The 218,513-nt window shown below is 42.5% G+C and overlaps 5 protein-coding genes across 9 annotated transcripts; 1 reads left to right on the top strand and 4 right to left on the bottom strand.

Annotated features, from left to right (window-relative positions):
- Positions 1-806: 806 nt before the first annotated feature.
- Positions 807-67,069, top strand: UNK (unk zinc finger). 4 transcript variants are annotated; one of them, XM_087709916.1, is made up of 18 exons: positions 807-1,153; positions 17,361-17,398; positions 40,752-41,019; positions 41,389-41,565; positions 42,467-42,597; positions 42,718-42,853; positions 43,709-43,826; positions 46,126-46,210; positions 47,942-48,084; positions 48,886-48,933; positions 50,240-50,440; positions 51,984-52,052; positions 52,828-53,002; positions 55,103-55,204; positions 57,365-57,553; positions 62,162-62,343; positions 64,320-64,577; positions 66,855-67,069. In XM_087709916.1, the coding sequence occupies exons 3-18, from the start codon at positions 40,883-40,885 to the stop codon at positions 67,008-67,010; spliced, it is 2,307 nt and encodes a 768-aa protein (XP_087566042.1). In that variant the 5' UTR covers positions 807-1,153; positions 17,361-17,398; positions 40,752-40,882; the 3' UTR covers positions 67,011-67,069. The 4 variants fall into 4 exon arrangements, with proteins under 4 accessions (XP_087566042.1, XP_087566040.1, XP_087566039.1 ...); XM_087709914.1 differs by lacking the exon at positions 17,361-17,398 and having other exon boundaries at positions 40,752-40,961; positions 62,246-62,343; XM_087709913.1 differs by lacking the exon at positions 17,361-17,398 and having other exon boundaries at positions 808-1,153; positions 40,752-40,961; positions 66,855-67,068.
- Positions 67,070-78,454: 11,385 nt separating this feature from the next.
- UNC13D (unc-13 homolog D) lies at positions 78,455-154,847 on the bottom strand. Of its 2 annotated transcripts, XM_087709912.1 has the most exons (34): positions 153,863-154,847; positions 148,114-148,253; positions 144,914-144,972; positions 130,531-130,563; positions 128,486-128,593; positions 128,006-128,065; positions 127,711-127,777; positions 125,978-126,167; positions 124,145-124,189; positions 122,857-122,925; positions 122,623-122,692; positions 121,533-121,637; positions 120,652-120,744; positions 120,077-120,180; positions 119,445-119,562; positions 118,734-118,858; positions 116,915-117,005; positions 116,337-116,393; positions 113,466-113,563; positions 112,046-112,097; positions 111,265-111,395; positions 110,472-110,592; positions 108,784-108,927; positions 107,002-107,100; positions 106,710-106,916; positions 104,410-104,472; positions 103,700-103,779; positions 102,801-102,906; positions 102,629-102,700; positions 93,556-93,639; positions 86,124-86,244; positions 83,100-83,223; positions 82,619-82,824; positions 78,455-79,711 (listed from the first exon to the last, which is right to left on the bottom strand). In XM_087709912.1, the coding sequence occupies exons 4-34, from the start codon at positions 130,561-130,563 to the stop codon at positions 79,605-79,607; spliced, it is 3,150 nt and encodes a 1,049-aa protein (XP_087566038.1). In that variant the 5' UTR covers positions 144,914-144,972; positions 148,114-148,253; positions 153,863-154,847; the 3' UTR covers positions 78,455-79,604. The 2 variants fall into 2 exon arrangements, with proteins under 2 accessions (XP_087566038.1, XP_013907061.1); XM_014051586.2 differs by lacking the exons at positions 144,914-144,972; positions 148,114-148,253; positions 153,863-154,847 and adding an exon at positions 136,193-136,309.
- A 1,961-nt stretch (positions 154,848-156,808) lies between these two features.
- Positions 156,809-188,097, bottom strand: WBP2 (WW domain binding protein 2). The gene is made up of 8 exons (XM_087709911.1): positions 187,940-188,097; positions 185,691-185,799; positions 183,376-183,511; positions 171,176-171,268; positions 163,418-163,558; positions 162,812-162,931; positions 160,160-160,236; positions 156,809-158,972 (listed from the first exon to the last, which is right to left on the bottom strand). Exons 1-8 carry the CDS (start codon positions 187,996-187,998, stop codon positions 158,919-158,921), a joined length of 789 nt encoding a protein of 262 aa, XP_087566037.1. The 5' UTR covers positions 187,999-188,097; the 3' UTR covers positions 156,809-158,918.
- Positions 172,567-179,308, bottom strand: LOC148048158 (uncharacterized). The gene is made up of 3 exons (XM_087711355.1): positions 179,002-179,308; positions 177,567-178,456; positions 172,567-172,571 (listed from the first exon to the last, which is right to left on the bottom strand). Exons 1-3 carry the CDS (start codon positions 179,139-179,141, stop codon positions 172,567-172,569), a joined length of 1,035 nt encoding a protein of 344 aa, XP_087567481.1. The 5' UTR covers positions 179,142-179,308.
- A 2,656-nt stretch (positions 188,098-190,753) lies between the features above and the next one.
- Positions 190,754-217,032, bottom strand: TRIM47 (tripartite motif containing 47). The gene is made up of 6 exons (XM_014051582.2): positions 216,240-217,032; positions 202,301-202,396; positions 200,273-200,503; positions 198,359-198,554; positions 195,181-195,255; positions 190,754-194,537 (listed from the first exon to the last, which is right to left on the bottom strand). Exons 1-6 carry the CDS (start codon positions 216,903-216,905, stop codon positions 193,912-193,914), a joined length of 1,890 nt encoding a protein of 629 aa, XP_013907057.2. The 5' UTR covers positions 216,906-217,032; the 3' UTR covers positions 190,754-193,911.
- Between the last annotated feature and the right edge of the window lie 1,481 nt (positions 217,033-218,513).

Genomic DNA, 218,513 nt, shown 5'->3' with positions numbered 1-218,513 from the left:
CTTATTGGAAAAAGGTGAATGTTTTGACTCATGCCACCTTAACTATAGGAACAAAGTAAGAATTGCAACGTTTTTTTTATATGTGTAACCATATGATTAAGTGCCATCAAATCATTGTTTGCTCTTTAGAACCACATGTGATTAACCATATGAGTAATCAAATACTGTCATGACATGCTATAACAAAGATGAAGTATTGTAATTTGTCAAGGTACGGCTAACTTACATTATTATAGGGAAGTGTTTTGGAACTCATAACTTTTCTTATGGCAAAATACTTGATATATCAGAATCCAGTAGTAAATATATCAATTTTAATAAACTGAAGTTTATGGAATTAAACTTTTGCTTTAGAATCAACAATCCCACTGTTTTTATTGTAACAACATATATAATTTGTAGATTTGTGAGATAAAATTTTAAGGGTGTTGTCTCTCTGTTTTGGAATATCAATGTGTTATTGAAGAAAATATACCTAGCCTGTTATTTTTCTTTTTAATAAACTGTACTTCTTAATAATCCCTAACAAATTTGCAAGTATTTTAGTATGACAGCCATCCATCATTGTATAGCATAACCACCTACATTGCACTCTTAATTCACACTCACTAGCAAATCTTACAGCATCTTCCGACATTTACTTCCAAATTAATAATAACATCGAGAAATAAAAATAATTGGAGAGGTAGCGTAATTAACCGATACACAGTTGGCGAAACAGCAACCCTGCTTACATTTTCTCGAAGCCAATCCACGGACGGATTACTTCTAACTACAACTCCTACAAATCCCTGCGTTCTTACAATATCCGGGACAGCAAGCGCAGGGGCCCTCTGTACTTGTAGTTTCAAGGGCCGGAAACCCAGTAGAAGAAAAGGGGGATTTTCCGCCATCACCGGGACTACAAGCCCCAGCATGCTTTGGGTAACCCGGGGCGGTAATGGCGGCGGCAGCGCCTGCGCATTGCGGTCTCCGTGCGGACCGCGCAGAGTGAATAATAAAGCTCTCCTCCTCGGTGGTAGCGGGCGGCGGAGGAGGGAGCGGAGGGCAGGAGCATGTCGAAGGGCCCGGTAGGGACCGGCCCTCCTGCGACCGGGCCGGTGGCGGCCGCCAGCACGCTCCAAGCGCAGCCCGAGAAGCCGCAGCACTACACGTACGTAGCGATAACACCCGCAGCCGCTTCTTAGTGCTGCTGCTCCCGCCGCCGCCGCCGCACCCCTCCGCCCGGCGCCCGCCCGCGCGCCACACACGCCTGACGTCAGCGGGCAGCGTGCGGCACGCGCGCACGGAAACAAACGGCCCGCCCGGAACCGGCTGAAACCGGTTGTGGTCGGCCTGGGCCGGAGGAATTTCGGCTATGGGAGGGGGCGGGGAAGGAGCGGACACCCCCCCTCCCAGCGCTTTTGGTGCGGGCGGGCGCGCGCGCACCTAACCGCCCCATAAACACAAACACACCCCACAGGCAAGAGGCGCGCAGTGCCCATGATGCGTTGCGTCGTCTTCGCCCTCGCCCTACGGGTCCTCTGCTCCTCCGTTGGTCTTTGGGTTGGGGGTGGGGGGCTGTCCGTCTCGCTACTGCCCCCTTTGAGAGACCCCTTCTTTTCGCCGTCCCCTTCTTTTTTGTCTAATTGGCTAAACCCAATTAGGGTTTAGGGGAACCTTTTTCTGGCCGAGGGGTTGAACAAGTCGTTCTGTAAAATGAAATTCTCCTCGGATACTCGGAAAGTTCGTGATCCGAAGGTCCTGGTGGGGAAAAATTGGGGTGTCTTTTTGTCCCCCAACCTTCATAAACTGGCTTTTCTGTGACTCATGGTCTGTCTCGTGGAATCTAGAGCATCCTAAGTGAAACACTGTATACAAAAGTACTGTGACTTTCCTCGCCATTTTCTCTTGCTGATGGCTGTCATTAGGGGAGGGGGGGGGTGTTTCTAGCCAAGCCTGCAAAATAAAACTTAAAAGCATAAAGGGAACTCTTTCTTTCTTTTCTTGTCTTTGAATCCTCTGGAACAGTAGTTCCTTAACAAGGAATTGTGAGTCCGTAAGCATATAGTGAGGAATAATTCAGCTTGTTAAAATAAATGGTCTTCCCAAAATAACAAAGCATAAACAAATACTGTTACGTTCTATTGATTTCATAGAAAATGTTTTAATAGCATCAACATAAAGAGTTAAGTATTAGAATAAGTTGTCTCTTATATTTATAGGTTGCCCTCTTCTGTTCAGAATTCCTAATAATTGTGTATATCTGAGAGCAGTTGCTGTAGCAGGTACAGGTATTTTAGATCTGTTGGTAAATACTGTGCTACTTTGGGACCTTGTAAATACATTTTGGTGACAATTAATTTGTGATATTGTTATTTTGTATCGTTACTGTACTAGCAACACATACATCTATTTTATTATATCTGGCAAAACTTGTTTTGTAGGGAATTGGTCATACATAACCTGTTCCACATTAGTATGAGGAATTCATTACTATAAAATGTGATGGGCACAGATTTGGATGGCTTGGAAAGGAATAAATAAATTCATGGTGGAACATTAGAGCGTTACCTCCATGAGGGAACCATGCCACCAAATAACAGTTACAATGAAAAAGTGATGGAAAGGGAATATGAAGGACTCCATGTCATGATTGTGAGCATCCTGAAGGCATCTGGTTGGAGGCTGTGAGAAGCAGCATGGTAGACTAAAATGGGTCTTAGCTTAATTCTTCAGGGTCATTCAGATGATTGGTCAGTTGTGCTGCTAATGTTTCAAACCTATTAAAAGCATAATAGAAAACTTTTAAATATGTGCAATACTGGGTATGTAATAGGATGATACAATAATTGCTTAGTTTCAACCTGTATGAATGAGTGAAGAGATTGTCCTTAATTGCAAAACAGGAAGTCTATAGATTAGCCTCATACCTGCTGTACATCATCACAATTTTGAATTGTTGATAGAGATTCATGCATGTGATTATCAGACAATATGCAACTTGCATTTATAATAAAAGTCAGTATAATATTAGCTGAGTTTTTCCTGATTTCCATTACCTCCCACACCTTCCTTTGTATTCTCAAAATGCATTGGGATATTGGGGGAAATCACACAGAGGTGACACGTGGTGTATATGAGGAGCTATAGAAGCTCACCATCTCCCTGTTTTCACTGATTAAAATATCAATGAAAAAAATCTGATTGGATTTCACTCAGTTTATTTCACAAAATGTGAAATAAATATACTTAACAAAAATAATAGCCATGTGAGCTGGTAATAATCTAGGAGTGATGAATATTCTATTTATTTTATTGTTTTTAATTTGTTTATGCTGAATTCTATTTAATTTACTTTGCAAATGAACAATTTAAAAATGAAGTTCTTGTTAAAATTAGCTTTAACAAATAGTGTGATATTGTAAGGAGATTATAGCACTAAATCTAATTTTGTACATCTTCTAGTGCAGGGGTGTCAAACTTGCGTTGTCACGGCAGCCTCACGTGGCGTATCGTGACCTCCCCGCCCCCTTTGCTAAACTGGACATGGGTGTGGCCAGCACATGATGCATCCGGTTCGTGAGTTTGTCAGCCCTATTCTAGTGGAATAACATCTGTACCATAATGGGTTCTCATTCATCCAAGTGTCTTCAAGAATAGTTCTAGAGATTTGGGAGAAAATCTATAGCAGATGTTGGAAGTATATAAGGAACTTCAGGATTAAGAGGGGGAGAGTGGGAGACTAATGCATAATCAAATGATCGCATATATGGAAAGTGTATAGCTGATAGTTGGTTTTAGGTAGCTTTTTCAGATATTTATATACAGTACATGTTTGGAACACATTTTCAAATGCAACAGATTCTAGTTTTGATGTATTTGCTTTCACTAATGTGTAACAGTTTATATTTTGCTTATGCTTTTGCAAACAGAGGATGTCTCCTGTACCTTCCAAACCATATCAGTGTAGTGTTGCTGCAACTTGTCCCTTCTGCTTCTTCTGTCCAAATGTTGCTGAAGCATATTATTATAGGCATAAAATATGCCCATGTGTGTGGGAGAATTTTTTTGACAGTCTGTTTCTTGTTGAGATATTTATGAATTATTACACACAGCATTACAGAGTGTATGATGCCAATCTTAAATAAGAAATTCACTTCATGTACCAAACTTGTGTGTGTACTTGTGTACTGATTCCAGGTGACTACCTGACCTAGTCCCTTCAGGGTTTTTTTGGAAAGGTTTTTTTTTTTGGAAATAATTTTGCATTGCCTGCTTCCTAGGGATGAGAGAATGGCTGGTCCAACGTAACCCAGTTGTTTTTGTGGTCTAGGATTCACAATCTTCAGGTTTATAGCCTGGTGCCTTAATCACATCACCAAACTGGCTATCATGTGCCACTACTCAAGACTATTATTGATTTGCAAATTTTGTTAAGTATAAACTTTCAGTTGTGAATATAGAAGACACATAATATTGAGAGAAAAATATCTTTATAAAGAAAAACTTTAAAGCTTGTCTTCCTCAAACCAAATGCAAGATACCAGCTAGCCTGATATCTACATACCTAATGCAGTATTTTGATTAAGATAATGTTTAAAGTTGAGTGCAGATACACTGATCTACTTCTACAGATTCAGTATCAATTGTATTTAAATGTCAGTCAGATGCATATTTTGTTAAGGCTTTCAGAAGTGAAAATTGAAAGGATTTTAGATTTCAAAAGAAAATATGTGGAACTGTTTTGTTTGTATTATATATATATTTATGCTGATAAATAAATGACTTTAAATATATATATATATATATATATATATATATATATATATATATATATATATATATATATATATATATATATATATATATATATATTTAAAGTCATTTATTTATCAGCATAAATATAACATATATATATGGTAGTATGATAGAAATGGTGACATTTTCCTAATGTATTTGAACTCTATAGTTAGAAAACAGTTATAGTGGAATGAACGGTGAACCAAAATGTTGTGAAAGAGTGTTCAGAGTTTATGCTCTTCAGAACATTCCATCAGGCAAAATGATACATTTGACAAAAATCTTTCTGTCCATCTCCTAGGCAAGTTGTATATTTAGTTATTTATTACTCTGCACAATGTACAGTTCCCCAACTCTTGTTCTAAAAACAAACAAAATCCAGACAAAATAATTGTCTTTACTGTAGTAGAGTACAATTAACTGCACTGAATTCTGGAGAATTTGAAAGTGGACATGCTTATTGTGGTAGTTTATGTTGATCATAAGGAAGCTATTTAACCAATTAACTAACATATAATTTTGTTTAATGTAGTAACAATATTTGTTTTTGTTTCTTTTTACAAAATTATTACTGTGCTAAAGATTTATAGTCAAATGAAAATTTTACTTTATGACTAAAGTGTCTTATCAGCACACAGATTTAACAACTAAAACATTTAAAGATATCACTACCACTTTAGCTACATTTATGCTAATGGCTTGAATCCTACTTGAAAAGAAGAACTCATTCCATCAGTGAAAGAAACTCTAATCAGAAAAGACTTTGGTGCATGGAGATAGGAGAAACGTAACAAAAAATGCCATCTCTCTTTACCACTAGGAATGACCCATGTCTGACTTGGTTCAGTACAGTACCAAGTCTTGGTACACTATAATATCTTGAGGAAAGTAACTTGAAATGAAGGCTGGAACTACTGCCTGGCAGAATAAAGCATATCAGAATTTTGGATAGCTCAGTATAGGAAACAGGTAATCCTCAATATGCCAGTTCTATTGTTTCACCAACTCTCTTAAGTTTAATTGTCATCTTAAACTGAAAGAAGCAGGTTTTTACCTTGATGTATGTTGCTTACTGCTGAGTTTGGACTTAAAGACACAGACACACATCCAACAACAATTTCTGAAATCTGAGGTTCCTATGTTGCTGGATAATCCCAGAAACTATAGGAATTTCCAAACACAGGGGATGGAAGGAGAGATGGGCTACATCCTTAGTCTGGGAAAGTTTGCATTCAAATTAAGATAAATTGAAACTTGTTATGAGTATTGGAACGTTGTTGGGCTCCTACTTCCAGTGACTCCAAAGCCCCATGAATAAAATGTCTACTGGCAAAACATTAGGGTTCAAAATTAATGATCTTTAGGAATGAATTATTAATTCAGCATGGCTTCCTTTCAGACCTTAATATATTGCCCTTTGTCTACGAAATAATGAGCATAGCTGGCCAAAGTAAATCTAATATTTACATTATAATCTGAAAGTGATGATGGTGACAATCATACATTTAGTCCCATTGTTGCACATGAGTTTAATTTTAATTTATACCCTGTAAAAACCGCTATTGCTTCAAATGCGTGATTTTGCTGTCACTGGAGTAAAATAACTATTAAAATTACTTATTTCAAGATTACTGTCCAATAAATGTTTTCCTTAATTAATTACATTTTAGGCTGTAGGTCTCAGACTTAGAATCTAATTACTGTAAACTATTGGAATTATTCTGTAATAGTTCATGTTTTATATTAAGTCAATACTGTTTACATATTATATCTTGAGACTAAGATAGTATTTGTTTAGTGCAATTTTGACTAACATATTTCTTGTGAATTGAAATAGATTGTTGTGCTAGACCTACCAGAACTTCTCATTTAAAGAACTGGCTTGTAAGAGAAAGAATTACAGTGGTGTAAATTCTGCTTTTTTGCTAGAAATGTTTGGGGAAGTAGGAGTGAATAAAAAAAGATTATTTGCAAAACTGTTGTGACTGTTTGAAGATACAACAGCATTGAAAAAAGTGACTTATGACATTTTTCACACCGATGACCATTGCGATATCATAAAAGATCATAAGTCCATAAGCTTAATTATGGTCATAAATCAAGAACTACCTGTAGTAAAGATAGTATTCATAGTCATGGTTTGGGTTTCGTATCTAGGCTACCTTGAAGGTTTAACATCAATCTTGCAGATCTTCTCTATTTTTAGAGACAGAAGATCCCTCCCTCCTTTTTTGGTTTTTAGTAAAGGCCTCCAATTGTAGGGTACTCCACTATTTGTCAATCACATTGTTTAGCTGAGTGTTGTTACAACATCAACAGCAAGTGGATATACAAATTTCCAATTTACAGAATGCCATGATGCAGCTAACATAACAGCTGGAACCAAATTTACTCAGTGTGAACTGTTTATGGTTGACAGACCAGCAGAATTTCCCACAGATTGGACCAAGATAACTTTTGGACTAAGTTTGCTAATGTAAGAAGCAGCTAAATGAGTCAGACTGATAATTGAAGGACAACAACCTACTGCTGAAAAACCAAGACGTCATCAAAAGTTTAAAAGATACATTGAAGATCCAGTATGAGGACTCAAAGTGAATTAAGAAAGAATGATAGAGAAGAATGAGTTGACACATTTTAGATTTTAAATTACTTGCCAGAGATATGGGATGCAATAACGTGGAATGGAAAGATCTCTCTCTGAGAGATGGGCTTGCTGAAGACCTGAGACATGAACAGATTACCTCAAATAATTTGGAAGACTTGGTTCAATAATGTGCAATAATAGATGGCAAGCTTGAACAGTTGAGACAGGGAAGAAACTGTAAGGATTAGTTTATTCTGAAAATCCCTCCTTGAAGAAGTTGCAAGTCCTACAAAGCCTTTGTAAAGCAAGCTTTTTGCAAAGTTGGTATGCATTTGACCTGTCTCAATTAGACTATTTGGGGTATAAGATCTCAACTGAAAGCACAAAAATGGATCTTGCCAAGGTACAACATATATTTACACACAGATTAGAAGTGCAGTGTTTTCTGGGCTTTGCTAACTCCTACCAGAAGTTCATTCTTAAGTTTGCTGACTATATAAAACCACTGTCTTAATATTTTAAAAGGGGATTAGAAATTCTTCAAGAACAGAAGGCATTTCGAGAATTAAAATGACTTTTTGCTTCACAGCTGCTCCTAAGGCACCCAGATCCTATCCATCCATTCATAATTCATACTCTCACTTCAAATATTGTAGTAAGAGCACATATATTTCAAAAAGAGAAAAAAGTGTGTGTGGGGGGGTCAGATCAACTGCCGGGCGCCTTTTCTCTGGGACACTACACTCAGCAGAAATGAACCACGGCTTTTTCAACTAGGAGTTGCTTCCAATGAAAACTGCTTTCCAGCAATGGAGGCACTTTCTGGAAGGAGCTGTCGACCCAATACATATTCATAGAGACTAGATTCATAAGAATTTAGAGGTTTTGCAAAATGGCCAATTCCATCACCTCTTGACAAATGAATTGGGCAAAGTCCCCCCCCCCCAAAAAAAAACCCATGCTGTAGCCAAGTAACTTCTGAGTCAATTGTAAGTCATACCTCCTTGAAAGTTTGGGAACAGAGACTTTTGATCTCTTATTACAGATTCAGGTATAGCAGCAACAGGATCTATATCAGGAGCGTTAAACTGGTAGCCTGCAGCCTGGATGCATCACACGCAGGCCATGCCCACCCCAGCTCCGCAAAGGCAAAAAACAGCGATATGTCATGATACGTCATGTGATGCAATCGAGTTTGACGCCTGTGATCTATATGGTAGAGCTTGGATGGACAACTTCCAGCAATTCCAACAAAACAATTTTTCACCTTTTACTATAGAGGAAGGGCAGCTGTTACACAATGGATATTTGTACACTCCCCTTCCTCTAAGAGAACAAGTACTACAACACTGCCACAACAACAAAACAGGACAATGGGAAGAGGGTGTTTAAACTCCATCAAGTCTTTAGGAGCTCCTTGCGTCTAAGGGTAATGGCAGATGTTAAGGGTTGTGTTTCTTCTTGTCATGCCTGCTGTAGAGCAACGGCAGTTCCTAAAAAGCCATCTGGCATGCTGCAACTTTTAAAGAGTCTGTCATGGTCCTGGGACAATGGATCACTACTAGATTTTATTACTAACTTATCCCAGTGTAAGTATTGAGCAATGATTTGGTAGTTATGAACTGACCTATTTCATTCCTTTCAATCTGCCCAGGAAATAGTTTAGCTTCTTTTGAACCATGGGTTCAAGTATAGATAATTGGTCAATCACATCATTTTGAACAGAAGAAGCCAGTTTACATCCACATTAATTAAATATTAACATTCATTTGTCATATATGCATCATCCAGTGTTATATGGAGAAACTGAGAAAGTTACCCAATTGTTGCAGCAATATAAAATGCTACACTTCCTATCAACAAAACGACTAAAATTCTATCCCTTGCAGAATTTGCTTACAACAATACATTTTTTCAGATGTATTTAAGACAACTTTCAGCTATCACCTCATTGCTACCCTCTACCACTCATAAATGCACAGTTCCCAAACATCTTGGATTTCTGCATAAGAGGCAAGTGGCCCAATGCCTCTTAAAGGAGCAACTAAAAATAGCATGACTGTCTACTAAAATGTAGCAGATGTACACAGATAAGAGGAAGCTAAAATTGCAAAGAGCATTTGGTATAACTTTCTACAGGTTTTTTTTTACTACATCTGCAGGATCTTCAAAAAGCTGATTCAAAGTTTATTGGTCCCTTCCCAGAGATTAAACAAATTAAACCCTGTAGCTTTCAATTTGCAACTGCCAGCACCAGTGGAAGTTCAGTAAAAGTTCATCTGGTATTGGTCTTTGCTGATGAGAGAGGCACTGCCCTCTCTGTACTATGTATGTACTTTGCATACATAGTAGCTCCCCTCTCATGACACAATTGGGATCAGAACTTCAATTGCTACTCAAGACAATTGTTAATTGAGTTGCATCCTATTTTATGACCTTTATTTTGCCATCGTTAAGTGAATCATTGCAGTTAGGAAGTGAATCATGCAGTCATTATGTGAATCCAGCTACCACCACTGACTTTGCTTATCAGAAACTGGCTGAGAAGTTTACAAATAGCAAAAACATGATTCTTGCCAAGTGCCTGAATTTGAATCATATGACCATGGGGATGCTGCAATGGTCGTAAGCATGAGGACCAATTGTAAGTAACTTAGAATGTTCATTAAATAAATGGTTATGTTGAAGACTACCTGTAATGTCTTTCTCCTTGCAATCATGCCACATGGAGCATTATTATACAGGGTTCCCCTGATGATTGTCTCATAAATGCTGACATTTGTTAATACAAGGGAGGCTTTTGGTTCCTAGATGTTACACTGGGATTCTTGAAACTCCCAGGAGTATTACATGCCAGGCTGTTTGTGTGATTTTGGTTGGTCAACCATTCTGAAAAGAGTACCAATGGTGTTGAGTTATTTCCATTTGTACATGATCTAACTTAGGAATCAGCAACCCTAAACATCCAAAGAGCCACAAAGGTCCTAAATGGAATCCCCTCCGTTCAATTCTGGAGCCGACCAGAAGTCCAGTTCCCCCATCATAGAGACTCCTAGCATGGCACCCTTTTTCCTCTGCTGACCGGAAGTCTGGTTCCCCCACCATAGAGTCTCTTCCTAGCGCTGCATCCTTTTTCCTCTACTGTCCTAACTGAAAGCCCTATTAATAGCGCAGTGGTTAAATGCAGCACTGCAGGCTACTTCAGCTGTCTGCAGTTCGGCTGTTCAAACCTCACCGGCTCAGGGTTGACTCAGCCTTCCATCCTTCCAAGGTGGGTAAAATGAGGACTTGGATTGTTGGGGGCAATATGCTGACTCTGTAAACCGCTTAGAGAGGTCTGAAAGCCCTATAAAGCGGTATATAAGTCAAACTGCTATTGCTATTAATTGTGGCGCCAATTGGTGACAGGGAACCGCAGCAGAGGGATGAAAGAGCCACATGTGGCTCCAGAGCCGCAGGTTCCTGACCCCTGATCTAACTGATAGTAGAATTCAAATTCTTTGGAAATAGTTTTGTAATCTTTTCCAGCCTGGCACTGCTACCCTGCCAACCCCGTTGGCTCCAGCCTGCTGCCTTCTCCCTGACTGCCCAGTGAGGTCTCAATGGGCAATGAGCTCCACCACTCTGCCATGATCAGGGCTTGTATCCTGAGGCTGTGCCCTCACCCAATTCTTTATCTTGGGCCAGTGGCAGGAAGAAATGACAGTAAAGGTTAGCTGGGGAAGCAGTGGTAGGTAGTGGAGAGATGGGGGTAAGGAGCTGAAGTGCATACTGTGGTCATAAATGCAGGCTAACTGGCAGGTGCCTATATTTTGATCACATAACCAGGGTGTATGTGCTACAATGGCCATAACTTTGAGGGCTGATCAACTTCAAACAGTTGCTGAATGTATGGTAATTAAGTGAGAACTATCTGTAGCTTCCTTTTGACTGCCTTTAAAAAGAAGCTCCTGTTAAAATAGTAACTTGCTTGCTTGGTGGTCACTTCAGCAAGAAGAGTAAGGGAACTCACAGCTCCATGCATCAGCGAAAGCCTTTCTGGCTTTAAATAATATACAGTACTATTAAGGCTTGGCCCTTTTTTCTCTCTAAGATCATTTAAAGTCACATAAGCCAGAAAAAGAAGAAAGGATTTTACATAGTATTTTGAGCAAATCCCCACCAATCTAAGTAGAGATTTTGAAATAAGTGAAATTGCATCAAAATGTTTATTTACCTGAAACATAAATATAAAAGGATAGAGAGACTTTTTATCATGTATTAAGTTTGGCAGTGCTGGGAAGCAAGTCCTCTATTAGGTTGATAAAAGATTATGTTCTCCTAGGGTATTTTGCCAGTGGTGTACAGGTACCTTATAGTTAACTCAGTTAGAAAAGCAGTTCCCATAGTGTTTGCCAGCAAGGTTTTTTTTTTTCTTAGAAGAAATCTGCTGAGCATCAACTTGCCATGAAACGTCTCTCTTCATTAAACACTGTGAAACTGATAGGTTCATCTTTGTGAATGCAGAACTAAAAAAAATTATGTGCTGTCTGCAAAAATTACTTCTCTGTCAATAAGGCAAGTGCAATTTAATTTATCTTACATATAAAATAGTTCTGTGTTCATATATATGCCTGCCTTACATTGTAGAGGAAAGTAATGTTTCAATTTAGACTGAGGGCATATAATGAATTAAGTTGAGGCTTTTGTTTACTCGCTGCTTGTTCTTCATGATAGCACTTCACTAGAATTATCTGTCAGTAACTGCTGCTTTGAGTTCTTGTAAATGTGTGTAATGACATCAACGATTCAGCGATCATATATTCCGCTAGCCTTGTTTTTTATTGGTTTCAATTTTTCAAAATGTCAGATTCTTTTCCAGTAACTCTTGCTTCTGCATTTTGCGTCCAAAATGGTTAAGCTTTAGCTTCATTACTAGTCCTTCGAGCAGTCTGGTTTTACTTCATTTAATGATTTCTTTTTGTTGTCCAAAGCAGTCTCAAAAACTCTCTTCAGTACCACTGTTCTAAGGCATTGATTTTCCTCCATTCACTCTTTCTGATGGTTCAGGCCATTACAAACATGTTGCAACTGAGAAGACCTTGAATCTGACTTGGATGCTAGTGTTATCATTAAACAGCGGTGGATTTTGTGTTTCAGAACTACCCAAAGAGGTTGTGTCAATGAGAGTGAAAACAATGTATTTTTTAATTGCAATTCAAATGTGAGTTATTTACTTAACTATCTAGCTTTAGAATAACATTAAGATGCATAACTTAATGGAATTCTGTGAGAAGAACATGCAATTCATACAGATAAAATATATTTTTTGTTTTATTATTATTTATTTTTCTCATTTCTGAACAGCCCATCTCCCTTATTTTAGCACATGTTCTATTGTATATTTAATATGTTCATTTCTAGTTTTTGGATAGAGTTGCATTATTGCCTGCTCTTTTTTATTACAGCAGTTTTTCTAGTAATTAGCAGACCAGGGACTCAAAACATTTTTTCTGTTCCCAGTTGCAATATTACTATTGCTACTACTGTATTAGCAATAGCAATAGCAGTTAGACTTATATACCGCTTCATAGGGCTTTCAGCCCTCTATAAGCTGTTTACATAGTCAGCATATTGCCCCCAACAACAATCCGGGTCCTCATTAAGGAGGGGAAACGTATAAACTATCAGCCACTGATGTGGGGTTTTCCCAAAACAATTTGCACTAAAACATTTTAATTAAATACAATTAATGTGCTAAATTTCCAGGAGATTTTCTAGCATAAACTGAATGTTTTTTCTGTCATGAATTACCATATTTTCTTCAGGCTGCTTCTTTTATTGTTCTGTTTTTGTTGTTGTTCATACTTGGATCATTCTTTCAAAGTTATTTCTTTATCAGAAGCAATACATTGAAGTTCTGTTATTGGTGAAGGCACAATAGCAGTTTCTAATGTACTACCTTCACTGGAAAAAACTGGGATACATCCATGTATGTATCTGTCTTGAAAATAAATTTCTTTCATAAGTTTTATGTGTTAAAATGTTTTATAAAATTGATGAGTTCCAAATTTTGAATGCACTGTAGAAGTTAGCCTATTTGAGGTATCCTGGTTCAAAATTTGTTGGCCTATGAGGTACTGTTTCTCCCAGCTAAAGGTTACCAAAATGACAGTTTTAGTTTTTGTAGTATACTAGACCAAGGGGTTGGCAACCTTTCGGACTTCAGGGACCACTAAATTCATAATTTTAAATCCCGTGGACCACCAATATGATTTTTAAAAAAAGATAAACAGTACTTAATGTAATAAAAAAATGCAAATAATTTTCCTGCGGACCACCAAAATTTTCTCACAAATGACCAATGATCCATGGACCACTGGTTGGTGACCGCTCTGTAGAAAATCCATACCCTGTTGGGTCATTGTTACAGATATGTTCCTTTATCTGATTCCTCAGTGTCTTCAATAATAACATTGCATTGGCATCCTTCAATCTCAAACAAATATGGTATCATGCTCTGGAAAGAGGTCAAAGCTGGAGTGTCCTCTCCAGAGCACGAGGCCTGGGTAGATTTGGCTAGTGCTCCATCACTCAGGCTGGGGGGCCAAACTTTATACCCCTCAGACAGGGTTCGCAACTTGGGAGTCCTCCTGGACCCACAGCTGACCTTCGACCACCATCTGATGGCTGTGACCAGGGGGGCATTTGCCCAGGTTCGCCTGGTGCGCCAGTTGCGACCCTACCTGAACCGGGAGGCTCTCACAACAGTCACTCGGGCCCTTGTGACCTCTAGGCTGGAATACTGCAACGTGCTCTACATGGGGCTGCCCTTGAAGAGCACCCGGCGACTTCAGCTAGTCCAGAATGTGGCCGCCCGAGTGATCGTGGGTGCACCTCGGTTCGCCCACATAACACCTATCCTCCGCGAGCTGCGCTGGCTACCTGTTGATCTCCGGGTGCGCTTCAAGGTGCTACTTACCACCCATAAAGCCCTTCATGGTAGTGGATCTGGGTACTTGAGAGACCGCCTCCTGCCAATTACCTCCTTGCGACCTATTAGATCGCACAGATTAGGCCTCCTCCGAGTTCCATCCGCCAGTCAGTGTCGACTGGCAACTACACGGAGGAGAGCCTTTTCAGTAGTAGCTCCGACCCTTTGGAACGATCTCCCCGTGGAGATTCGTACCCTCACCACCATCCAGACCTTCCGCACAGCCCTCAAGACCTGGCTATCCCGTCAGGCCTGGGGATAAAGATCGTAATCCGTCCCCACCCGAATGATGAACGTTGTGTACTATTTTTACTATGTATTGTTTTATGTCTTACTGTCTTGTACTCCCCTCCCTATATATTGTAAGCCGCCCTGAGTCCCCTCAGGGAAAAGGGCGGCCTATAAATAATAAAACCATAAAACCATAAACCATAGATTAATATGGAGGACTGTTACCCAAGCAGCAGATCCCCCCTCTCCACGTCGCTGAAATAGTCCAATGGAATGGCAGAGCCAATATGATTAGTTCTAGCTGTGTCGCAGCAGTTAACAGAATGTGGTTGTACACAGTCACAAACTGCTTCCAGGACCTCGGCTCCGGATTTTGCCTCGATGTTGACTCCTGAAGCCTTTTCCAGTAGTGAATATAGCCACAAGGCAGTGGAGGTTTGTAATCAGAGTTTCCCTTCTCCTAGAAGATGGTTCTGCAGCTTTATCTGCTGTTGGGGCATAAAACCCTCTTCCGCCTTCAAAACCATTGACCATCTTCTCCTGTAACCCTGGAAAGGGGCCTTTACGAGGTGCTACCAGCTGGGCCAGCTGGACCAAGGTTTTTAAGGAGGTGTTACTCCTCTATCACTCACCCTTTGTTTTGGCTTGTGACAGACAGAGCCTGGCTTCCCAAATGTTGGGTCCAGGATGGCAGGTTTCAATAATGACAGAGCTTCTCAATTACTGGTTGGGATACATTCAGAGATGTATCTGCCTTGAAAAGTTGGGATACATTCAGATGTTTCTGCCTCTGTGGTGGGTTCCGGATCCCGTTGCAACCAGTATAGTGTAACGGGGCTGGGCACCCACCACATGAACATGTGCACATGCACGCAGTGTGTGCATGTGTACTTACCACCCGTGATGCTCTGTGATGTTCCACCTGCTCGGCAGAGCGCTGCGCAGGTACCGTGTGTTCTGTGCGCCTGCGCGGAAGTCCCAAAAACTTCAAATACCGGTAAGCAGCATGGGCAGGCAGGTGGGCCCTCCGGAGCACCATCCCGGAACGATACCTAGTTCTCCCGGCAGCCACCAGTATGCCTGTACCGGGGCGTACCGATCATAATCCACCACTGATCTGTCTTGAAAATAACTTATATTCAACAGTCTAACATCAGCTCAGGAAATATTTTATTTCATTTTGTATTACAGGTAGTCCTTGACATATGACTACAGTTGAGCCCAACATTTATGTTGCTAAGCGAGGCAGTTGTTAAATGAGTTGTGCCTCATTTTGCGACCTTTTTTGTCACAGTTGTTAATTGAATCACTGCAGATGTCAAATAAATCATGCAGTCAATTCAATTTCCCCATTGACTGCTTGTTGGACACTGGCTGGGAAGGTTATAAGTAATGATCACATGACCCCAGGACAGTGCAACTGTCATAAATATATGCCAGTTGCCAAGTGCCCGAATTTTGATCACATGGGGATGCTGCCATGGTCGTAAGAGTGAAAAATAGTCAAATCACTTTTTTCAGTGCTGGTGTAACTTTGAGCGGTCAGTAAATGAATAGTTCTAAGTCGAAGGCTAGCTTATCTATGTGATAAACTGGTCTGTGATCATATTTATGTTATAAAATGTTTTATAAAATTTGCCAAATTTCAATTGCACAAGAGTCAAGACTTCCGATTTTGAATGCATTGTCTGGGTTAACCCATTTGATATATCATAGTTCAAAATGTTTTGCTCCAGGATTCATCATTTCACCCATTTAGTAGTATATAAATTTATATGCCTCCCAATGACTTTGAACAGCTTTAGAATTTTATGTGTCCTCCTGCTGCTTTGACAGTGAAATTTCAGATTTTGAAACAGTTTTATTTTTATTACTCGTGCTATCCTCTGAGAGTAATTGCCACTTAAAAATTGCTGATCCTGAAGGCGGAACCTGAACATATTTTGCATGAATGGACAGAAACTTGCTCTACAAAGAACACTAACTTTAAATAAACTTTTATTTCAAGTCATAAACATATGGTTTCAGTATTGTATCTGTGAGTTGTTCCTCATTATTGTTTTGAAGCTCTGCATTATGACCTGTACTGAAAATAGGTTTTGAAAATACTTATTCTGAGATCTTTATTTCTATTTTTAAATTGGATTTTTTTGTGACTCTTCCTTGAAAGGTACATAGATACCTGAAAGATCAGATAAAAATTGTTCTGGAAATTAAATTAAATTAAAATACGTTTTTTCATTACCATATTTTTATATATTTTTCTTCTCTCCTAAATTGATAAAATTATTCCATATATCTTATACTTAGTTGTTTCTAAATACATAATTACTGGCCACATTCTAATGAGTAACTGAAGATTATCCATTTTTTAAAACTTTAAATGTTAAAATGATAATTTTAAATAATCAAATACAAGATTAAGTTATTAGATACATAAATGAAGACATGCCATCTGCCTTTTTTATTCACCCCAGGACAAGAAATACATCATTTCAATCATGTGTTTATAGGGCAAATATTCTGAGGTGCTTGAAAGAAAAATGTTACACTTCTGTTACTGAAGTAGCATTGAGCTTTGTATTATTGAGTTTTTATTAAATACCAACTCTTCCCTTCAGTTAGTTACTACTAGGTATTTCAGTTTCCTAAATTTTTTTTCTCTTGATATCTGAACCAACAAAGTAGGGAGGAGATAAAAAATTCTGAAACAATGGCCAAATGAGGGACACCACAGGAAGTCTATTTGTCAGGATCCTGATTTGTCTTTGCTTTTGTTTTTTGAAGAGCAACCACTGAAAGCTGTGAGTGAAGCGGTGGTAGAGGTAAGAGAAGGCTGCTTAAAACATCAATTTTCAAATGTCTTTTTGCTGTGGGAGATACAGGTATTCCATTGTAAAGCTGTTGCATGCCTCTGTCATATAATTTTTTAATACCAATCTTGTAGTGTTATATTATGATCAAAGCAAATTCTTCTATTTTTCTGGAGATAGCTAATGTCCAGAATACCATTTGATATTACTTGAAATAATCATAGGAGTATTTTTCTCTCTTTTGTTCCTATGCCAATAAAAAAGTAAATGCAGGTGAAATGTTAACAGAAATGTTTCAATATTAACTTGAAATTAGGACCGGATGATTGTAATGTCAGATTACTTAAAAAATGAATATCAGTTGATAATGTTATATTTTAAGAATTTATTTTAAAACAATAACAGCTTCCTGGCTAAGCAGATGAATAATGCCTACTTTTATTTATGTGTATATTTATTAATTAAATGGAATTCTGTCCCAGAATTGCAAAAGGGTCAGACATTCAGTAAGGGAGGGGCATGGTTTTTTTGATGGTGAGCTAGTTGAAATGTGCTTCTCAGAAGAGTCATTAATAGCACACCTGCTTAGTGATTGTTAAAGAATCAAGACCCCAGTTAAGCTGAATGTTTATTATAAATAGTTTACAGCTGTTTAAGTCACTGTTGTGAAATTCATTGAGTATTGGATAAAATCAAATCCCAGTAGTTTAAATCAATGATTTTCAACCTGTGGTCCGCAGACCCCTGGGGGGGGATGTCATCACAAGGAGTCTGCGAAGGGTTGAAGAAATGTTATGATTTAAATCTTGAGTTAAGTCTTGGGAGTCCATGGCCATAGTTCAGGCCACAAAAGGTATTTAAGGGGGGGTAGGTTGAAGAAAAGGTTGAGAACCACTGCTCTAAATACATAATAATGTGAATTTTGGGCAAACTGTAGTGATCATTTTCAGCTGTTTTCAGCTATAATCAATGAGATATTTGCAGACCAATTAGAAACTTATGGGTATGAGCACAAAAGCATTTTTCACATGTCCACGAACAGGGAGATATATACTGTACTATCTTCAAATCTGAAATTAATATATACCTATTATGAATCATAGCTGCTAAACCATTAATAGTCTTCCACAATTTTATCTTATGATCTTTAAAGCCATTCTGTCTTGTACAAAATTCAATAGCTGATGGAGAGTGACGCAGTGCTTCCTTTATTGGGATATAAAACGTCTATTCTATTTCAGTGTGTGCACCAGATTCTAGTATAAGAAAGAGAAAAAAATTGCATATATAATTATATTTAACTGCATAATCACTTTTCTTTTAAAGCATCCCTCAGTGTTGTAACCTTTTGTAATATAAGTGCCCTTTGATTATTTTGATATTCATTTTTGCATCTTTTTGATCTCTTCAATATCAAGTAGTAGTATACAAAACTGACTGCAGTAGTTCAAATGTGGTTTTACCAAACATTTTTCTAAGATGTTATATTAGTAGTTCTAATTTTCACATCAACTTCATAGTGTATCTGCATTTATTCAAGCTATCTACCAGTAGTAGATTGAAAAGATTCTTTTCAACTTCTAAAATTAGATGTATGTAAATATATCACCTTACTTGCCACCCTAAACTGAAATGTTACATACTAAATATTATAATAATTGTTCTTATGATGATATATCAAGGAAACATTGATGAAGTATATTTCTTAAATTGGTAAATAAAGATATGTATTGAAATGCTTTTGAAATAAAGCTTTAGATGTATATATTTTTAAAAAAGAACCTGAAAGTTTGTTTTCTGTTGTGCGCATGCCCCCTGGGAAGCTCCTCTCCCTGGTTGTGGCCCCAACGAGCGTGTGTGTGCGCAGAATGGTCCCTTTTTGGCACTTATCCACACACGCACGTATGCAGTCCTTTTTCAGCATTTTGCTCTTGATGTGATTTTGGTTGGTTGACCAATCCTGGGGAGGGTAATAATGGTGCTTGACATTGGATTTGCTTGACATTGGATTGATGTGGTTCAAAATCTTTGGAAATAGTTATGTAATCTTGACCAGCCTGACGAGCATCAACAATTGTCTTTCCTATAAATTTTATTAAAAGTTTTAAAGAGAACATAAAAACTAACCCAAATATAGCAAAAAGAGAACTAAGAAAGAGAAGAAAAGACAGTGGTGCAGAAAGAAATGATAAAAAGAAATAAAAGAAGCTTCTCATTTCCTTTGCAATAAATGGATGTATGATTACAAAGTTAGCTCTTATTCTATTATTACAAAAAAGCCTCACTTTTTTCTATTACACATTTTTTCTAAACATCAAAACTATAATTCATAAATGCATTTTTTTATATTTCATGGAAAAATGTATAAGGGGTTTCCACTCAGCGCTAAATGCAAACATTTCTCTAATTAAGAAGTTAATTTAGCCATCTCTGCAAGTTCCATAATTTTTACCAACCATTCCTCCCTTGTGGGTAGTGTTAAACTTTTCCATTTTGAGTGTATAATGTGGTGCAGTTGTCATATTTAAAAACAACATTTCATGACTTCTAGTTCTAGTCTGTGAGTTCCCAAAGAAAAACTGCAATTGTACTTTAGTTTTTCAAATTTTCTGAATTAATATAAGTGTAGTCCATTTTTAGGACAACTATCTTTCAGGGATCCTCCGAAACCTCCCATTGTACAAACTACCACAATCTTCCACATAGCTGTATTGTGAAGATCAGACTTTGGTCATAAATATCCAGACTTTTGTTTTTTAAATAAGGCAGGACCTTCCACATACCTGATTATAATCTCATCGATTGAAGCCCCTGACTCTAATTTCCCCTTCAAATGAACTGATAAGCTTTGAATTTACATACTTTTGCGCACACAGAGATACATAACTTTGGACCATTTTCTTGCAACCAATAAATGAACAAGTATAATGTTTTTGACTCATATTTAATTGGGTTCTCTTTATCTAGTTATCTAGAATGGAGTATTTATATTATTTCAACTTTTGTCTTACCTATTCATTCCTGGGTTCTGGTTGCCACAAAATTACAGTGTGAAGCTTTAAATGGTTGAGATAGCTGTTTAAAAAGTTTGCTGTAATTTGCCTTTTCTTGGGAATAAAATAATTGCATTGTATAATTACAATCAGTGCTAGGGTTGGGGTTAGCGTTGAACTTTTAATACAAAAGGGAGGTGGAAGAATTAGCATTCAGTTACTTAGTTGAGAATGGGAATCTTCCAGATGCTTCCATTGTCCATCAGTCCATGTTCATTGTAGACATTTTATTTGCTATCATGTGAATGGTGTGATATATTGGGGAAAGCATAAGTTAGTACATTACATTTTTATTTTTGGAGAGCCAGTTTGATATTCTGGTTAGTGTACAAACTGTGGAACGGTGAGTTTTGTCTTGGATTGGGCACAAAGTCAACTGGATGACCTTGAGCCAGTAATTCTTTTTCAGCCCTAAGTAGAAGGCAATGGCAAATCACTTCTGCAAATTTTGCAAGAAAACTGTAGATACTCATTCAGGCAATCATAAGAGTCTAGGCTCTCAAAGGCACTAATGTTTTTACATTTTACCTTTTATTCAAGATCTTAAAACAGCTTACAGGGGAATCTCCATTTATCTTCACAAAAGCGAGCTTCTGCAGTACTGGGCTGAGGCTGGCTGATCTAAAAACCACATAGTGAATTTCCCTTACTTAAAGGTGGATTTGAGTCTGGATCTCACTAGTTCTAATTCAGCTCTGTACCTATTATACTATAGTGACTTTCCACTATTACTGGTGGAATACTGGTGTTAAAGCTGAATGAAATGTATTGATGAATGGAATTTGGCCAATATGTTGATTCTGCTTATTAACAGTAGTAAGCCAGGCTTCAGAAGAATGGGCTAATATTGACATTTCCACTTAACTATGACAGGAATTTCAAACATAGAGTAAATTAGATTGTTGTGGTTATTTGCACATTAAAAACTTAGAATCATGTTTTTTAATGAAAGAGCTGTTAAGGGTAGATTTTTTCAGCCTTCTAATTTTAATTTTAATTTTATAAGACTAAGATTGGTTCAGAAGCAATTAACATTTGGAATTTTAGCTTCCTAGTCTTGGATTTTAGTCAGTATTTATGTTTTGTGGAGAATAGAGATGGCCTTTGGTTACTGTTATAAAAATGCATGTTAATGATCCTCTTGTTAAGGTTGTATTTCACTAGTGTCATATTTCCGAGTAATGTTCACCTTGTAAAGGAATACTTCTAATTACTATATATTATTTGAAGTTGGTCACATAAAAAGTGACTTTGCTTCTTTTTCTCATTATTACCATATTCTACGAAATACAAAATATTTTGGGCCTTGCTGAAAGCAAATATCTCAAGCTGTCCTTCAGCAACTATCTAGGCTTTTTCCTACCTTGTTTGTGTTTTCATCAGTCTTCATGTATCAGAAGACTTATTCTTTTCCCCCCTAACCTACATATTTCCTTATTACATAAAGCAAATTGCTAGAAAGATTTTGATAACAGTCAAGTACAAGTCCTCCTGTAGATTATTAGGACCTTTAGAAGGCTTGAGTTCAAGTTTTCTCTCTGAGACTGATTAAAAAAGCAGTTATTGACCTGAAATTGCTATGCAATTTTTAGTGTTTATGATTAATTTAGCAAGATGGGAAAATTAAAACAACAATAACATTTCTCCTTCTATTAGAGGCTACAGTTTATGTAACCATGATGCTTTTAAAAACTGCTTAAATTGATTCTGAGCAAATGTAGTATAAATATTTTATACCATGCTTACATGATCAAGTTACAGTTTAAGAAGAAAAAGTTGTGTAAAATGTCAGAAAAGCAGAATGCCAGAGTTTAAATTCACTGCAGTTTCAGAACGATTGCTGATTAGGTTCTAACAGGCATTTTTACCAACTTCATTTATTCTCAAAGTTGGGTTTGCTGTTTATTTTGCTTGATATGATAATAAACCAGACTGTATGTTTTTGAAAGAAAATAATGACTTTTTTAAGACCTCTCACTCACTAGTAAGGAGTGCCAATACATTATTTTTGGGGGGGACAAACAAACTATTTTTTGCTTCTTGAAGACTGTGACTGAGACCAAAATAACAGCAGAAATTCCAATGCATGAAACATCCAAAGGCCTTCTGAATTCCAAGGGTGTATTGTGTCAAGAAATTATTTGGATGTTAGTATTATTTTTTTCTAAGATTAATTTTTGCAGAAATGACAAAACAAACAAAAATGGTTTAGCTAGATGCCAAGGACAGTAGGGCTCTTTAAGTAGTGAAAAGGATTTTCTCAACCAAGTAGAGTAAGCTCCACTGTCAACATTTTCTCTTTACAACTGCATAAAATCCAAGAGCGTGGATTGGAGATTTCTGCTTATTTAGCTTGTAAATAATCAGAGTAAATTAAACTCAGAGGACATATGTTGTAGCTAACGAAGGAAAATAGATCATTTAACTTCTTAGAAGATGAAGTATTTTGCTTCTTGCTGACTCTTTCCACTTTGGCAGTTAAATAGAACAGAATTATGTGTGCTGCACAAAAAAGAAACTGATGAAATATTCTGGAGAGACTTAAAAAGATGCATATGTATGTAAAAAGCCTTAGATGTATATTGAGAAATGTAATGTAGATTCTCCCCATTTATAAATAAATTTCAGTTTTACATACACACAGACTTATAACAAATTATAATGATACTTCTGCAGTTACTTGAATTAAAAATAAATGAATATACTGTATTCAAAATGTTGAGACAAAACAAGCAGAAATTGCATTTCCAAATCAAAGGCAGGACCACAGTCTTGATTTGCATCTTCTGGTATATTGCATTAAGCCATAATGAAGTTTGGTTTGTTTGGTTAAGACTAATGGGTAAACCCAGCCACTGTTATGCTTACTGCTGTCCCAAAGTACATTCTGAAGCAGTTAGGAAATGCTGTTATTTTGTGGTCCTGAAAACTCTTTTCCTTCTTCAGTTGCAAAAAAAAATGATGGCTCCCTCTATTCTGAGGTAAAAAGTATACAAGAATTGTAGTAGAAGCTTTGCAATTACCTAAGGCAGTGGTCCCCAACCCCCGGTCCGCGGAGTACCTGGCACCGGGCCGCGCAGCGGCCGGGGGCCATGATCGCTGCAGCGGCCGGGGGCCGCCACCAAAGGACCTTCCCGGAGTTGCTTTTCTGAGCAACGGGGAGACAGAAGGGGCAAAGTACCGTCTGTTTTGCCCATGCCACGAGGGCAGCAGGAAGACTAGGACAGGGATCTCCTCTTGGCTCCAGCCAGGGAGAGAAGCAGCAGAGAAAGGTAAACCAGCATTTTATATTTTATTTGCTTTATTTGCTTTGCGCCCGAGTGGGGCGGGGAAAACACCTCGCCAGAGGCTGCTGGAGAACTCTTTCCAAAGAGAGGGTCTGGGAACTGGGCGGGCGAGATTGGAGCGGGGAGCCAGGGAGCGCACTTGCTCCCCTTTCCCATGGCCTGCCTTTCTCCACGGAGCCTGTGGATGCGGCTGCTGGCTGTGCAGGTGGCCTGGAGGGAACCCCCGAAGCTCCTGGCATGGCCCTGGCATTGGAGATCCGCGTTTCCAAAGCGTAGCATTATTTCACTCCTCTCCTGTTTTTTGTGGGGGGAGCTACGAGAAGCGGGTGGTGGCACTTGGGGAATATTTGTGTCCCCGGGAGATCTGCTCTTCCCCGCCCCTTACCTCCGAAGGGGAGGCCAGGCGTGGGAGAGAGTGCTAATGATAATGACCGATTCCCTCCTGTTTCTGTGGGTTTTGGGGGGGTGGGGAGAGAAGGTAGTTGCAGAGCCTGGACTGAAGTTAGGAGGCTGACTCGCTACAATAAGCAGTGACCATTATTTGGAGGAAGAAAAAGCATAGCAGTGCGACGGAGATTCACTCTTTCAGAACCTGCATCATCTTTTTTTCAAATTAAAAAAAAAAAAGCCTTTTAAACATTCTTATTCCTAAAGGCAAAAAACCCCATGAGGCTTGCTGGAGAACGGAGCGGAGGTGACGTACGAGGGGGAGGCTGGGCGCCATGGTGGGGGAAGCTGTTGCTGAAATAATTCGATCTGTCAGGAACTCGGAGGTGGGGGGGAGGTCAGTGGGAAGCCTTTGCCGGCCCAACGCCAGCCGTAGCTCTGAAGTTGCTTTCCTTTCTACTGAATCCCCTGCTCAGCAAAGCAAGTTGGGGGAAATCCTTTGCGCCGGCTAGAAAAGGTCTTCACTCCCTCCCTCTTGCAGCACGCCCCGATGTGAAAAACGCCGAGATCGGCACACTTGGGGCTGCTGCTGCTGTGATGTCCAGGGAGGCTCCGCTGGTCTAGAACCCATCCACGGGGGGAGGGATCGTCTTCCCGAATGGGCTGGTAAGGGGATAGAAAAGGTTTTTCTCCAGTTCCAGGTTTCAGCTTCTTGGCTCCATTATCTCATTATCTCTTTCCAGCTTCTTTTGTTGAGCCTCTAATTAAGGTTCATTTTTATGCCTTAATAAAGATCACCTGGTTAAAAAGAAGGAAGAGGCTCCACTGGTCCGGAGCCCATCTGCAGGTTGGGAAGGAGGGAGAGACAGACAGAAAAACAGACAGACAGAGACACAGAGAGAGATGCACACACAGAGTGAGTGAGTGAGTGAGTGAGAAACAGATAGACACACACACATACATATACACACAGAGTGACAGAGAGAGGAAGGGAGGGGAGAGGGATAGAGTGATAGAGAGGGAGGGAGAGACAGACACACACAGAGTGTGTGATTAAGTGAGTGAGAGATAGACACACACACACACATACACACAGAGTGACAGAGAGAGAGGAAGGGAGGGGAGAGAGATAGAGAGAGAGAGCTTTCAATTTGTAGGGATGTAACCTGGCTGTTTTTGCCTGCTCTCAAAAAGATGAGCAGGGTTGAACCTGGCTAATAATTGGAGGGGAACCCACCTGGGAATCTCAGTACTGTATATTTAATAGTAAAATATTAAAAATTGTCCAAAAGCAACAATGACAATTTTCATACTACTGCTAAGAAAATTACGACACATCAATAAAATTATAGGAGCTGAGTTTAACTCAAGAGAAACTTTTCTAAAGGTAGACAGTTATATAACAATTCCACAATTCTGAAAGAACAAGCTTGTTCTATATGAAATTTAATGCTACAGTAGAATGAAGTAACACTGAAGGTAAGTGCAGGTAGTCCTCAATGCACGACCACAATTGAGCCCAAAATGTATGTTGTTAAGTGAGAAATTGATTGAGTTTTGCCCCATTTTACAATTTTTCTTGCCACATTTGTTAAGTGAAACAATTTTTTTAAATCAAACATCCTCCCCCCCCCCCCCCGGTCAATGGTGTCCCTTACCTAAAAGTCCACTGGGTAATTTTGGTCATTTGCTCTCAGATGAACCAATCTCACTGTTGTTTCAGGAAAAAATGGCACAATATTTATTAGACCTATATAAGCTGCTTTGGGCTTCTGATGTTCGCTGCAGCGCAAAGGCTCCTGGGCCGTGCGCAAAAGCTCCTGGGCCGTGCGCAAAGGCTCCAGGGAAGAGAGGGAACAATGTCCCCCCACCCCTGCGCGCGCTCAGCGGGCCACGGTAAAATTATCAAAGGCTGACTGGTCCGCGGCGATAAAAAGGTTGGGGACCACTGACCTAAGGTGACCCGACGTCCCGATTTTGGCGGGACAGTCATGATTTATAACAATTTGTCCCATGTCCCGGGTGTTTTAAAAAAGTCCCGATTTTCTGGCTTCATGTTGAAAGCCCAGTGGATTTGCTTAAGAAATCCTAACCGGGGCAAGACAAAAGACACTCTGTCTAAACCCTCTCTCTGTCTCAGTATTTTCATTGAATATATTAAAACGTTAAAGCAAGAAAACGGACACCCCCCGTGCCCCTTTTACCTCATTTTATAAGAAAAGATGACCCAGTACCATAGAGCTGCAGGAAATACTTGGCTAGAGAAGTCGTGAGTGTTCCTTCCTGGATTTTCCGGGGGGGAGGGGCACGGAGGTTGGAGGTCGGCTCGTGTAGAAAAAATGGTGGCAAAGTTTCTTTGAAAAATATTTCCCTGACTAATTTCACCATTTTAATTTGCTCAGTTCTTTGTATTAACATCTACATCATTCTGGATTGACTTGGAGTGCTCACTTGTGCCTGCTGGTAAGTGAGCTGGTTTTTTTTTATTTTTTTAATGTATTTTAAAATAATATTTTATTTATGGTGCATAGGATTTTTTAAAATAGTTTTATTCTGTGTGGATTCTTTTTTTAAATTGTCTTAGACTATTTAAAAAAAGATTCTATCCAAAATAAATTGAAGTGAAACCATTTTTAAAAATTCTATGCACAATACTTTGAAATATATTGTGCATAGAATTTTTAAAAATAGTTTACTTCAATTTATTCTGTGTGGAATAGTTTGAAATGTTTTACTTCAATTTATTCTGTGTGGATTCTTTTTTTAAATTGTCTTAGACTATTTAAAAAAAGATTCTATCCAAAATACAAAATACCAGCTGCAATTATTCACTTAAGAACTGTGGCAAGAAAGGTGGTATAGTGACGAAAGTTACAATGGCATTGAAAAAAGTGACTGATGACCATTTTTCACACTTAGCGACCATTTTCACACTTAGCGACTGTTGCAGCATCCTCATGGTCACGTGATTAAAATTTTGATGTTTGGCAACAGTTACAATTTATATTTGTAAATTGTTATGTTGAAATAAAAAAAATATTACAATACTATTTTTGCATTGTATGAAAATTTTTGTTCCTGCGTATAAAATTTTTAATCAAGCCCCCCCGCTCCCCCCGGTCAAAGGTGTCCCTCTTTACCAATCTGAAAATCTGGTCACCTTACAATTACCCCATCCCAGTTCCAGGCAAAAAGTAATAATCCCGATTCTATGCTCATTCAAAAACACGGTCCTGCTTTCTTTATATAATTATCTTACTGCAGCTTTGCCTCAGAAAAGTTAATTAAGTGTGGTCCCCAGATAGCAAGACGTTATGCATTCCTTCTTTATTTTCTAAGTTTATTTGCAATTCAGGCAGCTACGGCTAGCTTAACAAACCATGGTCTAGTGCAATATGAAAACCCAGACATTAAGCAGCAGAGTTAATATAAGAGATATAAATGTAAGAATTAATAAAGCCATGTATCTTCAGAAATAACAAACTGAAATATTTACCTAATAAAATAATGGAATAAATAATGAACAAAGTTTATCTGTGACCAAATATGAGCACCAGCAAGGAAAACATTATGTTCTGAGAACTTTTTTTCCTTTACTTCTGCCGTGAGTCTCCTGAAACAAATCATTTTTAAGGGAACAGGAGAAATCTATGATAGAAGATTCTTAATTCCCAAACACGGCTGATCTCACATAGACAGAGACAAAGTAAAGAACCTGGGAGACAACTAAATATGCCATTTTTAGGGCTCATACATTTTCAGGCGCAAGTTATTGGAACATTTTGATCCTGCAGCCCTTTAGGCCTGCTAGGATATAGAAACATGGAACACTTTTGCAAATACTGTATACATTTTGTTTAGATTTCTGATATATAGTTTTGACATAATTTTCCTTTTTCCTGTTCCCTTTTGGTAGAGCTATGTCATTTGATCATATGAAATGCCATACTAGCTTTGTGATTTATAATTTGATTATGTTTAATCATATTAAGAGTCTAAAGGAAGTTGTCTTATTTGGTTGGGGATTGGGCCTTACCAATTTATTTACTGTAGGATGAATTGCTCATCCATGAACATATCTTGTACTGTTCACATTGCAATGTTCTAGTTATGTCCACATTTACACATACATTATTTCTTGCTTTAAATTTAGACCAGGATCATGATGATGATTTCCAAGCTTAATTTGCATTGTTGAATTTTATTGATTGACTGTTCCTATATAAAATTTGTTAATCCTTTGGGAATAGGTTGCTGATGTAAGAATTCTTTTGCATTTTCAGTAAAGGTAGTATAAATTATTACATGATGTAAATACTACAATATGCTTGCTTCTTTCGCTACTTTAGTTCAAACAATTTTTTAGATGCTTTTTAAAAAACATGTAATTAGTAGTGATAAAAACCATTGCAAATAAAGATGTTCTAATTCTGGTGGTTAATAGTGAATGTGGAATATTAGACTGCAGCCAAATGTTCCGAAACAAGTGTCCTCTTGTGTTGAGCAGACAAAACTGTTTACAGAATTCTGTACATTTGAAAAAACTCTTGACTTTTGACAATGTTTGATATTGATGTTTGTTGGTCTTGTATGCCGCCCACTCCCAAAGGACTCAGGGAAGGGGATAAATACACAAAACAACACTTTAAAATACACAACAGTCACAGTTTCCGTGGGGCTGGATATTTTGAGAGCCTCCCGGCCTGCTGGAGCAGCCAGGACTTAACGGCTTTGCGGAAGGCCGGGAGGGTAGTAAGGGGCCGGATCTCCACGGGGAGGTCGTTCCAAAGGGCTGGAGCTGCGACAGAGAAGGCTCTCCCCCGGGGAGTCGCCAGCCGACATTGGCTGGCAGATGGAATCCGGAGAAGACCTAACCTGTGAGATCTAATCAGTCTATGGGAGGTGATCGGCAGGAGGCGGTCTCTCAGGTACCCAGGTCCGATGCCATGTAGGGCTTTATAGGAAACGACCAGCACCTTTAAGCGGATTCGGAGACTAATGGGTAGCCAGTGCAGCTCGCGGAGGATAGGTGTGACGTGGGTGTACCTGGGTGCACCCACAATCGCTCGCGCGGCTGCGTTCTGGACCAGCTGAAGTCTTTGAACACTCTTCAAGGGCAGCCCCATGTAGAGCGCGTTACAGTAATCCAGTCTTGAGGTCACAAGAGTGTGAGTGACTGTCTGAAGGGCCTCCCAATCCAGGTAGGGTCGCAATTGGTGCACCAGGCGAACCTGGGCAAAGGTCCCCCTGGTCACAGCTGACAGATGGTGTTCTAAAGTCAGCTGGGGATCCAGGAAGACTCCCAAATTGCAAACCCTCTCTGAGGGGCATATAATTTCACCCCCCAGCCTGAGAGATGGAATACTGGATGAGGATTAACAAGCTTGTGCTCAACCCAGAAAAGACCGAGTGGCTGTTGTGTTTTCCTCCCAAAGATTTGGCCAATAATCCAACACTCAGGCTGGGGGGTCAAATTTTACACCCCTCAGAGAGGGTCCGCAACTTGGGAGTCCTCCTGGATCCACAGCTGTCATTCGACCATCATATAGCGGCTGTGACCAGGGGGGCGTTCGCCCAGGTACGCCTGGTGCGCCAGTTGCGACCCTACCTGAATCGGGAGGCCCTCACAACAGTCACTCGGGCCCTTGTGACCTCTAGGCTGGAATACTGCAACGTGCTCTACATGGGGCTGCCCTTGAGGAGCATCCGGCGACTTCAGCTAGTACAGAACGCAGCCGCGCGAGTGATTGCGGGTGCACCCCGATTCACCCGCATTACACCTATCCTCCGCGAGCTGCGCTGGCTACCTGTCGATCTCCGGATGCGCTTCAAGGTGCTATTGATCACCCATAAAGCCCTACATGGCAGTGGATCTGGATACTTGAGAGACCGCCTTCTGCCAATTACCTCCCTACGACCTATAAGATCCCATAGATTAGGCCTCCTCCGCATCCCATCGGCCAGCCAGTGTCGGCTGGCAACCACAAGGAGGAGGGCCTTCTCAGCAGTGGCCCCGACCCTTTGGAACGAGCTCCCCGTAGAGATTCGTACCCTCTCCACCGTCCAAGCCTTCCGCACAGCCTTGAAGAACTGGCTCGCCCGTCAGGCCTGGGGATAAGGATTCCTACCCCGCCCGAATGTTGTATGCATGTTGTTCATTATTTTATTATGTGTTGTTGTCTCAATGTTGTATTTCCCCCTTCCCTGGTTTTCTGTGAGCCGCCCTGAGTCCCCTCAGGGAAAAGGGCGGCCTACAAATGCAAATAAAACCAAACCAAAACCAAAATACTTGGCCAATCTTTGGGAGGGAACATCAGTAGCCACTCAGTCTTGTCTGGATTGAGTGCCAACTTGTTTACTCCCATCCAGACCCTAACAGCCTCCAGGCACTGGCACATCACTTCTACTGCTTCGGTGAGTTGGCACGGGGTGGACAGGTACAACTGCGTATCGTCCACATATTGGTGGTACTTAATCCCGTGCCGGCGTATAATCTCACCCAGCGGCTTCATGTAGATGTTAAATAGGAGGGGGGACAGGACCGAACCCTGCGGCACCCTGTAATTGAGGGGCCTTGGGGTCGACCTCTGCCCTCCAACCAACACTGACTGGGACCTGTCCGAGAGGTAGGAGGAGAACCACCGAAGGACAGTGCCTCCCACTCCCACCTCTCACAACTGTCGCAGAAGGATACCATGGTCGATGGTATCGAAGGCCACTGAGAGGTCAAGGAGCACAAGGATAGAGGGGTGACCCCTATCCCTGGCTCGCCAGAGATCATCGATCAGCGCGACCAAAGCAGTTTCCGTGTTGTAACCAGGACTGAAACCCGACTGAAAGGAATCCAGATAATCGGTTTCATCCAAGGACCGTCGGAGTTGAGAGGCCACCACTTTCTCAACAACCTTCCCAACAAAGGGCAGGTTGGAGACTGGACGATAGTTGCTCAAAATGGCTGGGTCCAGAGATGGTTTCTTCAGGAGGGGTCTCACCACCGCATCCTTTAGGAGGAGCGGGAAAATTCCCTCCAGGAGAGAGGTGTTAACTATCATCCGGATCCAGCCGCGTGTCACCTCCCTGCTGGTCAAGACCAGCCAGGAGCGGCACGGGTCCAGTATACAAGTGGAGGCACTCACCGCTCCCATGGCCTTGTCCACTTCCTCAGGAGAAGCAAGTTGAAACTCAATCCATAAAGTATGCTCAAGACCTTCCCCCGGTACCTTGGCTGGTACCGTGCAATTGGAGTCCAGCTCTGTCCGAATCCGAGCGACTTTATCCGTTAAATACTGAACAAATTCCTCAGCTCTACCTTTCAAGAGGGAGCGGGTTATTCTAAACAAGGCGGCTGGGCGCGATTCAGCGGATGCAATAAGGGCGGCAAAATGCGAACATTTCGCCACCCGTATTGCCACGAGATAGGCTCTGATAAAGGCTCTCATCAGTGCTTGGTCTGACTCAGATTTACTGGCCCTCCAGCGGCGCTCTAGGCATCTCTTTTGGCGCTTCATCTCCCGGAGTTCCTCGGTGAACCAAGGGGCCCTCCTGGATCCGCTGCCTCGGAGAGGTCGCAAAGGAGCAATCTGGTTTAGAGCCCCCGCCGCCGCTGTATTCCAAGCAGCGACTAAGGACTCTACCGGACTGTGGACGAGAGCGACAAGTATTTCTCCAAGCGCCGTCTGAAATCCCATAGGGTCCATCAGGCGCCTGGGGCGGAACCACCTAATTGGTTCCTCCTCCCTACAGTGGGGGATTGGTTTCCGAAAGTCAAGCCTCAGTAGGAAGTGATCAGACCATGACAAGGGCAAGGTCTTAATGCCCTTCAACTCTAGATCACGTCTCCACTGCTCCGAGAGGAATACGAGGTCAAGTGTGTGACCCGCTGAATGAGTCGAACCCCGAATTACTTGGGTCAAGTCCATGGCTGTCATGGAAGCCATGAACTCCTGCGCTCCATCAGAGCGTTCACCAAGTGTAGGCAGGTTGAAATCCCCCAGAACCATAAGCCTGGGGAGCTCTACTGCCAACTCGGCTACTGACTCAAGGAGCGAGGGGAGGGCTGTTACAACGCTGTTGGGAGGTAGGTATGTTAGCAACAAACGCACTTGAACTCCAAGGTTAAGGTGACCAGACGTCCCGCATTTGGCGGGACAGCCATGCCTTTTCATACATTTTCCCGCGTCCCGCACGCTTCTTTAAAAAGCAAGCTTTTTTTGGCGCTCGCAGCTCCTGCCCATCAGCTGCTAGCTCGCTGGGCTGGCTCATCGTTCCGTTCTATCCTACAAATTTAAGCCAGCCCAGCCTGCCGCTCACTGATTGGATTGGCCTGGACTCCAGCCAATCAGTGAGCTGGCTGGGATGGAAAATTTTCAGCATGCCACGTGCTGAAAATTTTCCATCCCAACCAGCTCACTGATTGGCTGGACTCCTTAGCTGAGCACGCCTGCGCGAGTCTCCATTTCATTTCGTCTTTGTTTTGGGGTTGCAGCTGCGCTTACTCACTGGTGAGTAAATCATGTTCATGTTATGATTTGGTACCGGTGGGAATCGGGAGGTGCTGGGGGGAGGAGACAGCCCTCCTCTCCTCCTTCTCCCCCTTTGCGGAGTTCACAGCCAGCCCCTGTGCTGCGCTGGCACGGGCGGCAAAGCTCTGGAACCGAGTGGAAGTTCTCTGCGGGAGTGAAAAAGCCGCTGCCGGTCGCGCAGAGAACTTCCACTCGGTCACGGACTCACGGAGCTTCGTGGTGGCGCCTGTGCTGTGCGCTTCGCAACGACCACGCCGCAAGTCCGCGAGGCGTGGTCCCGTCCCGCCGCCCTCCCCTGCGGCTCTCCTGCCGCAGAGTCCGTTTCAGTCGTGCAGACAACTTCCACTCGCTTCCGCGGCTCCCGCCGCCCGGCAGAAGCCACATGGAAGTTCTCTGCGCGAGGTGAAAAACAGCCGCCACCCGCCCTCCCCCGCCCATCAGCTGCTAGCTCGCTGGGCTGGCTCATCGTTCCGTTCTATCCTATCTACAAATTTAAGCCAGCCCAGCCTGCCGCTCACTGATTGGATTGGCCTGGACTCCAGCCAATCAGTGAGCTGGCTGGGATGGAAAATTTTCAGCACGCCGCGTGCTGAAAATTTTCCATCCCAACCAGCTCACTGATTGGCTGGACTCTGCTTAGCTGAGCACGCCTGCGCGAGTCTCCATTTCATTTCATTTTTTGGGGTTGCAGCTGCGCTTACTCACTGGTGAGTAATCATGTTATGGATTGGTACCGGTGGGAATCGGGAGGCGCTGGGGAGAGGAGACGGCCCTCCTCTCCTTCTCCCCCTTTGCGGAGTTTCCCTGTGTCTCCCAGGTCGTGCCCGTCCTGTCTCAAAAGGATTCGGCTCGGCCACCTCTTCCTCCTTGACCTCTTCTTCTTCCTCCACCTCCTCCTCCTCCCCGTCCATGGTGGCTGCCGCTGCCCCTCCATGGCTGGGTCCTCCCAAGCGTGCACGACTCGGAGCTCCCCGCGCCTAGCTGCGTTGCACACACGTGCGAGCATTCAAGGTATCCGGCTTTTTTAAAAAAAAAAAAAAAATCCCGCCCGATTGCTCGGTTTTTTTTAAAGGTTCCAGATCCTCTGCAAATGCCTGCATCCCGGCTGTCTGCAATGCAAGGGCAACGAAGGGCAGCCAACAAGTGGCGCGGGAGCTAGGAGCAGCCAAAGCCCCAGCAGCCGCCCCGCTTCTAATCTCCATCTGCCCGATGGAGGCTGCCTGGCTGCTGGTGCTGCTGCGCCTCTGCTCTGCAGCAAAAATGCCACCGCCACCCCCTCTGGCTCTTCCCGCCCAGACACCTGCCGCCCAGGAGCTGCCCGAAAACCTTCCTGCCCACCACCGGCTGCACCGCAGCTGACTCGCCCTGAGTGGGCTGGAAGGCTTTGGGCGTCCAAAGAAGAGGCTCGAGCGGATGGCAGTGGGATCGCCGCCCGGGAGCCGCCAGAAGCCTTCCCTTCCTGCCCAACACGCTTGTTTTGATGAGCGCGGGGCGACTGACGAATCAGCTGAGCAATATATTTCCCGGCTGCTTGGTTTGCTCTGTTTCTCGAGGCGGTGAGAAGCGGGGGGGGGGGGGGAGAGAAGGAATCTCCGGATGAGGTGAAGATGTGTTTTCTCTTTAAAATTATTTTTTGAATAATTCTGTAAGATTTCTTTTTCTACTTGGAAGTTGGGAGGGCGGGATGTGTGTGTGTGTGTGAGAGAGAGATAGAATATGGAACATACATAGAATAACCAGAGCTGGAAGGGGTCTTGCCCTTGGAGGTCTTCTAATCCAATCCTCCGCTCCCTGCTCAGGCAGGAAACGCTATACCATTTTTGATCAATGGCTGTTCAGTTTATTCTTTAAAACTTCCAGTATCGGAGCACTCACAACTTCCGGAGAAAAGCTGTTGCTCTGGTTAATCGTTGTCCCTGTGAGAAGTTTCTTCTTACTTTTAAATTGGATCCAGTTTGACTGCATCTGAATACTTTCAAAGAATGCAAAGAATTTCCTTTAACAAGGAGCTGGCTGGCTGTGTGTGTGTGTGTGGTGTGTGTGTGTGTGCGTGCATGTGTTTTGAATGGAGATCTCATGGTTTTGATTGCCAAGTTTCGATTGCCGCGAGCGGATGGCAGTGGGATCGCCGCCCGGGAGCCGCTAGAAGCCTTCCCTTCCTGCCCAAAACGCTTGTTTTGATGTGCGCGGGGCGACTGATGAATCAGCTGAGCGATATATTTCCCGGCTGCTTGGTGAAGCGCGCGGGTCTGCCTGGAAGGAACAGCGGGCACGAGGGAACGGAGTGGGTTTGTGATGTCACCGCCTTCGGGAGAGGTTGGAATGTTTGCTCTGTTTCTCGAGGCGGTGAGAAGCGGGGGGGGGGGGGGAGAAGGAATCTCCGGATGAGGTGAAGACGTGTTTTCTCTTTAAAATTATTTTTTGAATAATTCTGTAAGATTTCTTTTTCTACTTGGAAGTTGGGAGGGCGGGATGTGTGTGTGTGTGTGTGAGATAGAACATGGAACATAGAATATGCATATAATTCATAGTACTCCATGGATTATTTTAATTATGATTCTAAATTAGTGGAATTTGCTGCTCTCCATTTCAATATCTGTAGGTATCAGCTGTACTCTCTTTTTTTTAAATGGCTCTCACTTGAGATTCACATTGTAAACTGGTTTCCTTTAATAAATAAAATCCATTTTCTTGTACATTATTTCTGCTGTCCTGGAACTTTTTCAGTTTCATTTAAATGGGGATGTACTTGTAACAATAGGGTAGAAAACAGTACTGATTTCTGAAGGAAAATTACATGGAACTGAGGATGCAAAAAATCTGATCAATCTTCATTTTTTGGTCTGAAAATATACAAGTGGTTTTATGTGCTTCTGTTCTAACTAAAGGATGCACTCACAGTTGTGATTCTGTGAACTAGTTGCAGCTTGTTTCGGTACCATTCTGTGCCATGTGCTTTCCAAGTTTCAAAGCCTTGGATTTTTGCATTTAATCACTTTCCGATTCAGATTCCTAGGCTTTCGCTTGCATTAAAACATTAATGTTGATTTATAAGATCAGTAAACTGGATATTCTACTTTACAGTTATTGTAAATGCCATTTATTAGACATACAAGCCACAACAACTTCTAACACTCATAAGTATGAACCAGTTGCCAAGCATCTGAATTTTGATCACATAATCATGGGGATGCTACAAAGGTCATAAGTGTGAAAAATAGTCATAAGTCATTTTCAGTGCCATTGTAACTTTGAACAGTCACTAAATGAACTATTGTAAGTTAAGGACCACTTGTAATCTATTTACACTCATGTAATTTAAATATTGCCATAGCTAAGATTATGCCAGGATATTCTACACAGCAAGACATTCTTTAAAGCTTGCAGTCATTTTATGGGCATTTTAACTTGCTGTGGTATAATTTTAGAATACATCTGAATGTAGGTAGTAAGCAATCTTTTCCCAAACAATGGAAGGGACAGAACTGGCCATCCTGCATTGGAAAACAAAACTTGCTGCTAGAAACAGTTGATATTGGCAATCCACTTGGAACATATCTTATTTGGCAAGTAAACTTTTACTTGTTAAAATTTGTTGCTTAGTTGTTTGATTGATTTCTCCTGGCAACAGTATTATATAAAAGAGGCATTTGCTCTTTTCTTTGCCATTATAAACCTTGTTTTGGGAATGGGAGATTATCATAGCCCTCACTCCTATGATTGAAAAAGAAGTAAATTAATTTCTTATGAAAATAAAGTATACATACTCAGTACTTCTTTGAAGATGGTCACATGACCTTTTTTTAATTTGCAATATTTGGCACATAGACTTCTTTCCTGGAAAATGTATTCCCTCAAATTGAGGTAGTACTCTTTGGGCCCTGCTTCAAGTTTTTCTTCCTCCTTTTCTAAACTGCTGAAACACAGGGTGATTTAATTTTGAAAATATTGTTCAGATACTCGGCACAAATGGTAGTGATGGTATTAATCATAATAGCCATGGACAAGGAGAATATAGTACAAAAAGATGAAATATAGTACAAAAAAGACCACCTCCATAGTTTAATATTCCAATCAAACCACCTCATATCTTTACGTAATAAGGGAAAGGACAGTAACTTGCTTCTTGAAAAGAAAATTATATCAGCTGTTCTCCAAGCTTTGTTAAACACAATTGCAGTTATCATTTGGTTTAAGCCAAGAAGTATGTTGCTTGGAATTATATCAATCCAGAACCAGTGAAATTAAATCAGTGTTAAATTAAAAATGTATTTACGGGTAATTAATTATAGAAAGATACAAATGTTGCAAACTCATCCACTTACATGGATCGCCTCATATCTATTATATCACATATCTTTTGTTATTGTCTTTCCTGTTTTTCAGTGGCATTCCATAAGAAAAAGTTTCCCCACCATGATTTGTGACATCTATACCATACTATATTCCACATCCATGTATTAATTTAAGGAGGAGGGGATTGATATGCTAACAAACACATATTGTCTCCACATGGTTTCACATCTTATTTATAGATTGATGTGTTTATTGTAGTTTTGAAAGAGTGTGTATTTTTTACTCAATCAGAACCTGCTGGACATAGGATCAAAATGTATTGCTATTACCTAATTTTTGGGTATGATTCAGCAGTTAGAATAGTTTGCAAAGGTACAAGAAGTTCTGTATGTCATCCTCACACATGCAAGTTACACAGCAGTTATTCACTTAAGAACTGTGGCAAGAAAGGTGGTATAGTGACCAAAGTTACAATGGCATTGAAAAAAGTGACTGATGACCATTTTTCACACTTAGTGACCATTTTCACACTTAGCGACCGTTGCAGCATCCTCATGGTCACGTGATCAAAATATTGATGTTTGGCAAGAATTACAATTTATATTTGTAAATTGTAGTTATGTTGAAATAAAAAAAATTACAATACTATTTTTGCGTTATATGAAAATTTTTGTTGCTCCGTATAAAAATTTTAATCAAGCCCCCCCCCCTCCCGCCCCGGTCGAAGGTGTCCCTCTTTACCAATCTGAAAATCTGGTCACCTTATCCAAGGTCCAACTTCATCAGCAGGGACTCATACCCAACAAGCTTTGGAGCAGGGATCCTACGAGGAACTAATGACGGCCACTCCCCCACCCCTTCCCTAGGGTCGCCGCTGATGAAGCACCTGAAATCCTTCTGGGCACATTTCAGTGAGGGGGACTCCTCCCTCCGGGCCCAGCCAGGTTTCAGTAATACATGCCAGGTCTGCCCCCTCGTCTAAAATTAGGTCCCGGACGAGGGGAGCTTTGTGAACCACAGACCTGGCATTTAGCAACAACAGCCGGAGACCAGGGCCCTGACAGTTCTCGCCATCTGGCCCTGGAGTGGAACTAGCAGGGCCGGAAGGAGGGATCTCTGTGACGTAGCGAACCCTCCTTCCCCGGTAATGGCTAGCCCTGAAGTTCCCGCCGTACCTGCCCCTCCCCGTCGTGACCGGAATGTTCCAGCCCACTCCCGTACCCATAGACCCTGTTTCCCCCCCTGTAGCCTCCGCTCTGTCCGGCAGGCCATTTATTTCAAACATTCTAGGGTGGGAGATAGGCCTGGGCCCCCTACCACTTCTGCAATGGTACTCAGTGGAGGAGGCACCAAGTTGCTCCCCCAGTCCCCTCATGCATACACAATCACTCACTCATCCAAACCCCACGAGTCAATTAAAAATTATAAAATACAATGACAATAAAGGATAAAAATGGGCACAAGCATCACATATACATCACATACATATCACATACATATCCCATACGAAAGAAAGAAAAAAGAGAGAAAAAGAAAAAGGGAGAAAAAAAGAAAAATTGCGCAGCTGTTAAAAAATGTGCAAGTTCAAGTAGTGCAAATAGCTCTTAACGTTCAAGATGGTTAAAGTGACTGAAACCCAGCAATATAGATAGTCCTTGAATTGCAACAACAGTTGGGACTGGGATTGCCATAGTTGCAGTGGGAGTGATGTAGTCGTAAAGCACAATATCATGTGATTGCATCCTTAATGACAGCAATCCTGGCACTCCCAGTTGCTGTGATAACCCCAGATTGTACAGGTTGTTAAGCGGGAAAAAGCAGTGGGAGGGTGCAAGTGCCATGGGAGAGGTGGAAATGCTGCAGGCAGGCACTAGAGACTATGGGCAGGTCAGCAGAAGCTGGCAGAGGACTGGCAGAGGCCTCAGGTGGCTCAGCAGAGCTGCTGGGGGTGACCTCAGGTGCATCCGTGAAGTGCTCAGGAGGGCAAGGTGGTGCTGCAGCACACTTATACTATGGTGTGTGGACAGATGGGGGTGCTATGAAGTACCAGATTCCTGGGAACTTGCACTCTGTAACAGGCTCCTCAGGAGAAAAAGCAGTGGGAGCAACTTTCTAGGGCAACTTACAACCTTCCCTGCTGACTTCCCCATTGATTTTGCTTGTGAGAAGCCAGGGAAGATTGCAAATGGTAATCACATGATGTGCCTCACTGCAGTGTAATTGTGAGCCAGGCATCCGAGTGTGCAATCACATGACTGCAATGGCTGGAATTTCAAGGAATAGCCATAAATCTGCTTTTTTAGTACTGCTGGAACTTTGACCTGTCAGTAACTGAATAGACTAAGTCGAGGGCTATCTGTAATCTTTTAGTGCTTGCAATTAATTCTAGTCATTTAAAAACTATGTAGTAATAAGAAGTACTTGAGAGTCCAAAATTATTGAATCGAAATAGTGCAGATGGACTCAAGCTTTGAAATTCTTCGGTTTATATTATGTTAGTAAATATTAAAGCAATGCCTCTTCAATTGTTTTACACTTTGTTTTTTAAATAACATACCCAGTTTTCTAGGAAAATTCAAATACAAAGATGTATCCCGGTACTATAAGTGTACTTGCTTGCTCACATCAAAACAAAATTGTATAGAATTGTGACTAAAATACGGGTATTCTGCTAAATGTGTAGGATTCCCAGTGAGGGCATAAAACAGATGGATCATCAGGCGGAGGGGCATTTACCTTATTTGGACCAGCAAAACTAAATAATATAAGTGAAAAGGTCTGGAAAGCATCAGAGGTTAACAGTATCAAATAACATATTGCACAGATGTTTCCTTTTGTAGCATTAACGTGTAATTAAAAATAATAATAAACTACCTTTCCATATAATATATAATAAATCAAAACACTTTCTTCTGAATCTGAATTTCATGTTCTTGAGGTAGGGTAGGGTAGGCAGTTTTCAGGCTGCCCCATTCCCCTGTGCGCTGCTTGGAGAATCCAAGCGTGGGTTAACTTCTGTCTATCTGCCCAGAGACTAAGTTTGAAAAGCTTTGTCCACGCCTCAACTGCTTCCAGTTTCTCAACTCAGTCAGAGCCCAAAGAGACATGACTAAATTTTCTCTTGGTAAGCTGTGCAGAATCACAGAAATTCTTCACATTTGGATTCTTCAACAGCGCTTTTGAGAAGCTCAGGTAATAGGTGATTCGGAGGACTTTTAGCTGCCTTGCGGCTTGGTATCAAAATAAATTTTCTAGTACCAGACCTGCCATCTTTTTTTCTGCTCCTGCAAAATATACTCACTCTCCTGAGGAGAGTGAAAAAGTCAACTGATAGAAATACTTGATGCCTTTCCTTACTCTTCTCATATAGTGCAAGTCCCGACTTCTTTAGACTGTAGATTTATTAGTAAGGAATTAATGCAAAAAGTTTCTACAAACTATCTACCCTTTCTTTATCTCTTGATTCTTTTGCTCTGATACCCATCTGACAGCACATAGCTGCCATAAGGATTACAATCTAATCTAACTCAACTGAAACAAGATTCAAGAATGAAGAAATTAAATTGAATGTTCAACTCACTGGCTTGCTTGTGGAAAGTAAAAGGCAAATGGAAATACACCAAGTATGGGGGTTGGAGAAGAAGCCTTGATTGCTGAATAATGAATGAATACCGTAATTTATTAACATCTACCAGCTTTTTTATGAATATATTTGAATGCAAACTTAAAACAAGAAGGGAGAATGATTTGGTATGAATCTGTTGTGGCGCTCAGTTGAGCTGTTGAGATAGAACTCAGTCCAGTCTCTTTCTCTCTACAGATACCTGAAGGAATTCCGCACAGAGCAGTGTCCCCTGTTTGTGCAGCACAAATGTACTCAGCACAGGCCCTACACATGCTTCCACTGGCACTTTGTTAACCAGCGTCGTCGCCGATCTATCCGCCGTCGGGATGGCACCTTTAACTATAGCCCTGACATTTACTGCACCAAATACGATGAGACCACAGGGATCTGCCCTGAAGGAGATGAGTAAGTTACAAGGTTGCATTTTACTTGATCTGACAGAACGTCCAGTCTGTATTAACAGGTAAATTCATCAATTCAGCTTTTAAAATCTTGCAGAAGAGCGTATCAAGAATGTGGAAAAACTGCAGTGGAAACTTGAAGAAAATGTTTATTATGATTGCACTACTTTTGTATATATTCCTCTGAAAGTAAAGGCTGCGTTTCAAAGTTTTGTGTTTTGGAATAATTCTAGAAAAATTTGTGAGATTTGTCATAAAATAATTGCTTAGAGGGTTGAATCCTTATATAAATCCTTAATTTACAAATGGAATTATTTTCAGAAGGGAAAAATGCTGGATTTTTCAAACCTGATGACTGGTTTTTTTGGCTGGAAACCGTGTTTGAGATTTTACGTTTCTATGAGCTCTTTCTTTTTCTCCCTCCTTCGTAGGTGTCCATTCCTGCATAGAACTACCGGTGATACAGAACGGAGATACCATTTGCGCTACTACAAAACTGGAATTTGCATCCATGAGACTGATTCAAAAGGAAATTGCACCAAGAATGGCCTTCATTGTGCTTTTGCTCATGGACCACATGACCTACGTTCTCCAGTTTATGATATTAGGTTGGTAGGGAATAACTTCTGTGATATTTACTTGCTGTCTAAATGGAAATCCAGGAATATAAAATGGAGGTAAGAGCAACTGCAGGAAAGGGGAATGGAGGGCAGAGGAACCCTCTCTCTCTAGATTTTTTTCCCTTTCCAACAAGTCTTTACATCAGCTGAAAGAGACAGACTGTCACCAGTTTTTCTTGGATACCGGAGAGGAGAAAAACTAAGCAGTAGAGGTTACTAGTAGGAATAGCAACTTCATGGAATATTTTCCTACCTGAGCCTAAAAGAGAAAAACAATTTTGATTGCTTGGCCTATTTCGTTTTATCTTACCAGCCAAAATTCAAAATGGCCATGGAGCTATAGAGCCCTAAGACATGAATAGGAAATTGAACTGTGTTTTCCATTGGAAAACATCACTTTTTCCTCAGAACAACAGGCTGGCACTGAGATGGAGGCTCCACGGTAATAATATAGACTCAACAAACAGCACACCATTTTGGCGCTAGGTGGAGGCAGATGTGTGAATGAAGCCAAATTACCACCCAACCTCTGTGAATACAGTTAGAGGTGCATGGAGGAGAAATGTGTAACCCTTTTTCATTCTCTTCATCCAACTGCTTCTTCTGTGATGCAGCCAACAGACATCTGGGGTCCGAGAGAGAGGAGATGCCCAAGGGGAGAGAATAAAATCAGGGGAAACAGTTAAGAGCTATAAGCTCTGCAAATCACCCTTTTCCAGTGCAATTTTGGTGATGATGTTTTTTTTCCCTAGGCTGCCTTTTACCTCAGCTTTTAGTAGGGATCTGAATATTATTAGAAATGTTTTTTTTTTTCAAAAAGACAATAGACTGATGTTTTTCTTTGAATATCTGTACCTGCATAATTACTCATTTGTCTATGTTCCCTAAGGGAGCTTCAGGCCATGGAAGCTTTGCAGAATGGTCAGACTACATCAGAAAGTGGCATAGAATGTCAGTCTGCAGTTGCTGCTAGCCATGCTATGATAGAAAAAATACTCAGTGAAGAGCCAAGATGGCAAGGTAGGTTCCTTGGAGTTTTACACAGTACTGAATCCAATTATTCTTGAATTTAAAAAACATCTTTGTATAGGGGTGAATATGCTTAGGATTTTAATTGACTAATTATACTTATCTTCACAGACACAACTTATGTTTTGGGAAACTACAAAACAGAACAGTGTAAGAAGCCCCCACGCCTCTGTCGCCAAGGTTATGCCTGTCCTTATTATCATAATAGCAAAGATAGAAGAAGGAGTCCTAGAAAACACAAATACAGGTACTTCAAAGCCTGGTTATAAAGGGCCAAGAATTTACATTTTCTTTATTTGGTTAGTAACTTTACTCTAATCTCAGTGTAATAAATACATCAATCATGGTGGGAAGATTGCATTTCACATTAAGTAGTTAATTCATGGATCAGGGTTACATCTGTGTAGGATGCTGCCATAAGTAAGGATTAAGCACATGTGCTTTAAGCCTGCTGCACTCTAATATTATGTCAAGATAAAAAAGAAAATAATCCTTGTGCAAAACAAGTTTGCATGTGAGCAGGTGGCTTTCTTTGTTATGAGGGTTATAGTTCTCAGTGTATTGCCCCATTGTAGTTAAATTCTAAGAATTAATCAGGGAATACTTACTAAGATGCAACTGTTCTGTTATGATGTTCAGAGTATTGTTTCCTCATGAAAACTGGAATGAACATCAAACCTTATGGCCTCAAAGTGAAGACTTTGAGATAGCACCTTTCTGAGACATGTATTTCAAGAAAAAGCGTTGTATCTCTTAATCATATGCCTATTAGCAGTTATTTATCTCCTTTGCTTATGTTCCTGCTGCCATGAGGTTTCCTTTTCTAAACATTAAGCACCATTTTGGAGAATATTTCAGGGCTCAGCTATAACCCAACTACATATTTATAATTACTCATTCTTGGACAATTTGAATTAAATAGAAGTGATTTGTATTAGCATTGTTTGATTAAATGCAGTTTGTACTTTTTGAGGAATACTAGCAAACAGTAAAGGTACTCAGTGCCAGAAATTAATCTATATAAATATTGTAGATACAGTTTCTGTTTGGCTCAAAAATTATATGACTTTCTAATTCACTCTTTTTCTGCCTATTGCTAAAGATCCTCCCCATGTCCTAGCGTGAAACATGGAGATGAATGGGGAGATCCTAGTAAGTGTGACAATGGAGATGCATGCCAGTACTGTCACACCCGTACAGAGCAACAGTTTCACCCAGAGGTAAAGACTTCCTTGTTGGTCATTTACATAGATAAATGCACACATTGCACAATTTACAGGATATGATAAACTATACATTACCCATGCTAATTACTGTTTTGATTGTCTCGGAGGATGATTTACACCAGAAACTAGTTAAAAGAATACATTGGTTTGTCTTCTTTTCAAGTCTCTGCTATGCATGCGTAGGGAGCAGGGCACATACCGGAGACACACATGCGTGCATGGGGGAGGGGGAGCGCGGGGGGATATGGCACTCCCCCACACACACAGAGCCCGTTTTTGGTCCCAGGAAGCTGCAGGGAGGCCTGCTAGGCCCAAAACGAGGTGCAGGGGGTCATGCATATGCATGGGGGGAGTGCAGGAGGGGTTGCATGCGCATGTGCAGGGGGACATGGTGCGTGTTGCATTATGGGTGTGTGCATGTGTGCACATACACGCTTTCAGCACGCAACAACAAAAAGGTTAGCCATCACTGTTCTAGGATGTGGACCTATAGTGTCCCCTAGGGCTTAGCTTGTCCTCCTGTGCTGTTTAAAGCTACATGAAACTTCAGAAGGAACACATTCAGAGCTGTGGAGCAGAAATATGTTGATGACAACCTGCTCAATTGCTCCCTGCCTTCTAATTCCAAACTCTTTGATGTTTGCTCATTGTGATAATAGACTGGATGGCAGAGAACAAGCTGAAGTTAAATCCAGAAGATAGAGGTGCTCTTAATAAGGAAACTCTTTGGTTAAGGAGAAAGCTAGACTCTGAGACTGAGGTGAAGCCTGTTCTGTAGCCTCATGAAGATATCGAGGCTTTATAGTCAGCGAAAAGCTTTCTTGTGTGTGCTTCCCAGGCTATGGAATGAGCCCTCTAAAATGAGCTGGGTTTTGATTTTAATTTTGTTATGTTTTACATATGCATTTTTTATTGTTTGTTTGGAAATATAATGTATAGATTAATAATATATAAAATACGAGTTCAGTGCATCCTGTTTATAAGTCTTTCGGTTGTTTAGAGATTGCAAAATTGCTTAGAAACTCACTAAAAAGATTTAAGATTGGGCTCCCTGGCAAGGGTGCTTCTGAAATATACTACACAGTTCCAAGTTAAGGAGGACAAAGCAGATTGAAGCAAAGTTTGATTGATGGGAAAACAGCTTTCCAAAGGCCACAAAATCCCAGCAATTTAAAACGAAGTTTAGGATGTGAAAGGTCTCATAAGGAATCAAAAAACAATCAGCTCAACTGTCCCGGAAAGAAGATGGCATGTGATTATAGTGACATGTAGAAATTGTGCCAAAGCCATATGTGGAAGTGCCAGGAAGGTGTGGCTAGCAATTGCTGGGGCAGTACATCTAGGTTGATTTCCATGTAATTGAAAAGTTTTCTTCTGAATTACTTCTCTTGCTGAAAATGCTTTGACTAAACTGAAATGGGGTTCCTGGGTAGCTCCATTTGATGGGACAATCTTTGAATAAATTGCAAAGATAATTGACACTACAGTTCTGTATGCATGTTTAAGGATAAGCCCTTAGAGATTCTGTGTAAATAAGCATACATTATGCTGTAATTCTGCCCATATGTATATGTGTGCATCACTGGAAATAGTTCTTTAAAGACCTAAGGTACAATTCTATAGATATTTAGTCCAAGCATGGGTTGGACTATCAGGATTATATGCAGCCCTTGGTCAACCGGAGTCCTCCAAATTTTATTTTTAGAATGATTTTTTTTTTTTTTTTTTTTTTTGCCTTCAAGTTAGTCTTTGTTTCTTGGAGACAGCCGGGATAAATCCTTGCAATTTTCCTAGCAAGATGTTTAGAAGTGGTTTGCCATTGCCAGCTTCTTAGAGTTGAGGGAGAGTGACTGGTCCATGATCACTCAATTATTTTCTTACCTAAGGGTGGACTAGAACTCATAATCACTCAGTTTCTAGCCTGGTACCTTAGACCATTACACCACTACTGGCTCTCTTTTTTGGAATGACAGGCAGGAAAAATTATTGGAGTCATATATTATCCATATCTAGCTGGTTGAGTTAATTAAATTATACGAAACTAAAATTATATTTTTTAGCTCTCCCTATTTTGTTCTTTGGAATGCTGCCCATCCCGGCAGGTTGCTCAAAGACCCAGCATAGCCTCCATCTCCACAGATTTATGCAGTCTATGTATAAAGCGCAAGTGAAACATCAAACTGTTTATATTGTATTTCTGAATACATTTCTCTTTTTTAAAATCCATTGTAAGCAGCTGAGTTTGAGCAGCTTCATCTTGTCCCAACTTTCTTTTCGTTTTTGTTTTTTCCAGATCTACAAATCAACAAAATGTAATGATATGCAGCAGTCTGGCAGCTGTCCCAGGGGACCCTTCTGTGCCTTCGCACATGTAGAACGTAGGTGGTCTTCTCTTGATGTAGCAATAATCTGTCTACTGAGTGTTGTCCTGAGTGTTGTTTAGAGTACAACATTGCTTGCAAGGCAAGTACAATTCTAAGCAACCAAACTTCCTCCCTCCCCCGTAATTAATCATACAAGGGGGAGGGGGGAACCTAAAAATAATATATAACAAATTTTATTTCAAACTGCATATACGTTTTTCTAGAAAGCGATCTTCAGTCATCAGATGGTTGATAGCTCTGCGCTTGGTTCTCAAAGCAGAAGTGACACCCAGTGGCTATTTAAGGATACTGTGAATGATACTGCATACTACTTATTTTGAAGTTGTAATTTGCTATTGGTATGATTTAATTCTGGGGAATAAAAAGGAACAAGTTTTTTACTGCATTGTTTGTCAGGCTCTTCCTTCAATTATGAAACAAGGGCATGATGAAGAAAAAAAATGCAAACAATTTCAAAGCTTTTGACATTGACTGCTTCTCAACAATGAACATATCTACAATGGCTTTTAGAAATGCCTAGAGCAATGGTTCTCAACCTATGGGCTGGGACCTGTGGGTCGAACAACCCTTTCACAGGGTTGCCTAAGACCATCGGAAAGCACATATTTTCAATGGTCTTAGGAACCGAGACACCAATTCTATGGTTGGGGGTCACCACAACATGAGGAACTGTATTAAAGGGTCACGGCATTGGGAAGGTTGAGAACCACTGGCCTAGAGCATCCAGATGATTCAGTCGTCTGTTTATATGGTCTATTTTCTCTTTTTAACAAGGATAATCACTTGAGACAGAAAAAGGTGGAACAGAAGCACAGGCCTTCAAGAGGTTGCCATCCTAGACCGGAGTGGTGTTTTTTTTTTACTACTAAATGTGCTTCACTTATTGTACACCCCAAATTCCAGAATTTCAAAATATTGTGTATCCATTATTTTTCAGATTAGGCCTCTTCCTGACAACCTTTTGCATTGAGAATAGGATAAAGGTTGTTGGCCTTTTCAAACAAGCAATGGGATAATATATGCAAAGCCAATGTCTCATGAAAGAACTCATAGATAGGGCATATGTTTTGAGAGTCCAGCTATTTTTAAGCTCGAAAATAAATAAGCAGTCTACTAACCGGTAAACAATTCTGTGATCATTTTATGTCCATTTTGAAAGTTGTTTTTCAGTCAAAAATAAAAGCATTTTTAATTTTTGAAAACACACATAGTTTGGGGGGTGTTACATTTTTATGTCAGTATGAACCTGCTTTTATATTAAAGTTACCATTAGGTCTTTTCCGGCAATATGAAAGGAATTTCAGCCAGACCTTTCCAGTCTGATTCATTTAACAAATTTATATTTTATTGTTAGTTGTCTTGAAGGCCCTTTAGGGAGAAAGGTGGAATATACATTGAATAAATAATTATAAGCATAATAAACTAGGGCAGCATAAAGCCTACTTTATGCTGCTATAGTAGCTACAGCTACTATGAATATGTAACTGCTATTCTTTAAGACTATTGGTATAGAAAAAAAAAGGAAGACATTACATTCTCTCCCTTAGTCTCGTGATGCCTTTTTGTTTTTTCTATAGTGGTTTGTAGATTGCTGCAGGTGGAAGATTAGCTCGTTAGAATCAGTATTGGGCATTGCCTGTTTACCCTTTGCTCTTACAGAGTTGTTGTGAACCCATTTTTGTAACTGTATTTATCATATGGTTTGTTTTGTTCTGTTTCCTATAGAACCTCCACTTAGTGAAGATTTACAGCCAACATCGGCTGTCTCTAGCCCAACGCAAGCTGGTCCTGTAATGTACATGCCCTCAGCAGCAGGCGATTCTGTTCCTGTCAGCCCTTCTAGTCCACAAGCCCCAGACCTTAGCAATGTATGTAAAATTGATACAAAATTCCTCACTGAGCATGTGATACCGCAGTTCTCTCTAAATATAAGCTTAGAACATTGCTGACACTTTTTCATCCCAAAAGCTTGAGTTTTTATTTGTGAATAAGGGCAGTTGCTCCTACTGTCAGACCTGGAAGCCTTTAGGCCCAAATGTAAAAAATGGCTTCCAGATCTGACACCTACATCTTGGGTATCCAACCTTTTGGATTGCCTGGGCCATGTTGAGTGAACAGGAATTATTCTTGGGCTGCAGCTAAAACGTGTAATATAGTGAAGGTATATAAATAACACATAATAATGTTAAAAGTTTATGATCTTGTGGGGCCACATTATTAGCTGTCTAGGGCTGCATGTGGCTCGTGGCCCATAGGTTGCCTACACCTCTTCTGGATAAAAATTTAGGATTAGCAGGTTCAGAGCTGGCTCAGCATCTTTGTAGCATTTAAATTGTACAAATTATGTTAGTTAGTTCTAGTTATTCCTCAGCAGAATCTTGCCCACTTTTCAATTGAATGGATCCAACCAATTTTTAGAAGTGGAATTGCTACTACCTAGCATAAGTTTTCACTTTGGGGGATTTTGAAGAGTAGATTATAATACTGTATGAGATCTTACAACCGAATTTGTATTGTACTGTGACATATACTATATATGTAATATAGCTGACAGAAAGAATAAAGCTTATTTTAATTAAAAATACACCCAAGTGAGTAAACCTGCGTATCTCCTAGAAATCTGCAGCCAATGTCACGTATGATGTGTTTCATTTATCTTTGCACTCTAGGTATGGAATAAACCAGGAACTCTACCAACTAGCCCTACTTCTACTACAGTAAGTATTTTCTCTAGGGGAAGAGGCATTATTTTGAACTGGATAACATATTCCCTCCATTATTGTGATAAGCATCTCCAAATTACCTGTTTTCTGAAGCAGAAGCAGGACATATTTCATGGTTATACTTGTTCCACTGTGAGAATTCCAAACCATTATGAACAGGAAAGCATCAATTTACAGTAAAAAAATGTACTTGATTTTGCATTAGAAATTTATATGATCGATTGAGATTGCGGCAGTTCATGCCGTATCTGGATCTCTGAGAGTTGCAGAAAGCTATTAAAGAATATGAACTACAGAGAACAATCAAAGTTGCAGTGAACACATTCTCATCTTTAAAAATATAGGCTTTGATGAAAAAAAATGCTCGAGATTTCTAAGAGGCAAAATGTCATTGGACTTTTATTAAATTGTGTCTTTCTATATGTCAGTAAAAGGCTCAGTGGCTAAGATGCTGAGCTTGTCGATAAGAAAGGTTGGCAGTTCGGTGGTTTGAATCCCTAGTGCCACGTAACAGAGTGAGTTCCCGTTACTTGTCCCAGATTCTGCCACCCTAGCAGTTCGAAAGCATGTAAAAATGCAAGGAGAAAAATAGGGACCACCTTTGGTGGGAAGGCGCTCTGCGCCTTTGGCATTTAGTCATGCCGGCCACATGACCACGGAGACGTCTTTGTACAGCGCTGGCTCTTCGACTAGCACGGGAACGACTAGCACATATGTGCGAGGAGAACCTTTACCTTTATCTTTATATCTCAGTAACCTGATTGAATTTAACAACTTACCGTATTTTTCAGAGTATAAGATGCACCTTTTTCCCTCAAAAAAGAGGCTGAAAATCTGGATGTATCTTATACACTGAATACAGCATTTTTTGCTTCCTGAAACCCCGCCCCTTCACCAAAATGGCTGTCCATAGCCTGTAGAGGGCCTTCAGAGACCTCCTGGGGCCTGAGGGGGGCATAAATGAGTAAAAAACGGGCCGTTTTTTGTTTGTTTTGCCCCTCCCCAGGAGCACTCTGCAAGCCTCCTAAAGGCTATTCATGCCTTTTGGGGGGGGGGGGGGAATAGGCATGTTTCCGCAAAAAAACAGGCCATTTTTGGAAGGTTTGCAGAGTGCAAAACCTTTTTTTAAATTTGCCTCTTCAAAACCTTGGTGCGTCTTAGTGTCTTACACTCCGGTGCATCCTATACTCTGAAAAATACGGTAGCTTTTAGAAGTTTACTATCAGCTATGATACAGAGGTAGAGAGTGTTATAATCTAATACACAAATTATCATCTTCTTTTCTTCCTGCTTCTGTTAGATCCTCTGTAGAAATAGCAGTCTTGGAAGCCCATCTAATTTATGTGGATCCCCTCCTGGTGCAATTGGAAAACCCCATAGTTTGGAAAGCATAGGTTTCCCCACAGATTCAGTAACTACTGCAAGTAGCTATAAGAAGGCACCTGGATTTGAACGGGAAGACCTGGTTGGAGCAGAGTATCTAAAGAATTTCAAATGCCAAGTAGGTATAAATTCCTAGAAAAGGATATTGGATGTATCCAAGTATGCATGCATGCATGTATGATATGTTGATATCATTACTGATAACATATTAGCTATGGAACCAATTGTTGATACTTCATGTTAGATGTGTAGTCTATGGGTGCCTTAATATCTGCTGATAAATCCCTTAGGGTCTGCCTGTCTATCCTAATTTTATAAAGCTACATTAATATTAGTTTTTGTTCTATTGCAAGTTGCAAAATGAAGAGATGCCTTGCAGTATGCTTTTTACTTCCTTGGAATAACTTTTGTATTCCATAAGCAGAATGCCCTTAGATGCCACGAGCCTAGTAGCATCATTGTTAGAAAGCCCTTACATGCCACATGAGCCTAGTAGCATCATTGTTAGAAAATGATTGTGATGAGTGAATTGAAAGGCATACACTTCTTTGAAGTAGACCCAGTCATTCAGAAAAAAAGGAAAAAATGGTGTGGCAAATACCTCCCTGTCTCTGCAATGGTGGTTGCTATAAGAGTACTAACATATGTAAATTGGTTTTAGGACTGACAATGCAGTCAAGTAATGCATACACAATCGTTGCAAGCTTCCTGTCATCGATCTCTGTATAGCAGTGGGCCCCAACCTTTTGGGCACCAGGGACCAGTTCCATGGAGAGAGATTTTTCTGCGGACTGGAGTGGGCTTAGTTTCATGTGCTAACAGAATGAGGCTTTCTTGTTTGCGCAGACTGGTTTCTGGCATGCCATGGTCCGGTGCCAGTCCATGGACATGGGGGTTGGGGACCCCTGCTATATAATGTGGGAATCCAAGAGGTGCAGGTCATGAGAACGTACGTAAAAGCAAGCGTAAAAGCAAGCAAGTATGAAGAGGCTTTTGAGGAAGAGAGAATGCCGTTGCTGGAAAGTATTTGTATTTTAGAGAAAAACAAAAAGAATTAGAAGTCTGGAAAAGTATATTCAGAATAAAGCTATTTGCTCTGTTTACACATCAATTAGACTTGGAAGCTTCAGAAATGAGTCATAAAGTAGACCAAAGTAAAAGTTATGCAAATATAAATTCATCTTTTAGATAAGCAAATGAGAATTTATTCAGAATAGTTCTTGCTTACTGGCTGCCTCATTTAATGACCATTGTGAAAAAAAGAATTCTTATTTTCCTTCAACAATTATGCACATAACTCAAGCCCAATTTGCATAACTCAATTTGCATCTTTAGGCATAGCATTCCCAGATTTTCCTTCCCCTTTACAGAACTTTTTAAATCTATACAAACAACATTGTCTTCCATTTGTTACCACCCTATATTTCACTATCATTTTATCCCATCTCTTCTAGTTTTAAAAAAATAGATATTAAAGAAAAGAGAAAGTATTGGTGTAATATCTTTCATTTGCTAGCTTCAGGAAGTTCCCTGGTTCTTTCCTTTGTAGAACTTAATGTTACAGAAAGCAACGGAATAAGAGAGAAAGTACTGTAAACATCTGAAGAAGTTGACAATTTCAGTAGCATGTAATGTTTTTTCCCCCTTCTAATTTACTGCAGCAGGCAAAAATCAAATCCCATTCCATGGAACATAGAACCCAAGAACAACCTCTGTTACAACCCAAGCAGGTAGGTTACTCCTGGGAAGGCTGCTTAGTTTCTAGAGGCCCATATAGTCTCCTGTGTAGATTTCAGTTGGTGGTATATGTGAAAAGTTAATTGGAGTTGAAAGGGTGTTGACACTTTCCTAAGTGTTTGAGAATCAGTCTGGTTTCTTTCAGATAATACAAAAATAATATGAAGCTGGTGTGAATAGAAAATCACAAACTCAATTTTTGAATACCGCTTGGGCTAGATATATTATTGGAGGAAGGTTCACTGCAATTCACAAATCTCCTTTAGGTCTCTTTTGAATTTTGAATGGCAAGATTATACACAGTCATCATGAATTATATAACTTAATGGTGTGATGCAGCTGACAATATACGTGAACTGTTAACAGTCAGTGGAAACGACTTGCTTCTAAAAGTTGTGGGTGCTCCGATATTGGAGGCTTTTAACGAAAGATTGGACAACCATTTGAAATGTTATATGGTTTCCTGCTTGAGCAGGAGGTTGGACTAGAAGACCTCCAAGGTCCCTTCCAACTCTGTTATTCTGTTCTAAAAGAGTCCCAAACAGTCTTCCTTTATTGTGTTGTGTTGTACTTTGTTGTATTAAATGCTAAGAACCAATCAGCTGCCCTGAGTGTATCTTAGAATTAAAGGGTGTAAGATATAAATGTTAGGAAGAAATACTTTATGACAAGTATATCATTACTTCTCTCTGAATATTCTGTTGCATCATAGGAATACATGAGTGTATTTTCAATACATCAATACATGAATGTATTTTCCTCTTTCAGGATATATTAGGGATTCTTCCAGTTGGCAGTCCACTGACATCTAGCATCTCCTCTAGCATTACTTCTAGTTTGGCAGCAACACCACCAAGTCCAGCAGGCACCAGCAGTATACCAGGCATGAATGCCAATGCCCTTCCTTTCTACCCAACTAGTGACACTGTGGAGTCCGTGATAGGTAATACTGCCTATGCACATTGATGGTGCAGGGAATCCAGAAGAAGAATATCCATTATGGGTGGGAAGCCTTTGGTTGTTTTATTTAGAGGACTTACAGTAGAGACTATGCTTTATTGCTTTGTGACTTGGCTGATGACTTGCATTTAATATGAACTCTTTTCATATTTCATAAATTAAATTATAAAACAGTCTTAAATAACAGCTCCCATAGCTGAATTCTGTAAAAAAATATGGCAAAAACCACAAGCAGTCCTTTATCTTTTTAAAGGCTAATAAATTTATTGTGGAATAAGTTTTTATACAACAATAAACTTATTGGATTGTGACACGGCTCTGCTGTTTTTGCTAGAGCAGACAATGTGACAGGATGGTCAGTGGAAGATCATGATTGCTCCTAAATCTCTGTGTATACTGTATGTGTGTGTAGATCTTGTTTGATGTTCTTCATCATATCCTATATTTCCTAAACTCATAACTCACCAGATTGGCTCAGTGTGCCATTGTGTGGGCCAATCCACTAAAGATTGAGTCCTGTGACATGTATAATCTGTTACTGAGCAGCTGTTTTTATCAATATTAAAAAGATGAAACTTTTCCATTTATGACAGCAATAACAAAACATTTCAAGTGCAGAATTTTTAAAAGATTTTATTTACATTTCTGTTTAAGGGTTCATATGTTACCATATTTAAATTTCTAAGACTTTCCAAGAAGAGTAAGAGTGCAGATTATACAAGGATTACCATTTCTCTTTTTTTAATGTATTATTGCTATTTTTATGGCTGATTGCACAGTCAGCCATATTTTTAAACTGGATTTGGCATTTTTGTCCACTGAGTCCTTCCTGAGAACCTGGGAGAGACAAATATTGTTTAATGATATTAAAGGTATTGTCGCAGGATGTATTCTGTTCCAAGTAAAAGCTGCCTTTTGCAATTGACTATTATTATTATTGATATTTAGCATTGGTTGATACATGTCTCTTATTCTCCAGGTAACCTATTATCATTTTTATTAACTGTTGATGTTCTATTACAGGCCTGGAATGATACAAATAAAAGAGACAACTCTTGCCACTAAATTAAAACACTTACGAAGGATCTGGTGGGGGATATGTTTCTTAATTCTAGACAGGGACTTTCCTACACTTTCTAATAGGAAATTGCTGAGGAAATCTGAAATCCTTTTATGTGCTTTCTAAATGTTCAAGAAGTAACCTTCCAGGCAGTACTTCAAAACTGAATACAAACTATGCAGGAGGGTGAGGGAGGGGAAACATCCATTTTCAGTATCTAAAATTGTTTATTATTTATATTATAGTCTTTATCTTTCTGAAACGACAAAAATGTCACGCATATAGCACAACCCATGCTATGCTTTATAAGGCAACATTTGACAAGACATTAAATACATTGGCTAGGAATACCCCCAGGGATGATCCTGTGCAGGTTTGCTCCATCTCATCCCCAACTGGCAGTGTCCGTGCTACATGGCTGGCTCATTATTGGGCCACTGCTGGCTATCGCCTGTTTCATAGGATATGCTAATACATTTCCCCTCCCTCCCCCCCACCTACACACAACCACTTATATTACTGCTATACACACTTCCCTTCTTTCCACTACCATACTTGCACCTCATTCCTATTGCCATCTCCTCTATCATTAATTGCAATCCAAGTTGCTCTCCATGGTGGAATTCCTAAGTATAGGATTAGTGAATTCCAATCACTATGCATCATGGACACCTAGGTTGCCAGGTGAACTGGGACGGGCACCTGTTATGAAAGCCAACCCTGGATGTACTTCTACCCAAGGTCAAGCTGTACAGCAGGTGTGCAGGGAGATCTGTTTTGCATTGCTGTTATTTCCAGTGTCAATCTATGGGATCAGCCTGATACTGAAGAGACTTAGGATTCAGATCAGGCAACAAAAAAACAATATTGAAAGCTGAATCATTTGAACAACTGATGGCAGCCTTGCATTGTAGATTCTCCAGTCCAGAGCAGTGACATCTCTTCGTGAACTCTTTGGACTTCCCTTTTCCTTGAAGTTGTTGGTCCTTTTTGTAATATATAATTGGTGCCTCTGTCTGGCAGAGTCTGCCTTGGATGACCTGGACCTGAACGAATTCGGAGTGGCTGCCCTGGAGAAGACATTTGACAGCAGCTCGGTGCCCCACACGAGTGGCATCATGATAGGTACATGAAAGCAACAGAGCTTTCTTTGATCTTCTGCCAAGCAGGGTTTGCCCCATCGGCTGGCTGAAGCAGCCTAGCAAGCTCTCAGAACCAGCCCTTACATGACATTGGTTGACGGCCAATGCGGGACCTTAGAGCCAAAGGACCCACATTGGTCGGCAAATCGGAAATATATTTCACTGGTTTCTGATGTCCCAATGACGTTTACGAAATAGGCATGGCTTATTTTGCTTTACAATATCTTAACAGTGGCACACTAAACATGTTCACAAAATTCTGATACAAGACAATCTTGGAAGAGGGGGGGAAATCGGTTTAAATAGTAGGAAACAAATTGGATTGGTATCACTGTTCTGCTGTCACAGGATCATGGCAAGGCATGTCGCCACACATTGACAAATTACCGCTTGTGTATTTCATCCCGTGTATGTGGTCATTTCAAACCAGTGTCTTTTTTTTTTTTGCCCCATGTCTGGTTTTCAAGTGAATATAGTCTATGCAACCTTGCTATATTCTAAGTGTACAGATCCCATTAGCAATTGACAAAACATTTCTTTGTGAACTGAAACTTTGTGCAAACTGGTAAGTGCCTCCTGGCTCACTGCTGCCACTTCCCTTTTTAAAAGGCACATCCATTAGCTTAAACCACCTTGGTATCAGATGATTTATTTATTTATTTATTTATTTATTTATTGCAAAAGAGTTTGCAACTGTCTTTCATCAACACATAGTTTTATTTCAGCATATCCTGTCCTTTAGTTGTTTCTTCAGATTTGAGTAGTTGTGCAAATTAGAATTAGCCTACCAGGTCCCAGTATATGTTCAGGTCTGCTTTCTCCAAAATTCTACTTTGAGAAGATAGTGTTCAACCTAAAACCATTTGACAGCAATGCTATGCCCATATTGGTTTGGGCTAAATCAGTTTGGAAATAAATATGGAGAATATGGCCCAGTGTTGCTTTTCCTTTAGAGTTAGGCCTTGTTCCCATAAGCAGCATCCTCTTTGGTCTCATATATATATGAGTGAGAAATTGGTTTTTCAGATTTATCAGAAAACTTTGTTGCCTTGCAAGTCATCTCAGTATAGCCAGAAGAACAGGTTGGTTGATCTACAGTTGCAACTTTTAGGATAAAAAAGGAGGATGGGAAGTTCTGCGCCATGTAGGAGTCCCTTTAATTTTGAATCTTTCACAGGTAGTGCTATGTGTCCTCAAGCATTATTAAAACTGAGAAAAAAATTATTCTTGTAACACTAACAACTTTCATGGGCTAGTAAGTTTGATTTCTTTTTGACTGTGCCATGCAACTGAGACTCCTCTAACCAAATGGGAAGGTGATTTACCCTGATCCCTTTCCTGTATATGAAGCATAAATAATTGCTGGGCTATCACTTTACTGATCTTTTCTGCTATAACATCGTATGAGTGTGTTTCTCTGGGTAGAAATTAAGCTCCCTTTTTTCCTTTGGCCCAGTGCCTGAATACAGAAATCTGTCCCATTTGCTGTCTCTTAACAAACGTTTATCCTTACGATGGAATGGGAGGTTCAGCTTGCAAGAATATCTTTGGCACAATCTATTAAAAAGTGAAGATGCCATTTAATTTGAATGATTGTTCTTGAAAAAATGTACTTCTTAATCTATATAATTTGACGAACACATATTTTCCCGTTCTGAAAAAAAGCATAAATCATAATTATATTCTAATTATGATATATAAACATGATAATCATTACTAGATACTATAGTTGTCATAATGTGGATAGTAGAAAATTAATTAATTTAAACATGTATATAAATAGTGTCATTATGGAGCTATTAGAATTGAAAATCAGCTGTCTAAATATCTCTTAGATTGTAAGCTGTCCTTTGTTTACTGGAGAACTTCTGTTTCTTAACTCTAACCCTAACCCTAACTCCTAGTGTTTTGCAGCTAACATTCAATAGTTTACTTTTTAACCTTCCTTGGCCGTAGGGACAATTCTTATAAGACCAGCTCTGAAGGTGTAGAAAGATAGAGATTAGAGGAATATTCTGGATTCACCCATCCTTTTACTGGTGCAGAGAGTGAAGCAAACACCTGCTGTTCAAATTCCTGCTGTGCTTCCACTCATAGTTCATGGCTTCTACATTCCCATACTTTCTGTGTGTTCTTTGTCCAGGTGGGAGTTTGCTGCAAAGTTCTGCTCCTGTAAATATCCCTGGGTCCCTTGGAAGTTCTGCCTCCTTTCACTCTGCCTCTCCTTCTCCACCGGTCAGCTTATCATCGCATTTCCTCCATCAGTCTCAGGGACACTTAAGCCAATCAGAAAATACTTTCCTGGGGACATCAGCTTCTCATGGATCATTAGGTAAATGCCCAATGTAAGCATGAGAGTATATCTGTTAACATGTTCACTGTCTATGCCATGTAAGTATTTTGCTTTTTTTTTTAATTAACTTTCATTTGAATGTTCACATTTTTGTTGCCATCTAACATAATGTATTGCTCAGTTTCTGTTTAATCAGAAAAGATTCATTAAATCTAAGGTCAGTGATGAGGATTTAACTTTTTTGAACAGGACTATGTTGCAGACCAAGAATGAATCAAATAAATTTAGTACAGATAGTCCTCGACTTACAATTTGTTTAACATATGTTCAAAGTTACAATGGCACCAAACAAAAGTGACTTACAAGCAGTCCTCATACTTAAAATCATTGCGGCATCCCCTACTGTCATGTGAACAAAATTTGAGCACTTGGCAACTTGCATGTTCTCTGATGACTGCATTGTCCCAGGGTCATGTGATTGCCATTTGTGATCTTCCAGTTGGCAAAATTAAGCAAAGTCAACAGGGAAGCTGGATTCAATTAATGATGGCGTAACTCACATAACTGCTGTGTTCTACTTAACACTCATGCCAAAAAGGTCATAAAATTGGGCAAGACTCAACAACCGCCTTGCTTAGCAACAGAAATTCTGGTCCCAATGTGGTTGAAAGTCAAGTATGACCTGTACCGTCGAAGACTAATAACAAAGGATAATTACTAATTGCGCATGGATTTCAGAGGAAAGACTGAACCTTGAACTTGCATCTGATTTAGTTTGGATAGATGATTTCAGATTGCAACAAATTAAATCTCAAATATGCAAGTAGACCCATTCAATAGACTGAATATAAAAGTTCGCTAACTATGTGAACAGCAGTTCAATTCTCCTGAATTCCATTCTTCAATTCTTGACTGAGGGTTTGAACTCCATAGGAAGATCATTGGCATCATACATGTAATGAGTCCCAAATAGAGTGAAACTGGTTACTGATACGTCTATTAATAATTTATAAAAACTGTATGAATGTGAAATGTCCTTAGTTATAAGGTTTTCACTCACTCAGAATAAACTTGTCATATTGTACCTATATTGCTTTCACTTACAAATATGATTCCTATAAACGAATGTTCTGACAGCACCTGAACAAAATATTTCTCTTTATATGTCAATTTTAAAGCAGCATCTGCTTTATCTTTGTGTTAATCTTACATCAGTAGGCATAGAAGCATTGATTATTTGATCAGATGTTCTAACATTGAACTCTGGCATTAAAATGAGGCCTTGGGACACATTTTGTGTTTAATGAAGGAAGTACTAATAACTGTAGCGCACTTTGCAAATTTGAGCAGTGTGCTGCTTCTATTATATATACACTATGTACGTTAGACTGAGAAATTTAAAAAGCATCCCAGAAGAAAACAATAACAAACCAGTTATTTTTGTTACCAAGGAGACAACACAGACATTTCCATATAATCATCAGGAACTGAGTTTGATTTGATGGAAACTATATCTTTTTAATTATATGTAACCAACCAGACTCCGATGTAGTCATGCTGTGAAACACATTCATTGAAACCAACAAAGGCGTTGTAGATAGCTTATTAGATTCAGTTTACTAAATTAGGCTAATGTTTTACATCCGCAAACCAATATTTACCCCATTTCTTCTACGTTTGTATAGCATAACCGATTTTTATTCCACAATAGGTAAGATATATGAATTAGAAGATTAAGAATTGACTAAAAATTAAGGATTGATAAAAGAATAAGGCGGGAATGTTGTTTCGAAGGTGGGATGAAGAGACCATATGTTTTCACATGTTTGGTCATACGTGTCTGTCGCATCTGTAATCATTTACTTTGAACAAACTCATGCTCCATATATTGCAACACTTGATTTTCAGCCCTGTGCAATTTACACACTCTAGCAAGTAGGGATGGCAGATCAGGCAGATTATAAGAGATGATTGCAGAACAGACTGATGTTTAAGAAAGGACAGAAAGTATAGGATATGATTGAAGGTCCTAAATAAATATATTACACTGAAATCAATACTCAAAAGATTCATTTCTCAGGAATCCTTATACAGTAATACAACTGCATTGATTTTGCTATAAGGTGATTATACCCAGTTCAGAAAAACTCTTTTCCCTGAAAGGAGTACGTATACACACACACTCACACTTACATACACACACACACACACACACACACAGAATATCTGTGCTCGGTTTGCAACATCCGTTATCACATACATACAGAGATCTCCAGCAATGAGCATATGAGCTATTCTTATTGCAGTTGTGTACACTCTGACGTGGATGTAGGTCCTCATTTAATTAGAGTGGAACTGATTTCTAAGCTGTCATGTAAGGATTGCACTGTAAAAGGCATCTCACATAAGGGGCTGCATAAGGCTAATGGGCAGAGGGAAAGATGATCTTCAGTTGAGTAATTTAGCTCCAGAAGTTTTGTTCCTGCCAAAACATAAAACAGCTTTCATGCTTACGAAAACAGTGTCAGCAGTAACATGATAGCAAGTCAACATGATGAATGACCTAAAATATGTAGAATTTTAAGAAATAAATTTTGTTACAAGCATATTTCTTTATGCTTTGAGTTCTTCTGCAATACTGTGTGCCTTCAATTTGGCAATTCTGTTGTGGCCAATTTATTTCAAGGCTATAGCCATGCTTTTTATAGTATAGCTTAAGCACTGCTGCTGAACAGCAAACTTAAACTGAAAGAAAACTATAGTCTGTGTGAAAAAAAACCATTTTCATATGTTGTCTAGAGCAGAGAGATACCTACAAAAACTCATTTGATTTACAGCATCTTTCCTTATCTGAGCAAATGTTTGGTAAGAAATAGATCCTTTCTTATTAGAGGAAGGAGTCTCCGTTGTTCTGCATACTTGCTGTATCACCCTTATATTCTAAAACTAAACACTTCACTCCATTTTTCTGTGTGATCTCTGGCAGAAAGCAGAAGATAATTAGTTTATATCCACCAGATATGGAATGATTGTGTGCTGTGACTTAAATGGAGTAGATCCAGAAGACTACCCTATATCCTTTTCAAGAATGAACCAATTTTACTATCCAAATGTTCTCAGCAGAGCAAATTAGCCAGTCCTTTTTCTCTTAGAGCCAAGGTGGCGCAGTGGTTAAATGCAGCACTGCAGGCTACTTCAGCTGACTGCTAGATCAGCAGTTCAGCGGTTCAAATCTCACCGGCTCAGGGTTGACTCAGCCTTCCATCCTTCCGAGGTGGGTAAAATGAGGACCCGGATTGTTGTTGGGGGCAATATGCTGACTCTGTAAACCGCTTAGAGAGGGCTGAAAGCCCTATGAAGCGGTATATAAGTCTACTGCTATTGCTATTAGAAGTATCCCTGTGTGATACTGAATTTTTACAGTCACACTTTAAATACTATAAAATATAGTGGATTGTATGTCTTTTCCCCTTATTATCAGATTCTGTGCCTTATTCCAGTGCCTTATCTAAAGACACATTGGTCTGTTGTGATGACAAGATTTCTCAAATTAACCTTTGAGGATCTAGTTGAGGGCAATCTCTACATTATTTTAAATTGGTTGATGCTGAAAAACAACAAAACAGAAATAACATTGCTATAGTTTAATATACTCTGTTATAATTTTTCCATGAAATGGTCTGTTAACAATTGTGTATTTGAAATGAAAAGGAAGGTACTGTGATATAGCGGATGCAATACCAAGAAGAGAGTGTTGTGTGTATTTTTAAAATTAAATGGGTAGAGAAAAATTAAATAAGTACCAACATATATTCAGATCCGAGTTTTTAGACTTCTGGCAGCATCATGAATTAGCTGTATGCTACTTTAACTTGGCTTCTGCCCATAGAAACAGCTAAACAAACTCAGATTCTTCCATCTCTCATTTCCTTAATGTGTGAACTGAGGTCTCTTTATTTCTTTCCTAATAAGATAGCGTTATCAATCATAGTTTGGTGTATGTTATGATTCTGGCTTCTTTAGAGCTAAACAAGTCAGAATTTTCAATTGGCATTTAATGGCTGGATCTCAGTGGGTTTCTTTAACTGTTCCCACTAGCAAGAGTAGCCAATCAGGAGTGGTCGGGTAAAAGACAGCAGGCCAGGGTTCGATCATGCCAGAATTCTAAACATATCTAACTTAACATGGCATCAAATATGGTCCTAAAGATATTAACAAAGTATGAAATAATGGGTGACTGTTTCATTTTGTTCTTAAGCATCTGTGCGCTGATTGCTGTTCCCTGAAGCCTAAGCCTTTACCGAGAATTTATGGTATATTCGTTCCTCATGTGCTCTGTGTGAATCTGCACTAGGTAATTCATCCTGTATCTATCTACACTGCATTTGTGGATTAAGTGTACTACAAAACTGCTTCTGGGCATTGTTGGCAGAAGGTGGTCAGCTGCCACTCCTTTTGCTAAAGCTGAAGTGGCAGATTGATAGTGCACGTATATGCATATCCCTCCCAAACGGTTTTCAGATGCAGTGTTGCCCAGTAAAAAAAAAATATGGCAGCATTTTATCCTAGTTTTCAGAAAAAAAAATAGTTTGGGACAAGCAAAAGAAATGTGAAATAACATGCTTTTCTTGTCTCCACGTGAAACAGGTTTAAATGGAATGAACAGCAGCATATGGGAGCATTTTGCTTCAGGAAGTTTTTCACCCAGTACTTCACCTGCATTTCTGTCAGGTCCAGGTGCTGCTGAACTGGCCAGGTTGCGGCAAGAATTAGACGAAGCTAACAGCACGATAAAACAGTGGGAAGATTCTTGGAAACAAGCCAAACAGGTAGTGTGGTTGGCAGGGTGTGTGTGTGTGAGAGAGAGACGGAGGGAGGGTGGTTGGTTGGTTGGTTTCCTAAAGCATTAATAGTAGCCCTAGAGTAATGAGTAATTTGAGATCTGAGAGAGTAGACAGAAGCTCCACTGGCATGATTGATTATGTAATGTAAGCTCCCTACAGATCTTTTTACTAATGGACAAAGAAAAAGATTGATATCTTAGGTATGCAGAGGAGTAGATTTCAAGTTGTGATGCTCAGCCCAAACATTCTTCAGTTCCCAACCTTTTCTGACTTTGCAGAGCAGCAGGTGGGAGAGAAGGGATAGTTTTGCTCGAGCATTAGGCACATGCGCTTGCTGCTTGTGCAAATGGAACATGCATGCACACGCTTGCCTGCTGTTCGCACAAGTGGGAATGTGCGCACCGCGTACGCTCACCTGCCACTTCTGCAGCCCAGTTCTGAATGGCTCAACGCCCAGTAGTGAGCTGCGTCCCAATGGTTGGGGACACCTGCTCTGTGAGTATTAGCTTTTCTAATTTGAATTTTAATTTGGACTCATATACTTAAAGTTTTCATGCAGCTTAACTTGTGCTTCACCTCTAAAATGATATTCTCTTTTCCATCACAGTCTCCAATATACTATTTATTTTTATTTATTTGTTAAATTTTCCGGCCACCCATCTCACTGATGCAGCAGTAGTGCAGTCACTTACAATACTATTCTTGACCTAGGACAGGGATGTCAAACTGGCAGCCCTAGGTTGGCATGCGTCACGTGCAGGCCACAGCCACCCCAGCTCCCTGAAGGGAAAAAAGTCATAAAATGTCATGTGACGACGTGACGCTACGAGTTTGACACCCGTAACTTAGGGGAATAAGAGGGAATGAGGTTGCAACTCCTGTAGAAACATCGGCTAATATTGATTATTTGAACCAATTTGGCTTTTAGATAAGCGATATAACTAAGGATGCTTTGTCAATTTTGGTAGATAACTTAGGGGATATCTTAGGAAATCTCTGAGTCCCTCAGACTGAGAAGGTGCATGTCCACAAAATTGTGCCAGTCACCTCTGAGCAATTACTATACCTCCCAGCCAGGAGTGGGTTCCTGCCAGTTCTAACTTCTTCTATAGAAGAGGTTCCACAAATCTACAGTGCTGTTTAGAACTGGTTCCAGCTTCTTCCCCCCGCCTGTCTGGACATCATCAAGATGAAGAGCAAGATGAGGAATTCTGGGAGTTGAAGTCCGCAAGTCTTAAAGCTGTCAAGTTTGAACACCCCTGGTTTTTTTTTCTAAAGGGTTAGGGGTGCAAGGGTCTTGTAACTTGACCGCTTTAAGACTTGCATGCTTCAAATGCCAAGAGTTTCTGAGCCAACATTTTGGTTGCTAAGCAAGAGCATTGTTAAGTGAGTTTCACCACATTTTACAAGTTGGCCATGTCCACCCAGTCACATGGCTGGCAAGCCACTCCCACCCAGTCACATGGCCAGCAAGCCACTCCCACAAAGCAGGCCACACCTACAGAAGAAGTTCTAAAAAAATTTGAAACCCACCACTGCTCCCCGCCCTCCAATGAGCAGAAGCAAATGGAATTCTAAGAGTGGTCTGAAGTGCTGGCCAAGCAATGGGGGCAGTGTATACTCTTAAACCAATTCATGCGTCTACACTTGTAAGAGAAAAAGCAGACTTAAATGCACATCTGCTTCTCTTGTTGATATTTTGCTCAGCAGATTTTCTTAGAAACACACCCTGCATTTCTCTGACTGCATTCATGTTTCAATGGGTTTGCTTTGTAGGAATTCGTACAAATAGGAAAACTGATCTGCATAGAAGGCATTTGAAAGGATAGGCAAATGATGTGTCATCAGGCGATAGAAGAAGTCAGTCCCCCCCCAAACTGCAAATGGCTAGAAACAGCTGTTTTTCGTCATATGAAACGGTTAAGAGAAGCTACTAATATTACTTTACTTTGGATACACAGGCCTGTGATGCGTGGAAAAAAGAAGCGGAGGAAGCTAGTGATCGTGCAAGTACAGCAACCGTAGAATGTGAGTTAGCCCGGGAGCAGAGAGAGACCTTGGAACTGCAAGTCAAGAAACTCCAGGAAGAAATTGAGCGGATCCATACTGGCCAGGACCCCCAGTTCCTGCGCTCATTCTCTGATTTAGAGAATCTCTCCTTGTCCACACTCTATAATCTCCAAAAACAGTTGCGTGCCAATTTAGAAAGAGTTGATAAGGTGAGTTTGAAGTGGAGGTTTGGAAACTTTAGGTCGCATTTAACTCATGATGGGATTTTTAATAAGTTAAATAAACAATGAAGTTTAAATGTTGGGCCCTATTTTTCTGAAAGGAATAGCAGAAGATTTTCCCATCAGGATGCAGCTCTTCTCAGCAGAAGAAGGAATTGGGGGAGGGAAAGGTTCTTCAGGCATGATGAAGTACAAGGAAGCTGCTGTTCAGATCAAAGGGAGGATGGGCTTTTACCTTGAAAACAGGGTTAAGTATAGATAGTCCTCAACTTACAATCAGTTATTTAACTACTCTTTAAAGGACCTCCTGGAAACTACTTATAACACATTTTTGGAGCTACAACGTGAACATATTTCGGGCACTTGGCAACTGGCTCACCTTGATGCCATTTCCCTCATTCCACTGTCACATCACCATGATTTGCATCATTTTTGGTTGGTTTCCAACTTCTTGGTGCCAGCAAAAAATGTCTGTTGGGGAAAATGGATTCATTTAACAATCATGTTCATTTAATAATGACTGTGTTTGCTTAACAACCACAGTGTTCACTTAACAACCTTTATAAAAAGAACAATCCCCTGGTGCCTCGACTTACAACTGCAACAACCTAAGTCTAATTCCAGGTTCAATTCTGGTCGTACGTCAAGGACTACCTGCAATGATTAAAGTCTCAATGCATTATTTGGTTTCCCTGCCCTTATTTTAAGACACTAAAGGCAAGGAAAAGGGAAATTGGTCAATAGTTTTTAAAAAGTATTGTTACAAAAAATGTCTCCAGTTCTTCTATTATATTTTAGTATAGTGTCTAGTTAGTGCAAATACTGTAGGAAAAACATGGGAGAAATTATGGACCTCTTTCACCCCAAACTGTAACTAGTCTACAGTATACATTTTCTTTCCCCTCAGCCTTTAGCTTACTTTGTTTAGAGTTGAGGAAGATGAGGATAAATTCAGTCATCTGTTGAATAAAAACAGTCTGGCCAGTCTGCTTTTATTCTTGGCAGTAGTTTGTAACCTATTCTACATCATGAAGTAGTAACTCAGTCTCCCAAGCTACTGGTAGCTTTCCAGTGGTGACTTTTAACCTTACAGGGAGGAAGGGTGTTTCTACTCCCATTTTCACTTAGGCAGCACAAAGCTCCCCAAATCAAGCAAAAATTTCATCATCCAAACCTAGCAATTGTTACCATATTTTATGGGTTGTGAGGGAGTGCCAAAGTCGGATGCTGGCAATGGATTGCCCACCTCTCTTATTCTTTATGGTTGCAGATCAGGCCATTTTTCATCTAATACTTTCCTGGATCGAGGGGTTAGTATATCAAGGGAGTCCATTTATTTGACAGCTCTGCTGAGCTGCAAAATAAGTTCCAGAAAGAGGATATAGAAGGAGGAGGAGGAGGAGGCTACCTACCCAATTAGAGGAACACAATGTTCTGACCTAGGCTTCCTGATAAAGCATAAATCACACGCTTAGTCCCCAAAACCCTCTTTTTATTTAAATGGCTGGGAATTATGTTCATTCACAACCCATAATGAGTCACAAACAGTTTGTGACGAGTCTGACAGAAGTCTGCCACAGTCTTTCAGGGTAAGGCTGATAAGTACCTACCTTTATCTCCCTTGAAACGCAGCCAGAGACCTGATTGCCAATTAGTTTTGCAAGGCCCAACGGAGCACAGAGTCAAGCTGAGTTTCTCAGAGTTTGAACTGAACAGAATGAACAAAATTGCTTCCTGCAAAGGCTCACGTCCGTTTGCTTCTCTTTTATGTCTTATGGGAGGGGCCAAGCCTTACTCCCGAGTCGCCCTTTTTGTCTTAATTGTTCTTGCCTTCTGGAAGCTCTGCTCATGTGCACAATGGGAACAGGCTCACATTGTTGTTCTGCCTCGCTGATGTCAGGCTCCAGAGGCAGCACATAACTCCCAGATGGCCCCTGGCCCCCTCTCTGCCTCCGACGCAGAGCCCTCGTCCGAGCATTCCCCAGACTCCAGGACTGGCCCATGTTCCTCCCCAACCTCCTCACTGTCTGCTGCCAGCTCCGCAGGCTGCTGGCGGACGACAACACACAAGACTGGATTGCTACATAGAAAACTGGGCAAATGAAATATCCTTCTGAGTCCCCCTCCCCCAGCCCCTTGGACTCTCTCTGGCTCCTTCAGTAGTTGCTATTTGAATGTAGAAGAGTTGTCGTTGAGGGCCATTCAGTTTTACTAACAACCCCCCTTTGCTTCTCCTTTCTCCCATCCCACTTCTTCTCTTTTCAGGCAGTGTTTCAGATGCAGTCGGTGAAATGCCTCAAGTGCCAGGAAGAGAACCGGGTGGTACTACCGTGCCAACACACTGTGCTGTGTGAAACATGTGCCGAGGAGGGTGAATGTCCCATCTGCCATCCCAACAGGCCACATGCTCTCCAGTCGTGACTGTACTAGGACATTTGTTTAGCATATCACATAGAATTTTTAAACTTTTTCATATATATATATATATATATATATATATATATATATATATATATATATATATATATATATATATATATATATATATATATATATCTGTGTGTGAATGTGTGTGTATATATGTACGTATGCACACACACACACATAAAAACAAAATATTAGTTGCAGAGCACTTTTTTAATACTTTGCATCTCCCATTTAAAGGATCCCTGCTCCCCACCCATGCAGTCCCATGAATTCTAACACATTAGGGACTTTTAGAGCAGTTTTTTAATATAGATCAAAGGGCCATTTGCAAAATCTGTTTCTCTTCCCTCCCTTTTTTATTTAGGAAATAATCCTTTTTTAGCCTTTTCTGGAGAGATATTTAGAGGGAGGATGAAGAGAGTTTGCAAGTGATTTCCAAGCTAAGGATTGGGCTTTGGGGGAAGAGAAAAGATAGAAATAAATTTTTGATTCACTTCCTTCCTTCATACTATAATATTTAGTATTTTTATTTGTATCACAACCATTACAGGTGTGCAAAGCCTTTGAAGCAACTCTTTTGCAATGCACAAAAAGGCAAGACATCTTTCTTTGAATTGCTAAAGCGGCTGTATCTTTTGTAATGCTCACTTCAGGAGTGGCTTTCAAAGCTGCTGGGTAAATTTTACAAAAGATTAATTTGCTTTAACAATTGGAAGAGTGATGCTTTCTTCATGCTATGTGCTTTCTGAAACACTTCTTTCACAGGCTTTATGCAGCCATAATAATCTTACCCGTGCCGGTCAGTAGTCCCTGCCTATGAGCCTCAATTATACAGCATTCATGTGGCCTCCAGTATTGTGAAAGTTTCTTGACTTGTCTCTTGGAAAACCAAAAGTTCCTTTTTTGAAAGTCATTTTGCATACTTCTTTAATTCTGTCCAAGGAATAAAATCACAAAACACACTGTAGAGGTGAGGCCAATGTCAACATACTTTTTTTCATCAGCATTACTCTGCAGTAAGACTTTGAGAAACTTCAGTAGCACTTTTGAGTGGAACCTTGTAAAGAGAAACGTTCAAATTTGTAAACTGCATTATCATGGAAGTAAAGAAGGGCTTCAGAATCAGGCTTTAATAATGGAGCCCCCTGGAGTCTTTTTGGTTTGTCTAAGAGAAGTTTATAACTCACCAAACAAATTACAATCCATTAAATTTCCTAGCTTTTGCCTCCCTGCAGAAATTGAGCATTTTGGTTTTTTTAAAAACTCAGAGTACAGATTGTAATACATAGTGGGCTGTGCTTAGCTCAGTTATCTAACTTGTTTAGTATTGAATGCTTGGTATTTCTTGCCAGTAGGAAGAAACAAATCCACACATTTACTTTATCATTCTTATCTATGAATGGTGCTGTTATAAGTGTAGTTAAAAGCAAACACTATTCTATAGTTCAGAGAAGGATGGCCCTTTGTGCATTCAGAAATGGGGAAGATGCAGATTTGCACCACAAAATCACCTTTCCTGAATTGCGCAGCACTTCATATTATTAACTTAGGGCAAGTTGTCACCAACACAAACATGGGCAGAATGTCATGGAGAAGATAGTTACTGGCTATATTTTTGTCTGCCTGCCATAAGGCAATGTGGTTTCTTTTCCTATCTTTATCCACATTTAATACAAGAAAGCATCTGATAAGGTTTACGTAGCATAGCTGATGACCTTTGTTAGAGTTTCAAGCTGAACAAAAGTTGGAGTCCCTAAACTAGCAATTTCTGCAAAAATACAGAGATAATGGTTAAAAAGACACATAAAAAAGACAGTTTTGCAAACACTTAGAAGCCCTTGTATATGTTTGGTCACAGGACGCAAGTTTTCCATGTTTCACACAACATAAATAGCTGGAAGTGGTGAATGCAACAGTGCAGGATAAAAATTGATGAAGAATGTAAGATATCACACCATCCTCCTTTGCAATTAGTTAGCTGTTTAGGAATTAAAGCTCTTAATCCACTTTAACTTATTGTGATAGATTTATCATGAACACCACAAGGGCCACATTTCACCACATGTAAGAGAAAGAGAAGGGAAAGTTATGCTCAGAAACCACACTGCTTCAGTTCCAAAATACATTCCTTTTTCCTTATTACTAGGAAATTTTCTCATTTCCTTGAAATTTTTAAGCTTTCCTTGAGCATCTACATTAGCTGTTCTTCGGGGATCAATTACGTTAATCCCATGTTTCACTAGTCACCTTCTTGTGACCATTCTCTTGGAGATGGGAATTTTTTTTGAGCCTGCACAGGATATACCCTGTGTTTGGAGAATCCAAAGAATGATTCTAGAGAGGAGAGGAGGGGAGAAGAGATGGGTCTTTACTCTCCTGCACTTCTATTTTGGCATTTATACCGCCAGTGAGAAATGTTTTCCTTCCTACTGCTTTTTTTCACAGAGTATCTCCTAACTTAACCCTTAGTTTAGCATCACCATTACCTCCCTTGGTAAGTACAAATTCCCTTTCTGGCTGGGTACCTGCCAGCAGACAACTCAAATGAAGATAGTGTATATCATCCCCAAATGACTAAAATGTCTGAATTTCTAAGCATGTTCCTTGTCGTGGACTTATTAGACAAGTACATAAATCAGACAATACAGGCAATATTTTGTCTTGGACTGAAATGACCACTCTTATTATCCACTTTCTGGATGCAGTGCATCCGGTCCAGAGGAATACATAAGTTTGGCTTGTTGTTTAAAACAGATGGACAGTAACTAACTGTCTTGAGTAACTTGAGTCCCAGGCAACAATCAGCTGTGTTTGCAGGAGTAGCCATTTATTTCCCATGCTTTTGTGGGCCTGCATGAATTAAATGTCCAGGCTCTAAGCAGATCATATTAAAAATCAGTTTAAAAAAGCCAAAAACATGCAGAATAATTCTAAGCATGTTTACACAGAATTTAGCCAAACTGAATTCACTGGAACTTGCTTCCTAGCCGATGTGCTTCAGATTGCAGCATCAGAATCACTTCCTTTGAGAATCCATGTGCACTCTCTCCAGAGTGTTTTACAAAGAAGTGTCAACTCACTGATTATGTTGATAGTTCGATTGTGTGTGTTAAGTTCTAAAAAAATGATATTGGGGCCTAAATCCAACATACTTTCACTGAAATTTATGGAATAGAATATTTCTGTTTTAAAATTTGTATCCAGTGAATGTGTTGTCCTACTGTCCCGGAGTGATAGAGCTCTCACTGCAGTTCTTATTCAGACAAGCGCAACAATTTCCAGATGATGAAAAACAACAGTCCAGTCTACAAGGACTCTAATCTGCCACTTTGCACTGAGAGTTGTTTAATGTGTAAAAGTGTAATATTTAGAATTTAATCTCACTCCCTTGCTCACCGGTCTTTGCTTTGTTTGCAGTAGTTGACCCACTTTTCCCTAACCTGAAAAAAGCACTGGAAACCCTGTCTTCAGAAGAGGGATCCAGTCATTCACCATCAAGATAGTTTTTCCATACGTAATTCAAGTACATCATTAGATTTCCTTCCATAATTCCGCCCTTCTATATTTGGAGGGGTTAAATATGCATTCCCAGATAATCTCAAAGTGCAGCTCTGGTTAGGGTTTTTTTAAATTAACTTTTATGTTTGATAAAACTGCTTTTTTCAATGTGTATGTTGTACTAGTATCTGTTGTTTTCTTCATTTTTAAAAAAAAACACTTAATTGGCTTTTTTATGTATGGAGAGACATTGCTGGCTGACTCTTGTAGCTGTGTTGTTTTTGGTTATAGCCTTTGAATGTCTGTGCCATGAGGCATCCCTGATCTCCGTGGTCAGGAAACATGCTTCAGTCTTAAAGAAAGCTTGTTTGTTTAAAATATGTGAACATTTTTTAAAAAAAATACATACAGATACAATACATTTAAATTATGGGGAATAATACTCTGCTGGAAATGTACTAAACTATTTTGGTAACTAATTTAAAAATAATAGGAAATAAAATCTTTGAATCGGGTCTATAGTGTTTATACAGAATTACAGTCATTTGCAGATGCTCTGGTGGTGACTGATTTGTAACACTTACTTTTGTAAACATTGTGTTTTATTGCTTCCTCTGCCTTTCTATGTGATTGTCCATAGTGAATTGTTGACTTTGTGGGATGATCTGATTTATCCTGAATTGCCATAGCTTTATTAAATTCAGCAGAATTCTTTAGGAAGTGTGCCACTATTACACTTGGTGTCACTTAAATTTAGATTTTTTTTAAAAAAAATCTTTTTCCAAGAAGTGACAACTCTGTACAATATTGTTGATTACCCAATTCCTATCCCCAACTCCATTGGCAAATTTGCTGGTGGAATGTGAAAAAGAAATTGTGTGTGAAGCCAGCTATTTACATGCATGCCACAACCTACTCTGTCTGTCTTATTTTGAAGGACCAAAGAATACAAGAAAATTTAAAAATTCCCCCATTCTTATAAATAGCTTAACAGATTCTTATCCAATTATATCCCCTTCACCTGCCTCATTGATATCAGTATTGTACTTGGGCAAGAGAATATAACAGTAGATTGGTTTTATCTAAACCCAGGAATCAGAAGGACAAGTATATCTCTATCCCACTCTTTTAAAAAGCACTTTTTTTAAAAAAAATATGCTAGATTTCTATGAATTTTAATATTGAAAATGAAATGCCTGAAATGTGAATGTTTTATTAGTTATCAAATGGAAAAGCAAAAATGGCTTCTCTGTTTTTTAAAGATTTAATTCTGTATTAAATTTCTGTATAGGTAGTTTTGTTTACTGGATGATTGGGAGCAATTCTACTCTATCCTGCCAGCAATTGTCCATTAGAGGATCTGCGCAGTTCCTCTCTTTTAAAGCAACAGATTCAATAGCTTCTGCCTGTCAAAAATTGAGTTCGTGACTAAATCATCCCTAATAAAATGCCGAAGGAATTGTGTTTGGATTATGGAATTCCCCACACAGTTGAGTACAAAGCCTCTCATCTCCCAACTCTGTTTTTTGAGCAAAGTCCTAACTAGAAAAATGTAATGTATTTCCACTGTCCAAAGGTCTTATGGAGTTGGAGGTCTGGCTATTAATACTATTCACTAATCCAAACTAGATGTTTTTGTCTTGCTCTGAATATGAGAAAATGAATGTTGTATTTGCAAAATCCACCTTATTTAGATAGAATAGATCATTAAACCTACAATATGAGGTATAATAGGATAGTTGATTAATTGAAGAATTAATAGGGAAGCCTCTAAATGCCGACATATGTTCCTTCCTTTTAAGATGAATGGTTTTGTGAAGATGAGGGATTGCACCTTTCAGTCAAGCATTGCTCCACATCTGCAGGGCTCCAATAGAAGAGATAATGGCCCCTTGCTTGTGCTTACCCTCTCCTCTTCCTCTTCTCCAGTGCAAGTATGAAAAGAAAGTTGAATTCATTTACATCCATTTGAAACACAGCTTGCTATGCTGTTTGAACTTCTACAACTGCCTTTAGTGTTAATTGTGGTTAATCGAAACAAACCATCATTAAAATATAGCTTGAGAAACTAATTACTTTTTTCACTAAGGTTAACTGCAGATTTGTGTTCAGACATAATACAAAAATATAATTAGTTAAAATTAAAAGTAGAACTTTTGAAGAGAAATGCACAAACTCAAAGCTAATGTGGGTCACCTTGTTTTTTAAAAAAATCACAGTTCAGTCATAAAGAGAGAGCAGAACAAAGACTCCACATGGAAGGCTTGCAACTATTTCCTAAATATAGGAGATACATTTCCTCCTTTTATAACCAGTGTGTGTGAGGAAGTCTCTTCGTTATAATTTTTAATTCTTCCCCATCCCCTCAGTATATAACCTTTGAAGTAATTCAATGAGAACATAGATGTTTCTGGTGAGAAGTATTATAAGTGAAGTGTTCCTAAAATCTGGTGACTTATGGATCAAAAATCTCTATGGGGCTTCCCCACTTTATAGCTTCCAGTGTTTTAAACAGAACATAAATAATACAATATAAATTCTTAAAAACTACATACTGCAGTATTTATGGTGGCACTTCTTGACCAGTCACTTTCCTTGAATTTTCCATGGTGGGGAGGGTAGCTGGTGGAGGGAAAGCTATTCCAATCTCTGGAGAAGTCAGCCAAAAGATAATAATAGATGGTGTGTACAATGTGGTGTTTGATTACATTATTATAGACTGTAATGCGGAACTGTGATTTCAGCTATTGTTCTTTCTCGTACCCTGTATATATGTGTTGTTTGGCTGTCCAGAAACCTGATTTTAGACACTCTTGGCAAAGTGAATTTGCATGTGGAGCTGAAACAAAATGCAATCTTATGTCACAATTTCCAAAGGCAGGATGGATTTTCTAGAAGACAATAAGTTTTTTTTATTTTTTTGCTAAGAAAAAAAGGTAGCCATTTTGTTTGTGCATATGTTTGTCTGTATTAGAATGTATGTACCTGTTGTGTCACTTGGATTTTAAGAGAGTATTTACTTCATATTTAGAAGGTAGGGAAGTAAGGAACAATTCCCTGCATATTAGTAGTATTAGTATCTCACTAGAACAGTTTTTTTCTGTTCAAACTTCAGAAAAGTAATAATATAGTAAGTGATGGCAAAGCTTGACAGAGCTTGTGCCTGAAGAGTATTTTGTGGGTTGTATGTCAAGAAACCTATCTGTCACCTTTTTAGTTTTGATACTATGGAAACCATAATATGGCTTTAGAGAATTCTGAAGACAGTGTACAGTAAAATGAGTTAATATTGTATTCATATACTAAAATGAATTAATATTGTATTATATAATTCATTCCCCATTATGTATAATACAGATGATAGGATTTTAGGATGTTTTTTTAAAAAAATGTTTATGGTATAAAGACAAAATTAAAAGAGACTTGGGCTTTTTCTCAAATCCTAAATTCTCATTTTAAAAAAATGGTTATTACTGCCAATATTCCCATTTCTAAGAGTCCACAGGGGGGGGTGGGAATTCTAGACCTAAGCAAATCTTCCTCCTTGGTGCTTCTCTTGTTTTCTTCACACTGTCATAACTTTGGTACTGTTCCTGAAAGGCAGCAGATTCTGTACTAAAGTATCCGAGCTGGTTTTCTTTCATTCAACTGCCTAAAATCTCAAATCACACATTTTTGTTTTGCTGTTTGAGACATTAGAGCATTTTTGGCTTTGGGAATGGGCTGGTTTTGGGCTTCATCATAGTGGCTTTGTGCCTTCAGGCAGGTCTTAGCAATAGCAATAGCAGTTAGACTTATCTACCGCTTCATAGGGCTTTCAGCCCTCTCTAAGCGGTTTACAGAGTCAGCATATTGCCCCCACAGTCTGGGTCCTCATTTCACCCACCTCGGAAGGATGGAAGGCTGAGTCAACCTTGAGTCGGTGAGATTTGAACCGCCGAACTGCAGATAACAGTCAGCTGAATTGAAGTGCCACTGCGCCACCTCGGCTCTTGTTGTTGAGGTCTTGTTGAAGTTGGTCCAATAGCAATGGCTTTGACTCCCCCACCCCACTTTTTCTTTTTGCCCTGCAATAAAAATAAGAGTATGGATAGGGGCAGCAATTTTAGCACTCCCGTGACCCAGCACTAGTTGACTCTAGTGAAACTTTGTAATGGCTGAAGATGAGGCAATTGCAGACTGTTGAACACTTAGTCTGAAGGTCTCAGAATGGTGAGTGGAGATGCTGGCTTTCTGGAAGGTTACTCAACACCCAACTGTAAATAATGGTGCTAAAAACTGCTAACAATATTAACCAGGAATTTTTCACATTTCTTTGTTCCAGTCTGGTATCCCATCAATCTTCCCATCACAGTTGAAAAAAGGAAACAAAGGCAGGCCTGTTTAATAAACAGATTACTGTAATATCTGTCTCTTCATATGAGCTGGACAATTAATTCTGCTAATTTTAAGATCGGGATTTAAAACTGAAGGCTCCATCATAGAAATTTAGCAATTATATATTTAACCATACTGAGATTTACTGATATCAGCAGGATAAATCAATCATAAATAACTTGAGAGTCAGTAAAATTAGGTGCAGTACAGTAACTTTCTCTGGATTGAGCTACATTCCATAATATTTGTATTTGCACTTGTCCAGATAGTCTTTATATTTCTGTCTGTAATGACTCAGATTTAAGGTGTTCATCTTTGGATGAATATAATCCCATTTCATACAAGGCTAAGAATAGCTGGTGGCTGATTGGACAGTGGGGCATTCATTCTAATATAGCTCATGGAATAGCTCAGAATAGGGCTATCCCAAAGGTGCTTTTTCAAGAGGCAACTGGACTTTGTTTTTCTTTGAAGGTGTTTCGTTTGTCATCCAAGAAGCTTCTTCAGTTCTGAGAAAACGAAATGTCTTCAAAGAAAAACAAAGTCCAGTTGCCTCTTGAAAAAGCACCTTTGGGACAACCATGACCTGAATGATTGAGAATCTCCATAGAAGGAATAGGGCTAATTAAAAATACCGCACTATAAAATTAGTATGAAATTATCAAGTTGTTTCTATAATAGTTTCACATTGTCAAAGCTAGGACTGCAGCAGGTCGGAATACCACGGGTCTGCTTATTTCCTATTGAGCAGTTGCAATTCTTAAAGTAAATTCTCAACGTGAAAGAAGCAGGACAGTATCAACTCCATTTCTTAAGTAGCTGGACATCAATCTTTTCAGTCCCTAACCTTTTCCTATTGCCAATGCAAATGACAGGGGGCATTCATTCATTCATTCGCTTTTTTATTCTGCCTTTATTACTTTATAAGTAACTCAAGGTGGCAAACATGCCTAATATCCCTTCTTCCTTTTCCCCACAACAACAATCTTGTGAAGTGGGTTGGGCTGAGAGCAAGTACTGTCTCAGTCACCCAGCTGACTTTAATGTCTGAAGCAGGATTAGAACTTGAGTCTCCTGATGTCTAGGCTACCACCTTAACCACTACACCAAACTCTCCTGATTGTGTTTCCAGGTGTTTCTGGAACTTGTAATCCCAACACATCTGGAGGTTAATTGGCCAAGAAAAATCCAACCTGACTTTTTTATATATATATAAAAAGGAAAATTATTGGTTTAAGGTGGATGTGAAAAGGAGATATCCAAACAGTTAGAGGAACAAAGTTCTTATTCCTTGTCTTCCCAAAACTTTGGCAAATTCTTATAGAGTGGGAGCAGAGGAGAAGAAAATCTTCCATCTCTCGCATGGTCTCCCCTTCCAAAATTAAGTTGAAATTGCTGCTGTTTTGGCTAAAATAGTTCATTCCTAAAATCACCTGCACTGGGTGTTCGTAGCATTAATTTTTTTAAAAGGAGTTGCTGCAGAGAGAACAAATGATAGGCTTGATGGCCTAAAAGTCAGCTAGGATTAATAATTAACACCATGGCAGGTCAATCTATAGATGGAACCATATTATTAGCATCATTTCTTTGCCTGAAGAAAGTTTCTGTTCCTTAGAATTTTTCTCCCAATTAAGACATCAAACAATTGGCTTTTCAAAATATTTTTGACAGGTTTTCTCTGTAAAAGCTCCTGCATAAGCCAAGCATTCATGCATTAGGATGTTTTTCTTAGGAATCAGTAATTGATTAAAGATGGCATAGCGGTTACACATATTGATAACTTTTTTGGTAAGAGGTATATGACAGATGATTGAATGGTTGCAGTGCTGTTTAATTTATTCTTAAATTATCTGAAATGCATCATTGTTTTAAAAGCCGCCAAATTATTCAGAATGGTGGTTTATATCAAAGCGGCCTAAAATTGATTTCTCTGTGCAAGGTAAACTCACAGTTGAATTAAAAATGAAATCATGTTAAGCATAAGTTGAATCACTTTGAGGCTAGGGAGATTCCTAACTTTTCATATACACATAAGTAGTGGTAAGTCTCTTGGTACATTAAAGATGATAATGCATCCATTATCATGGATGTTGTATTTTCGTTTTACCAATAAAATCTTATTAAAAAAAAATTAAGATGATAATGCAACCCGATGAAGTGGGTTGCAACCCAATGAATCCATTTATATCCTACTAAAACTCATTATATCTTTAGACAAAATGATGCATTTTGGGCAATTCTTGAACCAAGATACTCCAAATGGGCTTACTTACAGAATGCATCCAAAATCTGGGACCCATGATTCCTAAGGAATGAAATTTGGGGGAAATTTGGCTGTTACAGTGCTACTGGTAAAGTGCTATTGTGGTTGCGTGATCTTCATTTTCAACATTGTGACAATTTCCCAGCCAATCTCAAAATTCCTCACTCCCTTCCCCACCCAGCAAGAGTCATTATCTGCCTGCTACCTTAGGTAGGGGAGGGATTAAAGATTTCTGGTGTTCTCTGCCAGATTTCCTCAAGGAAACTCAATGAGGAAGCTGGCAGAAATCAGAGGCAGCTACTGCTCCCACTGCTTCTTGGCCCACCCTTAGTCATCAGTTTCTCTTTTAGATAAGGAGATCTCTCTGAAACTATGATCCCATGGGGCATATGTTGTCTTATATTTTAGAAAGAAATGGCAAATAAAACACCTAGTATAACACTTTTGTTTTAGAGCTATTGATGCTGATTGAACTTTTCAGTAAGGATGTCCCAGAGTTGGGAAAGATGCAAACATAGTGTCTCACTGATGGCAGAAGAATATTAAGTAGCAGGAACAAGTTATATTTGCAACAAGGAAACGTGGGGTTGTGTGACCACCTAAAGGTAAGCATTTTGCACAACCTATGAGTTATGGAAGTCACATCTGCATTGCACAGCTGTGATCTTAGCTTGAAAACAAATTTATTTATGAGGAGCAAGTAAGGAGTTGACTCTTAAGTGGTATGAACCCTGAGGCCCAGCTGTGCTCTCCACACTTCTGCTCGCCTCCGAATCAGAAGAGGTCTGCTAGGCTATGCTTATTCCCAGAAAAATAGTAACATCTGCTCGGGTTGCATCTGTAGCGATTTAGGCAGCAGGTCTTTCTGGAAGCAAATCTGCCTCCAGTGCTTTTCACAGATAAGTGGTTTAGAGCCATACATTTTAACCTGCCTAAATCTTATTAGTGAGAAATGGGCTCTAATTATGGCTAGGAATGTTTAAATACTCTTAAATGCATCTCAGGTTGGAGTAGCCATATGTACACTCTTGTGAAGAGGATAAAGGGAACTGAACCTAAGGCTACAAATATGCAATGCTGTTTTCTAATCCTGTGAAAAATATTTGAAGTATGACAGCTTCAACATACTTGAAGCAGCCATCATGAGGCTTTGAACTCCCCCTCCCCCCTTTCCATAATCCTGAGGCCTAGATTCCTTTCTCACATGGTGAAACAGCATGCCCTAGTTTTTTTAATCGTTTTTTAGTCTTGCTGTTTCTAATGGAAGAGAAGAAGAAAAAAAACCAGCTGAGAACTTCAGTCTATTTACTGTAATTATTTTCTTTCTTTTTTTAATGGAAATCTTGTGTAATTTTGGACACGAAAATTGGCCCTCTCAGAAGGAAGAGCATGTGAAGCTGTAATATTGTCAGGGCAACATGGGTCCCGGCACAGGAAAAACATGACAAACTTTGAAAAACTGAAATGTATTTCTGCAATATTGTTACTTGTCTTCTTTCATGCTCCTGCATTTATTTACCGGAGAATTCACAGCAGCATGACTTTTCCTTCATGCTGTGAAAGCAAAGATGTTTCGTTGCCCTCATCCTCCAAAATTCTCCTTTTGTAACATATGTCATATCAGGCCCAAGTGATTGCCCCTAAGACAAAACTATAAGGTTATAGCTATAGCAAGAACAATACTGTTGGTAGAGGAGAGGATTGTACAATAATTATTAATCCATTCATTGCTTTCAACCAGAAGGGTTTTGCAGACCTTGCTCAGCTGCCTTTGCAATTATGAAAACGGTGCCCTGGATATAAAGAGACCTGGGAGCTTTTACTGGCAGCTTTCCAGGGTTTTTTTTTTTTTAAATCAACCTGCTAGTTTTAAAAGCTTTGATTTTTTTTAAATCAAACAGAAGGCAGTTCCAGACTCTGTAACAGGCTAGAAAACACACCCATTTTTTCTCCTCCAAAATGTTTATTCCCTTTCCCTTGGGAGCACCTTTCCCGTGCCATCTGGAGCACAGAGTAAAAAATTCCTGCAGAAACTCCACAAGAGGCTAATCACAAGCTTCGCTACTCAAGCAGCCTGGTTCTTCCCAGCAGAGGGGCATTGCACACATAATGATGGGCATAGATCAGCTCGCAACAGCCTGCAGCAGCTCCCGACTATTCAAACTCCTGCAGCAAAGAAAGAATATGGAGTGGGGAGTGGAGTGGGTGGTATGGGTCCTTCCTGTTGTCTCTTAGATGAAAATAGATAAACTGTTCATCAAAACCAGCAGCTTCAGTTTGCACGGATAAGGAGCCTCCAGTGTCTGGTTTGTTGCATCAAAGCCACCAGGAGGATTAACAAGAGCCTCATGGCTTCCTACTTTCCCAGTATGATCAGCTGTTGCCATGGCAGCAGAACTTCTGTGGTACCGTGGTTCAACCTGTGTTTTCACCCATTTTGCTTGACTGCCTCATGCCAGCTCCTTGGAATACTTTGCTCTTTGTTTGCGTAGCTTCACAAAGGCCTGTGCTTCCTTGTCTCCTTTGCGGGTCCCCAAAAGCTTCAGGATGTCATCGCCTAAGAGGGAAGAGACGATCTGGAGTTCATTCAGGTATAGCAGTAATACAAAGTCATTTTCCTGCCAAAAAAAGTTCCATTGTTCATTAGCCAGCTGTCAGCAGAGAAGCTGTCTAGAGGCTTCTGAGCAAGAGTTTTACTGCATAATTTTTAATGTATACCATGATAAAAAAAAATACTGAGAAAGAGCGCAGAGAAGAGCAACAAAGATGAGAAAGGGTCTGGGGGCTAAACTATGCAATGAACTTCTAAGGGAACTCGGTATGTCTTGCTTAATGAAGAGAAGGTTTAGAGATGGCATCATAGCCCCCTTCCAATACTTGAAGGGTTGTCACGGGGGGAAAAGGGGGTCTATTTTCCAAAGTGCCTGAAGCAGGACAAGAAGCAATGTTCAGAAGCTTGTCAGAGGAAGATCCAACCTGCAACTAAGAAAGTTCCTGGCCACCAGAACAATTAGTCAATGGGACAGCTTGTCTCATGGAATTGTGGGTACACCATTGCTGGAGGTTTTCAAGAAAAAATGGGCAACCATTTGTCTGGAACTGTATAAAGTTTCCTGCCTTGGGTTGGAGCAGAAGACCTCCAAGGTCTATTCCAGCCCTATCCTATGTGCAAAAATGACTTGGCTTTTCTTTTCTTCCATTCAATCCCAAGAGAACAGCATTGCTCAATTTGGCCTTCATTATTATGCATAATTCACTAGAAATTTGTATTTATATGTGTTCTTTATGTTCCTATCTGTTTGCCTATTTTTTTCTTCTTCCTATAGAAAAGTCTTTTAAGGAAACATAACTTTTGTGCAATTTGTTTTGAGTGGGGATGCTAGGTTTCTTGTGGAAGCATATAACAGAACAAAATAACAGAGTTGGAAATTGAGGTCTTCTAGTCCAACCCCCTGCTCAGGCAGGAAACCCTCTACCATTTCAGACAAATGGTTGTCCAACCTCTTCTTAAAAACGTCCAGTGTTGGGGCATTCATAACTTCTGAAGGCAAAGCTGTTCCACTGATTAATTGTTCTGTCAGGAAATTTCTCCTTAGTTCTAAGTTGCTTCTGTCCTTGATTAGTTATATATGCTACATGGATATCAGTTGTGAAAAGATTACAAAAATTGAGAGATATAATTTGGGGAAAATACTTCTGCAGAAATAAAAACTAGAAATATTTACTGGTGGAAAAATGTGTATTAATATAATGGCTATTAGTGAACAATACATATAGAAAACAAGGCAGGGTTTTTAAAAAAGTTATTTCGATTTCTTCCTCTAGACTTAAACACTTCTTTCTGATCCCCTTTAGTCTTAATTGATCTTTGTTTCAGCTTGGGAGACTCTTAACACATATTCTTAAAGGAGTGGATAAAGTGAGATTTAATTGCTAATCTAATGTCTTGAGTGCAAAGGACTTAAATTGCACAGAATCAAGAACCACAGGAAATTTCTATTTATTCTATGAACCTTAAGAAACTTCAAAAGCAACCACTGATACAGACTGGGATTTATAATAGTCACTTGGAAAAGAATGAAAGAGCTAAGAAGAAAAAAATGCTATAGTGATCTGCAATTTGGAATCACTTTTTGCAAAATGCCCGGGGTTTATCTTTCTCTAAAGGCCAGTGCAAGCCTTAATCCTCACTTCACTTCGTCATGTGTTTCATTCTTGTACTACTCTGTTCAGCACTTCTTCAGTGCTCAGCCAACAGGAAGAAACATGCTTATGATATAGAAAGAGCAGCAAAACTGACCCTCTAAAACAATCGAGGAGAAGTAGGAGGTGGGCACAAGACTTACACAGCATGGCCAGAGGAGTCAGGGTGAAATGAAATATTGATCCCTGTCAGTGGGAAATCACCTTATCTGCTGCTCAAGAAGGTAAAACTGTTTTTGCAATTGCAGAGGCAATTATCTTTCCAAGCCAATGGTGCTAAGAATTTAAAACTTGGTATCTAGTGAGATCTTTGGAAAATATCCGCTCTCAGTTTAATAACACAAAGCTAAATCAAGTTTTAACCCACTAATGAAAAGAGAATTGCATGTCATTTCTCCTGTGGGTGAAACAAGAAAAAAGATCCTAGTAGAGCAAATAGTCTATTTTCAGTAAAACAGATTAAAAACAAGCCAATATAATTTTCTTAACTCTGCCTTCTTTAATGACATTATAGGCCAATCTTTTCTAAGGTTTCATCTAATTATTGTAACAGATTATTCATAGTGTACAAAGTGTGTGTGGCTCTTGATGCTATATCAAAACCACACACACACACACACACACACACACACACACTGATGATTGAAACTTTCAATCACATTTTAGTATTTCAATATTTATGGTGGTGATATTAAAACAATCCTGGAATTGTATTAAAATATTATAGCCAGTTTTTTTTCTTCACCTTCATAATTACTTGGAAGAAGTAGTAAGATATTTGTGGGCAGGAAATTCATCTGCTATTTCCTATTTTTTTATAATGTGTACATTTCCAGTTGCTATTCCGCCACATTTTTATAGTGTTTAAAATGTAACCTCCTATATAAAATTCTAGAAGGACATTTACTTTACCCAAATATTTTCTTATGGAAGTTTCAAAACAAAAGATATTTCATGTAAATCTATACCACTGCCTGACAAAAGTAGAAGAGCCACCAGCTAAATTAGAATGACTGATGGATTAATTCCTCAATTTAACATGCTTTAGCATGTTTAAATATAAACACTTCTATCTTAATTCACGGCCTCCTCTTCCTTCTGTAGCAAAACATAAATAACATAATGAATATTCTGACCTATTAATAGCCTGTTTTGTGCAAACAGAATAAACAAAATTGTTCTTTGATCCTGTCTGAGATGAATTCCTAACCAGAATGTTTTCATTCTAGAGGATAGCATGAAGGATGAGAGAGGTGGTTACCAGCAATTCCAGGATGAGTTAAAGATAAACGGATCTGTGGTATTCTGGATGGGTTGATTGACTCTTCAGGCTCATTCAGCCCCAAGACCCTGCAGAGTGGGAGGAAAGCTTCTCCTTCCAGGTCATTTGCTCCCACGGTGTCATAGTCAAACACTGTGAGCAGCAGACATGCTCCGTCTTGCTGACATTTTTCTGGAGGAACCAAACTGTAGGGAGAACCAATATGGCAGTGGTGAAGTCATGATATCTCGGGTCTTCAAATAGAAATAGGACAACTTAATATATTATCACCCTCTCCACCCCCAATGGGGAACAGAGCTCAACCTCATAGGCAGTTTTCTCAGAGTACAGCTGTGGTACCTACAACATGTCAACCAAAAGAAGATGAGGAACATATGAAACTCATGCTCTAAGTATGATAACTGTGTAATCTTGGAAGATGACGATAGGACAGGAAAGAGGAGTGGCTCTTCATACATACAATTCAAAGGCTTCATCAAACAGGGGATGGAGATTGTTCTTTATGCACTCTGTAGTCCGTGTTGCAATCTCAGGGAACTCATGACGTGGCTCCAGTGTGAGTTGGATGAAGGGATCACTTAGGCCTATATTGGGGGGGGGAGGGGAAGATGTAGAAGAAGTAACAGAACCATAATGCAAAACCTACTTTTCTATCATGGACATTTGTTTCTCAAAAAAGCCTCTAAAGTAAGGCACATCCACATAGTAGTCAACCTCTTGTAATACACAAAGTTAGGACAGAGGTAAAGTTCTTGTCTTGTTCATTTTTATTGGAATGCTTATAAACTGAGGTCAAGTATTACTTTCTTCTCCAGTCCTTTCCGATATGATATGGAGTAGATGAAGCCACTGTTTTTTGAGTCATTCTATTGGTCACTCTTGACTAGCGCCTTGTCTGTTGATACGCAATAGTCCTCTGACATCTAAATCAGAAATTCTTTCTCATTCCTGTTAACTAACAATGGCAGTCCTAAGTGCTACATATATCCCAGCCCTTCACAACCTGATGTTCCCCAAATGTTGGGAACTGCAGTTTCCTATCTTCTACCATGCCAGGGAGAAATTATGTTCACTGCAGTGCCAAGATATCTGAATGATGTGGAGTTGGGGAAAGTTGTATGTATGTATGTATGTGCTGTACTGCTAAATGGTAATAATTCTTAAATTCAACTTTGTATTTTCAAACTATTTTTCCTTAATTCAATGTTCTTTTCTTTAAAAAAAAAAATTCCGAAGTCCTGGAGCACAAAGTGTGCTTCATGGCAGCTTTTTCAAAAGAAAGCAAAGCTAGAAATGTATTATTTGCAGAGCACTCAGTCAACATCCTCCTCTTCTGGAGAGCTGAAAGAAATGCAGTCAATCTATTCTCTTCTCCTTTTAAGAATGCAACAACATGATAACTTGGCATCTTTCCCTAATGGTGTGCAATGACTTCCTTGGAATTGGCACACACACACACACACACACACACACACACACACACACACACATTTTAATTAACAATGTTTGTTACAGAGCAGAAGATCTTTGCTCAGATTAATTGCCTTTTAGAAGATATAAAATTCTTCATGTGCTCTAAACAAACAAAATTATGATTTAGAATAGAAACCAGAATGGGGGATGCATTACATCATCCATTTGTGTGGCTACCACTGGGCACACATCTGCTCTGGATGTATCCAAACCTATCCATTTCTATGGTCATTCCCAAGTTTTCTTTCATTTTAGCAAAATTACAGTAATGAACAGAATGTTGGAGGTGGCTCAAAAGGTAGGACTGCCTTTGATTTTTAGTGGCTAAGATTAAGCGAAACACTTAAGCGAGTTTTGCCCCATTTTATCACTTTTCTTGCCACATTTGTTAAGTGAATAACTGCAATTGTTAAATTAGTAGCATGGGCTTCCCGGTTAACACTGCTGGTCAGGGGATCACAAAAGGGATCATATGATCCCAGGACACTGCAACCGTCATAAATATGAACCAGTTGTCAATCATCTGAATGTAAATCATGTGGCCATGGGGATGCTGCAGCAGTCATAAGTGTGAAAAAGGTCATAAATCACTTTTTTTCAGTGTCTTCATAACTTTGAACGGTCAGTAAATGAGCTGTTGTAAGTTGAGGACCACCTGTATTGAACTTTCACTGTTCCAATTTTCCTTGATTTTCTCCAATACTGATTTTATTGGTAGAGTTTTAAAAAAGACATTTGCACTTCAACAACGGCTAAAAAATCCAGCTCCTTGCTGGCAAGAATGCTGCAGCAGAGGAGAAAATCTACAGTATGGGTCTGCACAGAGCAATATGCAGTGCAACCTGACACTCACAAAAGACCTAGCAATAATATACCAAATTCCTCCACACCCACACACACACACACACACACACACACACACACCCTTGTAATAACAATTTTTTAAATTATTTCTATATAACAAAACAACAGTACAGAAGGCTGCAATAGTTCATTCATAAAATACATGATCTAGATTGAATGGGGGTATTCTCTGCAGAAGAGATTAAACTGACACTAGACCAGTGATGGTGAACCTTTTTCGCCTCGGGTGCCAAAAGCATGCACTTGCATGCTATTGTGTTCATTCGCATGCCCACCCCCATAATTTATTGCCCCCCCACACCATGACCCTGCGCATGTGCATGTAACACACACCCCCACTGCCCCGCGTATGCACGCATGGCTTTCTTGGAGACTGAGGACAGCAAAAGCAGCCTTCCCCGCCTCCCTGGAGGATCTGCAGAGGCCAGAACGGCCCGTTTTCCAACTTCTGGTGGGCCCGGTAGGTCCGTTTTTTGCCCTCCCCAGGCTCCGGAGGCCGGAAACAGCCCATTTTCTGACTTCTGGTGGGCCTGGTAGGTCCATTTTTCACCCTCCCCAGGCTCCGGAGGCCGGAAATAGCCCATTTTCTGACTTCTGGTGGGCCCAGTAAGTCCATTTTTCACCCTCCCCAGGCTCCAGAGGCTTTCTAGGAGTCTGGGGAGGGTGAAAAATGGTCCAACACCCAAACCAGAAGTTCGGGAACGGACTTCTGGGTTGCCTGTTGGGCCGTTTTTCTCCCTCTGGAGGCTTCAGGAGGCTTCCCTGAAGCCTCCAGAGGGCGAAAAATGGGTGAAAATCAGCTGGTGCTGGAGCTGACAGGGCAATACCTTGCGTGCCCTCAGAAATGGCTCTGTGTGGCCCCTGTGGCACGCATGCCATAGGTTTGCCAACATGGTCCTAGACCATTAAACACTAGTTTTGCTGTCTTTGTATTCTTGACCCCGTGGCTAGTGAAATCAGTTCCATTTGAATCAACTCTATCCATAAATGCTGATTGGTGACTACACTTAAAAGTAAACTGCAATATGTTAGTTAAGTGTATCTCTAAACTCAACAGTGCAAGCAAGGATCAATTCCGTGCCCCATGCTTATGAGGCTAACAATATATCCCAAAGTATTCAGGAATTCAGCCCAAAAGTTCTCTTACCATTTGAGTCCATGGGAAGGAGATTAACAGCATTGAGTACTTCAACGTGCAGTTTTTGTTCTGAGTGACGGTAAAAAGCTTTGATAGTCACAGCACCATATTTTTCAGGAGTGGCCTCTTCCTAAGAGACGAACAACCAGAAAAAATGTCAGAGAAAATGGTGATGTGCTGTCAAACATAAAAAAGCCAAAGTATTAAGGAAGCCAGAAGATAAACAATCCACCCCAAATCAGAAAGTCTGATACCATTGCACTGTACAGTTTTACAACTCATATTACCTGTTCCTAAATAAGGTACAAAATAATTAAACTGCATACTTTCCCATATTTACATGATCGATCATTGGATGGCTCTATCCCTCCCTGGCTAGCTGATTATCAAAGGGTTAAATTCCAACATCCATTATTTATAGACAGCAGGGACTATGATGAGGGAATCTGATATCTGGAAGGCCATACATTGCCCAAACTTCATTTTGCTCAAATAAGGACTTTCCTTTTTCTATGTAACAATTTGTTTATAAGTTTTTCTTTGAGACGATTATCAATTGTGGTGGGTAGATTTTAATTCCATCCTGAACAGTAATAAAAATTTACCACATTGCCTACAAAAATATTTAACATTTGTCATCGATGATGTAGGTCTTTTCAAAAATCAAACAGCACTTTATATCTTGTGATTTTTAAATATAGTGATCACACTATAAGCCTAAACCACTGCTTTATCTCAGATTGTAAATACTGTTTGATAATAGTTTCTTCTGATCTATGCAACTAATTGTGGAAAAAATGCAGTTATTTATATATATTGAAAATGTATGCATCTTCACTTAATTTACATGTTAGCATAAACTGCCCAATAACAACTTTTAAATTGCAAACAAATGACCGTTGTCTTACCTGAACGGTCCTTCTATGGGTGCTGTGAAGGGAATCCAATCATGGGTTAACTAAGCCCTCTAGCCTTGAGACTGAGTATGTAAATTTCTAAGCCACGCCTCCTCTGGCTGGACTTCCTTCCTCTATTCAGTCTCGCACGAAGTCCGCCGAAGAGCAAATATGTCAATGTCAATCAGGCCGCCGGCAATTCCGGCACCAAGCGGACAAGTCCAGTCAGAGATAAGAGTCACATAGTTACAATTCAAGGTGGAGCCCTGACCAGCCGAAACTGCGGGCGGGTTTGGATTCCCTTCGCAGCACCCATAGAAGGACCGTTCAGGTAAGACAACGGTCATTCTCCTGTGTGCTGCTCCGGGAATCCAATCATGGGATATGTCAAAGCAATGAACTCCCAGGGCGGGAGCTAGGCTGGTCAGGCTCCTCCGCAGAAGGAAGAACCCTTTGCAACACTCTCCGCCCAAAGGACGCCTCAGCCGAGGCATAGACATCAATCTTGTAGTGTCGAATAAAGGGTGAGGGCGACGCCCAGGTGGCAGCCCTGCAAATTTCCTCTACAGAAGCTTGCGTAGCCCAGGCCGCTGTGGTGGCCGCACTCCTGGTCGAGTGAGGGGTGATCCGCCTGGGAACCGGTCGTGCGTGACTGTCATATGCCAAGGCAATGCACGCCTTCAACCACTGGCCGATGGTGTGGGAAGAAACCTTCTGACCCATTGACGAAGGCTGGAAGGAGACGAACAGTGTTTCCGACCTCCTGAATGATGCTGTGCGCTTCACATAGCAACGAAGGACCCTGCGAACATCCAGATGGTGCCACTGTCGTTCCTGCGGATGGGAAGGATGAGGACAAAAGTCCGGCAGGACGAGTTCTTGAGTCCTGTGAAACAGTGAGTTTATCTTAGGAAGGAAGGTCAGATCCAAGCGAAGCACCACCCTGTTCGGATGGAAGATGCAGAGGTCTGCGCGAACTGAAAGCGCTGCTAGTTCCGACACTCTCCTGGCTGATGTGATGGCCACTAGAAAGGCTGCCTTGAGCGTCAACAACCGGAGACTGATGGAGTGAATGGGTTCAAAGGGAGCAGCTGTGAGAGCTCTAAGAACCAGGGTCAAGTCCCACGTGGGATAACGATGTACGGTTGGCAGTCGTAAGTTGGAAGCGCCCTTCAAGAAGGTACGGACCCGCACGTGTTGGGATAAGGACCGGCCTTGACCTCCTCCGATCACCGTAGACAAGGCCGTGACCTGGCGACGAAGCGTGTTTGGCGCCAGTCCTTTGTTAAGGCCAGACTGTAAAAAGTCCAGAACTTGGGGCACCGAGGCCTTGATGGGATCGACCCCGGTGCGGCAACACCAACGACAGAAGGCCTGCCAGGTGGCTTCATAAATGCGGGTAGTTGACGGGCGACGAGCCGCTTGAATGGTGGAGATGACTTTGTCAGAGTAGTGAAGAGCCGTTAGAATCGCCCGCTCACGTGCCACACGGCTAACTGCAACAGCTGGGGGTTCGGGTGTATGAGAACTCCCTGGTTGAGCTGAATCTGGTCGTCCGGAATCCTCCAAGGACGCGAAACGGACAGATGGACGAGGTCTGCGAACCAGGGTCGCCTGGGCCACATTGGGGCGACCAGCAGTACTTCCGCCTGCTCCGCCAAGATTTTCTGAATGACCGACGGAAGGATCGGGAGAGGAGGAAAGGCATAAAGAAGGCCGGCCGGCCACGGGCTGCGTAGAGCGTCTACTCCCTCTGCTCCCAGGGTCTGGTATCTGGAGTAGAAGCGGGGAAGTTGCGCGTTGTGTGGATGCGCAAACAGATCCACCTCGGGATGGCCGAAACGGCGAGCGAGCTCCTGGAAGAGAACGGGGTGGAGTTGCCACTCCCCTTGATCCACCGTTGCCCTGCTCAGCCAGTCTGCCTGCGTGTTGGCCTCGCCCGAGATGTGTTCCGCCCGAATCGATGAGAGTCTGGGCTCCGCCCAATGGAATAATTTTTCCGTCTCCAGCATCAGGGCTCTGGACTGTGTGCCCCCCTGGCGATTGATGTGAGCCTTGGAGGCCACATTGTCGGTCAAGATCAACACATGGCCGCGAGATACAATGTCCCGAAACTCCAGGAGGGCTAGACGGATGGCCCGCAGCTCTAGCCAATTTATACTGTTCGTCAGTTCTTGATCCGACCAATGACCCTGAGCCACCCTGTCCAGGGCGTGGGCTCCCCATCCAAACAAGCTGGCATCTGTTGTGATCTGAATGCGGGCCGGCTCCTTGAACGGGCATCCTTGGAGAAGTTTGGAGGACATCCACCAATGCAGAGACCGTTGGGCCTTGCTCGGAAGCCGCACCTTGATGTGGGAATGACTGGTATGCGCTCTCTGGAAGGGCAGCAGAAACCACTGGAGCGGGCGCACATGGAACCTGGCCCAGGGAACCACGCCGATGCAGGAGATCATCTTCCCCAGTAACTTGGAGAGTGACAACAGCGGTACTCGCCTCTGCGACAGCACATGACGCGCCAGGTGGTATATGCTCTGCCTCCTCTCTGGAGATAGGAAGACTTCGCATGTCACAGAGTTGATGGTGGTCCCCAGATGAAGCAGGGACGTGGTTGGACGCAAGTGGCTCTTGGGCAAGTTGAGGACAAACCCATGGTCGCGCAACGAGTCCATCGTGACCCGCAAGTCTCATAGAGCCTGGTCCTGAGAGGGCGATAGCACCAACACGTCGTCCAAATAACAATTGATGCGTATTGGAATTGAGCGAAGGGAGGCTGCTAGTACTGCCAAGAGCTTGGTGAATGTGCGCGGGGCCGAGGAGAGGCCGAATGGCAAGGCCCGGTATTGATAATGGCGGTCGTTGAAGTGAAACCGCAGGAACTTCTGATGCGCCGGATGGATGGGCACATGGAGGTACGCTTCTTTGATGTCTATTGAAGTCATCATGTCGCCTTGGCGGATGGAAGCCAATATGCTCTTTAGAGACTGCATTTTGAATTTTTGGTATTTGATATAATGATTGAGCCGTTTCAAATCTAGGATTTCCCTCCATCCCCCGGAGTTCTTTGGTACTAGGAACAAGTTGGAATAGAACCCTAGGCCTTCCTGCCCTGTGGGTACTTGCTCTATGGCCCTGATGGCGAGAAGATGGTGTATTTCGGCGTCCATGAGGCGCCGCTTCGATGGGCACCTGGGCACGGGGCACCTGATGAACCTTCTCGGGGGGATGGATAGAAATTCTAGAGTGAGACCCAAGCTCACCACCTGAAGGGCCCATGCGTCCGATGTGAGCTCCGCCCACTGATGAGCGAAGGCCAAAAGACATCCTCCTATGGGCCCAACTTCCTGCGAGTCACTGGTACCTTTGAAAGGATCGGTTGCCCGATCCTCGGAAAGGCCTTCTATTCTGCGCCTGACCCTGCTGGCGACCCCTGTCCCTGGCTCCAGCGCGGTCCTGGCCACGATCCTGAGTCTGGGAGAACCCCCTGGTGTAACTGGGGACATAGGGAGCGGGAGTGAACCCCGAGTCCCCGGACCGAAAGGGCTGGCGCCTATTGTAAGGCTGCTGCCGTCGATTAGCACGAGCACTGGCAGAGGGAAGGACCTTGCGTTTATCCCGAGTCTCAATGAGAATGGGATCCAGCACCGAACCGAACAGGGCTCCACCCTTAAAGGGTGTAGATGCTAAGCGCCACTTGGATTTGACATCAGCTTGCCAATGACGAAGCCAGAGCAAGCGGCGAGAGGCCACATTGGAGACTATGGCCCGGGACTCTGCATCCACCCCTTTAGAAATAGCCTCAGAGATCATGAAATACAAATCAGGAGGAAGGCCCAACTACTGGCCTTCTAGAGGCCTGAGGCCTGCAGCTGTAGGCGTGAATGTGGCAGAAGGGCCAGCGCGGGGAGGAGAACGAAGAGAGGCCCCACTAGTTTCTGAAATGATTGGAGGGGAACGAGGCCCAAATACCCCCGCCTCGGGAAGAGGAGCTTGGGGAAGCTGAATATCAGGGGACCAACCCTGCTCAGTAACGCGCACCGGAGAGACATTGTGAGGAATGAGAACCGGAGGAGGACAAATGGGGGCCCCAGGTGCTTTTGGGGGAACCTTGGCCTTGTCTTTGCGCTTATGCGACTTGTCCCGGGCAGCGGATGAGGCACGAGGCCTACTACTGGAAGCCCTGGTAGCGGCCCTACCGGGCCTAGGGCTAGCCCCCCCTTCGCCAGGGGAACGGGGCTCGGAAATTGGCTCCACAGTACCTTTACCTACAGATTGATCTGCCATGGTATGAATTTGAAAGAGCTCAATCACTGAACAAAGGAATCCAATTGTGCTTCACTCGCCAAAAAACGCCACGTGAAAGCAGAGACAAAGAGAGCAGCGACCTCCTCCTTGAACCAACAGCCTCGAGTGAGGGAAAGGGGAGGAGCAGACGTAGAGCGCAGACTCAGCGCGTGAAGAAAATGCTGCCTCATTCCGAGCCTATCGCGCATGCGCGAAATAGCTCCAAAAAAATGGCGATCAGCCTCAAGGGCGCGAAATTCAAACGTAACGGCAGGAAGAACTCCCAAAACAGCTGATCCCTATACCTTCCAGCAGCCGCTCCAGCGAGAGGACGAGGGAGTTAGGCAGCGACAGGAGAGAATGAGCTCCGTCAGGCCACAGACACGGATTCGACCGCGCCCGCAGGCGGGTGCTATCCGGCAATAGAAAGGGCGGCGCTGGGAGACTCAGCATCCCTACGCGCCGAAATAAGGGAAGGGTAGACGGAGAAGCCGTTTGCCAACGGCAAGGATCGTCTTACACTCCGGCTATCCTCAGAGTGGAAGCAGCAAGGGGAGGAATCGGCTGGCAGAAACTGCCGCTTTACCTCCAATCCGAAGTATACACAGTAAAAATCCAACAAAAGAAGTAAAAATCCTGAGAAATTGTCAAGAGAAAATTGAGATAGGTCTCGTAGGCTTGGACTGAGTAAAGAGACTGAATAGAGGAAGGAAGTCCAGCCAGAGGAGGCGTGGCTTAGAAATTTACATACTCAGTCTGAAGGCTAGAGGGCTTAGTTAACCCATGATTGGATTCCCGGAGCAGCACACAGGAGAATTTCCATTTTGTTGACAGTTTTGTTAAACATATCTTCTTTATAAGATATTTTCTATGGTAACAATCACCACTTTATATAATGTTACTTAATTTTCACCCATAAACTTTTTTTTAAAGTAACAAGGGTGGGGAAAATGTATGCTAGTTGACTTTCTTCAGTGGTAATATTTGCAACACTGAAATAGGACGGGAGCAAAATGCTCAAATTGTTTCCACTAGTACTAATAGCAGAATTTTTATCACTCTGATTGTAATGCTTCACTATACTAAGTTTGAATAGGAAACAATACAATTCTACTGAAAGAAAGAAAAAATCTCATGGAAATCTCAAATAGCAACTCTGGCCCTTGATGATTCTGGCCAATTCTAACACTTCAAATTTGAAACTGTTAATCAGTGGTAGACAGCCTGAAGTTCCAACATCAATTATGGTTAGCTGAACTTTTGTGTGTGCTTGTGTGTGAGCCTGCTATACACAATTCTGAAAATTGGAGGTACGGCTTCCCACCAGTTAAAGGTAAGACATCTATAACAACCATTGTATAAACTCTACAAGAATTATCAACATGTTAAAAAAAAACACTACTTCCACCCTACCTTGTCAAATCCAGAGAAAACAACAACTCCTATCCCACCGTCTATCATTAATATACCCCCCTGCAGTTCTTCCACTTTCTAAAAGAAGTACCATATTTTTGGAGTATAAGATGCACCGGAGTATAAGACGCACCAAGATTTTGAAGAGACAAATTTTTAAAAAGTTTTTGCACTCTGCAGACCTCCCAAAAACGGCCCGTTTTTTCACAAAAATGGGCCTGTTTTTTTTCCAAAAAAGGGCATGCATAGCCTTTAGGCTTGTAGAGTGCTCCTGGAGGCTGGGGAGGCAAAACTGAGCAAAAAACAGTCCCTTTTCCTCTCATTTCTACCCTCCCCAGCCCCCACTCTGACAACCTCTTAAAGGCAGTGTATGGCCATTTTGGTGAAGGGGCAGGGTTTTGGGAGGCAAAAAATGCTGTATTCAGTGTTTAAAACACACTCAGATTTTCAGCCTTTTTTTTTTTTTTTGAGGAAAAAAGGTTCGTCTTACACTGCAAAAAAATACAGTAAGTGCTGCCCCATTTATCAAAAGATTCTTTACCGTGCTGTAAGTCAATAGTTATGGCTGTATCAACAACTCCACTCAATAAGATGAGCAAAAGGAAGGAACAAGCAAAATGGCGCAGTGATTAGAATGCAGTCTGCAGACTAACTCTGCCCACATACCAGGAGTTCGATCCTGACCAACTCAAGTTTGACTCCCATCCTTCCAAGGTCGGTAAAATGAGAACCCAAATTCTTAGGGACAATATACTGACTCTGTAAACAGGTTAGAGGGTACTGTAAGTCTAAGTGCTATTACTATTGCTATTATCGTGTTATTAAACAGGAGCTAGGATCAGCCTCACCTGTTGCTGGATTCGAGCACTGAAATACTTTTCAATAAGTTTTCTGCTGGTGGAGGAGCAAAGATCCAACTCTTTCTCCAGAGCCTATAAGAAATGAGTATCAGCAGAAATACTAGACTATGAATAAAATAAGTAATACGTGAGTAACCAAGAGAAATAAAAACGGAAGCTTTCCCAGGCAGGGTGTTGCTACACCAGCCACTTTTGACACTGATCTTGTTTGTCAAATGTGAGGTCATACAGAAAGTTTCAGCTGAATTGAATTGAATTGAATTTATTGGTCTTGTATGCCGCCCACTCCCGAAGGACTCCGGGCGGCTTACAATAAACAAGGAAGGGAATAAATAGACAAATAGACAAACAACAATTTAAAATACACAACATTCATAGTTCCCATGGGGCTGACTATTTCAACAGCCCCCCAGCCTGCCGGAACAGCCAGGTCTTCGTGGCTTTGCGGAAGGCCGGGAGAGTAGTAAAGGTCCGGATCTCGACGGGGAGCTCGTTCCAGAGGGCTGGAGCTGCAACAGAGAAGGCTCTCCCCCGGGGAGTCACCAGCCAACATTGGCTGGCAGATGGGATCCGGAGGAGGCCTAGTCTGTGCCATCTGATCGGTCTATGGGAGGTAATTGGCAGGAGGCCGTCTCTCAGGTACCCAGGTCTGATGCCATGTAGGGCTTTATAAGTAACGACTAGCACCTTGAAGCGAGTCCGGAGACTAATAGGTAGCCAGTGCAGCTCGCGGAGGATAGGTGTAACGTGGGTGTACCTGGGTGCACCCACAATCGCTCGCGCGGCTGCGTTCTAGACTAGCTGAAGTCTTCGAACACTCTTCAAGGGCAGCCCCATGTAGAGCACGTTACAGTAATTCAGGCTTGAGGTCACAAGGGCATGAGTGACTATCTGAAGGGCCTCCCGATCCAGGTAGGGTCGCAATTGGTGCACCAGGCGAACCTGGGCAAAGGTCCCCCTGGTCACAGCTGACAAATGGTGTTCTAAAGTCAGCTGGGGGTCCAGGAGGACTCCCAAATTGCGAACCCTCTCTGAGGGGCATATAATTTCACCCCCCAGCCTGAGAGATGGACTACTTGGCCAATCTTTGGGAGGGAACATCAGTAGCCACTCGGTCTTGTCTGGATTGAGTGCCAACTTGTTTACTCCCATCCAGACCCTAACAGCCTCCAGGCACTGGCACATCACTTCTACTGCTTCGCTGAGTTGGCACGGGGCGGACAGATACAGCTGTGTATCGTCCGCATATTGGTGCGTGCCAGCGTATGATCTCACCCAGTGGCTTCATGTAGATGTTAAATAGGAGGGGGGACAGGACCGAACCGTGCGGCACCCCGTAATTGAGGGGCCTTGGGGTCGACCTCTGCCCTCCGACCAACACCGACTGCAACCTGTCCGAGAGGTAGGAGGAGAACCACCGAAGGACAGTGCCTCCCACTCCCACCTCTCGCAACCGTTGCAGAAGGATACCATGGTCAATGGTATCAAAGGCCGCTGAGAGGTCAAGGAGCACAAGGATAGAGGGGTGACCCCTATCCCTGGCTCGCCAGAGATCATCGATCAGCGCGACCAAAGCAGTTTCCATGCTGTAACCAGGCCTGAAACCCGACTGAAAGGGATCCAGATAATCGGTTTCATCCAAGGACCGTCGGAGTTGAGAGGCCACCACTTTCTCAACAACCTTCCCAACAAAGGGAAGGTTGGAGACTGGATGATAGTTGCTCAAAATGGCTGGGTCCAGAGATGGTTTCTTCAGGAGGGGTCTCACCACCGCATCCTTTAAGAGGAGCGGGAAAATTCCCTCCCAGAGAGAGGTGTTAACTATCGTCCGGATCCAGCCGCGTGTCACCTCCCTCCTGGTAGAGACCAGCCAGGAGGGGCACGGGTCCAGTATGCAAGTGGAGGCACTCACCGCTCCCATGGCCTTGTCCACTTCCTCAGGAGATACAAGTTGAAACTCAATCCATAAAGTATGCTCAAGACCTTCCCCCGGTACCTCGGCTGGTACCGTGCAATTGGAGTCCAGCTCTGTCCGAATCCGAGTGACTTTATCCGTTAAATACTGAACAAATTCCTCAGCTCTACCTTGTAAAGGGTCATCCGCATCCCTCCCTTTCAAGAGGGAGTGGGTTATTCTAAACAAGGCGGCTGGGCGCGATTTAGCGGATGCAATAAGGGCGGCAAAATGCGAACATTTCGCCGCCCGTATTGCCACGAGATAGGCTCTGATAAAGGCTCTCATCAGTGCTCGGTCTGACTCAGATTTACTGGCCCTCCAGCGGCGCTCTAGGCGTCTCTTTTGGCGCTTCATCTCCCGGAGTTCCTCGGTGAACCAAGGAGCCCTCCTGGATCTGCTGCCTCAGAGAGGTCACAAAGGAGCAATCCGGTTTAGAGCCCCCGCCGCCGCTGTATTCCAGGCAGCGACTAAGGACTCCACCGGATTGTGGATGAGAGTGTCAGGTATTTCTCCAAGCGCCGTCTGAAATCCCATAGGGTCCATCAGGTGCCTGGGGCGGAACCACCTAATTGGTTCCCCCTCCCTACAGTGGGGGATTGGTTTCCGAAAGTCAAGCCTCAGTAGGAAGTGATCAGACCATGACAAGGGCAAGGTCTTAATGCCCTTCAACTCTAGATCACGTCTCCACTGCTCCAAGAGGAATACGAGGTCAAGCGTGGGACCCGCTGAATGAGTCGAACCCCGAATTACTTGGGTCAAGTCCATGGCTGTCATGGAAGCCATGAACTCCTGCGCCCCATCCGAGCATTCACCAAGTGTAGGCAGGTTGAAATCCCCCAGAACCATAAGCCTGGGGAACTCTACCGCCAACTCGGCTATTGACTCGAGGAGCGAGGGGAGGGCTGTTGCAATGCTGTTGGGAGGTAGGTACGTTATCAACAAACCCACTTGACCACCAAGGTCCAACTTCATCAACAGGGACTCACAACCGACAAGCTCCGGAGCAGGGATCCTACGAGGAACTAAAGACCTTCAGACGATGACCGCCACTCCCCCACCCCTTCCCTGGGGTCGCGGCTGATGAAGCACCTGAAATCCTTCTGGGCACATTTCAGTGAGGGGGACTCCTCCCTCTGGGCCCAGCCAGGTTTCAGTAATACATGCCAGGTCTGCCCCCTCGTCTAAAATTAGGTCCCGGACAAGGGGAGCTTTGTGAACCACAGACCTGGCATTTCATTTTCATTTCATTTCATTTATTAAACATTTATAGGCCGCCCTTTTCCCTGAGGGGACTCAGGGCGGCTTACAATCACAAAGGAAGGGAGTGTAGGACAGTGCAAAAAGAAATGTGAACAAAAATAAATTAAACAATAAAACTCAACATTCACTCAACATTCGGGAGGGGCGAAAATAGGCTTAGCCCCAGACCTGACGGGCTAGCCAGTTCTTGAGGGCTGTGCGGAAGGCCTGGACGGTGGTGAGGGTACGAATCTCCACGGGGAGATTGTTCCATAGTGTCGGAGCCGCAACAGAGAAGGCTCTCCTCCGGGTAGTCGCCAGTCGGCACTGACTGGCAGATGGAATACGGAGGAGGCCAACTCTATGCGATCTGATGGGACGCAGGGAGGTAATTGGCAGAAGGCGGTCTCTCAAATAGACAGATCCACTACCATGGAGCGCTTTATAGGTGGTGAGTAGGACCTTGAAGTGCACCCGGAGATCGACAGGTAGCCAGTGCAGCTCACGGAGGATCGGTGTTATGTGGGCGAACCGTGGTGCGCCCACGATCACTCGCGCGGCCGCATTCTGGACTAGCTGAAGTCTCCGGATGCTCTTCAAGGGCAGCCCCATGTAGAGCACATTACAGTATTCCAGCCTGGAGATCACAAGGGCTCGAGTGACTGTTGTGAGGGCCTCCCGATTCAGGTAGGGCCGCAACTGGCGCACCAGGCGAACCTGGGCAAATGCCCCCCTGGTCACAGCTGAGAGATGGTGGTCAAAAGTCAGCTGTGGGTCCAGGAGGACTCCCAAGTTGCGGGCCCTTTCTGAGGGGTGTAAGTTTTGTCCCCCCAGCCTGAGTGATGGTATGTTGGTCAGATTTTTGGGAGGAAAGCACAACAGCCACTCGGTCTTGTCTGGGTTGAGTATCAGCTTGTTTGCTCTCATCCAGTCTTTAACGGCCTCTAGACCCCGGTTCATCATGTCCACCGCTTCATTGAGTTGGCACGGGGCGGACAGATACAACTGTGTATCGTCCGCATATTGGTGGTATTTTATCCCGTGCCTCCGGATGATCTCGCCCAGCGGTTTCATGTAAATGTTAAATAGTAGGGGGGATAGGACCGACCCCTGCGGCACCCCATAAGTTAGGGGCCTCAGGGACGATCTCTCCCCCCCACCAACACCGACTGCGACCTGTCCGAGAGATAGGAGGAGAACCACTGCAAAACAGTGCCGCCCACCCCTATCTCCCGCAGTCGTCGCAGAAGGATACCATGGTCGATGGTATCGAAAGCCGCTGAGAGGTCCAGGAGAACTAGGATGGAAGCATGGCCTCCATCCCTAGCTCTCCAGAGATCATCGGTCAATGCGAGCGATGAATCGGTCAATGCGAAGGTGGCGCAGTGGTTAAAAGCAGCACTGCAGGCTACTGCTAGATCAGCAGGTCAGCGGTTCAAATCTCACCGGCTCAGGGTTGACTCAGCCTTCCATCCTTCCGAGGTGAGTAAAATGAGGACCCAGATTGTTGGGGGCAATATGCTGACTCTCTGTAAACCGCTTAGAGAGGCCTGAAAGGCCTATGAAGCGGTATATAAGTCTACTGCTATTGCTATTGCTATTGCTATTGCGACCAAAGCGGTTTCTGTGCTGTAACCAGGTCTGAAGCCAGACTGGAAGGGGTCAAGATAGTTAGCTTCCTCCAAGGTACGCTGAAGCTGGAGAGCCACCACCTTCTCAACAACCTTCCCTACAAAGGGAAGGTTGGAGACTGGACGATAGTTATTAAGAACAGCTGGATCCAAGGACGGTTTCTTCAGGAGGGGTCTTACCACCGCTGTCTTAAGCGCGGTGGGGAAGTACCCCTCCCGAAGAGAGGCGGTAACAACCGCCTGGATCCAGCCTCGTGTCACCTCACTGCTGTTGGCAACCAGCCAGGAGGGACACGGGTCCAGTACGCAGGTGGAGGCGCTCACAGCTCGCATAGCCTTGTCCACATCCCCAGAGGCAGCTTCCTGAAACTCAACCCAGAGATGGTTTGCCAAGTCTTCTCCTTGTGTCTCGGCTGGATCTACTGGGGTGGAGTCCAGGTCCGCTCGAAACCGGGCAACTTTGTCCGCCAAGAACTGGACATACTCCTCAGCCTTACCCTGTAGGGAGTCCCCTGTCTCCCTCCTATTTAGGAGGGAGCGGGTTATCCTAAACAGGGCGGCTGGGCGGGACTCGGCGGACGCTACCAAGGAGGCAATATATGTTCTTTTTGCTGATCTTAAAGTCTGAATATACTCCTTGGTGCATGCTGTTAAAAGTGCCCATTTCGACTCAGACCTATCGGACCTCCACGAGTGCTCTAGGCGTCTCCTCCGGCGCTTTACCTCCCGGAGCTCCTCAGTGAACCAAGGAGGCCTCCGGGGGCCGCTGACCCGGAGGGGCCGTAGCGGCGCAATCCGGTCCAGAGACTCCGAAGCTGCCGAGTGCCAGGCAGCGACGAGGGTCTCCGCCGAACTGTGGGCGAGGGTATCAGGAATAACCCCAAGCTCCGTCTGGAACCTAACAGGATCCATCAGTCGCTTGGGGCGGAACCAGCTAGTCGGTCCCTCCTCCCTACGGTGGGGGTTTGGCCTCCGGAAGTCTAGCCTCAGTAGGTAGTGGTCTGACCACGACAGGGGTATGATCTCATTACCCCTCAGACCAAGATCGTAACTCCACTGCTCCGAGAGGAATACGAGGTCGAGCGTGTGACCCGCTGAGTGAGTTGGGCCTCGGATTACTTGAGTCAAGCCCATGGCTGTCATGGAAGCCATGAACTCCTGCGCTCCATCAGAGTGTTCACCGAGCGAAGGCAAGTTGAAGTCCCCCAGAACTATAAGTCTAGGGAACTCAATTGCTAGCTCGGCTACTGACTCGAGGAGCGAGGGGAGGGCTGCTGCAACGCAGTTGGGAGGCAGGTACGTAAGCAGCAGACCCACTTGACCCTTGAGGTCCAGCTTCACCAGCAGGGACTCACACCCGACAAGCTCCGGAGCAGGGACCCTACGAGGTACTAAAGACTCCCGGACTACAATAGCCACACCGCCACCCCTTCCCTGGGCTCTCGGCTGATGTAGCACCTGAAATCCGGCTGGGCACATCTCAACGAGGGGGACTCCTCCCTCCATGCCCAGCCATGTTTCAGTAATACATGCCAGGTCTGCGCCCTCATCAGTTATCAAGTCCCGGATGAGGGGGGCCTTATGAACAACAGACCTGGCATTTAGCGACAGCAGCCTGAGACCAGGGCCCTGACAGTTCTCGCCATCTGGCCCTGGAGTGGAGCTAGCAGGGCCGGAAGGAGGGATCTCTGTGACGTAGCGAACCCTCCTTCCCCGGTAATGGCTAGCCCTGAAGTTTCCATCGTACCTGCCCCTCCCCATAGTGACCATAATGCTCCGGCCCACCCCCACACCCGTAGACCCCATATCCCCTCCCACAGCCTCCGCTCCATTCGGCAGGTGATTTTTGTCACTCATTCTGGGACGGGAGGTAGGCCTGGGCCCCCTACCACTTCTGCAATAGCACTCAGTGGAGGAGGCACCAGGCTGTACTCTCAGTCCTCTCATACATACACAGCCACTCATCCATGCATTCCCCACGTATGTTAAATTAAACACAAAAAATACAACAATATGAGGTTAAAAAGGTGGGTACAAACATTAGCCAGGCCCACCATTCACACTACATTCCTAAAATGTGCAGAGCACTGCGCAAGTACGGTTAAGATAGTTAATGGTGTGGAAGGAGAAGGGAGAGCTGCTCTGCCCCTCTCCCTTCCTCAAGTCCTGAGAAGCACCCAAAGTCAAAGGGAACCGTGTTGGGTGGGCGATTGTAAGATAGAAGGCAGATGGAATGATGTCCCTGATAGTTGGAGTAATATTCTTGGGAAAGCGGTGGGCAGTCATAGTTGCAAGAAAAGGAGTAGGGGCGTAGATCTGAAAGTCCGAGAGTCCAAGTTCATAAACAAAATAAACAGAGAGAGCCAGATGGTAAAGGTGGTAGAAGAAGGTTCCGCAATCGCAGAAGAAGGCGGGGGAGGGCTGCACTGCAAAGAGGCCCTGATCGAGTAGAGCCAGGGGGGTGGGGGAATGGTCGCAAGACACCAGGTAATGCTTAGTGCTTTAAGTGATTTGCATTGTCTCCTTCCTAGGGCTGAGAAAGAATGACTGACTCAAGGTCACCTAGTTTACGACATGCTTAAGGCAGGGGATTAGAATGTACAGTCTCCCAGTCTCTAGCTGTTGTGGCCCGCTAGCAGAGCTGGCAGCAGTCGGACAGTGAGGAGGTTGGGGAGGAACATGGACCAGTCCTGGGGATTGAGGAAAGCTCAGACAAGGACTCTTCATTGGAGGCAGAGAGGGTTTTAGACAGCAGTGAGGCAGAAGAACAGCTGGAGCCTGTTCCCAGTGTGTGCATGCGCAGAGCTGCCAGAATACAAGAACAACTAAGAAAGCAGGGTCCACTTAAGAGTAAAGCCACACCTTGAAGGTGATTGGTCCCTCCCAGAGGAAACAAGAGAGGAACGAATGGGGAGTGGGATTTTGCAGGCAACAATTCGTTCATTTGGTTTGGAAAGTTCTGTTTGTGATTATAAGAGAATCTGTGCCAAGTTTTGCTTTGCCTTGTGTTTGGAAACTAGTTATCTGGCAGCGTTCTAAATGAGATAAGGTGCGGGTGGATAAACATTCCTCTGAAATACTGTTTGCTAAAGCCTTGCTGACTATGAATGAAAGGAATTCACAGTCATCTAAATAAAAGAGGTTTTATCGGGTTCAAGACTTTGCTTCTTGCTTTCCAAGGAAGCCTGGGTCAGAACACTAGCTTGATGTCTTAACTATTACACCAGACAGACACTCTATTCGTTAAAGTAGTGTTTATTAAATTATTGTCATATAATAAATTGCCGGGGGGGTGGGGTGTTGATGAACAATTTGAAACTTCCTGAAAAAGTCAATGAGCTTTTGGGAACCCCTATTTTATCCATTTTATCAGCATGTTTATGTTTAACATCAGTGTGAGGTAAATACTTTTGCCCAATGATTCTGATAATTTCAATCGACAGTTACATTTATAGCTACAGTACACATGACCTCCTTGCTCCATTCACAGAAGATTACCTCTGCCTTAACACTATTTAAAATGAAGTGGCATCTTCAAAATGCACAAAAGCTTTCCTTCCACTTCACATGTGAACTCGATCCATTGTTTGAACAGGATGGAAATCCTGACAGGGCAGCATACATGATGCCACAACACAAGTGGGCAACTTTTGTATAAGCCAGAATCTTCATTTAAAAAAAACCTGTTTGTGTCTAGCTAATAGATGCTAGATGTTAATAGTATTTCTGGCCCTTATGTACTAATGTTATGTGAGGTAGCTGGGAACACATGGGAAGTTCATGCCAGGGTTTTGTATGCAAAGGTAGGTTGATGCAGGAATGGACAGAAAAGGTAGATTAAGTGCTATTTTTTAAAATGTATTTAGATATATAAAGCCAACATTTGGTCACTATTAGAGTACCTGTTGCTCAGAGGTTTTTCTGTCAAGCAGGCCAGCATAGTATATGGCTGGCCAAGCAGCCCCAAATGGCTCACTGGCATTTTTTAAAAAGTAATAAATTCATTGCCATCGCTGTTGCTGGTTTAAAAGGCACACTGCAGAATACCTACAAGTCTCATCACTTCTGCCAGTTCCAAGGTTGCCCTGGTTTCACTAGCCACCAAACAGCTGATTGGCATGCCAGCTATTACTCCAGGGGCCACAAGGATTTTTAATTTATCCATGAGTGGCTCCTTCCCCTTTACAAGTTGCACAGGCTTGTCATAAAGGTAGCAAAGGTTGCAGTAGCTTACTATAAAAGCTGGTGTGCGAAGGGCATCTTTGGATAGTCCACAGCCTTCTCCATGAAAGCAAAGTTCCAAGCTCTATGGGAGAGATGGAGAAAAAGAGAGAAAGTAGCAGGACATTGGAGCATGGCATAAGTCATGCCCTTCCTTCTTGGTTTCACTTTACATCCCTAAGTACCTGGAGGGCAAACTGAAACTTCGTAAAGTAGTCCAATTTTCCAACTTGTTGTTTTGTAGCGTTTTTTAGCAAGGCCAAGGTGTGATTCCACAGAAGCTCCAGAAGACTGTTTGGGAAGAACCAAAAGACGTAGAGATGTACAACAGATTGCTAGACAAGGCGCTTTTACTAGGACTCGGGAAAGCCTAGCACATTTGACCCTGGGGCTGAACTGAAGCTGCTCAAATTAAGGATAAGTGGATTATAAATTTAATTTTTCTCCATTTTTAATATTTAGAAATCTGTCTACGTTGTTTTATCTTCATTGCATTTTTAAGTTCCATTTATCCCACTCCTGCCCTATTTGAGCTATTTTCTTCATTTGGTGTTGAGAAATATATAATTTTTGGAGGCAGTATTTCTCCAAATATATGATTTTTGTTTGCAATTTTATCTACCGGTAATGAATGCAGATTTTGCTACCAGTGTTCTCATTTCTGCATAACTTTTTCATAATTAAATTGCACTGCAAAATTTAGAGACTAATGACGTTGTAAAGATAGCTAAATTACAGGGTGTATTGTTTCAAACATGTGGTATCAAAGGTTTGCATTAAAAAAATATAGTAATTAAAATATATCCCTCCTTCCTAATTCACATCCATTAATCCACCTATAATGTAGGTTTTATATTCTAACGCACACAATCTCAAGAAAGATTAGTTGGGGGCAAATATATACAAAGGAAGACAATCCAGTTTAGTAAGTTTCTAATTCCTAGAGGTTTAAGAAACCTCTTGGCATAGGTTTGCCATCATGGCCCCTAGGTAGTGCCAATTATGATCCCTAATTCATAGCATGGCAAGACATCTCTGCAAAAGCCATTTCCCTCTTTATGTCACCTCCTTATCCTGACTTTACCTGTTAAAATTCTCCTGGACAAGGTTCATATTTAGATACTGAAGCTCATATTCCAAGAATTTCATTAAAGGTGTGATGCACTAGAAGAGGCAGAAAAAGATCCACAAAAAATTTAGTGACAGGAAATAACATTTATCAGCTATGAAACTAAATTATTACATATGAAATGTTCAAGGAACACCACACAAGAAACACAAAAGGCTCACTGCAGGTGAATATAACATGGCCAGCATAACATTTTAAGTTGATTATATGCTGATTACTCATCCAAATTCCTTCTGGATGCTTTCAGATCGAGATATTTATTGTGCAATTATTCTGTTATAAAAATCTATAGAATGCTGTGGAAACCGCGAACAAATATTTTTAAACCATTTTCAAATTGTTGTAGTGTAGAACACTAACTGTTTAACTCCTTTTCACAAACTCATGTGGAATATGGGTTTCCCCAAGTGTGGATTCTTATCAATGCATTACCAGATTCTCCCCCTTATCTAGCCTGATTCAAAGCCAGGAAGATAAAAGAGGGAAAATAAGGGATGTCTTAACAATAATAATATTTTATGGAGAGATGAAAGAACAGAGAAGTACATACAGTTTTGAGTAGCAGATTGGTTATTGTTATGGCTCCAAAATAGGTAACAAAGTAACAAAGTAAAAGGGGGGGGGAAGTGATATATACAGTATTTAGTGAGCAATTAAATACTCACATCCTCTGGGTTATCACTGCAAACAGACAGTTGCTGGATGTGTTGGGCAATTCTAGCATCCATCTGCCAAAAAAAGAACCACACATGCTTTTAATGCCATTAAGGAGAAACATAACACTGTATAAATATTCATATCTACATCATTTCAGGCATTCCATACTGCATCTTAGAGATTTTTGTGGGAACAATCTATAGCTGGGCCATTCATATTTCACACTGGCCTGGAGAATAAACCATATGAAGAACGGCTGCAGGTTTTGGGTTTGGCTAGTCTAAAGAAAAGAAGAATTAGGGGTGACATGATACCAGTATTCCAGTATTTGAGGGGCTGTCACAAAAGAAGAGGGGGTTGAATTATTCTCCAAAGCACCGGAGGGCAGGACAAGAAATAATGGATGGAAACTAATCAAAGAGAGAAGCAACCTGAGATTAAGGAGAAACTTCCTAACAGTGAGGACAATTAACCAGCGGAGCAGCTTGCCTGCAGAAATCATAGGTGCTCCATCACTGGAGGTTTTTATGAAGAGACTGGACAGTCACTTGTCTGAAATGGTATAGGGTCTCCTGCTTGAGCAGGGGGATGGACTAGAGGACCTCCAAGGTCCTGTCCTGTCCTACCTTGCCCTGCCTTGTCCTGCCTTGCCCTATCCTATCCTACTCTATCCTATTCTACTGTCCATGCATTTAAACTCCTGGAACATTTAAGATAGAAGATATGAGTTTTCTCTCTGTTCTGTCCAATGCCATTGTCACACGCCACATATACCATTGCAGACAGAATTCCTTCTACAGAATCGAGATTCATGTACAACAGCCTGGTGAATTCAGCAACTTGTTTAAAGCATTCTGGTACTGATCATCCTCGGATTACAATCGCAACTGAGCCCAAAGTTTCTGTGCTAAGTAAGGTAGTTTTTAAGTGAGTTTTGCCCCATTTTGTGACTTTTTTTTGCCACAGTTGTTAAGCAAATCATTGCAGCTGTTAAGTGAACTGTGCAGTCATTTGGCGAATCTGGTTCCCCTCCCCCAAATTGACTTTGCTTGTCCGAAGGCAGCTGGGAAAGTTACAAACGGGGATCATACATATGTTTATTTTGATCATGTTTTACCATGGGGATACTGCAACGGTCATAAGTGTGATAAATGGTCATAAGTTACTTTTTTCAGCACTGTTGTAACTTCAAAAGATCACTAAACAAATGGTTATAAGTCAAGGACTCCCTCTGGTGTAAAGCCTAATGATCTGTAAGGGGTAAAGGATGGAATGGGAGAAGGTAGGAAAGGGCATCATTGGCTGATTGGCTTCTTGAACCTTTAGTATGCAGAGAAGGCTAACAATGACCAGCTGTGGCCAGATAACCCTCCCCTCCCGCCGAAATGAAGCAATCCTGTTGTTTTCTTTTTTATAAGGGCCTTTGTTTTGGCATGGATGTCTTCCCCATGGTCTGTCATTCCAATATCCCTGACCCACACTTCTCAGAAGCATAAGAACTCAGTGAGTTTGGCCTCTCAAGCAGAGTGGGACTGTTCGCCTCGTACCCTTCGCCACCCCTTGTTCGCCACCCCTATCCAATTAACCTCTACCATTTGTCCTCCGCTGATACACCCCTAGCTCTTTGTGCTGGCCAATGGGCCCCAGCCTCTTCCGTCCCAGGCCCTTCATCATGGCCCATTCGGCGAAATACTGTTCACCCCAGGCTTTTGGGCCCACAAGACAGTTTGCCACCAGCCAATTGGAGGAAGGGAAGGGAAAAAGAGAGACAGAGGGGGAGGAGGAAAGTGTTTCGTGAAGAGTTTCCTCTCCGGGGTTTGTTTCTCCACTCAGTTGCTTCAGGTCCAAGCTAGAAAACCCTTTACATATCCCTGCCCCACTGGAAAACCCTTTGCATTCCCCTCCCTTGCTGGAAAACCCTTTGCATTTTGCCCTCTTCCTCCGAATGGCTGGCGGCGAACTGTCTTGTGGGCCCAAAAGCCCGGGGTGAACAATATTTCACCAAATGGGCCATGACGAAGGGCCTGAGATGGAAAAGGCTCGGGCCCATTGGCCAGAGTGAACAGCTAGGGTCATATCAATGGAGGACAAATGGTAGGGGTTAATGGCTGGGGGCAGAACCCGGATGGCAAATAAGGGGCGGCGAAGGGTATAAGGGAAACAGTCCTAGACCTCTCTGAAGAGCCAGAAGTTCCCTATATGAAGCAGCCCAAACAGATGTGGGGTGATACTTTGCCCCTGACATGCTCCTCCCCTGACCCTTTTCTACTGCTGAAGGAAAAGCGGAAGACCAAGCCTGTGAGGTTACTTTGATCGCCAGAGTCTGCACCACTCCTCGGATCTCATTGTTGAGGCAGGAAACGGAAGCCTGAAGCTGTTGATGCAGTGTGTGCTGGATCTGCTCTGGGGTAATGACAGGTCCAGTGTTCTGCTCCAAGTATGCCCAGTTCAGCTGTTTGGGCAACTTCAGGATCATCATCCGGAGCTGCTCAATGTTGTTCACCACAACACAAAGCTGGAGAATGGGAGGAAAGTAGAATCAAGTCAATCCTTGTGTTCAACCTTGTTTCTTGTACCCAACATCTGGCTTTCCCACTTACCCTGTTTGCTGCTTGGCCTGCCTCGCTTTGATTGGAAGACAATTCCTCTGCCCTTGCTTTGATCATCTGACAGTACATCTGAGCAATTTTACACGTGTCCTAAGAAGTCAGGAAAGAGAAAACTGTCACTGATCGGTCAATGCCATAGGCTTCGCTTCATCCTCCAAGGACACTTGACTGCCTTTGATCCCTACAATGTACAATATGGTCAATCACAGCTGATTCTTCTGTAAGGAAGCTTCAGTGATGACTGAGTCATACAAGTGGAATGAAGCAGGCTCTGAATTCAGAGGTTCTAATCTTCTAATGCTGCAATTCCACCTGAGTCTCCTCCCCCCCACTCTAAGAAAACAAATTTGTCTTTTGTTCTTCGAGGGGGGGGGGAAATAGGGGGAGTGAAGGACAAATAACATAACTTTTTGTTGTTGCTTGATTGGCACATTCCCTGAATATATTAAGTCTTTAATTAAACATAATTCCACTTATCTCATCCCTGTGCAATACAAAATCTCTGGAAGGAAGACATATTACTAATAATATTTTAGAAGATTTTGAGCACAATCATAATATTCAGTAGACTAATACAATTTTTTGGAAAGCATGGTAAAAATCATATTAATTGTCAGGTTCCGAAGGGTTAATGAAACCAGCCAAACACAGAAACAGACTGACACAAACTGACCAACTGACACAAACTGACCAACAAAGCACTAAGGCAATGAATAAATTGTCAGAGCTGCCACCCTGTGCTTCCCACCATCTTTTATAGTTCCAGAGCAAAAACCACCCGGCAATTAATCATGGCTTGTTAGCTTTGTAGTTTCTTCAGCTTGCGGAGGAGAGGAGGTGAGTCTTGGCAGCTGACCCAGACTTCTCCCCCGAATGGCAGCTCTGGACTTGCAAAACCAATTTTTCCTTCTTTCTAATATCTAATGGTCATGACCACTCTGCTGTTTCTTGTGAGACAAACAGAAACAATTGACAAGCAATTCTGTAAATAACTCCGTACCATGAAAAGTTTTATAGGTAAAAAAAACTATGCTTTGAAATGCACCCAGAAGTCTTGATCAGAGCCAACATATCTCACAAAGTGGTGGTGTTATATGGTCATACTGAATTACACCCATAACTACCTCTGGCATCGTATTCAGGAACGGCTGCAAATTCTAAGAAGTTTTCTAAAGCAAACCTTTGTATAGCATATTGAAGTAATTTGGAGAAGAAATGACTAAGTAAACATGAACTTAGTGGAGTAAGTGACCATCAGAGGTTGGTTGCTAATCTTTTTACTACCGGTTCAAGCATGCTCCAGTGTGCGCTCGTGCATGCGTGCAATGCTTCTGCACATGCATGGGTGCGGAGCCTCCCGCCACTGCTACTACTGGTTCGGCCCATATTGGCAGCAACCCACCTCTGGTGACCATGTAAGTATAAGTGAACATGAGCTTACACAGGTCACTTGTAAGTTGTAAGTGTAAATGACCAGTGTAAGTGACCATGAACAAGGCTTCCCAATGCAGGAAGAAGTGCAATTCACACACAAATTGAATTTCTGCAAAGGTACTCCTAATCACAGATTTAATCTGTTCTTCAGACACATGGAGTCCAGAAGTTGCTCCAATTGCAGCGAGTTCTACCCCATCCAGAAATAATGATGGCAAGTACCCAGATCACAGACGATCTGATTTTTATACTGAATTTTCTTAGGCTTAATACAAAGTGGGACAGAAGTGACTTCTGGCACAGATTAGAATGATCTGATCTTCCTTATTCTACTCATACCTCGACAAATTTCACCATGATCATAAAGGCCTCCTCAGGGTCAGGCCAATCCAGCTGTTGCCATGTCTTCACCATCTGAGCATAGCAAGTGGATAGGTCAACAATGGATGTACTGTGTTTATTCAATTCTCCCAGTGGTGTCAACTGAATAGAAATGAAACCAGAGAAAGGGAGCAACATCAGGTCAGAATTTAATCTGGAATGTTACAGGATGAGCTTTTGGCTTTGGTTGGAATTTTTGGGACCCTGAATATCCTAGACAGACAATGGTGTTTTAACACTTGAATTTCCCTTCTTTCAATAACTTGACCCAGAACATTGTATCTTCAATTTGATCAGTATGTGGAGCAATCAGACTTTTGGGGTGTTTTGTTTTGTTTTTAGAAATGTTGCATAGCAATTCTGTGTGGAGATGCCTGAAAGGGTAACATTTCTGCTACAAAGGCCTCCAGTATGCGTATGGGGAAAGCATCTTTGCACTTTTTTTTACCTTCCATTAATATATATATTATATTAAAAAACATGCCATCTTTTCTGTTGTTGTTTGAGAAATCTCAAGGTGAAAGAGTCAAAGAATAGAAACAATAATTGACAATTATCTGAGTTGAACAATATTCTTTTAAAATATCTCATAAGAATGAACATCAGTTTGCGTAACTAAAGTAGCGTTGTGGCTTTATCTGAACCACATAGGCATCATGAAATGATAATTAGCTTGTGCCACCTATGTGAACACAGCAACTAGTTGAAAGGTCCTGATATATACTCAACGAATCTTACATGGATCTGATGTAAACTCAAATTGCTAAATTCATTGCTGGATTATTACTCAGATAATTCCATAATTGCCAACCACAGGTGTCAGAGTGGATTAAGATATGCTAGCAAATCATTCATTCATATTAAGATATCTGCTTATCTGCAAAAATTATACACACAATGTAATTCACAACTTTTATTCCATTGAGGATCTGTATACTTCACGAGTCAAAAAGAGGACTGTGAAAATATCCACAGACCCCTCACATCCTGGACATAATTTGTTTCAACTTCTACCCTCAAAATGACACCATAGGTCACTGCACACCAGAACAACTAGACACAAAGACAGTTTTTCCCTGAATGCCATCACTCTGTTTAACAACTGATTCCCACAACACTGTCAAATAATTTACTAAGACTATATTACTATTTTTCTTCTCTTCCTTACTACTACTATCTCTGCCAACTTATTACTATAACCATTTTATTGTATCTTTCAATTATATTGTTTTTATTGTTTCTTAATACGATTTGATAGTTTATTAGTAACCTTGACTAAGTGTTGTATCTTTTTATTCTTGATGAATGTATGTTATTCTCCTTACATATACTGGTAGCATATACACCAAAGACAAATTCCTTTTGTGTCCAATCACACTTGGCCAATAAAGAATTCTATTCTGTTCTGTTCTGTTCTGTTCTGTTCTGTCCTATCCTATCCTATCCTATCCTATCCTTTACTATCCTATCTTATCCTACTTGTTAATCCACAGGCAGAATTAAGTGATGGTAGTATCAGAGGCTACTATGAAGGTGCTACATAATATACACCAATGATTAAATGTATGAAGGCAGAAAAACCTTTTCCAAGGAACACAGGGAAGATAAAACAATTGAGCAATGCTTTCCTTTCTGAGTGGGATTACCTGGTCCACTTGGATGGCTCTTTGGGTCCTTTCTAGAGCTATTGTGTAGGTCTTCTGTAGCCACAAGGGGATGGCTTCTTTAAACCATAGGTGGAAACCAGTCAATGCCAGAGGGGTATCCCTGGAAATAGGAAATAAAAGTTGTTTGTATCTCATGAGAAACTTATTTCTTATTTCCCAAACATTCAACTTAGTTTTTCTCTAGAGGATATTTTTGTTGTGGTGACCAATTACAAATCTGTCTCAACAAATCCTCATTGGTTATAAACAGTCAGCAATTCATCTCCAGAAGAGTTCACACCACATGCTAAGCAAGAGCTGTGGTAGTGCAGTGATTAGAATGCAGTACTGCAGGCTACTTCTGCCGTTTTCTGGCTGCCTGCAATTTGGCAGTTTAAATCTCACCAGGCTCAAGGTTGATTTAGCCTTCCAAGGTGAATTAAATGAGGACTCAGATTGTTAGGGGCAATAGACTGACTCTGTAAACTGCTTAGAGAGGCCTGTAAAGCACTGTGAAGCGGTATCTAAGTGCTATTGTTATTTGCTTGTTTAATAGTATTTTACCGAATAAATCATAATTAGGCTATACAGCACACTATGCTTAAGCAGTGCTTGCAAGTCACACTAACTCAAACCCAAACAAACCACATTTTGTCAGTGAATCAGGCCAGTTTTGGCACTGAGGATTCAATGACAACAATACATTATAAGCGTAATCTCAAAACAACAACCATAATGTATAAAACAGCCTAAAGACTGAAGGCAAAGTGTTGTCCTCTGCAGAGATAAACACCTGCTGCACACAAAATCCTTCATGTGATAGAAGTCCTTCATGCTGAGATAAAGTTGGAATAGACTTTCTGCTGTTAATTGGGACATGCCACTGTCAATCTTGCTCAGCTGCTCTTTGACATAACAAGAAACCTGCAGGAGCATAAAAAGAGTATAATGGACCAGGTTTTTGGGTTGATACACTGAAATTGAATCAGAAAGATACCACTAGTTGGCCCTGAGTAGAAATCTGCAAAAACTGGCTCAGGAACTAGGTTCATCGTTAAAGCGAGACTGATGAATCCTCACCACTGATTTGAGTGGCTCATTCAAAGATGAATTCCTGTTTTGCCTCATTCTGGATGCACTCCAGATATATAGACTTTGCTTCTAGAATTCTCTAGCCCAGTGTTTTTCAACCACTGTGCCGCGGCACACTAGTGTGCCGTGACATAGTGTAAGGTGTGCCGTGGGAAAAACACTTTATATATAGTCAATATAGGCACAGAGTTAAATTTTTTTAACATTTTCTAATGGTGGTGTGCCTCGTGATTTTTTTCATGAAAAAAGTGTGCCTTTGCACAAAAAAGGTTGAAAAACACTGCTCTAGCCAATATAACCATCACTGAGAATTCTGTAAGTCTGCACATCTGGACGGCATCACTATTGAAGAAAGCTGCCTTAGAAATTCTGAAGTAATTGGCTTATTCGTCCACTAGTCATTTCCCCCAGTATCTTCTGCCTTGCTGTTAGATATAAGCCTGAGGTCCTCTTTGATACAAAGCAGTGAAACAGCTACTCACCAGTTCCTGCATTTTAAGATATGCAATTGAGAAAAGATCTACTTTCACGGTGCTGCATTGGAGGAAGGAGAAAGACACGATCAGAAATTTTCTCATGGGTTTTAGCTGCTAGGTTTATCTTTATGTATTAAAGCTAATAGCACTAGGTAATTTAAATGAAGCATCCATATATAACTGATCAGTAACTATGACAGCCCAGAGGCAGCCCAGAACCAGCATTCTCAGTATTGTTAGCTAAATTCTCATAATTGGCAACAAGGAAGACAACTAGGAAGTTGAAACTTTGCTGACTTGCTGATTCCCAAGCCTACTTGGGAGGATAAAAAGAGACCTTCTCAATGCCAGCATTAAAATAATCCACTCATAAAAATAGTTGATGAGCAGGGAAATAGATTGACAAAAGTCTCTAAACAACTACAGGAAAATTCCTAGTGCAGTAAATACTGCACAAAGGTTTGATCTAACCAGTTTTATTATTACTTCTTTAAGCCAACAGGCACATGTATCAAAATGTGCATTTATTTAATTGGAATTTTATACTCGCTCAGCTTGTTGTCTTATCACTTCTGTGATCTGGCCTCATCCACTCACTTTGGTAGCAAGTCTCTGTGGCTTTAGAAGCTACCTAAACATCCCAGTTGCAATGTATGGCTGTGAAAGTTGGACCATAAGAAAGGCTGAGCACCAAAGAATTGAGGCCTTTGAACTGTGGTGCTGGAGAAGACTCCTGTGAGTTCCTTGGACTGCAAGGCGATCAAACTGGTCAGTCCTAGAGGAGATCAACCAGTGGTGGGTTGCAGGTGGTACGCCCTGGTATGGGCGTACTGGAGCCTGCCCGGAGCACTGGATACCGTTCCGTTCCGGAGCGCTGGAGGGCCCACCCACCTGCCTGAGCTCCTTACCTGTCTTTTAAGGCTTCCACACACATGCATGGCGCATACAGCACCTAAGCGATGCTCCAGGAAGCAGCTGGAGCGTTGCGGAGGCTCGTTGCGGCGCTAAGATGCACACGCTCATTGCACGTGTCCATGCGGACGCTGCCGGGCCCGTTTCAACTGGAACCCACCACTGAGATCAACCCTGACTGCTCTTTAGAAGGCCAGATCTTGAAGGGGAAACTCAAATACTTTGGCCACCTAATGAGACGGAAGGACTGACTGGAGAAGAGCCTGATGCTGGGAAAGATTGAGAGCAAAAGAACAGAGAATGAGGTGGCTGGATGGAGTCACCAAAGCAGTAGGCGTGAGCTTAAATGGACTCCAGAGGACAGAAAGGCCTGGAGGCATGCTATCCATGGGATCATGATGGGTTGGACATGACTTCGCAACTAACAATAACAGCAAAACATTTGAAGAAGCAGTTTGCGACCAATTGGCCAAAGCTGGGAAAGAACAAAAAAAAATTTCCTTCAGAGACTTGCCTGATGAAATATTTGTTCCAGGTTTTGTGACACTCCTGGAGATCTGCATTCACCTCCAGAAGAAGGCAGACCAGAGCTTTGCCACATTCCTCCATTGTCTATGGAATGGATAGAAAAAAGAGAAACAGGGGTAGAGATCTAGCATGAGCTTTGTTTCTCCCCAAAACCAAGACACTTTCAGACTAATGAACGTCTTCTAGATTTCCACACTATTTCTCTGGGGCAAGAGGCTGTTTCACTCTTCTGCCACGTGTTGCTATGTTGCCATTCCTCAGTGGTAGTTGTTGGGGTTAGAGAAGTTGGATTACTTTACTCAGAGGTGTCCTGAACAGTACAAACTGACTTTCCGTGTTACAGAAGGGTCTGGCCCAAAAGTGGAGTTCTCAGTTTCAGCTGACATCATTCTGACATAACTTCAAACTTCATGTTCTGAGAAAAGTAGGAAGAGCAAGAAGACTAAAAGCTATCAGGAGGCTTAAATGGCAAGGGACGGTGGTGATTAGAGCCAAATTACCTCTTCTAATTAAGTGAGCAAGAAATGCTATTGTGGGACCTCAGTCAAGCTTTTTCTCTGTTATTGACATTAGGAATTATATGCTACTCCACATACAAGGGACTGATATTCTAATTTCAGACGGCGCTTGGTGAGATACCTGACTCTCTCGCCCACAGTCCGGCGGAGTCCTTGGTCGCTGCCTGGAATACAGCGGTGGCGGAGGTTTCAGTCGGGTTTCAGGCTTGGTTACGGCACCGAAACTGCTTTGGTCGCACTGATCGATGATCTCTGGCGGGCCAGGGATAGAGGACATTCCTCTATCCTAGTGCTTCTTGACCTCTCAGCGGCCTTCAATACCATCAACCATGGTATCCTTCTGCGACGGTTACGGGAGATGGGAGTGGAAGGCACCGTCCCACAGTGGTTCTCCTCCTACCTCTCGGACAGGTCGCAGTCGGTGTTGGTTGGAGGGCAGAGATCGACCCCTAGGCCCCTCAAATATGGGGTGCCGCAGGGTTCGGTCCTGTCCCCCCTCCTATTTAATATCTACATGAAGCCGCTGGGTGAGCTCATACGCCGGCATGGGATTAAATATCACCAATACGCGGACAATACGCAACTGTATCTGTCCGCCCCGTGCCAACTCAGCGAAGCAGTGGAAGTGATGTGCCAGTGCCTGGAGGCTGTCAGGGTCTGGATGGGAGCGAACAAGCTTGCACTCAATCCCGACAAGACCGAGTGGCTATTGATGCTCCCTCCCAAGGATGGTCGAGTCATTCCACCTCTTAGCCTGGGGGGTGAAATTATACACCCCTCAGAGAGGGTCCACAATTTGGGAGTCCTCCTGGATCCACAGCTGATGTTAGAACAGCATTTGTCGGCTGTGACCAGGGGGCCTTCGCCCAGGTTCGCCTGGTGCACCAGTTGCGGCCCTATCTGGACCGGGAGGCCCTTCGGATGGTCACTCATGCCCTCGTCACCTCAAGACTGGATTACTGTAACACGCTCTACATGGGGCTGCCCCTGAAGATTGTTCGAAGACTGCAGTTGGTCCAGAATGCAGCCGCGTGAGCGATATTGGGTGTACCTAGATACACCCATGTTACACCTATCCTCCGCGAGCTGCACTGGCTCCCCATTGGTCTCCGGACGTGCTTCAAGGTGCTAGTCATTACTTTTAAAGCCCTACATGGTTTAGGACCTGGCTACCTGAGAGACCGCCTCCTCCCATTTACCTCCCAATGACTAATAAGATCACACAGATTGGGCCTCCTCCGGGTGCCGTCGGCTGGTCATTGTCGGTTGGCGGCTCCCCGGGGGAGGGCCTTCTCTGTAGTTGCTCCGGCCCTATGGAACGATCTACCCATATAGATCCGGACCCTTACTACTCTTCCGGCCTTCCGTAAAGCCACTAACACCTGGCTGTTCCGGCAGGCCTGGGGCTGTTGATTAGTATCCAGCCCCACTCTAATAGTATGCATGGTGTGAAATTTTAATACTTGTATCCTTATTTTAAATTTTTTAATATATGTTTCTTTTTGTCTTGTCTGTGAGCTGCCCAGAGTCCCAATGGGAGTGGGCGGCATACAAATGTTAATAAATCTAAATCTTTATTCTTTTGTAACACAGTGCTGTAAAATAAAGCTTCTATCATTTACAGTGGGACTTCAGGTCCTGAACGGCTCAGACCACAAACAATTCGGGTGCCAACCAAAAAATCCACTAAATGTTGCATTCAGATCACGACACATCCTCCAGTGCTGAATAAACCCAGCCGTGGCGATTTTCCCTGCTGTGGCGATTTCCCTTTCCACGCACACATGCACAGTCTTGCTTCTGGTCACGAACAAATCAGGTACCGACCGAAGTCCTGGAATGGATTACAGTTGGCACCAGAGGTCCCACTGTACTCTGCAGAGTTGCTTTCCAACCAACTGTTAAAACAGCTACGTTTCCCCCACACCTTTTTTTTTTTGTGAGAATATGGTTTAGGACTATTAAGTATGCTTCATTGTTCTAGGAAAGATCTATATAGTTGCATGCTCATGATAACACATGCTCACGTGAATTTATCAGAGGGACACAACCAGTTCTGTCCTGATTTTGACAAACGTAAATTCCTTATCTAAAGTCAAGCTACAGCAGTCATATCTGTGTGTTTGGGAGGAAAATGTCGTTGTGGTCTTTATTCAAAATTGTTGTATAGATTAGTATGATTGCACAGATACAAGATATAATACAGGAGGATTTTTATCCTGGCTGGGGTAGCAGATGTTTTGCAAATGCTAAGGATATGCCCTTCTAGAATCAATAGGAAACACAATTCAACAACCCCTGGAAGATTCTAACATAAACTTTACTAGAATGTAACATACCTTTACCATTGGCTTCAAGTGCTGCTTCTTCATGTAAAACCACTCTGCTGTTCCAGTCTGAGAAAATAGGCAAGAGAATAAGTTGCTTCTCTGCATATTAAAACCTATGCACACATTAAGGCAGACATTGGTCTTATCTGTATGTGTATGTGTGCGTATATATATAATATAATATAATTTAGCAGAGGTCCAAGAGTAGAGGGCCTGAGATCCAAGTTAGAACTTCAGAGCATTCTGTGAAACATCATCCGTAGCTGAAGAAAAATAGAACTGTGCATTTCTCCATAAAGAGGACTGTGTGTAAGTCCAGGTGGTGAATTTTGACAAGGAAACTAAACTAAAACTTCTATTTTTTATTTTTGTTTTTTTATTTATTTTGTCAAGCATAACAGATACAAGTATAGACATGATTATGAATACATGAAATAAATACGAATACAAGGGAAAATTAGGACAGGGATGGTAGGCAGGCTGGTGTGCTTATGCACCATTATTCCCTTCAAGATTTCAAAAAGCATTAAAAACAAAACTGTAAGCCTGAGAAAAGACATCCCAAAGATAACAAGATGGCTTTGTACCTTAAGTGCCTCCATTACCATTTCTTCAAGAACAGGAGTCGAAGTACAAAGTTCTTTGAAGGCTTTCATTTTACACATTTGGACCAAAACCCTGTGAAGATGAAAAATCATGGCTGAAATCCAATGCAATTCAGAGAAAAGTCTCTTTTCCATGCAAAAGATGCCACCCCTTTTCTTTTAATCAGTCTCAAATGCAAAGACTCTGAATCCATTCACTGAGAACTGTAAGAAGAGCTGAGAAGAAAGACATCTGAAGACCGCAACATTTGTTGATAAACAGCATAGAACAGTCCCCCTATAAAGCAGCTTCCTATGTTCCTATTGACCCCAACATTGCTGTTCAATCCCTCTCTTTAGGATATACTATAAAGAGATCAAACAGAAGCCTGATTTCCAAGAACATGGAGATCAGTATTTGTCAGCCCTTACAACATAGACCAAACTAAGAAACTAATGACATGTAGGCCAGGACTACTTTTATTGTAATAACTATAGTAACGGAATCTTGAAAATCTGGCTGTAGTTCCTCCCTCCCTTTCTTTATCTTTGTGTAAACTGGGACGGGTTTATCTGAGAGATTTTCTCAAGTTATTTTCATCATCTGGGCTCAAGACTCTCTTATCTGACCATTGCCTGCCTCATTGCAGTTCTTCCTCTGGTCCTTCAAGGCCATTCCCTCTTCCCTGTAGTTTACATCATTATAATAGGTCTCATTTTTTCTGTAGGAAAAACTTTCAGCAAGTGCTGTGGAGAGATGTTTGCTCTGCTTCTTACGTGCTTCAGGCATCACTCTATATCTGATGCTTTTTATGCTCAAGGAGAACTCAGCCTCTTCATCTTTTCATCTTCTGGTCTCACAGAACTGGCAGAACCGTCAAACACATATTTTAAAGTGGTTCTTGGAAGACAGAGTTCAACAAACCTGACTGTCAGCCTCCACTTTGCCTCCGCTTTGCTACTGCTTCAGCTGCCATTGAAACAGGGAGGGGGGGCATGGTATTTGGGGGGGGGAATCATTGTTGTGCTGGAGGAAGTTTCTAGACTTTGAGCTGACCACCTTACTGTGCATGTGGAGGAGGAGTGTTTCCTGCCAAGGCCAACGGTCCAGCATTCCATCCTGGTGATGCCTTTCAATGTTATCTCACACCTGACATTTGGGAGAATTATGATTGGACTGTGCATGGGATGCCAAGGGGAGGGGAATGGATTATTCAATATATTATTCGCTTTTGCGCCTAATTAACCAGATTTAGCCTAGCTTCGCATCTATTCATTTATAATTAGTAAAAGTACACTTGATTTCAACAAATGGAGTCCTGTGGTTTTCTTTCCTGATTATTGAATGAAGAAAAGCTGACACTGACCTTCATTTAGACAAGACAGGGAAATTCATTGGGGAAACTGCTAATATGACTGGAGGTTTAGAACTGATCTTGCATAGCATATCAAAATCCAGACAAATACGATTGATGCTTTTTTGTTTCATGTTTGCTTTCTGTTCACTCTTTCCATTAATACAAAAAGAAATAGCCCCTGCAGAAGTCTTGACAGGTGCCAAGGGACAGATACATTTCTGTCTCTTGGTGCTATTTGGGTGAATTATGGCATAAACTATAAGCTTTGGTTCATGAAAGCGTCTATTAGGCTTACAAATTCTTAGGTGTTATGTGAAGGAAATGTAGAATCAGTATATTGAATGATTCATGATTTATGTCCCCTTAATTAAACAGTAATGCTATTGAGAGAATACCCATGCTTGAAAAATGTTGGTAGTTTTTCTTTTGACTATGTGCATCCCAGAAGGTTTCTGATAGCTCACCTGAGCAGTGACTGCAGCCTCTGTGTAGATTTGGGTGAGGAGAGTGGGAAGACGATCCGGAACCTTTGAAGAAGAGAAATCCCATAGTTCAGTAAGGACTGAAAAGAGTCTTCCAATTCAGCTGTCTGCAGGAAGTAATCAACATGCCATAGATGTAAAAAGACTTAGTCCTGCTCGGTAATATCTGGATAATTTCAAGATCATGATCTACTAAACATTATGCTGAGAGAAACATATTTCAATCCTCTTTATCGGATAGGCATTGTAAAACTATAGGTAAAGGTTTCCCTCGCACATATGTGCTAGTCGCTCCCGACTCTAGGGGGCGGTGCCGAAGCGCCAGCGCTGTTAGAAGATGTCTCCGTGTTCATGTGTCCAGCATGACTAAACACTGAAGGCACAAGGAATGCTGTTACCTTCCCACCAAAGGTGGTTCCTATTTTTTCTACCTGCATTTTTATATGCTTTCAAACTGCTAGGTTGGCAGAAGCTGGGACAAGTAACGGGAGCTCACTCCATTATGTGGTGCTAGGGATTCGAGCTGAACTGCCAACCTTTCTGATTCACAAGCTCAGCGTCTTAGCCACTGAACCACCGTACCCCTATACAACCCACCTAATGGATAAGCGTCTGATGTTGGAACCGAAAATTTCTTTAGCTGAACCAGAATCTTCCACCAACCCTATAGTTCGACAGCTCTTCCTTTCTTACCTGCTCAGATTGTAATCGACCTTGAATCCACTGATACTCTATGCTGGTAATCTGATGGAGCAGGCAGCTGCTGTTGAACTCCAAGAACTGATACAGCTTGCTGTAAGCCAGCCAGTGCCTATGTTAAGGAAAGCAGCATTAAACGCCAGAAGAAAAACCTGCAAAAAGTATAATTAGAAGCAAAAAAGAAAAACAAACAAACCACCTCACATTAAGTAACCTAACTAAACTATGTACATTAGGTATGTAGTCAAATTGGCTGGTTTTGCCAGTTTGCTGGGAAACATTTATTGGTTTACATGCATACGGCAGAAAGATAAATTAAAACCAGCAGAAATTGTAACATGCAGTTCTTGGCAAAGTCTATTGTGGGAATCACATATGTACATTCAATAGGCAAGATGTAGTAATGAATGAAGGAAATCCCAGTTGAAAAAGAAAAGTCAAAATTATTGAATTCATGAATGGAATTCTAGGGATAGCATGCCTGCCTAATTTTAATAAAATTACAACACTCTCAGGCAATAGAAAAGAACCTTCACAACTTTTTTTAAAAAAGAGGGACAGAAAGTGCCAGGAACTTTTGGTTTCCAGAATGTTGCCTTGAGCGGAAGCATGCAGGAGATATTTACGCCAAGTCTTGGTGGAAATCTGAAATGTCTTTCTGAGTAGCATGTAGATACAGGATAGTACCGGCATGTTTGCTTAACTCTCCATCCCAGGAAGTGCTGCCAGCCTGCAGTGAAAGAGAACAATGAATGGCTCTCTATGCTCTCAGATGCGGGAGGGGGGGAGGGGAAATGCAGCATATCCAATTGTTTCACAGTTTTGCAAATAACAATTACCTGTATTATGTTCAGGTCTTCCTTTCTTCTGAAACTTAGTTAAATGCAATTCCCATTTACCTAAGCATTTTCAATTGGTCATCCATGGAATGCATACAACTTCATCACCTCAGAGTAAAGTTTCTTTTAGATATTTGAATCAGTTTACAGCCCTGAAATTTTGCCATTAATCTTCTGAGATTTCAACTGGGGGAAGAGCTTGTGCTCCAAACCAAATTTGTATCTTGACTTCAGAGAAGAGTTGAAAATAGCAAACAGGTCAGCTGAACTGATTTCAATATAGAATCCAATTATTTTCCAGAGAACAACTGAACATATGTCACTCTGTCATGATCCACTTATCAGTTTGTTTATCTAGTTACCTGGTATTGAAGAATCTCATATGAAACAATCTGCTGAAGAAGTTGCCGATGAACTTTGTAACTTGTCTGGGTCTTGCTGGCTGAAGTAGCTCTCTAAAATAATATGTATATATATATATATATGTACTGATCCAGTTTTCAGAGGATATTAGAATTTCTGCCAACAGGTTTAATCCTTACATATGCATACATGTTCACAATTATAAAAATGGGATGCTAACATTCTAACAATAGAAGTATTAGTGTAAGATTTATTATATTTATCTTTTTACAAAACATAAGCTAAAGCAAGATACAAACCAGAGGTGGTATTCAGCAGATTCTGACCAGTTCTGGAGAACCGGTAGTGGAAATTTTGAGTACTTCGGAGTACTTTAGCACCTTTGACTGGCCCCGTCCCCATCTATTCTCTTCCTTCCCGAGTCCCAACTGATCAGGAGGAAATTGAGATTTTACAGTATCCTTCCTCTGGAGTGGGGAGGGAATGGACATTTGACAGTATCTTTCCCCTGCCATGCCCACCAAGCCACAAAACGCCCACCAAGCCATGACCACAGAGTAAAAAAAATTGAATCCCACCACTGATACAAATCCATGTCAACCTTTCATCCATACAGTTTTAATATGCTCTTAAAGTCATAAAATGTAACACACAACACCAATTAGAACATCTGACTGTCTTCTACCTTTGTGAAGAAGGGAAGAAGACCTTCTTCCCACCCAGATCACCACAAGAGAAAAAGATCTCAGTGGTAGGACAGCTTTGTCTCAAAGATTGCAGCAATTATATTGAATGGGTCTTAAAAGGTTAAATGAATCAAAACTGTTCAAATCAGAATTTATAAAGTACCCAATGAGAAATGGATTCCTCTTATCCCTACCTTCTTGTGTACCAAAAAAAACTGCAGGTGGCAGTGCCCTCGGTTGGGGTAAGTATCCGTGCGAGGTTCCAGCCTGTACCAGCGATCCTCCCGACAATGCAGGTCCTACACAAGCGAGGTGAAAAGCCTTAGCTCGGAAGTAATGAACCACATCACTTTTGAAAGTGCTGTTTCTCCATTCCCACTACATGCCTAGGGAATGGCTCTACTTTCATCATAGAAATGTAGTGTCTCAATTAACGGAGAAATTGGAAAATTGGGCAAGCAAGAGAAAGTGGTCAAATGGATCCACCTATCTTATCTCATTGTACTGTAATTATATTTCAGTGCAATAATTAATGGCTTCACGGGAACATTTTTCTCTCTCTCTCAGTTATGCTAATGGTTGATTCACTCCAGATATATTGAACCAACTCCAGAATCCTGATGCTAGCTAGGAACTGTGAGACCTGGAATCCAAGATATTTGTATGGCAACTGTCTAGGAAAGATCAATATGTTCTTGAATTAGTTTGTAGCTGGCATAGCTACAGATCTTTATAGAGCCAGTCAAGTTCTCATAAACCCTGGCCTTCTACTCAAAGACCACAATAGAAATTCATGCAGACGCCTGCAGAATAGGCCTTTTTATTATTTTTCTGATTATTCCAGAAAAATCTATAGTTCTCTTACAGCATTTTCATTAGGTCTAGTGTTTGAAAAAGAAATCTCAGATTTACTTAGAGTAGGGGTGTCCAAACTTGGGAACTTTAAGACTTGTGGACTTCAACTCATGCTGGCTGGGGAATTCTGGGAGTTGAAGTCCACAAGTCTTAAAGTTCCCAAGTTTGGACACCCCTGACTTAGAGCAAGGCAACATATTCTGTTACCAAGTTCTTTCATAGTCACATAAAAGGTTCATTTGAAATTTCAGTTAACCTTTTTATTTAATGGCATTTATGCTCCTGTCTAAGTGGAGAAGATAGGCCACACCTAAAGAAAGACTAATCTGCTCAAGAGCAAGGTGGTTTGTGTGTGTATCCGTCCATCCGTCTGTCCATCCATCCGTGTGTCCCAGCATTATTCTGGCAACATGCTATTCCCTTCCTTACCTGCAGATGAATGACTACATTCCCCAGGAAATCATCCTGTCCTTTATTTTTCCTAGCGTCTTTAAGAATTCTGAGTAGGAAAAAGCGAAACAAGGACAAAGATGAGAGAACATTTCTCATGTACCAAAGTGAAAAAGGATGTGCTGCCTTATTTAAATATTTTGTTTAGTCTTATCAGCTGAGTTATGTAATTAACAGAATTTTATATACAAAAGGCTGATAATCAGCCCAAACCTTTTCAGGCCACGAAGGTCACTCAGTTCTTCCAGTTTGTGCCGTACAGGTTCAACCTCATCAAAATCCCTAGAAGAAAGCAAATAAAAATATGCCTTGATGCTCCTTTTCAAGACCTCCAGGAAATAGAAAGAAAAGGAATCAAAGCAAGAAGAGCAATTGATTGATTAACTGATTACAGTATGTGCCATCAAGTGGGGGTTGACTTTCAGAAGCCACCTAGATACGGTATATACCTTCTCCAAAATGATCTGCTCCCAAGCTGGCAATTCTTCTAATAGTGGAGAGGAGAGCTCCAACCTGTTATTTTGCTTATTTACAGGAGGCTCCAACCCCTCAACGATGTTTGAAGTTGAACAATTTGCAGCCCCTGAATTCCCTACCCCTTTTTGACGCCCTTAGATCTTCTTCTGAGTAATTTTTGAAAACCGACAGCACGGTTTTCTTTGATATTTTCAGATGGGGAAACAAACTATAGTTGACATAACAGAAAAATAAAAAGAGCCCCCTCCTTCACAACCGTTGCCCCACTTATTTCTGGAATGGTCTCTCTCATTTTATGGCCATTAGCCTCCAGGAATATTAAATGTTCATCTAGGCGCAAAAGTAGTTCCGTACTACTTTTTCCTTATTTTAGTTGTAGCATGAAAGAAATATAGTGCGAAGTTCCACTTAGAAAAGGATTTATTCCTGTTAAGCATATTTTTTTTTGGAGATGATGGACAGTTGGAGGGAGCTACATTGTTTTGCTTAGAGTCTGCTACAGGATGAAATATAAAACCCGTCACTGTGAACTTAAAACTATGTTTATAGATTTTTTATCTTGTCCAAATCGTTAAACCAGTTGAGAAAAGAAGGCAGAGCCTGGCTGCTAGAATCCTTTCCAACCCCTTCACCAACTGTGGCCATAGGCTTGTGGGAGCACACCAGAGGTGGTATTCAGCCGGTTCTTACCAGTTTGGGCGAACCGGTAGTGGCAGCTTCTGGAAGCTCCGCCCATCCACCCCGACATAATGGGCAACCTTCTGTGCATGCACGTTCACAAGCGCACTCACATTTGCAAACCGGTAGCAAAGTTAAGTGAATCCCACCACTGGTGCACACATGCACTGGAAAGCAACTCAGGCAGCAAATGCTCCACTCTGGTCATTCCTAAGGGATCTGCTGCTACCCCCTCTTTACATTGAGCGGTGTTTGCCTAATGAATCTATCTCCTTTCTGACTTCCTTTGGAACACTTGTTTTCAAATTTTAATGAGATACAATGAAATTCAGTAGTTTCTGCTTACCACATATCTAGCTGGAATTCGGCATTTTCTACATCTTCAAACTCCCTGGAAGAAACCGTTAAAAAAACATAACTAATGCAAGGGAACATTGGAGTGAGAAGGTGTACCCAATCCCCTTGCCTGCATGGAGAGGTAAGATGGAGTTAGACCCACTCACTCTCACATGCCAGCAGGAATAATTATCCATTCACTGAGCCAATGTAGAAGAACTACATCGGCATACATATGTATATCAGGATCTTTTTCTGCTAAGTGATAAGAAAAGTAGATCTGGATAGAACTACCATATTTTTTTGAGTATAAGATGCACCAAGATTTTGAAGAGGCAATTTTTTAAAAAAACGTTTTTGCACTCTGCAGACCTCCCAAAAATGGCCCATTTTTCGCAAAAAACAGGCCTGTTTTTTGCCAAAAAAAGGACATGCATAGCCTTTAGGAAGCTTATAGACTGCTCCTGGGGACCGAGGGGGGGGAAGAATTGAGCAAAAATCAGCCCGTTTTTCGTTCATTTCTGCCCTCCCCAGTCCACAGGAGCACTCTGGAAGCCTCCTAAAGGCTATGCATGGCCATTTTGGTGAAGGGGGCAGGGTTTTGGGAGGTCAAAAATGCTGTATTCAGTGTATAAGACGCACCCAGATTTCCCTCTTTTTTTGAGGGAAAAAGGTGCGTCTTATACGCCAAAAAACACGGTAGTTGATGAATAGGCATGTAGAGATGGCAACTATGAACCTAATTGTATGTACAAGAATGAATGAGAACCATGTAATCAATCCATCATTCCCTTCCATAGCTAATGACAGAAATAAAAGATTAGACAACGGAGCAGCTCGACTTAAAAAACAAACATACAAAACTTCCCCAAACTACATTTTCTAGATACCTTAAATTGTGACTCCCAGAAAGTGAAGCTATTGTCCAATTCATCTGGAGCAATATTTTTTAACCATGGAAACTTTAAGATACAGGGACCTCAATTCTCAGAATTCCCCAGCCAGCATGGGGAAGTTAAAGTTGCCAAGATTGAAAACACTGATCCGAAGGCTCTCAGGCCATCCCATATTGCATCTTTAAAATCAATGGCTATTATCCAGGAAGAGCTCTAGCATTGTGATTACACCTTTCCAATATCTCTACTGTAATCCTATCTTCTCTCAGACCTTGGCTGTAAAGAAAGCTGTCAGATATTATTTGCCTTATGGTAAACTCTTCCTGGGTCTTCAGCTTCAATCTGTTTATCTCTCTCAGCTATTTTCTCCCCCAACAGCCAACCAAAAGCTTTTTCTGGATATAGTATTACATTTTCTAGTAGTTATGGCGAACCTTTTCAGCACTGAGTGCCGGAAGAGGAGCGTGTGTGTGCACTCGTCAGGGCTGCAACCCGGAAGAGGAGCTGCCCAGGGGGCATGCGCATGCTGGAAAATGGATTTTCGGTTTCCGGCGCGTACACACATGCCAGCCAACTAGCCTTCCGGAAACTAGCGTGCATGCGCATGTGACAACCAGCTGGCTGGCACACATGCCTATGCCAGAAAATGGAAGTCCTGCTCTTCCAGTCTGGCACTGCCACATGCATGAAGGCCAGCTGATGGTCGTGCACACACCAGAAACCTGGAAAAGGAACAGGCAATGCCACACGTGCCAGGCGAAATGGCCCCATGTGCCACTTCAGGCACACGTGCCAAAAGTTCACCATCATGGATCTAGAATATAAACTAGGTTGCTGAAAACCATCATTTTCTAGCCCTACAATTATCTTTAAGTTTGATTTTCTAACAAGTCCAATATCCTATTAAGGCCAATGCAAATTAAATATGGCAAAGAGATGAGACGTACAGAATGAAGGTTTCATCCCACACTGGATTTAATGTCTGATGTTTGACTTGCGTGCGATGGGTTTGGTCCTCTGGCAGCAGGTTCTTCACCACACCCTTAGCTCGCCTTTTGTTCTGCTGATGAGAACCATGGGAAGAAGAGCCCTGTTTTTTTCTTTCTATCCCTAGGAGGCAGTACGGATCACTTAATCCTGAAAGCAAATAAGGAGCATCAAAATAGGCAGGGGTGTCATGGACTATGATAAGGTTTCATAATGAATAGCAGAATTATGGCATGAGGTCCTCTAAATGTTTCTTTCCCCATTCTACTATTAATCTTGATACTGTGCATGATCATTATTATCCACTAGCCCTGAAAATCCAAGAAAAAAATAATAATGTGGCATTATTTTGCTTCGTTCATTTTCCACCATCAATTAATCCACACCATGCACACAGCTTCTTTTATTTAGGCGATCATCATCTGTTTCCCGTTTTCTTCTGATAATTACACTCCGCCTCCTCTAAATATTTCCGTGGCACGACAAAACCGCGCTACGCAAAATAGCGGAGATTAAATCGCATCGCTAAAGTCGCGACGTCATCACCGCGCGTCATCACCGCGGGGACAACAGCACGGTGACAGAAGGACGTTCTTTGCCTCCAAAGGTAGCCCTCCTTCTCCAGCTGACAGCGGCAGCGGGCACGGGGCAAAGCGGGCTGCCCAGCAGCAGCAGCAGCCTGCGGGAAGGGTCCAGCACAGCCACGGGGGGCAGCAGGAAGCCCGCGGGGGGCCCGAGCAGGGCCGCCGACGCTGGCGGCGGAGGGGGACGCAGCAGCGGCGGCGGCTGAGGCTCTCCCGGGGGCCGGCGAAGCGGGCTTGCCCAGTGGCGGCGGCCGCCCATCCAAGGAGATGTTGTTGAGGAAGAAGAGGGCGGCCTGCCTCTGCCGGGCAAGCCCACTTCGCCGGCCCCCAGGACAGCCTCAGCCGCCGCCGCTGCTGCGTCCTCCGCCGCCGCCAGCATCAGCGGCCCTGCTCGGGCCCCCCGTGGGCTTCCTGCTGCCCCCCGTGGCTGTGCTGGACCCTTCCTGCAGGCTGCTGCTGCTGCTGGGCAGCCCGCTTTGCCCTGTGCCCACTGCCGCTGTCAGCTGGAGGAGGAGGGCTACCTTTGGAGGCAAAGAACGAAGCATGTAGAACGCCCTTCTGTCACCCCGCTGTTGTCGCGGCGGTAGGGTCGTTTTTTTCTTAGCGCTTCGGACGCCGCGGATTTGCCTCCGCACTTATGTTGGCGTGGATAACAGCATCGCGGTTTTGTGGTGGAACCAATATTTCAGGCACCAAAAGTTTGGCTTAATTGTACAGTGTGTGCCAACCTTGTGCCAAGGTTTAAAGGGTATCAATCCAATCAAAGTGCTGTTTAGGATTAACATTAGGACTATAAGCCACCTTTTCAACCGTAAACTTTTCTTTTATGCTCTTCCACTAAAATATTTGGCTGCCTTGTGGGAACAATTTGTAGAAGGTAATGTAAAAAGTAGAAAAGCTTCCTTCCTCCAGACATGGAATTTCATATTCATTAGTGTTGTTTTAAAGGCATAATTTGCGTAATTGCCATTTGCAAATATTTTGCTATAGTCCTAGTTCTGGGCGGAATTAGAAAGTCAGTCAATTTCTCTCTCTCCCCCCCCCCACCCCCTTCCTTATCAGATCTCCAAATTTCTGCATATCAGCTGTGGTATGTTTTTTGCGCTTACCACTGACATCTTTACCCAGAATATTTCTGGCTTGCTTCACAGTGGCTTTAAGACAAAAAACTGGCCTCTGAAACACAAAAGAAGATCTTAACATAAGGACCTAGCTAGCAGGTGAACAGAATAGCATCATTAAAATGGGAAGGCTAATTATAAAAAATAATAACAACACAAATCTTCAGATTAATCTGGAATATAAACAACAGAGCATACTTGGAAACCCTTTTGCAACTAAATAAATAGAACAATTCCATCATAACAACCTACAAGTGAATGGAAAATTGGAGTTAGATCTTACCTCTAGCTCTTTGACCCTCTGTAATATAATTTGATGCTCTCCAGGATCAATACTGAAGGCCTGATTTGGATATTAGAAAAGAAATTTTCAGAGTGAGAATTTGGTTTCAATAAAATAGGAAAGCCTTTAAACTAAAAACAACAACAGAACATGTGTTTCTTTTCAGAAGGACCTTTGGCAAAAAGGCCAAAGAATAGAGTGGGGTGGGGGGTGGGGACTGGGAGGTGTGGGGAGAGGAAGACAGTGTGGGAGAAAAACAGAGGCAGGGTGCATCCTGCCTACCAACATACCCGTAGTTATTATATTGCAGAAAGTAACTATTTGTCCCATTAGCATTTGGCAGGGAGAGAGAGAGAGAGAGAGAGAGAGAGAGAGAGAAACCATACACTGAAAAAGAAAAAAAAGAATGTAGTCTTAAGTGTAGCCCCAAAGCCTTGGGGATGAATAATAAGATAGATGGATTTGGCTCTTTATCCCAACCTTTTGCACATATTCATAGAGCTCATCTGTATCAGTAACATGATTCTGTTCCACTTGGCCCACCCGATGGAGAATGGTGTAAAGGACCTCTTCGTACAGCAGGGTGAGCTGCAACAATAATGAAACAAAAATCAAAAACAGATCAGAATCAAATCAAGTAATTTGGCTTAGCAGGGTTGCCAACTATTTTACAGTTTGCAAATATCTTTTTACAGTTTAAAAGCAATACAAATTTATAAAAAAGAAGGAAAGGAAGGAGATAAGTAAACAAGAATATAAATGAAAGGGCCCATCTAAAAGCAGGAGCCTGTGGGAGTGCAACAGCAGGCTAGATGGACTAAAACGATTTGCCAAAGTCCAGCAGAAATTCAAAGTACGCCTGATGGATAAAAATATAAGAGCCGTTCAAGGAAAACTAGACTTCTCCTCAATTTGCCTTCTAAATTGTAGTAATAGTCTGTCGCAAGATGGATGAAAAGTAGATGATCAGAGTCCAATACACTTAGGTTAGGAAATGAAGGGAGGGAGAAGCATGTGAAGTGTGCAAAGATGGATAGGTAGACTGGAAAAGGTTCTCTCTTCTATCGTTAACTATTTAATTTGCCGCTTTTTGACCGCTACTTCTTTTACTATCTTTTCCACAATAGGAAATCTTTTGGGAATCGAGGTGCTACAAGACAACTTTTGGTAGCTACTTGATTACTAGATCATTAATTGAACTACTAATAAGATACCCTGCCTTCTTTCATTTGTTGGGAAGATGGTGTTCATCAGTGATGTGGGTATGAGTTGTGCTGAAAAGAAGGAATGTATTAAAAGAGACCATTGTATTCAAGCTTTTAATTCCATTTACAGTATGCAATTGTGGTGTGTGTTGTTGCCTTCTGTGCTGATTGAGCCCACCAAAGACAGACAGGAGGAAATACATTTTCTATGTTTACCACTCCCAAAGGGAGGAAGCAAGTCAACCTGATATGCTTTCTAAATCTCCAGCGGACCGCAGAGAGGAGAAATACAGTACAAGGTCATTAGGCAAAAAGGAATGGGAGGGTAGTGCCTGAGAGATCAGATCACCTATAATACTTGCTAGCTACACATTTTCTCATTTAAGCCTGTCAATTTGTTCCTGGGAGCCTGCTTATTGAACCAATCTGTGACTAATTTTGTAATAATACTGGTTGACTTCATATTGCATTTCAATAGTCGAACGAGATGCTTGTGCAGAACATCTAAACATCTAAACCAGAGGTGTCAAACTCAATTTAATTGAAGGTTGCATCAGGGTGGGCGTGGCCAGGGTGGGCATGGCCAATTCGACATCTCTCGCGTTGGGGCACCTATGGTGGCCCAAGGGCTCTGCCAGTGAAAATGGAGCTCAGGAGGGCCACTCCATTTTCACTGGCAGAGGACTGCAGGAGGCTATCGCAGCTGAAGACGGGGCCGTTTTCACTGGCAGAGGCACCGTGGCCCGGTCATTTGCTGTTTCTAGCATGGCTCTGTGGGTCAGATCTAAGCACCACACAGGCCAACTACCTGATCTTATCTCTCAAGATTCCAATATAGTACAGCCTTTCTTTTCTAAATGAGCAAATAATTCTGATCAAATGTTTTCCCCTAGGAGCTCACCCAGTGAAACTGCTGGGAGAATGTGAACTAAAAAGGGTCAGCATGATTTAGTGACGGTTCAAAATTATAACGGCACTGAAAAACAAGGACTTCTGGCTTTTCAGAAGTGTGTTTTTCACACTTACAACCATGGTTACATCATCAAATTTTGGGAATTCGGCAACAGGCATGTATTTATGGCAGTTGCAGTATCCAGGGATCACATGATCACCATTTGTAACCTTCCTGGCTAACGTCCAACAAGCAAAGTCAGTAGGGGAAGAGCCAGAGTCACTTAAAAGGCAAAGTTCACAGTTAACAATTGCTTTGCTTGGCAGAGGAAATTTTGGGCTCAATTTTGTAGGCCAAGGACAACTTGTGGATCTTTTCCCTGACCCAGCAGAATATACCTTATGGTCATTAATGAATGAGTTTCTTACCTCTCTCTTAGATAATTTATGGGAGAGATCCATCTACAGAAAGAAAGAAAAAACAATTTCACTTGATCTGCTGTAAATTCATTTTTTAACATGCCTAGACTGTAGTTGTTTTTTGGTGCAAAGAGTGAAATACCACTTCCCATTACCAATCTGTTCACATTCCCTTATCAGCAGGACACCACGTGGGTGTAAAATGAGAAGCATTTTACAAACAATTTGTACACTGCACAATTGCTGGCTTTCAGACACTGGGTTAAGGCATTGTTTATTTAACCATTAAAATATTGGTAGCACTTCTATATGGTTTTTGTGGTTTTATTTGCTGGTTTTATTCATATGGTATCATATCTATCATATAGAGGTAGAACTGTTCATTTTATTTCACCCAGGAACCTGATTTAATGATGGATGATATTAAAATTAATTTAAAATGAAGGAGTATATGAATCAGTACTGGCTATTTGCTTTTATTATGAATTGCTTATGTTGCTATATAATTGTTACTGATGAAACCAATATTTGCTGTTGGTTTCTGATATGATATACTGATAGAAATCATTTATTAGGAATTAAGCTTTGCTATTGGCTTCTGCTTATATTATTTTATACTGTCAGAAATAGTTAGGAACTAATTCTAGCTTAGTAAATTGAAACCTTAATACTGGTTGGCATTAGTGCAAACTTTGTTATCTCGCTGCTGTATCTTGCTTCTATTTTTGGCTTCAAAGCTAGGCACATTCTTGAAAATATAGAAGAAATTGTTACCCAGGAATATCAGGCCCCATAGATAAAGGAACCAGAGTAGGGAGTTTTCCTGCCTCATAAATCCTAAAAGCATTCTGCCGAATAAACAACTTGGCCAAGGGGGAGGGAGAGCTGCCCCTACACAATGCTATAGGGAAGTTCCATAGATAAGGTGGACAGAGACAGGGGCCTGAACAAAGAATGCTTTAAAGACCACCTTGGTAACGAACGAGTGGTGGGTTTCCATTTTCTTTACTACTGGTTCACTCATGCACGCAACACTTCTGTGCATGCACAGAAGCATCCGGGTGGGTGGGCAGAGCCTCCCGTCGCCATCACTACTGGTTCACCCAATCCGGGCCGAATCAGGAGCAACCCACCTCTGTAATGAACCTTTGTCTCTGATTGGGTAAACTTTGTTTCTATCTGTGTAAAATGTATATAATACTCAGAGCCACGCTCACAGTGTGTGGCTGTTCCTTACATGCATTTTGTTTGTATGTTTTGGATATAGTTTTGTCACCCAGCTTTTGATATGGCCATAAATAAAAGCTGGTATTTTTTGCAAACTTGGTCTCAAGTCTCATTCTCTTTGGCATCTCATTGGCTCAGGGAAACCTCTGGCACCTTACAAAATCAATCCAACGTTTTTCTTGAATTTTTAGTTAATTTTGTGTTTACTAATTTTTAAAAGTGATATATCGAAAATAGCACAGCTTCACTTTATATTTATATTAAATTATTGAAGCAGATGCATTATGCCAGGTACTTCTTAAGTACTACAAGTACTTAGGGGAACAAATTCTGCACAACTTTCTCCTCAGGAACACCAGTTTAATATACTATATATATATATTATATGCAGCTAATTTATTTATATAAAGCTAATTCAACAGCTTTGAACACACCATAGCTATTTTAGCCACTGCTAACAGACAAACAGCTATTTTCTTTACACTAATTTAATGTAAACAATATGATTCAATAATTGAATCTTCTGAAATTTCACACCCCATGATACTGAATGCATAGCTCAGGACTGTTCATAATGAAAAGTAACATAGAAATGCTTTGAATACATCAAGTAAAAAAACACACATAACTATCATATTCCATTTCTGAATAAACAGCATTATATAATATTCAGAAGAGAATTCAGAACTAGTAAACAAAGAAATTTAATTACATAATAGAAAAGTTCACTATAATCTCTCTCCCTACAGCATCAGCCTACATTTTGCTCTTTAAATTTCTCTGTTTTTGATGATCAACAACAATCATGGTCTTCCTTTCAACCCACCAATTCTTAATAGAAAAGATCACTGATTTCAACTAACTCCATTTATTATTTATTCTTCCTTTACATCTGTTTTGCAATTCATTCCTCATGATAAACCATATTTAGCAGACAGTTAAAGCCAGAGGTCATGATTCCAAGACTGCTGTCAGAGCTACAAGGTTTGGAGACATCATAATTATTTATTTTGCAAGACAAAATAATCCTTCACTTTTTATAATCAGCAGACAAAAAGTTCTAGAAATGAATATTGCAGAAGCTTTAAGCCTTAGTTGCATGCACTGGAAATGTTGCCCAGAGATTTTCTAGCCAGCATGATTGCTAATTGGGAAGGACAATTTGACAATGGGAAGAGTTTCCATGACCATCTACTCACAAGAGGTGGGATTTAGAAATATAATCCATTGCATTGCCTTCTCCAACTTGCGGAGTAAACTTGTTGGGCAGAAGATAAACACACACACACACACACACACACACACACACACTCAGAACAGGTGATACTGTACATTTAACTACAAGAATTGTCAGCGACAACAAGTAGCTTTAAGAGCTGATATTTAGTTATGAAAACTAATAAAAAGAAATCCTGAGAATGTGTTCTTAAAATTAATAGGGCAAAACATGTGTGGTATGTGCCCCCCTGACATTTCAAACCTCTGCTACTAAAAAAGCTATTAACTGCACTTGGGCCCCTCCAAAAATGGATCCTGCAAATAATACTGGATTTTGTGTTCTTTTATAGCAGAATAACCCAAGCACTGTTTTCACTAAACCTGTCCACCCCACTTCTGAAAAAGCAGAAACTTCCCACTATACTTACAACAGTCAGCATTAGAATTTATTTTGTAACTATTATAGGTAGTCCTTGCTTAATGATTACTCATTCAATGACCATTTGAAATTATGACAACATTGTACATATGATAGTTATGACTGATCCCCAAAATTACTATTGTCACAGTATCCCCATGTCACATGATCATGATTTCCAACCTTCCCAGAGAGATTCCCACAACCAAAGTCAATAGAGAAGCCAACAGGAAGTCAGAAGTTGTGATCACATGTCAGCCTCATTTAATGACCTGTGCTGATTTGCTTTATAATGGCAACAGAAGACTGCTGGGATTGTCATTGCTAAGTGAGGTGGTCACCAGAGGTATTCATCAGATTCTGACCACTTCTGGAGAACCAGTAGTGGAAATTTTGAGTAGTTCGGAGAACCGGTAAATACCACCTCTGACTAGCCCCGCCCCCATCTACTCTCTGCCTCCCAAGTCCCAGCTGATTGGGAGGGAATGGGGATTTTGCAGTAACCTTCCCCTGCTACGCCCACCAAGGCATGCCTTGCCCACCAAGCTAAGCCCACAGAACTGGTAGTAAAAAAATTTGAACCCCACCATTGATGGTTATGTGACATTGCACTTTACTCCCATATCACTTACCAATGGAAATTTTGGTCCCAATTACCTTCCTTCCAATTATCACCATTAAGTGAGGATTACCTATAAGGGGATGTCAAACTTGTAGCATCAGATTGTCATTATGTGATGTATCATGACTTTTTCCCCTTTCGCTAAACCAGGGTGGGCGTGGCCAGTGCGTGACACATCCGGCCCACGGGCGATGAGTTTGACACCCCAAACCTATAATATTCTGACACTACCAAATTTACAAAACAAGGTGGGAATGAGGATTAACTGAGTGAGGAGAATTCAAAAAGATAAGAGTACTTCCAGCTTAGCTCTTGGTGACCACACAGATAAATCCACATAGTTATCTTGGTAACAAGGGGGTTGCCATGGCTTTCTTTTGGGATGCATTAATTTCCCAGTCTAGGCAGCAGTTCTGGAATTACTTAGACATCTCCCTTTCAAGGACTCACCATCTCAGACTCTGATTTGAGGGGTGTTTTTTTTAAAGGAAAGTTTGTTCCTTTTAAACTCCATGCTAAAGTAGGAAGTAGAATCCACGTCCCATCAGATGCAGCTGAACTACATTTTCCAGCATTTCACACTGCATTTTCACATTAGTCAGGTTTTAAAAAACCAACTGGAGTGGGGGAGTAATTCTCTACAATTGCAATCAAGTGACGAAACTGTCCCCTTGACTTCTACTTTCAGTTTAAGAGACAGAACTAGAAAAAAATGGTTTTGTTGTCCCTATATGCTCCCTACCTTCTCCAAAGCCTTTTAATGTTTTCAAACACATTTCTTTATTTTAACAATCAATATTATAAAGATCTTGAGGCATTCTGTGGAATCTACTGAAGTGTGATTTTAAGTGTGACTTTGTTTAAAAGCAGAAGTGCCTTATCACCTCCATAATGAATGATTATTTATTTTAGGCAAACTTACACAATTGAGTGTGTTACAGGAAAATATGAACTATTGCTATCAGGAGATTGGAAAAAAAATAGCTTGAAAATGGGAAGGAGATTTTTTGGGGGTGGGTGGGCTGGGCTTTGCCATACATTATGCAAAAGATAGAAAGTGCAGCAACACATTTGCTACTTCTGTAATTAAGACAATGTGGGAGGCTGAAAGGAAGATTATGGACTCTTGCTGCCCTACCAGATTATGTTTTGCTTTCTGAATAATAGTTAAAACCCAATGTTGAATTAAAGCTAGTCTTCCAATTTCTATATTTCCCACCTCAGAAATCAGTAGTTTAAGAGAATGATGATCAGATAGGTTGACCATAAAATTGTTTGATGGACACAGATGTCATACAAAGATAGAATGTGGTTTGATTACAGTTATTTTGTGTGAACTGACTACTGTGGCTTGCAAATTATGGTTCACTGCTTAAGAGCTATGCTCTCCAATCCCTTTATGGTTTATTTGATACATCACAGTTAAATTATGATTTAGAGCAATATGCAAACTAAGATGAGAGTAACAAGGCCCTGGAAAGTTAATCAGTATTTATCAGTCATTGGGAGAGGAAATTAGCTACTCAGAGGAATTCCATACTCAGAAAATGTTTAATAGTGGTTAATAATATAAATACAAAATACAATGGAGTTTGAATCTGCAAAACCTCTTCTCCAAAGCACCTGAAGGCAGAACGAGAAGCAACAGATGGAAACTAATCAAGGAGAGAACTCACTTACAACTAAGGTGACAGAACAATTAATCAGTGAAATAAGTTGCTTCTAGAGGTTGTGGGTACTCCAACGCTGGAAGTTTTTAAGAAGAGACTGGACAACCATTTGCCTGAAATGGAATTAGGGTCTCCTGCTTGAGTAGAGGGTTGGCTAGAAGACCTCCAAAGTCATTTCCAGTTCTGTTATTCTTTTCTATGCTTGTCTGTATTGATCATATTTTTAACATTCAAGTTTGCATGTTGTTTCTAAAAAAAATAAGTCCCTCTCTAGATAGGAACTAGCAAGGCTACAGTACTGAAGCAGGTCCTCATTCTGTTCTGAGCCTTTGGCAAGTCATGAGCACAGCAGACTTTTCTATTCCATTTCAGAGGTCAAACCAGGAAAGCAGCTTAATAACTCTTATAGTATCTAACAGCACTCCTAAAGGTTTCAGCATCTTTTCGAATTAAAGCAGAATGTGAAAGAGAAAGGAGGGGGAAAAAGGCTGATTGCAGTTAAGCCCCACCACCTACGTTTTTGCTGTCTTCTGGGGGGTTTCCCATCATTGGGGTCTCGCTCTCAAGCTCCATGCTGGGATGGACTGGGGAAGGGGTAAGCCGAGCGGAGGATGCCATCAGAACATGCCCCTGTTTTCAGACAGAAGCTGACCCACAAAGTCAGAAGTCTGTCTTTCCTAGTGTGAGGCGGCTCCCATCGGCTCTCACATGCTGAAGAGGAAACCACACTCTTTTATCACTCTGACCATTGTAGCAACAAACGGAAATTGAAGCGGGGCTCTCTTTCCCAGCTTATACCTTACAGTTCTCTAAACACTGAGTTCTCTCCCACTGCTGAATATACCCTAGAGAAATTACTTGTCCTCCTCTGATGGCTTCTCTGCAGTCACAACTCCCTGGAGCTAAATCTGGATGCAAACCAGTGGTGGGATTCAGCCAGTTCGCACCACTTTGGGAGAACCAGTTGTTAACTTTCTGAGTTTGGTGAGTTGGTTGTTGGAAGAAATCATTAGGGCAGAGAAACAGTTGTTAAATTGTTTGAATCCCACTACTGATGCAAACTCTCTAAACCAGTGGTGAAATTATTATTATTTTAGTACTGGTCCTATAGGGGTGGTTTGGTGGTCATGGCAGGGGAAGGATACTGCAAAATCCCCATTCCCACCCCACTCTGGGACCAGCCAGAGGTGGTATTTGCCGGTTCTACTCAAAATTTCTGCCAATGGTTCTCCAGAACCTGTCAGAACCTGCTGGATTTCACCTCTGCTCTAAACCAATGTTTCTCAACCATGCTGGCTAGGGAATTCTGGGAGTTGAAGTCCATACATCTTAAAGTTGCCAAGGTTGAAAATCACTGCTCTAAACAGATTAATATAAATTTGCATTCATGTTGCCCCAAGTAGAAAGGACAACGATGGACTTCTAAGAGAGCACTGCCAAAGGCTAACCAGACCAAGCATCTTTTATACCTTATCCGTTATGGGTGATGTATTCTTCATCAGGTTTGTATTACTGTTTTTGTTATCTTGAAACTAATTATCCAACATATGTAATCCACAGGCGGCTTCAGCTTTGAAATAAAGTTCAGGAGCAAAACAAGTTCCACAGAGCAAGTTCCATAAACTTGGTGCTCTTCTCCAAGGCCAGGTTGAAGTTGACAGATGACAGATTAACAGAGTTGGAAGGGACCTTATAGGTCATCTGGTCCATTCCCCCACTCCCGCTCAAGCAGGAGACCCTACACTATTTTTTCTGACAAATGGCAGTCCAATCTCTTCTTAAAAGTCTCAGGTGATGAAGCCTCCACAACATCCAAAGGCAACTTCCGTTCCATTGGTTGATTGTTCTCACTGTCAGAAAGTTCCTCCTTATTTCTAGGTTGAATCTCTCCTTGGTCAGTAAAGGGGATTATTTTTTTTTTCCCACAGGGTGGGTTGGATTTTTTTAGGCCGTGGCAATTGCAAAACTGACTAGTTATTTTCCAGACAGGCCTGGCATGAGGCAACTTGCTTGTGGCATGAAAAGGCTTCGCTGATAAGCGCTGATATGAAACAGACCTCCAAGAAGGAAGGCCTGCTCTGTGTCAAGCCAGTACGTTTTCTCAGAAACGGAAACAGATCAAGACAGGGTCAAATATGCCTGTCTTTTCTTCACCAAGAAAAAACAACATGTTTCGGCTTAGATCTCAGATCTGATTTTGTCTTCCTTAAAAACACCAGTAAGGAGGCTCGGGGTGTGTGTGTGTCAAGGACCAGTGTTAACATGGGGGACAAGGCTGAATAATAGATGCGGCCTTATCACTGGATACAAAACTGCACTGGATTTGGGAGTATCTGGGGAGGGAGGGAGGGAGTCCTTGTTTTTCTTAACTGGCACATATTTTAAGGTGTCCACCACCATTTCCATGCCTTTCTCCTCTCAAAATGAAAAGAAATGGAGCTGTCAGTTTTTAGCCTTCATGAGGGCTGCTAAAAGGGAAAGAAAGATCCACTTGCATTGTCAGCAGTGCATACTTTCACCTCCAGTTGTTCTCTAAGATCTTTTAGCATCGATGTTCTTTTTCTCAAACAAGGTTCACTATCAACCAAACAACTCTAGTCAAGCTGGCTGGGAATGCTGGGAATTGTAATCAATTAGAGCTGTGAGGGCGAACCTATAGCATGCATGTCACAGGTGGCACGCAGAGCCCTCTCTGTGGGCACGCAAGCCGTTGCCCCAGCTCAGCTCCACCGCGGATGCCTCCCGCTGGCCAGCTGGTCTTTGGGTCTACACCGTATATGGCAGGGGTGGGTTTCAACCGGGTGCACGAGGCTGCCGGCCTCGTTCCAACCGAACCGGTTGGAACGGGGCGAGAAACCCACCCCTGGTATATGGGGTGGGTGGAGCGCATGGGGCAGATGTGTGCACATGCACAGGGGACACATGTGCATGTGGTGGTTGAATGAGTATGCAGGGGGAATGTGGGGGGTCATCTGCGCATGTGTGGGTGTACATGGAGTGTACATGTGGTCACATGCACATGCACGGGGCGGGTGAGGAATGCAGGGGGGTCACACATGCATTGCATTATGGGTGCACACATGCACGCTTTCGACACGGGATGACTAAAAGGTTAGCCATCACTGATCTAGAGGCCACCAGATTGGGAAATCTGCTGCTTTTCCTCTCATTATTTCTTTGGTTTGGGATTTCTTTTTTCTATTTAGTTTTGTTGGCTGCTAGAGCTCTTTCTTTGTCCTTAAGTACACAGTTCTGAGATGGAGATAACCTCCAAGCTCGACAAACAACCAGAAAGCCCTGCCAAAGATTAACATGGATCGTTGGTGGTGATTGCTATTAGTATGTAGCGGGAAACAAATGCTGTGAAAGTCTGGGAGAAATAAGAGCTAAGAAGTACCCCCATGTTCAGTGTAGTAATGAGGGTTCTAGATTTGGACTGAGAGAATCCAGGTTCAACGTTTTATTCAATTATAAAGCTTAACAAGGTGACTGTATTAGTCCAACCTACATCCAAGGCAGTTCAAACTTTTTAAGAACCTCTTCTGTAGGTGTGGCCTGCTTTGTGGGAGTGGCTTGCCAGCCATGTGACTGGGTGGGAGTGGCTTGCCAGCCATGTGACTGGGTGGGAGTGGCTTGCCAGCCATGTGACTGGGTGGGCATGGCCAACTTGTAAAATGTGGTGAAACTCACTTAACAATGCTCTTGCTTAGCAATCAAAATGTTGGCTCAAGAACTCTGGCATTTGAAGCACGCAAGTCTTAAAACTGTCAAGTTACAAGACCTTTGCACCCCTAACCCTTTAGAAAAAAAACCCCAGGGGTGTTCAAACTTGACAGCTTTAAGACTTGTGGACTTCAACTCCCAGAATTCCTCCTCTCGTTCTTCATCTTGATGATGTGCGGACGGGCGGGGGGAGGGAACTGGAACCAGTTCTAAACGGCACTGTAGATTTGTGGAACCTCTTCTACAGAAGAGGTTAGAACTGGCAGGAACCCACCCCTGATCCAAGGTCATTGCAGTGTGTGAATTGAAGGGGAAACTCCTGTAAATGGCCTTCAGCTCAGAGAAAACAATGGTGTTAAACTTATAGGACACATACCTCACGACTGATGGACTCAGCCATAATTATAAATGTGATAATAAATAAAGAGGATTTTTTAAAAAGAGAAAATGTTCATGCAAATTTGAAAAGACAGCTGACTGGAGGCCTTGGGCCAGATAATTAAAGCTAAGTGTTTGGTGGAGGGTGCACATTGGCATCATCTACCATAACATAACATCAATCAAGCCACCTACAACAACAGATAAAGAAACATTCCCCTTGAGGCATTTCAGCTCTATGACCATCCTCTCTTTGGCAGGTGAGCTTCCTCCATTTCCTCTCCTGTGGAGTTTACAATGTGGCACTTAAGATTCCATATTCATGATGGGATGTCAAAGAGCAGAGAGAGAAGAAGGAAATAACAACCACCCATAGAATTATAGATTTAACAAAATCTCTATTAAGAATCAACTCATTCTCTATTAGAAATGTAGCAAACCTGATGCAGGAACTAAGAAGGGCCCTGTAACCCCCAAAGGGATCTTCCTCCAAGTTCTAGAGCAGTGATGGCTAACCTTTTTGGTGCTGAGTGGCCAAAGTGCACACGCATAACCCCAAAATGCAATGCGAGCGCCCTCCATGCATGCACCCCACACACATGCACTCCTCCCCCCTGCACATGCGTGCATGCCCCCCTTTACCCATTTTTGACTACCAGGTTGATGCAGGAGGCTTTCCAGGCCCAAAATGGGGCACAGGGGGCCTTGCAAGCCCCCTCCCAGCACTCCGTTTTGGCTTCCAGTTGATACAGGAGGCCTTCCAGTCCCAAAATGGGGGACGGGGTGCACACGTGAGCGGACTCCCAAAATGCAATACAAGGAACCCCTGCACATGCACCCCACACATGCGCATGCGTGGCAGAGACCAGCTGGCTGGCGGGAGGTGCATGCATTTCCAAGGTGGAGCTCGGTTGGGGCAGCGGCTGGCGTGCCCACAGAGACGGCTCTGCGTGCCGCTTATGGCACGTGTGCCATAGGTTTGCCATCACGCTGCCTACTTGAGCCAGAACAAACTTGGACTGCCTTGCTTGACATGAGGCAACTACCTATTAGGCTTTTGCTTTAGACTGTTGACCATACAGTAACAGAGTTGGAAGGGACCTTGGAGGTCTTCTAGTCTAACCTCCTGTTTAGGCAGGAAACCACTTCAGACAAATGGTTATCCAATCTCTTCTTAAAAACATCCAATGTTGGAGCATTCACAACTTCTGGAGGCAAGTTGTTCCACTGATTAATTGTTCTAACTGTCAGGAAATTTCTCCTCAGTTCTAAGTTGCTTTTCTCCTTGATCAGTTTCCTCCCATTGCTTCTTGTCCTTCCCTCAGGTGCCTTGGAGAACAGCTTGACTCCCTCTTCTTTGTGGCAACCCCTGAGATATTGGAACACTACTATCATGTCTCCCCTAGTCCTTCTTTTCATTAAACTAGACATACCCAGTTCCTGCAACCATTCTTTATATGTTGCTAATACAATTTAAAGCGTTGCATTTGGAAATTCTAGTTGTTGCCATCTTAGTTTGTCTTTGAAAAACAAACACATGTCCCATAATTACTATTGTTTCAAATATCAAGTATACAAATCCTTTCCCTTCAAAGAAGATTAGAATGTAGCACAAACTTTTCTTTTAAACATTAATGCTTTGATGGCCTGTACGAAAAACAGATTTGGTTATTGAAAAAACAGCAGCAATCCTAAACTGGATCCTTGATCCACAAACAAGCAATTGCAATTGCATCATTACCCCCAGGATATGCCCAAATTACCCCAATCTAACAGCCACTGCTCTAGGACATGAAACATCAAAAATGATGATTAGAGCATAGTTGGACATTTTAATCTCATCAAGTACAGGTACGGTATGAACCCAGGATAAGGCTACACCATGTTGGTAAGAGAGGCAAAACATTCTTACTTCTCACTTTACATTTTGCATCCATGCTTATAATCCAATGGCCTTATTTCAGATGCCTGATTCATTTTGGGGAGGGGGGGGAACCAATTGCGTACATACAGTGACGTGCTGTGAAGTTTATGGCTGGTGAGGCAAAAAGAAAAAAGCGGCTTTTGCCTGCCCCACAGCTATGTCCGAAATAGAGGCGCCCCACAGCTATGTCCGACCCAGCTACGGGGCGTGGGACGCCTCTATGTCAGACAGAAGTGGCGGGGTGCTTTCTTTTGGCTTTTGCCCGCCCCACAGGGCAAACACTTCCACCTTGCAGGTGCTGGAGCCGCAGGCCACCAGGAGTACGTCCCGCCTGCAGCAGAAGAGTGCCGGTTCCTGCTTCAGAGAGATGACTTGCTGTAACCCGAAGGGGTGCAGGTGGTAGACCTGCACCATGGCTCCAGCTCTCCCAGGCTCCGCACCCAAAATCAACTGTCTCCTGCGCGATCCTCGCCTCGTAGCCGCTGCAAAGGCTACCACTTCCATAAAGGGCCCCGCCTCAGGCCGGTCAGCTGGAAGGAGCCATCAGTCGCACCCCCAATCCAGCCACCGCTTCCCACGAAGGCAGCTTCTCTATCGGAGGCTGCTTGAAGCCATTTATACCAGGCGACAGGGCTTAAGGCTGCAACCTGCAGTCGTTTACCTTCTCTAAGGCAGTTTAGACATGCATAGCCGCTTCTGTCTGACATAGATTCATCCCGTGCCCCGCAGCTGGGTCAGACATAGCTGCGGGGCGCGGGACGCCTCTATGTCAGACAGAAGCGGCGGGGCGCTTTTTTTCGGCTTTTGCCCTGCGGGGCGGGCAAAAGCCTCTTTCTTGACAGCAGGCAAAAGGCGCTTTCAAGAAAGAGGCTTTTGGCCGCTCGCCATAGATGCGAGATGCGGGGAGTAGGTTGGGTGGGGGGGTGGGCTGGCTGGCTGGGCTCAGGTGGCCCCCACCGCCAGCAGCTAGGGTGTCCCGGCTCCGTCCGAGCTGAAGAAAGTGGAGGATTGTTCATCGGAGGAGGTGGGGGGCAAGGCGGCGGAGCGCGGTGGCGGCGAGAAGCAGCATTTTTCGCCTTTTAACCCTTGCTTAACTCTGCTCAAGTGATCATAAAGATAGACTAAAGGAGGCACATGGTTCTCTCGTCTCCTCCTGCAGTTAAGCACTAAGCAGAGTCATCCACTGTGACTCTGGCAGCGACTACCTCAGTCTTTTTCCTTTTTAATTTTTTTTCTTTTCATGATGACAGTGGTGAGGCCCTGCCTCCCCTGCCTCCCCTGACTGCAGGTCCCTGCGAACATAGTACATAGATCTTCAGTTTCATTATGCCCAGATTTCTAAACAATCAGTAGCAAACCTTAAGGTACCTAGAGCAACTTTGATACCAATGCTTACAATCTTCTGTGTACAAGCAGAATTCATTTGTGTGCTTTTTTAGAAGCAGTTGATCTCTTTCATATACTTGCCATCAGGATATCTGAGCACCATTTCTCTGAAACATATAGCACATCCTCCCTTATGAAAGGCCTTCTGTGTCTTTAACATCTGGAGAAGCGATTAGTGTACTTTAGCTTCTTTAGAGCCCTTTGTTTCTGATGTTCAATAGTTCTAGTGTGCATTTCTACATAGCCTTTGCAATACAGTGTCTGTTGGACCACAGTTAACATCAAACATTAACATCTAGTGCTAGTTTTCCTAGGCACAAACCATGTTACAAGTCAATAGTTTTTCTACTACCAGCTCAGACTTCGCTGTAGCCCCTTGGCACTTGTAGCTTCTGTTTTCTCACTCAACTGCCCCACTGACTGGAGAATGCAACAAAAGTGAATAAAAGGCATTCAGCTGCCAAAGACTGCTCACTCGTTCTGATTTCTCTGAGTAGGGGTGAAAATTCATCTTAAACCTGTCTTCTTTATAGATATGTTGAGCCAACTGCCATACACCTTCACTATATTGCATTGCACTGCCCTGATTGGAGGGAGGAATCCGATGACGCTTTAGCACTACATGACTTACTGACCACAAGGGGACAGTGTGATGTGGAAAGCTAAAGATTTCCTCTGTGTCTCCCATTCCTGCTTTTTGTCTAAAAGAGTGCCCATCTCATGTCAATTCATTCTTTTTTTTCTCCCAGGCATACATGAGAGGTGGTATTCTGCCAGTTCATCCTGGTTCGGGTGAAACGGTAGTGGCAACGGCAAGAGGCTCCGCCCACCCACCCACCCAGACATCATCACAGACACTCTGCACATACGCAGGAGGTTCTGCACATACGTAGAAGCGCCGGCACGCTCCCAGTTCCGAACCAGTAGTAAAGATTACAGCATTTCAGACCTGGCACACATGATTACAGAACACATGTTCTCGACTTTCCTCCTTAATAGGATGTACAGACAGTCCTCGACTTACAACAGTTCATTTAGTGACCACTACAAAGGCCCTGAATTTACTGACTTATGACCATTTTTCATACTTACGACTGTTGAAGCATTCCCAGGCACTTGGCAACTGAATCATATTTATGATGATTGCAGCGTCCTGGGATCATGTGATCAACTTTTTGCGACCTTCTCCCAATGGGGAAGCCAGATTCACTTAACCAACCATGTTATCCATTTAACAATTGCAGTGATTCACTTAACAACTGTGGCAAGAAAGGTCCTAAAATGGGGCAAAACTCACTTAACAACTATCTTGTTTAGCAATAAAAGTTTTGGACTTAATTGTGGTCATAAATCTAGAACTATCTGTAACTAGCTACCAGTAGTGCTGAGTTTTGTTCATCTCCATCATGCATTTCCTGCATATACCAATCTGTTCTACTGTAGTTACTATATAAGACCTACAATACTTCATTAATCATTGCTCAGGGCAGATTTCTGCTCACATGCGGGATTAGCAAAAATATGTAAATGGGTTTAAATCCTATTAAAGACAATTGAATATGGGTACTGTGGTGACGCTTCCTAAATTCACCAATCTGCTGATGAAAAGCCTCAGAACTACCTGACAGAGCCATGAGCTTAAACATTTTTCATAATTCTACCAGTCCATTAATAATACTTCCTTGCTGGTATAATGACTGTTAGAACATCCTGCATAGATTTTGAAACCTCTTATATACAACTTTTTAAGAGGAATCTTCTTATATATCACAATAGCCAGAACTTTTTTAAAAAAACTGTGGAGTTTACAAAAAAACTTTGCTTACCTCTCTTGTGTTGATTGTTCTGCAGATGAGTTTCCTTAGATTCTTCTAAAAATAGTTACCTAGAAATAGAAGAATTTAGCTTTGTATATTCTCAGTCATCCATGGGAAATTTTTCAAAATGATTCACTTCTTTTTAGCTCAAAGCTATAGGGCTGGTGTGGGGGTGGTTAAGTTCAATGTGATAATTACGCAAATGTCAATGATACTCAAGGAAAAACTTAGCTGTGTAAAAACCAAAATCACCTCATTTCACAATAAACAGCAGATGTTGAAGAAAAGCCATTTATAAGAAACCAAAAGATTTAACACTGCTTCACTACATTTTCAGAGGGATCATTACCCAACTTCCTGAAAGCCACATTATTCATTACCATAAAACCAAACAATGTATAACTTCAGGGTATGTCTAATTTTGAAATGAATTGGGTTGATTTATACATTATTAGGCACCTTTATAATTATAGAGGCCCAAGTGAATCCACTACTTTGAAGATCTAGAAAGTTGCTTAAAATGCTTCCCATTTGAAGGAATTATAACTTAAAGGAGGTGCAAAAATGAATAAAATGAAGTTTAATGTATTTACCCAATAAACATATTTATAATCACTAACCGGTTGTTGTAATTGCTTTGTCTGGATGTCAGCCCTTGAAAGTAATTTAGACAGGAAACTAAAAGTATTGTAATGCTACCTTCATTGTATGACCACAGGAGCAGAATGATGCAAATTTGGAAGTACTTCTCTCCTCCCTTACCTTTATTTTTCAGAGAATTAAGGAAGGTCCCTTGAGATCCTTTCTCCATCCCCATTCCTTCTGTAAGCTGAGATGCGCTGTTAGACCATTGCTCAGGTTGCTGCTCTTCTGTCCCCCAAGCTGATTTACAAAGCCAGTTTTTTTGTGTGTGTGTGCGTGTGCGTGTGTGCGTGTGTGTGTGTGTGTATGGAAAGTTCAGTTTGCAGATCACTGAATAATAGCATTAAACTAAGCTAACAGCTGCTAATTATATAACCAGGGGGACTATTCTACTAAATTATGGTAACATGATTTAACAGCTCAAAAAACAACTCTACAATAAAATACTGTAAAATAGTACAATGTTAAAATGCAGGAAAACGCTAAAGTGTCAATGATGATGAAGATAAGTAAGCTTGGATTTTTCTCAGTACAGCATTTGTCACTTAAAACTCAGTTTGTGTCCTGTTTCAGGCTCATGGATCTGATGTATATTGGTATTAAATAAAAATATATTTATTGGAATTGCTTCCTTCTTTAAGAAAAGCCAATTACAATGTCTTTTTTATGAAGATCCAGGAGCCAACTGGTGTCTTTTGAAGACTGGGGGAAGGATTGATCCTACCTGAACACTTAATTTGGTGTAAAGAGGACTAATTTGGAGGCTTGGTCTGAGAAAACTGGAGCACTATTTCTATGCTAAGTTTTACTCCAGTTTCAATGCTGGAGTAAAACACCATTGCCCAGCTTGTAAGGAACATTAGGTTAAAAAAAGTCTAGCAAAGAAATATATTCTATCTTCATTTTTGGTCCTCTAGAAAACAATTTTGTCCACCTGTTATTTATCCATTAAATATATTAATGTTAAATTGCACCCAGCCCAATTCACTCAGAACAAGGCTTGCTGAAGGAAAATACAGAATAAAAACGGGATTGATAGAAGTATCTTGGAAATATGTAAACAATCCATTGGCAGGTTTCAAACTTCTACTGCTAAAAACCACAATGTATGATTTCTAGGCAGATTTAAAACAGTTTAAACATTGTCCCCCCAAAAAGAGGAAAAGAGAAAATAATATTAGGAAGTATGATTGAGACAGAAGGCTGAGGTAATTAATTCCTTGCCTACTCTATGCTTTCACAACACAGTACTATTATTCATCCTGCCCATTTGCACAGAACAGAACAGAGATCAGAGCGATAGCTTCCCGAAACATCATCTCGACAGACCTCTCTTGCAGATGGAAGAGTGACAGGCAAATGTCCCCTGAATCTTCTCTCAAAAGCCCCATAATGTGAAGGCTTATAGTTATTTCTTTAGATATTGTCTAACCTCTCTATAGAGAGACTGATTGGTGTAGCAATTAAAGGCACAGAGTAGAAACTGGGAGACTGTGAATTCTAATCCTGCCTTGGGCACAAAGCTAGTAGGGTAACCTTGGACCACTCTCACCCTCCCTCTCTCTGCCCTGGGAAGGAAGTGAGAGCAAACCACTTCTTTAAATGTTGTGAAGAAAGCTGCAGGGACTTCTCCATGTAGTCGCCAGGAGTCAAGATCAGTTTAAAAGATCACAACTCATGCCTATAAGATATCACTTATACTACTCATTTTCTTGGCTGAGTAGTCTATAAAACCAAACTGCAGTTAATACGTAGCGTGTCTGAACTGATGGCCTTAGTTGCTACCAATCCTACAGAACAACTGTAGGTCTCTTTCCACATATAACTGAATATTTGGCCTCCCTTTAACTTGCTCTTGCACATAATCCTTATAGATCCCGAGAGCCTTCCTCCAATTCCTGAAGACCAGACATTTTCCAAGCCTAGGCTCTTGCCCCAACACACAAGACTTGCTTTCAACTACCATTGTAATCAAGATCTTCCATCTCCATGGAGGCCAGAAAAGTCACACAGATGCTAAACTGCATGCGACTGCAGCAGATTGGTTTGTACTCTGACTTCTGGAAAGCCAGGGGACTGTCAAACCCAGGGGAAAAAGGTTGCTCTGTTCAGTCCCTTCCCTGCCCATCTTCTCCTTCTGAAACTGACTGTTCTGTAGTTGTTGTTCTCCTAGAGGGACCCCTAGGCAAACACTCTAGGAATGCACATTTTCCCAGACCAGATTGGTCAACAGGTTTAACTTGTTACTGCTGTATTTGCTACTATGTGAAAGTGCTTTGCCCATGATAAGCTGCCTGATTCTCTTCCCCTCAGGTGATACATGCAAGACATATGTGATTCTAATTAATGTATCACCTAGTTTCTAATTAATGCATCAACTAGACCCGATCTTAATTCTGTGCCATAAAAAGTAGCTCTGGACATTATTAGCTCACAGAGGGCAAGGTTTTTCTATCCTCTTCCCAGGCATTCATCCATTTCTCTAGAAATATCCAAATAAGTTGAGTTATTGTAAAAGGCACCCACGAAAGGAATCCTCTCCAATTATTCTGTTAGTTGATACTTACCTAAAAAGTTTGCTGGGATCTATCCAAGCATTTCTGCAAACAGCAACAGCCTCACCGACACATTCAACTAAGCACTGTCTTGTTCCCTGCAGGACTGGTAGGACTGGTAGGCAACTCGCTAAGGATCATATAATCCCATCCTGTGGAGGGCGGAAACATACATCAGTTGCTTATTTTGTTATCAGTTGATTATTATAAAACAGACAACTAGTCATCTTTCTTGTCAGGAAGTTTGCCTTTGGATTTTGCCAGCAGCCCACCGATTATGATCCTGTGCAATTTCTGTTACTGCTAGCAGCCAAGAAATGAACTAATGCAAATCAATTAGTCATTTGGTCTCCTCTTGAATGCTAGCAAAGGAGAGAAAAAAGAGCAAGGGGAAAAAAAGTTAAAACATTAATTTAAGGTAACTGCCTGGCTCACTTTCCAACTTTAATATTTTTGGGAGAAGGAAGTTACAAATCATACCTCCAAATTCAAGTTTGCATAAAGCAAGCACCGACAGCTACATTCATGTGACCAAACATGACCAAGCAAATAAAAGCTTGTCCTGTTGCCAAAGGATGCTTAATTTTATTGGGCCTGTACTGTTTACACCAAAACATATTTTCCAGGCAGAGGGGAAAGAGGAAGCTTCCCCGTTTTATGAAAGCAAATGGGCAGCTCTCTAGGACTGTATCCCTCAACCTGAGGGGCAGTGGTGGGTTTCAAATTTTTTTAGAATCTCTTCTGTAGGTGTGGCCTGCTTTGTGGGAGTGGCTTGTTGGCCATGTGACTGGGTGGGCATGGCCAACTTGTAAAATGTGGTGAAACTCACTTAACAACGCTCTTGCTTAGCAACCAAAATGTTGGCTCAGAAACTCTGGCATTTGAAGCACACAAGTCTTAAAGCTATCAAGTTACAAGACCCTTGCACCCCTAACCTAGGGTGACCAGACGTCCCGCATCTGGCGGGACAGGCACGCGTTTCAATAATTTTTCCCGCGTCCCGTCGCGTATTGAAAAAGTACCGATTTTCCAAAAGAAAGAAAATCAATTTTAAAAAGGACGCTGTGAAATTTTTTTGTTCCTAAAGTGTCGTTCCTGATGTGGCCTTTAGAGGGCAGTGTTTCCCTCCCTCCCCTTTTGCGCATGTGCGCACCGACGCATGCCGTTTTTCTGCAGGGAGAGCGATGGTAAGGAGGAGGTTAGGTTCTGGGCCAAGCAGCTCAGCCATCGGAAGCTTTTTTTCCCCCTGCTTCTTTTGGGCGCCGCTCTTCTGCAGCCATGCCGTGCAAGCCGCTGTCAATCTGGTCTGGGTGAGCTGAGGGGAGGCAGGCGGGGATCCGGTTGGGAGAGGCTGGTGATGGGGGTGGCTTTTGAAAGGGTTGGGAGGCGTGGGGGAAGGCAATCGGGGGAAGGCTGCTTTGCAACTGCCAGCAAAGTCCCATTCCCCCCCTCCCGCTCTTGCCTTTCCTTCTGCTTGCAGCTTGCTCCATCCCAGCGGAGGCTGAGCCCGCCTCTTATTTGGACCTCCTGCATCCCCCCCCAAACGGAGCACCCCATTTCAAGCAACGAGGGGCACCAAGCAGGGCAGGGTTGCAAACACCCCCCTCCCCCCAAGGCTGTAGGCGAAAGCTGCTCTCCAGCGTCCCTCCCTGCCCTGCCTTCCCAGACCCAGAGCCATCTCTGTGGAGGTCCTTTTTGGCTTTAATGTGAAGCCTTGAGGGGGGAACAGGGAGTGCCCAGGCACCTCTGCCCCTGAATCAGGAACACTGGAGAAGCGGGCGCAGATCGCTGGCTTTTTAAATCAACTTTTTGGAAGGAGGATGGGAGGACAGATGGGGCGAGTACGAAAGGCATCCCGGCTGAAATCGCTTAAAAAAAAAAGCCATTTAAAAAAAATCCCACTTTTAAGGCGGTGAGCAAATCTAATGCTCCTTCCAACTCCCCACAACAGAGAAAGGGGGGGGGGAGAAAGTTAGGGAAGGAAGGAAAGGAAAGAAAGAGGGAAGGAAACAAGGAAGGAAAAGAAGGAAGGAAAGGAGGAAGGAAGAAAGGAAGGCAGGAAAGGAGGAAGGAAGGAAAGAAGGGGAAAAAAGAGTGACTGGCCTCATTTCATCCAAGCAGGTTTTCATGTCCAAAATGGGACTAGAAACTCCTGATTTCTTGTCTGGTGCCTGAACCACTAATGAAAAGAAGGACTAGGAGAGACATGATAGCAGTGTTTCAATATCTCAGGGGTTGCCACAAAGAAGAGTGAGTCAAACTATTCTTCAAGGTACGTGAGGGTAGAACAAGAAGCAATGGGTGGAAACTAATCAAGGAGAGAAGTTGTGAATGTTCCAACACTGGAAGTTTTTAAAAAGGTGTTGGATAACCATTTTTCTGAAATGGTGTAGAGTTTCCTTCCTAAGCAGGGGGTTGGACTAGAAGATCTCCAAGGTGCCTTCCAACTCTGTTATTCTATTCTAACATATACTGTTTTAAAGAAGCACAAAGGGAACAATCCTCCAGGCTTTAGTGACCATCACTAAGTGTTGTAGCTTATGATTCTTGATGAATGTATTCTATTTTATTTTTCTTTATGTACACTGAGAGCATATTCACCAAAGAAAAATTCCTTGTGTGTTTAGGAGTTTAGCTTCTCTCTCTTGAAAATGTAAGCTACCATAAGGCATTATAATGCAAGCTAGCCTTAGCTTTCAAACAGTTCATTTAGTGACCAAAGTTGCAATGGCATTGAAAAAAGGGACTGATGACCATTTTCACACTTAGCGACCATTTTCACACTTAGCGACCATTGCAGCATCCTCATGGTCACGTGATCAAAATTTTGATGTTTGGCAACATTTACAATTTATATTTGTAAATTGTAGTTATGTTGAAATAAAAAATATTACAATACTATTTTTGCGTTGTATGAAAATTTTTGTTGCTCCGTATAAATTTTTTAATCAAGCCCCCCCCCCCGCCCCCAGTCAAAGGTGTCCCTCTTTACCAATCTGAAAATCTGGTCACCTTACCCTAACCCTTTAGAAAGAAACCCCCAGGGGTGTTCAAACTTGACAGCTTTAAGACTTGTGGACTTCAACTCCCAGAATTCCTCCTCTCGCTCTTCATCTTGATGATGTGCGGATGGGCGGGGGTTCTAAATGGCACTGTAGATTTGTGGAACCTCTTCTATAGAAGAGGTTAGAACTGGCAGGAACCCACCCCTGCTGAGGGGTGACCCAACTGACTTCTCCACTTACAGTTTATATCCTGATTGGCAACCCTGTGATAAATGATCAAGCACCCCCCCCCCATTCAGTCATATAATATCCATAGTGTGCATTCCAAACACGCAATGATAACCAGTAACCAAAATTGCAGTGAGATTTGCTAATCAAATCTAATATATACTGGCCTACTGATCCAGAATGTAGAGTGTTTGTTCATTCATTCCATTTGTATGGCCACCTCCATAGTGACTCTGGGTGACCTTCAGCACACGGACATGATTTTTAAAGATATGCAACAATAAAGAACAATATGATCAGCTCCAAATCCATAATTCCAACAAACATGCCTATTTCCAATTTCTTTTTCTCAAAAATTTCAGGCTTTTTCTTGATTCTGTCTGGTCCTATTTTGAGGACTGGTAAATCTAAAATTGGGGCTAACATACAGTATGTTAGAGGCAAAAATTCAGGTGTGTGCTAGATGGCAACAAAGATATTCCAAAATGTAAAGTGCAAATATGGTAGCTCTGCTGAAATAAAAGATTAGCATTTAAGTCAGGGTCACATGAATAATTCAATTCTTACTCAAAATTCGGTGAGGATTTTTCCAGATGAAAATGTCAAACAAAGGGTTATCAAAAATATATTACAGAAGTCCTTATTTAAAGAACAACAGGGGGAAATCCTTGTGTTTAATTGTGATTACGTTGATTACGTTGCATTTAGATGACTCTACCCAAAGTTCGGGTGTTTTCCATTTCTGGGGGCGGGGGACCCTCTGGAAAGCCACTGCCAGTCAGAGTAAACAATTTCAGGTAAATTTATCTATTTTAATATATTCATAAGGATCTGATCTTGTGCTTCTAACAGCTGTTCATCAGTAGATATTCACAGGTTGTACCCCCCCCTGCTATGAACAAAGATTAAAGAATTGCTAAAAGCAGAAAAAGGCATACATGTTTTTTTCTTGGTGGTTAGCAAACTTCTATGTTAGAATTACTATTCTCAAAATCCAAAAACAGAAAATCCAAAGAAGCTTTATGTTTTCAAAGTTATCTCAGATCACATCAAAAACTCAAAGAAATTGAGAATTTGTAACTGTAGAAAGTGGTTGGAGCTCCATTATTCCCAGGAAAAATAGTTGCTATGGAGGGTAAAGACAGCTCTCTGATTATTAGTATTTTCCCCAGAAATGGGTTCTGTACCATTAGCAGTTACATGGCAGAAAGAGGCTTGGAATTTGAAGTTGTTCACACCACAATAAAAATCACTTCTGCTGAAATGTGATCTAATCACCAACCAACAACAAATGTAGAATTTCTTAATAGAAAGTTAAACTGGTATCCAAGATGATCATAAACTCTGTGATATATCATAGCCATGCAAGATTATAACCGTAACCTAAAGATACATCATATAGCATGGAAGGATATTCAATTTTGTCAATTATTTTTTCTTCCTGCTATATGACTTAAAAGGAAAATACTGATAACTGGTCACTCTTAGATATTGACTTTTAGATGATGACTAAGTACCAGTAATTTGATTATTTCACTAACTTCAAGGTCAAAAACAGAAAACTACATTAAGGTTTAGTGTATTAGATAAGCTAGGTCTGTGAAGTTTATATCCAGATTTCCACATAATCTAACATTTGAATTAATCTATAAACTTTCATTGACCCCAGTCTACAAAGGAAACTTTATACTGCATTAGAATTAAATACAATAATTTATGGTATTTATAATGCTTATAATACTTAATAATTTATAGAAATATAGGCATAGCCTTGGTAGAGGTGAATTTTAAACAGCAATGATGTCAAAGAGAAATGAAAGATAGCAAGAAAGAGGCTAATTATTAACTGTAAACATTCACAAAACAATTATTAGGTAGCTAATAATAAACATAGGCTACCTGTATATAAATGACCAACTAAGGCAAATGTAGTTTGCCACTTTACAGCTTTAGCATATTCTGTAAACTACGTCACAATACTGTGGGTACACTGATTTTATCACACGTGTGTTAAAATTGTCCTTACTCAAGCCACAGGAAATATATATATAATCAATTTGTCAATAGGAAATATTAATACCATACGTTATTTGACAAGAAATATGTTTTGCAATGTGTCTGTAGCATTCTACCATTTGTTACACTGAGGCAACCTGCTTCTAAAAGTACATTTTGAGATACGTCTGAAGCGGACTAAAACGCATATAATCTCACTTGCCTAGAGAGGTTGGCATCATGCTGGGTTTTTCCCCCTCAAGCACTAGCATTTTTGTGGAAACCTATGGCACGTGCTGATTTAATCTGACCAGCTGGGTTAAGTGATCTTCAAACTGAAATGCATCCCGCCCTTCCCTAGCTGTCTCACCCAAGTGGCCTGTCCTCACAAGCTCTGCTCTCTTTCAGGCTTTTCACTGCGTCTGCCCTTTATAGGGACAATCTCCCTGCTTAAAGTCTGAGCTCCCGCTTAACAGGAGCAGGCAGGATAGCTTGCTAATGGTGATAGAAAGAAAGGGGAAAGCAGAACTCACCTTGGTTCTGTATCAAGTGCCTTTCGAAACCTCTTAAGCAGGGGAGGTTGACAGCTGTAGATCGTTATTGACTTGTTTCACTGTAAAGGGTTGGGCCAAATGCTATGAGGCAGGAACACAGGCAGCACTACACCAATAAAAATCCTTCTGAGATTATTGGTAGGGAGGAGACATGTGCATGCTGTGTGTAAATAATACCCCAAGTAATGGGTTTCTTTTAGCCATTCAGGTTTTGCAAGAGGTCCCAGCAATGGAAATATTGCTACCAAAGCCATCGCTTTTCAAAATGCAAGGGATGCCAGATTCCCAAAATTGTCAGGGTTTGCCCAATTAGGATAACAATACACAGCTGCCTGGCTTGCATCTTACAAGTGTGCATTTAATGTTATACAAATTCAGTGTCTGTAGTTGCACTACGCACACACATTTCAGCCTAGCTTGTATGAATGCAAGCGATGGAATTAGTTATGTGAATCCCCCAAACTGAGTTAATTATGGATGAGTTAACTATGACTAAGAGTCTTATGCCATCTTGACATTATCTTTCTGGGTGTATTGCTGTTGCTTCTCATCTCCTTTGGGTGTGCATGCCATTGTTTATCCCACTTACACAATGGCAGAAGAGTTATTGATATTGGCAGTCAGCAGACTCAGGAGGAGAGGAACAACCTGGCTTTACTAGTGCTTACATTGGCTTATAGGCCACTAACTCTTCGGTGTACTGGAGCAAATGTCATATGACTCATACCAGGAAATGAAATCGAACAGCCACACTATGAAAATGTTATTTGACCAGTGAACGGCTTCAGGCTCTTTGGGCAGTGTAGAGCCCCCTCTGTGAGCATTCTCAACAGGAGCATTATCAGTCTTCCTCTGAAGCAAATTCAGAGGTCACTCTACGGCCACCATGCAAATCAGACAGATGGGAGCAGTACCTAGGACTGTGATGGCAAATCTATGGAGCCATTTTTGCTGGCACGCCAGCTGTCAGCTCCTGCGTGCGCAGCTGATTTGTGGCGTTCCGGAGGGCCAGGGAAGGGCATTTTTGCTCTCCCCGGGCTTCAGGAAAGCCTCCAGAGGCTGGGGAGGGCAAAAAACAAGCCCAATGGGTTCATTGCCAAACTTCCTGTTGGCTCGTTGGGGATGTTTTTCGCCCTCCCCAGCCTTTGGGGGCTTTCTTGAAGCCTGGGGAGGGTGAAAAAACTGCCTCAAATGGCCAACTGGAAGTTCAGAAATGATCCATTTCCAGCTTCTGGAGGGCCTCCGGGGGGGGGGGGGGGACGACACAGGGGAGGTCGTTTTTGCCCTCCCCAGGCTTCAGGAAAGCCTCAGGAGCCTGGAAAGGGGTAGTGCATGCATGTGCAGGGGGGTTCATGCATCAATGCACAGGTGGGCAGGGAGGATTGAATTGGTATTGGCACACGTGCGCACGCAATAGCGCACATGCAATTTTGGCACACCCTAAGAAAAAAGTTCGCCAACACTGACCTAGGAGGTGCCAAGTTGGTCCCATGGTTCCCGAAGAAGGGAGCTGAAGATGAAAGCCTGTTTTTTAATAAAATGGGTTTATCAGAAAAGGTGTTATTAGGCTCCTCCACCTGTTTTGCCACTATAGACTAACACATCTTTCCCCCCCGCAGTGATGTTTTAGGAAGAACCAACAATTTCTCTGAAAGTGGCAAGTAGCAGGGCAGATGGAGACTAACTTGATTATGCGCCCGCTTATAATAAAGCCTACTGTACATAATTGCATTTCTGCTTATTCAAGTTAGTCACTATGAATATAATGGAACTTCTGTCAGAAACAAGGATAGGGATCCTCTGATTCTTCAAATCTTCCCGACCAACATGGCTAGCAGTATGGAAAACTGAGGACTAATTCAGCAACATTTACAGAGCCACGAGTTCCCTTCCTTTGTGGAAAGGCTAACTAAAGACCAGTATTTTCCAGCCTAAGCAACTTTAAAATATGGGTACTTCGACTAAAAGAGGAGCCACCACCTCCTCTCCAGTCTAGTCCCATAGTTTTCAGTTTGTTTTAATCTTCTGTAATTGTAATCTATTTTTAATATTTATAATTGTTTTTACTTCCATGTGTTTTATTATAAGCCACTCATGAGTCCCCTCGAACTGTGAGATGAGGGGCATCTAAATTTGATAAAGATTAAAAATTAACTCCCAGAATTTCCTAGCCAGCATGGCCATTCTAGGAACTGAAATCTACACATCTTAAAATTGCTGAAGTTGGGAAACCCACCCTTAAAAGGAAGACTGGTTCTTTAAGCTGGCAGCCTCTCTAGAAGGCTGATAGCAATTCATGCCATTCTACCTGTCTCAATCAGGTCTGGACAGGTAAAAGGTTACTGGTAGTCCTCGACTTAACAACCACAATTGAGCCCCACATTTCATTTCTAACCAAGGCAGTTGAGTTTTGTCCCATTTTACAACCCTTTTTTTGCCTCAGCTAAGCGAATCATTGGAGTTATTAAGTGAATCATGCAGTTGTTAAGCAAATCTGGCTTCCTCCCTTGACTTTGTCAGAAACAAGCTGGAAAGGTTATAAATGGCAATCATATGATCCCAGGACAATACAATTGTCATAAATACGTGCCAGTTGCCAAGTGCCTGTATTTTGATCAAGTGACCAGGGGGATGCTGCAACATTCATAAGGGTCAAAACCAGTAATGGGTTTCTCTTACCTTGGTTACCGGTTTGGAAGCGGGAGCGCGGGTACACGCACTTGTTTCACTCCTGCATAGCACCTCTGCACATACGCATAACCTTCTGTGCATGCACAGAGCATCTGTGATGTCATGTGGGCAGAGCCTCTCGCCGCCGCTACCAGTTTGCCAGAACCGGGGCGAACCGACAGAATGCCACCTCTGGTCAAAACAGGTCACAAATCACTTTTTTTCAATAGGTTGACCCACTGAACCAAAGCAATGTGATGTCATGTGTTTTATTTCAGTCTCAGCAAATCAAAAGGTAACCTCGCATTCAAGAGGGCAATTTCACATCCATATTAACAAAATTTCTCTAAAATACATACTGATGTTTCATATAACAATTTGGTTATATCACTTTTATTCAAATAGCAAATCTAGGGAAAGAAATGCATGGCTTTTTAAAAAGTATATTATAGGTCAGCTAGAAACCATTTGCAAAAAACCATACAGTACTAAAGAAACCTAAAATATGTTGTAGTCAGACTGAAAAACCTAGTTATCAGTTAGTGTTTCAGTTTCTAGAGGAAAGAGCACTGCAACACTTTTTTCAGATGCTGAAAAAGCACCGGAATGTTTATGTTGCAGTACTTCCAACCTGAACTGAGATGGCTGTCTCTCAAGTCTACAGATGTGTAGCAAAGTGCTCCAAATAATGCAAGTCTCCTTGTTCATAAATTTTAATAAAAGCAAAAGAATTGTGCTAAGTCAGGGAAGCAAAAACTAAGCATTGCAGAAGCATGCAGAAAGACCCCCCTATTCTGCCATGTTCTTGTTCCCAGATGTTGTGTTTTGCCCCAGGACAATCTGGAGCAAAAGTCAGGAAGCAATTTGTATCTACTGCCAAGTGGGAGAGTGCGGACATGCACCCAAAGTTGGAAAGGAGTGGTGTTGCTTCAAGCACTACATAGAACTTGGGCTGAAGCAACAGGGAAAGGAGGCCCAAGTTTGTGAGGCCATTTTTTATTTTTGTTTTGTAGTAGCAGTACTTGAAATGTCAATTTCAAGTATTTTTTATTATCAAGGGCAGTAAGGGTATGTAGTTTTACAAGTTTTATATCTGTGTAATTTCAGCATCAAATCAGATTTAATGTTAAAGAATGAAGAGATAATTTTGATTATTTTAGACAAACGAGGGAATGCCAGCACTAGGATTTCAACTGGTCCAATAAGTTTCCAAAATCTTTGGAAGCCAAACATCCTAAAGACCTACTGCCATAGAAAATTCCAATAACCTACCTCTTACCCTCCCCCCACATTTTGTTTCAAGAAACCTTTTTTTGCCTTATTGTGATCTGAATATGGCATTTTACTCATTAGACTTGTACTCAAGGAAAGAGGCAAAGCCCTACAAGGCATTAACTGTTTTTTTTAGCAAAGCCTTTGAATGTATGAAGTCAAACCAAAGAGTTATTGAAAGGTAATCTGATGTTCACCACACACACACACACACACAGAGTGAGTGTGATGGCTGAAAACCATAAAATAAATCTGTTCCTTCAAGTTGCAATACACTCAAAATTAAAGGAATAAAATCTGTGCAATATTAAACTAAACACATAAATAAGCTTATATACGACTATTTTTTCTCTTAGAAACCATATCACCTAGTAGTAGGACGATCAGCCATTTGGTCAAATCAACTACCCTGTTAACTATAGAGGTAAAGATGCTTTCCTGGCTAAAACTATGCAGCCACCACTTTGTTACTGTAAAACTGAAAGAGCCACGGTATTAAGAGAGTACGCAAGGCTGTCCATAGTGTGAAGCGTTTGTGCTACCATACATGCATCTTGTAGAAGAAATGGCAGAAAATCCCATTGTCCAAGTAGAATCAAATGTCTAATACATGCTGTCAAATTTGTCAGAAGATCAGTGAACTTCCTTAATCAGAGGATGGCAGGGTTCATGCAACGAAGAACCAATCAAAAGATCAGAGATAATTTTCTTCTGAAGCTTCACCGTGAATAAGCTGGGCAGCACCTAAAATATCAACACCTACCAAATTCAATAACTGTTGATAAGTTTCAGCTGAAGTAGTCTTTCTTCAAGAAAGAATGTTCTCTGGGACAATTAAAAGGTGGGATAGGGGAAAAGACTCCTTCATTATATCATATAGAGGAGAACAATGTATTAAGTGTCTGTGCATTCCCAAATCCAGGAAAACATTAGAAACACTTTCCTACTGGCATATATATATATAATCTGTCATTTCTGTCCATGAGCGATACATGTACTGGGGTAGGGTGGGGGTGGGGAAGACAAGGTGGCTCTTATCGCTGTCATATTTAGCCACATGGCAATAAAGGATGCAACATGTGATGATGGTTCTCTACTGGGTTTTCTTGTCCTCTGGAGGAAAGTAAGGAGGTGGAGGAGGCTGGTCCTAAAATGGGAGAGAGAAAAACAACTTCAGTTTATTATTACACATATTTCAACTGCAGAGCATTTCTTATGCTTCATATATGTAACAAGTATAAATTAGACTTATACTGCATGAATCATGTTCTTAAATTGATGGGGGTGTGGTTTCTCTTGTACTATCGTGTAATTTTAAAAAGCTTGGTTTTTTTTCCCCATAAGATCTATTTTCGGCACCTACTTTTCCCTTACTAATATCAGGCAGTGTTAAATAAATGAATAATGCTGCCTAATAATTAGACCCATGTGCTAACTTGTAATATATAGCAATATATAGATGTACGAAGCTACTATGTACAAGTTGGAAGATTATTTAAGGCAATAGGGACAGCCATGCTAAAGGGCCCTTGGATGTGGTCTGAGGACATACAATGCAGCCAACTTGCTGAACTAAGAATCTTGGATCGAGTTAGTGCCTGGGTAGAAGAGACATTGGGAATCCTTTCAAAGTTGCTGTGAGTTCCATGATGAAAGAAAAGATGACACTCACAAACACTGTCAATCAAGGATGCATTAAGGGCTGTTCTTGTCTGTGAGAGGTACAGCAAAGGCAAAAGCTTTTGTGGCCTGGGATTCCCCTCCCACCAAAAAAAAGCAAATCAAATTCCCCTGATAGAGCCTCTGCAATATCTTATTAAAATTAACTATATAATTAGGGAAATTATAGAAATAATTTCTATAAAACATCCTCAAATAGTGCAACCTCCCTGTAAAACTATATACACCTAATCACCACATGTAATCTCCCTCATTTTCCATCTCTTTGTTTAAAAATCTGAACCTACATATATTTATGTCCTCCACGACAAATATAGACAGTAAATTGGGCAGATATGAGGAAAGCCAATGAAGCTGCCGTTGAGAAATCAGAAAGAAGGAAGTGGAGAAGATTGTTATACAGAAAGAAGAAGTGGGCATACATGGGCAAATTTCTAGAAAAAATCACGAGAAGAGGAAGATATCATTGGGATGGTGAAATGCAAAAAGACCCCAAAACAAGATCCCACCAAAGTTAAAGGTAGAAGGGGGGAAAAACCAAACAAGAAAGCAGCGTTTAAAGTGATTTCAAAGAAAGGAAATGTGGAAGCTTTGAGCTGTAACCGAGAGAGACCCACTTTTTCCACTTGCTCTAAATGTAGCTTTGAAAGTTACCATGGGCATGTAGACATGATGAGGGTTCCCTGGGTTGTAATATGCACTTGCAGCAGCTTCTGCAGCCTTAGCTTCAGCTATAAAAAAAAACCAACAGCACATATTAGTGATTATTGTGATCATCAATCTTATATAGCTGCTTATCTCACACATGTGACTCTAGGTCACTGCTGGTGAACCTTTTTTGGCTCGCGGGCGCACCACACCCATAATGCTATGCGCAAGACCCACATGCATGCCCCCTGTTTTTAGCGCACTTTTTTCGCCCTCCCCAGGCTGCAGAGGCTTTTTAGGAGCCTAGGGAGGACGAAAACAGCTTCTCCCCCCTCCCCCCTCCTGGAGGCTTCAGGAGCTTCCCTAAAGCCTTCGGAGCACGAAAAACCAGCCCTACGGGCAAACTGGAACTTTAGGAACAGATTTCTGGTTTGCTCGTAGGGCTGTTTTCCGCCTCCCCCCAACTTCCAGTTTGCTTGTAGGGTCGTTTTTTGCCCTCCGGAGCCTTCAAATTGCCTGAAGGCTCCTGAATGCTCCGGAGGGCAAAAACCGGCCCTACAAGCAAACCAGAAGTCCGTTCCCGAACTTCCGGTTTGCCTATAGGGCCAGTTTTTCGTGGGCGAAAAATGACCTCAAAAGAAGGCCAAAGTCAGCTGGCCAGCACACACATGCACGCTGGAGCTGACAAGGCAATGCCTCATGTGCCCTAACAAATGGCTCCACGTGCCACCTATGGCACGCGTGCCATAGGTTCACCATCATGGCTCTAGGTGGTTTAACATGGTGGGTGAAATTATATATTATGGCTTGTAAAACCATGGTTTACACTTAGCATGTGTAGGATTCTAGGCAGCTTTGGTTTATTCAAGAAAATACATAATACATAAGTCTTATTGATAACTATTAAGCTGGAAATTAGGGTTGAACCTGAATGTTCAAATCACTGTCATATTCTGTGCTAGATCAAATCAAACAGATCACATTGTCATTTAATACAATGTATAATCCCTGCTGTAATTCTCTTGCCATTTTTGCCCAAAGCTGCTGTATGTTTTTTCCTAGAGGAATGAAATCAGCTACTCAAATTCCGTGAAGTCCTCTAAAGTTATTCAAAGGACAAGGCTAAAACAATGCAGCAGTTCATGTCAGCCAATTCTTGCTTCCAAGATGGAATACTGCTTTAGCAACCAATCATCTCCTGTATTATACAGTATTGACCTTGTTTCTCATATTTCCCAAAATGCAGTATAAGGTAAGGAGAGAAGCTCTACTGTCCTTTAATCATATAATAATAGGATTATTCTGCTTAGCTAAAAAGGACTTATTTTCACCTACTTCTAATATCAAACAGAGCACCGTTCTGGTTTTCCGGCCTGGATCACCAGAACCAGCAGTGACCCAGGTATGCCACACCTCTGAACCCCCCTTTTTTATGTTCTGCGCATGCACAGATCTATTTTTGGGCAACTGCACACGGAGCCCAAAATTGCATGTGCACCGAATCGGCAGCAGCAACCCACCCTGTACTGCAGGGATATGTTTCAAGAACTGTGACCCTTACTATTCTAAGAATCAAACTAAAAGTTTCTAAAAGCCACAGTCAGGATAAAAAACTGAAGTCTTTCCTGATTCCCTTCTTCTCCAGGCAGATGTGTAGTCTTTGTGCACAAGAGGAAGATTATACCCTCTGACATACTGCCACTCTTCAACAATAACAGGCCTATTGCCAAACACTGACTCCAACACTACACACTGAATTTGCCTCTAAAATTTTCTCTCTCTAGTTCTTTGCTAATAATACATTTTATACCATGAAAGTTTCCTCTTTATTTTGTAATATTTGTTAAAAACTCCTAGTCTATGCTATTGGACAAAATTATAGTCAAATTATAGTTTAGGAGAAAATGGAACCAATTCAAGCATGCAATGTAATTTATATAATAAACTTCTGTGAGGCCTGGCTTTTGGCACACTCTGTATAGGAATATATGCCCTGCATGCTTTTCTTTTTCTTGTATGTTTTTTCTTAATTCTTTCTTGATAACTGTGTGGGTTATTATTTTTATTTTGTTTTCAATTAACTAAAAACATATTATATTAAAAAGCCATGTAAATAAAACTTGTGCTGTTATTCTTTCTAGGAATTAACCACCTACAATTTTTAGTGAAAACTCAGCCCTTCCTAGGTTTATTTTTTGGTGAAATTTGCTGGATGTTTTGCCTTTTTATTGGTGATACACAGGGTGAACAAAATACCTTTTTGCTATCTCTACAAACTGCATTTGTGAAGCTTGACAATAACAAAAGGCAATTCATTTATAAATAGATTTAGTTTGAGGTCTTCAATTGAACCATTTTTAGAAATTAGCCATCCAAGTTAAAATTACGTCTCTACAGAATGGCTTTCCAAAATATGTCTTCTTTTAAATGGGCTTTGTCAACAAAACAAATGCTAATGTGGTTTGCTAAGACTAGCACAACCTTTCCTAATCTGGTGCCTTCACAATGTATTGGTTGGGAATAACAGAGTAGTATACCAACATACTAGCAAGGCACAAGTTAGAAAGGCTACATATGTGAACCCTGATTCAAAGGCTTTGCGCCAATCTATCATTCTTCAGAAAATTTCCTTTCTTGGCCTTTGTGCAAACATCTTACCTGCTGGAGTGGTGGGATGATCTGGGCCAGCAGCAGGTGGCTCCATAGGCCCAGGATAGGGAGGAGGCGGAAGCTGCATGTATCCCATAGCACCATCCATTGGTGGGCCAGGATACAATTCTAGGACAATGTAAAAAGACAAGTGTACAGAACTGCAAAAACAATTAGCTGAGACAAACCACAGTTTCATTGACATGTCCACCTTCAAATTGACCTTTTTAGGTACATTAAAGAGCCCAATTTAGAAGAAGGAGAAGGAGAAGGAGGAGGAGGAGGAGGAGGAGAAGGAGAAGGAGAAGGAGAAGAAGAAGAAGAAATCAGAGCTATTTCAGATATATTTCTGACCATGCTAATTGCTTCCAACTTATCCAGATTGGCTCCCTTGTCTGAATATTTTCATCAACCTATGAAAGGTATGGAGAAGTATTGGGACAAGGATGAACCATATATTACCCAGTAGAACTTAACAAGGGAGTTGCCAGTTAGGGTGACAACTGAAAATAAGGTGAAAATCAGGATGAAACAGTGAGCCTCACTGGGTTTCCCTAATATATTTCTAACTGAAACATGAATTAAAAATGGCCTCCTTTTACTTTCAAAACTCACCAGGTGGTGGTGGTGGATAAGGGTATCCCGAAGGAGGAGGAGGAGGATATATCCCATTGGTTGCAAGTGGTGGGAAGGTATAGCCCCCATTTGGCATGTAGGAGTAACCATAGGCTCCATTGGGACCTTCTCCTCTTGAAGCTAGAAAACAAAGATGAATAAATTAATTCAACCAAACTGACAGGAAGCATTTCAGGAATACAACAGCCAGAACCCACTTCCACAAGATACATGAAGCTCACTGACATCACAATACCAATTAAAATCAACTAGCAATATCAGTAATTACAGGCGAGTCTCCTACATAGATGATCTTTGACTTACAATCATTCATTTAGAGACCATCAGAAGTTACAATGGCACTGACACAAATGACTTACAACCAGTCCTCACACTTATGACTGTCAGAGGATCCTGTGAATGCTTGGCAACTGGCGTGTATTTATGACAGTTGCAGTGTCCTGAAGTGATGTGATCTCCATTTGCAACCTTCCCAGCTGGCTTCTGACAAGCGATCAACGGGGACAACTGGATTCGCTTAATGACTGCATGGTTTGCTTAACAACAATAGTGATTTGTGTAACAATCGTGGCAAGAAAGGTCATGCAACTGCCCTGTTTACAATCTAAACTAGGGTCCCAATTGTAGTTGTTAAGTCGAAGACTACCTAAAATGATGTTATATTCTTTAATTCTATCGCTTCCTTTTCACAACAGAATTTGTGAAGCCTGGTACAGGAGCAAAAAAATGAAGCCAACAGCATTGCAAAACAGTTCTGGCTTTTTGTTTAAATGCTCTAATGCATGGGTGTCAAACTCACCGCATCACGTTACTGTTGCGTGAGGCTTCGTTTGACACCCCCACTCTAATGTATCAGATAAAAACAGAGTAGAAATGTAGAAACACAAAGCAAGCAGAACCGCCTAAGTCCAGCATTGAACTAGTTAGTGGAAGAAAGCAGGACACTGGAGAAAAGGGCGTTGGTACTTACCGGATACGCCTCTTCTCATAGTGGGGGGGGGGGAGTATCCAGGATGGGTTGATTTTATCCTCTCGTTGATTGAACTGAGTCATCAGAGCTCTTGGTGGACCAGAGGCCTGGTGGCCTCTGGTCCACCAGGCTCCACCCAGTTTGTAGACAAAGAACTCTATCCGACTCGTTGAACCATCCACTCCAGACCTTGTTAAGGTTTCTACTTTTTATTGAATCCTACTTTGATCATGTTATTACAACCACCAACCTAGTAAATGTTACCTTACCATGACAGGGGGGGTCTGGATACTCCCCCCCCCACTATGAGAAGAGGCGTATCAGGTAAGTACCAACGCCCTTTCTCCATAGTGAGGGGGAGGAGTATCCAGGATGGGACGTACCAAAGCCAAACGTCCCTAGGGTGGGTAATAAGTTGAAGACCCCTGGCCAAACTAAGCCTGGTGAGATGTCTCCCTTGCCCTGTGGACAGCCTGTAGTACCCTGCGCTCAAACAAAGCCTCCACCAAGGCAAAGGAGTCCAGCTTGTAGTTCCTCACGAAGGGTGAGGAAGAAGACCCTGCGGCTGCCCTACATGTCTCCGCCAAAGAGGCCTGTGTAGCCCAGGATGCCAAGGTAGCTGCACTTCGTGTGGAATGTGCTGTGATGGGGCTTGGTGCCTGCATGCCCTGGGATTGGTAGGCTGTAGCAATGCAGGTCCTCACCACTTGCCTATTGTGGTGGAAGTCACCTTTTTACCCAGAGACCACAGATGGTAGGAGACCAACCGGGCCTCGGACTTTCTCTTTGGGCAGGTTCTGTCTAGGGTGTGCCACTTCTTCTCTAGGGGGTGAGCAGGATCCAGACAGAAATTGGGCACACCCAGGTCCTGTAATTTGTGGAAACGTGAACCCACCTTAGGAATGAAGGAAGGGTCCAGCCGCGGCACCTCTCTGTCCTGGTGAAAGATGCAGAGGTCGTCCTCCATGGACAGGCCCTGCAGCTGTGATGTCCGCCTGGCAGATTTGATGGCCACTAGGAACACCACCTTAAGGGTTAAAAACTTTAGAGACATTGTTCGCAATGGTTCAAATGGAGCCCCCTTAAAGCACCCAGCCCTTTATGCAAGACCCAGGAGGGGCACCTGTGTATCGTGAGTGGTGTGAGGTTGGATGCCCCCTTCAGAAACTGCCTTGCCAAAGGTTGTTGACTGAGTGCCTGGGCTCTACCGCATAGAAGCGCTGAGAAATGGCCGAGACTTGTCTCCTAAACGTGTTAGGGTCTAACCCCTTGTCCGGGCCTGCCTGAAGAAATCTGAGCACAAAGGGCTCTATCCCCTTGATGGAAAGTCTTTCCTCCTTCAGGATGCTCCGCTCAACCGCCGAGTGGTCAATTGGAGCCATTGGGGTTCCGGGTGACCCCTGCCTAAGGGAGAGCCTATCCTGAGGAATCCTCTGCGCTCTGTCCCCCAATAGCGACTGAAGGTCTGCCAACCATGGCCTCCTGGGCCAATAGGGGGCAACCAGTACCACCTCCGCCCCCTCCCAAAGAATTTTTGGATGACCCTGGGAATCCGGGGCAAGGGTGAGTAAGCGTAGAGCAGAACCCGAGGCCAGGGGCCTAGGAGGGCGTCTGACCCCAGGCTTTGGTACCTGGCGTAAACCTTGGGAGCTGGGTGTTGTGGGGGGTGGCAAATAGCTCGACTTCCGGGTGGTTGAGGTGGTCCATCGCCTCTCTGAAGATCGCCGGGTGCAATCTCCACTCCGAGTTGTCCACTTCTGCCCGGCTGAGCCAATTGGCTCTGATGTTGTCCACCCCCGCTATATGTTCCGCCCTTAAGGAGAGAACATTCCTTTCGGCCCACTGACCCGGCCTTTTGGCCTCCCGCATGAGGGCCTTCGACTTGGTCCCCCCGTCTGTTTAAGTGGGCCTTGGATGCAATATTGTCTGTGGGGGGCTGGAATGTGTCTGTCCTTGACAGAGTGGTGAAATATTTCTAGGGTCAAGCGAACTGCCCTGCGTTCCAACCAGTTGATATTGTGAGTCAATTCTGTCTGGTTCACTGTCCCTGCACTATCTGGTCTTGTAGGTGGGCGCCCCCCACCCTCCGAACAGGTTGGCACCCGTGGCTACAGTCACCCGGTCTGGCGTTCTGAAGAATTCGCCCTTGGTTATCGCCGGGGACGTCCACCAGATCAGTGAGCGTGGAACTATTGCCGGGAGATGAACCCTGGCCTGGGAGTAGCTCCTGTGCCTTTGCTGGAACAGCAAGGGAACCCTTGTAGGTCTCTGATGTAGAGACAGGCCCAAGGAATAATGCCAAAGGCTGAGACCCTGGTGCCTAACCATCTAGACCATGTGGCTAAAGGCACCCTGTCTCCCTTGATTACCTGGATGACTAGTCGTCTTAGCGAGCACTGTCTTTTGGGTGACAGGAATATCTTACCTGCCACTGAGTCTATCAGAGCCCTAGGTGAATGAGCCTAGTGGAAGGGTAGAGTTGCTTTTAACCGGATTCCCTGAGAACCCGTGCTCCCTCAGGAATGGCAAGGTGATATCTAGATCCCCTAATGCCCCTTCAAGGAGGATGACTGTATGAGGAGGTCATCTAGGTGGCCTAGAATCCTAACTGGAATCTGCCTCCAGCTCGCTGCTAAGGCAGCCATTACCTTGGTGAAGTCTTGCGGGAGGAATACCGGCCGAAGGGCAAGGCCTGGTTGTGGAAGTGCTGCCCCAGGTAGCTGAACCTGAGAAACCTCCTGTAATCCCTAATGATAGGAATGTGTAAATAGGCCTCTGTGGGGTCTATAAAAGTGCGGAAGTCTCCCTGTCTGATTCCCTCCAAGATGGAGTGGAGGGAATGTATTTTGAACCTCCTGTAACGATTGAAGCGGTCCCGCCACTTCAGATCCAGAATTGCCCTCCATCCCCGATGTCTTGGGGATTACGAAAGGGATGGTGTAATGCCCTTGGCCCTGCTGTCTAGAGGCACTGGCTGGATGGCTCCATGTCCAGCAGGAGTTGTATAGCCTCCTGCATCAGTAATCTCCGTGCCGGGTTATTTGAAACCGGGCAGCTCTGGAAAAACCCCAGGGGTTTAGACAGGAGTTCCAGAGCCAGACTGTACCTCATGGTGTTCTGAACCTATTTATCTGATGAGGCACGGTCGCAGCAGTCGGTGAAGTATGCCAACCGCCCCCCTAGGGGGGGGTGACTCGGTTCTGGCCTTAGTTTTTGCGGGAGGGGCATCCCCCCCGGCCACATCCTCCGCTCCCTCGGAAGGGCCACTTCTGCTGCCTGCCCCTCTGCTGCCTATCTTGGCATCTCTGCCTGCCGGAAGAGCCTCCTAGTAATGCCTGGCACCTGAGTACCCCGCCCCTGAACCCCTGAAGGGATCCTAACCCCAGAAGGAGGACCCGAAGTCTTGTCCCCGGGAACAGGGCCGTCTGGAGTAAGGCACCGTCCTGAACTGTCCCCTCTTAGGGGCTGTGGGGAGACCCTTCCTCTAGTCCTTATTCTCGACCAGATAGGGGTCCAGAGCGGGTCCAAAAAGGACATCTCCTGTGAAAGGAGTGGATGCCAGGCGCCACCTGTGGTGAACCTCCGCCTGCCACTGTCTCAGCCACAGCAGCCTGCGAGATGCAACAGTGGAGCAATTGCCCTGGAGGCAAACCTGGCTGCAGACAATGAGGCATCCGCCACAGATTGGATGACTGCCCCCAGCTTATTGATGTCCTAGTGCGCTCTGACCTCGGTAATGGGGATGCGTTGTTGCAGCTCCTGCAGCCAGACCAGGAGACCTGTTGAACAATGAGGCGGTGGTGGCGGCCTTCACCGCCCAGGCGGCTGCCTGATGCCTCTTCGGAGGGTGAGGCCCGCCTTCCTGTCTTCCAACGTCAGAGCCTGCTCAGGTTCCCCTGGCAAAATCAGGGGTGTATGCAGAGCCAAAGCCAAGGCGCCCCTGGTGGGTGGGATAGCACCCCCTCCATGTCTTGATCCACATTGAAGAAGGCCTTGTCTGTGGATGTGAGCATGGGAGTGGCCCCTTGGCACTTGACCGATTCAAGAAAGGCCCTGGGAGTTGGCACTGTGTCGGTCTCAATGGCCTGCTCCTCAAACCTGGTTTCCGCAGAAAACCCCTGCTGCTGAGGCGGTGCCTCTGCTGCTCTGTTCCCAAGCCTGGCGGCTGCTTAACTCTTAAAAAGGAGTGATTTATATAACAAAGGCTGGAACAACCCGGTGAAGGTCAGCTTAGGGGGGGGCAAGCCTATGTCATCGGATAGGTCATCCTCCCTGACTTCCCCCTCCTCACAATCCAGCTCACTCTCCTCCTGTGATAAGGCTGAGGAGCTAAAGCTGTCCTCCCCCTGGGTTTCCAGCCCTTCAGGTATCCTAGGAGAGGATGCCACTGAGGCAGCATTTGAGGCTGCTGCAGCAATGTCAGGCATTGCTAGAAGCCCTGCATCATTATGTCTGAAAATTGGGGGGTCCTGTGGGAGCTTGCTGGCTGGGGGCCCCTGCCTGTCTGGGGGGGTGGTGGTGGCAGAGGCTGATCTCAGGGAGGCAGCATGGGGGAGGGGGATTGCCACCTCTGAGGGAGACCCCAAGGATTAGGGGTGTCAAAGGGGATTCTTGCCTGCAAATGGTTGTCTCCCCTGCAGTCCCACCTGCTGTAGGGCCTCCAGGAGCCTTTCTTTTCTTTCCCTGGCATGGGATGGATTTGAGGCCACTTGCCCTCTTGCAAATCTGTTCCAGTCTTTAATGCCTCCTCCTTTCCTATTTAGATGGCTTGGGAGGCTTGTGACCCCCCCCCCTGCTTCCAGCTCTGCCCTGGGGGAGAGGTGCTTCTTTTTGTCTCTGCCTTTCCTCCCCCCCCCTTCTCTGGGCCGCCTGAGGGGTGGTCACTAACCTGGTGGGACTGCCGGCTGTTGTTGCCAGTACCTGTGTCCTGCCAGTCTCCTGTTGCCTCTGGGTGCCGCCATCTTAGAACACATGGTCCCTTATGGCTTCAAGATGGCGCCTTTGCCAAGAGATGAAGGCGCCCCTTTTGAATCTTCTGGCTGGGCGGCTTGTGCTCCGAAGAGCTGCGCGCGTCTCTGCTGCCGTTTTCTTCACTTCCCATGCCACTGGAGTCCTTGCTCTGCCCGTGAGCCCCCTCCAAGGTGGCGCAGTGGTTAAAAGCACCACTGCAGGCTACTGCTAGATCAGCAGGTCAGCGGTTCAAATCCCACCGGCTCAGGGTTGACTCAGCCTTCCATCCTTCCGAGGTGGGTAAAATGAGGACCCAGATTGTTGGGGGCAATATGCTGACTCTCTGTAAACCGCTTAGAGAGGCCTGAAAGGCCTATGAAGCGGTATATAAGTCTACTGCTATTGCTATTGGGTCACGTACCAATGGGGCGGGCACTCCGCGTTTGCAAGGCTCCCTTCCAGGGGGCGGGGAGGCTCCGCGCCGTCCTAGCCTGTCCCTTCTCACGATCCGCGGCTCTTAGGGAAGTCTCCGGCGCCGCTGGCGTCCTTGCAGCCGGGCGTGCCTGCCAGAGGCTTCTGCCCACCGTCTCCTGCTCACCCGGCAAATTCCTTTCTGAGTGTTGCTTGTCTCACTCAGAAGCCTGGGGGGCAGGCCGCCCCGAGGGGCTTTTGGCCGATCCTTACAGTCCAGGGAGTTGCCAGCTCGCCTGGGATGCTGTAGGAGGGAGACACTGGAATTTTCCTTCCTTTTCTTTCTTGAATATCTTCAACCTGTTGGAGATCCAGGATGGTCAACCGTCCATTTGAGTGGACTGAGTCTAAAACTGGGTGGAGCCTGGTGGACCAGAGGCTTATACCAAGAGCTCTGATGACTCAGTCCAATCAACGAGAGGATAAAGTCAACCCATCCTGGATACTCCTCCCCCTCACTATGGAGAATGAAACTTTTCTGTCTCATGAAAGTTAATTTGGTACTAGAAAGAGTTCAGAGGCAGCAGGAGGTGGTTGATTGGAAAGGCGAGTGAGAAGAAAGGCTGTCATTCTGCCCTTAGCAGAAAGGAGATCTGAAAACGGAACAGCTAACTAATAATCCATTGGTTTGTGGAATAACAGACACAGGTGGTCCTTGATTTATGATCACAACTGAGCCCAGGATTTTGGCCGTAAGTTGCCGCAGTCGTTAATTGGGTCATCACATGACCTGACTCAATTTTACAACCATTTTTTATCATGGTCATTATAAAACCATTATATCACTACAGTTGTTAAGCAAACTATGTGGTCATTAAATGAATCCAATGGCCGTTTTTTTTGCTGGAAAACAGGAAAAAAAACCATTGCCACTCATAGTCACATGGCTGCAGGATGCTGCAACCAATCAGAAGTATGAGCTAGTTGCCAAGCGCACGAAATGCAATTATGTGATGGAAGCGGAAGAGTCATAACCACAGCCATAACTTTGAGGATGGGTCATTAGCTTTTAAAAAGTCTATCGTAACTTCAAATAGTCATAAAGTGAGAGCTACCTGTATTAAGTGAGGACTACTTATATTAACACCACACAGAAAACTTCTATTGCAAGAGCTAAGCCAAGAGCAAATGCATCTACTGGTTCTCTCGTGATAAAAAGAATAGTCTTGAGAGAGGGATGCCAAAATAAGCACTTATTTTGTAATTAGCTTTATTTTAATTTCCTCATCTATTTTAAATAATCCAGGCATGTATCCTAATCTGAAACACATTTTCAACTCTTCATCAAGGCACACCCAGATTTCCCTCCCACCAGCCCTTAGCAGATCATCTTCTGTTATAAATACCTTGAGATGCTACTTGTAACATACGCTGTCCAAACTCAATGGCACCTCCAGCTGAAAATATCATTTTGAACGTTGCGGATCCTTCCCAACCACCTAGTAAAATAAGATAAGATAGGTGGAAAAAGTAAAATGAGCTTATCTTTTACTAGGTTATCTTATAAAGCCGTGATGGCGAACCTAAGGCACGTGTGCCACAGAGGGCACGCGGAGACATTTCTTGCCTTGTCAACTCCAGCGCACATGTGCTTGTCAGCTGATTTTTGGCCGTTTTTCGCCCTCCGGAGGCTTTCCTAAAGCCTCCAGAAGGCAAAAAACTGCCCAACGCACAAAACAGAAATTTGGGAAAGTTTCGCCTAGGGAATGTGAAAAACAGACCTACTGGAAGTCGGAAAATGAGCCGTTCCCGGCTTCCGGAGGGCCTCCGGGGGGGCAGGGGAGGCCGTTTTCACCCTCCCCAGGCTCCAAGAAAGCCATGTGCGCATGAGCTGGCAACAGGGGGGGGGTCACATGCGCATGCGCAGAGGACATGGTGTGGGGGGCATTAAATTATGGGGATGGGCACGTGAGGCAAAAAAGGTTCACCATCACTGTTATAAAGACTCCTGAGATCCTTGTAAGACTCCTCCCCTATCATCTTTCCATTCAGTTTCAGCCTAAGACTTTTAGAGTCATATATAAAAACAACTTTAGAAACGAGGGTCGTGTTCTCTTTTTCTCCTCCTTATTTAACTCCGCTTTTCTTTTATACAATATATAGTTTAAGGTGGTGAATCTACCTAATATTCCTGCATTTTTCCATAACAACAATCCAGTGAGAGGAGTTGGGCTGACAGTGACTAGCCCAAAATCACCTAGCCGGCTTTCATGCCTAAAGTGGGACTAGAACAGATAATTTCCTGCTTTCTAGGTCAGTATTAATCACTGCACCAAGATGCTCCCTAGTTGCTACTTTTAAGATCAGATACATACTTTCAAACTATGGAGCCAGAAATAATAATTATTTTTATTTAGATAATAAAATCTGAGAGCTAGCTAATTCTGATCATTTGTGAATATAATTGTTCCTACCTCTACAAAACAAATTTAAAAAACTGGTTACTATTTAATGGCAGGGAGAATTGGGTGAAATCTTTTTTCTATAATGGTTGAGCAAAGTACGAAAGTCTAATTGAGTACTATATATACAATGTGGAGTGAATAAAGTTGCAGGGAGATGGATTTTAAACAACAAAAAAGATCTGTGCTTTCAAGAGCCATCAAAAGCCAGGAAAGAGAAAAACAACACTAATTTGCAAACAATAACATTACACAGATTAAATTTGTTCTGAGCGAGCCAGGGCAAATTTGATTTGCTAAAACATCTTCGCAACTATTCTTCAGATAGCCATAAATCAATCTAGAATGGCAACCATGTGAAGGGAAATCAAATAAGAAATAGGAGTTTATCTGGGCTAAAAATTATATGGATTATAGGAACAATTTAGAGCTGCAGGACTGGAAACAGACCACCAAACATGGCTGTATAGTTCTTTAAATTTGGGAGCTTTTAGCCCATGATCCTTAGGCATCATCCATCACAGAAGAATCATGTAAAAGTACAATGTTTCTGAATTACTTAGTTGACTTCAACCCCTATGTACGGAAAGCAATGTGATGCCGATGGAGATCCATGTACAGATATCCTTGGCATCTGCTAGGCTTGCAATAATCTGATGTGCATTTCAGTTAATAGAAACTAAATGAGAAGCGAGGATACCGAAAAGGAAAACTCCAGCCTCTGCTGTTATCTCTATTTAACAACAAATGTCTTTGTATCCCATATATAAAGTGGTAGTTATTAAGGCCAAGTGCTGGAAGTTTGGCTATCTGCTTATAAAAAAAGTACAAGTGTGTTAGGGTGGTAAGAAATATCCTGAGGTGTCGAGATATAATGAATTATTTTACCTCCTGGCAAATAGGTATATATGAGTAGTCACAACCACATAGACAGTCAGTTTTCAGTAGCCATATCTCCTCTATTGTAGCCATTTTCTAATAGAATGCTTTCAAAACTCCAAATATGCTCATCAGCACAATCAAATCATTGCCCATACACCACTCTAAAAGTAACATGCTGAAAGGATATGATCAGTATGACCAGACATTTTAAAAGATCCCTTATCTCCCAGCTAGATTGGCAGATTGGATATTTGAAGTAAACAGACACCCAGCATCACTCAGAAGTAAGGCTCTCGGCTCTTTTAATACAATATAAAAATGACATAAATAGACATTGTCATATTCCATTCTTCTGCTAAAACAAACTTCATGAGATACAGCAGGGGAAAAAACTGTTTAAGAGCTTTCAAGTCAATTAGATATGAAACCTGCAATCAAATAGAACTGCACACCCACCAAAAAGGAACCGAGATAAGAATCCTGCTGTAGATTAATGACCTCTATGGGATCTCAGAATGCTGTATATCATAAGCCATCTAACCTAAGCAGATGAAGTACAGTTCTGATTTAGCTTTACTATAAGAAATAAAAAATGAGATCCATTTTTATGACATCTTGTTCCACCATACTTAATGAAAGTAAGCAATGAGGGTGGTCAATGTTGTCTTCAGTTTTGAAACTATTAAAAAGTTTCCATACTCTGTATTATGATTCCCCCCCCCAAAAAAAATACTTCTAGCTGAGCTCTATAGTTTCCAAAGAGGTGTGGTGGGGGGGGGGGGGCGGACAACCATTCATGCAAGGGAAATCCAGTCCCGATTTAAGATAAAAAATGTTAAAAAATTCAAAATTAAAATAAAATAAAATTTGAAATATAAAACAAGAATGTATATTTTGTATTCATGTAAACAATGACTACTGGAGTTTCCCAAAGGAATTATTATTATTATATACTTTATTCATTAAACATGAAACTCAGCCAACTGAACATTCAAAAACGCATTACAAATACCAGTGACTGGTGCTAATGGTTGATACAGTTTGCTGCCAGCATCCTAGGTATCAACCAAGTACCTTCTTAAAATATAAGATGTTCCAAGTAGCACAGTTTTTTGCAGTTCCGCTGGTGTTAATGCAGGAAGCTGCAATTTGTTGATGTATCTTATAAAATTCTTGGACATGATGCCAAGTGCCCCGATGACAATGGGCATCACTGTTACATGCCTCATTCATAGCTGTGTAGTTTTGATGGCCAGGTCGCGATAGATTATTATTATTATTATACAATTGTATCACAGCGGCCAGTTGTTTCGCCGGATTTGGCATTGGTTACTAGTCGGGCCCCACCCAGGGGCCTAGGACGTCGTAACGTATTTCCGTAATATGCGTGCAGATCCAAGCAGTGCGGCTTTTTGCATTTGACTGATGGTGATTTTGTCAATTTTTAACTGTTTTAAATGTAATTCCAGTGCTTTTGGAATAGCACCCAGTGTGCCAATTACCACTGGAATTACCACTGCTGGTTTGTGCCATAGTCGTTGAATTTCAATTTTTAAGTCCTGGTATTTTGCGATTTTTTCATGTTCCTTCTCAGCGACCCTGCTATCACCTGGTATTGCGATGTCTATGATTGTGACCTTATTTTTCGCAACCAGTGTGATGTCTGGTGTATTATGCGCCAGTATTTTGTCTGTTTGTATGCGAAAATTCCACAAGATCTTGACCATCTGATTTTCGGTGACTTTTTCAGGCTGATGTTCCCACCAGTTTGTTGCTGTTTTGATATTATAATTTTTGCACAAATTCCAATGGATCATTTGTGCTACTGAATTGTGCCGCAATTTATAATCAGTCTGCGCGACTTTTTTACAGCAGCTGAGTATGTGATCAACAGTTTCATCAGCTTCTTTGCAAAGTCTGCATTTGGCATCATCAGAGGATTTTTCGATTTTGGCCTTAATGGTATTTGTGCGGATAGCTTGTTCTTGCGCAGCCAGGATTAGTGACTCTGTTTCTTTCTTTAATGTACCTGTTGTTAACCATAACCAAGTTTGTTCACTGTCCACTTTATCTCCCCCCCCCCCCCCCAGAAATTGGCCATGCAGTGCTTTGTTCTGCCAACTCTCCATTCTTGATTTTATCACATCTTTTCTGTATTCTTGTTTCGTCTGTTGGGCCTTCACTAGATTTTTGTTCTTTACTTCGATTAATAGATGTTCTTGACTTTCTTTTAAATAATCAGCCAGTGCATGTTTTTCTTCTTCAACTGTTTGCTTCACTTGTAATAATCCTCTGCCTCCTGATTTTCGGGGCAAATATAGTCTATCATTATTATACAATTGTATCACAGCGGCCAGTTGTTTCACCGGATTTGGCATTGGTTACTAGTCGGGCCCCACCCAGGGGCCTAGGACGTCGTAACGTATTTTCGTAATATGCGTGCCAATCCAAGCAGTGCGGCTTTTTGCATTTGACTGATGGTGATTTTGTCAATTTTTAATTGTTTAAATGTAATTCCAGTGCTTTTGGAATAGCATCTAGTGTGCCAATTACCACTGGAATTACCACTGCTGGTTTGTGCCATAGTCGTTGAATTTCGATTTTTAAGTCCTGGTATTTTGCGATTTTTTCATGTTCCTTCTCGGCGACCCTCCTATCACCTGGTATTGCGATGTCTATGATTGTGACCTTATTTTTCTCAACCAGTGTGATGTCTGGTGTATTATGGGCCAGTATTTTGTCCGTTTGTATACGGAAATCCCAGAAGATCTTGACCATCTGATTTTCGGTGACTTTTTCAGGCTGATGTTCCCACCAGTTTGTTGCTGTTTTAATATTATAATTTTTGCACAAATTCCAATGGATCATTTGTGCTACTGAATTGTGTCGCAATTTATAATCAGTCTGCATGATTTTTTTTACAGCAGCTGAGTATGTGATCAACAGTTTCATCAGCTTCTGATTATTATTATTATTATTATTATTATTATTATTATTATTATTATTATTATTATTATTATGTGGTTAATCTTTGGTGAGATTCACAGCCTTTGGGGCTGGTTGGTAGCTCAACAGCTCGAGTACTAACCAAGGACGTAGGAACTGTTAAGGTAATGTTGGAGGATATAAGCTGTTCCAAGTAGGGTGGTTTTTTGTAGAATCAGAACGTTCAAGTATGATAGATTTAAAATTTCCAAATAGCGAGGTAGCCCTTTAGGTATTGCTCCAAGGGCTCCAATTACAATTGGGATAACACACGATTTCTTTTTCCACAGTCGCTCAACTTCAATTTGCAAGTCCCGCTACTTTGTGATTTTTTTCTTGCTGTTTATCTTCAATTCCAAGCAGGGGATCCTATATCTTTCCAGACAAATGGCTGTCCAACCTCTTCTTAAAATCCTCCAACAATGGAACACCCACAACTTCTGAAGGCAGGTCATTTCATTGATTAATTGTTCTCACTGTCAGGAAAAGACCGTTGGCTTACCTGAACGGTCGTTCTCGGGGCACTGCGAAGAGAGCCCAAATGCTGGGTTAACACAGCCTATCTGCCCTTGGACTGAGTGATGTTTTTCTTGACCACGCCTCCCTTTGCCTGCACATGCTCAATTCGAAAACGAAGGAACCGTCCTGTAATCAATTACAGTCAATACAGCCACATCGTTCAAAATACTAACACCCGGGTGGGTTTGGGCTCTCTTCGCAGTGCCCCGAGAACGACCGTTCAGGTAAGCCAACGGTCTTTCTCCAGTGCACTGCTCAGAGAGCCCAAATGCTGGGACATGCCCAAGCTATTGAGTCCCAGGGTGGGGAAGCGCCGAAGCCTCTGGCATTTCAGCCACTCTTTGTAATACTCTTCTGCCAAAGGAGGCTTCGGCTGAGGCAAAGGTGTCAATCTTATAGTTTCTAATAAAGGCCGTGGGGGAAGCCCAGGTGGCCGCTCTACAAATGTCTAGGATAGAGGCCTGGGTTGCCCAGGCTGCAGACGTTGCAGCGCTCCTGGTGGAGTGAGCGGTGATTCGTCTCGGAGCCGTCTTGCCCTGGTGCTCATATGCCAGTTTGATGCAAGCACGTAGCCAACGTCCCACAGTGTGAGAGGAGACCTTGCGGCCCAGGGACGCAGGGAGGAAGGAGACAAAGAAGGCCTCTGACCGGCGGTAGTCCTTTGTTCTCTTTACATACGTGCGCACGGCCCGTCTCACGTCCAGCTTGTGCCACTCACGCTCCTTAGGGTGAGAAGGATGGGGACAGAAGTTGGGCAAAATAAGTTCTTGAGTCCTGTGAAACAGAGAGTTAATTTTCGGAGCAAATGACGGATCAAGTCTCAATATTACTCTGTCCGGGTGAACTACGCACAAATCCTCCCTGACAGAGAGCGCAGCAAGCTCGGCTACCCTGCGAGCGGATGTAATGGCCACCAGGAAAGCGGTTTTGATGGTGAGGTAGCGCAGACTGGTCTTTTTCAAAGGCTCAAATGGGGCTTTGGTCAGGGACTTAAGCACAAATGGAAGATCCCATGACGGATACCGGTGAACAGTTGGAGGGCTGATGTTCGCTGCTCCCTTGAGAAAGCTCTTGATCTGGGGGAGCTGACTCAGCGAGCGAGAGGAGCCCTTTGCCAGGATGGTAGACAACGCTGCAACCTGGCGTCTGAGGGTGCTGACTGCAAGGCCCTTATCCAGACCCTCTTGCAAAAAGTCTAGGGTCTGGGGGATCGAGGCTGAGGAGGCCTCTATGTTCCTAGTCTTGCACCACCGTGAGAAGGCGGCCCAGGTGGCATCGTAGATTCTAGTCGTAGAGGGCTTCCTGGACGCTTGGATTGTTCGAATGACCTGGTCAGAGAATTTTTGCTTTCTCAGGAGCTCCCCTTCAAGTGCCAAACGGCTAGCTGCAGCCACTGGGGCTCCGGATGGGTGATGGCCCCCTGGCTGAGGGCAATCTTGTCCCGGGGGATTCTCCAAGGTCTTTGAACTGAGAGGCTGACCAGGTCTGCGTACCAGGGCCTTCTGGGCCAGAAGGGAGCCACCAGAATGAGGTCTGCCTTTTCGGTCAGGAGCTTGTTCACCACTTGAGGGATGAGCGGAAGTGGAGGGAAGGCATACAGAAGTCCCTGAGGCCACGCTGACCTCAGAGCATTTGTTCCCTCCGCCTGGGGCGAGTGGTAGCGACTGAAGAAGCGTGGGAGCTGTGTGTTGTTGCGTGTGGCAAACAGGTCTACCTGTGGCTTGCCGAACCTCCTCACGATCTGCTGGAACAGGTCCGGGTGCAGGCGCCACTCCGAGTGGTCGATGCGTTGGCGGCTCAGCCAGTCTGCTTCCCGGTTGCTTACGCCGGAGATGTGATCTGCACTGAGAGAAGCCAGATGACGTTCCGCCCACCTGCCCAGCGCTTCTGCCTCGAGCATGAGGGCCTTTGATCGAGTGCTCCCTTGCCGGTTTATGTGCGCTTTTGTTGCCACATTGTCTGTCATCAACAGTACATGAGCCCCTCTTACTAGAGATGCAAACTTTCTCAGCGCTAGGCGAGCTGCCCTCAGTTCCAGCCAATTGATGCTGTGGGCGGCCTCCCTCTGAGTCCATCGGCCTTGGGCTAGGTGGCCCTGACAGTGGGCGCCCCACCCCAGGAGGCTGGCATCCGTGGTGACAACTAGTCTCTCCGGCTCCTTGAACAGGCAGCCCTTCCTGACTGCCTTGGACCTCCACCATGCCAGAGACCGGATCACCTTTCGTGGGAGCCGAACCCGCCTGAGTGAGTTGCTGTTCCTGGCCCTCTGCACTGGCAGCAGAAACCACTGCAGCTCCCTGGCGTGAAGGCGAGCCCAGGGAACCACCCCCAGGCACGAGATCATTATCCCTAGGAGCTGGGACAGCTGAATGATGGGTACCGACCTGGCAAGGCTGCAGTGCTTCACTCTGCGTCTCAGGTTCGACAGCCGGTCTGGCGAAAGAAATACCTGGCAGGAGGTGGAGTTGATGACCGCACCCAGGTGCTGTATACAGGTGGATGGTCGGAACTGGCTCTTCTCCATGTTGACAGAGAAGCCATGGTACTGCAGGGTCTGCACAGTTAGAGAAACATCGCGGTGTGCCTGCTTGGTGGTGAGAGAGTGAATGATTATGTCGTCTAAATAACATTCCAGACGAACCGGATGGTTGCGGAGATGAGCCGCTAGCACTGCCAGAATTTTGGTGAATGTTCTGGGTTCTGGGTGCAGATGATAGCCCGCAGAGAAGAGCCCTGTACTGGAAATGCTTCCCTTCCGCGTAGAACCTCAGGAACCGCCTGTGGGCCACATGGATGGGGACATGCAGGTAGGCCTCTTTGAGATCTATTGATGTCAATAGGTCCCCCTCCCTCACACAGCCCAGGATGGAGTGGAGTGACTGCATCTTGAACCTCTTGTAAGCCAGATGCTGATTTAGGCTCTTGAGGTCCAAGATGGCCCTCCACCCCCCTGAACTTTTGGGCACTAGGAAGAGGATCGAATAGAAGCCCCTCCCCTGCTGATCCCTGGGGACTGGCTCTATCGCCTCTATCTCTAGGAGATGGCAGATTTCTGCCCTCATGCGTTCCCTCTTTTCTGGGTTCCTGGGGGTAGGACAGCGGATAAACTTTCTTTGGGGAAAGGATAGGAAGTCCAGGAGAAGGCCCTTGCGAATGGTGTTGAGGACCCACTTGTCCGATGTTATCTCCTCCCACCTGTCGGCATACAGCCGTAGCCGACCCCCGATGGGGGGATCCCTGTGACCGTCACTTTCCCTTACGAAAGGGCCGGGATCCACCACTGTTGTTTCCTCCTCCTCGGAATGGTCTCCGAAGGAAGACTGGGATTGGTTGGCACGAGCCCCGAAGGATCTGTCTTGGTGCCTATCCCCCCCTGCCTGAAAGGGCCTCTAATAGGAGGAAGGGTGAGAAGATTGCCCTGTTTCCTGGCTCCTGTAGGGTCTCTTACGAAAGGACCCCGCCCCTTTCCGGTCACCCCTTTTAAAGGTTGCCGGAAGGATCTTGCGTTTGTCCTTGGTTTCGGTGACAAACTTGTCCAGGGCCTCTCCAAACAGAAAGCCCCCTTTAAATGGGGCCGATGCCAGCTTCCATTTAGCCTTCATTTCGGCCTGCCAGTGCCTGAGCCATAGGAGGCGGCGGGAGGTGATATTGGAAGCTAGAGCTCTGGAAGAGAATTTTGCTGCTGTCAAGGTGGCATCCGCCGAATACTCGACAGCGGTAATAATCTTGGTTAGCTCATGGCGCCACCTAGATTTCCTGGGCGGGGGTCTGGACCTGAGTTGGCGCAGCCAGAATAGGGTGGCCCTAATAAAAAAGGAGGCAGAGGTGGATGCCTTGATGGCCCAGGCAGACGCCATGTGTGTTTTCTGACATGCCTTTTCTGACCTCTTATCTTCTGCCTTAAGTCCCTCTAGGAGCTCAGCTGGCAGGTTGGAATTGGAAGTCAGAGACACGACTGGGGCATCTACTTCTGGGAATTTGAGGATTTCCTCCATTTTATCTTCTACTGCATATAGAGTTCTATCCCCCCCACTGGGGTTGGTCAGGGTGCCTGGCTGTAGCCACTGGCGCTGTACCGCGTCCATAAATAGGTCTGGCACAGGAATAACCTCGGGAGTTTCTACTGTCTCTTTGAACAACCCATGCTTAAGATCCTTGGAAGTGGAAGCCTGAGAGGCCTCAGGTCTGGAAGTGGGGCCTAACTCTGTGGCCGTCATGGCTTTGTGCAAGATAGACTTGAATAATGACGGTTGAAACAGGCCAGAGAATTTTGGCTTGTCAGGGGTGGGGTTTTCGTCTTCGGAAAGGGCGAAAATCTCCCCTTCTTCCTGCTCAGAACTTGATAACCCAGAGTGAGAGGGGCTTGAAGATGGGGAGGAGGATACAGGCTCCTTAGAGGTGGAGGCCCTAGGTTTGCGTTTCTCCTTTGGGGCCTTGCCCTTGCGAGAGCCCTTGCGCTTAATGCCTTCAGCTATCCCTTGGGAGATGGCTAAGGCAATTACCTCCCTCATTTCATCCGAGAGAGCAGGACTTTTTCCCCTTTTTTTCTTTTGCTTACTGGGCCTGCGCTGGCTAGGCCTGCCTGAGCTGGATCCACCCTTCCCAAAGGGGGAATTCTGGACAGAATCTCGTTCCTCTCCGATGGAGGAGCTAGGGGAGTCGGGGTACCCCCAAGATGCTTCAGGAGATGGATCCCTGGATGCATAGTTATCCCCAGACAAGAATTCACTGTCCCCGGGGGATTGGGCCTCACGATCAGGGGAAGCTGACTCCCTGCTGCGACGGTCTGGGCTAGGTTCTGGCTTCTCTTGGAGAAGACCTTTCAAGTGAGCCTTTGTGCCCTTTGCCTTTATTTACAGAGGGATCCAGCTTGCAGCGCTTGCTGGAGGGCCCCACCTGATCCCCTAAGGCCTCCCTGCATTCCTCAGCCATTTCAGGTCCCCACGAGGCCTGGAAGATAGCTGGAGTTGGGATGGGCACGCGCTGGCCTTTGCAGTCCAAAAGCGCTGGCAGAATCTCCAGGAGGGAAGGGCCGCCTTGGGGTCGGATTTCCTTCCTCCCACCGCCCTCGGTTCCCCGAGACTTAGCTTATTTTCCGGAGGGAGAGACTAGCTGGCTTCCCAGACTAGCCCCCAGCCTCCCCGCGGCGTTCTGCAGTCGTTGAGGGCTCGCTGAGGCTCCGTTGGCTGGCTGGGCTCTTCTTGCTGCCTTGTTCCTCGCACGCTCTGAGCTCTGCCGCTCTGCCCAGTGAGTCGGAGCGATCCAAAATGGCGGGGGGGTGCGCACGCAGCCGCTTCCCGCTCTTTCCAGCCCTGAAGGTGTGCGAAGGCTCCAGCCGTCGCTGCTGTTGCCGGGCAAAATGGAGCAGGCGAGGGAATCCTAGCAATCCGGCTCACCTGCTTTAGAGCCTTCTCAGAGCCTTGCTGGACTTTTCCTCCCCCTGGGACGCCCCTGTTCCAACAGGGAACTTGGTTTATCCCACTAATTGCTCCCTTGCTAGCCAGCCCCCGCTGTGCAAGCCTTTTCAACCCCCTGCAGTGCTTGCAATTAGCAACAGCAGGGAAAACCCGGCAGCCCTTCTCTTAAAGCGACGGAAGCCTCATTGGAGGCAAATAGACAGACCTGATGTAGAAGCGTGATTTCCTCTATCTGAGAATTTAAACGTGGTCCAAATTGGGAAACTTTTTCCAGCCTTTCTGCTCTTAGACTGGAGCTCTCCCAAAACAGCCCTAACTCGGGCGGACTGAGTTTTCGAATTGAGCATGTGCAGGCAAAGGGAGGCGTGGTCAAGAAAAACATCACTCAGTCCAAGGGCAGATAGGCTGTGTTAACCCAGCATTTGGGCTCTCTGAGCAGTGCACTGGAGAAGAACTGGATGCATTATTCCAAATGTGATCTTACCAAGGTAATGTATAGCGATACTAATACTTTAAATGACCTTGATGCTATCCTTCTGTCGATGTAGCCCAGGGCAGCATTGGCTTTTTTGGTAGCTGCAACTCACTGCTGGTTCATACGTGACTGTCCACTAGGACTCCTAGATCTGTCTCACAATTACCACTGATGAGCCAGGTACCACCTATTCTATACCTGTCCATTTGGTTTTTGTTGCCCAAGTATAAAACCTTAATTTTCTCAATAGTGAACTGTATTTTTGGGGGGATAGGGCCCAGTATTCAAATCTGTCAGGATCTTTCTAGATCTTGAATCTATCTTCTAAAGTATTGGCCATTCCTATTACCTTGATGCTGCCTGAAAATCTGATGAGTTCCCCTTCTATCTCCTCATCTAAATAGTTTATGAAGATGTTGAAGAATACTGGATCTCAAACTTGGGGTTCCCCACTGCACACTTCCATTAGTTCCATTGTGGACTGAGTGTGGTTGGTCAGCTAGATACAAATCCATCTATCTAGCCCACATTTTTCTATCTTACCAAGAAATAGGTTGTGGTCTACTTTGTCAAATGCCTTACTGAAGTCCAAATATATTTGTCCAAAGCATGTTCACCCTCTATGTTCTCTATGTTCACCTGCCGAATATGTCACCAATATCTGTTACTACAATGCATAATTATTTTAACCATTTCACTAGCACAAAGTAATTACAGTACTCACAACTCATTTGTTAATTTTTTTGCAAGTAAATTAAGAAGAATTCACAGTTCATTGCAAAGATGACAGAATAATCCCAATAATTTGTGAATTGATTTTTGTAAGAACAACATAAATCAAATCCCCAAAACACAGGGGTACTTACCTCCTGCCTCTGCTTTTATTACGCCCTTGATATAATTTGCTCCAAACACGGGTTGCTTAATTTCACATTCTTTCATTAAATAAAAGGGCATCATGAAAGACTGCATTGCATCTTTTCCCTTAGATACAAAAATGACCTGCAAGCAAAATGAGTACAGATTTTTAATGTTTAGAATCAGAAAAACAAAACACTAGATTTCATTGCTACACACTAAGAAAATCTCAAATGATATTTTATAACTACCTAATACTTCAATTAATGATTCTAAATTCTTCAGAAAATAGGAACCAACAATTTATTTGATTGATACTATGAAGCAGCAATATTAATCTAGTTCTAAATAGCTTTTAAATTCTCAAGCTCAGCTGACATACAGTATTAATCAAATAGCAATAGCATTTAGGCTTACATACTGCCCCATAGTGCTTTATAGCAGTTTACAATGTCAAAGCATTATTTGCACACTGGGCGCTACAATCTAAGTCATTTTACCAACTTGGGAAGGATGGAATGCTGAGTCAACCTTGAGCCCCATCAGGATGAACTCCTGGCTGTGAGCAGAGTTTGCCTGCAATACTGGATTTAAGGACTGCACCACCAGGGCTCTTATGCAAAGGGCTTGAAATACCTACCTGCCCATGTACTTTCAAGTTACTGAAGCAGTTAAGCCATTCTAGCACCTCTTTTTACTAGCTCCAGCTTGCTCTCCCAACATAATTCTAGTACTGCAACTGAGAATAATCAAACTAGCCATTGAAAATGAAAACTCATCATAAAACCTCAAGGGATAAGGGCACTGCAAAATCATGCCATCTGTTACAAGGCCAACTCTTTTTTGTAAGCCCTCAGCCACTGCTTCATGTTGCCTAGAAGATCTGAACTTCAAATTATGGGACAGAAAAGGAGAAGAAAGGACAAGGCCAGCCTTACAACTACCATCTTTGCTGCTCCTATTTATAATTCAACTCATTTTATGTTCCTTTTCATTTGGCTTTTGGACTTACCAAGCATAAAAATGCTAATTCCAAAAGTCAGCCATGTTAATACAAAGATTAAATGCAATTACCCAATTTTTAACAGATGGAAATACATTAATACTTCTCCCATATCAACATTTTTAAACCAGAATACCAAAGGTTTAGATTATAGGTCCTCAAACTATGGCCCGTGGACAGCATGCAGCCCACAGAAGCTATTAATGCAGGCCGCACAGGACCACAAGGCTGCCCCCGCCCACATCGCCCCACCCACCCTTTGGCCAAGTGCAGGACTTACCTTCAGAAACCCCACTGGCTGGAACTGAAAGATAAAGCCAACAATTCTGGCCTGTAGAAAGGTTCTGGAGGTGCCCCAGGAGGCCCAATATCGGGCCATTTCCCCCCTTTTTGGCCAAAACCCAGGCCATTTTCACCCATTTTTTGCCTGCAGAATGCTTCTGGAGGTGAGGGAGGTGAAAAATGGTATGGGCAGATGCTCCAGGAGGCAAAAAAATGGGAGGAAATGGCCTGTTTTGGGCCAAAAAATGGACCATTTTCACCCGTTTTTTTCCTGAAGAGACATTCTGGAAGCAGGGAAGTGCACAGAAGCCTCAGGAGGCAAAAAACTGGGCCATTTTCACCCACCTTTGGACAAAAAATGGGCCTTTGGACACCTTTGGACAAAAAATGGGCCATTTTCACCTGTTTTTTGCCTGCAGAGATGTTCTGGAGGCGGGAGAGCTGAAAAATGGGATGCACAGAAACCTTGGGAGGCCAAAAATGGGCCCCGTTTTTCACCTTCCCCACGTCCAGAAGATAGATACAGAGAAGAGAGATAGACAGAGAGATAGACAGACAGAGAGAGAGAGAAAGACAGAGACAGAGAGAGACAGAGAGAGTGAGTCAGAAAGAGAGAAGACAGACAGACTTGTTGATTGTAAGCTCCTTGGGCTGAGAAAAATTGCTGCAAAACTGAATTTCCTGAAGTGGACCACTAGACTTCCAAACAACTGAAAAAACAATCTAGTTCAAAGAAATGTCAATCAACAGAGCAACATGCAAACAAAAGCAAATAAAACACCCCGGGAGCAAAACAAATTAAAGTTTAATTTGTGTGCACTGTTTAATGGACTGTTAAATTGTCCACTCCCACCTAGTTACATGACCTAACCACACCCACCCAGTCACATGACCACCTAGTCCCCCAACAGTCTGAGGGACCGTGAATTGGCCCCCTGTTTAATAAGTTTGAGAACCCCTGGTTTAGATAGAGATAACTATCAGGAGTTTTAGGATGTTTTTCTCTGTGCATGTAAAAAATACATATTGCTGACTTACTCGATAGGGAGTCATGAAGACACTGCCTTTCTTGGTCCCTTTAAATGCCTCTGGCATCTGTTCCATATCATGGAATGTCATTTCAATGTGCTCATAATTCATCAAGATGCTATACTCAAACAAAACAAACATCAGATACTAAGTTTTACTTTCCAGTCATTCTTTTACCTCTAAGACATATAATATATGCTTTAACATCACTAGCACAATAGTTCAACAAATGCAACCTGTAGATTACTAAATACAAATAGGCACACAATTATTATCAGTGAGATTGTCAGCAACTCTTTTTGCTGAAAAATGTGAACATGAAAATATCACCCAAAAAATGAGCCAATGTTATTCAGCATGAGTAATGCCAAAGGCAGTATTCTTAACACAGCCAAAGCTACTATGTATGAAATGGTATAATTCAGTAAAATGAATACTTTATTTATTCCACTCACTTTTAATACTGTAGCCGCAATATCAAACTATTATATCTGCCACTTAGGTAGGATTGTTACCTCAATGCATGTATTTTGTACAGCCTGAATTGAGTCAAATTTTCAGCTCTCCTAGTCTTCTATTCTTCCATAAGATTGACTGAAAAAGTTCCTATCAGCCTTTCTCAGTATTGTATATTGTACCTGTTCCTAAACTGTGCAGCAATAAAACTGGTGCTCTCTACTGTTACTCTATAATCTTTGCTTATAATGGTGCTAAAATCAGACCTCAGTCTGATGATTTATTATCTTTTAATGCTGAAGTCATGTTTTCATTTTTATACGCTCTTTTTCATTGCTTCCAGTGAAGAAACCTATATAGAAAACTTAGTAACGTGAAAGTATTCAATATACCCTCCCACTTCCAAAATGCATTTGCTTTTTCTTGACAAAAGAAGAACAAGGAATGGCAAAATCATGTTCAGATGAGAAGAGCAGACATGGTGGTAGATTATACTATTTCATAATATTAACATGACATCAAGAAGCCTTCTGGTAATTTAACTTTGCATTGGACAAAATTATTACAAGATACTTATGGCATAAGCTTTTTCCTATTGTGGAAATATATATTCTGAGGATATTCTTGGAACTTTACCAAAGTTTATTTCCATCTTTAGTTATATTACTTTGAGTATTAATTCTTGCTATTAATTCATTTGATTTTGTTTGGATTTGTTGTATTTATTTTCCATGACTATTACAATTTACCTTTTTGTTTGCATATTGGTTGTTTCAATGTACTTGCATAAATATGGAACACCTTTTCTGTTATGGGTGCATTTATTGGTTGTTTTATAAAATTCCATGAGTCTATATTGATTCAGCAATATATGAGTACAATAAAGTTATAAATATTTGAGAAATAGCTAAAGCAAGTTGGAATAAAAAAAATCACTATGTAATTTGGAATATTTACCTGTGTCAGCTTTTTCTGTAATTCCTATTCCCCTGAAGGTTACATTAACAAATGGAGTGTTGCCACTACATTGATTGTCAATGTTCCAACTTTTATTTTCATTTGTTTTCTGAATTTTACTATTTATTCTCCCAGCTCTGTCTAGTATTCCTTCCAACTTCTTTCTCCAAAAAGAGTGTGTTGAAACTCTGATTTTTAAGCTGACTCTTGAGCTGGCTTGCATCTATTGATTTGCCAACTGCTCAGATTGGTGCATATTGCCCACAATGGAAAAAGCTATCTATATTACTGATACTTACAACTAGTAATATCATTCTGCCGTAGGTGAAAGGGAATAATAAAGAAATCTTATTTGTTTTAAAGTATCTTCATGGGAAATGAGGGAATAAATTCAAGTCTTTGGAAACAAAAAACAAACACTCTTTACAAAATTTTAGGAGCTGAGGATATTTAGAAAAACATGTTAGGCTCAGGACAAATTCTATTACATACAATTCTTAGGTTTTTTTCCATTGTTAGCTAATTTTGTTTTAATCTTACTATGCCTTTCAGCCGCACAAAAGCTAAGAAATTTCAGGAAAATGACCATATTGCAGCATAACCAAAAAGGTCATAGTACTATTTGTGATCGAAAGGATCGAGTGGGACACTAGCACAATGAAAAGACAAAAAAAAAGGCGAGATCAGGGAGGAGATCAGGAACTTTCTTTCCCCGCCCCTGGAGGCGGGGCATCTGCGAAAGGGCGGGGCCCCGGGAATCAGGAGCCGGGGAGTAAAGGGGGAAGAGCCGCTGACGCAGTATACTCAGACCGGACCCCACGAGCCACAAATGCTGCCCCCAGTACCTTTCGCTGTTATTGATAATGACACCTCCTCCATCCGAATGGTTCCTGTTCAGCGCCATGGCCGCTAAGTAACTGACGACTCTCTATCCAACGCCCGCTGGACTGAGAGGCTCTTAGCCGTTAATAAAGCGGCTCTACGCAAGTTCTGCGAGCGACTTCCGGCTTAGAGGAGCTCTAGGCAACGAACAGAACCGGAAGAGGAATAAAGCAACGACGGGCGATGCCAAGGCATGATGGGAAATGTAGTTCATTGGTTAAAAAGGTGGCTCTTGACCACGGTAAAATTTGCGGGAAAGTGGGAGGGGTGGAGTTTCTAATCACAAACCCCGTCTGTATATGACGCTGGATAAATACACTAGATTCTATTCACAATAATTGATGCTTTAGTAAGCGTAACTGGGCAATGTCGGAATAAAGTTTAAAGTTACCTAATGCTAGTCTCTTAAAGTTTTGCTAATTAGATACAATACTTTCAGATTCTGATACTACTTACTTTGCTTCCTTAAAACTATCCCTAGTGCATTTTGGATTATTCCTGCATGTTTTGGTGAATATGTCCTTCTAGAAGTATTAATGGGCAACTCTCATAAGATGTTGCAAAAATAAAAGGCAAGAACGTAGGTAATGGAAGTTGTCTGAAGGAAACTTGCTTCTAGACATATGTATTTAGAAAGATAGGTCACCTTGAAACTCCTGTTCCATCTGGAGAATATTGGATAAATACTGAACCTATTTCTGTTACACAGGCATAATTGAAGGTTTCAATGTTAAATGGCTTGCAATCTGATTCTCAAAGACTGATGATTATGTTAGGACCACATCTAGCTCTAGCCAGTAAGAGCTGCAAGAGAAATTTTCTGATGTCACTTTTGTCAGACTCATTCACAGTATCTGACACATAGAAGAGGGTTTATTCTTGTGTTGCTCCTAAACAGTAGAATGCCTTCTTTCTTCCATTATAAAGACAGCTCAGATTATTTTACAGCTCATGGGCCACATCTGGCCCTTTGGCTATCCCTATCCAGCCTGCATAAGATCAATAAAAATAAGAGATCAAATGTAAATAAGTGCCACCATGCATACAACTGCATTTGCTTTTATTTTGGATGCAAATTTTTAAGTATATATGTATGTACATATATGTGTGTGCATGCATATAAATAACATTTTCAGATCTCTATTAGTTCAGCCTTCCACAACAGACCTCTTATGTGATCTCTTGGGAACATTACTTGCCTATCCTGGTCTAGATGCATCTCTGAATGCTTCTTTTGGTTTTAATGTATACCTTTGAATTTCTGTTGTATTTGTTCTGTATGTTTTTTAATTGCCAGATGCTCTCAGGGCTCAAATAAAAAGGTGTAAAATACCGTAGTTTATTTCAATTTGGCTCATTCCATTTCTTTCCAGAAACCATTCTGTGGTTTATACATAATTAATGTGTAGTTTGTTACTCACACATAGTTGCTTAGTCATGTGAATAATGATTTTCACTTCAAATTAATTCCTCTACATATTTGTGCTGCTCCTTAAAGGATGGGGCCCTCCATCCACAGTATACACAAAAATTTGGCATTGATGCCACATCCTCCTTTTTATACAACCAAGTTACTTTTCTTCTGTCTTGTCTGTAATGAGCATGAATGAGGCAAAAAATATTTTATGTTTCTGATACATAACAAAGAATGTAACTTTCCCATTCACAGGAAGTTTGTCTTGTTTCCTGAATGATCTCTCAAGCATCCCTATCATAAAACCCTGCCTCCATCCTTTTTAGTTTTACAATCTATATAAAAATCCATATTACTCCTCTTTGGTTTCTATTTTTAGTGGGGCAGCAGGAAGTGAAAACTAATTTGCGGTACCTTAAAAGCTTAAGAATGATTATTGTATAAGCCTTCTAGTCATCTTTGAATTTCATTCAGTAATTCGAGGGAAGTTTTCAGATTGATTGGGGTTTTGTAAAAACCTCATTAAATTAAATTATGTTTTTGAAATCTGGCCTTTTCACTTTCCAAACCATCACTCTTTACTAAATGGTTACTACAACTTAATTTTCCTAGGTACATTAAAAATAAGTTTTCAGCTGAAAAGATTGGATAGTGAATGAAGAAACAAGCAAACTCAAGATCCTGTCAGTGGTATCCGTGAAAGTGATGATGCCCAAAGCACATGGTGATACTATGCAAGTATTAACCTACATAATCTTCTAATATCTGGTAGAAGTATGTAACTCATGGCATCTGCATGATATACATGTTTTGTCATTTGCCATTACACCACTCCTATGAATCCCTCCAATTCTTAAAAAAAAAGGCAGCGTTTTTATAACAGGAACATATCTTCTTTCCTGTTCTTGTGTATAAAACACGCATGCTTATATTAAAAGCTCAAGAGCGTATGTAGAGAATCCATTTGGCTTTACTCTGGTCATGATGCCAACAAGAATAATCAAGTAATGCCCTCCTCTCCCATTTGCTGCTTTAATGCTTTGGGGAGGGCATTAAGTTAAACATTAATTAGTGTGAATGGAAAGAGAACAACTCATGATTTTGAGTCTGCCCTTTTAGCTATCTCAGTAATTTTGAACTATTAGATGTCATTAATCAGATTTTTAGTTTTCTCAAACACCAGAATGTACTAGCTTAATGTTTCATTTCACCCTCCTTCAACATTACTGTATATTTTTTATAATAAAATGGATTAAATCATCTGAAGGCCAGATAAAGGTAGCAGAAAGCACATGGAACTGTTTTAGTCTTTGCCACATAGAACAGGCACATTTACTGCCAAAGCAAAATAAATAAAAGCATCTTTTTGTGGTTTGAACTATTTCTTTAATTCCAGTTTATTGTGGTTTATGCCATGGATTTTTATAACAAAATTTCCTGGATGGCCCAGCTGTGGATAAAACACATTTTTCCAAAGTTTTCTTCCAAACTAAATGCTCTGAGAATCTTGTGTACAAATGAAACCTTATGATCAGATGTGGAACAATAACTAGGCAAGACCAGAATGTAATGAATGAGAGCTAGAAATATTAATTTTTAACCACATTATGACAAGATTGATGCTGGATTGTTCAGAAAGCTTAAAATACCTGCTGTATGCAATGGTCTAAGAATAATTATCATGTGATTATAAATGATTTCATGCTCTAAAGATTTGTATTGTTAATCCTTAACCAGGAAATATAAAGGAATTTCCAGTCTGCAGCCTCTCACTGGCGTCTAGCCTCCACATTTGCTTTTCATAACATTTGAAACTCCCTCTCTACTATCAAACTTGGTAGCATGACTGATAAAATATAATGATGTAGTTTCCTGAGAAGCTGAAACAGATGATTAAAAACAACCCTATACTTTAAATCACCTTAACATATTTAAAAAAAATCAATTCTCATCCTGAATCTTTTTGAAAAAAGAAAATCCTGTCGCAGTCATATGTATGACATATTTTGGTAGTATTTGAATCCAATTGAACAAACTCTTCAAATTAAGTGTAGCCTTGTTACCATCAACCAGTTATTCAGTAAGTCACAAACTATAGTATTTCCCCCAGTTACAACAGCTGCATTATAAAAATGAACAATGTTTATCTCCCCTAACTGAGATCATCTGCACGTAGATTCTTTCCTCACAGAACTGTGCCTTCTGTCCTGTTAGGGACAATGAAATCCTCTCCACCATCTTGAGTGCTCCTTCTGTCAAGTCCTGCAATTGTGGTTCCATCTATTTCAGTAACTAACCATCTTTAAATATTTAAAAAGTCCTAATTTCAAACTAGAGTGGATTACATACTACTCTGATTTTCTTACAAATTCAAACGTCTATCATCTATCTTTATTAAACCCTGTAACCTTCCGAACACTAATTAATTGGATATAAATTTAAGATACTAGATTGCAACATGCAATTCAATATGTACATCATGTACCTATCATTTTTCCTTTATAGAAAGATGGTGAAAACTTACTTTGAAAAAAGAATACAAGATATGTGCATTTCAGGACTATGCTGCAGTGTTTTCATTAACGGAAGAATTTACACAAACAAAACTATAAGGACCTCACATTTTTTTAATGAAAGGCAGGAATATTTCAGTGAGGCCCAGCAGCAAAGAAGAGTGTGCTTATTAAATTATTTTCATGATTAATCAAATCTACTATCCTCTCACTTTGGATACAGGATATAATGGAACAAAACATGTTTTGGAGACAAATAATGTACTCACTAATACTGCAAAACCCTCTTGTAACAATATAATCCCCTGAGATCATAGAATTAATGATGTGGCCTAGCACTAGATTAATGCTTCAAAGAAGAAAATTATCCTGTGTTGGCAAAAAAAAAGCTGTCTCCAAACTAAATTTTCTCCTTATTCAGTCCTAATTTACATTATGAATGCTCATAGCCTATTATCTTCTAGAAAGAAAGGAATCCAACAGATGGTTTATTCGAACTCAGCTGTCAATCCTGTTCTAAACAAAACAATCTTAAAAAGTCACAAAACAATTTTAAAAAAGCCTAAGCTTAACGAAAAACTTGGTCTCCTCATAGTTTAACTTGAAATCTTTTTTTTTAACAATAGCAGCTAGAATTTCCTCACCATTACTATCAGCATGACTAAATTATGGTATATTTATGTTTACAGTGTCCTTTTAGTATATTTGGAAAGGATGTATTTTATACACTTTGTATCTTTGTTACACATGAAAGTTCAATCCCCATTCTTCAATGATCTTTCTTCCATTGTACTTCCATGGATCTGTACTCAAAATGCAGCTAAGAAAAGCAGACTATGTCATAGAAATAGGAATCTGCGGTCCTTCACAGACCAATAAGCCTGAATTTCCATCAGATTCAACCAGCCAGTGACTCCAGAAAGCCATTGAATCTCCATTATTATAATACTTCTGTGCCTATATGATGCTGTAAGGAAAGGGGAAACTTGCAACTCAGTGCTTAAACATTCTGCTCTTCTTGTGCAGGTACTCACCTGTTCAGTACCTCACATTCAGATCTGCAACTCAGTTTACGTTACACTTTTTACCCAATTATTAATAAATGGGCACATATAGCATTAAAGCACAGTGTACAGGTATGCAATGTGACCGTGATGGAAACATGCAGGAACCATTACCTAGACAAAAATGATAGGAACATTTTAAAGTCCAAAACAAGGAGATAGCATTTGGCAGATGGCACCCTAATTCACTGAACTTCAAAGAGATGGTGGTATATTACAATCAGACTTGCAAGACTCAATTATTATAGTCCATCTCCGTAAAAATTGTATCCTTTCTTTGGAGATCATTTCCTGAACTGGTCTACATAGCGGGTCTGACACACAGCCACAGATGCTTCATTTAATTTCAAAATTATATTTCTAATATTTAGACTAGAATTTAGATTAAAGCTAAGAATCAACTAAAGCTCCCCACAGCCCCATAATTTTTCTTGCTATTGTAACCCAAAGCTGAATATATTTGTTCATATATGTCATTTTCTCTGTTGACAGCTGACACCATTGTTTTCTCCACAGTTGTTTTTTTCAAATGCTGTGGAAGAGCAGTCTTCATCTAGGGGAATTTAAAAACAAGTGATGGCCTTCAGCATTTTTGATCAGTGGTAGTATTTTTTTCTGCCCGCTATTATGAAGATGGGTTTCCATGGTACCATTGATTGTTGATCCATGTATTACTTATGAAACAGAGCACAGTCTCTGGAGATACCATTGGTTCATATAGATGAAATGGAGATGTCTTTTGCTTTTAGCTTTCAAGCCCTTTGTAAATAATTCTTAATTATGTCCAAGAGAAGAAAAATGTTTTGCTGAAAAGTGCTTCTTTAAACGTTGATACTTATCAAATAAGTAAAAAGAGCAGCAACAAGATGATGCAGTGCTCCAGCAGAGATGACACAAACATCCTATTTGTCAAAATTGTTATCTTTGGTCATACATTGACCAAATTATCGCCGTTTAAGTACTGAAACACAGTCTTTCTTCAAAGGCCCGAGCTGCATGTGAGCATCTACGCTTTCGAGAAAAAAGGCTGGCTTGAGGTTGTGCATGAACAGTGCTGGAAACTGGTGGTTAATCTTATTCTGGAAAGGGTCAAAATGCCCCTTTTTGAAGCGAGCCACTTTGAACTGCTGGAGACAAGTCATCTTGGAATCCTTGACTCCATAGAATGTCAGCACCTTCTCTGAATACTCCAAGTACACCCCAATAGTATGAAAAAATGGCTGCTGTATAACACAGTCAAATCCGCCAAACCACGCAACATAATTCTGGCCATTCCATTGCAGACAGCAGGACTTTTCATTCCTTCCTAGGCGGCCCCGGTCATATGATTCCTGGAGATTGAAATCTTCAGTGATGATCCCAATGCTCACCCAACCATCTATGATCTCCACTTCCCAGTAATAGTTGCCACGGTTCATAAGATTCTCGCCCAATACTTGCTCACAGTTGATGAACCTGGTTGAGGTCTCAGGGTAAGCAATGGGATTCAGCACACGCTTAGCCCCCTTGGTCCCGAAGAGTTGGATGAACTTGTCAGCAGTATCACTGTCCAAGTCAATGATGAATGCAGCTGTACAAAAGCAAATATATAAAAAGCTTGAAAATGATAAACAAGGAAGGCACATGGCATAAGCATGCCCCCCCCCAAAAGCAGTGTTCTCACACTAAACCATGGCTTAATTAATTTTTATTTATGAATATTTAGAAGCCCATATTTCATATTTAGGGAGGCTGTTACCTTTCCACCAAAGGTGGCCACTATTTTTCCACTTGCATTTTTACATGCTTTCGAACTGCTAGGTTGGCAAAAGCTGGGACAAGTAACAGGAGCTCACTCCGTTACATGGTGCTAGGGATTCGAACCGTTGAACTGCCAACCTTCTGATAGCATCTTAGCTACTGAGCCACCATGTCATATATATATATGTGTGTGTGTGTGTGTATTTAAAATATTCATATATTACTTCTTATTTGGACATCTCGAAGTGGTTTACATTAAAAATCAGCAAATAAAAAAAAGGTAGGTAACATACTTAAAAACATACTTTTAAACATTATAAAACACTATACGCCAAAAAGATAATAAAGATATATCTCTGCAGAAACTGCTGCTTGTGTGATGTTTCAATCCACAAAAATGACAGTAAAGGTTATCAGTCAACAAAAAGGCATGAAAACCAAGAAGAACAATACAAAAAACAGAATGGCCTTACATTTTAGAAAATAATCTCGTGATTCCAAACTGGCAGAGTTGATGCTCCTTTCTGAAACCTGCGGTTCAAGTGTCACTGTGAAAAGAAGAATTTGTAATCAATATATACTGTCAACATTGCAGACAGAACTGAAAATATCACCACCATAAAGAAGCCTTTTGGTTCAAAGTAGTAACTTCTTCCTGGTTTTAGAGGAAGACAAATTTATATCCAGCCGGATGGGGGCACATCTCCTTATGCTTTACATTCTGTGATCTTCATAGAACATATATATGCTTAAAAATCATATATGCTGTAAAACATTTTTAGGAATGAAGGCAGATATATGTGTTCCAAGATAATGTTGCAGGATGCAAACTGGATCAGTGAGATTCACTTTCTGGTGAGAGAGAAGTTCCCTGAGGATGAGCTCCAGCATGAATCTGAAAGCTTGGAAGACTAAACCTCTGGTCCCAGTGACCGACCCAGATTGGATCCTGAAACATTTTAAAGCTGATAATGCATCGCAAGAGAACAACTGCATATGCTAACATAAGATCCCAGTTCTAACACTGTATTGCTAATTCTGTATAACTGGTAGGGATACCAGCAGAAAACTCAGTTGAGCTGGCAAGTTTTCCTTGATTCTACAAGCACTTGTCCTTTTCTATATACCGTAAAATGCACAACTTTTTTGGACTGGGCATAAGTGGTGGAGCCAATTTTCAAAAGCCTCTGTGGGTTACTGCCAAGACTTTAGGGGAATCAAGAAACTTAGAGTATTTATGGGAAAATCTCCATATTCCACGTTCCACTTTGTGCTACATGATCTTATATTGTCTCTGGCAGATAAAAGAATTGCCAAGCTGCTTTGTTTTTGTTTTTTTTTGAGAACTAAAGAATGTAGAGGAGTATGGGGATATCTTGAAGAAGATATGTGGCAAGTGTTGAGAAAACATGACCTTAGTGGGAAAGAGAAGACTGTCCTACCTTGGCTATCTTTGGTATAAGAGAGCAGAGATGAGAAACGTTAGGCTTTCAAGGGTCTATTAATACAGCCTACGGTATATCAATAGAATGGAGATCTATTATTTCTTTTGCTGCTGTTTCCTGACCTGGCCTGCATCCAAGGGCTGACACAGGCTCTGTGGAGTTTGCATGGAAACTGGTTTTACCATTTGCAGGAGGAAGAAAAACCCTGCCTCACCCTGCTTTTTGCTTATTGGCCTGAGGAGATCTCTGAAAGAGAAAAATAATTTTTAATAAGATCCATTTCTATTTTTGTTTTGCATATGATCAAACAAACATAGAAAACATGATGTAAGGATATGGGTGGGGAGAAAAATGCAAACGTTTTATTTTCTTCAGGGAAAGCAGTGATTTTCATTCCTGACGCGTATCTGAGTGGTAACTGTTCAAAGTTACAATGGCACCAAAGTGATTTATGACCATTTTTCTGTCCGTTTTGCAACTGTTGCTGCATCTCTATGGTCATGTAAGCAAAATTCAGATGCTTGGCAATTGGTTCATATTTATGACAGCTACAGTATTTTGGAGTCACATGATCCCCTTTTGTGACCTTCTGACAAGCAAAGTCAATGGGGAAGCCAGATACATCTAATTACCATGTTGCTAACTTAACCTCTGCAGTGATTCAGCTAACAACTGTGGCAAGAGATGTTGTAAAAGGAGGCAAAATTCACTTAATGAATGTTTCACCTAGCAGCATACATTTTGGGCTCAATTGTAGTCATAACTCGAAGATTATCTGTAGTTCTACCTAAATGTAATGAGGGTGGGGAAGGTAATAATGCTGGCAAGATGGCAAAATGACAGTATCTTCTGTAAAAAGCTCTGGCGGTTCTTTTAGATATTTCTATTTAACTGGCTACAAAAGATAAGTGTTTGTTAATTACTGTTAAAATCCAAACTTCCCTGCCAGTGGCAGTCAAATGCGGAACAGCTCTAACGTAATAATGTTTTAAACAGCTGCACGAAGAAAACACAAACAACTAAGATTTCAAACTTAGAAATGAGCCAGCAATCTTCATTTTCAACTAAACAAGCAACATGAGCCTTGAATCTGGCAGGATAAGAGCCTGGAAATCAAAAACTAACAAGTAAAACCCCTTTCTCTGTTCTGTTATTTAAAGGACACCAGCTTTGGATGTGTTTCCCAAACCACCAGTAACCACACCTAGTGATGTCTGTTTGCTGCCTGTTTATATATTTGAGTCATTTTTGAAACATCTGAGTGCTATTAAAAGCCTAAATAACTAAGACCACTTAAATTCTTCCTATCTTGCTTTTTTTGTCCGTTGCTTCTCTTTTAGTTGGTGCCTATCTTGCTTCTTTTCACCTTGAAAGGCCAGCATTTCATTTTGATCTGCTAATCACAAATGCTAACTCAAAATTGTTTTTGTGCCCCTTCTATAGTGCCACAGAGGACTTAAAAATATAAATTGTAGCCAGTGGATATGAATATCCTCCCCCATCTAAGTTCTAAAATTAAAAAAAAATTACCAAAGCTCTACAGAATGGTTTTTACCACAAAAATCTAAATTTTATGCCACTGTTGCACAAGAAAAAAAAATTAAGTACTTTCAGAAAAAAATCAGAATAATATGAAAGTTATACATATGAAATTCTGAAAAGTTGCATAAAAGAAAAGAAACAAGATGCTCACAATGATAACAGTTGACAGAGCTTCTAGGACTTACAAGTAGATAACAACAAAATGGACATCTTAGGGAAAGTATCATGAATACTTTATCATAGTATGCTGAAGAAGCCAAGAATTAAATACGCAAATCCAATGAACTGAACCAAACTGAAGAAAACATACTGTGGCTTAGCACAGGGGTCCCCAATCCCCAGGCCATGGCCTATTTGGAACTGGCTGCACGAGCGGACCACATGCGCTCGCCCACTGTTCACACGGCCCAGTTCCCCTGTCCTCTCTAGCCAGGCAGCCAAGCCACCAAGGTTGGGGACTGCTGGCTTAGCATAATGAACAGTCTCAGTGAATGGATGCCAGGCACCACAGCTGACATACAGCTCCTATTCTACAGCCATAAAGATCCGGTACTTCAGCTGAAGGGGCAACTCTCGAAGGACAAGAATTCTGCCCAAGTCTCAGAGTTTCTTTCATTATAAGATGGGTAGCTATAAAAATTCAATAAACAAATAAATTACAAACCTTCTGGTATCCCATGAAGAAAAGGTCCATTCTCACCCTTCCCTGACAGTTGGTCCCATTGGTTCTTGCAAATATTTCCCAGCAGCTCCTTCACAGCAAACACGGCCTGACTGGATTTAATAAAACTCAACTCTCTGGGGAAGTTTGAACATGCAAGTTTTTTTTCCTCAGCTGCTATTTTTAATGCCTGGAATTCCTGATCAAGAAAACAAACAACAATCATTTGACTATAAAGTCTATACAGCAGATATAGCTCTCCTCAAGTCACTAACACTTATGGCTTAAAATCTCAACAAAGATGTGACAGGAGAAAAAGTGGGGGAAAGAAGGGATACACACAGCTCTACTGGGAGCTACTACTACTACACTACACTACTGGCGCACTCTGTTTCTGGATCTTCATCTGGAATAGCATCAAATCCAAGATAGCCTTCTCCTGATACTGTATGGTCCCTTGCCTCCAAGAATGAAAGAAATGAGAAAACATTTCCTAGTAGAGGTCTTGATGGGAATGAACATGTGATCTTGGATAAATAAGAAGCAGACAAGTGGTGGGACAATACAGTAAAAAAAAAAGCATACTGGGCACATTAATCCACTCATATGGAACCACCCCCTGGTAATTAATAATAGTAATTTAATAAATTTATATGCTGCCCAATCCCATAGGACTCTGGGCGGCTTACAGAAACAAGATAAAAGTTAAAAAGTTAAAAATAAAAAGAGATACAATTTTAAAAACAACACACCATACATTCCGTCTAGGTGGGGCTGGACCTTGTTCAACAGCCCCAGGCCTGCCGGAACAGCCAGGTTTTAGTGGCTTTTGGGAAGGCCGAGAGAGTGGGAAGGGTCTGGATCTCTACGAGTAGATTGTTCCACAGGGCCGGAGCAGCTACAGAGAAGGCCCTCCCCCGAGGGGCCGCCAGCCAGCATTGTCTGGTCGACAGCACCCGGAGAAGGCCCAACCTGTGAGATTTTATTGGTTGTTGGGAGTTATGTGGCAGGAGGCGGTCTCTCAGATATCCAGGTCCTGAGCCATGTAGGGCTTTAAAAGTAATGACTAGCATCTTGAAGCGCGTTTGGAGACCAATAGGAAGCCAGTGCAGCTCGCGGAGGATGGGTGTAACATGGGTGTATCTAGGTACACCCGATATCGCTCGCGCGGCTGCATTCTGGACCAACTGTAGTCTCTGAACACTTTTCAGGGGCAGCCCCATGTAGAGCGCATTACAGTAATCGAGCCTTGAGGTGAGGAGGGCATGAGTGACCATTCGAAGTGCCTCCCGGTCCAGGTAGGGCCGCAACTGGTGCACCAGGCGAACCTGGGCAAAAGCCCCCCTGGTCACAGCTGACAGGTTGTGTTCCAACGTCAGCTGCGAATCCAGGAGGACACCCAAGTTGCGGGCCCTCTCCGAGGGGTGTATAACTTCACACACACACACCCAGGCTAAGAGGTGGAATGTCTGGACCATCTTTGGGAGGCAACATCAATAGCCACTAGGTCTTGTCTGGATTGAGTACAAGCTTGTTCGCTCCCATCCAGACCCTGACAGCCTCCAGGCAGATGGTAGATACAAACTATTAAGTATAGCATCTTTTTTCACTAGCTCCTTATATTAAAGACAAATGCACACAGCTGTTGCTGCCCTATGACTATATTGATGGAGACACCTGGATGCTATTTCACATAATGGGCTTTTTAGGTACCAACAAAACACATTTGTACTGTGCAAATAGATACAGGCATGGAGTTGGGTAACTCTTGAGCAAGAGCTCCAGAGTTATGGCTGGACTTTCTCCAAGGATTGCTGATGCATCCTGAGTGCCCAGGTGGAGAAGAGATACAATGAAGGCTATGCTGTGTTTCTACTGTTAACTGAATCACCTACAAAAATCATTCTTGAAGCGCACCTGCAGGAAAGTGATGGTGTCCATGCTGGGGACTTTCTCCAGGTTCTGCTTGTGTTCCATCAGCAGGGCATGTCGCTCTTCTTTATGCCGCAGTTCCTCTTCCGCTCCGCCCAGCATGGCTCTTTCATCAACCTCAATGAAACCAAGCACTTCCTTCTTGAAGGTTGCCAGGACCTTGGTGGCCTCGGTAAAGAGACTGGTGACCTTTTCCTTCTCCTTCTGAGCAGTAGCCTAAAAAATAAATAAAGATGGACTTATTCCAACAAAAATCATTGCCTAAAATGTAAATAAACCAAGCTCCTTTCCCAAATAAGAACAAATGAATTATCACGTGAAACCTACATTTAAGAAGTAGCCTGAGAAAATACAATATGGAATTCATTAAAAGAAATAAATCTTTTTTTTTAATTGCTAACAACTATGGGGAGAGTAGGCAATCAACAAGTTTTACCCTTTCTCCAAAACTCTACAACTCCGGTTTGGCTGTTATAAAGAAATCAAGAGAAGTAAGTCAGCTTTCCAGTTTGCTGAAGGTTCCAGAAGGTTTTCCACTAGTACAGCAATAACTCAGGAGGAGTAGGGATGAAGATTTGGTGACTGTTTCTTTAGAGATTTCAATCAGGCTAAAGACAGGAATGGGAACAGAAACCTTCCAATCCTTATTCAGCTTCAAATCAAATAAAAATTATGGCAAAATTGACAATTTTTATAGGTTTGGCTTTGGTTCATTTGGGGACATTTATGTGGGTAGAAATGAGGGCACTTTATTTCCTGAATAGGGAAAAGGGAGAGGGGAGACAAGCAGTTGGAATTCAGTTATTTTGCTGCCAAATTTAAGGCAAACTATCTTCAGATGCCCACTAACAGCAGATGGAGTGATGGAGGGTTGTAATGTAGCCCATGAAGTCACCTTTATTTTCACCTATCTCACCCACTAACTTGGTTCTTAGATAAAGGAGAGCTTTCCCCTAGAACTGGGGGATTTCACGAGAACATACTGGAGAAGAAAAACATAAGCTGCTTCTTCCTGATTTTTTTTTTTTAATAAAAGCTGCTTCTTAAAGAGTTTTCTAAAAATGCATCTAGGGCTGTATCTCTTGGCAAATTCAGTACAGCTAAGGTTTTTGTGTGTTTCATTTCTTTCCTTGTCCCTCAGACTCACACACGTCTTTTCCATCCCTCATTTTAATAATTTTTCCTAATTCAATTTACTGTGCCGTTCTCTTTGCAGGCTAGTCATATTGCTGCGGAAAACTTAAAACTAGCATTAAAGTGGAATGTAAATGCTGAAAAAAGAAGAGAGGGATATGAGAATACTCCCCATCTCTTAACTATGGCTAAGAAACTGGAAGAAGTTTTAAAAAACACCATGGCTGTTCTAGAAATACCGTAAAAAGTAGCAATTTGGGAATGGAATGTTCTGGAATTGTCAGGAACATTCCATTCTCAAATTGAGGGAATTTTTGCAAATTTGTAGTTTTGCAATTTCTACGGGACAGCATTCAATCCTGACTACATTTCATAAAGTAAGGAAGTTTTTCCTCTGTCATGAAAGTTATCCATGAAACTTATCTTTGCCCTACAGTACTACTTTTCTACAGACATGGGATCCCAACTCCAGGGATCAAACATTAAACACTGTGACTATCTGCTATTCAAGAAAAGAAGCCTCATGTGATTCTGTTGCATTTGTAATTTAGTTCTCAAGAAAACATTTGCATAAGAAATGGTGGAGAGGTGTTCACCATTTATATGTGAATTAGTTAATACAGAAAATTTTAGAACAGACCTATAATCCCTAAGTGGACACTTCCTGAAGACAGTATTCCTCAGTTTTTCCAGATACGTATGTTGGGACTGTGGTCTCTAGCATCCTAACAGTTGACCCCTTCCTGAGGGGAAGGATGGCCTATTTTTGTTACCTCTTGACATCAGACAATAAAGGGAGGAAAGTCTGTGGAAAGGAAAGGTTTCAGAGGGTTCAACATTTTGCTTTTTGCTGGGGATAAAATAAATATGGTGAAATACTTTGATGAGGTCCACCATTCTCTTCATCTGCGCTATTGCGGCTCCCAGTTCATCCAGCTGATTTTCAATATTGTTCAGGATTTTGGGCCTCTGGGCCTTTCAGGCAAACAAAAAAAGAGAGAGAGAATTAGAATCTCAACTTTACAGAAATGTACATTTCACAATTATTTTTACACAATTTGTGTAGAAATTGACATTTACAGTTCAATCATAATAACTACACACATATATGTTATAACTGTCCTGTTTTTATAAAGATTAAAATAAACCCATTTAGCTGGAGGTGCAAAATGCAGTCAGAGGTAAGACTGCATTTTCCATTATGTCTCATCCTTTTCTATCCCTAAAGTCATTATTATTGCTTATATACCAGTGGTGGGTTTCAAACTTTTTAAAAACCTCTTCTGTAGGTGTGGCCTGCTTTGTGGGAGAGGCTTGCCAGTCATGTGACTGGGTGGGCGTGGCCAACTTGTAAAATGGGGTGAAACTCACTTAACAACACTCTTGCTTAGAAACCAAAATGTTGGCTCAGAAACTCTGGCATTTGAAGCATGCAAGTCTTAAAGCTGTCAAGTTACAAGACCCTTGCACCCCTAACCCTTTAGGAAAAAAACCCAGGGGTATTCAAACTTGACAGCTTTAAGACTTGTGGACTTCAACTCCCAGAATTCCTCCTCTCGCTCTTCATCTTGATGATGTGTGGACAGGCAGGGGGAGGGATCTGGAACCGGTTCTAAACGGCCCTGTAGATTTGTGGAACCTCTTCTATAGAAGAGGTCAGAACTGGCAAGAACCCACCCCTGTTATATACAAAACCAATTGCTCTTAAGGTCTCTTCCTCAATCCTACTTATTTTGTTTTTAAGTAATACAAACGTAAAACAAACCCTCTGCCTGGTGAGCAACTCAAAATACACGGGAGTTGGTATAGATTTAAAACAGGATTGTTATGAATTACTTGGGCAAAAGCATCACTCTTCTCCCTACAAGGCCTTTAAACCAGGCTAAATTTCCTTCTCCTTTATCGCTTAGTATTTATTCTATTCTGACTGCAATTGAAAGGAACAAGTGCTCCATTCAAACCTCTTCCTACTCTATGACACCATGTGCTGGACTGAGATAAATAGCAGACTCGGGACAGAGATAAAGACAATTCCAAGTGAGCTGCCCTGAAAAGAACAATTGTTGCATTATCAAGAAAGAACCAGGGGAGAATGAATCAACACCCTTTTCCTTATTAAAAAACTAGGAAATTAGAGCTGTGGGAAGGGAGCTTATCTGATGATACCATAATAACCCACTGATCTCTTAAAACAAAGCCAGGGGAGAAAAAGAAAAAGATTAAATGGTGAAGCACTCCAGGCTGCCCCTTTTCTTAAACAGATTCTGAAAACACAACTGTTTCCCAGATACCGGTAATCAATGTGCTCCTTAGTGATATGTGCTAACTACAATGTCTAGAAAATATTTTGCTGCTATCATTAAAATAGTACAGGCGTAAAAAGGTCATGTTTGCTTGATTCTGAGCTTGCATGAAGATAAGACTCCCTGGGGATCAAATTCAATTATGCATTTTTTGGAAATAACAGGGACACGTCTTGCCATTGGATTTTCTGTTCAGTCCAGGGATTTCCTGGTGATTTCCCATTCAAATCCTAAATCCGTCCCTTGTTTTACTTTTCAACATCATCCAGGATTATCTAGATGCTGCCATCTGTTGTGGGTAGCAGGGAGAATTTAGAAGAATCACTTTTAGGTTGTTTCTGTATGTATTATATGTACGTTATATTCACTCATAAACTACCAAATGCTATTTAAGATTTATCTTTAAACTAAGACAACTTATTTAAGCCTTTCCAAGTGCAGTCATTTTTGATTTTGAGACAAAAGCCATCTATTTTTGCCAAACAGGAAGACCTTTGCTTCCTCTGTTCCACCAGGAGCGAGAACATTTTATTCCCGCAAGAAAACAATTAATAGATATGTTCCTTTTCATTCATCAGCTCCAAGCTGCTTTGGTTTCAGAGCTGGAGGCTGTTTATGGCTCACTGGTTTAGAAAAAAGAATTGGTGTCTAGGATACAAGGACTGCTTTATGTCTACCATGATTAAAAATGGATTTTCATAGCCTCATGGCAAAGTCTTTCCATGCGTTGCAACTCACATTTCTATAATTAGAACTGCTGGGTAAAGAGCCCAAGAACTCCCACATGTCAAAGATATACAACACTATTGAACTTTTAGCTTGTCCATGGTAGGCCTCAGTGATTGGCTGGGAGAATCCAGCCTCTCTTGGGAGGATTTATCTGAACAGAATCAGGGATGCAGAAAATATAAGTAGGCAATTTATCAGAGAAATATGAGAATCAGAAACAAGGAAAAATATCTTCTCTTCTGAGAGGGCAGCACTGTAAGAGATTAGACAGTGTTTGAGAGTTAACCAAGTATAAATTCTGAATTACTGTTTCTCCTTGTTCAGGGACAATCAACTCTCTACTTCCTAGGTACCATTAGAGTGATAATCTAGTCATGTTTGTCTCAGTGGTAGCCAAGCAGTCTATAGCAGAAGTACTAACCACATGACCCCTGAATTCTCTCCCTTTGTCTGCCTTCTTGCACATTTCTGCTATCTAAAGTAACAATGAAATATAAAAATCAAGATTTTAAATATAGTTTAAACATAGTTTTTAAACATAGTTTAAAATCCCCAATCTTTCAAATAAACTAGAAAAAACTCTTGGGCCATGGAAAATCCTACTTATCACAGTAGTAGTAATCATAGCTGTGTAATTTGTGTCATGGCATTACCCACTAGGATCCCTTTTCACCAATACTATGATAACCACAGGCATTTGCTACAGTCTTCAGCAGTCTCTTCAACTATAAGCTGCTTATTATATGTATAAAAAGCAGGTGATTGATTTTCCAAGTATCACACCCTCCCCATCATGTCCTTATATTTTTAGAGCACAATTCCCAACATACCAGCTAATCTGTTTGATGAGCAATTTCATCTGGACATCCAATATTTGCGCATGTGCGGGTTTGGAATGGCAACCGGGCTTTTTTCGCTCTTCGTAATCTGGCGAAAAAGTACTGAGAAGCCTTCCAAACAGTCCGCAAAGTTTTCGGAAAGAGCCTCTGGGTGAGCTTAAGATCTCTAGAACTGAAGGACCAGAAGGAACCTTGGAATATATCGCTCCCGAAGGCTTGTTTTAGCCTTCACAGCGTTTAGCAGCCTGAACCATCCAGCTGTGCGAGGGCGGCGACGGCGGCGACGCACGGATGGTCGGCGTCTTTTTATCATCTTGGATACCTGGGTGCCCCTGGGTGCCCCTGTTGTCGTCTGCTCGACCTGGTGAGCCCACTAACTTTATCTGCGAGTCCCTGGTCCTGGAAGTCGCCCTAGAGCAGCGGAACGGCGGCAGCGGGAATTGGATGGAAAAATGGCTGCCTGAGCTTTTTGCTCTCACGAATGGAACTCCCCCGCTGTTCTTTTTAGATTTAAGCAGTGCGGGGTCCGGAGAGGAACCCTGGATTTTCACCCACAGCCTAGAAAGAAGGAGCGGTGAGCCTTGGGGATTTTTATAATTGGCTGCTACCATCTTTTATTACCACTACCATCTTCCATTGCCCTAAAGAGGAGGGGAAACTATCGTGGCTTGGGTGAGCGAATTGAGCGGCAATCTAGCCACCACCATCATAGCTCGCCTGAACGCCCGCCCCTCCCCTATCCTGTGCTGTTGTGCCTACCTCTCTCGCCGTTGTAGCCTCTCCTCTTATCCTCCCGTGTGTCGGACAATTTCTTTCCCTGCCTGCCCCTGCTGCTGCGGAGCCTTGCCTGCCTGTTTCCCTGTTTCCCATTCAACACGAGTTTTTCACTGCTTGGCCTGCGATTATCGGCATTGGCCTGGAACAGCCGCCCTTCTCCACCGCTTGCTACCATTGCTGCCCTGGAACATCTAATTTGAGCAGCGACCACCTGACTTAACACTTGACACCTTATGGTCTACATACTTATGGTGCATTCGGTTTGGGGAAAGGAGTGACAGAGGATGGCAGCTTCAGGGACAGGGACCTGGCATTTTAAAAACTGGTCACCAAGCTGGCACCCTCCCCTTCCCCCTTTCAACTGGTTCCAGCCATTTTTAGACTTTAGACATCTAGACTTTGGCCCTCCCAGGACTTTAGGAGAGGGGGAGGATAAGATATCCCCCTGCACATCATCCTTATATCTCCTATGGACCGTTATTGATGATTACTCTATGCTTTATCTTGACTTGGAGGGTGTGAGACTGCAAAGCTGGTGCTTGTTAATATCTGGGGCTTACGCTCTGCCCCCCCTCCATCTACAATCATCCTACATAATACGGACCTTGGACCTTGGCCTTGGATCTTTCTGGAACTTGGAGGAAGGGAGTTTGGCTCTTCCGGAACTCATAATTTAAACTCTGTGTCTGTGCAATTTTAATCGGGTATGCTGAGTGTATGGGATTGAATGTGTTAGTATGAAAGACCCACTTTTAGTATTATCGTTGTATCTTTTTTTCTGTGTTTTTAACTATATTGTGGGGACTGTTTGTGTGAGTGTCTGAGTATGTCTGATTCGGAGGACCTGGCGGGGTATGCGGGGGTCATTGGGGTGGTTGGGGGAACTACATCCACGGGAGAGAGTCGGAGCATTGCGGTCATAACAGGGAGAGGCAGATACGGCGGGGACTTTAGGGCTGGCCATTACCGGGGAAGGAGGGTTCGCTATATCGCAGAGATCCCTCCTTCCGGCCCTATGAGTCCCACTCCAAGGTCAGATGGCGCGAGCAATCAGGACCCTGGTCTCAGGCTGCTGTCGCTAAATGCCAGGTCTGTTGTTCATAAGGCTCCCCTCGTCCGGGACTTGATTTTAGACGAGGGGGCAGACCTGGCATGTATTACTGAGACATGGCTGGGCATGGAGGGAGGAGTCCCCCTCGTAGAGATGTGCCCAGACGGATTTCAGGTGCTTCATCAGCCGAGAGCCCAGGGAAGGGGTGGGGGTGTGGCTATTGTAGTCCGGGAGTCTTTAGCACCTCGTAGGATCCCTGCTCCGGAGCTTGCCGGGTGAGTCCCTACTAGTGAAGTTGGACCTCAAGGGTCAAGTGGGCTTGCTGCTAACGTACCTGCCTCCCAACTGCGTTGCAGCAGCCCTCCCCTCGCTCCTCGAGTCAGTAGCCGAGCTAGCAATTGAGTTCCCTAGGCTCATGGTTCTGGGGGACTTCAATTTGCCTTCGCTCGGTGAACACTCTGATGGAGCGCAGGAGTTCATGGCTTCCATGACAGCCATGGGCTTGACCCAGGTAATCCGAGGCCCTACCCACTCAGCGGGGCACACACTCGACCTCGTATTCCTCTCGGAGCAGTGGAGCTGTGATCTTGGTCTGAGGGGAAATGAGACCATTCCCCTGTCGTGGTCAGACCACTGCCTACTGAGGCTAGACTTCCGGAGGCCAAACCCCCACCGTAGGGAGGAGGAACCGACCAGGTGGTTCCGCCCCAGGCGACTTATGGACCCTGTTAGGTTCCAGACGGAGCTTGGGGTTATTCCAGATGCTCTCGCCCACAGTTCGGCGGAGACTCTTGCTGCGGCCTGGCACTCGGCAGCATCAGGGTCTCTGGACCGCATTGCGCCACTACGGCCCCTCCGGGTCAGCGGCTCACGGAGGCCTCCTTGGTTCACCGAGGAGCTCCGGGAGATAAAGCGCCGGAGGAGACGCCTAGAGCACCTGTGGAGGTCCGATAGGTCCGAGTCGAACCGAGCACAGCCAAAAGATCACACATTGCCTCCTTGGTAGCGTCCGCCGAGTCCCGCCCAGCCGCCCTGTTTAGGATAACCCGCTCCCTCCTAAATAGGAGGGAGACGGGGAACCCCCTACAGGGTAAGGCTGAGGAGTATGTTCAGTTCTTGGCGGACAAAGTTGCTCGGTTTCGATCGGACCTGGACTCCACTCCTGCAGATCAAGCCGAGACACAAGGGAATGATTTGGCAGACCATCTCTGGGTTGAGTTCCAGGATGTTGCCTCCGGGGATGTGGACAAGGCTATGCGAGCTGTGAGCGCCTCCACCTGTATACTGGACCCGTGTCCCTCCTGGCTGGTTGCCAACAGCAGTGAGGTGACACGAGGCTGGATCCAGGCGGTTGTTACCGCCTCTCTTCGGGAGGGGTACTTCCCCACCGCGCTTAAGGCGGCGGTGGTGAGACCCCTCCTGAAGAAACCGTCTTTGGATCCAGCAGTTCTTAATAACTACCGTCCAGTCTCCAACCTCCCCTTTGTGGGGAAGGTTGTTGAGAAGGTAGTGGCCTTCCAGCTTCAGCGTACCTTGGAGGAAGCTAACTATCTTGACCCCTTCCAGTCCGGCTTCAGGCCCGGTTACAGCACAGAAACCGCTTTGGTCGCATTGACCGATGATCTCTGGAGAGCCAGAGATGGAGGCCATGCGTCCATCCTGGTTCTCCTTGACCTCTCAGCGGCTTTCGATACCATCGACCATGGTATCCTTCTGCGACGACTGCAGGAGGTGGGGGTGGGCGGCACTGTTCTGCAGTGGTTCTCCTCCTACCTCTCGGACAGGTTGCAGTCGGTGTTGGTGGGGGGGCAGAGATCGTCCCCGAGGCCCCTAACTTATGGGGTGCCGCAGGGCTCGGTCTTATCCCCCCTACTATTCAACATATACATGAAACCGCTGGGCGAGATCATTCGGAGGCACGGGATAAAATACCATCAATACGCAGACGATACAAAGTTGTATCTGTCCGCCCCGTGCCAACTCAATGAAGCGGTGGACGTGATGAACCGGGGCCTTGAGGCTGTTAAAGACTGGATGAGAGCTAACAAACTGGTACTCAACCCGGAAAAGACCGAGTGGCTGTTGTGTTTTCCTCCCAACAATTTGGCTAATGTCCCATCAATCAGGCTGGGGGGGGGGGGGGCAAAATTTATACCCCTCAGACAGGGTCTGCAACTTGGGAGTCCTCCTGGACCCACAGCTGAGTTTCGACCATCACTTGTCAGCTGTGACCAGGGGGGCATTTGCCCAGGTTCGCCTGGTGCGCCAGTTGCGGCCCTACCTGAACCGGGAGGCCCTCACAACAGTCACTCGAGCCCTTGTGATCTCTAGGCTGGAATACTGCAATGTGCTCTACATGGGGCTGCCCTTGAAGAGCATCCGGCGACTTCAGCTAGTCCAGAATGCGGCCGCGCGATTGATCGTGGGCGCACCGCGGTTCGCCCACATAACACCGATCCTCCGTGAGCTGCGCTGGCTACCTGTTGATCTCCGGGTGCACTTCAAGGTCCTACTTACCATCCACAAAGCGCTCCATGGTAGTGGATCTGGCTATTTGAGAGACCGCCTTCTGCCAATTACCTCCCTGCGTCCCATCAGATCGCACAGGGTAGGCCTTCTCCGAATTCCATCTGCCAGTCAGTGCCGACTGGCGACTACGCGGAGGAGAGCCTTCTCAGTTGCAGCTCCGACGCTATGGAACAATCTCCCCGTGGAGATCCGCACCCTCACCACCGTCCAGGCCTTCCGCACGGCCCTCAAGATCTGGCTATCCCGTCAGGCCTGGGGATAGGACTTTACTCTCTCCCCGCCCGAATGCTGAGTGAATGTTGTGTTTTTATTGTTAATTATTTTTTTACTCACATTTTCTTTTATGTCTTGTCTTGCACTCCCCTCCCTCATTATTGTAAGCCGCCCTGAGTCCCCTCAGGGAAAAGGGCGGCCTATAAGTGTTCAATAAAACTCTAAAAAAAAAACTCTAAATAAAGTCGCAGGCAATGATATACCTTAGAAATGGTGAAGCAAATTTTCTTCTCTCTATATCTATAATGATTGCCTGTTTCTACCATAAAGGTTATAGTGGTCTCCATCTCTGTGCAGGAATACTTTCCCCTTCCAAGGATGCTAGAAACAGAAGTCCAAAGTGACTGGAAAGAAGGCAGGGCAAAGGGAAAGAATTCAGGGATGATGTGCTGCTTAGTACCTCTGCTATAGACTGCTTGGCTACACCCAGATTCTCTGGTTCTTCAAAACACATATACTAGTCAACATGGGCGAATCTTGGTGAAAGATTGTTTCACAATACTGAAGGCACTTTAAATGGTTCATTACAGCTTGTGAATATTTGTAGGCAATACTACTTTCCAGTTTTGAAAAACCACTCCATTTCCCAAACAATTAGAATTATGCTGTATAAAGACAGTATAAGTATGAAAAGAATCTTGAGTGTTACCATCTCAGCATGCCTTCTAAATGCACCAGGGGTTGGGTCATTTGAGTTTACCCAGAATCTAGAGATTATATTAATATTCAACTGCTAAATGCCATTTTTTTTTAAAAAACCATGACCTCCTTCCACCAAAATAAGGTTGGAAAGTGTAGAGAGAGATGAGCTTGGGAGCCTAACTACTCCCATTTCTATTCTTAACCCCTATGAATACACCAAAATGGCCAAAATTACACAGCTGAAAGCCAGCTCTTTGGAGCCAATTGTCTACAGTCCATTGTCCATTCTCATCCTTGAAAACAAGTCAATAATAAGTAAAAATGATTGCTTCACCTCTTCCTGTGATCTCCCCTTCTTTCCCATCTCATTATGTTTCACAACCAAACTGGTGAAGAAGAGCAAGTTCTGTCCTGAATGTTGGAAAAGCTGCTCACTCCTGAGCAAAGTAGACAAGATGGAAACTTGCCAGTATGTACAATATAACCCTTTGAAACTATATTAATTTGTTTTACACCCCACCTTTTGTATAGAGGCTCAGTGCAATGTACATAATGTCCTATACACTAGTGGAGGCATCCTTCTCTTCCCTTAGGAGGTAGGTTGGGCCGAGAGCATGACTCACCCCAAATCACCCAATTTCTGTGGCTGAGGATGAGCTGGGTCTCCCCATTCCAAATTCAACACTTAACTATTATACCATACTGGTACCTGAGGCCAGTTAAGAACTCACCAACACTTAATGCTTCCCTGTTAATGCATTGATTTATTTTAATGACTTGTGAAAGTACTCCCAGAAAACTTTTCCAAGTTTAGCAATCCTTCCAAAGAAGCCAAGCACGCCCACAGAATGTTTGGAAATTTCCCGAATAACACTTTAGAATGACTTAAACTAAAACTGACAGGAGTTTAGTCAGAGCCATCTGGGAAAGGGAGTGTCTGAAAAAAATACCGCCAGTAGTGCAATCTGAAAGAAAAACGGAGCAAGGACTGGAACCTGGGAGAAAAGCCAACGGAAATAAAGGAGCTGGATTGAGACACTGTGGGAAAGGGCTGCAAGGGAAGGAATGAACTCCTGCTGCCATCACACTGAATGAAGTAAAGCTCTCAGGCTAGGCTAGGCCCAATTAGTATCAGATGGAATTAATCACAGACTATAAGCTTCCCTGTTCCTTGTTTTCTTCACTTTCTTTCCAAATCCAACAAAATAATTACTTTTATGTGTATGGTTTGGCAAACCAGGCACAAATCACCAGAAGTTCAAATAAATGTTTGTCTTTGCACCAGAAAGACCTTTCTGATGGTTTGAAACACTAATTTCTGGTTTTTCTTGATCCCCAAACAATCCTTTCTAGGGAAGATTGCTGAAAGCTAAGCATTCAACTTCTCTTTTTCCTTCCAAACAACTTGAGTCAAATCACCTTCATATGTTTCTCCACCAAATCCATCCCCCAAAATCAGGATGTATCCTCAGAAAGGCTCTTAGGACTGATGTTTCTATGGGACTCTATCATTTCATAGGCGGTTCTCACAGGATGGTAAGCAAACAGGATTGTGGGTGGCTTAACTTTCATGACCAAGACTACCATCTAAACCTGCACCTAGTGACTTATTCTTGAAAATAACCAAAAACCATAAATTATTGCTTAAGAAGATATCAAGAGGATATTAAAAACTGCAGTTCTAATACTATAGTCCTGACAGTTTTTCCCCCTGATGAACTCTGTAACTGTTACCTCCTGAGAAGTCCTTCCTTTTCAAACTGTTCCTATCCATATACTGCTTCATCCTGTTAATTGCATTCCAAACTTTTTAGACATTACACTTTCTAGATTTTAAAGTTCTTCCCCACACTCTCTCTGGAAGCTTTTAAACCTTTATCACCTAACCAAGTTCTTTCTGCATTAGAATCAGAGTTGGTATTCAGCAGGTTCTGACCAGATCTGGAGAAATGGTAGCGGAAATTGTGAGTAGTTCGGAGAACTGGTAAAGACCATCTCTGACTGGGCCCACCCCCATCTATTCTCTGCCTCTGAGTCCCAGCTGATGGGGAGGGGATGGAGATTTTGCAGTAACCTTCCCCTGGAGTGGGGAGGGAATGGAGATTTTACAGTATTCTTCCCTTGCCACGCCCACCAAGCCACCCCCACAGAACCAGTAGTAAAGAAAATTGAATCCCACCACTGATTAGAATAATATTCTTTTGCAATATTACCCACTTTCTAATAAAACAGCCATGCGATTCAAGATTAGCCTTTGTGAAATAGATATTATTTCCTTAGTTTAGTGCCAACGTCCAGTAGCATGCCTTCTCAACATGTTAATCTGTACAGTTGTTTGTACAGCTGGGAGAAAGTTTAATGGAATTAGCAGCATAATAAAAAAAAATACTACAACGATTGTGATGGACACCTGTTGGCTAGTTCCTTTATTTAATATTTCTTTTCTATGCCAAATCAGCTTTGGATTTTTTATTGATATTTGTTCAATGTATACAAATGGATGTACATCTTTACAAATCTATTCACAGCCCAATCTTAGACTCTTGTCTATTCAAATTCCTACCTAGTTATTAAGTCCCTTACAAATCAGTAAACTCGGCACTATTTTAAATGCAAAATTTAAAAAATGCAAAATTTCACTTGACTATGAAAATTGATTACACCCAATCACCCTCCCCGCAATTTGTTCCAATCATTGTGACTTTTGTATTTACTTGTCTGGCTGCAGTTCAAAACTCAGAGGCTTTCCCTTCCCAAGCACAGATTTCCCATCCATCATTAACTACCTTGCACAGGGCCAAACCCAGCTCAAATTGATAACTGGAAATATTTCCATATAAGTTAGTGTGCCGTTGCTTTTGCCCTAAACAAAAATGATTCCTGCAAATGAATAATCTGACAAAAATCCCCAAAGACTGCAGTCTACAGCATGTGATCGTAGATATCTAAGTCCTCCCTGGATGCTTGCTAGGTATTTTAAAAAATCATTTTAATTTAAAAATGGGAAACACACAGGCTGCAAAGCAGAAGTCTCCAGCAGCATACTGATCCCTAAGAATGCTTTCAGGCTCTTCAAAGGTGCAATAAACTTTCAAAGCCGCATAGGATAGAGATCCTGTCCAAACCCCTGCTGGAGGCAGGAATCATCAGACCATCCGAACCAAACAGATGTTCAACCTTTCCCTGAAAACCTCCAGTGTTGGATCCCCATCCCATGATTTTAGGAAGCATTTTCCATTGATTAATCACTCTTCAAGTTAGGAAATTCCTCATTTTGAGCTTGGATCTTTATTTGTAAACAATTGTTTGGTGATTGTTTTTGCCCTATCCTTGGGCTCTATGGAGAACAGTTGCCCCCTCTTCCCTGAGACAGTCTTTTTTTTTTGCATTGGAAGACTGTTGTCATTTCTTCCATTGGCCTTCTCTTTTTTAGGTTACACATCCCTTGTTCTTTTCTTAGAAAACAGAATTTTGCAGCTCAATGCCCAGGGTTTAGGTTTTTTTTAAAAAAATATGCCAAGGTAAGCAAGAATATTTTGCAGTATAGAGTGGCCCTAATAGCAATAGCACTTAGACTTATATACTGCTTCATAGTGCTTTTACAGCCCTCTCTAAGCTGTTTAGAGTCAACATATTACCACCAACAATCTGGGTCCTTATTTTATCCACCTTGAAAGGATGGAAGGCTGAATCAACCTTGATGAGATTTGAACTGCCAAACTGCAGCTAGCAGTCAGCTGAAGTAGCCTGCAGTACTGCACTATAACCACTGCATCACCTTGGCTCTTATAGTAGGAATTATTTTGTGAATTAGCTCCCCTCTCCCTGCATGGGCATTTTTACATGGAGAACCGTGACATTCTCAAAATTCCAAGTAGGCCCAATAGCTCACAAAATTCAATCTTGCAATTATAAACCACTTAGATAAGTCACCTGAATATCTAGTATTAATCAAGTTGGTGACATGAGTGGGGAAGATGGTGTGGGACCAAGTGTGGTGAGAAGAAGCAGGCCCAAGGCTTACAGGGAGTTGCAGGGGCAGGATTGAGGGGGGGGGGAGATAGGTGAAGGGGCAATGCAGTATCCCTGTAGTTGGACATAAGGGTGAATCCGCCTAAATTTTGTTCAAGTGAGCATAGGGATTCTGCAAGGATTACAATTTCAAAGCCAGATTATAGCTAGCCTTTCGGGGGTTTGCTGTAACTTAACTTCAAATGGTCGTTAAATGACTGGTCATAAGTGGAGGATTATGAACATTTTAAATTAGAAAAATTGAAATAAAAAAAATATCAGCTCCCTAATTTCAGAATACTGCATAGTTCCTTCATTTTGCCAAACGTTCCTTGTGCCCTTTTCAACATGCCAGATCTGTAATTCCCCAGGACTTTTACTACTAAACCTCTTGCTTCTCTTAAGTTATGTATATAATGACTATCAAGAATCATGTGATAGTCACGTCAAGAATTCCTTTGCAATGAAACATTACAGGTCAGAATTAGGGTTCCCATGAAGCTCATTCATTCCTATTTACAGTTGTCTAAGACCAGCAACAGATATGTCCTATGTCCCAGAAGGTTATTTGTGAGCCCAAAAAATATATAATGTCCTTTCCCTTTCTCTTTTACTCTGTTGTGGTTCCCCTACCTTGTTAAAACAGTCGATTTTTAATCCCAATTTCCCTAATGTGGGACCCCTGCATACAAGTGGGAATTGCTACTCCCAGAATTTCTCTTCCTGTTGGTTTGGACCCAGCATGCTTGGAAATCAGCAGGTTGGAGAGAATCTTTAACTTAATTAAAGTTGCCTAAATTAAGAAGGATTCTTTACCCATTAGTCTCAATAATTAAATCTAACTCTACCCTATTATCTATTGATAAAAGACTGTCTGGTCAGCCTTATACACCAGGGCTAAACTGCACTATTTTGGTTCCAAGACTGAGCAGAATGCTTTCCCATTCTTTATATAAGAGAAAAGCTCCAAAACAGCCAGGAATCCATCCCACCCCCCACCCCCACCCCCGAAACTTAACTACAAATATTTGTGAATCATCTCTCCTAGAGTAATTACAGCCTTCCTCAAAATCCCTAAACTTTAGGTCAGGGGTCCCAAACTTGGCAACTTTAAGACTTGTGGACTTGCTATGCTGGCTGGAGAATTCTGGGAGTTGAAGTCTACAAGTCTTAAAGTTGCCAAGTTTGAAGACCTCTGCTTTAGGCAATCCCTAAACATTAATCCTTAAACGTTTCTTCTCTTAAAAATTAAGCATCTGGAATGTACTTCCGATCGCCTGCAATCTACCTTTCATTCCTCTTTGGTTGAGCGTCCCCACACCCTTAAAATGGAAATAGGCTTTTATTAGGTGGACTTTGCGTCAGGTTTTACAGTCCCTTTCCAGTGCGGGTTCTCGCATTCCCCAAACCCCTACTTTCCAAACCGCAATTCTTTTTTTTTTCAACCACCACTCCTAACAACGCTCCCTAAATCCTAACACGTCCAGCAAAACTTTCCAGCGACAGTGGCAACCAGTGTGTTTCCATTTATTCTGAGGCTGGGAATCGCCAGCGCAGCTTAAAGGTTTTGTTCCGCCCAACCGGGCCAGGTTGCGCCCTTCGTCGCTTGTCTGGAATCGGGGCGCACAAAGGAGCCCCTTTGTACCTCAGACGGCCCTACTCACCTCCACGTGTTCCCGCTCCACCTCCACGGCCACCACCTCGTGGTTTCGATGCTCCTGGGCCAGGCAGAGCTGGCAGATGCAGCTGCGGTCGGTCCGGCAAAAGCTCTCCAAGGGCTTGAGGTGCAATTTGCAGAGGCTCTCCTCGATATGCCGCAAGGGCGGAACCAGCCGGTGGCTTTGGAAAGCCGGACTTTTCAGATGAGGCTGCAAGTGGGGGGCACAGAAGGACGCCAAGCACACCAAGCACGATTTGGCCGCTTCAGCCCTCTCCCCGTCGGTGCAGAAATCGCAAAGCACCTCCTTGATGTGGGCATCGCCGTTCCCTGGAGCGCCCGGCTCCGACGTTTCCTCGGGTGCCATAGCCAGGCCCGGACTGCTCGGCGCGGGTTGTCGGAGCTGCAACAATTCGGCCAGGGTGTGGTTCTTACGGAGCGGGAGGTCGGCTGGGTAGGGTTCCTGGCAGAGGGGGCAGCGGGAGGCACTTTGTCCTCCGGCTCCTGTTACGCCCCCGGGGTGATGCCTGTGCGCCCCGAGGCACTCCAAGCAGAAATTGTGGCCGCAAGGAGTGGTGACCGGGTCCTTCAGAGCATCTAGGCAAATGGGGCAACCGAAAGAACCTTCTTGAAAGTTGGGAGCGGAGCTAATGGGGCCAGAGCCCGCGTCCATGCTGCTGGAGTCCGCTGTTAGGAGGCGAAGAGCGCGACGCTAGGTTGGCCCCCTTTCCCAAGGCAGGGCAGGGTAGGGGGCTGGAAGCGCCAACTCCGCCCATCAAAGAACTCAGGTCGACGCTGGGCAGTCGCGGCCGGCCCCCAAAAGGGCGAGCGAGGGGCCGCCTCCGTGCGCGGCGTTTCTCTATAAGGGACACCCGCCTCGGTTAGAAGAAAAATAAAAGTGCCGCTCCTCTTCGAGGCGCGCGAAGTGAATCCACGTTAAGCTTTTCCCGCCCTTCGTAGTCTATTAAAATGTGTGAGTAATTGTGAAAGAATCCCGGTGGAAAGGGGGGGGGGCGTTTCGGAACATGGGAAGCTGACCGCTCCCGCCTCCGGACTGCTGTCGAATTTTCCGAACAGGACACGTTTGCGTCGTTTTACTCCTCGAGTCCTGTCCAATTCAGAGCAGATAGCAATTTATTACTTGTAATAATTTCTTAGCAAGATTATTAGGAGTAATAAATTGCTGACAGGTTCCTTATTCCCCCCCCCGTTTTGCTGCAGTTAAATGAATCTGTCTGTCTGTCTGTCTATCTATCTATCTATCTATCTATCTATCCATCCATCCATCCATCCATCCATCCATCCATCCATCCATCCATCCATCCATCCATCTATCTATCTATCTATACATCCATACATCCATACATCCATACATCCATATACATAACACACATATACACAATATATATATACACATACATACTTTCTTTGGAGAGCAGGCAACAATTTCATTTTTAAAGTGGGCCAGTGAATTCCCAGTAAAAAAAATGACAATAAAGGTTATCTTAAATTTCTCTTTTAACTTTGTTTTTAATGAAACCTGACTTTTGGACCACATTTCTACAATTGCCATGTTCAGCCATACAATTGCTGTGCAAATTAGGTGTTCTTAAAGTCTTCAAAGCATCCATGATGTTATTCCCTAGGAAAGATGCACAGGTAAAGAAAGCTTGAAAGGGCAGTTCCTGACCTCTGGCCAGAGTCACCTAGTGCTAGTTTCTCAAAACACAGCTGAAATGTATTATTCTTTCTTTTTTCTGTTTTTAATCAATCTGTGACCACTATTATAAACTGGGGGTGGGGGTGGGGGGATAAATATTAAGCCTTTTACAAGCTGGTAATTTTGGATTGTGCATAATTGTAATAGTGGCTAAGATAAAGGTAAAAGTCCCCCTGGCACATATGTGCTAGTCGTTCCCAACTCAAGGGGGCAATGCTGATCTCCGTTTTACAGCCAAAGAGCCAGCGCTATGTGAAGACTTCTCCATGGTCATGTGCCGGTAGGACCAAACGCTGAAGGCGCACGCTGTTACCTTCTCACCAAAGGTAGTTCCTATTTTTCTATTTGCATTTTTAACATGCTTTCGAACTGCTAGGTTGGCAGAAGCTGGGACGAATAACGGGAGCTCACACTGTTATGCAACGCTGGGGATTCAAACTGTTGACCTTTCTAATCGACATGCTTAGCGTCTTAGCCACTGAGCCATTGTGTCCCCATAATAGTGGATAACTATTGATATTTAAAGACAAGAATTTAGTACATGTCATCAAAGGATTCAGT

The sequence above is a fragment of the Thamnophis sirtalis genome, unplaced genomic scaffold (genome assembly GCF_051295495.1).
Source record: "Thamnophis sirtalis isolate CommonGarterSnake01/CBP01778 unplaced genomic scaffold, rThaSir2_p1.2 scaffold_3, whole genome shotgun sequence".
NCBI classification, from domain to species: Eukaryota; Metazoa; Chordata; class Lepidosauria; order Squamata; family Natricidae; genus Thamnophis; species Thamnophis sirtalis.
Note: the sequence above shows the minus strand (reverse complement) of the source record. Positions and strands in the feature narration are given on the sequence as shown.

Bases quoted from the DNA above. Each gene is read 5' to 3' on its own strand.
- LOC148048158 (XM_087711355.1), bottom strand. From the start codon at position 179,141: ATGGAGAAGAGCCAGTTCCGACCATCCACCTGTATACAGCACCTGGGT. The intron at 178,457-179,001 runs GTCGGTACCCAT...CTCTCAGTGCAG, and splicing joins AAGCACTGCAGCCTTGCCAG to ATCACATCTCCGGCGTAAGC.
- UNK (XM_087709913.1), top strand. From the start codon at position 1,056: ATGTCGAAGGGCCCGGTAGGGACCGGCCCTCCTGCGACCGGGCCGGTG. The intron at 40,962-41,388 runs GTAAGTTACAAG...CCTCCTTCGTAG, and splicing joins ATCTGCCCTGAAGGAGATGA to GTGTCCATTCCTGCATAGAA. The intron at 52,053-52,827 runs GTAGGTTACTCC...TTCCTCTTTCAG, and splicing joins CTCTGTTACAACCCAAGCAG to GATATATTAGGGATTCTTCC.
- UNC13D (XM_014051586.2), bottom strand. From the start codon at position 136,294: ATGGCATCCTCCGCTCGGCTTACCCCTTCCCCAGTCCATCCCAGCATG. The intron at 110,593-111,264 runs GTGTTTATCTCT...TCCTATTTCCAG, and splicing joins AAGGATTTTGTGTGCAGCAG to GGATACCCCTCTGGCATTGA. The intron at 82,825-83,099 runs GTATGTATGAAG...TTCTCCCTACAG, and splicing joins TTTGATGAAGCCTTTGAATT to TTTGGTTCCTCCAGAAAAAT.
- TRIM47 (XM_014051582.2), bottom strand. From the start codon at position 216,905: ATGGACGCGGGCTCTGGCCCCATTAGCTCCGCTCCCAACTTTCAAGAA. The intron at 202,397-216,239 runs GTGAGTAGGGCC...TTTGCCTGAAAG, and splicing joins TGGAGCGGGAACACGTGGAG to GCCCAGAGGCCCAAAATCCT. The intron at 200,504-202,300 runs GTATTTCACCAT...TTTATTTTTTAG, and splicing joins GAATGGTGGACCTCATCAAA to GCTACTGCTCAGAAGGAGAA.
- WBP2 (XM_087709911.1), bottom strand. From the start codon at position 187,998: ATGGCGCTGAACAGGAACCATTCGGATGGAGGAGGTGTCATTATCAAT. The intron at 185,800-187,939 runs GTACTGGGGGCA...GTTTGAGTATAG, and splicing joins ATTATCAATAACAGCGAAAG to CATCTTGATGAATTATGAGC. The intron at 183,512-185,690 runs GTAAGTCAGCAA...TTTTGCTTGCAG, and splicing joins TCTTCATGACTCCCTATCGA to GTCATTTTTGTATCTAAGGG.